The 254349-nt window shown below is 46.0% G+C and overlaps 2 protein-coding genes across 2 annotated transcripts; one reads left to right on the forward strand and one right to left on the reverse strand.

Moving 5' to 3' along the window:
* Positions 1-27098: 27098 nt before the first annotated feature.
* susd6 (sushi domain containing 6) lies at positions 27099-85401 on the forward strand. Its single transcript, XM_038784078.1, has 6 exons — positions 27099-27550; positions 35412-35557; positions 72663-72857; positions 78709-78847; positions 81488-81906; positions 85239-85401. The coding sequence occupies exons 2-6, from the start codon at positions 35455-35457 to the stop codon at positions 85262-85264; spliced, it is 882 nt and encodes a 293-aa protein (XP_038640006.1). The 5' UTR covers positions 27099-27550; positions 35412-35454; the 3' UTR covers positions 85265-85401.
* Positions 85402-101009: 15608 nt separating this feature from the next.
* On the reverse strand, positions 101010-233649 carry bub1bb (BUB1 mitotic checkpoint serine/threonine kinase Bb). Its single transcript, XM_038784090.1, has 23 exons — positions 233474-233649; positions 229916-229975; positions 223205-223349; positions 221126-221322; positions 214220-214392; positions 213570-213769; positions 202543-202643; positions 195724-195944; positions 191925-192043; positions 184401-184504; positions 168268-168320; positions 160497-160631; positions 153784-153904; positions 149227-149329; positions 148028-148299; positions 139175-139350; positions 137011-137142; positions 114903-115003; positions 110649-110810; positions 109369-109511; positions 107721-107886; positions 103090-103187; positions 101010-101347 (listed from the first exon to the last, which is right to left on the reverse strand). Exons 1-23 carry the CDS (start codon positions 233605-233607, stop codon positions 101167-101169), a joined length of 3297 nt encoding a protein of 1098 aa, XP_038640018.1. The 5' UTR covers positions 233608-233649; the 3' UTR covers positions 101010-101166.
* Positions 233650-254349: the final 20700 nt, after the last annotated feature.

Raw genomic sequence — 254349 nt, forward strand, 5'->3', positions numbered from 1 at the left:
AGCAGCTCCATTTCTTAAAGGTACATTTGTTAAACACCCATTTCTTAAAGGTACTCTCACATGACAGCGGGTGAATTACGACGGGAAAATTGGCGTGAACAACTCACCGATTCTGGTACCAGTGGGGGGGCTAGCATCAGCACCGCATGGAACACCCATGGATCATGCAGAAAACAGTTAGACATTTGCTGGGTCCCAGGACGCGCATGTGCAGGGCTTACGAGCTGCACTAGTCACACCGGAAACATGGCACCGGCCGTGCTCGAACCCTAAGTTGCCCACCCCGACCCCAAAGTCCAAACCCTGGCCACCCCCCCCATCACTCCCCCCAGCCCTAGCAGCAATCCCCACCCCCCCCCCACCCCCCCCCCCCCCCCCCCCCCGCGGCCAGCAGCATGGATCCCGGACAAGTGTCGCGACACTGTCGGCACACCAGGTTCCCGACTGTTGGGACCACATGTTGCCCATGCCATCGGGAACTCGGCCCATCAGGGGCAGAGCGTTGTGCTGGTGGGCCAGCTGATGATGTGCCAACGGCATTGCGTCTCCATGTGGCGCACGTCCTGATGATGCCAATTTGGAGGGGGGGGCGGAGCATTGTGAACCAGCGTCAAACCAGTGCCTGCCCCGAATCCAGCATCAGAAGCCATTCTCTGCCCGATCGCCGAACCCAATTTTGGCTGCAGAGAATCCTGCCCACCATCTCTGACATCGCAGCACTCTCTTGTTAACGCACCAGAGCAGCAGCTGAGATATTTGCACTCACAACCTGGAATGTACCTCAAATCTATGGCATTTTGACTCTCTGTGGTGAGAGTGCTGCCTGTAAGTAGGGCTGATACACCAGCCGACGGGCACTGGAGCCAACTGTTGTGGACTGCCACTGCACTAGGTAAGATCAGCTGATGTAGTTGAGTACAAATCTGGATCTTGCTGATCTGAATTCCAGCACCAGACTAAGCTCCTCAACAGAGTACTAGCTGGCAGGGCTACCCACTTGCATTTTGGAAGTGTGTTCCAGGAGTGATAACATAAAAAATAGAGCTTGGTTATTTTACTTTAAAAACTTTATTAAAACCAAAGAAAAGCAATATTTAAACTTTTAAACTTCAACCCTAACAATATCAGATTACATGTAGTTTCTTAACCTTACACCCGAGTTCCCATTAAACAGCATTTAAAATGATCATGCAGCACTCGTTCCACTTACACAGAGAAGCAAAGGTGATGCTAGCAGAGATGAAGCATTTTTTCTGTCTTAATGAACTTCCCTCAGACCCCTTTTCGAACACCTGGCTCTGGAACAATTTTTCCATGAACTCTCCCTGTGGTTTTCAAATCTTTCTCCTGGCCTGTTCAAGACAGGGAGTGGGATTCTCCTGTACCCGGCGGGGCGGGGGGTCCCGGCGGGACAGAGTGGCGTGAACCTTCAGGAATCCTCTGCACCTTTGGGGGCTAGGCCAGCGCCGGAGTGGTTTGCGCCCTGCCGGCCGGCATGGAAGGCCTTTGGCACCACGCCAACCAGGGCCGAAGGGACTCCGCCAGCCGATGGAGGCTTACATGGCTGGCGTGTAGGAAAAGAGTCCACCGACAGCACAGGCCGGCCCACGGATCGGTGGGCCCCGATCGCGGGCCAGGTCACCGTGGGGGCACCCCCCGGGGCCAGATCGCCTTGCGCCCCCCTCGGGACCCCGTAGACCGCCCACGCCACCTGGACCTGCCGGTAAGGGACCGAGTCTAATTTACGCTGGCGGGACTGGCAAAGAACCAGCGGGACTTCGGCCCATCGCGAGACGGAGAATCGCCGGGTGGGGGGGGGGGGGGGGGCGCTGTGAGCGGCCGCCGACTGGCATGGCGCGATTCCCGCCCCCGTCGAATCTCTGGTGCCGGAGAATTCGGCGGCCGGCGGGGGCGGGATTCACGATTCTCCGACCCGCAGCAGGGGTCTACTGTCAGTGGAACCGGAAGATCCCGCTAGCATGAACAGCCCCATAACCCACTAACCCCTCCTAAGGGGTTAAAGGCAATTTAGCATGGCTAATCCACCTAACCTGCAGCTCTTTGGACTGTGGGAGGAAACCAGAGCACCCGGAGGAAACCCATGCAGACAAGGGGAGAACGTGCAGACTCCGCACAGACAGTGACCCAGCGGAGAATCGAACCTGGGACCCTGGCGCTGTGAAGCCACAGTGCTAGCCACGTGTGCTACCGTGCTGCCCATGTCTGACCCTGCCCTGCCTTCCAGGTAGAAATCAGCAGTGGGCATCCATGGCTGTTTTATTTTTTGCTGGCACCAAGGCCAGCTTTAATATGTCAACCCACCCCTAGTGAGCGTGGGTGAGTTGGTGGGTTTGACACAGTGCACAGCAACAAGTTACAGATCCAGGGCGCAATTTAATGGGGAGAAAAGGGTCCTGGTTTGGGCACATATAGCTGGTTATTTCTTGGCGGCCACATCGCAGAGAATAACCCCGCTATCAAACAAGACCCTGTTTTTTTGTGCCTCAATGAGAAATGCCCCACTGAGGTCACCCTTACCTTGCCCTGCGAGGGCAACATCCAAATTGTGATGTCTTGTGAGATCTTGCAAGGCTTTCCAAGCGTCACAAATCCCCCGAGAGGCCTATCGCAAGATTTAACAGCCTCAGCGCCACCGAGTCAGGCACGACGAGGTTGTTCAATCGCGCCCCCAATGTCAAAAGCCAAAATGAACATGCATTTATGGAATTATTGAACCTTAGGGGAGTTACGACACAATAGGACACCATTCAGCCTGTCGGGCATGTGCCAGCTCTCTGCAGGAGCAACTCAGCTCATCCCACTCTTTTTCCTGTCACCCTGTGAAGTCTCCCTTCAGGTTCTTATCCAATTCCCTTTTGAATCTGCCTCCAGCAGTGCATTCTAGATCATAACAAAGGCTTTCCTCTTGTCGCTTTTGAACCTTTTGCCAAGCATTTTACATCTGTCTTCTTTGGTTCCTGACCTTTCCTTCCTCCAGTGGGAACAACGCCTCACTGTCTATTATGTAGACCCCTCATAATTTAAAAAACTCCATGTGGGGCGAGATTTGCTGTCCTCCCCTTGACGTGTTTCTCAGCAGCAGGAGGTGCCCACCGTTGGCCAGTGGCAGGATCATCCTGTCCCGCCACAAATCAATGGGATTTCCGGGAAACCCGCAGCAGGGGTGCACTGTCAGTGGAACCGGAAGATCCTGGCATTTACAGACTGAATGTTGTCATAATATACACACAAGTGTATGATGGTGCATAGACAGACATTGACTGACACTGAATGACCAATCAACACACAGAACACAGCAGCCAATCACCAGACAGGACACGGCCACTATAAAGCCAGAGGGCACTAGTTTTCCCGCTCTCTCGGGATCCAGCCTCTGAGACAGTCAGAGCCCGTGATCAGCAACACGAACATCTACCATGTGGTAGCAGGATAGTCTGGTCAGGTTAGCCTCAGGTCTCCAGTCAACTTAACATAGTGTCAACCCACAGTGCAAGTATGTTTAACAGCTCGTAGTTAAATAATATAGAGTTGTACTTCTACAAGTGTTGGTCGCCTGTCTCTCTCACTGCTGTGGTAAACGCAGTCCTCACAGACCCAGCATACCCAACACATCAAAGGTCTTGCTCCAATTCTCTCTCAGCCCCAGCTTCAGAACCCCAAAACAGCCCCAAACTCTCCAATCTATCCATTTGGCTCCACCCTCATCCCTGGAACCATTCTTGTGAATCTTTTCTGCACCCTTCCAATGGCTATATATCCTTCCTATAATGTGGTCCCCAGAATTCTTGATGCAACGCTCCAGTTGAGGCTGTTTTTTTAAAGTTTCATCATCACGTTCCTTGTTTTTGGGCTCCCCAAGCCCAGAATCCCATTTGCTTTGAGAGCATCTTTCTAAACTTGTCCTGGCACCTTAAAACAATTTTTGACATACACCCCAGATTTCTTTACTCCTGCACTCCCTTTAAAAACAAACTCTTTAATTTATATCATCCAGGCTTGTTCTTGCTACCAAACCTTTTCTGCAGTCATAGAATCATAGAATCTCTACAGAAGGAGGCCATTCGGCCCTTTGAGTCTGTACGAAACCTTGGAAAGAGCATTCTACCTAGGCCCACAGCCCAACCCAATCCCCGTAACCCTACGTTTTTGGACACTATGGGGGAATTTAGCACGGCCAATCCACCTAACCTGCACATCTTTGGACTGTGAGTGGAAACCGGAGCACCCAGAGGAAACCCACGCAGACACGGAGAAAATGCAAGCTCCACACAGACAGTCACCTGAATTGAACCAGGGTTGCTGGCCTGTGAGGCAGCAGTGTTAACCACTGTGCCTATTCCACCAGCCTTCCTCTGTGCTCTTGAAGCTGACCATCATCCTCTTCATAATTCACATTACTTCCAAGTTTTGGGTCACCTATAAGTTTTAAAATTCTGCTTTATACACCCAAGTTTCTAGAACCATTGTTATATCAATGTTTTCACTCATCCAAGACCTCAGCTACCTTCTCTTTCATTATGACCTCAGCAATATCTTCTTCCTTGTTGACAACAGGTACATTGTAATCATTTAATACTGATCCATGCCCCCTGCCTCCATGCATAAATCGCCTTTTTGTTCTCTGATTGTCCTCACACCCTTCCTCTTACCGCTTTATTTTACTGTTAATATGCCTGGAGAAGCCTTTTGGAGACCCTTTCACATCACAGGAGAGTCAGCCATGGCTCAGTTAGTAACACTCTCACCGTTGACTCCTCCAACTTCCAGAGTCAAGACCTACTCCAGGGCCTGAGCACAACAGTCAAGGCTGACATTTCAGTGCAGCACCAAGGGGAAGTGGCACTGTCAGAGCTGTCATCTTTTGAATGATATTAAACCGAGGCCACATCTGATATTAAACCGAGGCCACATTTGTGAATGCAAAACATAGAACATAGAACATAGAACAGTACAGCACAGAACAGGCCCTTCGGCCCTCGATGTTGTGCCGAACAATGATCACCCTACTCAAATCCACGTATCCACCCTATACCCGTAACCCAACAACCCCCCCCCCCCCTTAACCTTACTTTTTAGGACACTACGGGCAAGTTATCATGGCCAATCCACCTAACCCGCACATCTTTGGACTGTGGGAGGAAACCGGAGCACCCGGAGGAAACCCACGCACACACGGGGAGGACGTGCAGACTCCGCACAGACAGTGACCCAGCCGGGAATCGAACCTGGGACCCTGGAGCTGTGAAGCATTTATGCTAACCACCATGCTACCGTGCTGCCCATAAAAGATTCCATGTTCCTATTTTGAAGAACAGTAGGGGAGTTATCCTCTGGCCAATATTTATCCCTAAATCAACATCACGGAGAAAAAGAATTATCTGGTCATTATCACATTATTGTTTGTGGAAGCTTATGTGTAAATTGGTTGTTGATTTCCTATATTACAACAGTGGCTACACTTCAACAAGTACTTTATTGACTGTCAAGTGCTTTGAGGCATTTGTAGTTTCAAGGATTTTCTTCTCACCTCCAACCAGAAACTCATTTGAACTGAACTCAGTCACAAAGAAAATATCTTCTGGGCTTTGACTTCTCAGACTCTGGAAATCATGTGAACTAATATAATTTCTGTGGTTCTTGTACTCTTACTGTCCATAGTTGTAAACCTCTTTTTTCCTACTCTTTCTTTACTGTGTGTATGTATGTATGCATGCATGCATGCATGTGTCTGTGCACATGTGTATGTATAGTGGAGTGGAAAGTTGCGAATGCTTTTCTCCCAGGCTTTGAATGTGAAATAGACTAACCTTCTGAGTTAATTTGAACTTGAGTCTGTTGCAGACTATTGGTCAATTGGGTCAGAAAAACAGGGGTTTAAGAAAACATGCCACAGCATACTTCAAAAATAATTCAAAACATCTTTGCTTACGGATAGGTGATAAGAGGAAATAAGTACTGTTTGCCTGTCTCTCTTCTGTCTACAACAACTATTACTGCGCCAGTCTGAATCAGAAGAATTGAAGTCCCCCATTATCATTACTCTATAGTTCTTGTACCTCTCTGTAATTTCCCTGCAGATTTTCTCCTGTAGTGCCTTTCACAACTTCCTGATGTCTCAAAGTGTTTTACAGCACCTTGCTGCTTCAGGGTTCAATGTTGATCATATTATTCCCATGTATAATTGTATTATTATTTTTACAACTATTCTAAAGCCCAGCAAAGCTGTGCTATTTACAAGACTGGAATACCTGCCCAATATCTGTGAGGAGAGTCTTCCAATGCTTCTCTAATACACCTGGACCAGATACAAGACAAACCTTACTACATGATATGAGATGTCTTTCACACCTCGAGTCCCCAACACATCCTCCATCATGATATTTCCTTTCTCTTTTTTCCCAATACGATTCACCCCACTCGGAAGTCTTCTTTCTTCCTTCCCCAAGTTGAAATCAAGACTATTGTAGAGTAACAAAAGCAAAATACTGCAGATGCTGGAAATCTGAAATAAAAACTGGGCTCTGAAGAAGTCACGTGGACTCAAAATGTTGACTCGGCCCCTCTCTGCACCGATGCTGCCAGAGCTGCTGGAGTAAGTTGTTTCAGCTTTTTTTTCATAGAACCTCAAAATCGGCGGACTTCCTCACATCTTCCCTTCAGCAACAATTTACAAGTCTTTAAAGCTCTAACCTACTCGGATCACATCGTCACATTGTAACTCACCTCACATTCTCTTTAAAGTCTTTTCAATGGTGATGACGGTCTGGATTTTAACTGCCAACATATATCATGGAATCCCTACAGCACAGTAGGAAGCCATTCGACCCATCGAGCCTGCACCGACCCTCTTAAAGAACACCCTATCTAGGCCCACTGCCCTGCCCTATCCATGCACCTTTGGACACTCAGGGACAACTTAGCATGGTCAATCCACCTAACCTGCACATCTTTGGACAGTGGGAGGAATCCGAAGCACTGGGAGGAAGCCCATGCAGACACAGGGGAGAATGTACAAGCTCCACACAGAGTCACCCAAGGCCGGAATTGAACCCAGGCCCCTGGCGCTGTGAAGAAGCAGTGCTAGCCACTATGTCACGTGCCGCCCGATTTCCGTTGTCAAATCATGCTGGTGGGGTAGCTTATTGTCCACAGCAACATGAAGCCAAGCTGACTTTCGTGGCTTCACACAAATCTCATTAGCTGATTTCTCACCCCACCCAATACCATATCCAGAGCTGTTATTTTAACTTGAGGCTTGACCAGTTAAACCTGTTGGGAACAGGAGCCGGAGCTAGAAGAGATAAGTTTTTGGCATTTCAGTTTTTCTGGTTGGAATTAGGCCAAGAGGAACAGGAGTGTCCTGCCAGGCTACATAGGTTCATTTTGGTCGTCTCATATCTAGGGCATCACCGCCCCCAACTCTACATTCCCCTGGATGCCTTGCTGCGGCTACCTTCTGCCAGCTGCTTCTCGCTGACTCTGCAGCCATTTTGGTTGTTAAATTGGCAAGCATCACAGTCAGTCAAATGTATTTTATACTGCTCAGGGATAAAACTCTCACCTTCCTGCCTGCAGCCCATAATTTCAGAGACCGAGTGACCGAACCATCGAACAGGCTCCCTAGGAGATGGTGAAAACAGTAAATATTGATTCATTCAAATGCAAAGGAGGTGGATTTAGTTCTGAAAGAAACATTTTAGGATACAGCATATGGGTGATGTGAGACATGATGTATGTCAGTTGTAGCAGGCTTGGGACAAACAAGTGACTTTGGACCTATGGTTTCCAAAGCTCTTCACCACAGACTCATGTCTCAGTCTGTTGTGGCCAATTTGATAGAGATTGGTGGCTATGATTGGTCACCAACTTAATCATCTGAAACTAGGATGATCCCAGATATTTTCCATCCTGGAATTCCAATGCTGCTATCAATAATGGCCATCTCTTCATGAGTCTATGTTGTGTTTCATCTTTGGAAAAAAATCATTCATGGGATGTGGGCATCTACATGGCAAAGACTAGCGTTTTTGTGCCCATTCCTACTTTCCCCAGAGGTGGTGCTGAGCTGCCAATTTGAATTGCTGCAGCCCACATGGTGCAGGTATATCCACGCTGCTGTTAGCGAGGGTGAGTTCCGGGGTCCTCCTCCCATCACGATGAAGGAACGGTAATATTCCAAGTTGGGATGGTATGTGACTCGGAAGGAAATCTCTGGAAATGCTTTCCAATCAACATAGATTTACCCAGCATCCGACTTGCGATGCACCTGCCCTGGGACTGTTTGATGGGACAGTGCAGAGAGAACTTTACCCTAGATGTTACAAGTACCTATCCTGGGATTGTTCAATTGAATGGGATTTTACTCGCTATTAACCCCCATCATGCCCTGAGTGTGTTTGATGGAGCAACTTTAGGATTTAATAAACATTTCACTTAAATCCAATGATTATTTGAACAGCAACGAAAAGGATTTCTGTTGAAAACCAATTCAGGAACAACACAGCAGTAACCCTGAATATAATATGTGAAATATGTAGGGAAGCCGGGAGGGTGGGGGGGGAGAGAACGCTTCAAAAGGTTTTGGTTGGCCATATTTGGAACTTTAAGTTTCAACAACTTGTGCATGTATACGCCATGCTGCTGGTTCTTCATGTTTGAGAGTGTAGGGTGAACGTACCCCCTTGTGGACTGGATGCCTGGTAGAGTGAACATATTTTTGGTTTGTGGAAACAGTGCGAGCATAGGTGGAGATGTTCTCACACTGCGAACAGAAGGATTGAATATTGTGTTACATAAGAGTCTGGAACTCAGGATGAAAGTTGTTACTGTGTCCATTTTGTGCAAAATGGGGGAATGAGGCAAATTGTGACGTCTGAATGCTTCAGCCTCGATTCACTCCCCACACACCTTATACCAAAGAAAGGAAAAATGACTTAAAATTACTAATTTGGGATGGGCAACAAATACCGGCCTAGTCAGCAACACTTACATTCCATGAAATTTTTTTTTTTAATCACCCATTTTACAACCTCAGAAATTCCCAAAGCTCTTTGCAGCCAACCATGTAATATTGAATTGTTATGACTTAGAAGACCATTCGGCTCATCCTGTCTGCACCATCTCTCCAAATTAGCTTTACGACTTAGCGCCATTCCCTGCCTTTCAGTGGGCTAAACAGCTGGCTTGTAATGCCGAACAAGGCAGCAGTGCGGGTTCAATTCCCGTCCCGGCCTTCCCAAACAGGTGCCGGAATGTGGCGACTAGGGGCTTTTCATAATAACTTCATTGAAGCCTACTTGTGACAATAAGTGATTATTATTATTATTTATTATTAGTCAAAGATGTAAGGAAGGGGAAACCTGGGCCCTGGTGGGGGACATAAAGTTAAGTGGGAGGAGGAGCTGGGAGGGGTGGTAGCAGCCAGGACATGGGCAGAGGTCTTGCGGAGTGTCGATGCGTCCTCGTGGTGTGTGAGATTAAGCCTCATTCAGTTTAAAGTAGTCCATAGGGCGCATATGATGGTAGCAAGGATGAGTAGGTTCTTTGAGGGGGTAGAGGATAGGTGTGGGCAGTGCGTGGGGAGGTCCACATGTTCTGGGTGTGTCCAAGACTGAAGGGGTTCTGGCAGGGGTTCACGGACGTAATGTCCGAGGTGCTGGGGTGGAGGTGGCCCCGAGTCTAGAGGTGGCAATATTCGGGGTAACGGAAGATCCGGGAGTCCAGGGGGTGAGAGAGGCCGGTGTTTTGGCCTTTGCCTCCCTGATAACCCGGAGATGGATCTTGCTCGGGTGGTGGGTGAGTGACCTGGCAGGATTCTTGAGGCTGGAGAAGGTCAAGTTCGTCTTGAGGGGGTCAGTGGACGGGTTCGCTCGGAGGTGGAAGTCGTTTATTGATTTCTTTGAGGAGGAATGAGGGGTCAGAAAAGGGGGGGAATGGGGAGTAGGTAAGGGTGTTAAAATGGGGCGGCAGGATGGGAGGGGGAATTGTTTGGAGAGCGGGGGGGGTAGTAGGTGATGGTTCTTAATAATGATGTTTGGTTGTTCTGCTTTTGTTTGTTTATATGAAAAACACCTTGAATAAAATATTTAAAAAGAAAGGTAGGGGAACCCTGACAGTCAGTTTGTGAATAACAAGCTCCCACAAACAGGAGTGAGATAAATAACCATATAATCTGTTGGCTGAGAAATAAATATCGGTCAAAACATTGAAGAACTCCCCTATTCTCCACCAAAATAGTGACGCGAGATTCCTTTTGTCCACCTGAAGTTTAGCTTCTTATTTGAAAAAGAGCTCCTCCGACAATACAGAACCCCCTTCAGAACTGTACTGGGAACATCAGCCTCTCTGCTACCATCATATCGTTGGGAGTGAGACTTTTGATTCAAACACAAGTGGCCAGATTCTCCACTTCTGAGGCTAAGTGCGGAGGATCTGTGGTGTTTTACGGTGGTGACCCCCTCACCATCCTGTGACTGGGCAGGGGCTAGCAGCCGCGCCAGGTAAAACTCCCGGCCTCTACAAAATAAATGGCTGGAGAATGGGCAGGTCCGTGGCCGCCCAAGTGCCTGGTGACGTCCTGCAGTGGTCGCGCCGTCAAGTATGGCGCTGGCCGTGTGCGGACCCGACCTGCCAGATAGTGCTCCCCTGGCCATCCCCTCACCACTCACTGGCCACCCTCCCCCCAAGCCTTGCGGAAGCCCCCCCCCCCAGCCAGCAGCATGGCTCCCACCCGACTGTGGCGGTGCTGGACACAGTTCACAACCACCACGCCGGCTGATATCAGAAGTGAACCTCGCCATCGGGAACTCGGCCCATCGGGGGCGGAGCATCGGGGGAGGGCCTTCAGGTGACGCGCTGAGACCATCCCAACGGAGTGCTCCGCGCACCGCGATGACACAGATTCGGAGGGGACGGAGCATACAAAATCTGCGTCAAACGAGCCCCGCCCCCGATTTCAGCGTCAAAAGGGATTCTCCGCCCGATCGGCGATTACGAAACCGGCCTCAGGGAACGGAGAATCCCGCCCAAGCGCTATGAACTGAAATGTGCTGACACCTACGGCCCCATTAAATTCTGCTGTGCGGGATCTTATTGAAATGGTGCGAGTACAGAACAGACTTCGGGATACAATTATAACCCAACCCAAGAAACAGAACTACCTTAATAATGAAGGCAAAATTACTTCCTCCTCCACCCCTCCCATCCCACACACAAACACATACACACACTTAACTGGTAAATGCAAATGAAACAGAAGAGGAAGAGAACAGGGCTAAAGTAAGAGACTGAATAGCAAAGACATGACGGCTCTGGAGCTGCGGATGGACTCACTTTGGAGCATCCGCGATGCTGAGGAGGTCGTGGATAGCACATTTAGCGAGTTGGTCACACCGCGGGTGAAAGTTACTGAGGGAGATAGCAAATGGGTGACCAAAAGAAAGAGCAAGAGTAGGAAGGCAGTGCAGGTGTCCCCTGCAAAACAGATATACTGCTTTGGATACTGTTGGGGGAGATGACTCACCAGGAGAAGGCAGCAGCAGCCAGGTTCATGGCACCGTGGCTGGCTCTGCTGCACAGCAGGGCAGGAAGAAGAATGGCAGGGCTATAGTGATAGGGGACTCGATCGTAAGGGGAATAGACAGGCGGTTCTGTGGACGCAATCGAGACTCCAGGATGGTATGTTGCCTCCCTGGTGCAAGGGTCAAGGATGTCTCGGAGCGGCTGCAGGACATTCTGGGCGGGGATGGTGAACAGCCAGCTGTCGTGGTGCACATAGGCACCAACGATATAGGTAAAAAACGGGATGAGGTCCTAGAAGCGGAATTCAGGGAGTTAGGAGTTAAACTAAAAAGTAGGACCTCAAAGGTAGTAATCTCAGGATTTCTACCAGTGCCACAAGCTAGTCAGAGTAGGAATGTCAGGATAGATAGGATGAATGCGTGGCTCGGGAGATGGTGCAAGAGGGAGGGATTCAAATTCCTGGGGCATTGGGACCGGTTCTGGGGGAGGTGGGACCAGTACAAGCCGGACAGTCTGCACCTGGGCAGGACTGGAACCGATGCAGGAAGTTGGAAGGTAGTAAAACAGGGAGAGAAGCAAAAGGAAGTAAGGGGAAAAGTGCAAGGCAGAGAAGACATAGTCAAAAATCAAAAAGGGCGACAGTACAAGGTACAGTGACTGAGGGGAGCTCAGTGAATAGGCCCAGTAATACTAAAAGGAATAAAACTGGAGATGTTAAGATTCAAAACAGAGGTAAAAAAACAAACAACATAAGTGTACTTTACCTGAATGCTCGTAGTATTCAGAATAAAGTAAATGAGTTGATGACACAAATCATCGTGAATGACTATGATTTAGTGGCCATTACTGAAACATGGTTAAAGGATGGTCACGACTGGGAGTTAAATATCCGAGGGTATCAAACTATTCGGAAGGACAGAGTGGATGGTAAGGGAGGTGGTGTTGCTCTGTTATTTAAGGATGACATCCGGGCAATAGTAAGGGATGACATCGGTGCTATGGAGGATAAGGTTGAATCCATTTGGGTGGAAATTAGGAATAGTAACGCCAAAAAGTCACTGATAGGAGTAGTCTATCGCCACCAAATAGTAACGTTATGGTGGGGCAGGCAATAAACAAAGAAATAACTGATGCATGTAGAAATGGTACAGCAGTTATCATGGGGGATTTTAATCTACATGTCGATTGGTTTAACCAGGTTTATAGAATGTATCCGCGATAGTTTCCTAGAACAGTATGTAATGGAACCTACGAGGGAACAAGTGGTCCTAGATCTTGTCCTGTGTAATGAGACAGGATTGATTCATGATCTCATAGTTAGGGATCCTCTCGGAAGGAGCGATCACAATATGGTGGAATTTAAAATACAGATGGAGGGTGAGAAAGTAAAATCAAATACTAGTGTTTTGTGTTTAAACAAAGGAGATTACAATGGGATGAGAGAAGAACTAGCTAAGGTAGACTGAGAGCAAAGACTTTATGGTGGAACAGTTGAGGAACAGTGGAGAACCTTCCAAGCGATTTTTCACAGAAAGCTACTAAAAAAGCTATAAAGAAGAGTAAGATAGAGTATGAGAGTAAACTTGCTCAGAATATAAAAACAGACAGTAAAAGTTTTTACAAATATATAAAACAAAAAAGGGTGGCTAAGGTAAATATTGGTCCTTTAGAGGATGAGAAGGGAGATTTAATAATGGGAGATGAGGAAATGGCTGAGGAACTGAACAGATTTTTTGGGTCGGTCTTCACAGCAGAAGACACAAATAACATGCCAGCGACTGATAGAAATGAGGCTATGACAGGTGAGGACCTTGAGAGGATTGTTATCACTAAGGAGGTAGTGATGGGCAAGCTAATGGGGCTAAAGGTAGACAAGTCTCCTGGCCCTGATGGAATGCATCCCAGAGTGCTAAAAGAGATGGCTAGGGAACTTGCAGATGCACTAATGATGATTTACCAAAATTCACTAGACTCTGGGGTGGTCCCGGTGGATTGGAAATTAGCAAACGTGACACCACTGTTTAAAAAAGGAGGTAGGCAGGGAGTAGGAAATTATAGCCAGTGCTCTTAATTTCGGTAGTAGGGAAGATGCTGGAATCTATCATCAAGGAAGAAATAGCGAGGCATCTGGATAGAAATTGTCCCATTGGGCAGACGCATCATGGGTTCATAAAGGGCAGGTCATGCCTAACTAATTTAGTGGAATTTTTTGAGGACATTACCAGTGCAGTAGATAACGGGGAGCCAATGGATGTGGTATATCTGGATTTCCAGAAAGCCTTTGGCAAGGTGCCACACAAAAGGTTGCTGCATAAGATAACGATGCATGGCATCAAGGGTAAAGTAGTAGCATGGATAGAGGATTGGTTAATTAATAGAAAGCAAAGAGTGGGGATTAATGGGTGTTTCTCTGGTTGGCAATCAGTAGCTATTGGTGTCCCTCAGGGATCAATGTTTGGCTCACAATTGTTCACAATTTACATAGATGATTTGGAGTTGGGGACCAAGGGCAATGTGTCCAAGTTTGCAGATGACACTAAGATGAGTGGTAAAGCGAAAAGTGCAGAGGATACTGGAAGTCTGCAGAGGGATTTGGATAGGTTAAGTGAGTGGGCTAGGGTCTGGCAGATGGAATACAATGTTGACAAATGTGAGGTTATCTATTTTGGTAGGAATAACAGCAAACGGGATTATTATTTAAATGATAAAATATTAAAGCATGCCGCTGTGCAGAGAGACATGGGTGTGCTAGTGCATGAGTCACATAAAGCTGGTTTACAGGTGCAACAGGTGATTAAGAAGGCAAATGGAATGTTGTCCTTCATTGCTAGAGGGATGTAGTTTAAGACTAAGAAGGTTATGTTGCAATTGTATAAGGTGCTAGTGAGGCCACACCTGGAGTATTGTGTTCAGTTTTGGTCTCCTTACTTGAGAAAGGACGTACTGGCGCTGGAGGGTGTGCAGAGGAGATTCACTAGGTTAATCCCAGAGTTGAAGGGGTTGGATTATGAGGAGAGGTTGAGTAGACTGGGACTGTACTCGTTGGAATTTAGAAGGATGAGGGGGGATCTTATAGAAACATTTAAAATTATGAAGGGAATAGATAGGATAGATGCGGGCAGGTTGTTTCCACTGGCGGGTGAAAGCAGAACTAGGGGACATAGCCTTAAAATAAGGGGAAGTAGATTTAGGACTGAGTTTAGGAGGATCTTCTTCACCCAAAGGGTTGTGAATCTATGGAATTCCTTGCCCAGTGAAGCAGTTGAGGATCCTTCATTAAATATTTTTAATGTAAAGATAGATAGTTTTTTGAAGAATAAAAGGTTATGGTGTTCGGGCTGGAAAGTGGAGCTGAGTCACAAAAGATCAGCCATGATCTCATTGAATGACGGAGCAGGCTCGAGGGGCCAGATGGCCTACTCCTGCTCCAAGTTCTTATGTTCTTATATACTTATTATGTAATCAGGGGCAAACGCCAAATAGGCACCTTAGAGAAGCCACCAAAGAAGCAGTTTTCAATCACCAATGGTATACAATTTGGTAATTCAATATTACGTCGAGGCACTGACCATGTTGGATTGGACTGGATTTGTTTATTGCCACGTGTACCGAGGTGCAGTGCAAAGTATTTTTCTGCGTGCAGCTCAAACAGATGTGCAGTGTGGAGAAGATAAAATCATAGAATTTACAGTGCAGAAGGAGGCCATTCAGCCCTCGAGGCTGCAGCAGTCCTTGGAAAGAGCACCCTACCCAAGTCCACACCTCCCAGTAAGCCCACCTAACCTTTTGGACACTCGGGGAAATTTAGCATGGCCAATCCACCTAACGTGCACATCTTTGGACTGTAGGAGAAAACCGGAGCACCTGGAGTCATGGGGAGAAAGTGCAAACTCCACACAGACAGTCACCCGAGGCTGGAATTGTACTCAGGTCCCTGGAGCTGTGAGGCAGCAGTGATAACCACTGAGCCACCATGCCACCTCTTAAGAAAGAATTTATTCAATGTTCTCCACCTTCCTTTCCTGATTCTTCTTGAGATTCAGGAGCTGTGCCTTTGGAACAAGAATTTGAAAATGTCACTCTGTTATTTTAAAAGGGCAGGGGAGGGAAGGGAAAAATCAGGAAATTGCAAAGCAATCAGGTGTGGGGGAGCTATTTGCATCTATCACCAGGGGGGATGACTGAGCCATTGGCAAGTCTGTGCTGTTCAAAGAGAGTCAGTATGCAATTGTGAAAGGCAGCTCATGTCTGATTGGAATATGGGGAGTCGAGCAGCCGATTGCGACATTGAGTTAGATCATGGCTGATCTGTGTCTTAACTTCACCCACCCACGCATTTTGATTTTGTAATCATTAATACCTTTGCATAACAAAAAAGTATCAATCCAGTTGGAAATTTTCAGCTGAGCCCTGCAGCTACAACTGCAGGGTTTCAGATTTTTGCTACCCTTTCTACGAAAACAGTGGCTGGGATTTTCCAGCCCTTCCCCCAGGTGGGATCTTCCGGTCCTGCTGAAAGTCACCTACCTCCGCGCCTCCACGGCAGGTTTCCCATCGGCACAGCCAGTGAACAACACAAATGGCTATTGACTTTGACAGGGCAGGAACCCTTGCCAGCAACCAATGACGAGCTGCCTCCACCGCCAGAAGACACGCTGCTTGTGGGGGGGGGGGTAGCTGTTGAGGGGCTGGTTTAGCACAGTGGGCTAAATAGCTGGCTTGCAATGCAGAACAATGCCAGCAGCATGGGTTCAATTCCCGTACCGGCCTCCCCGAACAGGCGCCGGAATGTGGCGACTCGGGACTTTTCACAGTAACTTCATTGAAGCCTACGTGTGACAATAAGCGATTATTATTATTATTAGCGGTCGGGACAGAAAATCCTGGCCATTGCTTCCTACATCACCCCTGATCAGCCTGGCTCTACTTTTAAAGTTATGCCCTGTTGCTTTACCCATTGAAATTGGCCCGCCTCCAATTTAATATTTTCCTTTAGATGTCTCCTTGCCCTTTTCCACTTTTAACCTTTATGATACCGTGATCTCTCTTCTCTACAGGGGTCAGGCGGGTTGGTGGTGAGCAGGCCATTCAGGGATTTCTACAGGCTTCCAACCTGCAAGCCCACTAGCAGAGGACCTTGAGGACCTTAAAAGCCTAACCATACAGATCAAAAAAATTCCCCTGAACATACCCCACAAACCCTTCCCCACCTCTAGACTTTATATTATTTATTTCCCAGTCTGTATTAGGGTAATTACCCCCCATTACCACTTCTCCATCGTTTTTGAACCTCTCTCTGTAATTTCCCTCCAAATCTGTTCCCCTATATCTTTCCCACTAGTTGGTGGTGTGAAGGTACCTCTATTGTTTGTCAATTCTAACCAAATAGGAACTCACTGCACAAGGACAGCACATAAATCGAATAGTTCACTTTCATGGTTTAATCAACACCATCGCCCTTTCCTTCCCTATCTTTCCTGACTGCTTTGCCCACCTTGTACGAAGGAACATTTTGCACTCAGACCTGACCTTCGTAGAGCCAGGTCTCAGTTATCACCACAACATCATATTCCCACGTGATATTCCTGCACCTCCAGCTCACCAATCTTATTTACCACACTTTGTGTGTTTTCATGCATGCATTTTAAATTAAATTTAATTCAACCCTTTTGGCCTTGATATCAATCTGGTAAATCTGCGCTACATCTCCTCCAAAGCCATTATACCCTTTCTGAATTGCGGTTGCCAGGACTGAATACTGTATTCCAGGTCGGATTTAACCAGAGTTTTGTACAGCTGTATGATAGCTCTCATCCCTTTGTATTCCACAGCAACACAGAGAAGAAATCTGTGGCACAGTCCTTGTTTACCATGAGTCATTGTTTGTCACCCAGTACATAACATATTATTGTGTGCTCTAAATTTATTTATATGTGTCCACCAATACCGTTATTAAACTTCAAATTAAAAGCTTTCATTTTAAATTAAAAATAGTTCTGCCTGGTTTACTGTGACAAATTATCGGAACAAGTTCATTCCTTTTTTGCTTCAGTTAGAATAGCAGCAACTGGCATTGCTCCATGGGGCTGCATGCTGAGTGTGCACAAGAACACGACAGATGGGTGATACAGTTAGCCATATGGAGGGAAGGTTGCCTGCCGGGTTTCTCTGAAGGAAGCTGACCCTCAGCGGAATGGGTTCGCTAAGCCTGACCCTCCCCTCCTCCCCTTCCTCTGAAAGATTAAATGTGTCGGGAAGTGTTTGGTGAGGTTCCAATGTAAGAGCAGTGAAGGTCCACTAAAGACACTTGGCCAGATTTCCAAAAAATGAAAGTGTGATGAGCTGCTCTGTCTCTGATTCATTGCTCTTGTCATAATATACACACACGTATATGATGGTGCATAGACAGACACTGACTGACACACTGAATGACCAATCAACACACAGAACACAGCAGCCAATCACCAGACAGGACACGGCCACTATAAAGCCAGAAGGCACTAGTTTTCCCGCTCTCTTGGGATGCAGCCTCTGAGACAGTCAGAGCCCGTGAGCAGCTACACGAACATCCACCATGTGCCAGCAGGATAGTCTGGTCAGGTTAGCCTCATGTCTCCAGTCAACTCAACATAGTGTCAACTCACAGTGCAAGTATGTTTAACAGCTCATAGTTCAATAAAATAAAGTTGTACTTCTACAAGTGTTGGTAGCCTGTCTCTCTCACTGCTATGGTAAACGCAGTCCTCACAGACCCAGCATACCCGACACATCAGCTCTCTCTCGACCTGTTATTTTCTACCGTCACGTCTGTTGGTGTGCATTTGTCGACTTTGCAATCTCTCTGCTGACATATTCTTACCTGTACAAGTATTTCCTGTTGCATTATATCTCTCTGATTGCCCAGCCACTTGGCTCCTCCTCTCAGTCATTGTACCTGTGGGCCTGTCTTCAGGACCCAGCTGAATGTCTCTCTGAACTTCTTGGTCTGAACTCGTTTCTCCATAGGGTTGAAAACTTTGTTAACTGTGCAATTGTATGCACACTTAACGCATTGGGATCAAATTCCTCACCCTGCGATTTTAAGGGATGGTCTTTGGATGATTAAGACTTCCAAATGTAATTCACAATCTGGTCTACCTACACTTTCGCTCCCCATTTCTTTCCGTTGGAAAAATGGGAAGATGAAAGAGAAAGAATGTGTGAATCTTTTTAATTATGTGACATTAACGTCCTTGGTTACAAAATCTTGTTAGATGTTTACTGAGTAAATACAAAATGTCAAATACATTTATCTGCTCTTTGTGTGAGAGGGTTTCTATCTAAAATGAATGCATGTAGCTAAAACTAGCTACACCCATTGTCAGTGATTTCTTTTGGACAACACTGGTGACGGAGTTATCTGTATGTTCTTGGCCACTGGATTCTCATCCCTCACACAGAAACTGAAGCAGGAAGAACCCACCCTTAAAATGCACCCCAAACTGATGTCAGCACAAAGCAGAGAGTGGATCCAGCAGTTCCCCATTTGCAGGTTGCTCCATAACACACATCACAAGGACATTTGTCCACTGACTATTCAGGAAGCCCAGATGTTGAACAGAAACTGAAATGTTCTGTAATAAAGAGTAAAAATAAAATACTGGAAATAGTTAGTGGGTCCAGCAGCTGCTGCAAAGAGAGAAACAGAGCTAACATTTTGGGGTGATGACCCTTCAACAGAACCAGAAAATGTACAAAATCCAACAGGTTTTCAACAAAAGGGAACAGGGAAACTATGCAGGGAGTGAGGAACTACCACATGGGCAGATCTGTGAGGTCGGAATTGCCAAATGACAAAAGTGGTGGAAATGGGACAAGTAATTAACAAAAGAGTCTAGACGAGGTGTAAATAGCAACATCAGAATTATTACAACTGTTGACCACAAAAAAATGAAAGGAATGATTATAATCTGTAAAACCATCCCTTTCAGAGCACCTTCTAAACTCCAGCGCCTAGCAGGGAAAAGGTTTTGCATTTAGATAGCACCATGATCACAGGACATTACAAAGCACTTTACAGCCCAGGAAGTGCTTTTGAAGTGAAGTCATTCTGCAATGAAGGAAGCGCAGCCACTGAATTGCACAGAGGAAGGTCCCACAAACAGCAATGTGATTGTGACTCGTTTCTGTGATGCTGATTAAGGGATTAACATCAGCCAAGCCAACAGGAATAATTAACATGCTCTTCTTCATAGTATTGCTCTGACATCTGGCTTTCCTATCTGGCTGATAGTAAGGAATTCCAAAGTACCGACTGGCCCAACAATGATGAAGGAAAACATTGATGGTGTATAACAGGGATTTTGGAGGTAGTATATTGGCATGAATAGAGAACTGGCCAATATGCAAGAAACAGCGAGTGGGGATGGGGTTCTTTTTCAGGTTGGTGACCTGTAACCAGTGCGGTTCCACAGGGATTAACGCTGGGACCATAACTGTTTATAATTTATATCAATGACTTGGAGGAAGGAAGCAAATGTACTGTAGCCAAATTTGCAGACAACACAAAAATAGGTGGAAAGGCAAGTTGCGAGAGGGATACCAACAAATAGATGTTGATAGGTCAAGTAAGTGGGCTAAAATTTGGCAAATGGCGTATAATGTGGGAAATTGTGAAGTTGTTCATTTTGGAAGGGAGAAGAAAAGAACAGAGTATTATTTAAATGTAAAAAAACTGCAGAAAGCTGCAACACAAAAGGATTTGGGGGTACTTGTGCATGAGTCACAGAAAGTTAGCACACAGATGCAGCAGATTATCAGGAAGGCTAATGGAATGTTGGTCTTTATTTCAAGGGGCTTGGAGTATAAGAATGGGGCAGTCTTGCTGCAACTGTACAAGGAATTGGTGAGACCACAGGTGGGATTTGATGTGTTAGGCAGGTTGGTTCGACATTGACTGCAACTGGATGCAGTGAAGCTAGAAACAGACGTCTGACACAGGAGATGATCCAACACTGTTTTATTTAACTAGTGGACTGCTGTACATGTTCAGCTGTGGGTTGACAGTCTACTAATCTAACTGATGACCTCTTACTGGCTTGACCAGACTTACAAACTACCACATGACAGTAGTGCTCACTAGCTTGTGCACTCTGACTGTCTCAGTAGCTGGGTCCTGAGAGAGGGAGAGTCTTAATGCCCTGTGGGCTTTATAGTGGTGGTGTCCTGTCTGGTGATTGGTTGTTCTGTGTTGTGTGTTCATTGGTCATCCTGTGTGTCAATCACTGCCTGTCTGCATCTCATTATATACATGAGTGGATATTATGACATCTGCCCCATTTTAAAAAAAATGTTTTGGAACGTGGAGGTATATACATGCCTGACTATGTACAAGTGGTGAGTTAATGAACATATGTACATGGGAAGGTGTCTATCGTGCTGATACAGAGCAAACTGAACAAAATTTACAAGTCTATAGATTCAGTCTTTGAGGCGGGCGACAAATTCTTGTCAATCGCCACAGAGGTGGAGCAGGAGATGCCGGCACTTGGACAGGCGGGATTGCTGGCATTGCGGCGGTGTCGTGGACAGGCGGGATCGCTGGCAGATCGGTGGCCTCGTGGCAGGAGACGTCCGGAGGAGGTATGATAATCGGCGGAGCAATGTGGTCAGGTGGTGGGCGCGGAACTCTTCGCAGCGCCCTCCTGTTGCGCCGGGGAATAGAGCCGTCAGCCATTTGGACAATGAAAGACCTTGGGGCTGCCTTCCTGACAACAACAGCTGGGGCTGACCAACATCCCTCAGGCAACTGGACGCGAACAACATCTGCAGGAGCCAGCGCAGGCAGATCCGTGGCATGAGCATCATACGTGATCTTCTGCTGGTCCCTGGATCGCTGCACGTTCTGCAGCACTGTGAGGTGGTCAAGGTCTGGAACATGGATGGCTAGAACAGTCGTCCTCAGGTTGCGGTTCATGAGCATCTGCGCCGGAGACAAACCAGTCAACAGAGGGGTTGCCCTGTATGCCAATAGTGCCAGGTGGAAATCCAAGGCTGAGTCTGCAACTTTGCACAACAACCGCTTGACAATATGGACCCCTTTCTCGGCCTTCCCGTTTGATTGCGGGTAATCGGGACTGGAGGTGATGTGGCTGAAGTTGTAGGATTGTGCAAAGTCGGACCACTCTTGGCTGTAGAAGCATGGACCATTGTCACTCATTACCGTGAGTGGTATCCCGTGCCTGCAAAAGTCTCTTTGCAGGCTTTGATGACTGACCTGGACGTGAGGTCTGACAATTTTGCCACTTCTGGGTAACTGGAGAAGTAGTCGACCAAGAGCACGTAGTCACGCCCATTGGCGTAAAAGAGGTCTACCCCCACTTTAGACCACGGAGAGGTCACAATCTCGTGCTGTTGCAGTGTTTCTTTGGGCTGAGCCGGTTGAAACTTCTGGCAGGTTGTGCAGTTGAGGACCGCGTCAGCAATGTCCTGGTTGATGCCCGACCAATAAACCGCTTCCCGAGCTCTGCGTCGACATCTTTCAACCTCAAGGTGACCCTCATGGATCTGTCAGAGCACCATAGCTCGCATGCTTTGAGAAATGACGATTCTATCCAGCTTAAGAAGGATTTCCTCAATAACCGTTAACTCGACCTTAACGTTAGAGAACTGGGGACATTGCTGCTTTTGCCAGCCATGGGCGAGGTGTTGCATTACGTGCTGTAGTAGAGGATCTTTGGCAGTTTATTCACGTATTTGGACCACCCGTTCATCAGTGGCTGGTAGGTTGCTGGTACACAACTGCACCTGTGCCTCTATGTGGCAGATTAAGTCGCCCTGTTCACATGGTGTGGTGATGGATCGGGATCGGGCATCTGCGATGATCAGCTCCTTACCCGGTGTGTAGATGGGTTCAAAATCATATCAGCGGAGATGAAGAAGAATTCGCTGTAGCCGTGGTGTCATGTCATTTAAATCCTTCTGGATTATGTGGACTAAAGGCCTGTGGTCTGTTTCCACCGTGAACTTCGGCAAGCCGTATACGTAGTCATGAAACTTGACTATTCCTGTCAGGAGATCCAAGCACTCCTTTTCGATCTGGGCATATCGTTGCTCGGTTGGCGTCATGGCCCTGGAGGCATATGTCACGGAGCCCAGGACGAGGAATCGTCTCGCTGGAGGAGCACCGCCCCAATGCCGTCCTGGCTTGCGTCAGTAGATATCTTGGTGTCCCTGGTTGGGTCAAAGAACATCAGTACTGGGGCTGTGGTGAGCTTTGCCTTCAGCTCGAGCCACTCCTTTTCATGTGCGGGCAGCCACTGGAACACTGTTAACTTCTTTACGAGATGCTGGAGGGCCGTGGTGTGGGCTGCCAAATTGGGAATGAATTTCCCGAGAAAATTTACCATCCCGAGGAAGCGGAGGACCGCCTTCTTGTCCTCCGGGTCTTCATGGCGTTGATCGCCAGCACCATGTTGGCGTCAGGTTGCACACCCTGCTGTGAAATGTGGTCACCCAGAAACTTGATAGCGGATCGACCAAATGAGCATTTGGCCCTGTGAGGTACCCTACCGCATGGTGATAGTGCTCACTGGCCTGTGCACTCTGACTGTCTCAGTAGCTGGGTCCTGAGAGAGGGATAGTCTTAATGCCCTGTGGGCTTTATAGTGGTGGTGTCCTGTCTGGTGATTGGTTGTTCTATGTTGTGTGTTCATTGGTCATCCTGTGTGTCAATACTGCCTGTCTGCATCTCATTATGTACATGAGTGGATATAATGACAGGATTCTCCAAACCCCCCGCTGGGTTGGAGAATCCCGGGGGGCGGCGTGAATCCCGCCCTGCCGCTCTGATGCCGGCTGCCGTATTCTCCGGCACTAGTTTTTGGGCCGTTTTGGGGTTCACGCCGCGCTGGTCAGGGGCCGTTAGCAGCGGCCACCCTGGCAATTATCTGGGCCCCGATGGGCCGAGCGGCCGTTGGTTTCTGGCCAAGTCCGCCGGCGTGAATTGGACATGTCCCACATGGTGGAACCTGGTTGGTAGGCCAGCTGGTGCGGTCCTCGGGGGTGGCGCGGGGGATCCGGCCCGGGGCGGGGGGGGACCACGGTGGCCTGGCCCGCGATAGGGGCCCACCGATCTGCGGGTGGGCCTGTGCCGTGTGGGCACTCCTTCCTTCCGCACCAGCCCCTGTAGGGCTCTGCCATGGCCGGAGCGGAGAAGACACCCCCTTGTGCATGCGCTAGAATACGTCGGGCTTTTGGCGCCGGCTGGCGAGGCGCCATCCCTTCCGGTGCCAGCCTAGCCCCCGGAAGTGCGGAGTATTCCGCAACTTCCAGTCGGCTCAATGCCAGAGTAGTTTGCGCCGTTTTTTACACCAGCGTCAGACTATCGTGGGGATTCGAGAGAATCCCGCCTGTGATCTCGAGCACTGTGGTTTTGGTCCCCTTATTTAAAGAAAGATATTATTTAATTGGAGGTGGCTCAGAGAAGGTTCACTAGGATGATCCCTGGTATGGAGGGATTGTCTTATAAGCATAGGTTAAACAGTTTAGGATTCTACTCATTGAAATTTAAAAGAATGAGAGGTGATCTCGTTGAAACATATCTAATTCTTAAGGCACTTGACAGGGTAAATGCTGAGAGGATGTTACCTCTCATGGAAGAGTCCAGGACCAGAGGACATAGTCTCAGAATAAAGGAGTGCCCTTTTAAGACTGAGATTAGGAGGAATTTCTTCTCTCAGATAGTTGTGAGCTGTGGGGCAGAGGCCTTGTGGATATTTAAGGCTGAGGAGGATAGATTATTGATCTGGAAGGGAATCAAGGGTTACATGGAAAGGGCAGGAAAATAGACATGAGGAATGTTGGATCAGCCATGAATGGCGGAGCAGGCTCGAGTGGCTGAATGGCCTACTCCTGTCCTTATTTCTTTTCTTATGCTGGTGATCCCATGATGTTTCTATCAGTCGTCTAGTCACCAGATTATGTAACACCTCTCTTCAAGACATCAGGAAGCTATAGGCCAGGTAGTCCAGCATCTGTCATTGGGAAAATGTTGAAATCCATTATTAAGGAAGTAGTCATAGAACACACAGTGCAGAAGGAGGCCATTCGGCCCATTGAGTCTGCACCGACCCACTTCAGCCCTCACTTCCACCCTATCCCCAATAACCACTCCTCACCTTTTTGGACACTAAGGGCAATTTATCATGGCCAATCCCCCTAACCTGCACATCTTTGGACTGTGAGAGCAAACCGGAGCACCAGGAGGAAACCCATGCAGACACGGGAAGAACATGCAGACACAGGGAGAACCTGGGACCCTGGCGCTGTGAAGCCACAGTGCTAGGCCCTTGTGCTACCATGCTGCCCGATGCTTAGTAAATCATAATACAATCAAGCAGTGTCAACATAGGTTAATGAAATGGAAACCATGCTTGTCAAATTTCTTTGTGTGCTATGGGGATTTAACAAGTAGGGCAGGTAAAGGGGGACCAGTAGATGTAGGGTGGGATTCTCTGGTCTCCCAGCTGCATTTTTTCCGGCAGCAGGAGGCATTGCGCTGTTCACTAGTGGTGGGATTCTCTGGTCTTGTTGCTATCAATGGGGATTCTCATTGACGCCATTCCACACTGCTGGGAAAACCGCAGGAGGTGGGGCGCTGCCAGCGTCAGGAAAGAGCCGGACAATTCTGGCTGTAGTCTTGTATTTCTAAAAGACTTTCAGTAAGGTGCTACATAAATGGTTACTACACAAGATAAGAGTTCTTAGCAGCGCCGGCCCTAGGGTTGCTGGCGCCCCGGGCAAGCTGAACTTCGGCGCCCTTGGGGGGGGGGGGGCCGGGGGGCGGAGGGGGGGGGGCCGAGGGGCGGGGGGGCAGGGCCGAGGGGCGGGGGGGGCGAGGGGCGGGGGGGCAGGGCCGAGGGGCGGGGGGGCGGGGCCGAGGGGCGGGGGGGGGGGTGGACCCGAGGGGGGGCGGACCCGAGGGGGGGCGGGGGGGCGGACCCGAGGGGGGGCGGGGGGGCGGCGGACCCGAGGGGGGGGGCGGACCCGAGGGGGGGGCGGACCCGAGGGGGGGGCGGGGGAGGGCGGACCCGAGGGGGGGGCGGGGGGGGGAGCGGACTGAGCGGGGGGGTGGACCGAGCAGGGCGGACCGGGGGGGCGCCTTGGGGGAGGGCGGCCACCGCGCATGCGCTGGTTGGCACCGGCCCAACTGCGCATGCGCAGAACCCGAGTCTCTGGCGCCCCCCCAGCACATGGCGCCGCGGGCGACTGCCTTGAGCCGGCCCTGGTTCTTAGTGTTGGGGTAACATATTAGCACGGATAATCGGTGACGCCGCTGCAGTTGAATAGCCTACCAATATTTACGGACTGAATGACTGTTTGGTTGAGGGTACTCCTAAGGCAAAAGAATGGAGCTTGTTTAGCACAGTGGGCTAAACAGCTGGCTTGTAATGCAGAACAAGGCCAGCAGTGCAGGTTCAATTCCTGATCCAGCTCCCCAAACAGGCACAGGAATGTTGCGACTAGGGGCTTTTCACAGTAATTTAATTGAAGCCTACTTGTGACAATAAGTGATTTTCATTTCAGATGAAATTAAGAAATGAATGGAACAGCAGAGTATAAATTTACTGAAGTAAAAATAGTTCTGATTGGTGCACCAGCTTTGGGCAGCACGGTAGCATGGTGGTTAGCATAAATGCTTCACAGCTCCAGGGTCCCAGGTTCGGTTCCCGGCTGGGTCACTGTCTGTGCGGAGTCTGCATGTCCTCCCCGTGTGTGCGTGGGTTTCCTCCGGGTGCTCCAGTTTCCTCCCACAGTCCAAAGATGTGCGGGTAAGGTGGATTGGCCGGGCTAAATTGCCCGTAGTGTCCTAAAAATTAAGGTTAAGGGGGTGGGGTTGTTGGGTTACGGGTATAGGGTGGATATGTGGGTTTGAGTAGGGTGATCATGGCTCGGCACAACATCGAGGGCCGAAGGGCCTGTTCTGTGCTGTACTGTTCTATGTTCTAAATGGTGACATTTGAAACAAATAAAAATCTGGAATTAAAACGATCACCATGAAAACCATTCTTGATTGTCCTAAAAAGCCATCTGGTTTTCTAATGTCCTTTAGGGAAGGACCTGGTCCAGATCCACAGGCAGACCCTTGGGGTAATTAGAACAATAAATGCTGACCCAGCTACCTCCCACAATAGAATAAAAAAAACCAGAAATGATATGGTCCAAACACAGCTCTGAAAGTGAGGACTAACAGTCTCATAAAGATGAGGTAGGAACCAATTTGTGTAGAGCAAGATCTCAAGGACATGAGATAATGGCCGGGTAAACTGGATGTGATGCTGGTTGAGGGATAAATATTGACTATATCACCTGGGAGAAACCCTCTATTGTTCTTTAAATAGGACCGTGCAATTTGACGTTTCAACTGAAAGGTGGCATCAGAGGCAGTGCAGCACTCCCTCAGTATGGCGCTGGGAGTGCCGGTCTGAGTTATGTGCTCTGGCGCGGAACTCGAATCCCGGAAGACAGAATGCGTAGGTCTGTTAATTAGGAGTGGTATAACCACCTCAAGCTGCCGTTTGAACTGAAATATACGTTGCTCTTTACTAGACAGATGACTGAAGCCCCATTGTGATAACCTCACTGTTGCAAACTGCCTGAGTGTCGCAGGCAGAAAATGTATTCCTCATAACTAAAAGAAAAGGAGGGTCTTGCCCCTTTAAGGATTGCAAACCCAAAACATGACCGATTTGACCCGGCCTCCTTATTGGTGGAAGTTGTGACGAGTGCAGTTGCTGAGAGATGTTTGGAGGAGGAAGTGAGCAGTGGAGGTGCGATTGGATACATTAGCGATCGGATATACGGCCCCTGCTCGGCTACACTGGCGGCCGGATACATTTTGGAATCCTGATACATTTTGCAATCGGATACACGACCCCATTCCCTGGGATAGAGACTCCTGTGCGTGTCTGGCAATGGATACAATGTGAATGTCGCTCTGAGCTGCAATCGGGCGATCGCTGTACTCGGGGGTAAGTTTCAACACTAGCCTTTCTTTGTCACTTTCAGCTCGGCCTGGCTTTGCTGGGACCTGGTCAGTTTCAGGCGGTCAAGAGCAATTCGGCCTGTCTCTGCGGGGACCTGGTCAGTTTCAGATGGTCAAGAGCAGTTCGGCCTGTCTCTGCGGGGACCTGGTCAGTTTCAGATGGTCAAGAGCAATTCGGCCTGTCTCTGCGGGGACCTGGTCAGTTTCAGATGGTCAAGAACAACTCGGCCTGTTTTTTTGCGAGGGACCTGGTCAGTTTCAGGTGGTCAACAGCAGCTAGGCCTGGTTCTGCGGGGACCTGGACAGTTGCAGGCGGTCAATAGCAGCTCGGCCAGACTTTTTATTTGGGGGGGGGGGCTGATCAGTTTCAGATGGTCAGATTGTCCTGTTTTTTGCGAGGGACCTGGTCAGTTTCAGATGGTCAATAGCAGCTAGGCCTGGCTTTGCGGGGACCTGGTCAGTTATAGGCGATCAGTAGCAGCTCAGCAGACTTTGGGGGACCTGGTCAGTTTCGGATGGGTCAATCTCAGCTCGGCCTGGCTCGGTTCTAGTTGCCAGCTCTATCTGTTGACTTTTCCAGATCGCTGCGACAGCTAGAGGAACTGGGTAGCGTGAATGAGGATCAACCGAGTTTGTCCTAGCATGATTGACCCGGGAAGCCTGTCACTGATGTTACTGCAGTTGTGTTGTTTAAGATCAAATAAATTAAAACTTTGGTCGACCTATATCATAATATTTCTACTTCACAGACATTTTTAAATGGCGATTGAGTGTTCACATTTCTGAAAGGAAATATTTGCTGCCAGATCAGATGCAACTCGTTTGTGCCTTTTATGCGTGAATGTTGAAATGATTTCCTCAGAACTTCAGGCGAACCTAGAAGAGGATCCAGTTACACAAGAGTTTGATAAACTCTTTTTAAAATTGCTATTGGCCTTTCGGTCTATACCGGAACAACCCTTGCGTTGGAAAACAATCCATGGTTAACCCTGATTCCCAAGGATATTATAGTGTCTGGGTCGCGTTTCCATTCTTTGTCCAGATCAACGCACACTCATTGGACAAAATGACAGATCTGTTTGGTTTACTAAATTCTGCTGATCGGCCCCGGGGTCATCCCGGAACTGGGAAAGGAATAGCTCGGCAGCAAATCTGGGAACTGGCAGCTGGGTGCAGTGGGTGTGACTTGTCTTGATGTGCGCCACCGCCACGGCCGTTTAACATTCACTTGTAACATTGCCTTCAACGGCCTGGATAACATGGGCTCCTTTTTGTACCAAAGTTTTAAACGTGGCTGTCACCGCCGGTGGAAAGTCAACAATTTAATCTAAATACCCCCCAAGCGATATGAAGTGCACCCACTCTCTCTTGGACTGTACGGCGCTGCCTGCCTGTCATAATGTGGAGGGTGTTGACCCATTTAAGCACAATGGACCAATGGTTCTGTTAAAATAGTGCCACATGAACAGACGAGGAACCGCCCACTCATCATCACAGCCATTTTCAGGTTAGGAGCTGGGCTGATTTCTAAGATGCAGAGATGGTTTAAAATAAAAACCAGGTCAAATTTTCAAAGCATATTCGGTCAGCCAGCTTTCAGTGTTGAAAGGGGGCACTTGTCAACAGTTCTCCGGGTAGGGTCGAGGAGGAGGCAGAAGGTTGCTTTTACAGTGTGTAACAGTTTTCACAACTTCAAGACATTGGCTTTGCAACCAGTGAAGTGCTGCTGGAGTGTGGTCACTGTTGTAATGTAGGAAACACAGCAGCCAATTTGCACACCGGAAACTCCCACAGACAGCAGATCCTATGTGCTTGCGGGCTGTTGGTCAAGGGCGGGAGGACCCCTGGGGAGTCCTCCCCTGGTGTTGGATATAGTGTTGTGGGGTCTTATGCATCTATGAAAATGAAAATCGCTTATTGTCACGAGTAGGCTTCAATGAAGTTACTGTGAAAAGCCCCTAGTCGCCACATTCCGGCGCCTGTCCGGGGAGGCTGGTACGGGAATCGAACCGTGCTGCTGGCCTGCTTGGTCTGCTTTAAAAGCCAGCGATTTAGCCTGGTGAGCTAAACCAGCCCCTTATTGAGAGGACAGCAGAGAACTCAGTTAAATGTCCCACTAGAAGGATAGCACTGCAGCACTCCCTCAATGCTGCACGAGAGGATGCACGCCTGGATTATAGGCTCAATTCACTGGGGTTGCGGACTGCAACCCATCATATTCTGACTTTGAGGTTAGAGTACTACTTACTGAGCCAAGGCTGGAGCCTCTCTGTAGATCTGTGGACAGCTCGGGTCATAAATTGGGTGTAAACTGTTCACCGGAATGCCAAGCGCATGAGGCTAAACGCTGGCAAAGATAAACTGGGAATTTAGGCTGCACTAGCTGATGGAACAAAGCTGATTGGCAAAGCTGCCTTCTCGTCTGCAATGTGTCTCTCTAATGTAGAGGATATCGCACTGAACAGACAATATGATATCTTGGATTGGAGGAAATGCTCTACGGTATGAGGAAGAATACTGTTTGGAGGAAAAAAATAAATTTTCTCTGCACAGCGGAGATTGTGAGCAGGAGAGTGTTTCAAATTCTGAAGGATGGGACAAAGTAGATAGATGGTTTCCAATAGCTGAGATGTCTCGAATAAGGGGCTGTGGCTATATAAGATTAAATATAAGGTGTTTGAAAGAAAAAGTGATGTTTTAAATTCTTTCAGATGGTGTAGGCGTCGCTGGCTAGGCCAGCATTTATTGCCCATTCCTAATTGCCCCCGAGAAGGTGGTGGTGAGCTGTCTTCTTTAACCGCTGCATCCGATGTGGTGTAGGTACACCCACAGAGCTGTTAGGGAGGGAGTTCCAGGATTTTGATCCAGTGACAGTGCAAGGACAGCGATATATTTCCAAGTCAGGGTGGTGAGTGACTTGGAGGGCAACCTCCAGGTGGTGGGGCTCCCAGGTATCTGCTGCTCTTGTCCTTCTCGATGGTTGTGGTGTAGGTTTGAAAGGTGCTTTTGAAGGAACCTTGGCCTGTTGCTACAGTACATCTGTAGATGGCACATGCTGCTGCCACTGTTCGTCGGTGCTGGAGAGAATGGATGTTGAAGGCGGTGGATGGGGTGCTAATCAAGCTGCTTTGTCCTGGATGGTGTCGAGCTTCTTGAGTGTTGTTGGAGCTGCACCCATCCAGGCAAGTGGAGAGTATTCCATTACACCCCGACTTGTGCCCGTAGATGGTGGACAGTTTTTGGGGAGTCAGGAGGTGAGTTACAAAGCTTCCAGATATACGAAGGAGAGATAGAAGGATTGAACAGCAGCTTGTGTGGGGCACAGGTATCTGATGGAGTGTATTGGCGGAATGGCCTGTTTCATCCATTAATTCTTTGTTTCATTTCATGTTCATGCATGAATGCTTTCCAGATGGAGTCAGTGTTTGGTATCAGAAGTCGAAACCCTAGTTGACGTCCTCCTCCTCTTTCCCCTGTCCCCACCCCCCCCCCCCCCCCCCCCCCCCTTCCACCATCAGCCGGGGACACTGGAACCATGTGCATGCCCAATCCACCAGAGGCCTCTGACAGTGTCAATAGTAGTGCCCCACCCCCGACATGGCTGACGTCATTGAACTCAGCAGCTGGTCAAACCTTCAGATCTTCAGAACAAGTATTGTGCAGTTATCGGTTCTCCACCACAGGGTATTCACCCACTGTGAAATCTGCGATCTTTCCAGTGAAGTTCGTTGTTGCACATCCCAGTAAAGTTTCTCAGCTGGCACCATTTTTGGGGGTGCGGTGAAGGTGCAGTCACATCGCTTATTTTTATGTTGCTCTCTTCTTGGCGCTAATTGTACTTGGCGAATGTTCCAATTTTGCATCCAACACACCCAAGGCAAGTATAGTGTGGGTTCACAATGGAGTAAAGCATCCTTTCATGCAGCACAGGTTAAATACAAAGTAAACCAGTAAAATAAAGTCACCATAGTCCCAGAGACCCTGAGGAGGAGAGCTGACTGGTGCAGATGTAACGTGAGGGTCACCACACCTGGAGCAAGGTTGAGAAGGTGGGCCTTTTATGAATAACTTCAGCTGGTACGAAATTGAACCCATGCTGTTGGCGTTACTCTGCATCACGAACCAGCTGACCAGCCAACTGAGCTAACCGGCCCATTCCCTTCAAAGGGAAAGCAGCCTGTGGTCATTTGGGGCTACGGCGCTTTGCAAAGTAAAGCACTGTCCCATCGAACGTTCCCAGGTTAGGTACAGTGTGGGTTCAGTCGCGCTGAACTCCATCCTGTCCCTGGATGCTTTTGCTGACAACTTGGCATCGATTTTTGCTGAATTGGGACTGTTTTGTCCAAGGGAGTCGCAGCACTAATAACGAGGTCAGACACCTTTCATGTGCAACCGCACCAACGATGATAAAGAGAAAGCTTTCAAAGTAACAATCTGCACTGGATTACAACCAAGGGTTTGGGGGGGAGGGGGGTTATTGTGGTGGGAACAGTGTTTATGCCTTCTGGTTGTTATTTTTATTTCAATTTTGTACTGTGGGAATCTCACAGAGGAACCCTACTCAACCTGTGTATGTATCAGTCGCGTTTGGACTCTTGTATTGGGGTTTTCCTAAATTCCGTTGGCGGATATTTTTGTGAAAGTGAGTTGTATTGCTTGGAGAAAGAAGTTGGATTATTTGTTCTGTAATTTCGAATCTTCCCAGCTGAACGTGAGTCGACTGGGCCGTGGGAAGCCTCTGAAAACGAGAAAGCAGAACAGACTGTTTCACTTCCAAGCAGTTACTCATACTTTGTGTAGGCTGCACTTATGCCCACGTCATATTTAATTGTGTCTTAATCACTGTGTGCGTCTCTCTCTCTCTGTTCCCAGTCCTTGCATGTTGCAATTTTTATTTCTGTCTCTGTGAAATCCTTCTTGAATTTTTGTCGGGAAGCTGTGAGTTCCACTGCAGATGAGGCTGTTTCCTGGAAACCATCTTTTTTTAAGCTGCCCTGCCTGTTTGTTCACATCTCTGTTTGATCTAGTGGCTGTGTTAAAGTAAGAAAGGGTTTTTAAAAATACTGCCTGTCACAACCTTATGATGTCCCAAAGAGTTTTATAGCCAAAGTATGTTTTTGAAGTAAGGTATGAAATGTGGCTGCCAGTTGGTGCGCAACCAGGCCCTACTACAAATGGTAATGACACACTGGTCAGATAATCTGTTGTTAATTTTAAATCTGAGATGGATTTCTGTTAAGCAAAAATAATAAGGGATATGGACCAAAGGCAGATATATGGAGTTAGGCCACAAATCAACCATGATCCCATTGATTGGCAGGACAGCCTCGAGAGGCTGAATGGCCTACTCCTGTTCCTATGGCCCAGTGATAGTTGAGGAATGAATATTGACCAGGCTATCTTGGAAAACTCTGCCTGCTGTTTGAATAGTGCCACAGGACCTTTTTATGCCTAACCTGAGAGGGCAGACGGGGGTTTCGGTTTAACATAACTCTTCCAAACAACAACACTCCCTCAGTAACACAGCTGAAGTGCCGAGATTATGTGTTGGGGAGGGCCTTGAACCCACGGCCTTTTGTGTATGTGAGAAGGACAATTCTACTTGAAGCACCAGAGAACAAGGGAAGTGGGGGGAGGCTCTGGAAAATTCCTTCAGGATTAATTTTAGAGATAAAGTTTCTCAATTGATACTTTGATTTCTAGGAATCCAGGGGGGTTGACCAACATTGACCCCGAGTGTTGTTTCAGTTCAGAACTTTGATCTGTGACAATAAGGATATAAGCCATAGAACCCATTTCAACAGTTGTTTTCTCATCCTGCTGCAGTGCGCTTGATATCTCGGAGGCAAACTGGGCAACAGTTAATTTGTTTTGGTGCTACCAACAAGATGCAGGAGCGATCAGGAAGTGAGCCTCAGGCTAGAAGCTAATCGAGCATATATTTTGAATATAGATACCCAGGAGTCTGTCTCCTTTCCCTCTCTGCAGTATCACCCTATACGATTCCTCGGGTAGCCTTCCCACCGGGCTCCTACCCACCCTGCCCTCTCCGCAGTGTTACAGTGGGATAGGTGAGTGATAGGCCTAAAGTGGTTCATGCTTCAATCGAGGCCCTTGAGTGGCAAATTAATGACTCACCCAGCCTCCATTTTCCCATTTGTGGGAGGGCTCCAGGGATAGGGGTGCAGCCCAGATAATGACCCTGCTTGGGCCTCGGGCAGAAAGTGAGGGAGGCAAGGGCTTCCAGCAACATCCTCTTTTAAACTTTGGGAAATCCCCACCTTCCCTCAGCCCCGCCCTCTACCAAGATCTGGTCCCTGTGGGTGGTCCTTCCCCCTGAACCACTGCCATAACGCCAGACCAAGGCAGGCCAGCAGCACGGTTCAATTCCCGTACCAGCCTCCCCGAACAGGCGCCGGAACGTGGCATCTAGGGGCTTTTCACAGTAACTTCATTTGAAGCCTACTCGTTCCAATAAGCAATTTTCATTTCATTTCATTTCTTCCAGTCCGCGCACTTAACCTGATCCTGGACTCCAGGATCTTAGACTCAGGGGATTGCTTGCAGTCCCAGTTCTGTCCACTGCAGTTTCTGGTGCTGCAGGGACTAGGCAGCTCTCCGAGTTGGGACTTTCTCTCAAGTAAGGGGTGGAAGTCCCATCTCCAGTCGATTATAGCTCTTTTGAACATTAAGTGACTGCGGGGCAGCCAGTGTCAACAGCCTTCTCCACTGACCTTTCGGATTGTAGGAAGCGAAAGCCTACCCTCCTAAAAGTCCAGGCCAAAGTCTTGTTCGGCCATTAGCTGCATCCGTTTCATCGCTGCAACCTAATGCAGCGATTTAAAATCCTCTGCCTCATCTTCACATCATGCTATAACCTTCCTCCAATTATACAGGATGGAGTCTGAAATGAAAAAGCAGCTGTTAATAATGGGATTGTTATGCAAGTCAAAGGAGGACATCCTTGTTGTCACAGATCAAAGCTCTTAGACTCAATGTAACGGAACAACAACGGTCAGTGTTGGGCTCCAGTTCTGGCTCTAATCTCTAACATTTTCATTCTCTCTATCCTCTCCTCCCTTTGCCCCATCATTGGCTGCAGTTCCTTCCATGGCCTCAGCCCTGAACCCTGCAACTCCCTCCCTGAAAGAGGTTTAGGAAGGGAATTCCAGAGATTGGCCTGTCTCTTTACGTTGGAGCTGCAACGTAAGTGCAACTTGCTGCTTTGGAGGGGATGCAGCGGAATAATTATGTTCACGTACGCAGTCTGTGCCTGAGATGTTGGTCCAGGGCTCCTCTACAGAGGGACTCTCGAAATCAGACCCATCTACAAGTTGATTGAACTGTGGCCCAGTGATTGTGTTCTTATCAGTGAGTCAGGGATGTTGTGGGTTTAAATCCCATTCCAGAGACTTGAACACTTCTTGTCAGCTGATGGTGGCACTGCAATCCCGAGAGAGTGCAGCACCATTGGAGATACCATCTTTTCAGATGAGACATTAAACCAAGGCTCTTGGGTGGAGGTAAAGAATGCCGGGCACCATTTTGAAGAAAAGCAAGGGAGTTCATGCTAATATTTGTTGCAAAGAGAGATAAAAGATTAAAGCAGATTATCTAGACATTATTAATTTGCTGTATCTTGAATTGGCTGTATGCAAATTGACTGCTATGCTTCTTGGCTTTTTACGAGTGACTGCACTTCATAAGTATTTAATTCACTTTGGGACATTCTATGATCATGAAGAGGAGTTTATAAATAAATGCAAATTCACACTTCCTTCTTTTGTCTTGGACTTACTGGCACACTAACCATTTCTGTTTTCTTTTCCCTCCCTTCCTGGCACAGTTTGAAACTTTTGGAGAACCGCCTTAGTCACTTGGGCTGGAAAATGTGCAATGGGATGGTTGGGCAGAAGAGCCACAGGCCACACCGAGTAACGTTGCTTCTGCTGGTGCTCCTCGCTTGCATCTTCAAAGGATTAGCATCGACTGGTAGGTTTTCGCATCCCGTTGTATTTTGGTGTCCTGGGCCGGGAGATCCATCCAGGTGTGACATATGGATCAAAACAGGAATCTGTATTTATATTGGAAATTGATCGTTGTGTTTTTCAATGATATCGCAGAGAGGGTTGACAGGGGTAATTTAGTTGATGTGGTGCACATGGGTTTCCAGAAGACAGTTCAGAAAGTACCACATGACAGGCTTGTCAGCAGTTTTGAAGCCCAAGGAGTAAAAGGGGTGTGAGATGGGCTGAGTGGAAACTCAGTAGCGATGAACGGTTGTTTTTCAGAGGGAAGGCAGGAATACAGTAGGGAGGTTCCCAGGAGTCGGTAATGGGATTACTGTTTTTCTCAATCTATATTAATGACCTAAATCTGGGTGTGTAGGGCACAATTTCAAAATTTACAGAAAATATAAAACTTGTGAGCTGTGAGGAGTATAGTGAAAGACTTCAAGAGGGCATGGCAAGGCTGGTGGAATGGGCATACGTGTGACAGATGAAGAGGATGTTGAGAAGTGATTCATTTTGGGAGGAGGAACGAGGATAGGCAATATAAAAAAGGTTACAATTCCAAAGGGGGTGCAGGAGCAGAGGGACCTCGGTGTATACTCTTCTGAGTATACCAATTAAACAAATTAACTAACAAACAGAATAACTAATTAACGTCCTCTTAAAGGGGCATGATAAAATAAAATAAAAACATTACCAGAAACTTAACAAATTGCATTAAAATTACATTTTGAGTAGAGTTAATGCACTGCAACCTCTGCGGTGCCCATCGGTCATGGAAGGCCGCAAGCATACAGGTGGAAACCCTGGGTGTATAAATGCACAAATAGTTGAAGGTACAGAATAGGTCGAGAAAGTGGTTCAAAAAGCATTGGTGGAAATGTTGAGAACCAGAGGACATGGATTTGAGGTGAATGCCTTTTGCCAATATGAGGAAAAACGTTTTGTACCCAGCGAGTGGTTGGAATACAGAATGCCCAGCCCGAGTGTGTGGCACAGGCTGATCCAGTTGTGGCTTTCAAAAGGGAATTAGTTAAATGAAGAAAACATTTTTCTTCATGGTTAAGGGTAAAAGATGAGGGAGTGGGGTAGTTGAGTCATTCTTGTGTGGTACCAGCACGTATATGATGGGCCAAATGGCCTCCTTCTGTGCTGTAAGCGTTCTAGGCTTGCAAAAAGCCCCAGTTTTTTTTTTCTGGTCATGTAGTCGGACCAAATTTGACATGGAGCCACATAAGGAGACAATTGAGGACAGGTAACCAAAAACCTGGTCAAAGAATAGGTTTGATGAGGGTTTTAAAGGAGATGAAAGAGAGAGACAGAAAGATTTAGGGACAGAATTCTAAGACAGGGCAGCTAAAAGCTCGCTTGCAATAGTAATAAAAACTGGGCTTGCGCAAGGGGGGAAAAATTGTAGGAGTGTTGAGATCTCAAAGGGTTGTGGGGCCGGAGGAGGGAGGAGTGAGGCCACGGCTGGATTTGAAAACTAGGTTGAGAATTTTTAAAATCCAGGCATTGCTAAACCAAGAGATGACGTGGGTCAGTAAGCAGAAGGTTAAGGGGTAACAGGACTTGTTATAGATAAGATACCGGCTGCAGAGCTTTGGATGAGCTTGTGAATGACCTGAACGATTAAATATCTCAGTCCCAGGAGCATTTCAAACTGCACTGCACATGATGTCACGTTATGAAGGGCTTCGAAAGAACTTGGGAGAAGAGCTGTAAAGTTGGGAAATCTTTAGCGATTTCAAAAGAATAGAATAATGTGGCTTGTTTCATGACGATTTGAATGTCATATTGTTTCATGGGACCCTCTGGTTGGGGTGCGCAGTGCCTCTGACTGCTTCCGGTGCAGCTTGGGGCATGCCAAATATTGCAAAGGGTACTGCACGGGAACACCCTTACCAGATTGTGATGTCTAACTGCCTTATTGGCTGATCTGTATTCACATTTGACAATCTGGTCCACTGGAGCCATTCCCTTATCATTCACCAAAGGACATGCCTCCAGCTGCATGAGGCTCTCAAAATTAGTGTAATTTAAAGGGCCAGGCGCCCAGGTGTAGGTAAAACTATTTAGGCTAACCTCTACTATTGCTATCTCTGGAAGCACAGGGCGGTGTTTTTCAAGGTGTTGTGTGTTCCTCGATTTGCCAACGAGTGTTGGTCATTCTCGCTGTGTATGATTTTGATAATTCTACCCACTTTTTGAATCTGTAACGTATTTGGAATTTTTTCCTTAACCACTTTTGAATGGTTGGGTTTGTATTTCTGTTATTTGGAATGATTTACAAGAAAGCTATTGTTAGTGATGAAACAAAATTATTTTCTGACTAAGTTCCTTTGAGCCTGGAGCTGAAGTTGCTGTGTGAGCCTTAATGGCCACAATATAATTAGGTACTTTAAAAAGAAATCAGTTTGAATGAATGACTAAAAACATTGTGAAATTAATAAGACATTTTATCTTTAAACAACAATGTATTGCTTTAATTGATCTGTACCAGAGGGGAACCCTTAGTTTCTGATATTGGTGAGGCTGAAGTTAAAATGTGTTGACAAGAGAATGCAACTTTATTCATGGCTTTCCTGTATCTGGAAGGCCATTTGTTTGTAATGGCATGCACGTCTCTGGGATATCTTTTCATGGGTTTCCTCCGGGTGCTCCGGTTTCCTCCCACAGTCCAAAGACATGCAGGTTAGGTGGACTGGCCATGCTAAATTGCCCTTAATGTCCAAAAAGGTTAGGAGGGGTTATTGGGTTATGCGGATAGGGTGGAAGTGAGGGCTTAAGTGGGTCGGTGCAGATTTGATGGGCTGAATGGCCTTCTGCACTGTATGTTCTATGTATAAGGAAGTACAAAATGGAGCTGTGGCTCAGCTTATGACCCATAAAGCAGAGGTTGCAGGGGGTGGCACAAGATGACTTGCATTTTGTAGCCAATAGGAGGAGTGAATTTGGACTCCTCTCCGAAAATAGTGACTGAGGGATAAACTTAGAGAATCAGTATCTTTGTTGGCACAGTGATACCATGGCTTCTGGGGTATGATTGTTCTGGACATAGTTCAGAGAGAGAGTAACATTGGCTGCACCATGAGCACCTGGGGATTTTGAGAGGTGCTATGTTTTCTTCACTGCTTCTTGTTAAGTAAATAAAAAATCTAGTTTAATAAATTCTACCTGATTCATCAATACCAGTTATTTTCAACCATGTAGGTTAAGCACAACTGAGCACCCTGGTGCTAGAAATAATACAGTTCTGACCTTCAGAGTTTTTTCATTAGATTGGTTTTATACCTTGAAACCTTAATTCTGACAGCTGGGAGGCCAACATATTTGGTGGGGTCCACACAATAGCTACAAAAGGCACAGGGGCTGCAGTTGCAGTGCCCTTGGGTCTGCCACTCGGATGGAGGGATGGGGCAGGGGCAGGCTGAGAGGCCAAACTCCGCATGATACCTTCCGCCAAGTTAGAGCTGGACTCCTCTGTTTTCAGTGACCACGCATGAATGCTATCAGGCATGCAGCTTCTCAGTTGCAAGTCCGTCGGCGTTAACTCGTACGCTGGCCCATCGATGACTCGCAACCATTCTGCTCACATCCTGGCATTTCTGGGTGAACGTGTCCTGCAAGATAAGAGGGCGAAATGTCAATGATTGTGTTGCACTGTGCTGGGATGAGGTGTCTGCCATATCTGACCAGCTGGAGTAATGTTGGAGCTAGATGTGAGGCTGGCATTACTGGAATGTGTGTGAGGCTAAGGTGGAGTATCTAAGTGTTAGGCCCGCATCCTGAGAACCAGTGAGTATTCTGCAGGATTGATTTGGTGAAACAGTAGGTGTGAGGGCCATTTGATAATTCATTCGCTGTCCTTGATCATCTGCAGGTCGTTAGGTTTCTTCCAACTCTGCTGCCAGGTGCCTGGGTTCAGATTCCTTGCATTAGGTTCCCTGCCACTTGCTTCCTTTTTCCTTCAGACACTGTTCTTTGAGAGCCTTCTGTTTATTCCCACCATCACGATTGTGGGCAAATGACCACTTTCTTCCTGTCCACCTCTATGACTAAAGCCTCCAGCACTCTCTCAGTGAACCACTGCTCCCTGGCCCGTTGTGGTCAGCTCCTACATGCTGTCAGTGTCAGTAACTTCCACTAAATGCAGTTCCCCTTGAAGCTGGACAGTCTGCATTAAGAAGAGCAGGCCGCCTCCAGCATACGCTATCAACGCAAGTTGCTCAGCCACCTGCGGAGTGCTGAGGCAGCCATTAGCACAGGCCTCACTCTGACCAAGGCTCCAACTGGGTAAATGAGGAGACAGCATCAAGTTTACACGTTTCCTGCTTTAATGCAATGGGTGCAAGCCTGTGGTGAACCACAACCCTGAAAATGGGCCATTACAAATATTTAGTGCATGAGGTTTCAATTTGTGGGGAAGTTGAAAACTTAGGGATCATGACTATAAGATTTGGGGTTATTGTCACGTGCACTGAGGTACAGTGAAAAGTAATGTTTTGCGTTCAGTGCAGACAGATCGTTCCATACATGAAAAAACATAGGACATACGATAGATGCACAATGAAAAGACATAGATAGCGGGTGAAGCATACCGAGTGCAGTACTGTTCAGTAGAGAAGTGCGTAAAGTGATCAGTTCAGTCCATAAGAAGGTCAGTCAGGAGTCTGGTAACGGCAGGGAAGAAGCTGTTTTTGAACCTATTAGTGTGTGTTCTCAGACTTTTGTATCCTGTCTGATGGAAGAGGTTGGAAGAGAGAATAACCTGGGTGGAAGGGGTCATTGTTCATGCTGCCCGCTTTCCCAAGGCCGTTGTAAGTGTAGACAGTCAATGGATTTGCGGTAGGTTTGCGTGATCGACTGGGCAGTGTTCACAACTCTCTGTAGTTACTTACGGTCTTGGGCTGAGCAGTTGCCAAACCAGACTGTGGTGCAGCCAGATAGGATGCTTTCTATGGTGCATCTATAACGATTAATACGAGTCAATGTGGACACGCTGAATTTCCTTAGTTTCCTGAGGAGGTATAGGCACTGTTATGCTTTCCTGGCCGTATCATCGACGTGGGTGGACCAGGAAAGATTGTTGGTGATGTGCACACCTAGGAATTTGAAGCTGTCAACCATCTCCACCTCAGCACCATTGATACAGACAGGGATATGTATGATATTTTGTTCCCTGAAGTCAATGACCAGCTCTTTAGTTTTGCTGACGTTGAGGGAGAGATTGTTGTTGTTACACCATGCCACTAGGTTCTCTATCTCCCTCCTGTACTATGACTCATCGTTGTTTTAGATCTGACCCACTACGGTTATGTCATCAGAAAACTTGTACATGGAGTTTTGCCACGCAGTATAGTAGGGGGCTAAGTACGCAGCCTTTGGGGGGCTCCGGTATTGAGGACTATCATGGAGGAGGTGTTGCTGTTTATCCTTACTGATTGTGGTCTCTGGGTCAAAACGTCGAGGATCCAGTTGCAAAGGGAGGAGCCAAGTCCTAGGTTTTGGATGCTGGAATCTGAAACCAATAAGAAAATGCTGGAAAATCTCAGCAGGTCGGGCAGCATCTGTAGGGAGAGAAAGAGCTAACGTTTCGAGTCCAGATGACCTTTGACAAAGCTTTCCTCTCCTGCGACCTCTCGCGGTTCATGGGAGGAAATAATTGTGCTGATTTGTCAGCTGGCCTGATGGTCAATTTGGACCACTGGTAAGGAGGACTGGATTGGCGTGCTAGCCAAGAAATCTGGCCCAAATGCAAGCGAACGAGAGAGGAAAAAAAAGGAAGCAATTGACGTGAGGAGGGCCTCAATTAATTGGGAATCCCAGTTCATTTAAAGGTGAACATTTGTGCAGGGCTAGAGCCTTCAGAAACAACAGAGGCTGAGATGCTAGGCCAAGCTTTGGGTGTGTTACCCTCGAAAAGCAGCAAAAGCTGACTGATCAAGTCCCAACATCTCTCGGCTTCAGAGAGAACCACGTGAGAACAAATAATTAGGAGCAGGCTTTGGGGTATGTGCCAGGATTGTTTCACTTTTATCCGAGGAATTTCCCCTCCTTTTCAGTTCTACGCCCAGACCCTCAATATCCCTCTTCTTCTCTTCCCTCAGCCCTGATCTATCCGTGTCCTGTTCCGATGGAAGAAATTGCGCGCCTCACAAAGGTGATAATTCACATCCGTGTGATTTGATTCTCTCAGTCATTGAAGAACAGACGGGACAGTTTATGTGAACATGTTGGCCGCAGCTGGCATGAAACTGGCATTGTTGAGAATGCACGGGAGAGTCGGGTCTCTCTATCGGGTAGCTGTGACAGATTGTACGGCTGGGAGATGGGGCTGGTCTACAGGAGACCTGCCTCTACCTGAAGGCCGACGCGTGCAGGCCCTTGTCATGGCTTGTTTGCGCCTGCTCACGGCACCGAGGGGTTTCACTGAGCCCGGCGCTTATTTACATAAACTCTCAACACTGGGTCATTCTCTCAGTGGGAAGTTTTTTTTGCGGGCGGGGGGTGGGAGGCAGCGGGCTGTTCCTCATTCCTAGACTCTTGTGAAAGGCCTTGCAGTGATGCTGTCACACAGGGCGGGGGATGGGGAAGGAGAGCAGCATCACCTAGCCCCTACTCCAAGCTGCACTTGTCATGTCGATACCGAGGTCTCATCTGTCCTAAATACCAGATTTTTACTTCAGAGGACGGGCCGGGCTGCCGTTGCTAGGAGACAGGTTGCACAATGAACCTGTTTATCATTGCAGGCATCTTGTACTGCGGTCTGTCATCACAGGAGCAACCCATCAGGCCACCTGACTCCCTGTGCAAATGTTCCGCATTCTCCCTTGTCATAATGCTGCCTATTTATAGAGAGCAGCAACTTGGCATCAGGAACCTTTAACGCTTTCTAAGCTGAGCAGATTTGCTGCCATCCCAGCCTGTCACTATGGAGTGTTAGGTTGCAAACTCTGGCTGACTCCATTGCTGAACCTCACGCTTCAACTGGCGTTCACCCAACATATCTACCCTCCCATCACATTGTCTTCCCAGGCCAACTGCAAATCAAAAAAAGCCTCCTCATTACCCAGTTGGCAGATGAGGGTCAAACAACCTTTTATTTCCTCCTCCGCCCCGCCATCAACAAAGAAAATCTACTAATAAATACATTTATTTGACGGCAATTCTACATTGGCCGGACAGTGTCCTGAAGGTTAGTTTTGAATTCCCAGAGGTGCCAGGCCACGTTTGGAGACTTCTCAATCCTAATCTTTCCTCACCCACTTTGTAGGTTACTGTTTTTAGAAAGATTTGGTCTTGCCTAGTTGGTGGCTTTTAGTTGGAGCTGTGTCAGTTAACTCTTTCAGAATGTTGCCGGGTAAAGAGTTTGATCAAGCTGAGCAGATACTCCGTGGACCATTCAGCACCACTGGCATTAGGTTAAGAAAATCAAAGACTTGCATTAATTAAATGTTTCCTTCCAATTAAGGGGCAATTTAGCGTGGCCAATCCACCCACCCTGCACATCTTTGGATTGTGGGGGTGAGACCCACGCAGACACGAGGAAAATGTGCAAACTCCACACCAACAAGTGAGCCGTGGCCGGGATCGAACTCGGGCCCTCAGTACCATGAGGCAGCAGTGCTAACCACGGCACCACCGTGCTGCTCCTGCTATCCACATTTCTGAACTACTTTTGAAATGCATTCACTGTTGTCATGCAGGAAAATGCAGCTGTCAATTTGTGGACAGCAAGCACCCACAAACAGCAATGAGAGGATGACCAGCTTTAGTGTTGTGGGCCGACGGGTGAATTTTGGCCAAGGCTCCATTGGCCTTGAAAGTAGAATCTTGTAGATTCTTTCATATCCACTTGCCTTGGTGTAACGGCTCACCCAAATGACAGCACCGCCAACAGTGCAGCACCCCCTCCATCCTGCACTGAGTGTCGGCTGGGATTATGGGCTCATGTTTCTGGAGTGGGACATGAACCCACTATTTGCCCATTGACTATTATGACTCTGAAGCAAGAGTGCTACCAGTGGGGCGACAGCTGACACTCAACAGATTGAGGTGCGTTGCAAAATCCTTCTTGAACAAACAGAAACCCTAAAGGTAGGGGCAGATATTTCTGCGAATTGCATTGGACACTCTTCAGTGTGGTAATGGTTTTCCAGTGACCAAGTTGATAAGTAATTAGAATAAGAGGTCTCCCATTGGCCGTGCAGAGTGACCTCAAGTTCTGCAAGTTTAACACCCATGTAGTGTATCAATCAATTAAAAACAATTGCCATTCAGTTGCAGTGTCTATTTGTTGTTTCTTTAGCGAGCTCTGCTTTGAGTTGAACTCTGACCCTGAATAAGCCCCGCCTTTGTCAAATATTACTTTGTCTTATGAGGCGAAAGATTAAGGTTATTGAACCCTGTTTTTTATTTTTGTGGCGACCGTGAGGGATTGGCGTATAACCTCACTGAAACTTAGTAAGAGAAGACTGACTGGGTCAGTTATGCTAAAATTAAGGGAACAGAGAACACAGGTTTAAATAAGAAAATTATGAATGAGGAAGGAAGGTTCCAGAATGAAGGAATTGCGTACGGTGTTAGAAGCCAAATATTAATTGGTTCAAAAGGGTGAATATCTGAATGAATATATTGCAGGTTATGGTGCAATATGTCTCTGGGCTCAGTAGCCTTTTCCTGTTGATTTCTTACCTTGCATACATGTTTTACATAGATACATACATACAGTGCAGAAGGAGGCCACTCGGCCCATCGAGTCTGCACCGACCCATTAAGCCCTCACTTCTACCCTATCCCCGTAACCCAATAACGGCTCTTAACCTTTTTTTTGGTCACTAAGGGCAATTTATCATGGCCAATACATCTAACCTGCACGTCTTTGGACTGTGGGAGGAAACCGGAGCACCCGGAGGAAACCCACGCAGACATGGGGAGAACGTGCAAACTGCGCACAGACAGTGCACCAGCGGGTAATCGAACCTGGGACCCTGGCGCTGTGAAGCCACAGTGCTATTCACTTGTGCTGTCATGGAGCACAGCAGGAGGCCAGGCAGTCTACTGTACCAGTGCTGGCACTTTAACAGAGCTCATCAGTCCCTCTTTCCCAGAGCTGGTCAGGCTTTGTCCTCTTCCAGACCCTCCCATCAGGCAGAAGGTACAGAAGTCTGAAGATCCGCACATCCAGACATAGGAACAGCTTCTTCCCCACAGCTACAAGACTCCTCAGCGACTTTCCCTCAGACTGATTTGTCCCTGTAAGAACACTATCCATGTCGCCTTATGCAGCTCTTGCTCATGTATTTGCTTTGTTTGACCCTTGTTCCATACTGTAATCAATTACTTATTTGTTAGTGTACTTTGTTGATTATTATTTTTGTCTACTGTGTACATTCTCTTGGCCGCAGAAAAGCACTTTTCACTGTATTTCGGTACATGTGACAAATCATTAACCGATCAAATCAAAACTAGCACCGTCATGAACTGGTTCAAAGTAAATTATTGTGATCAAAAAATAGACTGTTGATACTTTACCTGGATGCAAATGAAGACTACAGCTCAGAGACCAGGCAGCTAGCAACATTGGTTACAGACTTATAACTAATTTACAGACAATGGTGTGATTATTGATGCTTGAATACCAATCATTGTTTGTTACACTGGAGAACAAGGTCCCTGGCATTTTAAAAAAACCAATCTGCTTGGAATACAAGTCCTCACCAATCATAATACTTCCACCTTGTAACATGGTCTCTGCCTCAGCCACTTCACAAATACCCTCATCCATGTGTCTTGTTCCCACCAAACTTGACTTTTTGCAATGCATTCCTGCATGACCTCTCAACTTCCACCCTCCCTAAACCTGAGCAGATCCAAGACTCCACTGCCCATTTCTTGACTCGTACCAAGTCCCATTCACCCATTACCCCGTGCCCCTGTCCAACAATACTCAATTTTAAAATGTGTGTCCTTGAATTTGAATGACTTCATGGCATTACCCATCTTTATCGCTGCAACTTCCTCCAGCCCTACAACCCTCCTCCGATTTCTGCGTTCCACTAGTTCTGGCCTTTTGCACGACCATGGCTCCCTGTGCCCCACCAGCCACGTCTTTAACAACCTTGGCCCCAAACTCTGGAGTTTGTCGACATGGACTGCAGTGGTTCAAGAAGGTGGCTCATCACCACCTTCTCAAGGGCAATTAGGGATGGGCAAAAAATGTTGGCCTAACTAGCACAGCTCACACCCTGTAAAATATATATTTTAAACTATTTTTTTAACTCTATTTCTCTACCTCCCTTTCCCCTCTAAGACACTGCACAAAACTACCACTTTGACCAGAGTTTTGATCAGCTCTCTGAATAGCTTTAGTAGTTTCGAGTCAAGTGTTTGTAACACTCGTGCCTCGGGATGTTTTACTTTATTAAAGTGAATATGTGAATGTGAGTTGTTGTTGACCGAGAATGGAAGCTTACTGCAAACTTTCAATAACAAAATGGGGTGGGGGAGGGGGTTGTGGTGATGGAATCCGTGCAATGTTTAGACTTTTGAGAGCTTAACAACAGATATCTGCAAGGCTTGTCTGAAGCTGTAGGTTTGGGCGTTGACAGGAAACTGTGGCTCTTGACATAGTAACACATTGCAGCTGAGCGATGCTGATATGCAGCTGGGACCGAGAGGGTTGTGTTGTTCTGGGTGAAGATGGGAGTGACAGTACAGGTATCACATGACAGTACAGGCTAGTCCACCGATACTTGATTTTTAAAAAAAAATTTAAATACTCACAGAATGTTGGAGCATCCACACATCAGCGGTTCACGAAGGGCGACACGGCACCACCGTCTCGAGGGCAGTGAGGGTTGGACAATAAATACTGGCCTTGCCTGTGATGCCAGCAGCCAAGAATGAATTAAACAAAATGGCTGCTAGGATGGAGAAAGTCAGAGTCCTCGCTCAAGGCCTCGCTTCTTGCAAGACCTCACTTGGAACAAGGGTTTTAACCCATGGCTGGCTCCTCTTGGGCGAAGGATGGAGAATCTTTTCCAATACATGCACAGCACAAAACCTGGCCAATCGGCCCGACGGATCCAGGCTGGTGGTTATGCTCCACACAAATCTCCTTCCATCTTCCTTCATCTAACCCCATCAGCATAACCTCTGTTCCTTTCTCCCTTATCCAGCTTCCTTCTACCACCTGGGGTCATTGAGTGGACCGGCGTAAATGCATTTGGGTAAACACACGAGAGAGAAAGGAGTACAAAAATATGCCGATTGGGTCTGGTGAAGGGACTACTGAAGGGGGTGGGGGGAGGGGGGGGGGGGGGGGGGGGGAAGAGTCTTGTGTGGGACATAAACACCAGCATAGACCCAATACAATGATTTGTGTGGTTTTCTGCTGTAACGCCCATCTATGCTATTCCCTCAATCACTTCATGTGGCCGTGATTTCCACATCCTAACCGGTCTGTAAAAAGAAGTTCCACCTGAATTCCTTGTTGGATATATCAGTGACTAATAATAATAATCTTTATTGTCACAAGTAGGCGTACATTGATACTGCAATGAAGCTACTATGAAAATCCCCTAGTCGCCACATTCCGGTGCATGTTCGGGTACACAGAGGGAGAATTTAGAATGTCCAAATTAAAGAAAAGCACGTCTTTCGGTACTTGTTTGGGGCTGGTTTGGCACAGGGCTAAAGAGCTGGATTTTAAAGCAGACCCAAGGCAGGCCAGCAGCACGGTTCAATTCCTGTACCAGCCTCCCCGAACTGGTGCCGGAATGTGGTGACTAGGGGCTTTTCACAGTAACTTCATATGAAGCCTACTTGTGACAATAAGCATTTTCATTTCATTTCATTTCACTTGTGGGAGGAAACCGAAGCACCCGGAGGAAACCCAAGCAGACACTGGGAGATTGTGCAGACTCTGCACAGACAGTGACCCAAGCCGGAATCGAACCTGGGACCCTGGCACTGTCAAGCAATCATGCTAACCATCATACTGGCGTGCCGCCCATACTATCTCCGATGCGTGGAAGTTCTGATTTAACCAACATCCTCTATGAATGTAAAATCTGTTCCCAGCTTTATACTTCTGTAGTTAGCAGTCTGGCCAATTTTGTTCATTTAATTTGGCAAAGAAGTAACACGTCTGGTATCAGCTCATCGCTGGAGGGAGATTGAAACCATTAGTTGGAGCCTGTTTGTAAATAAGCTGATGCCAATACCTGGGCTAAAGCTAAGAGTAGCTAAACCAGTTCTCCATCAACGTCAGCAAAACTAGCTGGTCATTGACTTCGGGAAACAAAATATCATACACACCCTTGTCTGCATTAATGATACCAAGGTGGAGATGGTTAGCAGTTTCAAATTCCTAGGTGTGCACATCACCAACAATCTGTCCTGGTCCACCCACGTCGACGCTACAATCAAGAAAGCACAACAGCGCCTATACTGCCTCAGAAAACTAACAAAATTCGACATGTCCACATTGACTCTTACCAATTTTTACAAATGCGCCATTAAAGCATCCTATCTGGCTGCATCACCGCCCGGTATGACCACTTCTCGCCCAAGACCGTGAGAAACCACAGAGAGTCGTGAGCACAGTCCAGTCCATCACACAAACCTGCCTCCCATCCATTGACTCTATTTACACCTCCCGCTGCCTGGGGAAAGCGGGCAGCATCATCAAAGACTCCTCCCACTCGGGTTATTCTCTCTTCCAACCTCTTCCATCGGGCAGGAGATACAAAAGTCTGAGAACACGCAAAAACAGCTTCTTCCCCGCTGTTGGATTTTTATCTTGGATTTGTTTATTGTCACGTGTACCAAGGTACAGTAAAAAGTATTTTTCTGCGAGCATCTCAAACAGATCATTTAGTACATGAATATAAAATGAACTGAAAAGAAAATACATAATAGGGCAACACAAGGTACACAATGTAAATACATAGGCACCGGCATTGGGTAAAGCATACAGGGGTGTAGTGCTAATGAGGTCAGTCCTTAAGAGGGTTGTTTAGGAGTCTGGTAAAAACGGGGAAGAAGCTGTTTTTGAATCTGTTTGTGCGTGTTCTCAGACTTTGTATCTCCTGCCCGATGGAAGATGTTGGAAGAGTGAGTAAGGTGGGAGGGGTCTTTGATTATGCTGCCCGCTTTCCCCAGGCAGCGGGAGGTGTAGATGGAGTCTATGGGTGGGAGGCAGGTTCGTGTGGTGGACTGGGCTGTGTTCACGGGTTTCTCCAGTTTTTTTGCAGTCTTGGGCCAAGTAGTTGCCATAGCAGGCTGTGATGCAGTCAGATAGGATGCTTTCTATGGTGCATCTGGAAAAGTTGGTAAGAGTCAGCGTGGACATGTCAAATTTCCTTACTTTCCTGAGGAAGTATAGGCGCATGCTTTCTTGGTGGTAGCATCGAAGTGGGTGGACCATCTAATGGCCCCTTCTGTAGCGCTGATTTTTTTGAGCTGCACCACGGCTTCAATGGCATTAGCCACGTTGTACACTTCTGCGCCACATTCCCTGCTAAATATTTTGGAGTATCTATTTTCAGTTAGTCACTCGCACAGCACGTTTTACAAGGATCTTCTAGTGTTATGTATTGATGCCAATGCAATCGTTCACACAGCTTTTCATTTCTTTGAAGCTCACAATGGCTATCAAATGTTTCTATGACTTTGTCATATATCTTTTTCTCAACTTCCTTGTCAAAGTGGAATGAGTTATACAATTCTATAGCCAGCAGTTCAACCATTATTAGTAACAGCGCAACCTTTTGCTTAATACTGGCTTCTTCGAGGTTTAAGCCTCAGAGGTACAGTTCAAACTTTTGTTTGAATGTTTTCCAGTTCACATCTACTTTACCTGATGTCCTGAGTGGCTTTGGAATCTACATCAGACCTTCCATGAAGCTTCGACTGAATATTTTTTTTTGACGCTGGTGGTTGTCGCGATCGGAGTCTGGTTGAGATTTAAAAAAATTTTTTTTTGCAAGTTTATTTTTTTCTTTCTTCGAACGGAGATTTTTTCTTTCTCCTTAAACCATACTATTTTACTTTAGAAACCACTCCTAGTTCCATGTGTTGTTCTCTGTTTTGCTTTACCTGGATGGTTTGTATGCGTAGTGTTGAACAACAAACAAGCTTTGTTAACTGACAAAACTAACTTATTAACACCACAAAATAAGATTTGTACATATTCCTAAAGTACAAGATTACTGAAGTAAACTGTGCTATCGCAACTGCAGAACTCTACACTATGCAACTAATCTATCTCATGCCTAAACACTTTCTCCCAGAATCCCAGAAGTCACATGATATTTATATCATTGCTCCTTATTTCCATATGGTGGTGAGATGTATTAACATAAAATTGTTAACCCTTTGTATTCCTTACAATATACGTATTGTTACTGTCTTCCCTACTGAGTAATACTACACTCTACATGCTCACCCGATGCCTGTGTCTATGAATTTACATTGTGTATTTATGCATGTCCTATGTTTTTTCATGTATGGAATAATCTGCCCGGACTATACGCGAACAATACTTTCACTGTACCTCGGCACACGTGACAATAAATCAGATTCAACTTCAGTTTGCTCAGATGTCTCGTGGTTAAGCTGGACCTTCTGCTGAGTTCATTTGACTAAGCTTTTAATTTTGTGCCATTTCCCCCTCCTCCTTTCTACCGGGTGAATTATTGGTTACATTGCCACATGACTCACCCAATCAGTTGGTTTTGGCTCATGCAAGCATCTGCGATGAGAGTCAACGGGCTGATTGACTATGAAGGATGTGGTAACATTTTCCAATCCACTCCCTGTCCAGTTGGTGAGTTAAGGCCATGATATGACCCATTGTCTGAGGGTCTTGTGGTTGGTGGTATTAGAGAGCACAAACCTTAATTGGCTGTGGTCGAGGCTCCGATTTGCTGCCTTTTTTGCATGGAGTGAGAGGAGCTGCGTGCTCTGAGTAACAGAGGATTGACTGGGATATGATGCTGAATGCCAGGATTCTTGTGTGTAGATTGAAGTTGTGTGCGACTTTTTTTGAGGGTGAAACAAATGTGCAGAGTTAAATAATTTCACACTGATACAAAAGCAGATTCTAGTCAGGACTGAACATGTTTCAATAGATGATATGATTTCTGATGTGGCACAAATCCTCCATCTGATATGTCCTGTTTCGCTCTTGCTCTCTCTCTCTGACTCAATGCCCTTCAGTCTCATTTCCTCTCTCACTCGTATCTTTCTGACTTACACTTTCTGCTTCAGCCTCACCTTCTTGATCTTTTTAGCTTGTGTGTGTCCGCAGTCATGTGTGTCTGTGTGTGCGTCTCTCTCTGTCAGTCTTTCTTTTTCATTTTTGTTTGCCCCTTAATTCTGTCTGATTTTTTTCTTCTTTGTTTCTCTCTCTCTCCTCACACGTTCTCTTTGGCATCCTGTTCCACACTTCAGATTTTCTCAATGGCTCTGTTGTGTTGTTTGAAGCAAGCCCTCCAGCCCAGTGACAGGGCAGTGCCGAAGTTAAAAGATCCTCTCCAGAACGAGCAGCCCACATCTTGGAACTTTTCACAGAAGTCAGAAATAAAAGGGGAAGTGCGCAGGGCAAATGCTTACGCAGGCAGCCACTGAATTGCACAACTGGTTACCAGAAAAGGATGCATTCCGAACGGGTTTGGAAAATGTTTCTAGAATCTCAGGACCAGGATAAGAAGCCTGGGGTGGGGGGAGGTGGTGGGAGAAGTGCCAGGAACAGAGAAAGCAGACTTGTCTGCTGTGCAACTGACACCTGGGCTGCGTTGTGGCGTCAGTGATCAGGCCAGCATTTACTGTCAATCCCTAAATGTCTTGGAACGCGGGGGGGGGCATTATGCTGGATCATTTCCGAGGGGCAGTTCAGAGTGCACTGCCCCAAAGGATATTCATGGACCAGGTGGGGCTTTTTAATGAGAATCAATAGTTTTATGCTCACCATGCTTACCAACACTAGCTTTAAATTCCAGACTTTGTTTTGAACTCCATTGCCCGAGGCGGGGTTTGAGTCCATGTCCCCAGACCTTCAGCCTGGGCCTCTGAATTCCTAGTCCAGTGACATTACCACAATGCCACCAGCTGCTGCTCGGTGCTTGGACCTAGTTGAGGCGCTCTTGGGTTGGGGACGATGGAACGCATCTGTCTCGGCTTCTCGCTACTTTCTTGCGGCCTGCAGCTGGCGATGGATCAGGGATGAATGAGGGAATTGAGCAGGGTGGTGAGGGCTCCTGTGGTCAAATAGCTCCCGAAACCCGAGACCAGTGGGAGTTTTAAGGCCTCCAGGAGGCAGGGGAGTGGAGATAGGAAACATTAAAGAGGCGATGGATTAATTAGACAGTGTCAGTCCTGTGCAGCTTTTCCGTTTGTGTCCCCTCCCCCACTACCGACCCAATAGAAATTTGAGCGGGGTGGGATTCAAACTTAATCTATCAGACAAAACACATTAGGGATTGAATATTACCAGAAGATAAGGGATTGGTGAGGAAACAGTAAATGGATTTTGCCAGGTGAACACAAAATTGCCACAGTGCCATTTTGAAGTATAGCAGGAGAGATGTCTCTGCTGTCCTGGACAACATTTACCCCTCATCCAACATCAGCATTGAAACAGATCGTATGATTATTATCACATTGCTGTCTGCGATTGCCTGTGATGTGCAGAATTGGCTGCTGCATTTAGAACAGTGACTATGCTTCAAAAGTACTTCATTGTGCAAAGTGTTATGGGATGTCCTGAGGGACGATAGAACAGTGAGGCGTGCGGTGGCTCCAATCGTGGAAAGTTGTTCCTTACCCAGGCCATATTCCTGTAAGTCCTTGTGAGAACCAGCCTTAATGTAACCTTGTTTCCATTCGGAAAGAGACAGCTGGATCCTCAGGAAATGAGCTCATCTGTCTGTGCCGAGGAGTGGGGCAACCCAGTGTCTAGGGAAACATATGTGAGTGTGTGGACACTGAGTGTGACGAGGTCAAAATCTCCTCTTGCTGTTTATAATGCAGTGGCCCCCACAGACTCTCCAGCTCAGGACAGGTTGTTTCAGAGAAAGTCAAAGGCCTGTTTGGCAGAGTACAGCCTGAAGACATTCACACCCTTCTCTCTCTCGCTCTCCTTTTGTCTCTCTTACTTTCTTTATTTCATTTTCTCACTTTCCCTACCTGTCTTTCTCCTCGGTGTGAATCTCTCTCTCTCCCCCTGATCCTACGCCTGTGGCATTAAACTGTGCCAGAAAAACCCATACCTCGTTAACTCTGTTATCGCGTGGGTCGGTATAATTGACCAGAAAGGAAGGCCCACTGTTAACACGAGGCCTCTGGTGTGAAAGTGCTTTCGTTTCAGCCTGAGTATGCAGGCCATCTTGTCCTTCCTTCACCTGGCAACTCCCCGCCACCACTCAACACCTCTAACAGCAAATCTCTCTGCAACTGGTTCAAGAGTGCGGTGGACAGCATTTCATATTTCCTCGGTGTTTGCAACAAACCCCCCACCCCCAGTCACTCATGACCAGCCCAGAGTGTGGACCTCAGATGATCTTGCCCTGACTGGCTCAGTGCCAGACCGTTCATCCAACAGCTAGAGAGTTTATGTTAATTAGTGAGGTAGATTAGCTCCAGGTCCTTCTAAGAGTGCAGCATTGATCAGTGCTTGCACTGAGGGCGTCAGCCTGGATTATGTGTCTGGAGTGAGGCTTGAACCCACAAACCACGGTGGCTCTGGACAGAGTGCTACCCACTGAACCACAGCTGACAAGTAGGCATGATCACAATGCAGGGTTCCCACCGGGGTGCCCCTGTCGCTGCCCGTGATTTCTCCTGTCTGTTGTTTTTCCTTTTTCTATTGCGGATAATGAGACGTCAACAAGCTATACTTCCTGTTCAATCCACGGTAGATAAAAGTAGAAATTACAGAACAAGGTTTATTTCGATACAATTACAACACTCCCCTCAGGGTCTCCTTCCCCGACCTACACCTAGGCTGGGGTTTATAGACAACTGAGGCTCTGCTGGTAAAGGGGAAAATCCTGCCCCCTTAAAGGGCAAGGCCTCCATGGGTAAGTGGTTTGGGCCTTTTGAACGTATGGCATGCAGGCGCCAACCTCGCGGCTTCAGGAAGTGTATATCAGACCGGAGGCGTGGCGTTTACTTGACAAGCATCTTGGCGGTGGCAGCAGGAGGCAACTTCTGGTGTGCCTGACACTGGACGCAGCGCTGGGCCACCCGCTCGATGTCCGCATCGATGCTGGGCCACCAAACATAATTCCGAGCTAACATTTTCATTTTGGATACACCAGGGTGACTATTGTGGAGGTCTGTCAGGAGCAGGCCGCTTTAACGTCTGGGACCGCCACACGGGTCCCCCAAAGGAGCATACCATCCTCTATGCTAAGCTCCTGCATCTTTGTGGTGTAGGCCTTTAGGTCCTGCGGTACAGCATGTGCTAAGCCCCATACTGCACCATGGGACGGACGCGGGATAGCTAAGGGTCAGTCTGAGTCCACCCACGGATGCGAAATGCCATGACCAGTTGTGAGTCCATAAAATGGAGGGCAGCAATGACATTGCCTGCTGTCGCTGGTGTAGGTGGCCATGTCAGCAGGGACAGACAACCTAATGTGTCAGCGTGGGGAATCTTGGTCCTAGAGTGGTGTTACAACACAGTCATACGCTGCGAGCAGCACCGGGTGCAAGCCATGGAGGTCTACGCGGTCGCCGAGGTACGTTACTTCAGCGGCATACACAGAGAATACACTTTTCTCCCGCCGGAAGCGGACGCCGGCATCCTCAAAATGCCCCAGCACCTCAGCCAGGTTTGGTCAGTGCTCCTGGTCGGACAAACTCGTGATCAGAACGTCATCGAGTTAGACTGACACGCGGGGCAGGCTTCACAGGATGTTCTCCATTACTCGCTGGAATATTGCATACGCGAGGAAACCCCAAATGGTAGGCGGGTGCATTCATATAGCCCCCTGTGCGTGCTCAAGATAACAAACCGTCTGGACTCGGGGGGGGGGGGGGGGGGGGGGGGGTGCAGAACCAACTGGAGTTAACTAATGTCGAGTTTCGTAAATGTGCGCCCTCTGCTGAGCTTCGCGTAAAAGTCCTCGATCCGAGGAACCGGGTAACAGTCCAGTCAAGACACACAGTTGACCGTCATTTCATAATCGGTAATGGTCCAGTCAAGACGCGCAGTTGACCATCATTTTATAGTCACCACACAAGTGTACTGTTCCATCTGGTTTCCTGACCGGGATGACCGGCGCCGCCCAGTCGGAGAACTGTACTGGGCAGATGATGCCCAAGTTCTCCATCCGGTCCAACTCAGCATCCACCTTGGGTCATAAGGCATAACGGACAGGCCGGGCACAGTCGAACCATGGGATCACAGTCGAACCATGGGATCACAGTCGAACCATGGGATCACAGTCGAACCATGGGATCACAGTCGAACCATGGGATCCACATTTATTCGGGCCAGAGCTCCTTTTTATGATGCCCAAGCCATTCTGGAATACCGATACTAACCCTAACCCTAACCTTGATAGAACTCCCTCAGGGCCATACAGGTGCATGCGGCACACCCGCTGCCAATCTAACTGTAAGTGGCGTAGCCAGTCACGCCCCAACAAGCTCAGACCACTCCCATAGACCACCACCAGAGGACGGTTTGCAGACTGTTGACCATACTCGACCGGAACCAGTGTTGACCATACTCGACCGGAACCAGTGAAGTACCAGCTATTGCCAGCGGTTCCCCCGTATAAGTGGCCAGCCTCGCATTGGTGTCCGACACGGCCAGACCAAATGCGGTGGAACGTTCGGCGACTGTCTACAGACGCTGCTGCCCCAGTGTCGAGTTCCATGCAGATTGGGTGTCCATTAATCCACAGGGAGATCCAGATTGGCGCTACTCATGGCGCAGTGTAACTGCTGGTAGGTGCTGTCCGCATCTGTCACCGGGGGGGGGGGGGGGGGAAGGGGACCTGTTCCTCAAGGTCTGGGGAGAACGTCCGGCGGCGTCCCCCGGCCTCTATTGCTGTGGTCCGTGTTCCTCCAGTGGGTGTCCCGTTGTCAGGGGCCAGCCTCCTCGGATCTAGCCGAGTGTGTAGGTGCTTGTGAATGTGTCCCAGACTCAGCACTGTCAGTCCCTGGAGTTATTGGACCCCTTGTTCAGCGCTTTCTCTGGAGTTAGCTATTGCCACCGCATGTTGCAAGTCCAGGTGGGCCTCTGCTAGTAATTTCCATTGCGTAGCCACAACGCGGAGTCCACACCCAAACGGTCCCCGTGTGTCTCATTCCGCGTCACTCTGAATTTGCATGTCTCAGCCAGATTTCGGAGACGGGCCAGGAAGTCACTCACTGGCGTGTCTTGGGCCTGAGCAGCCGTGTGGAGCTGGAAATGGCGTACAATGGGCGGTGGTTTCGAGTGAAAATGCTCCCCCATCAGGGTCACCAGGGTGGCGAATGACCAGGAATCTGGGGTGTCCGGGTGTGTCACACTCTTTACCACACTGTAGGTGGGTCCTCTGCAAGCCGTCAGTAATATCGGCAGTTTTTCGTGCATCTCCAGTAATCACATTCGTTCGAAAGAAATAGTCCATGCATTCAACATATTGCCCCCAATCATCTGTACCTGCACCAACAGGTTCCAGCTTTCCTATGAGTTGCATTTTGGTGGTTTGTAGTTGGGCCTGCCGAAGCCTAGACGAGATGAGCCGGGCGTGTCGCAACCGGTTTTGATGGCAGCTCTACTGAATCCTCATCGCCAGTGTTGAATCCGCGGTAGGCTGAACGCATAGATAAAAGTAGAAATTACAGAACAAAGTTTATTTCAATACAATTACAACACTCCCTCAGGATCTCCTTCCCTGACCTGCAGCTGCTTGTAAATGGGAAAACCCCATCCCCTTAAAGGGGCAGGCCTGCCTGTCTTAAAGGGAAGGTTCATATTCTGGGGTGGTCACGGGAAATCATATAGTCGTGATCCAGGTACCTCCATTGGGGTTATAACGCTACCCCTCCCCTCTCAGATGGAATCTGAAAGCTTATTGCCTCTCAAGAAAAAACAAAGCTTGCATTTCTATAGCACCTTTCATGATCTTAGGACATCCCAAAGCCCTTTCCAGCCAATTAATTGCTTTTTGAAGTGTAGCTACTGGTCTAATGCAGGAAATGTGGCAATGATTGAATTTATTCAGTTTTATTGATCTTGGTAGAAGGATAAATATTGAGCACCATGGAGAACTGACCAGCTCTTCTTTCACGTCCACCTCAGTGTGAGGTCTCGGCTGTAAGACTGCACCTCTGACAGCGCGGTATCCCCTTGGTAATGCCAGTCTGGGATCTGGTCTTGATGCTCTGGGGCACCTTATTCGCAGTAGCGGTCATGGGTTGATGTTGGCCTCCTCGGCCTGCACCACCCCCCAGCCCAGGTTGTGACTGGGCAGACGGCAGGCGTGTATAAGGCACAGCTGTTTAGTTCACCGGCTGCCGGGGCCTACGCCTTGCTGGGAGGGCCCATCTGTCACTGAGGCAAGCCACTGAGGTGGGATGTGTTACAAAGCTGAGCTGCAAGCGTGGCTTCGGCACCAGCTGCTGATTATTTTGGTCTCTCTGTGAAGGATGTGGGAGTCGAGAGTGAGCAGGAGCGAACCCGGCTGTACCTTGGGCCTGCAGCAGCTGTTGCTGGCAGGATATGTCTTTGTCTGCCCCGATGTGAAGCTGTTTTTTGTTGCTCCCACGTAGGCCTTGGCTAATTGACGCAACCGAAAGTGGGAATGAAACTTCATAATCTCATCTTTCACCCTGTCCCAAAGCCCCAGAGACGACAAGTACAAATCTACCTCTCCCTTTTTTCTCCGAAACAGCTTCCTTTTCTAAAGGCCACATAAAGCAAGGCCTTTGGTGTGTGACAGAAATTACAGTGTACAGCACATCTTTAACTCTCCGCCTGTGAGAGAAGTGTCTGTTACTGTGGCAACAGGATTGTCATATTCCGAAAACTCCTTACCTCTCGTGCTTTCAAGATCATAGAATTTACAGTGCAGAAGGAGGCCATTCGGCCCATCGAGTCTGCACCGACTCTTGGAAAGAGCACCTACCCAAGCCCACACTCCTATCCTATCCCCATTATCCAGTAACCCCACCCAACACTAAGGGCAATTTTGGACGCTAAAAGGCAATTTAGCACGGCCAATCCACCTAACCTGCATATCTTTGGACTGTGGGAGGAAACCGGAGCACCCGGAGGAAACCGACTCACACACGGGGAGAACGTGCAGACTCCGCACAGACAGTAACCCAAGCCGGGAATCGAACCTGGGACCCTGGAGCTGTGAAGCAATTGTGCTAACCGCTATGCTACCGTGCTGCCCAAGATGTGGGCTGATGTTCAGTCATTGAGTTTTCTTCCCTTTATCTCTTGATTGGCAACATTCCGGACAGTTCCGGCTTTACTGTAACCTGGCTGTAAATTAGAATGACCATGACTGTGACCCAGATTGGGAGTGACATCTGTCCAATTGTGAGTTCAGTAAGAAGTCTTACAACACCAGGTTAAATTCCAACAGGTTTGTTTCAAACACGAGCTTTCGGAGCGCAGCTCCTTCCTCAGGTGAATGGAGAGGTATCAATTGTGAGTTGTGCACTCATTCTAGAAGTTTCTAAAACTTAAATGCCCAAAGACTGGTTTTTAAAGTTGTTGGTATTTTTCCCTGTTGTGTTTTACACATTGTGCCAATGTGTATGTAAAATTTCATTTTATCGCCATACAGAAATTTCTTTTGGGGGGGGAAAGCACACGTATAAATGAATAATAACAATTTTTTTAAAAATGACCCTGTTGCATAAATGTAACTTTATTTAAATTTATATATTTTAAAAACTATTCCAATGCATTCAGTAAGGTTTATGGGACGACACCAGCTGTCAAATAAAACATCAGAATTAAAGCACTGTTCATATTTCCTGCTCCTTGCACCCGGCCTCTATCCCAAACCATAATCCTCTTACACCTGGTGTTCCCAGCTCAGTTTGCACTTTCCAGTAAATACTGCCAACAGTTGCCAGGAGAATGGAACACAGGATGTCAGAGGTTGAAGGTCAGAGGTCTTTCGGATGTCGCTTGTTAGTTCAGCTTGGCCGCTGTGAGCTATTTAAATCAGTCAGAGAATGCAGTGGTTCACTTGGCCTGAGGTGGCAATAACTGACACTCCCAGGGCTTCACTACGCAACTGGGCTCTCTGCTCCAGGGGTGGGGCTCGTTTGAAATAAGTTTGCATTTCGGTGTAAAGGAGGCTGAAGCCAAAGGAGCAGTCATGAGATCCTTTTGTACTGTGCTGGGGAGATGTTCTTGAATTTGTGCAGCTTCTTTCACAGCATCGGAATAAGGGTCAGGCCATGGGTGGCAGAGGAATATCTTCACTCTGAAGGCGGTGAACTTTTGGCATTTTCCACCCCAGAAGACTGTGGCTTGATCATTGAGCCCGTTCAAGACAGATACCAGTAGATTTCTGGAGGCTAATGACGGCTAGGGATATGGGGATCATGCGGGAGAAAATGGCATTGATGTGGATATTCGGCCATGGTCTGGTTGAATTTGGGAGCAGGTTCGACGTGCCAAATGGCCGGCTCCTGCGCCTATTTCCTATGTTTCCATCAGGACATCTTTGGCAGCACGGTAGCATTGTGGATAGCACAATCGCTTCACAGCGCCAGGGTCCCAGGTTCGATTCCGGCTTGGGTCACTGTCTGTGCGGAGTCTGCACATTCTCCCCGTGTGTGCGTGGGTTTCCTCCGGGTGCTCCAGTTTCCTCCCACAGTCCAAAGATGTGCAGGTTAGGTGGATTGGCCATGATAAATTGCCCTTAGTGTCAAAAATTGCCCTTAGTGTTGGGTGGGGTTATGGGGATAGGGTGGAGGTGTTGACCTTGGGTAGGGGGTAGGGTGCTCTTTCCAAGAGCTGGTGCAGACTCGATGGGCCGAATGGCCTCCTTCTGCACTGTAAATTATATGTAAATAATCTATGTAATTTAGTACCTTTTTGAAGCGTAGTCACTGCTGTAGGATAGGAAATGCAGCAGCCACAATTTGTGCACAGTTTGATCCCACACACAGCACCACTAGATCATTTTTGCAAAGTTGATAAGAGGGGTAAGCGCTGGCCAGGATACCAGGGAGAAATCCCCATAACTTCTTTGAATTGTACTGTGGGATCTTTTACCCCAGCCTTTTGAGAGCAGGCAATACATGGATTTAATGTCTCAGACGTCACCTCCGACAGTGCAGCACTCCACCAGTATCTACTCCCTTTAATTCTTTTTGTGTGTTTGAGTAGCCTTTTTCTTTTGCTGTGTTCTACCATTAAAAACATTTTGAACAGCAGTTCATACCTGATTACTCAAGTTTCTCCTGTTGAAGGGACCTATGTGGAACACTCCGAGTTGCAGTACAGCACTGAACTTTCAGCTGGTGTTACGCTCTCCAGTCTCTGGAGTGAGATTTGACCCATGCCCTCCATGACTTGCAGGCAAGAGGGCCACTATCTGTGCCTAAAGCTGTACAGATGGGACAGTGAACTGTGACCGCAGTTTGGTTTCAATTCATTGCAACTTAATTAATAATTGATAGACTGTGAGCAGATACAGCCCTTCCCCCAGTAATTCTTTTATTATTTAATGAGGCTGTACTGCGCCATCTGCCCCTTGATTACGTGGACCACTGTCGCAATTCTTCGTTGTGAAACCTTGGAGCTGTGCCTTTAATGTTTTTGAAATTTATTTTTACGGGATGTGGGCCTCGCTGGCTAGGTCAGCATTTATTGCCCATCCCTAATTGCCCTCGAGAAGGTGTTGGTGAGCTGCCTTTTTGAACAGCTGCAGTCAATGCTGTGTAGGTACACCCACTGTGCTGTTAGGGAGGGAGTTCAGGATTTTGACCCAGTGACAGTGAAGGAAAGGCAATAAAAGTGGGTGACTTGGGGAACTTCCAGCTGGTGGTGACCCTAGGTATCTGCTGCTCTTGCCCTTCTAGATGGTCATGGTCGTGCGTTTGGAAGGTGCTGTATAATGAACCTTGGTGAGTTGCACCCCCTGGTGACAGGCTTCCAGTCACTTATACTGCCCAGCAGTGGGCAGCGGACATGGTCCAAAAGGGGGCGCTCTGGCCCTTACCTCACCCAGGGGCTATCTTTAATAACCCTCTCCTCTCAAGTGGTTGAGCAGTAGATAGGCGGACAAGTCGCAATGTTAAAGATCCAATGACCGTCTCCGGGTAAGCAGCATAATTCTGTCACAAAGGTTCAATCTCATGGTTTATAATTTGTCTGAACCCTTTGTGTACTAAGATGACTATATTTTAAGAAAGCATTTCTGTGGCTCTGAGCCGGGTTGGCACAGTGGTTAGCACTGCTGCCTCATGGCACTGAGGACCCAGATTCGATCCCGACCCCGGGTCACTGTCGTGTGGAGTTTGCACATTCTCCCCGTGTCTGCGTGGGACTCACCCCCACAACCCAAAGATGTGCAGGGTAGGTGGATTGCCCACGCTAAATTGCCACTTAATTCGGAAAAAAATGAAGCGCTCTGAGCCTTCATGAACTCGTGGAAAGTGCTAAATATAAATGGTGTTTTTTAACATGACTCCCAGGATATGGGCTTCACTTGCTAGGCTGCTGTTTGTTGCCCATCCCTAATTGCCTTTGAGAAGGTAGTGGCAAGCCGTTTTTCTGAACCTCTGCAGCGCGTGTGATGCAGGTACACCCACAGTGCTGTTAGGGAGGGAATTCCAGGATTTTGACCCAGTGCAAACAATCTGTATTTAAATAGCGCTTTTAATTTAATGCAACATCCCCACATACTTCACAGGAGAGTTATAAACCAAAATATTGCCATATAAGGATCTATCCGATCAGATGACCAAATGCTTGGTGAGATTTGAAGGAGTGTCTGAAGGAAAGCGATGTGGAGGAGTGTCTAGAGGGAATTCCGGAGTTTGGGACCTCAGCAGCTGAAGGCACGACCACCACGGTGGAGGGATTTAAAATCGGGAAAACTCAAACTTCCAGAATTGGAGCAGGCACGGATATCTGGGAGGGTTGTGGGGCTGTAGGAGATTCCAGAGATAGAAGCCACTGAGAGATTTAAAAGCAAAGTATGTGACTCAAGGCCAGTGAAGAAACATTATATATTTCCAAGGCAGGACGGTATGTGACTTGGAGGTACTGGTGTTCTTTTGCGCTTATCCCCTTGTCCTTCTAGGTGATGGAATTTGCGGGTAGAGGACATGCTGTTGAAGGAGCCTCGGCAAGTTGTAGCACTGTATTTTCTAGGTGGTACACAGAGTAGGCCGGAGATGGAGGAAGTAGAGAGTTAAGGTGGGAGTTGGGCTGCTGAACAAGTGGAACACTTTATCCTGAATGGTGAGCTTCCTTCCTCTCTCTTTTTAAAATGCTTGTGATACACTGAGAAGGTCTTGAACTTGGTGAAAGTTTAGCAATGTAAATCCTGTGTAGGGTTGTATAATCCCACTGTAGTTCTGAAGTGTATAATAATAATCGTTATTGTCACAAGTAGGCTTACATTAACACTGCAATGAATTTACTGTTAAAAGCCCCTAGTCGCCACATTCCGGCGCCTGTTCGGGTATACAGCGGGAGAATTCAATGCCCAATTCGCCTAACAGCATATCTTTTGGCACTTGTGGGAGGAAACCGGAGCACCTGGAGGAAACCCACGCAGCACTGGGAGAATGTGCAGACACCGCACAGACAGTGACCCAAGCCGGGAAACGAACCTGGGACCTTGGAGGTGTGAAGCAACAGTGCTAACCACTGTGCTCATCTCGATCTATCCTCTCTTGCACCTATCCCATCCCATAAGGATTTGAGGAAACTGTATCTGAGTGGCACTAATCCGGGTGCCGACTCTGTCTCATGGCTGGAGCCTGGAACTGAAGACCCACAAATTGTGTGCCTCTACAAGAGTTTATCTTCTATTGCTTCCCTTCACTGAAAGAGAAAATTAAGTATAGGATCAGTATGGAGGAGGGGCCAATTAGCCCAGTTAGCTAGGTGCTGATCGTGTGGTTCAGAGTAATGCCAACAGCATGGGATCATTTTCCCTTTTGGCTGAGGTAGACTTTGGGGTGGGGGGGGGGGGGGGGGGGGGGGGGGGGGGTTTGCTGCCTTCTCGCCCTTATCCCCTGACAGTGGCAGGCAATGGCAAACCACCACTGACCTCCAAACAAAATCCCAAGGAAAGGGTCTTTGAAGCATTGGCAATGAGCCACGGACATACCTTTGGACAGAAGGCTTGTGAAATGGAATCAGTATGGAAGTGAGTCTATCCCAGAATTCCTAGCTGTGAAGAACGCCCTCGATTAAAGCTACATGATTGAAAAGATTAATGACAGAATTTCAGATTCATGCATCCATTCCTGTGTGTAGGTTTCCCCTGCTGCATGTTGGAAAATAAAGGAAGGGAAAGTAGAGAATTTGTATAGAATCACTAGTGATGAAGTTCATCTGTGACAGCTGGTGTTCTGTGTAGGAAAGAGTGAGGTCAAACACTTTGGATCCAAGATAAAGCAGAGTATTTCTCAATATAAGGAACTGTAGAGGAGCCGGGAGATTTAAGGTTCCAGGTGCATGTGTCTCCACATATATAGATCTATCTCGGACTTATCCTGACTTGATAGATGCAAGCAGTTAAGATCTGGAATGCATTGCCTGAGAGTGTGGTGAAGGCAGATTCAATCGAGGCATTCGAGAAGGAACTGGGCTGTGATCTGGAAAGGAAGAATGTGCAGGGTTATGGGGAAGAGAGAGGAGAATGGTGCTAAGCATGGGTGGCACAGTGGTTAGCACCCCTGCCTCACAGCGCCAGGGACCCGGGTTTGATTCTGACTAGGGTGACTGTGTGGAGTTTGCACGTTCTCCCCGTGTCTGCATGGGTTTCCTCCGGGTACTCCGGTTTCCTCCCAAAGATATGCGGGTTAGGTGGGGTTACAGCGATAGGGCAGGGGAGTGGGCCTAGGTAAGGTGCTCCCTTTGGAGGGTCGGTGCAGACACAGTGGGCTGAATGGCCTCCTACTGTGCTGTACCCATTCTGTGACTATAATGGCCTGAAATAAAATATAAAAGGTTAATGGAATGTTGGTGTTTATTGGAGAGCGAATGTTGTGTTCCCGATGTACAGAGTCCTGAAGGGAGCACTTTCAGAGTATGCCATTTGGGCACCACACCTTGGTTTCATAGTCACCTTGGAGATGGTGAGGCTCAGAATCACCAGAATGTTTTTTTGGGGGGCCTAAAGGTTTAAATTATTGTCACGTTGCCTGGACTAGGTGTGTATTCTTTTAATCTTTTATTACTTAAAGGCCTCCTTCTGCACTGTACAGAATCTATGATAATTGAGATGTTAAAATGATAATCAAAGGATTTGATACTGTTGCAGTACAGGAGCCCAGAACAGGGGAGCATAACCTTAAAGTTTGTTCAGGCGTGATGTCAGGAAACAGGACTTGCAGTAAATGAATGGACTTGGCTGATTCTACGATCCTCGATTTGATCTCTTCCCCCCCCCCCCCCCCCCCCCCCCCCCCCCCCCCACCCACCAAATCTGGAACCGTCTCCCTGAATGGGTTTTGAGGCTATGTCAGTTAAATTTCAGGATTGAGATTGGTAGATTTTTATTCGGGAAGGGAATTGAGGGTTATCGAGCCAAGGGAGGCAGGAAGAGTTGAGGTACAATCCGGCCTTGATCTGACTGAATGTTGGAATAGATCCAAGGGGCTGAATGGCCTCCTATCCTTATGTTTCAAACTGCTCTTGAGAATGAAGTGGAGCTGATTCAGAAATTAAACCATCTATCACAGCCAAGATTCTCAGGCAGAGATAGAGAGGTGATCCGTGCACTTATTTTGTGACTTTAATTTTGTTGGGATGTCTCGAAGTGCAAACAAATTGCTTTGAAGTGCAGTCACTGTTGTTTTTGCAGGAAAGTGCATCAGCCGATCTAGCACAGAAAGCAAACTGGGTGAAGCATTAGTTTCGGTCAGGCCTAGTCTGCCTGCTCAAGCAATATGAGTCACCGAGCAAGTTGCTGTAAAGGTCTGTGGGAGACTTCCTCTCAGCATCGAGTTTCCTAAATTTAGCCCGAAACCCAATCTCAGAGCTGCTCTCTGGCTTGTGAGAATAAGCTAACATCCCCTTTATGGCTTGGTGTTGAATTTTATTTAAATACTGTGGAGCACCTTGAGACAGTTCTATTGGGTTCAGTGTGCTATATAAATGCAATTTGTCGTTGTTCCTACTGTTTCCATGACTGGGCAAATTGGACTGAGTCTCTGAATCTGCTCCTGGGCCTGGCCAAACTTGCCATATACAGCTCCAGGCAGTGGGCAACTGAGGGGGTCGTCTGGCTTGACTACCCGGCCCTCTACCGCAGTTACATACGCGGCTGAGTGTCCCTGGAGAGGGAGCATGTGGTATCCATGGGTACCATTGAGGCCTTCTGTGCCAACTGGGCACTGCAGGGGCTAGGTGCCTTAGTGACCCTTTTAACCACATTTTAGTTTGATATTTTAAGTTTCATTTGTAATTTGTTTTTGTTTAAGGCCGTATCCCTTTAGGGGGCTGCCCCTTTTAATTTTCCCTCAGTTTATTTAGTTTTGTTTATTTGGTTTAATTAAAAATAAAAGGACTGCCTCTGCTTGTACTGCTCCATCAGTGACAGATTCATTACTTTGCAGATTCATTCATTTGCTAAGGATGTGTTGTCCCTTTAAGTCTTGGAATAGGGGATGGGAAGCTGAGAGTTTTTAATTCCCCGTTGAGCTTTTACAGGGTGGATTCTGACTCCTAGCCGCTTGTTCCAGGGTTTTCATTTAATCAGAGGGCAGTGTTTACTTTCCTCAGAGCTCCTACCTCTACTCACAGATAACCTTTCCCTTCTCGCTTGAGTCTGTGTAGAAAAGCTGTGTGTCTCATTTACCTGCAGCTAGGATCTTTGATTACTGGAGTCACTTTATTCTGTTTATTTCACTGGGGGAAAAAAGAATTTGGGTTAAACAGTGTAAGTGATCATATTCTCTTGTGCAGTCAGTACAAAGGGCTGATTATTCTTCTATGGTACAGTAATCGAGCCATCCCGGTATGTTAGGACAAAATCTTTTGTTTAATCCTCAGGTAATTCCCTCGGAAGTTGGCAAGTAACAAAATTAAACTCTTATTCCATTTGTGTGGCAGTGCCTTGTTCTTCTGGCAGAGAGAGTGTGTTTTGTGTGTGTGTTTTGTGTATGTGTGTGGTTCCTATTACATTGGAGGGCTGTGCTGTCTAAGTAAGAAGATTGTGTGCTCAAGGCCCTGCGCAGTGCTGTATGGTCCGAGGTGCCTTGTCTTTTAGGTAAGATATTAAAATGAGATTCCTCACCAAATCTGGTGGATGTACGAGATCCATTGCTTTTTTTTTTAAAAAGAGGAAGGCATTCTCGGTGGTCCTGTGCAATCAACGTCACCCAAAAACATGATCTGATATTATGGTCCATTGGATCCTACTGTGCACAATTGACTGCTTTGTTTCCTGCAACGCAGCAGTGACTAACAACACTCAAAATTGGCTGGAAAATGCTATGTCCGTTCTGAGGTCAGGCACTCCCTCTTTCATCCCCACCTCCTTCACTTTCACTCTTTTGCCATGCTCTCGCTGCACATTCCGGCCTTGCTCTCCCTTTGTCTCGTTCTCTCTCTCCTTTCTGTCTGTCTCTTTCTCCATCTCATTCATGTCTCCCGGTCTCTCATTTGAGTGTGTGTGTGTATCTGTCTTTGTCTCGTGCTGTTTCTCTGTTCTGTCTTGTCTCCATCTGTTTGTGCATATCTGTGGACGAGTGAGTGTGTGTGGCCTCTTTTTGTCGTGCTTTATACGTCTGCATCTGTCTTGTGCTCTATCTCTTTTCCACTCTCTTACATTCTGTCTCCCCGCTTAGTCTTTCTTTCACTCTCTACCTGGCTGTATACTGTGCATTGTTAATGTTTATCTGATCTGATTGTTCTCTCCAACAATGGACATTCCACTGAGGGCAGTGGCATGATCTGGATAGGAATGTGGCAGCCGTCCAAGCTGACGGTATCAGTGCCATTCTTAACTCTTTTGGCACCAAGCTTGTTTGCCATTGAAAAGAAAGGAAGTGTCTGTACTGCATTTTACTGGAGGCAGGCCCTCCAAAGCCATTAGGCAGTTGTTGTAATGTATGGGGATACGCCACACCATGACTGTTCTGCTGAATTAGTAACTCGAGAGGTCAGGGTTTATGGCTGGGAGACATGAATTCAATCCGTGCCATGGAAGCAATGAAATTTAAATTCAGTTAATTAAAGAGGAAGTACAAGTGACCATGAAGCTACAGATTTGCAGTAAAAGCCTACCAGGCCCAATATCCTTCAGGAGAGGAAATCTGTCATTCCTTATCCAGCCAGGCCCATACCAACCTGTGAAGTGGCCTAACAAAACTCTCAGTTGTGTCAACGCACGAGGAAAAATTATAAAAATAAAACCTGTCAGACATGCTGGCATCGATCTGGGTGGAATCATAACTTTCTGCTAACGTCCCAGACTCCTCCAACCAACCAACAGTGACCCACCAGAGTTGGTAGTACGGTGGTATACAGTAGAGAGGGAGTTGCCCTGGAAGTCTTCAACATTGACCATGGCATCTGGTTGGATATGGGCCAGGAAACCTCTTACTGAATCCGTTCTCCATGTTGAATGTCACTTGGGAAGAAGTGCTGAGGTAAGCAAGGATGCGCAGCTTACTCCAGGTTAGGGATGAAGGTTTCAATGTCTATTACCCAGAGTGGCTCTGTGTCACCGCTACTGGCCGAATCCTAAAGGACATATCTGCCAAGCTGGGCCTGGAGCAGGCAGTGAGAGAACCAACAAGAGGGAAATCCAACCTCAACCTCATCCTCAACAATCTACCTGTCATTGATGCATCACCTCATGATAGTACCAGTAGGAGTGACCATTGAACAGTCCCTCTGCAGCCAAAAACCATGCTCTCACTCTGAAGGCACCCCATCCCGTCATGTTGTGCAGCATGATCAAGCTATTAAATGTTTCCGAGTAAATCTCACAGTTCAGAAGTCTACATTCATGAGATGCTACGGGCCATCAGGAACAGCAGAATTGTACTCCCTCCACCCATTCTATAGCCTCATGGCATTTCCTACACTTTGCTATTGCCATCAAGCCGAGGAGAAACCCTGGTTCAAAGGACCATGCAGGAGAGCATGTCAGGAGCAGCACCAAACATTCTTAAAAATAAGATGCCAATTTGGTAAATCATAGAATTTCTACAGTGTAGAAGGAGGCCATTCAGCCCATCGAGTCTGCACCAACGCTCTGAAAGAGCACCCGACCCAGTCCCACCCAGTTGTATCCCCAACTAACTTTTTGACACCTAAGTGGCAATTTAGCCCAGCCAATCAATCTAAACTGCTCATCTTTGGTCTGTGGGAGGAAACCGGAGCTCCCGGAGGAAACCCACGCAGACACGGGGAGAAGGTGCAAACTTCACACAGTCACCCAAGGTCGGTTCCCTGGTGCCGCTGTACCACCTAACCCCAACAATTACATGCCAAACTGTGGAAGCAGCATGCGATAGTGAGAGGGAGCTGGATTAACATCAATAGAGATAGTCAGTAACACAGGGCTGGGGGTGGGGTTACTGAGTGACAGTGTGAGGGAGCTGGATTAACATCAATAGAGATACAGTCAGTAACACAGGCTGCTGGGGGAGGGGCTATGGAGTGACAGTGTGTGGGAGCTGGATTAACATCAATAGAGATACAGTCAGTAACACAGGCTGCTGGGGGAGGGATTACTGAGTGACAGTGTGAGGGAGCTGGATTAACATCAATAGAGATACAGTTAGTAACACAGGGTGCTGGGGAGGGGTTACTGAGTGACAGTGTGAGGGAGCTGGATTAACATCAATAGAGATACAGTCAGTAACACAGGGTGCTGGGGGAGGGGTTACTGAGTGACAGTGTGAGGGAGCTGGATTAACATCAATAGAGATACAGTTAGTAACACAGGGTGCTGGGGAGGGGTTACTGAGTGACAGTGTGAGGGAGCTGGATTAACATCAATAGAGATACAGTCAGGAACACAGGGTGCTGGGGGAGGGGTTTTTGAGTGACAGTGTGAGGGAGCTAGATTAACATCAATAGAGATACAGTCAGGAACACAGGGTGCTGGGGGAGGGGTTACTGAGTGACAGTGTGAGGGAGCTGGATTAACATCAATAGAGATACAGTCAGGAACACAGGGTGCTGGGGGAGGGGTTACTGAGTGACAGTGTGAGGGAACTGGATTAACATCAATAGAGATACAGTCAGTAACACAGGGTGCTGGGGGAGGGGTTACTGAGTGACAGTGTGAGGGAGCTGGATTAACATCAATAGAGATACAGTCAGTAACACAGGGTGCTGGGGGAGGGGTTACTGAGTGACAGTGTGAGGGAGCTGGATTAACATCAATAGAGATACAGTCAGTAACACAGGGTGCTGGGGGAGGGGTTACTGAGTGACAGTGTGAGGGAGCTGGATTAACATCAATAGAGATACAGTCAGTAACACAGGGTGCTGGGGGAGGGGTTACTGAGTGACAGTGTGACAGTAAACATAGAGCCAGTGAGTGCAGCATTATGTGTTGCTCTGGCCATTCGCACTAGGACAGCATTAATTGCGGTATTACTCAATTACAGACTGTTATTTAACGTCATTGGCCTGTGGCTGGAGTGTGTTTTTTTTTCTCGGCTGAAACCCAGTGCATTGGCAATCTGTTTTAATAATACATAGCAATAGAATGAGTCTCTTGCTTGTTGCTATGGAAACCGTTTTGCTGGTTACTACCTGCAGTAAGATAGAACTCACATTCATGTCGTGTTTTTCAGGACCTCAGGATTCCCAAAAGCATTTTACAGCCAGTGATGTAATTTTTGAAGTTATAATGAGGGAATCATGGGAGCCGATTTGTACATGACAAGCTCCCACAACCAGCAATGAGATGCTGACCAAATAACTTGTTTTGTGACATTGGCTGAGGGATAAATATTGGTCAGGACACAGTGGAGGAAACCTTCACTGTTCTTTAGCGATGTGCCATGGTATCTTTTACATCTGCCTTTGAGGGCAGAAAGGGTTTTGGGTTAACGTCTGATCTGACCAGTAGCACCACTGACCAGTGTAGCACACCCTCAGTGCTGTCACTGGGAGGCTTGATTACATGCTCAAGTTTCTGGTGTGGGGCCAGCTCTGAAGCCACAAACTTCTTATTCTTGAGGCGATGGGTGCAGTCCAGTGGCCACAGGCTGGAATTTCCCGGTGACGAGTATTGTTGTGGGATGGGACTAGAAAATCCCACCCTTAATATTAAAGCGAGAGGGTTTGGAACTGTGCATTTGCTCCTCTCGCAGTCTGAGGAAGGTCACGTGTGGTCTCGCAGGGGGGTGAAATGAGGGCTATTATTTTGCCATCCATGTTGGTCCTTCCGCTTGCTCACCTCAAGGCAGTGACTCATTCTGAGATACTGACCATGTTTCACCCAGTTCACATTGTTCATGTATATGCTTAGAGGGTGATTGCCAGATTGTGTGCTGGTGCCCTTGGCCACCACCGTACGGTGTGGGGGATGGGGGAGGGGCTATGGGTTTACTGGTTGGTGACCAGGAAGGTCACCCTTCATGCCCAAAATCTCCTGGGAGCATTTCATCCCCACAGCCCTCACAACTACCCGGCTAGTCAGCTGGGCCATTCTGGCTTTTGGCATCTGATTGGGGGATGGTCGACCCCAGACAATTTTGAGGTCCTGGCCTCAATTTAAAATCTTGAAGGTAATCGGCAGGGACCCAAACAAGCCTCCTGATGCCTTTAGATGACAGGCCTTCAGATTTTCCAGCACGCCACCAGCAAAGTAAGTCACTGGGGAGAGATTGCGATCTCAGGGGTTTGGCGTTATCACGTTGGCAGCTGCCCAAATTATTTATTTCAACTCTTCCTGTTTGTTGTTATTTCTCTTCTCATACCTAGGGCCGCATGGTTGCACAGTGGTTAGCACTGCTCCTTACAGCGTCAGAGACCCGGATTAGATTCTGACCTCGGGTCACTGTCTGTGTAGAGTTTGCATGTTCTTCCCGTGTCTGCGTAGGTTTACTCTGCGTGCTCCGGTTTCCTCCATTGTCCAAAGATGTGCGTTTTGGGTGGATTGGCCATGATCAATGTGTAGGGTTATGGGGGTAGGGCAGGGGAGTGGGCATATGGAGGGTGCTCTTTTGGAGGGTCAGTGCAGACTTGAATAGCTCCTTCTGCACTGTAAGGGTTCTCTGGATTCTAATGTAGACTGTCGTTTGTTCCTGTAGCGAGGTTTTCTCCAGGAACAGGTCACTAGTCTATTGCCAGGGACTTCTAGAGAGCACCACTCTACATCAAGCGTGGCTGATCAGGGGTCTCTCCCACTCTTACCGCCAGCCATTGGTGTGTTTGGAAAGATTTTCAGGTTGATACTCAACCTGTTTGACTACATTATGAACACACCTTCCTTGTCCATCAAGACCTGGGGTAGAACTTGAACCCAGAGCTTCTGGCGCAGAGGCAGGGATGCTACACACTGCACCACAAGAACTCCCTCTATTCCTCCTGAGGCCCACAAAAATAATTCAATGTAAGCATGGCATAAACTCCAATTTGTCCCAACCTCTATGGCAAATGGGATCCTAATTAAGTCACAGGACCCCCCACTCTCCTTTCTCTCCAGAAGCGGGAGGGCAGTATTGACCCACCCTGCAATAAGCCCCTTTAAAAAGTGCTTTTTAACTTCCTGCTCCCATGTATGTAACTTAATGTCCCTCCTCACTGAATTGACTGACCACATAGGCCAGGGATTCATGGAGGATCTGGAATATGAGCGGTCCAAAGGGCAATTGTCTTTGCTTTAGTCAGCCATAGAAACATAGAAATTAGGAACAAGAGTAGGCCATTCAGCCCTTCCCTTCAAGCCTGCTCCACCATTCAACATGTCATTAAGATTAGGGTATGTTAGCCCTGGGAAATGGAACACTTTCTATTTCAGGCATCCAGTGTCCATGTAAACTATTCCCAGAAAATTGGGGTGGATCCATGGATAAATTCTCTCAGTTCTGCCCCAACAATGTGGCCAACACCCTTGAGCTTCAGTGGAGCCGCTAATCTGTTGACAATTTGTAGATATTTTGGTGCGTTGGGCCAGGTCCATTTAAAAACGTGTCCATCCAAATTTATTTTCCATTGAACCATGTGAGCCAGCTGGCTGGACAGAATTTTAACTGGTCATTCTGAGCTGATCTCCTGAGGTGAAAGTTCAGCATCTAACCCGATGCGCAACTATGTTCCTACGCACACATGACCTCTCTTCAACAACAATTTACATTTATATCGAGTCATTAACGTGATTAAAATGTCGCAGAGCAAATGCATGTAAAAGGAAGGTAATAAAAATTGACTGTGCCAAAGAAGGAATTAGGATTTATGAGTTAGGTTTGGAAGGAGAATTGCTTGAACAAAGGATTGATCAAAGAGGTGGGTTTTATGTTGTGATGTATCAAAGGAGAGAGAGCTAGAGAGGAGGAGAGGTTTAGAATTTCAGAGCTTAGGCAGCTGGAGGCACGGATGGTGCCAATGATGGAGTGATTTAAATTCAGAGTTACACGAGCACAATTGGTGGAGCGCAGAGATCTGGGAGGGTTGCAGGGGTGGAGATGGAGATTGGGAGGCGTAACCATGAAGGAAATTGAAAAACAAGGAACAGGATTTTAAAATCGAGACATTGACAGGCCAGGAATGGTTGGCACGAAGAAGCTCAGGGGGTGATGGGTGAATGGGATGTGGCATAGGTTAACATATAGGTGACAGGATTGTCAGACCATCACTGACCCACCCATTTGCATTATAAAGAGTGCTTAGTAACTCCACCCATTTCCTATGTTAACTCATTGCTGCTCATTTTTATTCTCAACAGTCTGCCGGCAGCCATTGCAACCGGAAAATGGCGGCTTTGCGTGCCACCCCTCACCATGTGCCAGCTTTGTACCCAGCACAGTCATCGAGTATTTCTGCGATGAGGGCTACACACTGAAGGGAGACTACAAGTACCTGACGTGCGAGAATGGAGAATGGTATCCTGCAATGGAGGTCAGCTGCAGGCTGAACCCAGGTCAGTGCTGGGCTCACTTTGTGCCTTTCACAACCTTGAGGCATCCCAACAGCCATGGAATACTTACTGAAATTGTAGTGCAGAAAGCGAGGCAACCGGTTTGCAAACAGCAAGCTCCCGCATCAACAAATGAGACCATTTTTGCCAAGGTATGGGGAGACATCCCCTAATCATCATTTGAGTAATGTTCTGCCATGGAGACTTTCATGTCTACCATTGAGGGCATACTGTTTCTAAGGTCTCACACACCTTGAGTACCACATTTAAGGGTATTAGGTTGGACTATGCATTCAAGCCTCCAGAATTGGACTTGAAACTCGAGTGTGAGTGTGAATTACTTCCCTTATTCATTGTTGGGATACGGGTGTCGCTGAACAAGCTGACATTTGCTGCCCATCCCTGGCTGCAGACTGGCAAGACCCCTTCAGAGGATAGTCATGTTGATGTGGGACTGCAGTCACAGAAGGATAAAGATATTAGCGAGTTTCATGAAGTTGGTTCACTTGCACATTACGTTCGCCGCAGAAAGTTACGCCTGGTAATTTAAAAAAAAAATTCTTAGGTGGGATGTGGGTGTCGCTGGCAAGGCCAGCATTTGTTCCTATTCCTGGTGGCTTGATCAGCCATTTCCGAGGACAGCTAAGTCAACCACATTGCTGTGGGTCTGGAGTCACATGTAGGCCAGACCAGGTAAGGACAGCAGATTTCCTTCTCTAAAGGACATTAGTGAGTCAGATGGGTTTTTACAACAATGGACAATGGTTCTATGGTCATCGTTAGACTTTTAAATTGTTATTGAATTCAAATTCCACCACCTTGCTGTGGTGGGATTCAAACCCTGACCCCAAGACCTTTAATTGCACATGTTAAATGTGTGATAATTGTTAATGACGGCCAATCGATCGGTTCTGGACCAGAAAGGGAACAATTAGAAATGTAGAGTCCCATTCCTTCGAGTTGTGTATGCACCTTCTCTAAAGCGTCAGTTAGATGTTTCACTTGTGGTTGAGAGTAACTCCAAAAGTATGGGGTTTGATTCCACTTCTAGTGGAGGTAGACTTGGGACCTGCCTCCTTGGCCTGCCACTAGAGTGGAAGACAATGGCAAACTACCACTGACAAAAACAACAAAATAGGGGGCTGGGTGGGGGGGTGCGGAATAGACACATCAGCAACCAATGAGCCAAGGATCTGCCTTTGGCCAGGGGGCCCATGAACAAATTAACTTTTATTTGAATCAAATTCAGTTTGAGTTGATTGGTCTCACCCAACCACCCCCACCGATACAGTTTGGGTTAGATATTTTAACCCATTGCCTGTTCTACCTCTGGGACCATTTTGGATTTGACCATCACGGCCTGCTGCACTTTTTCCCCCCCTACCCCCAGTACAGTTTGGCTGGAGGTTGCAGTAATTGCTTGGGATTTGCTGACTGTCCATCTGTCTTGATCACCTAGGTTACGGTGTACAGTAGCATAACGGTAACATCATTGGGCCAGTCATTCAGGGGCCCGAACCAATGATCTGGAGACGCAAGTTCAAATCCCACCATGATAGCTCAACAATTTAAATTCAATTAATTCATTAAAACCCAATCTGGAATAAAAATCTGCATCACTGGCCAGACCATCATTTGTTGCCCAAACTTAATTGCCTTTGAACTGAGTGGTTGTCTCGGCCATTTCAGAGTTAGTGTCGGCCAGAGTTAGTGAAGGCCAGACCAGGTAAGGATGGCAGATTTATTCTCCTGAAAGACATCAGTGAACCAGGTGGCAATCGATGATAGTTATCATGGCCACCATTCCTGAGACGGGCTTTATTTTCCAGATTATATTAATTGAATTCAAATTCCACCAGCTGCTTTGGTGGGATTTGAACCAGTGTCCTCAGGCCATTAGCTTCGGTCCCCGGATTACCAGTTTAGTGACATTACCACCAGACCACTGTCTCCCCTAATATCTCTAAACGTAACCATGAAATGACTGGGGTGTTGCAAAAACCTATCTGGGTCACTAATGTCCTTTAGGAGAGAAAATCTGCCATTCTTACCTGGTCCCCCTATTTGTTACTCTAGACCCACAGCTATGTGGTTGACTCTTAATACTCTTCTAAAATATCTAGTCGGCCACTCCCATTATATTCAAGAAGGCAGCTTATCGTCAGCTCAACAAAGACGATCAGGAATGTGTAATAAATGCTGGCCTAAGTAGTGATGCTCGCATCCAGTGAATGAATTAGGAGAAGAAAAAAGTAATGCCACATTCCTCTGCTTAAGTTTTCCTCTTGCTCCAGGGTTACTCCGGAGGGAAAACACAATTCCAAAGCTTTTCGTTCTTTACCGCTCTGGTTCTAGGCTACTCTTGGTCCCTATGGGGGTGGGGTGGGGCTGACCACAATGCTCCTGCTGGGTGTTGAATTCTCTTCCTGAAACCACTGCCTTCAGAAGTCTCCTGAAAACATATCCCTTCTGCCAATGCCCCAAGCTCTGTCTCTTCTCTCCTTACACAACCCATTATACCCAGTCCTCCCAAATCGCTGTTATTTGATTTGTGCACCTTATAAATCCAAGTTGTTAGGTGACGTGTTTCTTCAGCATCACTCTACACGAACTGTGAACAAAAATGCGTTTCAGTAGAGTTGGGAGTGACCCTAGCAACTTGCAGCACAGAAGGAAGTATATTTGCCATCTCATGTCTGCCTAGCTCTTTGAAACAACAGTGGTGCCTAGCCCCACCATTCGGAAGGGGAATAGTGGCGTCGTGGTAATGTCACTGATCTGGTAAGTCAAAGACTCGGACTAGTTCTGCGGAGGACACATGTTCAAATTCCACTATGGCGACTGGTGGAACTTAAATTCATTTAATAAAATCTGAAATGAGAGCTAGCAGTCTCAGTAATGATGACCATGGCATTTGTGACCCATCTGATTCACGAAGGAATCTCTTTAGGGAAGGAAATCTGCCATCCTTACCTGGTCTGGCCTCCATGACTCCAGATCCACAGCAACGTGGTTGCCTTTTAACTGTCTTTTGCAATGGCCCAGCAAGGCAAAGGACACTTGGGGAGACACTGGCCTTGCCAGCCCACATCCCATGACAGAATACATTTTTAAAATTCTCACCTTTTTGTCTGTACCCCTCTAGAGGTTCCTCGTCTTCAATTACCTGTTTGAATCTCCTATTAAAAATGTCTAAACGGAGTCACTTTCCACTTCCAGCATTCAGATTCCTACAGGTTTAAAAAAAAAATCTCCCTATCTCCCCTGATCTTTTTCCAATGGTTCTGAATCCATGACCTCCAATTATTGACTCGGTCGTCAGAGGGAATTTGATTTTCCTTTTTAATCCACCCAGTGTCACCTTCCTGGTTTCAAATTCCCCTCCAACTCGATTTTCAAATTTGCTGATGACACCACCGTAGTGGGTCGGATTTCAAACAATGACGAGACAGAGTATAGGAATGAGATACAGAATCTGGTGAACTGGTGCGACGACAATAATCTCTCCTTCAATGTCAACAAACCAAAGGAGATTATCATCGACTTTAGGAAGCGTAGTGGAGAACATGCCCCTGTCTACATCAATGGGAACGAAGTAGAAAGGGTCGAGAGCTTCAAGTTTTTAGGTGTACAGATCACCAACAGCCTGTCTTGGTCCCCCAATGCCGACACTATAGTTAAGAAAGCCCACCAATGACTACTTTCTCAGAAGACTGAGGAAATTTGACATGTCAGCTACGACCCTCACCAACTTCTACAGATACACCATAGAAAGCATTCTTTCTGGTTGTATCACAGCTTGGTATGGAGCCTGCTCTACCCAAGACCACAGGAAACTACAAAAGGTTGTGAATGTAGCCCAGTCCATCATGCAAACCAGCCTCTCATCCATTGACTCTATCTACAATTCCCGCTGCCTCAGAAAGGCAGCCAGCATAATTAAGGACCCCATGCATCCCGAACATACTCTCTTCCACCTCCTTCCGTCAGGAAAAAGATACTAAAGTTTGAGGTCACGTACCAACCGACTCAAGAACAGCTTCTTCCCTACTGCCATCAGACTTTTGAATGGAGCTACCTCGTATTAAGTTGATCTTTTCTCTACACCTTGCTATAAATGTAACATTATATTCTGCAGTCTCTCCTTCCTTCCTTATGTACGGTATGCATTGTTTGTACAGCATGCAAGAAACAATACTTTTCACTGTATACTAATACATGTGACAATAATGAATCAAATCAAATCAAGCACAGTTCTATCTTTTCCAACCTCTCTTCCTAACTAATCCCTGGTCACTCACTGTTCTACCTTTACAATTTTTTTCTTCTGTCCTTTCGAGGCCTAACCAGTGATTGCTGATGATTGAGCATGACATCTTGATACTTTAGGATTAGCATCTACTTTTAAAATTCCTCATAAATCCCGGTCACCAGCAGCTTCAACTCACCAGCCTCTGAGTGAGCTGTCACCAAGATAGGTTTTTATTACAGGAACGCACATCAATGTAGGCGAACAAGAAGGGGTGTTCCTTCTGACCCTAAATTTAATGCCACTGAATCATTGGCCCAAACTTGGAGTTCCTGAGCCCCACTCAGACCCACCTACCCGAGGGCCACCAGCAATGGGTTCACGTCTTTGCAGGCTGCGCTAATGTTGGGGTGCCTCAGGACTCATCATTAGCTCAGGGTGCGCACATTCTTCCCTAACCCTATGTGGGGTTTAAAAGAGACACAATATGGTTTCTAGACCATTGCGGTGGATGGAATCAGTCCATCAGGAAATAGACTGGGGCAGAGGTGTTTATATCCTGAGCATCTTCTATCTGGAGGTGCCCCTTCCGCATGATTCACACCATGGGCGGTATTCCCCACCCCCCACAAGGCTGGGTGGGAGAAACGCTGGGGCGCCGCGCGGTCACGCTACGCTACCCCGACACCCGCACGTGATTCTCCTCCCCCCCCCCCCACCCCCCCGGAAGCAGCGGCGCGCAAATCGCGCCGGGCCGCTCGGAGAAACGCTGCTCCGACACAACAGGATCCCACCGGCGCCGACCACCCCTGGTCACTGCCAGCGAGAACTCTGCGGAAACGCTTGGCCTTGGGGGAGGGGGGGGGCTCCAAAGGGGTCTGGCCCGCAATTGGTGCCCACTGATCGGCTGGCCGGCCTCCCTCTTCCCCCCCCCACAGCCCGGCCTACATTCCACCGCGGCCGGCCGCTGAACACTCACGCCATGATGCGTCGGGGCCGGCACGCGTAATAAGTTCCTCGCGTGAGCGCAGGATGGCGCGGCCCAACTGCGCATGCGCGGGATTCAGCTACCCCAACTGCGCATGCGCAGGTGGCGTGAACCGCTCTAGCGCCGTGGGGGCCAGAATAGAACGTGCACGGGCCCTGTTCGCGCCGTCGTGAAATGCGACGGCGTTCACGATGGCGCGGAAACCTGGTCCGCGGAGCGGAGAATCGCCCCCCATTTGTCTCATTTTTAAGTACTATAATGTTCAATTGTTCTGTGTTCTATTTTGTGAGTCTTTTTACTATTGATGCTCGCTGTGCTTGATTGGTTAAACCTGGATGTGGACTCGGAAAATGTGAGCAAACTGTGATTGTTGCTGGAGTTGGAAGCATGGAGAGCCATTTTAAAGCTCCTGTTGTACACATAGAAACTAGTGTCATCTCTGCATATGTCTGAGGCTGACTAGAAGTATACAACAAGTACATTGTCAATTCCGGCCATGGCATGATTTACACTGAGTAACTTAGATTATTGAATGCGAACATTATTAATTCCAGGAGTGGAGGTGATTTACAGATGTTGAGAAGGTGTGTTAATTCTGTTTAATCTCCTCTGTTTAGATAAAGATACAAGGGCAAGTATTGGAGTGCCAACACTATCGATCGTTGCATCCACTGCCAGCTCTGTCGCTTTGATACTCCTCCTGGTAGTTTTATTTGTTTTGCTGCAACCAAAGTTGAAGTCATTTCACCACAGCAGGTGAGTGAAGTGCGGTCAGAGTGGGTTGGGAATCTGGGGCACTGGTCAAAGCGGGTTGGGAATCTGGGACACTGGTCAAAGCGGGTTGGGAATCTGGGACACTGGGCAAAGCGGGTTGGGAATCTGGGCACTGGTCAAAGCGGGTTGGGAATCTGAGGCACTGGGCAAAGCAGGTTGGGAATCTGGGACACTGGGTTAAGCGGGTTGGGAATCTGGGACACTGGGCAAAGCGAGTTGGGAATCTGGAACACTGGTCAAAGCGGGTTGGGAATCTGGGGCACTGGTCAAAGCGGGTTGGGAATCTGGGACACTGGGTTAAGCGAGTTGGGAATCTGGGGCACTGGACAAAGCGGGTTGGGAATCTGGGACACTGGGTTAAGCAGGTTGGGAATCTGGGGCACTGGGCAAAGCGGGTTGGGAATCTGGGACACTGGGTTAAGCGGGTTGGGGATCTGGGGCACTGGTCAAAGCAGTTGGGAATCTGGGACACTGGTCAAAGCGGGTTGGGAATCTGGGACACTGGGTTAAGCGGGTTGGGAATCTGGGGCACTGGTCAAAGCGGGTTGGGAATCTGGGGCACTGGGCAAAGCGGGTTGGGAATCTGGGACACTGGTCAAAGCGGGTTGGGAATCTGGGGCACTGGGCAAAGCGGGTTGGGAATCTGGGGCACTGGGCAAAGCGGGTTGGGAATCTGGGGCACTGGGCAAAGCGGGTTGGGAGTCTGGGACACTGGTCAAAGCGGGTTGGGAATCTGGGACACTGGGTTAAGCGGTTTGGGAATCTGGGGCACTGGTCAAAGCGGGTTGGGAGTCTGGGACACTGGTCAAGGCGGGTTGGGAATCTGGGACACTGGGTTAAGCGGTTTGGGAATCTGGGGCACTGGTCAAAGCGGGTTAGGAATCTGGGGCACTGGTCAAAGCGGGTTGGGAATCTGGGGCACTGGTCAAAGCGGGTTGGGAATCTGGGACACTGGTCAAAGCGGGTTGGGAATCTGAGGCACTGGGCAAAGCAGGTTGGGAATCTGGGACACTGGGTTAAGCGAGTTGGGAATCTGGGGCACTGGTCAAAGCGGGTTGGGAATCTGGGGCACTGGTCAAAGCGGGTTGGGAATCTGGGGCACTGGTCAAAGCGGGTTGGGAATCTGGGACACTGGACAAAGCGGGTTTGGAATCTGGGACACTGGGTTAAGCGGGTTGGGAATCTGGGGCACTGGTCAAAGCAGGTTGGGGATCTGGGGCACTGGTCAAAGCGGGTTGGGGATCTGGGGCACTGGTCAAAGCAGTTGGGAATCTGGGACACTGGTCAAAGCGGGTTGGGAATCTGGGACACTGGGTTAAGCGGGTTGGGAATCTGGGGCACTGGTCAAAGCGGGTTGGGAATCTGGGGCACTGGGCAAAGCGGGTTGGGAATCTGGGACACTGGTCAAAGCGGGCTGGGAATCTGGGGCACTGGGCAAAGCGGGTTGGGAATCTGGGGCACTGGGCAAAGCGGGTTGGGAATCTGGGACACTGGGTTAAGCGGTTTGGGAATCTGGGGCACTGGTCAAAGCGGGTTGGGAATCTGGGACACTGGGTTAAGCGGTTTGGGAATCTGGGACACCGGGTTAAGCAGGTTGGGAATCTGGGACACTGGGCAAAGCGGGTTGGGAATCTGGGACACTGGTCAAAGTGGTTGGGAATCTGGGACACTGGGTTAAGCGGGTTGGGAATCTGGGACACTGGGCAAAGCGGGTTGGGAATCTGGGACACTGGGTTAAGCGGGTTGTGAATCTGGGACACTGGGTTAAGCGGGTTGTGAATCTGGGACACTGGGCAAAGCGGTTTGGGAATCTGGGACACTGGGTTAAGCGGGCTGTGAATCTGGGACACTGGGCAAAGCGGTTTGGGAATCTGGGACACTGGGCAAAGCCGGTTGGGAATCTGGGACACTGGGCAAAGCGGGTTGGGAATCTGGGACACTGGGCAAAGCGGGTTGGGAATCTGGGACACTGGGCAGAGGGGATTGGGATTCTGGGACACTGGGCAGATGGGTTTGGGATTCTGGGACACTGGGCAAAGTGGATGGAAGGAAATTTGGGCAGCACGGTAGCACAAGTGGATAGCACTGTGGCTTCACAGGGCCAGGGTCCCAGGTTCGATTCCCGGCTTGGGGCACTGTGCAGAGTCTGCACGCTCTCCCTGTGTCTGTGTGGGTTTACCCCGGGTGCTCTGGTTTCCTCCCACAGTCCAAAGACGTGCAGGTTAGGTGGATTGGCCATGCTAAATTGCCCTACGTGTCCAAAAAGGTTAGTAGGGGTTATTGGGTTACTGGGGTAGGGTGAAAGTGAGGAGTTAAGTGGGTTGGTGCAGACTCGATGGGCCAAACGGCTTCCTTCTGCACTGTATGTTCTATGTTATAAAGTTGAGAACTCTTGGGAAGGGTAAGAGGGTCGAGTGAGGGGAGATTGTGAGTCTGTTATGAAACCAAGGGTGGATGGGATAGCATTAAGATGCAAATCAATCATGATCTAGTTGAATGTTTGAACAGGTTTGAGAGACTGAATGGCCTCTTCCTGATCCTGATGTTCTGCAAGATTTTCTGAGCTTTGAGTCAATGGTACATGCCTGATTGTTTTATCCATGTGTTTGTCTGTGTCCCCAGGCGTGATCAGGGAGTGTCAGGGGATCAGGTGTCCATTGTGGTGGACGGAGTTCCTGTCTCATTGCCCTCCTATGAAGAAGCTGTGTATGGCAGTTCGGGTGCTGCCATCCCACCTTCAGGCTCCCGGGTACAGATCGTCTTGGCGGAGGGCCCAGTGCCAAGTGGGGAGGCTCCGGAGGAAGGTGCTCGCTGCAACAGAGGCGCTGACGACTGCCCAGAAAGCTCCAGGGATGCTGAAGCCCATGGAAGTGGCAGCCGCTCAGAGACTGTTCTGATTCACCAACCCGCCTTCTCCTCGCCTGCTCACTTCTCCCGCGGATCCGTGCTGAGGCTATCTCGCTGTTCAGACAACCAGGATTCTGAGAGCAGTGATGTCCAGAGTCTTCTCTCCCTCTCCTCCCCGTTAGGATCTACTGACGGTAAGCAGGCACCCCATAAAGGTCATAACTTTTTATTGGCCTTTGACCGAAGCAGTAGAAGGTGAATTGTGCAAGGCAGGAGTATTTGGGTAGGATAAGTTTGGATAACGGCAGCAACATAGATCAATGTAGTCTCTTTATATAATCAAACATCCAAAGGCACAGACAAAATCTGGCCGCAGATGTGATGCTGGGATATGTGACCAAAACCTTGGTCAAAGCAGAGGGTGCCTCTGAAAGGAGGAAGATTTGGCAATATGGAGAGGTTTAGGGATGGATTTTCAGAGCTCAGGGCCTTGATGGCGAAAGCACGATGGCCAATGGTGCAGCACGTGAAATGGGGGATGTGCATGAGGCTAGATTTGGCCGAGTGCATGGGAGTACTCCATGATGGACAGAATGCAGTGCGTTCTGGAACTTTGTGTCTCAGGGTTGGGTTTTACAGTGCACCACAGCCCTCCCCACCCCAGCTGAAAGGTTTGGAGGGGGGTGTCAGGGGCAGCAAAGAGCCCGCCCGTGGTCCCTATGGCTGCCTCGCAGCAATTTAAAGCTGTAAGCAGCGTTAATCGCTTTAAAGCAAGACTTCTGACCATGTGCCTCCAATGCTTACAGGGGACTGCAAAGGAACTCTTTCTTCACCCCCGCCCACACCCCCAAAGCCTAACAACATCAGCCCACACAGCTAAAGCTACCGTTCTTTCAGCATGCTGTGGTTCCTTCCCCTGCGTCTGGGTAAAATATTGGTGGGATGAGGCCCAAGGGTGGCCAAGCCATCCAACCCCCCCCCCCCCCCCCCCCCAACCCAACCCTGCTGTAACATTTCAAATGGGGAGGGGAAGGCTAGTAGGCAGCAGGAAGGTCACCAACTGGACTTTGCATGCCCGCCCCCCCCCCCAACCCCACACCCTGAACCCCAAGGCAGGGGAGTGTAAAATCCAGCAGCCTCTCTCCACTCTCCCTCTCTCTTTCTCCTGCTGTCACTGTCTCTTTCTCTCTCTATCTGCTGGCTTCAGTGGACCCTATAACAATTGAACACAGACTAACATCAACACAGAGACCTTCTGTTTCATGTCTCTCCTTCATTGTTGCTCATTCGGTCAATAATTATCTGAAGAGAAATGTTTTTGAGGGTGCCAGGAAAAGGATGGTGGAAGCCGGACTAGCTGGATTGCTCTTGCAGAGAGCTGTGATGGGCTGAATGGCCTCGTTCTGTGATGTTGCCATTCTTTGATTCTATGCTCGTATTCCTCGACCTAGGCCTTTGCCAAAACAGTGCTCAATAAAAAGTGATTCCCTTTCTCCCAGTGGTTTGCAAGCTGGGTTATGACATTGCAACAGGCAGTGACAACAGAATTCCCAAACTCCTGTTCTCAAAGGAGCAACTTCCCACTGGAAGGGGCAGGATTGCGGTATTACCCCTAACAGGTGGCCACTCATTGTTTTCCAACCTCCTGAGATAGGGCTCCATCGTCCAATTGTACCGATCACCCTGTGTCACTTCTTTGTCAGCTGAATTCTTTCAACCCAATTTTGGGACACTGATGAAATCATAGAATAGTTAAAACACAGAAGGAGGCCATTTGGCCCATCATGTGCGCGTGCTGACTCTCCGAAGGAGCAATTCATCACATCCCTCATGATTCTGAACATCTCTATCAAATCTCCTCTCAGCCTTCTCTTCTCCAAGGAAACCAATCCCAACCTCTCCAATCTATGTACGCAACTGAAGTTCTTCATCCCTGGAACCATTCTGGTGAATGCTGTCTGTATTCTCTCCAATGCCATCACATCCTTCCTAAAGTGTGGTCCCCAGAACTGGATTCAATACTCGAGTTGAGGCTGAGCCAGTGTTTTCTACAGGTTTAACATCGCTTCCTTGTTTTATTACTCTGCGCACCTATTAATAAAGCTCAGGGTATTGTACTAATCATGCTCTCAACCTGTCCTGCCACCTTCAATGATCCATACACACATAATAATAATAATCTTAATAATCTTTTATTGTCACAAGTAGGCTTACATTAACACTGCAATGAAGTTACTGTGAAAAGCCCCTAGTCACCACATTCCGGCGCCTGTCCGGGTACACGGAGGGAGAATTCAGAATTCTCAGCCGGTACGCAAATTGAATCTGCGCTGCTGGCCTTGTGCTCTGTTCCTGTATCCCCTTTAGAATTGTACCTTTTATTTCTATTGTCTCTTTCAGTTCTTCCTACCAGAGTGAACCACTTCACACCCCTCTGCATTAAAACTCATCTGGTCACCCATTCCACCAACTTGTCTTTGTCCCTTTGTGGTTCTACACCATCATCCCCAGAGTTAACAATACTTCCAAGTTTTGTATTATCCACAAATTTTGAAATGGTGCCCTGTCCGTCAAGGTCTAGGTCATTAATGTATGTCGTAGAGTCATAGAATGTACAGTGCAGAAGGAGGCCATTCGGCCTATCGAGTCTGCACCGGCTCTTGGAAAGAGCACCCTACTTAAGCCCACACCTCCACCCTATCCCCATAACCCAGTCATCCCACCTAACCTAAGGGCAATTTAGCATGGCCAATCCACCTAACCTGCACATCTTTGGACTGTGGGAGGAAACCGGAGCACCCGGAGGATACTCACACAGACACTGGGAGAACGTGCAGACTCCGCACAGACAGTGACCCAAACCGGGATTTTGATCAGGAGGAGCAAGGGTCCTAAGAGTGATCCCTGGGGAACTCCACTATAATCCTTCCTCCCTTCCAAAAAAAAACCTATAATGACTGCTCTCGGCTTCCTGTCACTCAGCCAAGTTTGGATCAATGTTTGTACTTCCTTTTTTGTTTATTCCATGAGCTCTACCTTTGCTCACAGGCCTGTTGTGCGGCACTCCACACAGAAAGATTAGCTGTAAACAAAGTCTTGAGTGAGCAGTCCTGTTCCCAGGGAATTCACAGTTCCAAAAATGAGCTGGAGCGTAAGGATAAATCAAAAATTTCCCAAGAGTGGGGTGATGTTCACACAGCGGCAACTTGCAGCATCTTCAACACAGTGATATGGCCTGAGGTGTTTCACAGGGGCGAATTAGGGAGAAATTGACAGCCGGTCATGTAAAGCGACAATCATGCAAGCAAAGGGCATGGCCAGAAGGAAAGGTTTATGGGAGGCCGAGTTCTCGGATGATTGTAGGGCATGGGGTGATCACAGGGATAGGAAGGCATGAGGATGTCTTAGAACTGCTTAAGATTCCATATGGGAGGCTATTGTCCTGTTAGAGGATTGTGAATAACCAGCTCAGCCTTTGATCCAGTGTCTCTCAACTCAAACCATGTTCCCTCTTTTTATGTTTCAGATATTCCTTTGCTCAAGGATGCGTAAGCCCGTTGGCATGGGGGTGACTTGCTAAGCTTTCTCCCCCTCCCTCTTCAACACTCGACTCGCCAACTCCAATTAACTGACTCGAATCCCATAGCAGGAGCTGTGGCAAAGAAGCCCCCCTCTCTCCCCCATTCCCCCCCCCCCCCCCCACTCCTATGTCAGCTGCGGAAGGCCGGTACAGGATTGTCTCACTGGGATGCAATAGGTCTGCTCTCAGGCTCAGCCCATTCTGGCTATGGAAACACCGCCCTCATATTAGAGCACTTCTGGGAAAGGTGACCATCGAGCAAGTGACAGATAACCCTAATATCCTTCATAACACAGGACTTAGTCTAGACGCTGGGTGGTGGTGATTAGAATGGCTTATTTTAAATGCTTTGCCTATCCCTGATTCTGTCTTCAGTGCCATCCCTGTTTCCACAACCACTGCCCAGTCCACTTTGTAATGGGACAGCAGGCCCCCAGCTATTTCTTGACCCAGTCCCCACACCAGACGCAACTTGGCTGACTTTGAACCCTTAAAATCCAACTGAGGTGTAGTTCAACATCCAGAACAAATAATTTTCCCTTTTAATTCCACTCCAATTAGCCGGGTTTCTAGGTCACTTGTGGCACTCGTTCTCTTGTCAACGTCCCAATGTTTATATTGCATGTGAAATGGGTAGGTGTTCCATGGTGTGTCATGCGTGCCCGCTCTGATGCAATACGTCTGGGGTGGGATCGGGCAAGAACAGTTTGGCGAAAAGGTCCTCTCCTGCGATGGAAGGCAAACTGACACGCGTCGCTCGTCACCAACCTCTGGAGAAAGCCGATTCAGGGCCGGGTCCAGTTTTTAGCCTCTGCGTATTCGGCTCTTGGTTCTGCAAAAACTCACTCCGGCAATTCAGCAGGTGACATCTCAGTCAGAGACTGGGCTCTCCCTTAACTTCACATCCGTGACCAGGAAATTCTGCTGTACCTGACGAGGCGGCGGAAGAGGGTTGGTTTCTCTTAACCAGAAAGAAAGAACTTTTATTTATATTGCACCTTTCACAACTTCAAAGCATCCCAAAGCACTTCACAGCCAATGAAGTAGCTCTGAAATGCGGTTACTGTTGTTGGCAACATGGCGGCATATTTGCACACGGCAAGGTCCCTTTGCTAATGATCAGAGAATCTGTTTTAATGACTAAAGATGAGGGACAAATATTGACCAGGACGCTGAAGAGAACCTCCCCTGTTCTTCAAAAGATTGCCATGGGATCTTTCACGTCCACTAGAGATGGCTACCGGAGCCTCCATTTAACGTTGCAGCTGAAACACGCCATCTCTTGACAGCAAAGCCCCTCCTTGCTGCTGCACTGGGTGTGCCAGCCTAGAATCTGTACTCCAGTCTCTGAAGAGGGACTTGGACCCGCACGCTGCTGATTTGGCTGAGAGTGCTATAGCTGAGCCACGGCTGGCCCATAAAGGGTAGCATGCACTCCCTCTTGGTGTGGCCTCCCAGATTTATCTTAACTGAGCAGTAAGAATCTTTGATTCAGTAAAATCTGCCCATGTAAAAGAAGGTCGCATAAAGGCTCCTTGTGCTTGCAGTCCTTCACAGCTGGAATACCAAATACTGGTGCATATTCTCTTCCCTTTTACCTAAACTGCACACAGGCTAAGTGGAAATCTGTATTGTTTTTGTTTTCCCTTTTGGCCTTGCTGACGTGAATGGTGTGGGTGTGTGTTTCTACCCTTTTGGCCTCTTTCATTGAAGGGTCAGGAAAAATGGGATTGCAGGGCAGGGCTTCCAACAATCAGCAAACTAAGGCGATGATGTGTGGAGTTCTTTCCAAAAAAAAAGGGAAAAAACAGAATTGCCCAAATTAAACGAACAGCACTTCAATTTATAGAGCATTTTAATGCAGTAAAAATCCTGAATTCACTTCACAGAACATTACCAAACAACATTTGACACCAAGCTACATGGGATGTTAGGATAGCAGAGGTAGGTTTTAAAGGAGTGTACGAAAGGTGGAAGTGGAAATATAAAATCCCGAGCTTGGAACTCTGGAGCTAGGTGAGGAGATGGGCAGGGTGAGGACCTTAAGGCTATTTGACCACAAGGAGGAGAATTTTAAAATCTGGCTTTATAACAGTGATGAAACCCAGGGGTCTGAGGTCTGGAAATATTGGAACATGGCCACCTCAAACACTGGGATGCAGTTGCTCCATATAAGCTGGTGATCCTGTAATTGTACCCACCCTCCCTTTCTACACTGGAAATCCAATGATCTTGGCTGTCTAAAGGCTCAGGGTAGGTGGGAATCTCCTTGGTCGGAGATGGTAATTTAGTAGCAATGTGACTGGGCCAGTAATTGTGAGGCCCAGATATTGCTCTGGGGAGTTGGGTTTAAATCCCACATATGGCGGGTGTATGGTGGAACTTAAAGACTTTAATTAAACATTTGGAATTGGGGCAGCACGGTGGTGCAGTGGTTAGCACTGCTGCCTCACGACGCCGAGGTCCTAGGTTCGATCCCGGCTCTGGGACACTGTGGAGTTTGCATATTCTCCCCGTGTTTGCGTGGGTTTCGCCCCCACAACCCAAAGATGTGCAGGGTAGGTGGATTGGCCATGCTAAATTACCCCTTAATTGGAAAAAAACATTGATTTGGGTACTCTAAATTTATAAAAAAAAGACATTTGAAATTGAAAGCTAATCTTTGTAATCAGAATTAAATCAGTAATAGTGACCAGTGAACAACCACTGATTGTCATAAAACATTAGAGAAGGAGATTGGCCACACAACACCAACTCCAGAGCAATGTGGTTGACCCTTTACTGGCCTCTGACCAGACCATTCAGCTCAAGGGATATTAGAGATGGGCAACAGATGTTGACCTTGCTTGCAACACCCCCATCCCATGAAAGAATAAAGAAGGGTTTGTTCCTCAGCCTCTGCTGAGATTCCGCCCTAATTGTTGTTCGGTGACCACCAGTCAGAAATATGGGTGGGCCTCAATATTGGCTCCCCACCCCTGTATATAATTGCCACAACTCCCCTTTCATTCCACTAACCTACTGCCTGTGGCTGTGTAACTTTCAGTGAATACTGATGACTCTCCCTGTATCTAAGCCCATTCCTACTGTGTTAACGTTAGCAAAACAGAACACATGCAAAATGACATGCAGCCTGTCCCACCCAAATACAGACACACTCTAACCCACCTCGACACCACTTGTTTTCTTCAAAGAAGTGATAAACAAAAAAAAACAGGATAATAATGGGGGGAACAAACCTGGAGAATTTCTCTCCAACTCCCACAAGCAATCAAAACTAGTCCAGATCACGATGGACCTGATGGTTTCCAGGTACCAACCCCTTGTGTGGGGAACGAAAGAGAAAATGCTGGAAAATCTCAGCAAGTCTGGCAGCATCTGTAGGGAGAGAAAAGAGCTAACGTTTCGAGTCCGATGCCTCTTTGTCAGCAGCTTTGACGAAGAGTCATTGGACTCGAAACGTTAGCTCTTTTCTCTCCCTACAGATGCTGCCAGACCTGCTGAGATTGTCCAGCATTTTCTCTTTCGTTTCAGATTCCAGCATCTGCAATAATTTGCTTTTATCCTTGTGTGGGAAAATCTCTTCTCCCAGGCAGAAACAGGTCCTGCTGTCATAGGTCCATTATTCTCTGGAAGAAAACCACCTCCTAACATCAAACCTAACTCTGGTGTTATATACCTTGGGGAGCTGCTATGGATACCATGGCCAGGATTGGACTCCACATGTATCTGCGTTACCAGCCACAGAAATTACAGCCATTTGTCCAACTAGTCTATGCTGGTTTAGTACAGGGCTAAATCGCTGGCTTTGAAAGCAGACGAAGGCAGGCCAGCAGCGCGGTTCAATTCCCGTATCAGCCTCCTCGAACAGGCGCCGGAATGTGGCGACTAGGGGCTTTTCACAGTAACTTCATTTGAAGCCTACTTGTGACAATAAGCGATTTTCACTTCATTTTCATATTCCTCTCTCCCTTGTACTTAACTAGCATTTCCCTTAAATGCATCTATTTGCCTTAACTATCCCCTCGTGCTGGCGAGTGCCACAATCTAGTCAAGCTCCTCAAGGATGAAGTGAGCCTGATAATCGGATCCACAGCTACTGACCACCAAGCAGCAGCAATGAGACCACCAGGACCCTGGTGTTTCCACCTTCCTGTCCCTGCAGTCTTGAGAGGCTTTGTGTGTGCCCGTGCCAAGATGTTGTGTGAATGTGTTCCAAATTGTTCTTGAATTAACCAGTGATTTTTTTTTGTGTCTGTGTAACCAATCTGTTTCTTGGGCTCTTGGCTGTACTGGGGAGGTGTGTGTTGTTTAGATTTCACCATTTTCCATTGTAAATAAATTCCCACGTTTCCTAAGTGAGAAACGGGATGCTGTTGTACAGCGGGTCCTGCTGTTGATGCAGAGATACGTTTCTTGTGACTTGGCTGTTTAGTCAAACAGAATGGAGCTGTGGAATGTGTCAGGGTCACTCAACCTGTGCAAATTTGGCTTTTGCTTTCAAGTTTGTTTGGAATCCTGTATATTGCAATTGGTGTGAAGATAGTATTTTAATATTTGTACAAAGTTAATTTAAGTTTAATTGTACTATGTATATAACAGCATTTCTAAATAAATTTACTCTTTAAGTGACTTAATGATCAAGAGTGTTTATTTTCCCTTTCCTAATGCAGAAGCGTTTTGGTCATTTCAAGCAGCTCTATTACTCCCCACAAGTAGTCTGAGATGAATCGTGTTCTTGTGTGCCTCAATATGAAAGCCATGTAAACCGACTGATGCGTCAGGTGAAATATGTTATGATGTGGGGTGTGTTGCTGCAATGTACGTTTCTGCAAGTGGAGGGTTTCACTCCATATCAGGTAGAAAGCAAAAGTCTTCAGTTTTGGAGTGTCTCAATCATGGTGGCAATCACTGCTATCAGATATCCAGCTAACCAGAAACAGATAAAATAGGAGCAGGAGGCTATTTGGCCGTTCGAGCCTGCTCCTCCATTTATTATGACCATGGCTGATCATCCAATTCAATAACCTGATCCTGCATTCCCCTCCTCCATATCCTTGGATCCCCTTCACCCTAAGTGCTAGATCTAATGCTTCTTGAAAACATACAATGTTTTGGCCTCAACTGCTTCCTGTGGTAGCGAATTCCACAGGCCGACTACTCTGGGTGAAGAAATTTCTCCTCATCTCTGTCTTAAATGGCCTATCCTGTATCCTCAAGACTGTGACCCCTAGTTCTGGACATACCCACCATTGGGAACATCTTTCCTGCATTTACCTTGTGCTGTCAGAATTAAACATCTGTCATCGAGCTCGCTTCAATAAAAATTATGTCTTAGACTTTTGTTCAATTCTTTCATGTTTCCCCCCCCCCCCCCCCCCCCCCCCCCCCCTCCCCTCAGATTTTACCCCGCTGCAACTGTCATTGAGTCTGTCATTGAGTCTAAGGTGAACGGCAAAGTGTCAATCATGATGTGAAAAACTTTTTAAATGATGCAATGAGTGGCTAAGATGCACTATTTGAGAGTATGGTGGAGGCAGATTGAATCATGGTTTTTAAAAAGGAATTGGATAAGCACTTAGAGAGATCTGCTGGGCTAGGAGTGCAGGGGAGTAGGACCAGTTGAGTTGCTCTTGCAAAGAGCTCGCATGGACAAGGACAAGGCTGAACAGCCTCTTTCTGTGTAGTAACCATTCTACAATTCTTAGTGCTAATAATAGAATTAATTGTGTTCTTTTTTACCTTTGAACTTCAAAGAGAAAAAAGAATAATGAACTGGATTTTCTCAGAATAGGCCTCTTTGGCCAATTTTCCAAATCTTTTCACCTGAAGGTTCTAGCAGAAGCCCTCGTCTCTCCCTCAAATTGGGATTATGTTGGAAATATTCCTATTTTCTCTATTTTGAGATTTGGGGGAAAATGTACTATACATCCTATACCAATATTTCACGTTATTAAGTCAAGTCACAGATAATGAAACAACTTTTTTGAACAACATGCATTAACATAGTTTCTAATAAGCTTCACAGAAGCATTAACAAACAAAACAAAGCTGACAGGAGGAGATATTGGGCTGGATTTTGTAGTCAATGGCGATGCAACTGTACTTGCTGCTGACCTTGAAGAAAGCTGCCTACAATGATCCAGAGATTGATGTGCAACAGATTGCCCCTTTTCTGAAAGGGGCCTCAATCTGGTGCCAAGTGAAGGGAACCTGCAGGTGGCCAGCAGCAGTGATGCTAGCCTGCACGGTAAGTAGCCAATCGCGTTGAAATATTCACACACGCGAATCAGGGACTTAAAACAATAAACTTTTCCTTTTAATTTAAATTTTCAGATAAATAAATGATATTCAATTTCTATCTTAATCCAATTAAGCTGACTTTTAAAAATGTGGAATTTATAATGGAGAAATTTAACATCAGTATTCACTTTTCAGGGCCAGTGGGGTGCTCAGCATTAATCCTGACCCTAGAATACAATTTGAACACCCAGTTACACTTCACCTCTAAAAGGTGTCATCTTGTTATGCTCCAAGTTTGGCATAAGCGGCTTCCTTGTAGTGCACTTGACAAAGGAAGGTTCAGATGTGGAGATAACTTCAACACGTTTATTAAACTATATACACTTCTATTACGCGGGTTCAACACTACTGCTTATCCTACTATAGCTACCCAGACTGACTAACCAGTCTGCTACAATCCACATGGTGGGAGTGATATTGAATCAACCCTTTGTCTATACTCACTGACTGTCTCCACTGGAAAGAGGCAGATCATGTGGCAGGTCATCATTGGCTACAGGAATAGTGCCAGAGGACTGGAGGATAGCAAATGTGGTCCCTTTGTTCAAGAAGGGGAGTAGAGATAACCCCGGTAACTATAGGCCGGTGAGCCTAACATCTGTGGTGGGTAAAGTCTTGGAGAGGATTATAAAAGATACGATTTATAATCATCTAGATAGGAATAATATGATTAGGGATAGTCAGCATGGTTTTGTGAAGGGTAGGTCATGCCTCACAAACCTTATCGAGTTCTTTGAGAAGGTGACTAAACAGGTGGACGAGGGTAAAGCAGTTGATGTGGTGTATATGGATTTCAGTAAAGCGTTTGATAAGGTTCCCCACGGTCGGCTATTGCAGAAAATACGGAGGCTGGGGATTGAGGGTGATTTAGAGATGTGGATCAGAAATTGGCTAGTTGAAAGAAGACAGAGAGTGGTGGTTGATGGGAAATGTTCAGAATGGAGTTCAGTTACGAGTGGCGTACCACAAGGATCTGTTCTGGGGCCGTTGCTGTTTGTCATTTTTATAAATGACCTAGAGGAGGGAGCAGAAGGATGGGTAAGTAAATTTGCAGACGACACTAAAGTCGGTGGAGTTGTAGACAGTGCGGAAGGATGTTGCAGGTTACAGAGGGACATAGATAAGCTGCAGAGCTGGGCTGAGAGGTGGCAAATGGAGTTTAATGTGGAGAAGTGTGAGGTGATTCACTTTGGAAAGAATAACAGGAATGCGGAATATTTGGCTAATGGTAAAATTCTTGGTAGTGTGGATGAGCAGAGGGATCTCGGTGTCCATGTACATAGATCCCTGAAAGTTGCCACCCAGGTTGATAGGGTTGTGAAGAAGGCCTATGGTGTGATGGCCTTTATTGGTAGAGGGATTGAGTTCCGGAGCCATGAGGTCATGTTGCAGTTGTACAAAACTCTAGTACGGCCGCATTTGGAGTATTGCGTACAGTTCTGGTCGCCCCATTATAGGAAGGACGTAGAAGCTTTGGAACGGGTGCAGAGGAGATTTACCAGGATGTTGCCTGGTATGGAGGGAAAATCTTATGAGGAAAGGCTGATGGACTTGAGGTTGTTTTCGTTAGAGAGAAGAAGGTTAAGAGGTGACCTAATAGAGGCATACAAAATGATCAGAGGGTTAGATAGGGTGGACAGCGAGAGCCTTCTCCCGCGGATGGAGGTGGCTATCACGAGGGGACATAGCCTTAAATTGAAGGGTAATAGATATAGGACAGAGGTCAGAGGTGGGTTTTTTACGCAAAGAGTGGTGAGGCCGTGGAATGCCCTACCTGCAACAGTAGTGAACTCGCCAACATTGAGGGCATTTAAAAGTTTATTGGATAAGCATATGGATGATAAGGGCATAGTGTAGGTTAGATGGCCTTTAGTTTTTTTCCATGTCGGTGCAACATTGAGGGCCGAAGGGCCTGTACTGCGCTGTATCGTTCTATGTTCTATGTGTGTGGTGTCCTTTATATATGGGTTGGTGTAATGCCTTCCTGTGGTCGTGTCACCTCAGTGTGTATTGTGAATGCCCATTGGTCATGTCCTATCTAACTGTTCTATTGGTTGAGTGTCTGTGTGTCATGTCTCTGGTGCTCCCTCTAGTGTCTAGCGAGTCTACATGTCTACATCTACATTAACCCCTTATGTATTTACAGTGATGCACATCACCACAGGTGTTATTTTTTTCAAGGTGTTTACAGTGAAACTATGTACATCAATTCACTGATTACTTGGGGATTGCACTCTGATGGGATGTTACTAATGCACGATCTGGAAGAGCATAGAATCACTGACAGCAATATCTGGATTTTTGCTTTATTCTGTACATCTGCAGACACCTGAAGTTGCTGCCTGTTTCAGTTGAGGGATTATGGCAAATCCTGACAGTTTAACTCTCATTACTGCTGCACAATCTGGGCAAGAAGCATAAATGACCAAAAGCTTGGTCAAAAAGGTAAGCTAACAAGAAAAATTTGAAGGAAGAATGTCATGCAGAGGATAAGGCTGAGGGGGTGACATGATTGAGGTATGCAAAATATTGAGGGGTAGACATCCACATTTGACACTATCCAGGACAAAGCTACCTGCTTGATTAACGCTCCATCCGCCAATTTCACACATAGGCTTTTCACAATAACTTCATTTGAAGCCTACTTGTGACAATAAGCAATTTTCATTTCATTCATTTCAATTCAGTTTAAACATTCACTGCCTACACACCATGGCTGCACTGTGGACAATCTACCAGGTGTATCAGCTCCCAAAATCCCTCACCTCTACAATCCAGTAGTTAAGGGTAGAAAGTGCATGAGAACATCTAGTCGTGCAACATCCTAACTCGGAAATAGATCACTGTTTCTTCATCGGCATTGGATCAAAACTCCTGGAACTCCCTACCTAATAGCACTAAGGATGCATCTACATCACACACTGGTTGAGAAGGTAGTTTGCCTGATCCTCATGGACAATTAATGTTGGATAATAAATGTTAGCCTTGACATCAAAGCCCCCATCTTGTGAAAAGTTAGCAAAAACTGCTTCAAGATCTAATTGTTTCTATAGATGTTTATCAGAAGCATACACGATCCTGATGTATTATTGATGTCAGATCACAGGACTGAGCAGGGAGAGTGAGAGATCGATCTTGGAGAACAAAAACTCTTAACTCATATAGTTCTACATGGGTAAATACTTACTGCAAATAAGAAATTCTGCATCAAAGAAAGACTGGGAGTTTTAGTTGTCATGGAGGAGTCCAGAAAGGCGAGTCAAATAAATGATTTATTTACAAAAGAAAAGTACGCCGCTCAGCAGAGGAGATCGTACTCCATGATGCTCTTGGGGAAATTAATCGTGTCATTCCCATGGGTCGCGTGGGGGTCACCCTACACCGCCAAAGCTCACAGGTCCCTCATATGAAGGGAGCACAGGTGGACAGCTACTCCTCTTTGCCCAAGGCTGCCTCCAGTAGTTGCGGGGGGGGGGGGGGGGGGGGGGGGGGGTCAAGGGGCGTGTAGTGTGTCGTGGAATGTCATTTTTGCGATGACTGCCTGGAGGTACCGTAGGTGACTGATCGCTGTCAAGGGCAATGACGGAAGCCACCTCGGAGTCGCAGTCGACCACCTCTTGCATCTCGGCATAGGAGCCGCCAGGGGCTGTGCCGGGGCAGTGTTGCTAGAAGACTTCTTCTGGTGCGATGTCTCCACTGGCCCCGTGGATGCCAAAGGAGAGCTGTAGCTTCTCGAGCATTACCTTCGATGTGGCGACGATAATCCAATGGACTCCCAGCTACTTGGAATGATGGTTTACCACATGTAAAAATATTGACCCTTAGAAAGGCCTGGTAAAAATTGGTGTGTAGGTGGACCCAAGGACGTCCTGGTCATTCCCACGGATGCAGCGGGGCGGCTGGCGGGAACCTTTGCTGCTCTTGACATGTGATGCATGGTTGGGTCAGTTGTTCGTTTGCACCATCCAGGCCTAATCACCCCACAGAGCTTCAGCATCTTCATTTTTGGCACCCGTGTGTCCGTTCTGCAGATCCTGGAATATGGCCTGTCTGCGCTGGCCTGGGAACATGACCTGGTGCTTCTTCGGCAATGCGTGTAGTGGGACGAGGGTGGTCACAATGCCAGGAAGAAATTCCGAGTAGTTTACGAGACCCAACTCTGCTATGTTTTTCGAAACTTGCTTTATTACCCACACCTTCTCCTCAGCTGGGTGTAGTCAGTCCTGATCCACAAGACACCCCAAGTATGTAACTTCATTGGCGTAGAAAATGCATTTCTCCCTCGAGGCGGAAGCCTGTCTCGGAACACTGGCGGAGGACTTCCTCCAGGTTGTTCAGGAGTTCCCTGACATTGCTCCGGTGACCAGAATGTTGCCCAAGTAAACCGCCTCATGCGGTAACCCTCTCAGGATCTTTTCCAAAACGCACTGAAAAATTGCACAAGCCGATGACACGCCAAACGGCAATCTCGTGAATTAATATCGGCCACTGTCAGTATTAATGGTTACGTATTGCCTGGAATTGGCGTCCAGCTCCAACTAAGATAGACGTGACTCATGACAAGCTTGGGAAAGAAATGATCGTCAGCCAGCTTCACGTACAAGTCTTCGATCCGCGACACTGAGTACCTGTCCAGAGGAGGCCTTGTTTATGGTCGATTCATAATCTCCGCACAAGTGTTTGTCTTGTCAGGTTTTAGTGCATCCTTGATCTCTTTACTGGACCTCCCAACCCCCTCACGATCCATGTGACTATCCTAACCGGGGTGCCTCACCCCCCCCCACCCTTCTTATCCACCATCATCGTAACTCCGGGCCCTGCCCCATGAGCCTGACCCGGCCATTGTTATCATTGACCCCCCCTCCACCCTCCCAGAATTACACGTTGCACTTCCTCTCTAAAAACTCTCAACCAGCTTGATCCCCGCCCCACCTTTTCACACCTCTTAGGCCCATAAAACCATCTTGCCAGGCTCCAATGTTCACAGCCCCTCCCCTCACCACACCTCCGCTCACTAGTCGACTTCAGTTAGCTAGCATGAGTGCCCCCACCCAAGGCTTTATCCTGGACGACTTCTGGATACTTTCCCAAAACTTCGGAAAGTCCTCCGATTACCATCCGAAAGATCTGTTGCCAGTCCAGCCAGAGGCGTTGTAGCCAGTCGTGGCCCAGCAGACATGGACCGGGGCCTGCACTATAATTAACGGCAGCCTAACGGACTGCTGCACAATAACCAGAGTCATCTGCATGCCTGCTATGGAGCGGGGATCCCCGTATAAGTAGTGAGCCTTACTTTGGTGTCCTTCAAACCTAACTTTTGAACTCCGGTCCCGACTTTCTCGGACTTTGCCTCCCGATTACTAAAACTGCAGCTCCCCCCACCCACCCACCCCCCAACGATTACTGAAACTGTAGCCCCCCCCCCCCCACGATTACTGAAACTGCAGCCCCCCCCCCCAACATTTACTGAAACTGCAGCCCCCTCACTGATTACTGAAACTGCAGCGCCCCCCCATTACTGAATCTGCAGCCCCCCCCCACGATTACTGAAACTGCAGCTCCCCCCCATTACTGAAACTGCAGCGCCCCCCCCCCCAACGATTACTGAAACTGCAGCGCCCCCCCCAACATTTACTGAAACTGCAGCCCCCCTCACCGATTACTGAAACTGCAGCGCCCCCATTACTGAATCTGCAGCCCCCCCCCCCCTCACCGATTACTGAAACTGCAGCGCCCCCCCCATCCCGATTACTGAAACTGCAGCGCCCCCCCCCCCCCAAAGATTACTGAGACTGCAGCGGCCCCCCATTACTGAATCTGCAGCAACCCCCCCCAAAGATTACTGAAACTACAACCCCCCCATTACTGAAACTGCAGCGCCCCCCCCATGATTACTGAAACTGCAGCGCCCCCCCATTACTGAAACTGCAGCGCCCCCCCCCATGATTACTGAAACTGCAGCGCCCCCCCATTACTGAAACTGCAGCGCCCCCCACCCAACAATTGCTGAAACTGCAGCAGCCCCCCCATTACTGAAACTGCAGCTCCCCCCCCCCCCCCCCCAACGATTACTGAAACTGTAGCGGCCCCCCCAACGATTACTGAAACTGCAGCCCCGCCGATTACTGAAACTGCGCTCCCCCCTCCCCGATTACTGAAACTGCAGCGCCCCCGCCCCGGTTACTGAAACTGCAGCCCCCCCTCAACGATTACTGAAACTGCAGCTCCCCCCCCCCCCCAACGATTACTGAAACTGTAGCGGCCCCCCCAACGATTACTGAAACTGCAGCCCCGCCGATTACTGAAACTGCGCTCCCCCCTCCCCGATTACTGAAACTACAGCGCCCCCGCCCCGATTACTGAAACTGCAGCCCCCCCTCAACGATTACTGAAACTGCAGCGCCCCCCCACGATTACTGAAACTGCAGCGCCCCCCCCAACGATTACTAAAACTGCAGCTCCCCCCCGATTACTGAAACTGCAGCACACCCCCCCCCCCGATTACTGAAACTGCAGCACACACCCCCGATTACTGAAACTGTAGCCCCCCCCATTACTGAAACTGCGCTCCCCATCCCGATTACTGAAACTGCGCTCCCCCATCCCGATTACTGAAACTGCAGCTCCCCCCTCCCCACCAATTACTGAAACAGCGCTCCCCCCTCCCCGATTACTGAAACTGCAGCACCTCCCCCAAACGATTACTGAAATTGCTCTCCCCCTCCCCCGATTACTGAAACTGCAGCTCCCCCCTCCCCACCAATTACTGAAACAGCGCTCCCCCCTCCCCGATTACTGAAACTGCAGCTCCCCCCTCCCCACCAATTACTGAAACAGCGCTCCCCCCTCCCCGATTACTGAAACTGCAGCACCTCCCCCCAAACGATTACTGAAACTGCGCTCCCCCTCCCCCGATTACTGAAACTGCAGCTCCCCCCCTCCCCACCAATTACTGAAACAGCGCTCCCCCCTCCCCCGATTACTGAAAGTGCGGCCCCCATATCCAATTCCATCTCTTTTTAAAAATTATATCTTTTCCCCATTAAGGGGCAATTTAGCGTGGCTAATTCACCTACCCTAACCATCTTTGGGTTGTGGGGGCCAGATCCACGCAAACATGGGGAGAATGTGTAAACCCCACATGGCAGTGACCCAGGGCTGCGATCGAATCTGGGTCCTCAGCATTGTGAGGCAGCAGTGCTAACCTCTGCACCACCGTTCCACCACCCCAATGCCATCTGTAACAAGTGGTCATTCAGCTGGACAGTAATCCTGATAGGGGCAACTCGTGCCATGGCAATTGCATACACCCCTCGTCCCTGTCATCAGGTTGTCCCAAGTGGGGGTGCCTGGCTCTGGGCTGGCTTCTCACTCGGGTAAGGTGGCGTGTTTGCTGGCTGACCTGTGGTTTCCCATCCCTGCAGTTTCACCAGCCACAACTGTGGCACTGCCTTGGATCATCCTCCATCACTTCTGGGGAGGTGTCCCACCTGGCTGTAGCCACCATTAGCCAACAGGCCTGCTCCAAATGGTGTTCAGGCCAGGGTGAGGTTCTGTGGGTGGTAGTCCTAGGGTGCACTGTTCGCTAGAAAAGGTGGGGGGGGGGGGGGGGGGGGTCCTAAAATGTTTACCTCCATCCTTGACATTTCTTGGAGTTCCTGGATTCCCTTCTTTGTGCTCTCCCTTAAGAGATCTCAAGGGCCTTTTTCAGGTCCAGCAACAGCCTGGTCAGCAGTTTCAGCTGTCGCCATATTTACTTCACATACAAGATGGTCCGGTTGCAACTCAGTTAGGGATGACCCATAGTCCCAAAACGTTGCCAGTTTGAGCAATCACACCAAAACCCAGTAACAGACTCCCCTGCGATCCTCTCGGCCGCATTAAATTGGTACCTGTTTGATAACCAATGGCTTGGGTTCATAGAGTTTTGTAATGAGCGTTAAAAGCTCTTCGAACATCTTGGGGGTCTGGGCCATGGGGTATGTTAGGCTCTTTATGATGATGCTGAGAGTCAGGGTCCCACATGTAGTCAGAATAATTACCGTCTGGCAATCATCCCCAACGATAGTGTTCACCTTAAAAAAATCCAGTCATCTTAGCACAGGGCTAAATCGCTGGCTTTGAAAGCAGACCAAGGCAGGCCAGTAGCACGGTTCAATTCCCGTACCAGCCTTCCCGAACAAGCGCCGGAATGTGGCGACTAGGGGCCTTTCACAGTAACTTAATTTGAAGCCTACTTGTGACAATAAGCGATTTTCATTTCATTTCATTGAAAGCATAGGACACCAAAGAGTGGCATTTTCAAAATGGTGCAAACTTAATTCCTTTGTGATGTGAAGTGGTTATACTCCAAATGGCTAGCAGCGTTGACTGTAGTCCGCTTTATCATCATTGCCAATTTAGTCATGCAGAGTCCGGAAAGTAGAGTCAAAAAATGGTTTGTTTTCCAAAAATTAAGTTATTTACAAGTAAAAGTTCCAGTTGGGTCTACTCTGCAACTCTGTTCCTTCCTGGGTCGGCTTTTATGGTAATGAATTAGCGAGCTTACTGATGGCCCTCCGCCTCTCAACGGGGAGCTCGTACTCCAAGAGACTCATGGGGAGATTAATTAGGTTGTCCCTGCAGGTCTCACAACAGGAGATTAGCCAATCTCTACCAACACAGTTCCCAGATCACAAATAGCCTGAAGTCCTTACCCAACAGCATTGTTGGTACTTATTCAAGACAGCCCACCACCATCTTTATGGATGTCTGGGGATTAGCAACAAATATCCAGCCTTGCCAGTGATGTGCATATCCCAAGAATAAACACTTGATAACCTCAGTCTTCCCTTCCATTATGCAATTTTCCTCCTTGCAGATACAAATTCATAACTGTTAATCTCTTATTTCACCCAAGTGACTTCTACTCCTAACTTGCCCAATATACAACAGGTACAATAGTGGAAGTTACAGCCTGACACACAATTCAAGCAAGGATTGCTAGGCAGGGGAACCAGGAGTGGGAATCCTGATACTTGTTTCCTTTCTAACCCAGTGATGCAGGGAGGCTAATTGAATACCTCCACTAGTTGAGATCACCTAACTTAGGCCAGAGAAATTATGGTGTGAAAACCTTTGATTTGAATTGGTCAGCAACTCCACTACTGTACTGTACTGTGTTGTGGGGAAAATTGGTTGGTTTCCATTTATGTACATTTATTTAACATCTTTAATGAGGGTACTAAAAAAAACCTAGAAACTTGTAAAAGCATTTTTTCTGCATTACATAGTAGGTCATTATATTCTCCAAATTCATAGGATAAGATATTCCTCTATTAGTGAGCTGTTAAGCCAAGGGGCTGGAAGAATCCCCAGATTTAATCCCCAGTCTGCAACAAGCTAGTGGATCTCAAAGAAAAGAAAGGATCAGAGTTTGCTGAAAAGATGGACCATCAACATTTATTTAAGAAGTAAGCAACTTGGATCATTACAGCAATAAAAAAAATAAAAACATACACAACAATTTTATTCAGAACAATAGAAAAATATGATACTGAAAAAAACACTAGTGTTACAAATGATCTAATATTCAATAATGATAGGACATTGGTATGAAAGCATCATTATACAGCATCTCATAATCTGGTTCAATGACTTCTGTCACTGCTTGCTGTAGGTCACGCAGTATCGAGATTGAGGGTGCGTCTCCTGCATTCAGTAGCTTTTCAAAGAAACTAGTCCACAACTCCACATGTAGCAATTGTTCTATGCTGTACAAACACAAAAGACTAAATTTATAATAGCACCTTTTAGAGCCTTAGGACGTCTCAAATCCTTTACGTCCAATTTTTCTGAATTCCAGTCAAGGTTTTAATGTAGGGAAAATGTGGGAGTCAATGAGCCAATCACCAGATAAGCTGTTTCAGTGATGTTGGTCGAGACACATCAGGCCACCCAGCTCTTTTGGAATATCACTTTTACATCTACCCAAGGGGCAGGCAGGGCTTAGATTAGTATCACATGATGTGGAGATGCCGGCGTTGGACTGGGGTGAGCACAGTAAGAAGTCTTACAACACCAGGTTAAAGTCCAACATGCTAGTTTCAAACACTAGCTTTCGGAGCACTGCTCCTTCTTCAGGTGAATGAGTATCACAGAAAGAGGGCACTTCAGACAAAGGGCATTCATCACGCATTGGAACGTAGCCTGGGTTAAGAGCCTGAGCCCTCATACTTCTGACTCAAGAGGTGAGAGCGCTACTCTAGTCATGGACAACAGTTTACATTAAAACATTGCTAGGAATTTGAGGGCAGCAGGGTAGCATGGTGGTTAGCATAAATGCTTCACAGCTCCAGGGTCCCAGGTTCGATTCCCGGCTGGGTCACTGTCTGTGTGGAGTCTGCACGTCCTCCCCCTGTGTGCGTGGGTTTCCTCCGGGTGCTCCGGTTTCCTCCCACAGTCCAAAGATGTGCGGGTTAGGTGGATTGGCCATGCTAAATTGCCCGTAGTGTCCTAATAAAAGTAAGGTTAAGGGGGGGGTTGCTGGGTTACGGGTATAGGGTGGATACGTGGGTTTGAGTAGGGTGATCATGGCTCGGCACAACATTGAGGGCCGAAGGGCCTGTTCTGTGCTGTACTGTTCTATGTTCTATGAATAAAGCATTTACCCAAATGCAAATTACATCCATGTGTCAAATAAAAGAGTAATTGCAAAATAGGCACGAGTTAAATTCAGTTACAGCATCAATGAGAAACACCAGAGATTGAGGAGTTGGAAAGATAAAGGTTTAATCCCCCAGTGCGAGATGGGTGATGAGGGAGCTCTGGCGTTTTTGCTTTAGCCAAGTAGTTGCCAAACTTCTTCTACATGAAGCTCAAGAACAATTGCATTGGCAAACTGGGTTAAAATCATTCATTCCCATCGCTGTGGCCGTTTGGTCCAGCATGTCAAAAATGTAATAGGGGTAATGGTGATGAAGGGGTAGATAAAGGGGGCTTTTTGAAAAATAATTAATCTAAAGGGAGAGAATATTCAAAGGGCCAAGCTTAGCACAGGCTATTTGATGGACAAGGGGCATGCCTGGCAAATTCATGTCAAGATTAATTTTACCCTAATTTTGAGAGCTGTGGAACGGAAACTAAAAACATTCATAAAGATGGAGGGCTGGGGAAGTAGTGCAGTGGAGGAAGTGGAGGTGAACAGACCCTCATTCTAGCATCCATTTCAAAAGATGCATTATTTGACAAGAAAGCGGGTCACTCCCAGGTGGTGAATGACTAATGATACGATTCTCAGCAAAAATAAAGTCAAGGACTACAGGTGTAATAAGTGATGCACCATTCAATGCGCTAGCAGCAATATGCCCAGCCCGTTTTAAACAAGAGCTTCCAGGTCACGACATTATCGATGCTTAACTCATTTAGCAATACAAACTAGCTCATTGATTTTACATTTCATTTTGAAAATGCAGTACCTACATTGCACAATACAGAAATAATGCCATTAAAATACCTGCAGGACGCGAGACCAGGTATTCCCTTTTTGCTGACAACCATATGCTTTCCAAATAGCAGGAAATGGACAGTATTTGCAATCCCAAGAAGATCAATCTGTAAGAGCCAGTAATGAGGGTTAAAGTTAGAGCATACAACTCAGCTTGTGGCTTGGCTCATGCATAGCGGCACACTTTTCATTGCATCTTATTGGGGGGGGGGGGGGGGGGGTTGGAGGGCAAGAGTAGGGGTTGGGGAGATAGAATATAGAACAGTTCAGCTCAGAACAGGCCCTTCGGCCCTGATGTTGTGCCGAGCAATGATCACCCTACTCAAACCCATGTATCCACCCTATACCAGTAACCCAACAACCCTCCCCCCCCTTAACCTTACTTTTTAGGACACTACGGGCAATTTAGCATGGCCAATCCACCTACCCCGCACATCTTTGGACTGTGGGAGGAAACCGGAGCACGGAGGAAACCCACGCACACACGGGGAGGACGTGCAGACTCCGCACAGACAGTGACCCAGCCGGGAACTGAACCTGGGACCCTGGAGCTGTGAAGCATTTATGCTAACCACCATGCTACCGTGCTGCCCAGTTACTTTTGAACTGCAACAGTAAGGTTTTAGTAAATATACTTTCCTGGTAAATTTAAAAATGTTCTGCTATAATTCAGTTTTTTGCAGATACATTCTCATATCATAGAATTTACAGTGCAGGAGGCTATTCGGCCCATCAAGTCTGCACCGGCCCTTGGAAATCGCACCCCACACCGTAACCCAGTAACCCCACCTAACCTTTTTCGACACTAAGGATAGTTTAGCATGGCCAATGCACCTAACCTGCACATCTTTGGACTGTGGGAGGAAACTCGAGCACCCTGAGGAAACCCACGCAGACACAGGGAGAACGTGCAGACTCCGCACAGTGACCCAAGCCAGGAATCGAACCTGGGACCCAGGAGCTGTGAAACAACTGTGCTAACCACTGTGATACCGTGCTGCCCCATCTTGGGTTTTTGCAGTTCTTGGGCAGTGTTAGGAAAACAAAGATAGTTTGAAGGGATTTATATTTGTCTGATAAACATTAAATTAAACCCACTTAAAACTATAACTTATTTCTAATATTTCTGTGCCTGGAAGGGTAAAACCTATAGCAAGATTCATGCTGGACAATTATGTTTGTACATGTGGGGATTGGTTAAGTTCCAACTGTGTTTATATTGTGCTTAGAGAGGACTACGGCATGGAGAATAAGCAATTTAGTAGTGGTTGCTTAGCAACTGGAGCCTTATAAAGATAGAAAAGCTTTTAAGTTTTAAAGACAGGGGATTCAACAGCTGTCAATTCTTCCAGGAAAAGTAGGGCAAGACAAGGGAGTTGCAAAGATGCACGCTTCCTAAGGAACAAGATACAATCCAGATAATCAGGGAATTGGGACAGAAAGATGACCGAAGTTAAGAGAACAGAGACGAGAGAAAAATCAAGGAAGAGTAAACAAAATGTTCGGAGTCAAAGAGACAATTGCGGTAACTAGCTTTAAAGTGGGACAGCAGACTTCAGAGGTAAATGGAATGTTCTGATGCCATTTTAATACAGTCTGGAAATTGAGTGTTAAAGCTATTGTGAACAGTTTGTACAGCTGTCAAGACAAAGAAACCCGAAAGGGGCTAGTGCAAAGTTCTGGACAGGATTCGCTGTTTAGTGGAGCGGCAGCTTTGTTTAAAAATGTAATTTGGAAAGCAAACCGCCGAGGGAAAGTATTATTACGAGAGAAGATTTTAAAGCCATATTTTGGGAGTGGAGTTTGGAAACGCTCAGTGATATCATCTGGGAGATTCTGAGGAGAAACCATCAGGCATCATCAACTTGGCTTCAGAACAGTGTGTATTTGACTACAGACATTTTGTGTGCTTAAAAGCGTGTTAATGAGACCATTGCAATTTAAGATGTACTTTGTAATCAGTGTTAATCGTGAAACCTGTGTGTAATCGTTAAGCTAAAGGGGGAGTAAAGCAATATTGTATAATAATCTAATTTTCATGTTTAGTAAATGTTTTCTTCCTTGTTAGAACTAATTAGCAGTCCTGTGACTTTATTCCTCCATGTTTTACTTTTAAAAGTTAGTCTTTTGAGGCAGTGTAGCATTCTGGGATCTTTCCGTCCAGTTATATCAATTGGGATCGTAACAGGTAGCTTATCAAAGAAGCTAGTTCTTCACTTGTGAACTGGGACAGTTAGCACCAGCAAGCTATTCAATCATACAGGGCTTATAGTGAAGTCTTAATTGGATCAAAACCATAGACATGTACTTTCTAACAATTAGTGACATCTGGAATTTGGATTGGCCAATACTGGCTAGCACACAGGCACAGAAGCCATAATTTCACTGTTCACAATGGCCACAGAATAATGCAGTGGCTTGCTGTTCATTCAAGTTTAATAAAGATCCAACTGAAATTTAAACCAACGTTTATGGGTTAGAGAGTTACTTTACATTATGGGTCAATAAAAGCTGCACATATATATACACAACAATAAAGGATAAACAGGCTTATACCCAAGATGGTCACTTAGACAATTTATCCTCAAAATGCATTTTAATAGTTATTTCTGGATAAGAAGCAGTTTATTTCCTTGTGCTGTATACTAGTGTTGGATAATTAACTTCAGCCAGATCATCAAACAATGCAATAAGTGACTTGTAATGATCTTGATTATGCTTCAAGGGTTTGGTAAGGTGAAATTGAAATCCCACTCCCATTAAAGACATGATCAAACCACTCTTGTATCAAACCAGGCTCACATGTTGAACTGCGTAGCTCAGTGAAATGTGATGTAAACTTTTTTTTTTAAAAAAGAGTACCTAATTATTTTTTTCCAATTAAGAGGAAATTCAGCATAGCCAATGCACCTACTCTGCACATCTTTGGGTTGTGGGGGTGAGACCCACGCAGACATGGGTAGAATGTGCAAACTCCACAGCAGTGGAGAGTGACCCAGGACTGGGATTGAACCCGGGTCCTCAGCGTGTGTGGCAGCAGTGTTAACTGTCATAATATCCACTCATGTATATAATGAGATGCAGACAGGCAGTGATTAACACACAGGATGGCCAATGAACACACAACACAGAACAACCAATCACCAGACAGGACACCACCACTATAAAGCCCACAGGGCATTAAGACTCCCGCTCTCTCGGAACCCAGATACTGAGACAGTCAGAGTGCACAAGTTAGTGGGCACTACTGCCATGTGGTAGCGAGTAAGTCTGGTCGAGCCAGTAAGAGGTCATCAGTAGGATTAGTAGAGTGTCAACCCACAGCTGAACATGTACAGCAGTCCATAATTAAATAAAACAGTGTTGGATCATCTCCTGTGTCAGACATTTGTTTCTAGCTTCCCTGCATCCAGTTGCAGTCAACGTCGAACCAACCTGCCGAACACATCACTAAGCACTGCGCCGCCATGCCACCCACATTTATTTGTTCTTAAGCTTCAGTTGGTGAGATGCGTTTTATGAACCTCAAGTCTATTTGGCATTGGGACCCTTTTTCTGTCGTGGATTGTTACAACTGAGTGGCTAACTAGGCCATTCTAGAGAGCAATCAAGATTCAATGACATTATTGTGGATCTGGGATTACAAAGATAAAATTGGCAGATGTCCTCCCTGAAGGACATTGGTGCATAAAATGAGTTTTCACAATAATTCGGTCGTTTCATGATTATTAACGAGGCTAGAGTTTTATTCGAGATTTAATTACTGAAATTCCCTGTGGTGGGATTTGAACATGGGCCTCTAGAGCGTTAGTGTATGCCTCTGGGGTTACTAGTTCAGTATAATTACCTCAATGCTATTGCCCCCAAAATCAGGAATTGTTCACAGCAGAATAATTTACGGATTTAAAAAAAATCATTTATGGGATGTGGGTGTTGCCCGCACGGCCATCATTTATCAGTCATCCCTAATTACTCTAGAGAAGGTGGTGATGAGTTGTTGCCTTGAATGGTTGCAGTCCATGTGGTGTAGGCATTCCCACACAGTGCTGTCCCACAAAGAGCAATGCGGCATTCAATATTTTCTCCTTTCCAAGTGATGACCGTTCTAAATTATTGCCACTCCAATGGATTTGAGTATATGCTCCTTAAGGATGGCACTTTGCCATGCAGATCAAAAAGCCTTTAGTTTAATAATTCCCCCATTAATTGACTGCAGATGGGGGCACTTTGCGTGCTGAGTGAAAAGGAAGAGGAAATGCAGAAAAGCAGCCTTTTTGCTCCTCCGCTGGAAGATGGGAGTTCAAGCCAGGGACACTCTTGTTTACCCAAGGTTGAATAACCAGTTTCTGAAATGTAGCTATTCTTTGTCAGCCTGCCAAGAGAAAGGGAGGGACTACTAGTGAATTGTTGTTATATGCCTTCATGTCATAATGAAAAGGTGGGGTGAGGAAAAGGGAAAAATAAATTGAAAACATTTAGAGAGGAAAGTATGAGGACCAAATCCACATCAGGGTAAACCTGCAACATGTCAACCCGACTGAGCAAGGTGATTAGCATCAATGTGTATATGTCAGCACAACTCATAACAATGCAAGTTTTTTGTCATGGAGATCTAGGTTAGTCTGCGGTTTGATGTTTACCTGGTAGGCATTAGTGCATTCTAACAGGAGGTTCTTAGAGGGGAGTGATTGCATTGTAGAAAACTTTGTAAACTTGGCAATGTCAGACTGTAGCCTCAGGTCCAAGCTGTGAGTGAAATCCATGAGCTTTACTAAACTGCTGGGACACATGGAGACATTATAAAACCTGTGGAGGAAAGCAGAGGGTCAGTTTATATAGAAAAGATCTCAAAGAAAGTATAGAATGCAAAACTCAATTATCTCCAATAATCTTGCGTACTTATCAAGAGAAAGAGGTGAATGAAAATGCGGTCCATTACATTCAGACTTGCTGCACTTTAAGCAACCATCCTCGCTTACAACAAACTCTCAACACTCGAGTTACTTTGCTGCTGTGCAAATTCAAGCTTTTTTGAGTGCAGAACTCAGCAGTGTCCAATAGGTGGGACAGGAATTCCTTTCATCTGACTTGGCCCCTCTCAAAAGAAAAGCACAGAGCTAGTCTCAACCATGGTTACCTTCCTCAGAAGCTGAAGGGAACCATAGCCAAATTAGCTGAATAGGAAACAGTACCAAGGCAAGGTGAACTGACTAGTAAAGTTATAAACTCGTTATGGATGATTCAGGGTTATTTTCTTTTTATATTGGATTTTTAAAATAAATATCCTTTCATGGGATGTGAGCATCGCTGGCTAGGCCATCATTTATTGCCCATCCTCATGTGTCTTTGAGAAGGTGGTGGTGGGCTGTGTTCATGAACTGCTACAGTCCATATGATCTATGTACACCCACAGTGCTGGCAGGTTGCGAGTCCCCCGATGTTAGACTTTGCAGTGTCAACAGGGCTTGTGTACCATTGTAGTTCCTGGTGCCTAGATCAATACCAGGTGGTCCGTCCGGTTTCATTCCTTACCGACTTTTCTTTAGCAGTTTGATGCAACTCAGTGGCTTGCTAGGCCATTTCAGAGGACATTTAAGAGTCAACCACATTGGTGCGGGTCTGAAGTCACATGTAGGCCAGACCAGGAAAGGAAGGCCAATTTCCATCCTAATTTTTAATTCCAGAATTACCAGAACTTAAATTTCACCAGCTGCTATGTTGGCATTTGAATCCATGTCCCCGGAGCATTAACCTGAGTCTCTGGATTGCTATCCAGTGACATTACCACCATGTCACCATCTCTCCCAATCAAGATTTTAAGAGTCAACTCTGATTGGCACTGAAATCTAAATAGCACCGGAATTGACCTGTGCATCATTATCCTCTGGAGCTGACTTGCAGTGAGTACACTTCAAAGTACTTGAGCATATCAGGTGCCAATTAAGTGCATTTTCTTTCTCTTAATAGGGTTTTTTCCTTTTATCAGCAGCAATTACGTTCTTACTTCTGTCAGAGTCTCAAACCTTTCTTCTATTATAGCGATATGTACAGAAAATAAAGAATAAAAGCGGCTACTTTGATTGCTTGGCTGTGGATTGTTTGTAGCTTCAATCTATGGCTGATTTACTGGTCATACTTCAGGATTTGGTGGGTCGAAGGTTTGATACAGTCGGATACTGAATTCCTGAAAATTGAACTCCCGGTCCAACCCATTGTAAAAGTACCCCAAGTCCATGCAAGAAACAAAAGGCACTACTCTTTTACTTTTATAAAACAGATTAAACTGACTTGTCACCCATGAACAGCGTTTCCGGTGCTATTCCCCCATGAACAATTTCAGCTGTATGCATCAGTTCCACTAGGGCCAGTAAGTCATGTGTCAGGAACACGACCAGTGCTTCTGGCACATATTTCCGCATCTGAGTCAGATCCTACAAAAGGAAAACAAAGGTAAACAGCTATTAGGACTTCAAAGATAGTTTGGTCCCAATTATCAGAGACTAAACTTCATTTTCAAATGAAAAAATTCAAACAAACATTTTATAAAATAATCCATTTAAAGGGAATCAAGAAATACTAACAACTTCATTATTTAATAAAATAATCTACACAAAGGGAATCAAGAAATACTAACAACTTCATTATTTAATATTATGGACATTTTAGAACAAAATTCCATAATGTAAGCCGGTATAAATAAACCACAATGACACGGCAGTCACCCCTGAAACTATTAAACTAAATATCAATTGTATTTTAAAGCCAAAAAGAAAATGCTAGAAAATCTCAGGAGGTCTGGCAGCATCTTTGACAAAGGGTCATCTGGACTCGAAACATTAGCTCTTTTCTCTCCCTACAGATGCTGCCAGACCTGCTGAGATTTTCCAGCATTTTCTTTTTGGTTTCAGATTCCAGCATCCGCAGTAATTTGATTTTATCAATTGTAATCTATTGTGCCCTATGTAATATAATCAGGAATCTCGGAATTTTTCTAGTCTCACCTCTTCTTTCTCCACATACCACTCAAATGTATGCCAGGTTAAGCTGGGGTACGGCTCTGCAGCTCTGGTTTCCCTCTGGTTCCTTACCCAAGTAGCCATTTTTCAGATATGAGCTGAATAGTAGGTGTCAGCAAACTAATAAATAAACTGCAGTCAAGCCCTGGATTGTTCTGATTTAATACACAGAACTTTCAGTGAGGGAGACATCAAATACTGTCTGGTCAGTGAGAACCTTCACTGATTTTCTACCAGTACCTTGATTAGACCACAGCTGTAGTAGCCTCACTAGCACTATGGATCAGGCTGGTTATTTCTTCTACCTCACTCAGTACTGCACCAGGAGGTGCATTTATTCATTAAGCCATTGACCAGTTACCAGGTTATTGTTTTTCAACAATTGGTAATCGACCTTCACAAATCCTCCCGGTCAAAGCAAAGAACACTTGATGGCATGTGGGATGGGAAAATAAGGACCAAAACAACCAGTATGAAATGGAGCAAGTTGTTTACTACTGCAGAATCAATATAAAAGATTCTGTTCCTTCCATGAAAATTTGCAGATCTCACCTGTAGTGTTTCACAGTTCTTGGTCTGATCCACTGTCACACATCCGTTTTGAAACATGTAGCAGCTATGATTCCGGCTGAAGTAATTATCAAACAGAGAACCGATCCGCATCTGAAGTTGTTGATTGATGTAGAAGTCCCATGGTAGTGTGTGTGAATACACCTGTTTGAGGGAAATATTCAGAGGTCAGTGTTTATGCATGCTAATGTTACATTTACTTCAATTGGAACAGCTGTGGCAAATGCCAAAACACTTCCACCCATATCCTAATTTGCACATCCTCCCACCAATCTGTAACGCAGCCCCTCATTGACTCTTCGATTAGTAATGTCTCAATTTTAAAACTACCCCGAAGTTCAAAGTCCTCCATGGCTCACCTTACCATAGCTCCATCCTCCTCCAGCCTGACAACCAAGATCTCTGCACTTCTCTGAATCAGTCCCTTGAGCACATTTGACTTCCTTTGCTTCACCATTGGTGGCCTATCTTCAGTTGCCTGGATCCTAAGCTCTGGAATTTCCTCCAAAAACCTCCTGCTTTTAGATACACTTCAAAACCCACCTGATCGATACGTTTTTGGGTCACCTGTCCTAATTAAGTCCTTTTGTGATTCAGTGTCCAACACCATCTCTGAAGCCCCTTGGGATGCTTTCTACATTAAAGACACGATTTATATTCAAGTTGGCATGGGGAACGTTGTTAAGTGAATCAGGGTATGTCTACTCAAGATAGATACCTCCAACACTTACCCCCCTCCTCCCCCTTCATTTTAAACACCATAATGGTCCCCTTCACTACACGAAAATCCCATTCACTTAGCCTGGCCAAGCTCAATTAGCTCTGGCCCAGAAATTACATGATTAAAATACTAGTCCCCATAATGCTTACTTCAACAACCTCCTCCAGTTAAACAGCTCTCTTCTCCTCCAATAGACTATAATAACAAAAAGGAGATGTTTTCTTAGTCAATGTGTTGATATCTGATACTTACTTAAATGATTTTGCTTTCTCACCTTCAAAGCCCTCCTAAATGTCTCATTGGTAACTTTGCCCTTCTCCCTATTTTTGTTTTTGTTTTCTAAGTCTTGGTGACCACACAATACCTCGGTAAAATATTTAATGATTTTGCATTGTGAAAACGCTACAGAAATTCAGGTTGCTGGTGATGGCGTCATGACTAAGAAGTTGTATCCAGTGGAAAAATATTCTAGGACAAGAAAATCTATAGCCATTCTTCAAGCACCAGGAAATGTCATATGGGCATAGGAATAAAAGAGTAAAGCAGGGCTCAAAAAACAAAACTTTGAAACTCCGTACTTTGATAATCAAAGTTCATCAGAAGGCATCGAAAAAAATGAAAATAAAATAATAATGTCTGCCCAACACATCAGCTGCTCAGATTTTTTATTTTTATTTTTTTTAAATAAATTTAGAGTACCCAATTATTTTTTCCAATTAAGGGGCAATTTAGAGTGGCCAATCTACCTATCCTGCACATCTTTTGGGTTGTGGGGGTGAAACCCACGCAGACACAGGGAGAATGTGCAAACTCCACACGGACAGTGACCCAGGGCCGGGATTCGAACCCGAGTCCTCAGAGCCGTAGGCAGCAATGCTAACCACTGTGCCACCGTGCTGCCCTATCAGCTGCTCAGATATTGGAATTTTAGCTCAATTTCCTGTGCTGGGACTCTATTCCAAAGTCCGCCATTTCTGATGTATCAGAGTGCTCATTTATCAGGCATTTTCTTTTACTCATTCGAATGATGTCACTCGCAAGGTCAACATTTACTGCACACCTTTAATTGCCCCGATGTGGTGGTGGCGGGATGCCTTCTTGAACCACTTCAGGTCATTGTGGTGAAGGTACTCCCACAGCACTAATAGGAGGGAATTCAAGGGTTTTGAACTTGTGCCAACAGCAATATTTCCAAATCAGGATGATGTGAGCGTCATGAAGAAACATTTGCACGGCGCTTCCACCTGCTTGTTAACTGTGTCGCTCTAGGTGGTAGAGATTGTAAAAGCCTTATCCTGTTGGCAGACTGCATCTTGTAGATAGTACACTCTCGTAACAATGTGCTGGAGGAAATGGATATTTAAAAAAAAAAAAATTTAGAGTGCCCAATTCATTTTTTCCAATTAAGGGGCAATTTAGCATGGCCAGTCTACCTAGCCTGTACATCTTTGGGGGCGAAACCCACGCGAGCATGGGGAGAATGTGCAAACTCCACACAGACAGTGACCCAGAGCCGGGATCGAACCTGGAACCTCAGCGCCGTGAGGCAGCAGGGCTAACCCACTGCGTCACTGTGCTGCCCGAGGAAATGGATATTTAAGGTTGTCTGCAGGGTTCCAACCAAGCAGACTGCTTTACCCTTGTCTGTATTGAGCTACTTAAGTATTGTTGGAGTCACACTCATCCAGGAATCATACTCCTGAAACCAAAAAGAAAATGCTGGAAAATCTCAGCAGGTCTGGCAGCATCTGTAGGGAGAGAAAAGAGCTAACGTTTCGAGTCCAGATAACTCTTTGTAAAAGCTAACAGACAGAGAAAGTGGGAAATATTTAGACTGTGGAGTGAGAATGAAAGATGAGTCATACCCACAGAAACCCAGGGAAACCAGGTGCTAATGGTCACAGAAACCTTGGGGAAAGAGTGCTAATGGCAGTCACCAGAGAGGACAAAATATGTGAAATGCCAAACAGCAGAGAAACTGACATCAGAGAGTAAACTCTGACAAATGTAGATGTGGGGCGAGGGGAAGGGGGAAGCAAAGTGGAGAAAGGGTAAGGAAAGGCGGATAAGATGGTTGGGGGGTGGTTTAATATATATTATGAAAGAAAGAAATGGTAAAAGACAGTTAAAATGAAATGGGATGAAAACAAATGGGTCGAGGTGGGGTGGAGCTAATCATCTGAAGTTGTTGAATTCGATGTTCAGGCCGGAAGGCTGTAGCGTGCCTAACCAGAAGATGAGATATTGTTCCTCCAGTTTGCGTTGAACTTCGCTGGAACATTGCAGCAGGCCAAGAACAGACATGTGGGCATGGGAGCAGGGGTTTTTGTTAAAATGGCAAGCAATGGGAAGATCAGGATCCTGAATGCGCACAAACTGGAGATGCTCAGCAAAGCGATCACCCAGTCTGCGTTTGGTCTCTCCGATATAGAGACCATATTGGGAGCAGCAAATGCAATAGACCAAATTGGAAGAGATGCAAGTGAAATGCTGCTTAACCTGGAATGAGTGTTTTGGGTCTGGGATGTTAACCATGGAAGAGGTAAAGGGGCAGTTTTTACACCTTCTGCGATTGCATGGGAAGGTGCCATGGGTGATGGGAGAGTACTGGGTATGGTGGAGGAGTGGACTAGATTATCTCGGCAGGGACGGTCTCTGCGGAACGCCAACAGAGGGAGTGAAGGAAAGATGTGTTTGGTGGTGGCCTCAAGCTGGAGTTGGCGAAAATGGCGGAGGATTATTCTTTGCATACGGAGGCTGGTGGGATGAAATGTGAGAACGAGAGGGACTCTATCCTTGTTTTGGGAGGGAGGGGAGGGGGCGAGGGTAGTGGCGCAGGATATGGGCCGCACATTGTTGAGGGCCCTGTCAACAATGTAGGTGGGAACTACTGACGTCTGGTGCAAATCTCAATAATATTCAACTCACTGTAGGAGCCATTACAGCCTAGAAGGATCACACTTTCAGCTGTTAGCCAATTTTCTCCAGGTTTACTCATATGTACCTGAAGACTCATTTGATTTATCCAACAATTGGGGAAGAGGTACCACAGGGAAGAGGTACCACAGGACAGAGGTCAGAATTCTGCCTGTTTGATCTTCCTAGCCAATCAATTTCAGCATCTCAACATCCCAAGACAGGTTAGCTAATTCAACAAACAGCAAATAAAGATGACTGCTGTATCAGCTTGTTTCTCATTGTTCTAAATATGCCTAAAGAATTTCCTTTAGATCAATAATGGTCCATCAGTTTAGAGATTAGACGATTCGTATAGAATGAAAAATCTCCATAAATGGGGCAGAAGGTGGGGAAATGGATATTCCTAATATACATTAATCTTCCCTGCATAAGAGAGTTCTGAAAGTACCATACACTATTATTGCCGGTCAAAAGTAAAACAAACAGCAAAGAGGTTAAACCAGGTATTTGGCATTTTTCTCCAAACCGGTAAATTGCTCAACATTGTTCCAAATAAGGGTCCTGTTATGCACCTCACCGTTTGACAGGATACCTACTTTAATTATAGCCTTGGACAAGTCCAAGCTTGAATTGGTCCCGTAGTATACATGGTAATGTTCATGTACAGCTGCTAGTTTGATGTTAAAGGTTTGCGAGCCTGTAGAAAAATAGAACAAGCATTTACTGGTGTGTAGCACCTTCCACAACCTCAAGATATCCCAAAGTGTTTACAAAAGTACTTTCGTTGAAAAATATTTTTATTTAACTATTTTCATTTTATACATAATACAAAAACAAACCAATACAACCAATCAACATAAAAGGCCCCCAATCCAACCTACCTACCCACCAGAACCAAGCCCCACCTCTCCAGAAACGCCTAATCCCTCCCCCCTCTTCCCCATGCCCCCATCAGCAACTAGCAGTGACCAGCTCTTTAAAATGCACAATAAATGGCTGCCATCCTCAGTAAAACCCCTCAATCGTTCCCGTCACTGTGTACTTGACTTTCTCGTGGTATAGGAACTCAATCAGATCTCCCAGCCACATTGAGGCACTGGGTTGAGAAGCTGACCTCCACCCCATCAGAACTCACCCCCAGGCAATCAGTGAGGTGAAGGCCAGGACATCGGCCCCTGCGCCCGTCTGCCACTCCGCCGCATCTAACACCCCAAATATGGCCACCAAGGGGCAGGGCTCCAGCTCAATTTTCAGAATCGACAACACGGTGCTAAAGAAGGAGACCCAGAAACCTACAAGCTTGGGACACGACCAGAAAATATACACATGGTTGGGTGAACCCCCTGCACAGCACCCTCACTTGTCCAACACTCCTGCAAAGTACAGCCTCATTCTGGACCTAGTCAGGTGAGCCCTATACAGCACTAAGTTGTATTAAGTCAAGCCTCGCACACGAGGACGTAGTGTTTACCTTCCGCAAGGTCTCACTCCACACCTCATCATCCCACACGGGCCAACTCCTCCTCTCTCTTGGCCTTAACCCCTTTAACCGATAGAGTCCTCCAACACAATCTATCCATAGATACCAGAACTGCTCCCTTCCTCCGACTCTGCATGCATAAGAACCCTCTCCATTAGAAAGATCGGCAGTGCCACAGGGAATGTCGGGTAGATTTGTAAGAAATATAAATATCTGAACGAGTCAGACTGCAAGAGCCCAAATGTCTCACAGTTCCTCTAAACTGGCAAACCACCCCTCCAGGAATAGATTCCCCTATTCTTTCCAACCCCTCTCCTCCCCTAACCCCAGAGCATGACATTCAGCCTCGCAGGCTCAAATATATGATTCGCACAAATCAGAGTCAGCATCAATACAGCCCCCAATTTAAAATGCTGCCAAAATTATCTCCACATGTTCAAGATGGAGACAACCACTGCATTCGATGAATATTTCACTGGTGAGAACAGGAGTAAGGCCGTTGCTAATGCCCTCAACCCAGACCCTCTACACAACTTCGATTTCATCTGCACCAAAGTGGCTCACTGATCCCGACACAATCCAACACCTTTGGCTCAGCAGCACCAAGCTCCCTGACTGTCTGTCCCTCTGAAGGGCTGTTCTGCCGATCCATATAGAGGACATGATTAATTTTAATCAATAAAAGAAAAGGATTTAGGAAGAAAAACCAGTAAACTGGAAAAAGAACAAAAGCCATGGCAAAATGTTGATCTGGACTGACTGAACCCTGCCCGCCAAGGACAGAGGAAGATTGTACCACCTCTGCAAAAATCGGTCCTGACCCTGTCCACCAAGCTCGAATAGTTCAGCTTACGGAGCCAGGCCCAATCCCGGGCCACCTGAACCCCCAGATACCTGGGGCGAAATTCTCCCCTACCCGGCGGGGCTGGGGGTCCCGGCGTAGCGGAGTGGCGCCAACCACTCCGCGTCGGGCCTCCCCAAAGGTGCGGAATTCTCTGCACCTTTAGGGGCAAGGCCCGTGCCGGAGTGGCTCCCGCTATGCCGACTGGCGCCAAAACCGGCGCCAAAGGCCTTTGGCGCCCGCCGGCTGGCGTCGGGGATGGCCGGCTACCAGCTGGCATGCGTCCGCGCATGCGCCGGGGTGTCAGCGGCCGCTGACGTCACCACCGGCTCATGCACGGTAGGGGGGGTCTCTTGGTGGAGGCGGCGGAAGAAAGAGTGCCCCGACGGCTCTGGCCCGCCCGCCGATCGGTGGGCCCCGATCGCAGGTCAGGCCACCGTGGGGGCACCCCCCGGGGTCCGATCGCCCCGCGCCCCACCCAGGACCCCGGGGGCCCGCTCGCGCCGCCAATCCCACCGGATTGGCCTGTCAGCTGCAGGACATCGGCCCATCGCGGGCCGGAGAATCGCCGTGGGGGGCACGCCAATCGGCGGGTCGTGATTCATTCCCACTTCCGCCGATTCCCAGGTGGCGGAGAATTCCAGCGGGATTTACGCCGGCCCCGGGCGATTCCCCGACCCTGCGGGTGGTCGGAGAATTCCTCCCCTGAAGTTGGAACCAGCCAACCAGGTGAGCAGCACCTCCAGATTGACTCCCCTCCCCGGGGATTAACCAGGAAGCACTCACTTTTTCCAGGTTTAACTTAAACCCTGAGAAAAAGACAAAGCGCTTCAGCAGCCTCAAAATGTTGCCCATGGTGGGAAGTGAGTCCATCACATACAGCAAGAGATCATCAGCGTAGAGGGACACCCTAAGCTCCACCCTCTCCTCATTACCCCCCTCCACTCCACCTACCCGAAGCCCTCAGGGCGATGGCCAAAGGCTCTAATGCCAATGCAAAAGTGAGGGGGGGGGGGTAAGAGACGGACGACATAGGAAACCCCTGTCTTTCCCCAATCTTGTTCCCCTGTTTAATTGGAAATACCACAAGCTCATGTTATTTTTACAGACACTGGGCTTCAGGCTTTGTACAACAATCATATCCAAGACACAACAAACTTGGGCCCAATGCAAACTCTTCCAACGCGGCAAACGAATCCTCTCATTGTAACCTATCAAGTGCCTTTTTGGCATCCAGTGCCATGATTACTTCTGGTTACGGCCCCTCCAACGGGAACAGCACCACATTTAACAACCCGCCGCACATCATACAACTGTCGGCCTTTAACAAAACCAGTCTGATCCTCCCCGATAACTCGAGGAAGACACTGCTCCAGTCTCAGTGCTAACTGTGGGCTAATTGTGGGCAGCACGGTAGCATTGTGGTTAGCACAATCGCTTCACAGCTCCAGGGTCCCAGGTTCAATTCCGGCTTGGGTCACTGTCTGTGTGGAGTCTGCACATCCTCCCTGTGTGCGCGTGGGTTTCCTCCGGGTGCTCCGGTTTCCTCCCACAGTCCAAAGATGTGCAGGTTAGGTGGACTGGCCATGATAAATTGCCCTTAGTGTCCAAAATTGCCCTTAGTGTTGGGTGGGGGTGTTGACCTTGGGTAGGGTGCTCTTTCCAAGAGCCGGTGCAGACTCGATGGGCTGAATGGCCTCCTTCTGCACTGTAAATTCTATGTAACACCGTGGCCAATATCTCAGCATCTACGTTCATTAAAGAAATAGGGCGCAACGACTCGCATTTCATTGGGTCCTTCCCCTTTTTTATAAGAAGTGAAATGGACGCTTGCATCAGGATCTCGGGCAGGGAACCCCATGCTACCAAATCCTCTAAAATCTCCACTAATAACGGTACTATCCTGCAATCATCTTATAAAATTCCAACAGGAACCCATCCGCCTCCGGGACCATATCAGTCTGCATTTGCTGTATGAAAAATGAAATGAAAATCGCTTATTGCCACGAGTAGGCTTCAATGAAGTTACTGTGAAAAGCCCCTAGTCGCCACATTCCGGCGCCTGTTCGGGGAGGCTGGTATGGGAATTGAACCGTGCTGCTGGCCTGCCTTGGTCTGCTTTCAAAGCCAGCGATTTAGCCCAGTGTGCTATAGCGGTCAAGAACCCCTCTGCTCCCAATGGCTCTTCCAACGCTTCCCCCTCTTCCATCTTGGGAACTCGAAGCCCACCAAGAACTCCAACATACCTGACCACTCCCTGGGCGGTTCCGCTCTATAACGGTTCTTATAGAAAGCTTCAAACGGCCCACTGATGCCACCCAAGTTTTGAACCTGAATAATCTCTCAGGATGGCACCTGCCAGCTCAAATGGCAAGCCATGAGATGACTGGCCTTCTCCCCATGCTAGTACATAACCCCCCTCAGGATGGCACCTGCCAGCTCAAATGGCAAGCCAAGAGATGACTGGCCCCATGCTAGTACATAACCCCCCTCAAGTGCCGCAACTGGGGCACCACCTTATCTGAGGATAATAGGTCAAACTGCATCTGCTGGTTCTTCCTGCTAGCTAGGAGCTCTGAGACTGTCACTTGAGTATCGACCATCTACCTCCAGGATTTCATCTTCCAACCATTGGCATTCCTCCTTTGCCTCCCTGTCTGTATGCTTTATGCGAGATTATCTTCCCTCTCACCACTGCTTTCAGGGCCTTCACAGAACTGAGGGCGAAACCTCTTATTAAACCACACATACTCATTTATCGCCCTTGATCTCCATGTCTGCCAACAACCCCACATCCTGCCTCCATGTCAGATGCTGAACTGGATCTATCGTTAATGCCAAATCTACCAGATGTGGAGCGTGATCCGAGATAACTATTGTGGAGTATTCTGCTTTTCTCACCCTCACAAATATACTTCATGTACTGGGGAGATAAAGGAGAATTCCCTACCCCAGAGCACATAAACTGCTTGGATCGATCCCTCCCATCTTTCATAAAAACCATCAATACCCAATATTGCAGCCAACAACCTCTTCATAAATACAACATCGCCTCAATTCGGAAAGTACACATTCACCAACACCTTCCGCCATCCCAACCATAATTATGGACCTACCTCCCTAATCTGCCTGGGACCAGACTCGGATTGATTAGGATTGCCAGTTACCATCAAGCCCCCGTGGAACACCAGGCTCACCCAGCCTTTCCAAAATCTAGTCTGATCCCTCACCTGCAGGGACATCGCTTACAAAAGCACATCAGCCCTTAAATTCTTCAAATGACAGAAAACCCTTGCTCATTTCACCGGGCCTCCCCAAAACCCCTAACTTTCAAGGTACTAGTCTAATCAGGGGCCACTCCCCGTCCCTCCTCAGGTCAGCCATTTCCACCACAAGGGAATATCCTCTCCATCTTCCAAAGCCCTAATACCAGGGCCCACCCAAGATGGCCACCAGCCCCACCCATAAAATGAGACAAAGGAAAAACCCTTGGTCATCATCAATCTACCCTTCCCCATCCCAGAAATTACCCAGCTATTTCCGCTCAAACCACAATCTCTCCTCACCATCCCCTTCCCCCCCATCATTCACACTTAAGGCACACACCACCACCGCCCCGATCCCCAACTTCCTCAGCTACCCCCTCAACCACACATACCCTCCAATACAAAATCATAAATCTCAGTTAATCAAACATATGTATATAAATCTGTTAACCAAACAATTATAGAAAAACATTACACAGTCCTCAAAATAGTCCTGCCCCATCAAAAAAAGTTCCATTCCAACCCACTCCAGTCCCTGTGCTTTAACAAAAGCCTCCGCTTCCTCCACCGTCCTAAAAAAGTGATTTTTGGAATTAAACGTTACCCTCAGCCTCGCTGGGTGCACCACACAAATACACACCGCTCTTGTACAGTGTACACGTTGTCTTGATAAAGGCCGTCAATTCTTTGTCAGCTATGCCACGGCATCCTGGTAGATTAGAATGCAGCTGCCTTTCCACCGCACCTCTCGGCCCCCCACTCCCTCCGGCAATCCCACAATCCTGAAGTCCTGTCCCTAAACCTGTTCTCCAGATTCTTGACCTTAGCATTTAGGCCCTTTTTCTCTCCTCCACCACCAGCGGCTCAGCTTCTAGTGAGGCTATCTGGTCACTCTGTCACAACAAGGTCTCCTCCACCTACTTCAGGATCACTGCATGCTACTGCACTGTCGGAGGTCTTTCACAATGTGTCCCTTATCGGGCCCAGCACATCTTCCACAGACTTTTTGAGCATCTCCATCATCTCCCTCCCTTCCCTCTTAAAATGGTTGCCTAATTGTCTTTCAAACCTGGCTGCCATTACTTCCATCAGCTTATCCACTGTATTAGGTGCAGCCGCACCCGACAAGCTTGCCTCTTCCATTTTTGCTCCCAATCGGCTTCGCACCTTCCCTATCTCCCCATCTGTAACCTTCTTTCTAATGATCATTTTTGCTGCCTTTGACATCCTCTCAAAATCAGCTAGATGGGCTGCGTCTATCCACAAATTTCCCCCAAGTTAAAAGGACCAAAAACGAGGGGTGGGATTCTCCCGTACCCGGCGGGGCGGAGGATCCTCTGCACCTTCAGGGGCTAGGCCCGGCCCGGAGTGTTGGCATCCCATCTGCCGGCGGGATAGCGGCTTGGCGCCACATCAACCAGCGCCGAAGGGCCTCCGCAGGTCGGCGCGAGTTGGCGCATGCGAGTGAGTGCCAGCAGGTGCTGCCGTCACCCCCACGCATGCACGGGAGAGTTCGTCTCCGCATCGGCCATCACGGAGGACCACAGCGGCCGATGCGGAGAGAGAGTGCTCCCACGGCACAGGCCTGCCCGCGCATCGGTGGTATCCGATAGCGGGCCAGGCCACCGTGGGGGCACCTCCCAGGGCCAGATCCCCCCACGACTCCCCAGGAACCACGGAGCCCGCCCGTGCCGCCGGTAAGGGACCTACTCTGATTTACGCCGGCGGGACCGGCTACAGACGGGCGGGACTTCGGTCCATCACGGGCCAAAGAATTCGGGCAGCCCCGGTGCCTATTGAGTCACGCCGGACCCCGCCATTATCAGAGGCGGGCGGCGCGACTCACGCAGGGCCAGTTTTTTTTGGGGTGGGCGGGAGAATTGGGAGGAAGCCGGGGGGGGCGGGATTCACGCCGACCCCCGGCGATTCTCCCACCCGGCCCGGGGGGGGGGGGGGGGGGGGGGGGGGGGGGGGGGGTCAGAGAATCCCGCTCCAGGACTCTGACGGGAGCTACTTTGTGTGTGACCTCCCTCTACATGCCACCAGCATACGTTCCTACAAAAGTACTTTTAACGCAGTCCCTGTTCTAATCTGGGCAACATTGCCACCAGTTTGAATTTGAGATCCCACAACCAGCACCAAGGTACATGATTTGGTGGATAAAAATTAGCCAAGACCCCAGGGAAAACTCTGCTGCTCTTCCTCAAAATAATGCTAGCAATCTTAATGTTCCACTTGTTTAACATGTCACCTGAAAGAAGGGGTCTCAAACAATCCAGCACTCAGTACTGGAGTACTAGCCTAGATGTGTTTAAGTCCCTGGAGTGGGTTTTGAACCCATGACTTTCTGACTCAGGGAGTGCTATCAACTGAGGTCATAAACAGAAAAAGTAGTAAAAAAAAAGTAATCGAGATGCATTAATTTAGGACAATATCAGACTATTTCTATAAAACACTATAGCAGCTGGCCAAAAAGCCGATTTTAGAAGAAGGAGATGCATTTACAGCAGCATTAGAGACTGCTGGACAAGTGGGTTAGTTTATGTTGCATTCAATACAATAGAATTTAAACATCATTTTTGATAACTGAAAGGAGAAGGGAAGAAACATTTTCCAATGGAGGCAATTCCATTGAATGTAACCAAAATATTACAGTATTCTCAAATAGCCATTAGATGGATGGCTAATATGTAAAAAAAACTGTGCTCCTTATTCATACATTTGAGACAATAAATTTTAGATCTTGAAGATGGCACAGCCTGGCTTGGCTCCATTTCATAAAATCAATAACTGCACTAATTATACCAAACAGACTGGAGTCAAAGGTATTTTATGATTTCCGCCATTAATGAGCACAGAGTTTGTTTTGAAAATAAAAATCGCTTATTGTCACAAGTGGGCTTCATATGAAGTTACTGCGAAAAGCCCCTAGTCGCCACATTCCGGCGCCTGTTCGGGGAGGCTGGTACGGGAATTGAACCCGTGCTGCTGGCCTGCCTTGGTCAGCTTTCAAAGCCAGCGATTTAGCCCTGTGCTAAACCAGCCCCTTTAGTTGTATATGTTAATACTACAAAATGCCCCATTACAAAGAGTCTGGTTTGGAACCGTCAATGCACAGGTAGCAATTTCTTGCAACTTTGCAAGAGGTGAATGTTTTTACTTTTAGTAACCACAAAAAGCATACTTGTAATTTTAATAGGATAATTATTAATTGCTTTAAACACAAACCATGGCCATATCTAAAGAACTACACATAGTCGTAATATTTGCTTTTGGGGTCGAGGATGACTTGTTTCCACACTAAAATGAGTTCTCAGGTGACTGAGGAGTCCAATGCGTGACCTACAGTGTCTGTCACAGGCGGGGCAGACGGTGGTTGGGGATGGTTACCAGGCTTACATGCATTCCTTTTGCTGTCAACACTTGGCTTCAACTTGCTCTTGGTGATGAAACTCAGCTCGTTCCCAGAAGAATTTCCTCTACTTTGGGCAGTCTTGATGTTGGTGGGGATTTAAATTTTTTTATATTTTTCTCCAATTAAGGGGCAATTTAGTGTGGCCAATCCACCTATCCTGCATTGTGGGGGTGAGACCGACGCAGACACGGGGAGAACGTACAAACTCCACATGGGTGATGGTGGGGATGTTGCTCTTTTTCCAAAGGTGACTTCGAGGGTGTCCTGGAAGCATTTTGTTTGCTCTCCTGGGGCTTGCTTGCCATGTCAAAGCTCTGAGTAGAGCACTTGCTTCAAGAGTCTCTTGTCAGGCATGTGGATGATGTCGCCCGCTCAGCAAAGCTGATCGTGTGTGGTCAATGTTTCGATGCTGGCCTGAGCTAGAACACGGACATTGGTCTGCCAATTCTAGCAACGGATTTGCAGTATCCTGCAGTGGCAGCACTGGTGGTATATCTCCAGGGTTTTGAGGTGCCTGTTGAACATAGTCCACAACTCAAAGCCATATAGGACGGCAGATATCATTACTGCTCTGTAGACCAGGCATTGTCAAACTCAGGGGCGTCGCGAGCGGGTGTCGGGAGGGTTGCGGAGCCGTCTGTCGCAGCGCTCCTGATCGCGCATCTCTGCGCGCAACAGCTACAGCAGCTGGTTGTTAATAACGCCGGCTGCAAGCGGCCTTCAAAATGGCCGCCAACATGTAAAACAAAATGCGGCCGTACTGAGCATGCGTGCCAGATCATCGACACGCACGTGCAAAGCTATGATCAAACTCTCCTTTTTTAAATGTCGCAGCTTTTTGTTTTAAAAGTTTGGGGGTTTTATTCATTTAATTTTCATTTTTTTTCATTTATTTAATTCATTTATTTTTATTTTTTTTACAAGTTCGGGGGGGGGGGGTTTATTACATAAAATTTCACAGGAAAAAACAATGCAGAACTTTGGACAGATGGAGGCTCCATACTTTCCAACACCGGAAGGCTTCACCTTCATTCAACTGGTTCCATTGGAGAAGCGTGTACGAGGGCCAAAGGGACCTAAAACCATTTCCTCCATTTTTGTCAGCAGCAAACAAGGTAAGTGAAAATGGTGGGTTGCGCAGGTCGGCCGGCGTGGGTCTCTCAGGTCGGCCTGGTTGGGTCCCAAAGGTTGGCTGGTTGGTAAAAATGGGTCCCCTGAAAAAAAGTTTGAAGAACACTGCTGTAGAACATGAGTTTGATGCTGGGTCAGGGGTCGTGGTCTTCAGTCAAACACACTTCCTCAGCTGGCACACTGAAGGCAGGTGTTGAACCCTGTTGACGTCTGACCTTGTTGACAGTAGGCTCCCACAGTATGGAGACTAGTCCACGTTGTCCAAGGGCTCCACATGAATTTTGATAACTGGAGTTGTTGAGGATCTTTGCCCTAAGGATATTTAATGTAAGGTCCATGCTCTCATACATCTCAGGTGAAGGTGGCGACGATGGCTTGCATCTCTGCCTCCAAGTGAGCACAAACGCAAGTATCCTCTGCATTCAATGACAGAGGATAGGATGACTTTGGATCTGGCCTGTATGTGATTGAGGTGGAACAGATTCCTATTTGTTCTGTAGTTCAGCTCCACTCCAGCAGGGAGCTTGCTCAGGGTGAGATGGAGTATTGCAGCAAGAAAGATCGAAAAGAACCGTGGTGTGATGACACAGCCATGCTTTGGCCCAATCCAAATGTGAGTTGGGTCTGTGGTGGATTAGTTGGTCAGGCTTGCGCATATCATCATGGGAACAGTAACAAACTTTTGGGGCAGCCAAAACAGGGGAGGATGTTCCATAATCCCTCGCGGTTGACAGTACGAAGGCCGTTGAAAATGAATGAAATGAAAATCGCTTATTGTCACGAGTAGGCTTCAATGAAGTTACTGTGAAAAGCCCCTAGTCGCCACATTCCGGCGCCTGTCCGGGGAGGCTGGTACGGGAAGGTCAAAGGAGGCCATGTGTAATGGTTGGTGTCATTCTCTGCATTTCTTGTTGCTGCCGCACGATGAAACAATGACCGCTGTGTCCCTTAGCGGGCGGAATCTGCATTGGGACTCTAGGAGGAGCTTTCAGCCACAGGGAGAAGACGATGACCTTCCTTGCAGCTGATAGCAGGGAAATTACTCTATAGTTACCGCAGTCAGACTCCTCACTTTTTTTGGAAGATGGTCATGATTTTGGCATCTCTAGACATCTCCTGGTACGTTCTCCTCCCAGACAATTAAAATAAGGACAAGTATTTGTGCCAATAGTGCTTCTCCACCATGTTTAAGTGCTTCGGCAAGCATGCCATCTTCTCCAGATGACTTGTATCTTTAGCTGTCAGATGACCTTTTCTACCTCTTGCCGGGTTGGGGTTGTGCTGAGATGGCGGCAGATAGCTGTGGGATGGAGTCGAAGACACTCCCATTGAAGACAGAATCTCTGCTAAGGTCTTGACAGGTGCTGACTGTCTCCATTTTTGACAGGCACCTCTCCAAACTTGGCCAGCAGTAGGGTGGGCTTTGTGTCCTTTTCAACTCTGATGTTGAAGTCACCAAGGAGGAACTGCTTGTTGCCCTTTGGGACTCAGGCCAAGGAATGTTTAAAGCTGGAGTAACACTACCAACATTCTACTGTTCCACTCCTGCACCTCCCTCTTACAGTGTCATGAACACTTACTGAGGAGGGATTTGAGGGAAGGAAATGTAACAGGTCTATTCATTATAATAGCAACTAGCAACTCATAACTGGGCAATTGAGCCACTGTGGGCCACCTGCGGCAGATTTGTTCTCAACTATAATCTGTGGCCTCATTACCCAACAATTTCCCCACCCAATCTTTACAACCAAGCCAGAGGATCAAACCTGGTTCATGGAGTGCAGGAGGGCATGCCAGGAGCAGCACCAAATGTAACTAAACATGAGGCCTTGACATGATGATGCTACAACAGAGGACACTTGCCAAACAGAGCAAGGTATGCAATCCCACAGTCAACAGATCAGTCTCAACTTTGCAGTCTTTCCACATTCAGTCGTGAATTGTATGGACAATTAAACAATTAACTGGAAGCATCAGCTCCACAAATATCCCCATCCCCAATGATAGGGCAACCCTGCAGGAGATAAGCCAGAGTGCGGAGTGGATGACCCATCCTGGCCTCCTTCTCAGTTCCCCAGCATAATTGATGCCAGTCTTTAACCAACTCAATTCATTTCCTGTGATACCAAGAAACACCAGAAGGCACTGGCTATGGGGCCTGACAATATTCTGACAATAGCACTGAAGACTTCTGCTCCAGAATTAGTTGTGCCCCGAGCAACATTGTTTCCAGTACAACTAGAACACTGGCATCTACCCAGCAATGCAGTAAAGCATGTCCAGTACACAAAAAGCAAGCCAACTCCAACTCAGCCAATTATCACCCCATCAGTCTACTCAATTGTCAGCAGTGTGATGGAAAGTGTCATTGACAGTGCCATCAAGTGACACTAATACAGCAATAACCCGCTCACTGATGCTCAGTTTGGGTTCTGTCAGGCCCTAGTTGGAGTCATTTCTAGCACAAAATGAGAATAGCTTTGGCTGTTGGAAATCAATCACCTCTGTGTCAGAACATTGCTGCAGGAGTTATTCAGCCCATCTTCAGCTAAATGTTCAATTACCTTCCCTCTGATCAATGACCTTCCCTCCTTTATAAAGGTAAGAAGTGGGGATGTTTGCTGATGGTTGAGCAATGTTCAGCACCATTTGTGAATCCTCAGATACTGAAGCAGTCAGTGTTCATATGCAGCAAGACCTGGATAATGTTCAGGCCAGAGCTGACAAGTGAAAGTTGTTCACGTCACACAGTGCCAGGCAAAGACCGAGAAAATCTAACCATCTGTCCTTGAAATTTCAACGGCATTATTATTGTCAAATCCCACTTTCAACAATCTGGATGTTACCATTGACCAGAAACTATACTGGACCAGCTATATATACCTTCTGACTCCACAAAGTCTGTCCACTATTGACAAGGCGTAAGTGAGGAGTATGATGGGATACTCTCCACTTGCCTGGATGAACGTAGCTCCAACAACACTCAAGAAGTTCAACGTTGTCCAGGACAAAGTAGTCCATTTGACTGACACCCCACTCACCACTTTAAATATCCATTCTCCACCACCAACACAGTGGTAGGTACACCATCTACAAGATGTATAGCAGCAACTCAGGGCCCCTTCAACAACACCTTCCAAACACGTGACCTCTACCACCAAGAAGGACGAGGGCAGATGTTCAGGAACACCACCATCTGCAATTCACCTCCAAGTCTCACAGCATCCTGACTGAGAAATGTATCACTGTTCCTTCAATGTCACTGGGTCACAATCCAGGAACTCCCTTCCTAATAGCACTGTGGGTGTCCCTCTACCACATGGACAGCATCGGTTCAAGAAGGCAGCTTACCACTACCTTCTCGAGGGCAATTAGGCATGGACAATAAATGCTGGCCTAGCCAGCAATGCCCACATCCCGTGGAAGAATAAAAAATATTATAGTATGTATTCAATTTCATAAAATGAATTGTGAACACTGAATGAATTGAAAGGTGTTCAATGTGAATATGCAATTTAAATGCAGTTACAAATTAAATGGATAGCATGCTTTAGCCAATGAGGTTATTGGGGCAACAACTGCACGAGTGTGAAATCGGCTAAGGAATAGAGTGCAGTGATAAATTGCTGTTGCAGACAAGAGGGAAGTGTGTATGGTAGTCTCAGTGGTTTGTATTAGAACCACTCCTGGGGGAATGGGGCAGGATACTTGAGGAACTGAGCGGAGTGCCTGCATCTCTACAAACAAAGCCACGCAGGTTACTTTTCCTTGATAAAAATAGTCAAATTTGTTTGTACATCAGATATTGATCCTTGGACCTATAGGCCTCAGCTGACAGCTCAAAGCTAAACAGGGAATAAAATATTAGAAAAATTATAGTTGCAACTTGTGACAATATGTATATGGTAAGAATATGAAGAGTTAACAATTTACTGTAACTGCATCCAATCACTAGATGGTGATCAAGTACATACACGTGGATCACGTGATACTCGATTGGGGGAGAAGGTTGTTAAGCGAGGGAGAGATTAGTCGTGTTCTCAGGAGCTCCGTAATTAGTGAATCTGTTATCTTTTATATCTTAGCAAGCAAGTCGAATCTATTTAGTTGTAGTGTAAATAAATTGGCTTTGTTCAAAACATAGCTTGATGTTCTTTGCGAGACACTACACTTCGAAGCCATCCTCATTCAGAAAGCAACGGTCACATGATACCAGGAGTGGAAATCGTAAGGTACCAGGTGTGCATGCTAAGTATAAAAGTTCAGCAAGAAATGAGAAGTTTGTGAAAAAAAATTTCCGTGAGACAAACGTGAAAAACATTTCTAACCAGAGTCTGACGTGAACAACAACGTTGAAGCAAATCCCAGTCAAAGCGAAATGGAATTTCTGCAAACTCCATGGCAATTTTGAACTTCAGGTAGACGTTAATTGGTGCAATTTCAAGCAACAGTTTGAATTGTATGTCTCTGCCCTAGACTTAGAGGCAGCCAGCAACAAGCAAAAAAGAGTGCAAAAAGCAGGTGAAATGCTCGACAGCTTCATAACGGATCGGAGACTAAAAGTGCAGGCATGTAATTTTTCGATTCTCCTGGACTCACTTTTGCGACATCAGAGTCTGCGGAGTAAAAAGTGACAAACTGCAGGAAAAGTTATTGCGACAGACTTATTTGACATCAGAAGGGACAATCAGTGTAGAGCAAGGGAACTTGTCAGAAATTAATTCTCAGAAATGTTGGTCGGTGAAAGTGGCGTAAAAAACAAACAACATGGTTGACGCCATTCATCAGTGGCACACCTAAAAAAGAAACAAGCTCCAGACGGCAGCCATTTAAAGAATGACGGCAGCCATTTTACGCATGACATCACGAGCGCATGAAGTATAAACGGTGTGGCAACATGCATCAGATCAAAAAGTGCCCGGCATATGGGAAACCTGTGCTAAATGTCACAAGCTAAACCACTATGCATCTCAATGTAGATAGGGAATAAATTCACAGCAGTTTAAAAAGCTGAACAGTGAACAAAGGAAATGCTGTGCAAGAAACAAGCATTGAAAAACATGTTAAGCAAGCGATCAAACCTGACTCAGAGGAAGATGTTTTTGACTTAGAGGATTCCTTCTTTGTTGAAACAGTGGAAAACATTGAAAAAGCACAACCGTAAACTTCCGATTCGGAAACTTTAAAAACAGATTTCCATCGTTCAAAATTCTGATGATTGGACGATACCTTTTTTAAAATAATTTTTTAAAATAAATTCAGAGCACCCAATTCAGTTTTTCCAATTAAGGGGGAATTTAGTGTGGCCAATCCACCTACCCTTCACATCTTTGGATTGTGAGGGCCAAACCCACGCAAACACGAGGAGAATGTGCAAACTCCAAACGGACAGTGACCCAGAGCCGGGATCGAACCTGGGATCTAGGTGTCGTGAGGCAGCAATGCTAACCACTGCGCCACCGTGCTGCCAGGTTGATACCTTTAATAATAAATGGAACCAACAAAAAGATGAAATTGGAAAAATGGAGTAAGAGCTCATCTCATTAATCAGACAGACATAGCCAGATTAAAGATAAAACCGCTGACTGATGAGAATGATTGTCAACTGCAAGATTATAATGGCAACTTGATAACCACAATGGGTAACTGTTATTTAACTGTCGAGGTAAAAGGGAAAACGATTCTGATTAAATTTGAGATCGTTGAAGCAAAGAGATCATCATTACTTGGTGTTCAGGCATGTGAGATTCTGCAGCTCGTGAAACGCGTTTGCAGCTCGGACAGGATTTCATCCAATTGCAATGACCAAATTGAGGCGATTATTTAGAAATTTCCTCCCGTCTTTCATGGTATGGAAACACTACCATTCGAATATAAAATCCAGTTGAAAGCAAATGCCAAACCAGTAATTCATCCACCTAAGTGTTTAAAGGTTCCTTTGAGGGAACGTTTAAAAGTGGAACTTGAGTGTATGCAGCAGCTGGGGATAATCACCAAAGTGGAAGAGCCAACTGACTGGGTCAGTTCTATGGTTTGTGTGAAGAAAGCCAACAGTGACCTGAGAATCTGTATCAATCCCAATGATCTGAATCAGAATATTAAGCGGGAACACTACCCGATTCCTAAAAGGGGAAATTACTAGTAAAACGTCAGGTGCCAAGATCTTTACCAAACTAGACGCATATAGGGGGGTTTGGCAACTAAAGTTAGATGATGCAAGTAAGAAACTCTGCACGTTTAACACACCATACGGGAGATACTGTTTCAATAGAATGCCTTTCGGGATTATTTCAGCTTCCATGATTTTCATCGAGCTATGGAACAGATGGTTGAAGGTATCACAGGTGTACGAGTGTACGTGGATGACAATCATTTGGTCATCAAATGAAGAGGAACATAAAAATGCACAACTTCTGCAAGTCATAAAGCGCACTGAAAAGTTTGGTCTCAAGCTGAACAGAGCCAAATGCCAATTTGGCATCTCCAGACAAATTTTCTTGGGTGATCAACTATCAGCTCAAGGAGTCCAGCCAGACAGTGAAAAGATTGCAGCCATTACCAGAATGTCATGTCCAAAAGACAAAAAGACAGTCCTTGGGATGCTAAGTGTTTTCAATTTTGGGGGGAATTTTATACCGAACTTGCCATCATACACCCCGGCACTAAGACAGCTTATGAGAAAGAATGTTATGTTCAATTGGTCTGATGAACATAACAGAGTGGTCTGATCTGAAAAGAGCACTCACTACAGCACATGTTCTGTTGTTCTTCGATCCCAAAAGCAATATGAAGATCTCGCCAGCAAAGACAGCATAGATGCAGCACTGTTACAACAAACAAGTGAAGGGCTATGGTAATCAGTTGCATATGCCTCGAGAGTGATGACACCAACCGAGCAGCACTATGCGCAAATTGAAAAAGTGTGTTTGGGTCTACTCACAAATTTCATAACTACGTGTATGGGTTACCCACATTCACAGTTGAAACTGATCATCATGTGGAGATGCCGGCATTGGACTAGGGTGAGCACAGTAAGAAGTCTAACAACACCAAGTTAAAGTCCAACAGGTATGTTTCAAATCACTAGCTTTTGGAGCACTGCTCCTTCCTCAGGTGAATTGGGAGGTAGGTTCCAGAAAATATGTAATATATATATATATACACACACACACACAAAGTCAAAGATGCAAAACGATACTTTAAATGCGAGCATTTGCAGGTCATTACGTCTTTCCAGAGCCAGAGAGAGGGGTAACCGCAGGTTAAAAAGGTGTGAATTGTCTCAAGCTAGAACAGTTGGTAGGATTTTGCTAGCCCAGGCCAGATGGTGGGGGCGGGGTGAATGTGAAGCGACATAAATCCAAGGTCCCAGTTGAGGCGGTACTTATGTGTGCGGAACTTGGCTATAAGTTTCTGCTCTGCGATTCTGCATTGTCGCGCGTCCTGAAGGCCGCCTTGGAGAACGCTTACCCGAAGATCAGAGGCTGAATGCCCTCAGTTCAGCTGGCAAAATCGCATAGTAATGCAGACTTCTTTACGACAAATGATCCTCAGCAAGGTGCATGAAGGCCATCTGGGGACGGAAATATTTAGAAAAGCAGCTCAGGAGTCCGACTATTGGCCAGGAATCAATAATGAGGTTAGCAACCTAGTTGCACAATGTGAAACGAGTCAGAAGAGCCAGTCTCATCAACAGAAGGAAGCACTGACAATACACAAAATTGTCACGACTCCATGGTTGAAAGTAGGCATTGATCTGTTTTTCTTTCAAGGCAATGAATACACGTTAATCATTCCCTATTTTTTGAATTATCCTGAGAATTATTCCCGTACCAGCCTCCCCGAACAGACGCCAGAATGTGGCGACTAGGGGCTTTTCACAGTAACTTCATTTGAAGCCTACTTGTGACAATAAGCGATTTTCATTTCATTCCATTTTCAGGTAATCAAGCTACTCAACTCAAGTTGGAAGGCAGACATCAAGACTATGAAGCAAATATTTGCTAGGCATGACATCCCATTCACCATAATGAGTTATAATGGACCGTGTTTTGATAGCAGTGAATGGGCTGAGTTTTCCAAACAGCATGACTTCCAGCATGTAACCTCCCGCCCACTTCATCCACAGTCCAATGGAAAGGCTGAGAAGGGAGTGTATATCGCCAAGAAGTTACTGAAAATAGCTTGGGATTCCAACAGCGACCCAAACTTAGCTTTGTTAACCTACAGAGCAACAACACTTGCAACAGCATACTCACCAGCACAGTTGCTGATGAATCGAAAGATACATACCAGGTTACTGTGTCTTACTACAACGAATCCTGAGAATGAAGATGCAATCCAAAAAAAAATCAAACAGAACAAACGCAAACAACAACAGTACTATGATTGGACAGCAAAAAATCTATCACCGCTAGAGCAAGGTGTTACTGTCAGAGTACAACTTCCGAATGGATGGTCGGGCATATCACGTTATATGCCAGGTAGCTCCACATTCATATGTAGGAGTAATGGAAGTGGGTTTGATTTTAAGGAGAAACTGCAGAGCACTTCTTAAGGTGAAGATGACTCAACCCACATTTCCTAACAGAGATACAGAGCTACTCAAAGCAAATCCAACAGTATGTCAGGAAGACGTTGTTCCAGCAGCGAACACAACAGTAGCATTGGAACAAACACAACTGTGATCTACAAGTCCATTATGGGCCAGGGTTTAGAGAACATCAAAGTATATGATGGAGTTCACCTGACCCACAATCTTTAATAGATTTTGGTTATGGGGAGCACAAGGGCCCACTTTACAGATGTGATGCAACACAGATCTAACGTATTTTTAAACAAAAACAATGTTTATTCTATGAATCCAGTTAACATTTTATAAATACACAGTAAACATCTTATCAACTACCAACACGGATAGGCCCCCCCAAAGATATAGTACTCTATAGGTAACCCGTAGTAACTTTCCTAACAACATCCATCAGTCAAAGACCCTTTTTAACAAAGACAGTAGGTTTGCATTCCTTACAGAAACAGGTATTAATTTGAAATCATCAAGTGATCTAGAGACATTCTTTAGCATGCAGAGAGAGACCAAAATACATCTCCTTGGTTTGAATGCAGCTCAAAACAGTTTCCAGCTCAAAACTAAAGTAGAAAGCAGAGCCAGGGCCCAGCTCCACCCACAATGACATCACTGCAGCCACTTGAGAAGACAAACATTTCTTAAAGTGACATTCCCATGCCACCTCCCCCCAAGAAAAAAAATAAACCATCAACTTTAAGATGGTTTCATTTTTCACCTTTTCACTTTCTTTTAAGCAAAATTGACAAATTTACCTTTTTATAGGCAAAACATGCAAACGTTTATAATAACATAGTCCATTTTAGTTCTTCTTCTGGCAACTAGAATCCCTCTTGATTGACAGTCTCTTTGGAAAATGAAAAAATGAAAATCGCTTATTGTCACGAGTAGGCTTCAATGAAGTTACTGTGAAAAGCCCCTAGTCACCACATTCCGGCGCCTGTCCGGGGAGGCTGGTACGGGAATCGAACCGTGCTGCTGACCTGCTTGGTCTGCTTTAAAAGCCAGCTATTTAGCTGAGTGAGCTAAACCAGCCGCTAAACCAGGACAACAAGGTCTCTGCACAAGCATCCATTTCTCTACGCCTCAGCATTTCTCTTTAAGGTCAGATACTTTAGTTCACTCCGATCACAAAACCCCTTGTAATTCTCCAACACAGGAGCATTGGTTAACACAGCCTTCAGACTCAAATGCCTGTTGACACTCCGCTGTCCACTGAAATTTGCTACGCTTCTTTAGCAAGTCCGCCAGTGGAGCGACAACACTGCTAACATTCGGTACAAATTTCCGGTAAAATCCACTCATGCCAAGAAATCGCATTATTTCCCTTTGTGTCGAGGGTATTGGAAACTTCCCAATAACTTTTGTTTTCACATCCCGTGGGACCATTCGACCCTGTCCAATTGTATGGCCAAGGAAAGTGACTTGGGCTTTTCCAAGTTCACTTTTGGCTAGGTATACCACCAAACCGGCCTCAAGTTGATCGAATAACTTCATCAGATGTTTTAAATGTTCTTTCCATGTCTGGCTGAAAATTACCAGATCGTCGATGTATACCACACAATTGGGTAATCCTGAAACAACTTTGTTAGTTAACCGTTGAAATGTGGCTAGAGCGTTTTTCTTGCCAAATGGCATAACTTTGAATTGGTATATACCATCTGGAGTCACAAAAGCTGAAATCTCCTTCGCCCTTTCGGATAAAGGTACCTGCCAGTCACCTTTAAGTAAATCCAGTATGGAAATAAAGGCTGATTGTCCCACCTTCTCAACGCAATCCTCCAAACATGGGATAGGATAAGAGTCCGTTCTTGTAACTGCATTAATCTTTCTATAATCTACACACAACCATTGGATACTGTCCCTTTTCAGTACCATCACTATGGGTGAGCTGCATTGGCTGCAACCCACTTCAATTATGCCATTTGTAAGCATACTTTCAATTTCCTTGTTAACGTGTGCCAATTTTAAAGGGTTAAGTCTGTATGGATGTTGTTTGATTGGAACAGCGTTTCCCACATCTACATCATGTATAGCCATTTTAGTACTTCCACAAACTTGCCCATGTGATATCAATAACTCTTTGGGGTCAGTTTGTTTTTCCTCTGGAAGGTAACCTAACAATTTATCCCAATTTTTAAGAACATCCTTGATTTCCAATTTAATTTGAGGGATGTCAAATTCAAAGTCATCTCGATTTGGTTCTTCGCTTTGAGTTAGAATCATTAAAACCTCCTCCTTTTGCTCTCCTTCCGTTTCAAAGTACCTTTTAAGCATATTCACATGACACACTCGGTGAGTCTTCCTTTTATCTGGCGTTCTTACCACATAATTCTCCTCACTTAATTTCCTTTCAATCTGATAAGGTCTACAAAACCTTGCTTTTAAAGGTTCACCTACCACTGGTAACAATACTAAAACTTTATCTCCACTGGCAAAATCTAAAAGCCTTTTTTTAAGTCTCTGTTCGTAAGGCACTGCGTGTGACCTTGTCCACCCCCAAAAACTTTGAGTGTCTGAAAGAGCTATTGCCCACAACACACTCCCTACTTAAACTGGACTACCACACCTGAAAAGCAAACACAAATATGCTCACTCCTCACTGTCTTTAAGTTCACTCAGCCAACCCAATCACAAAAGATTTTATCCCGGACGAGCCCCCAATTTATTATGGGCCAGGGTTTAGAGAACACCAAAGTATATCATGGAGTTCACCTGACCCACAACTTTTAATAGATTTTGGTTATGGCAGCACAAGGGCCCACTTTACAGGTGTGATGCAACAGAGATCAAAAGTATTATTGAACAAAAACAATGTTTATTCTATGAATCCAGTTAACATTTTATAAACACACAGTAAACATCTCATCAACTACCAACACGGATACTCCCCCCAAAGATACAGTACGCTATAGGTAACCCGTAATAACTTTACTAACAACATCCATCAATCAAAGACCCTTTTTAACAAAGGTTGAATGTAAGGTTTGCATTCCTTGCAGAAACAGGTATTACTTTGAAATCATCAAGTGATCTGGAGACATTCTTTAGCATGCAGAGACCAAAATATACCTTCTTAGTTTGAATGCAGCTCTTCAACTGAAAACGAAACCAAAACTCCAAGCCAAAAACAGCTTCCAGCTCAAAACAATGGTAAAAATCAGAGCCAGCGCCCAGCTCCACCCACACAATGACATCACTGCAGCCACTTGAGAAGACAAACATTTCTTAAAGTGACATTCCCATGATACGTCTCAGAAAAAAAAAGGCAGACTGCATTTGAGAGAAAAAAATTGTTAACTTATGGACAATAACAATGAAACCATGTATAGCCTAAACAAGCATCATGTAATGTAAATATGTTTGAATGCATGTCCAAACAACTTCAAAGAAAGGGGATGTGACAATATGTATATTGTAAGAATAATGAAGGGTTAACAATGTACTGTAACTGCATCCAACCATTAGGTGGCGATCAAGTGCATACAGGTGGATCAGGTGATTCTCTTGATTCGGGGAGAAGATAGTTAGTGGAAGTAGAGCTTAGTCGTGTTTTCAGGAGCTCTGTAATTAGAGTCTTAGTTTAAGTGAATCGGTTATCTTATGTATTGAATCTATTTAGTTGTGGTGTAAATAAATTAGCTTTCTTCAAAATATAGCTTGATATTCTTTGTGAGACACTACACTTCGAAGCCAACCTCATTCAGAAAGCAAAGACCAACACACAACTATATTTGCAATGATGTGAATACAGCACTGAAAACTGGAGTATGGAATTCCCAATTAGCTCTGCAGAAATCAAATATAAAATTGATCTGGCCAAAGCAACATCAGCAAATAAACCATTTGGGTCAGATTGGCTCCATTATGATCTAGCACTCTAATTGATACAGCTCGTTCTCCTACTTTTCTGTAAATGCTTTCCAAGCCACTTTTCTCAAAACACTACCAGGCGATGTGAACAGAATAAATTATATTGTCTCTTACCCAGATTCAGCTCAAGTCCATCTTCAAGTATAGGTATTGGGCTCTTCTGAACGTGGAACTCTGGAAGTGAGCTCAATGGCACAGGTAGGGACAACAGCAATTGATTTCGCACTTCTACACTCCAAGGATTATCTGCAATTTATCAGATGGTATTTCAGAAACAAGAACACGAAGCATATTTGGTTCTTTACACGAGTACAAAAGTTTATAGTCAATGATGTGTTGCGCTGTCCACAGAATATGCCCATTTTATTAATTTTGAAGGCAAGGAGTGTGCATACTTTTTGGCAATATGTAATCCATGGTAGACAAGATATATTAACTTGGAGATAATATGTCTGGCTAAAAAACAGATAGCAAATTTCACGAGTATCAAAGCAATACAAGAAGCCTGGTGAGATTGGAAAGGTTGTAGAGTGGTGACTGTAATGAAGAGCTATTAGTACTAATATAACTGTGGTTTAAAACTAAAGCCTAGAAATTACTGCTGACAATATTGGATGAGCATTTCATAAATCCATACAACATTTGCCTTGGATATATTCCTAAACTGAGGATCACCAGCCACTCCTGTTACTTATCTTACATAGCAGATTCTGCTTCACCCACCCAATATTTAATCACATATGATCGAACAGAGGAATTTCACTACATTGTGGAGTACATTATGTTCTTGACAAAGTCTACAAATCTCATTAGACATATGTGTATATTAAGGAATTAGAATCACAGGTCAACAAGGGTTAGCACAGCTGCCTACGGTGCCGAGGACCCGGGTTCAATCCCGGCCCTGGGCCACTGCCTGTCAGGAGTTTTCACATTCTCCCCATGGGTTTCACCCCACAACCCAAAATTGTGCAGGGTAGGTGGATTTGCCACGCTAAATTGTCCCTTAATTGGAAAAAAATAATTGGGTACTCTTAAATTTATTTTTTAAAAGAATCATAGGTCAACCACCACATCTTCTGCACTTACCTCACTCAAAACACAAATTGCTTCTTTTTGTCATCAACTCCTCCAACAGGATTCCAGGTTGGCAACTGAATAACCCTTCATAGACCCTGACTACAGAGCCATCGGTTATAAGAGTTTAAATAGGTGGATGTGGGGGGTTCTGTTCAACACAAGGCTCGTTGTTGAGAAAGGGGCCTGTCATCACAAACCTGAAATGTTAAGCCTGTATCTCTCCACAAATGCTACCGAACCTGCGGATTATTTCCAGCATTTCGGTTTTTATTTTACATTTCCAACATCTGAGGTATGTTGTTTTAACAAGATAAAAACAGAAGTGGTTGAAACAATTTAATCTCTGGCCTCCATTTGGAATTGAGGAAACAGAGCGGGTTAGGGCCAGTGCTCAAGACTCACTTGGGAGAGCACTGATGTCCAATTAAACTGATAACATAGTGGGTTCTCCCCACCCCTTAAATATATAACGGACTTGTAGAATATATATCAAGATAAAGTATATTATACACAAGAGTGAGAAGTAACGGATAGGAAAATAGTTTTCCAAAAAGTCATAGCATTGGTCTTCAAAAACCAGACGTGCATTATCATTACAGATGTAACTGTCAAGCAAACCTATGCTCATACTGAATTGAATGATTTTACTAAAGCATCTCAAAGCATAATGTAACATTCAAGGGACTGAGCAGAGATGTGTATATAACAGCCAAGCTGAGTGCATTTTCTCTACTGAATAGAGCTAGGAATTATCAATTTTAACTTATGCGCTGTGATAGCAAGAAAGAATCTAATAAAATGATCCATTTACAGAGCACAATGCTTTGCATCATACAATCCCATATTGGAATATAAACATTTGGAAATCTTAGAAAATACTCACTCAATGCTAAAACATTACTATTTGGAAAATTTCTGAAACATTTTCAGCATGATCGTTCATTTATGTATTTTCGTATCTTTCCTTAAATAGCCATTTACAATAATCTTTATGATATTGCTGCAGTTCCTGCTTGGGTTCAGCACCATGCATTAATCACCACAAGTCATTCTCAGAGTCAGAGTCCACTTTTATTAATAACTCGAGATGTTAATCTAGTTTAGCTACACTATCAAGAATAGTAAGCTTGCTAATTAGCAAGATTATCAAATAATCTAAATAGATCTTAAAGACTAAACACAGACAGCAGGTCCATACCAAAGGTGAAATTCACATTGTTGGTCTCACACGAGTTCAACTGGCCCAGCTCCAGTCTCTCAAAGACATTCAAGTCACTGATAGTACCAAGTCCTCCCGCTGAAGTAGAGGAGACTGCAGAAGAGGAGGTGGTGGCAGCAGAGGACAGGCCATCTTCACTTGCTTCCTGAATTGGACTGTGGTACAAAACAAAAATTTAAATATTGTCCAATCATTTACACCATTGTAGACTAAACTACCTAGCACATTGAATTACCTCCTCCAGGTCCTCAGCATCACAGGTGTCAGTCTTCAGCCAATATGGATTCACTCCACGTGATATCGTGAAATGGCTGAAGGCACTGGATACTGCAAAGGCTATGGGCCTTGACAATATTCCAGCAATAGTACTGAAGACTTGTTCTCCAAAACTTGCCGTGCTCCTAGCCAAGCTATTCCAGTACAGCTACAATACTGGCATCTACCCAGCAATGTGCAAAACTGCTCAGGTGCATCCTGCACGCAAGAAACAGGACAAATCCAACCCAGCCAATTACCACCCTATCAGTCTGCTTCCCATCATCAAAATGATGGCAGGAGCCATTAAAATTGCTATCAAATGTGGGGCTGCTGGCGGATGAGGAGGTGGGCTGGTGGGTCCGAGGATGTATCGAGAGGTATCTGGAGGCCAACGACAATGGGGAGGTCCGAGTGGGGACAGTCTGGGAGGCGCTGAAGGTGGTGGTTCGGGGGGAGTTGATCGCCATTCGAGCGTACCGGGAGAGAAGGCAGCGGAGAGAGAGGGAGAGATTGGTGGGGGAGATGGTGAGGGTGGACAGGAGATATGCAGAGGCCCCGGAGGAGGGATTATTTCAGGAGCGGCACAGCCTTCAGGCTGAGTTTGACTTGTTGACCACCAGAAAGGCGGAAGCTCAGTGGAGGAAGGCACAGGGTATGGTGTATGAATATGGGAAGAAGGCGAGCAGGATGCTGGCACGCCAGCTTCGTAAGCGGGATGCGGCTAGGGAGATTGGTGGAGTTAAGGATCGGGGAGGAAATGTGGTGCGAAGGGGGGTAGACATCAATGGGGTCTTCAGGGACTTCTACGAGAAACTGTATCGGTCCGAACCCCCGGTGGAGGAGGGGGGGATGGGGCGCTTTTTGGATCGGCTGAGATTCCCGAGGGTGGAGGAGGGACCGGTGGAGGGGCTGAGCTGGAGGAGTTGGTTAACGGGATAGGGAACATGCAGTCGGGGAAGGCGGCGGGGCCGGATGGGTTCCCGGTTGAATTTTATAAGATGTATGCAGACCTGTTGGGCCCCCTGGTGGTTAGGACTTTTAACGAGGCAAGGGAGGGGGGGGCTTCGCCCCCGACGATGTCTCGGGCGCTGATCTCCCTGATTCTTAAGCGGGACAATGATCCCCAGCAGTGTGGGTCGTACAGGCCGATCTCACTCTTGAATGTGGACGCCAAGCTGTTGGCAAAGATCTTAGCTACGAGGATAGAGGACTGTGTGCCGCAGGTTATCCACGAGGATCAAACGGGGTTTGTGAGGGGGAGGCAGCTGAACACTAACATACGGAGGCTCTTGAATGTTATAATGATGCCGGCGGTAGAAGGGGAGGCGGAGATAGTGGTGGCACTGGACGCGGAGAAGGCCTTTGATAGGGTTGAGTGGGGGTACTTGTGGGAGGTGCTGGAAAGGTTCGGGTTTGGGGAGGGGTTTGTCAGTTGGGTGAGGCTGTTATAAGAGGCCCGGATGGCGAGCGTGGCCACGAATAGGAGGAGGTCGGAGTATTTTCGGTTACACCGAGGGACGAGGCAAGGGTGTGCCTTGTACCCCCTACTTTTTGCGCTGGCAATTGAACCCCTGGCTATGGCGCTGAGGGAGTCGAGGAACTGGAGGGGGCTGGTGCGGGGTGGGGAGGAGCACCGAGTGTCGCTCTATGCGGATGACCTATTGTTGTATGTGGCGGACCCGGTGGGGGGAATGCCGGAGGTGATGAGGATTCTCCGGGAATTTGGGGACTTTTCGGGGTACAAGCTCAACTGTGGGAAGAGCGAGCTGTTTGTGGTACACCCGGGGGACCAGGAGGGGGGGGGGGGGGGGGGGGGGGGGGGGGGGGTTGGTAGGCTCCCATTGAAAAGGGTGGAGAGGAGCTTTAGGTACTTGGGGGTGCAGGTGGCCAGGAGCTGGGGGGGGGGGGCCCTGCATAAGCTTAACCTTACAAGGCTGGTGGAGCAAATGGAGGAGGAGTTTAAGAGGTGGGACATATTGCCGCTGTCTCTGGCGGGTAGGGTGCAGTCAGTCAAGATGACGGTGCTTCCGAGATTTCTGTTCCTGTTTCAGTGCCTCCCCATCCTTATCCCAAAGGCCTTTTTCAGACGGGTTAACAGGAGCATTACGGGGTTTGTGTGGGCACATGGGACCCCGAGGGTGAGGAGGGTGTTCTTGGAGCAGGGCAGGGATAGGGGGGGCTGGCGCTGCCCAACCTCTGTGGGTACTATTGGGCTGCCAATGCAGCGATGGTGCGTAAGTGGGTGATGGAGGGGGAGGGGGCAGCATGGAAGAGGATGGAGATGGCGTCCTTTGTGGGCACGAGCCTGGAGGCACTGGCGATGGCGCCGCTGCCGTTCCCTCCGACGAGGTATACCACGAGCCCGGTGGTGGTGGCTACCCACAAAATTTGGGGGCAATGGAGGCGGCACAGGGGGGAGGTGGGGGCCTCGATGGGATCCCCGATACGGGGGAACCACCGGTTTGTTCCGGGGAGAATTGATGGCGGGTTCCTGAGTTGGCACAGGGCAGGTATCAGGAGGTTGGGGGACCTGTTTATAGACGGGAAATTTGCGAGCCTGGGTGAGCTGGAGAGGAAGTTCGGGCTCCCCCCGGGGAATGCCTTTCGGTACATGCAGGTGAGGGCGTTTGTCAGGCGGCAGGTGGCGGGGTTCCCTCTGCTGCCGCCGCGTGGGATCCAGGACAGGGTGCTCTCGGGGGTGTGGGTTGGGGAGGGGAGGATCTCGGCGGCGTACCAAGTGATGCAGGAGATGGACGAGGCCTCGGTTGAGGAGTTGAAGGGTAAATGGGAGGAGGAGCTGGGTGAGGAGATTGAGGAGGGGACGTGGGCGGACACCCTGGGGAGGGTGAACTCCTCTTCTTGTGCGAGGCTTGGCCTCATACAGTTTAAGGTGTTGCACAGGGCTCACATGACCGGGACAAGGATGAGCAGGTTCTTTGGGAGTGAGGACAGGTGTATTAGGTGCTCTGGGAGCCCAGCAAATCATGCCCATATGTTCTGGTCATGTCCAGCATTGGGGGAATTTTGGAAGGGCATGGCAGGGACGTTGTCGAGGGTGGTAGGATCCAGGGTCAATCCGGGCTGGGGGCTTGCAGTATTTGAGGTTGCGGAGGAGCCGGGAGTGCAGGAGACGAAAGAGGCCGGTGTTCTGGCCTTTGCGTCCCTGGTAGCCCAGCGGAGGATTCTTCTTCAGTGGAAGGACGCGAGGCCCCCCAAGCGTGGAGGCCTGGGTCAACGACATGGCAGGGTTTCCCAAGCTAGAGAAGGTGAAATTTGCCCTAAGGGGATCAGTGCAGGGGATTTTCAGGAGGTGGCAGCATTTCCTGGACTTCCTGGCAGAACGATAGAAACAGGCCAGCAACCCGGGGGGGGAGGAAGAAGAAGAGATGTTTTGTACTAAAGGGACGGGCATAGTTGTTCTGTGCCAATGTCAGGCATTAATTCATTTCCTCTTCTGTGTGTACGCGGGGGTGGGGGGGTTCTGTCCTATCTATTCAAGGGACGGGCAGATGTTTTGGGGGAATGATGGGTGTTAGTTTATCTCTTCCGCTGTGTATGCACGGGTGGGGGGGGGGACTGTTCTTTCTGTTCTTTGTCTTTTTGTTGTTGATATTATGCAACAATTTGAATAAAAATTATTTTTAAAAAAACATTGCTATCATACAGCACTTGCGCAGCAATAACCTGTTCACAGACACTCAGTTTGGGTTCTGCCAGGGTCACTCATTACAACCGTGGTTCAAACACGGACAAAAGAGCTCAATGCCAGGTGAGAGTAACTGCCCTTGACATCAAGGCAGCATTTGACTGAGTATGGCATCAAGGAGCCCGAGCAAAACTGGAATCAATGGGAATCAGAGTGAAAATTCTCTACTGGTTGGATTAATACCTGTCACAAAGGAAGATGGTTGTAGTGGTTGAAGGTCAATCATCTCAGCTCCAAGACATCACTGCAGGACTTCCTCAGGATAGTATCCTAGGCTCAACCGTCTTGAGCTGCTCCATCAATGACCTCCCTTCCATTACAAGGTCAGAGATGGGGATGTTTGCAGATGACTGCATAATGTTCAGCATCATTCATGACTCCTCAGATAATGAAGCAGTCCATGTCCAATTGCAGCAAGTCCTGGACAATACCCATGCCTGGGCTGACAAGTTACATCCACACCACACAAGTGCCAGGCAATGACCATCTCCTACCGGAGAGGATCTAACCATCTCTCCATGACATTTAATGGCATTACCATCACTGAGTGCCCCACAATCAACACCCCGGGGATGGGGGCGGGGATGGGGGGGGGGGGGGGGGGGGGCGGTTATTGTTGATCAGAAATGAACTGGACTAGCCATATTAATATTGTGGCTACCAGAGCAGTCTAGAGCTAAAAATCCTATGGCGAGTAACTCGCCTCCTGGCTCCCCAAAGCCTGTCCACCATCTACAAGGCATAAGTCAGGGGTTTAATGACATACTATCCACTTGCCTGGATGAGTGGAGCTCCAACAACACAAGAAGCTCGACACAATCTAGGACAAAGCAGACCACTTGATTGCTACTCCTTCCACAAATATTCAATCCTTCCATCACTGACGAACAGTGGCAACCATGTGTGCAGTCTACAAGACGCACTGCAGTAACTTGCCATGGCTCCTTCGCCAGCACCTTCCAAACCTACGACCACTATTATCTGGAAGGACAAAAGCAGCAGATGCGAGGGAACCCTACCACCTAGAGGTTTCTCTCCAAGTCACTCACCACCCTGACTTGGAACTATATCGTCGCTCCTTCACAGTTGATGGGTCAAAATTCTGAACTCCTTCCGTAACTGTACTGGTGGTGTATCTGCACCTCAGGGACCAGAGCAGTTCAAGAATCTGAATCCGCCATCTGAAGGCACTGAGGAATGGGCAATAAATGCTGGCCTAGCCATATCCCATTGATGAATTTTAAAAACGTATGCCACAAGAGGCATGTAAAGGACCATTGCATACTTGAATATACTGTAGAATAGTCATTGAATTAGGATGAACCTATTGATTCCATATCTCAGACCACATCCACCACCCACGTACCCTTATCTAACAAAAATCCTGCAATCCCAGTTTTGCAATTTTTCAATTGACCTCGCCTCAGCTTTTTGGGGGAGATGATTTCAGTTTTTCATTGACCTCTGTGATTAAATGCTCTTTGATGTCATCCATGAACAATCTAGCTCATTTGCAGTTATGTGACTTTGTTCGGAATTCCCCCACTAGAGATCTGATTTAAGTTTTTAAATTAGCTTAAAACTTTCAATAGGCCCCTCATTAGCTAATATTGTAACTAGCTGTCTTTTGTCAGGTACTGTCTCCCATTTTATGATTTGCTAACAATCAGTCCTCTCCTCAAATAACTGATCTTGACCTCAAATGTACTTGCAAATTTCCAATTACCCATTCCTTTCCAAAGTCATATCATGGAATCTTAGAATTTACAGTGCAGGCCCATCGAGTCTGCACCGGCCCTTGGAAAGAGCACCCTATCCAAGCCCATGCCTCTACCCTATCCCCGCATACCAGTAAAACCACCTAACCTTTTGGATACTAAAGGGCACTTTAGCATGGCCAATCCACCTAACCTGCACTTCTTTGGACAGTGGGAGGAAACCAGAGCACCCGGAGAAAACCTACGCAGACATGGGGATGAAGTGCAAACTCCATATAGACAGTCACCGGAGGTCAGAATTGAACCTGGGACCCTGGAGCTGTGAGGCAGCAGTGCTAACTACTGTGCCACCGTCCTTGAATATTTTTGCTGCTTTGAAAATCTGTGCCCGACTGTCCCTCAATTCTATGTTTGAATTCCTCCCATCAAGTTTCTGGCCTGGTTACAGAACTAAAAAGACCTTATTATAACCCACAACTTGCATTTATGTAGTGCCATTATTGCAATTGAACATTCCAATGCGCTTTACAAGTACATTATGGAACAAAAATCACAACCCATGAAATGAAAATTGCTTATTGTCACAAGTAGGCTTCAAATGAAGTTACTGTGAAAAGCCCCTAGTCGCCACATTCCGGCGCCTGTTCGGGGAGACTTGTACGGGAAATGAACTGTGCTGCTGGCCTGCCTTGGTTTGCTTTAAAAGCCAGCGGTTTAGCCCTGTACTAAACCCATGTCACGCAAGTTGATTAGGCCAGGCAAATAATAGCTTGCTCAAAGAGGTAGGATGCAAGAAGCGTCGTAAGAGAAGGGAGGTGGAGAGGCAGCGCAATATAGGGAAGCATTTCCAGAACTTGGAACCCTGGAAGCTGATGGTACAGTTGCCAATGGAGTGATTAAAAAATCAGGAATGCTCAACAGGCTGGAATTGGCAAAGCAGATAAATCCGGTGTAATGGAGCAAGTGTGCAGCATTGTGGGACTGAAGGAGATGGGGAGGCGAAAGACCACAGAGGATTTAAAAATCAAGGATGATTTTTTTTTTTTTTAAATAAAAGATGTTGCTAGACCTGAAGCCAATTTAGACCAGGGAACAGAGGGACATGGACAGCAATTGTGAATGATCTCAAGTTTGGGGAAGGTAGAATGTGGAGATGTGCTGGAAAAAACAAGTTTAGCAGGTAACAAAGGCATAAATTTGGGTTTCAGTAGCATTGAATCATAGAATTTACAGTGCAGAAGGAGGCCATTCGGCCCATTGAGTCTGCACCGGCTCTTGGAAAGACCACCCTACCCAATCCCACACTCCCATCCTATCCCCATTACCCAGTAACCCCACCCAACACTAAGGGCAATTTTGGACACTAAAGGCAGTTTAGCATGGCCAATCCACCTAACCTGCACATCTTTGTACTGTGGGAGGAAACCGGAGCACCCGGAGGAAACCCACGCACACACGGGGAGAACGTGCAGACTCCGCACAGACAGTGACCCAAGCCAGGAATCGAACCTGGGACCCTGGAGCTGTGAAGCAATTGTGCTAACCACAATGCTACCGTGCTACCCTAAAGCAGTCTTGGTACATACGAAGGGCAGGGAGCTCAAACCGTCACGGTAGTGGTACAGCCCTTAACATTAATCATGATTGATTAAATCATCCAATCATGACTTATTTCCTAAACTTGGTTCGAGTCGGTCCTGGGTCTGGAGGAGAGCAGAGGTCAGAGGCGGGGCAAGAGTGAGGATTCCCATTACAAATAACAAAATAAAAATAAGACTTGGAAGTATTTGTTGAATAACAGAACTTTATTATAATAAAACATAGAAACATTTTTAAAGTTTGTTTTTGTATATTTGTAATTATTGTACAAAACAATCATTTTTTTGTGGTTTAATTCTTCAATATAATAAGAATTTTTCTCATGGGTTCCACACTCCTTTGGTAACCTTTCCTTTGAGGAACACATGACCAACCATTCTCATACCTCCTTCCATCCCCATTTTAAAAAAAACATTCCCAAGACCAGCAGCCTTAAGTATTCCAAGGGATCCCCAGAAACCCTCACCATTTCTCTATGAGGGACAGCAACAAATAGCACAGAAACAGGTCCAACGGCCTAAGCAGTCATGTTGGTGTTTACCATCCACATGAGCAATAGCCCTAATTGCATGTGTCAGTCTTGTTTCCATATCCTTTAATCAATCATCGATTTGTAAATGTTGGCACGGTCTCAGTTTCATCCATTTACTCTGGTTGGGCATTCCACAATCTTACATCCTTTTATACAAGTCTTCCCAGTTCTTTTGCTACCCTAAGGCATTTAGTACCTATCCCCTTATGGGATATCAGGATGTTCAAAGCTAATTAGAAAATGAATCAACTTATGTCCCCTACTGAAAGAAATCGAACACTGGAAAACTACCAATTCAACTATACAATTAAGCACCTGAAAAATGGGATGGTGCATCGCCACCGGGGGTAGCAGCTTGGTTGGGTGACCTGTACGACTTCCTGTGATTCAAGAAGATAAACACGAGTTAAGGGGCTCTTCAGGGGGGCTTGAGGAAAGGTGGGGGATGTTTGTGACCATGTTTGAGAGGCTGGCCGTCGCAGGGGAGGGGAGGGGTGAAAAAGAGGAAAAATTATTTACAGACTGTATAAGTTGATTGTAGGGTAACATGTTTCCCGGGGTGTTTGTTTGCTGTAACCTGTTTTGATACATGTTTACAATAAAATACATTTTTTTTTTAAAAAGGGGGATGGTAAATCCATTAAGAAGCAGGTAATGAGAATCTCCATTACATCACATCTAGTTCATGTCAACTATGATCTATGATCAGTTCCATAGTGGTTTTCTGGATAGTCCAAAATCACAGCCCAGTGCTTCTTGCTGTTCTGGGTAATCAATGTTGTTTAATAAGCAGCGCAGAAGATTCAGAGGGATGTTTTATTGCTGCTTATAAAAGTAGTGTTTGGTTAAAAGCAGAATAGAATAGAATTAAGAAGTAACATTTCTCCTAGACTCCAGTTGTGGTTGAATGACACAAAACCTATTATTCCACAAAACACATATTTTGTTGGACTAAACCTTGCAGTGGTAGTTTAATAAAAGACTAGCAAAAAGCCAGTGACTGCAAAGCAATTTCTTACCTCAGTTTCTTCAAATGCAGAGGTTGGTCAAACAAGGGCTCCTTGATGGGTGACAGTGAGCTCAGGGCATTTTTACTACCATCTATGGGGTTTTGTTTGGTTGAGCTCTCCTGGTCATCAGTCAGTGGATTTCGGTGGAAAGGAGTAGAGACCAAATGTGCCCCCCTCATAAAATCACACGTGTTTTCGGGATAAGGGCCAAGAGTCTTGTTTGGGTAATCACTGCTTACAAAGTGGTCCTCGTTCAGAGGTTCAATCCCATCCAAATCATCCTTTAAAAAGTTAAAACAGAATATACCTCTATTTACTATATAACCACATACAAATCCAAAATCAATGCTACCAATACCCCAAAATGCAGAACATTTTTAAACCAATATCTAAAACTGATCAGCATATAGCAATGGCTGAGGTCATAAGCAGGGGAAAATATGTAGACTAATTTTAGACATCACAAAAGCAATGGTCCGTATCATGGTAGCGCCAATTCAATTAGTCTTGGACAATTAAAAAGTGGTAATTTGCAATTCAGTAAATAAAGTGAGCTCCTGAAAAAAAACGTTCAAACATACAAGTCCTAGTTACACTCACGCACTATTACATTTGCAAGAAAGTACTATGTCAGAGAGCACCAACTCATGCAGCTGCTCCCGATCTTGGGAGAAAGCATAAGTAGAAAAAGCAGAGGATTTCCTATTCTATTGTGAGGAAAAAAGTAATTTGGCCCAAAACACCACCTCTTTGAAAGTCAATTAGTCTCGCACAGTCTGTATGTGCCCTTTTCCTTTCCAAGTACACGGCCAATTCTTTTTGAAAGTTACATTGAATCTATTTTCACCACTCCTTTTGGACAGTGCATTCCTGATCGTAACTCTACCTAAAAACAAATGTCCCTGATTCTTTTGCCAATTGTCTTATTGTGACTCTGGATAGAGACCCTCTTGCCAATGGAAACAGTTTCTCCTTATGTACTTAACAAAACAACTCAATTTGAGAAAGTGCATTAAATCTTCTCTTAACCTCTTCTGCGCTGAGCAAGAAAATAATTGCAGCTTCTTTCATTTTCCTCAAATAGCTCAAAACCCTAATCCTATTACTGCAGGTAGACAAATTCAGAGATCTTGCACTGTTTCAATAAATTACTAATTTAAGGATAACTCACAAATATACAATAATATTTCTACAGTATTATCACTTACACATTCAGCAGCACATGCCCCCTCAGTCAGAACACGTTGTGATGGTACAAGAATTCCAGAAAGCTGCCATTGAGTACTGGTCTTCAAGTAATTTGCTGGTGGCCTTGAAAAAAAAAACAAAGTCTTTAACCGTTCCTAAAAGAAATCTCAACTTTTGGTACGATTTGTACATGGGAGTCTCAAAAGTTAGAATTTGAATTAATTGCCTCAATTTACAGGAGTATCAAAAGGAACTGAAAAAAATCAAAAAGCAGAATGAAATTCTCCCTTGGCCAACCTTATCTGATGAACAGAAAGTCCAGGGTTAAATTCCTGGTCTGTGTGTATCAGCTAGTCTCAACCAGTATGACAGTTAGGAGCTTCAGTGATCTGCGTTAGAGAGGGATGAAAAGGCCAATGTACCTATACCCAATGCGGACTGAAGAGAGGTTTAAAGTCTCCACTGTGATGATATGCATAATGCAAGTTTGTACATAATTGTATGCATGACCTCCGACCAGTCGGTGGCATTGTAAACCCATCATGTCACCATGTGATCGGGGAGTTGATCGTGCTGGGAGATCGATATATTTGCAGTAGTTCCAATAGAGTTGTTTAGTATTAGTTGTTTGTTAGTTAATTTATCCTAGCTATCTTATCACAAAGTTTGGACAGTGATCATAAGGTTGCAGGGCTAGAGGGGATTGCAGGAGATAGGGTCATCAAGGCAGTGGAGGGATTTGAAAACAAGGATAAGAACTTAAAATTAAAGGGGCTTCACTGGATGAGGTGAAGTAAGGTGTTGGAAATGATTGAATTAAAATAGGAAACTGCAATAAATTTGGATTTGAAAGCATTGACTATGATTTACTGGCCATTACTGAAACATGGTTAAAGGATGGTCACGACTGGGAGTTAAATATCCGAGGGTATCAAACTATTCGGAAGGACAGAGTGGATGGTAAGGGAGGTGGTGTTGCTCTGTCATTTAAGGATGACATCCGGGCAATAGTAAGGGATGACATCGGTGCTATGGAGGATAAGGTTGAATCCATTTGGGTGGAAATCAGGAATAGTAAGGCGAAAAAGTCACTGATAGGAGTAGTCTATCGGCCACCAAATGGTAATGAGATGGTGGGGCAGGCAATAAACAAAGAAATAACTGATGCATGTAGAAATGGTACAGCAGTTATCATGGGGGATTTTAATCTACATGTCGATTGGTTTAACCAGGTCGGTCAAGGCAACCGTGAGGAGGAGTTTATAGAATGTATCCGCAATAGTTTCCTAGAACAGTATGTAATGGAACCTACGAGGGAACAAGCGGTCCTAGATCTTGTCCTGTGTAATGAGACAGGATTGATTCATGATCTCATAGTTAGGGATCCTCTCGGAAGGAGCGATCACAATATGGTGGAATTTAAAATACAGATGGAGGGTGAGAAAGTAAAATCAAATACTAGTGTTTTGTGTTTAAACAAAGGAGATTACAAGGGGATGAGAGAAGAACTAGCTAAGGTAGACTGGGAGCTAAGACTTTATGGTGGAACAGTTGAGGAACAGTGGAGAACCTTCCAAGCGATTTTTCACAGTGCTCAGCAAAGGTTTATACCAACAAAAAAGAAGGACGGAAGAAAGAGGGAAAATCGACCGTGGATATCTAAGGAAATAAGGGAGAGTATCAAATTGAAGGAAAAAGCATATAAAGCGGCAAAGATTGCTGGGAGATTAGAGGACTGGGAAATCTTTAGGGGGCAACAGAAAGCTACTAAAAAAGCTATAAAGAAGAGTAAGATAGAGTATGAGAGTAAACTTGCTCAGAATATAAAAACAGACAGTAAAAGTTTTTACAAATATATAAGACAAAAAAGAGTGGCTAAGGTAAATATTGGTCCTTTAGAGGATGAGAAGGGAGTTTTAATAATGGGAAATGAGGAAATGGCTGAGGAACTGAACAGGTTTTTTGGGTCGGTCTTCACAGTGGAAGACACAAATAACATGCCAGCGACTGATACAAATGAGGCTATGACAGGTGAGGACCTTGAGAGGATTGTTATCACTAAGGAGGGAGTGATGGGCAAGCTAATGGGGCTAAAGGTAGACAAGTCTCCTGGCCCTGATGGAATGCATCCCAGAGTGCTAAAAGAGATGGCTAGGGAAATTGCAGATGCACTAGTGATAATTTACCGAAATTCACTCGACTCTGGGGTGGTCCCGGTGGATTGGAAATTAGCAAACGTGACGCCACTGTTTAAAAAAGGAGGTAGGCAGAAAGCAGGAAATTATAGGCCAGTGAGTTTAACTTCGGTAATAGGGAAGATGCTGGAATCTATCATCAAGGAAGAAATTGCGAGGCATCTGGATAGAAATTGTCCCATTGGGCAGACGCAGCATGGGTTCGTAAAAGGCAGGTCATGCCTAACTAATTTAGTGGAATTTTTTGAGGACATTACCAGTGCAGTAGATAACGGGGAGCCGATGGATGTGGTACATCTGGATTTCCAGAAAGCCTTTGACAAGGTGCCACACAAAAGGTTGCTGCATAAGATAAAGATGCATGGCATTAAGGGTAAAGTAGTAGCATGGATAGAGGATTGGTTAATTAATAGAAAGCAAAGAGTTGGGATAAATGGGTGTTTCTCTGGTTGGCAATCAGTAGCTAGTGGTGTCCCTCAGGGATCCGTGTTGGGCCCACAATTGTTCACAATTTACATTGATGATTTGGAGTTGGGGACCAAGGGCAATGTGTCCAAGTTTGCAGATGACACTAAGATGAGTGGTAAAGCGAAAAGTGCAGAGGATACTGGAAGTCCGCAGAGGTATTTGGATAGGTTAAGTGAATGGGCTCGGGTCTGGCAGATGGAATACAATGTTGACAAATGTGAGGTTATCCATTTTGGTAGGAATAACAGCAAACGGGATTATTATTTAAACGATAAAATATTAAAGCATGCCGCTGTTCAGAGAGACTTAGGTGTGCTAGTGCATGAGTCACAGAAGGTTGGTTTACAAGTGCAACAGGTGATTAAGAAGGCAAATGGAATTTTGTCCTTCATTGCTAGAGGGATGGAGTTTAAGACTAGGGAGGTTATGTTGCAATTGTATAAGGTGTTGGTGCGGCCACACCTGGAGTATTGTGTTCAGTTTTGGTCTCCTTACTTGAGAAAGGACGTACTGGCGCTGGAGGGTGTGCAGAGGAGATTCACTAGGTTAATCCCAGAGCTGAAGGGGTTGGATTATGAGGAGAGGTTGAGTAGACTGGGACTGTACTCGTTGGAATTTAGAAGGATGAGGGGGGATCTTATAGAAACATTTAAAATTATGAAGGGAATAGATAGGATAGATGCGGGCAGGTTGTTTCCACTGGCGGGTGACAGCAGAACTAGGGGGCATAGCCTCAAAATAAGGGGAAGTAGATTTAGGACTGAGTTTAGGAGGAACTTCTTCACCCAAAGGGTTGTGAATCTATGGAATTCCTTGCCCAGTGAAGCAGTTGAGGCTCCTTCATTACATGTTTTTAAGGTAAAGATAGATAGTTTTTTGAAGAATAAAGGGATTAAGGGTTATGTTGTTCGGGCCGGAAAGTGGAGCTGAGTACACAAAAGATCAGCCATGATCTAATTGAATGGTGGAGCAGGCTCGAGGGGCCAGATGGCCTACTCCTGCTCCTAGTTCTTATGTTCTTATAAGGAGAAGGAATAGAGGACACAATCTGCCAGCCATATCGCGCCTGAATGGCTGTGCAACGCGGCTGGCAGATCCCAGGAAATGCCTCCCGGCAGCCAGTCGCCTCGTGAGATCTATCTGCACCTAGTGAACAAAATCCCGCCCACAATGAGCGTGACCAAGTCTCACGCGCCTAAGTCGGTTTTAAACCCACATAGCCGTACTTCACCTGGGACTTACCTGGCTCACAGCATCTGACAGCCTCTCTAGGGAGTCCCCAGCCAGGCGCTGTTCAATATTGGTCCACACAAATGTGGACCAAGCAGAACAGCACCAGGGAGGTGGGATGGGGTCTCCCGGGCCATTGGAGGTAGCCCCCTGCACCACACCCCTCCCTGAATGCAGGCACTTTGGCAACGCCAAGGTGCCCAGGTGGCACTGCAAAGCCAGCCGGAGCACTGCCAGGGTGCCACTGGCAAAGACCAAGGCTTGGGGGAGCCATGCCCATATGAGGAGGGTGTGGGGTGGAATGCAGGACTGATCAGGGCAACCTTTCAAAATGGTCTGGTCAATGAGTTCAGCTTCCCAGTGATGAAAATTATGCTAAGTGTGGTCTTGACCAGGGAGAAACTGCTCCAGGGCCCAAAAAAAGTGACTATGTGTGGTTAGATAGTAGTGGGGAACATGCCGGCTAAACCCACCGGAAATGGAACTTAAAAACCTTTCCATTAGATCACGCCCAGAATGTAACTTTGGCAGCAATGAGATCAAGTTCAATTTAATCACTAGAAATATTTTGTGCTTTCTATCTTGAGGCTAAAAGTGGATATTTGAGTATACTTTGGAAGAGGAGGGACAGTAACAGCAAACTAAGTCATCATATCAATTTTTATATTATATGGTCAGACTCACTGATTCTCCTGGTTTTCAATATCTGCAGTCTCATCAAAAATGCTGAAAGGAGTTGGTGCAGGTGGTAATTCCAAGAATGGGGGCACCAGGGCTGGGACTGCATTTGTATGGCTTTTGTGTGCTATAAAGAAAAAATAAAATTTCATTCAATACACCTCAACACCATGCCAGTTACTACACAAATTTACCACACATTTATTACACGAGTTTGTCTTTTTTTTTTTAAAAAGATCTTTTTTCAAGATGCATTGTCTTCAGAACTTTCTAGTCTGTGAAAGATCAACTGTTGGAGAACAAAATAATCTATGTACTATTCTATAGCCAATGACCAAGCCACCAGCCACTCTTCAAGCACGGTCACTGCAAGGCCTATTATTGGTTATCCCTCGCTAGCAAGGATGATTGCCTTCCATGACGCTGATGAGGGGCTTGCAGACTTTATGACATTTGGCATCATGTGGAATGTCTGGTCATGTATCATCAGTCTGTGTCATGGTGTGTTCTTTTTGTCACTCTCGCTTTTCCTCAATTTTTCATCACTTCGTCTCAAAATACTGGATCCTTCCCACAGATTTTGCCGCCATCTGGTTTGGTGCAGTGCTCCCAAGAGTTGATGTCAATGTTGCATTTCATCGGCATATCCTTGAATTGCTTTTTCTGTCTTGCTCTGGTGAGTCTACCTTGACTGAGTGGAGAGAAGACCACCTGCTTTGAAGCCAGGCACCTGACAGAAATATATGATCACCCCCAACGAAGCTGATGGCAGATGAATACAGTGTCGATGTTTGTGGTGCATGCTTATATGAGAGGAAACTGATGTTGGTGTGTCTGTCCTCCCACTTGAAATGCAAGTTCTTCTGCCGGCAGCATCGTTAACTCCAGTGCCTTGAAGCGCCTCCTATAAATTGTCTATGCTTCAATTCCGTGCAATAACGAATGGATCATGACCACATGGTACACTGAGAGCTTGGCTTCAGACTTGACGTCATGATCTTCAAACACTCGCTTCCTCAGGTGGCCAAAAGTGCATCAGCTTATTTCAGGTGATGCTGGATTTCTTAGTCAATGTCAGCCTTCTGTGAAAGATAACTTCCAAGTTACTGGAAGTGTCCCACATTTTATAGGCACTCATTATGAATCCTAATCAATGGGAAAGAATGTGTGCATTTGGAGCTTGTTGAATGAGAACTTTGGTCTCATTAATGTTGAGTGCAAGACCCATCTTCTGGCATGCCTCAGTAAATACTTCCAACAATTCTCTGGAGATCCCTTTCTGACACAGTACTTACTGCAGCATCATAATCAGCATATTAGAGCTCAATTACATTGGACTGGTCTTACTTTATGATTGGAATAGTCTGGGATTAACTAGTTTACCATTGCGTTGTTCCTTGTGTCTTAATAAAGCTCGTAGTCTCAAATGTGGAGAAGATGCTTTATTGTGAATTTGTTCTCTCTTCAGAGCTTAACTTACAGCTACCTCAAATGCTGCCTACTTGTGTCTGTGTGTCCTGCTACGAGTTCTGCCTTCCGTGAAGTGTGTCCTCACTTCCAGTCCTGGTGTATTTATAGCTCTCCCGTGCTCCCTCTAGTGTTTGCTCAGTTGTATTGCATCTAGTCAACTCTACGATCACCACATCCCCCTTTTTCTCTTTACATATTTTCTGTACATCGTTAAAGAAAATTGTACAAAACAGTTACTTATATGTGTATCTATACAAGTGATGGTGCTATTGCATATCTTACAAAGCCAATTTATATTTATGAGTCCAGTCAATAAAAACATTTATGAGTCCAAAGTTAATGAATTTGTTCAGAGTTTTTTCTTTTGTTGTTGCTGACGTGGTGATATTGATATTGCAAATCAGTTGTGAATGTTGTTGGTGTTCCTTGTTATTTTAAGTAACCAATGCATCATCCCGAGGTGTTTGCATGGTCGAACCACTGATGTTGACTGACATGGACTTTTTTCTGTGCTTGTGGTATCGATTTATTATCTCATCCGCCTTGAATGCTGGTGTGCTTGCTTGTTCTGGAGCAGTTGCGAGTTTGTGCGATTCGTTGTCATCCCATGGCATGTTTGTAGTCTTGTCATTGTTTTGCAGTGTGCTGTGGCATTGTCCTTCATGTGCCGAGTAGTACCATTGTGTACAAGTCGTTGTTTCATTGCTGTTGTTTCTGTCGTTCCTGTTTTTGTTGTTTTCGTTGCCGTACTTGTTGCTGTTTTTGTCGTTTCTGTCTTTGGTGTTGGCACTGTCGTTGTTCCAGACTTTGTTGTTTTCGTTGCCGTTCGTGTTGCTGTTTTTGTCGTTTCTGTCTTTGGTGTTGTCGCTATCTTTGTTCCTGACTTTGTTGTTTTCGTTGCCGTTCTTGTTGTCTCTGTCTCTGTCGTTGTCGCTATCTTTGTGCCTGACTTTGTTGTTTGTCTTGTCGCGCTTCATGTTGCTTTTGTTCTTTCTGTTGTCGTTCTCGTTTCTGCTGTGCTTCTTGCTAATGTTGTTTTTCTTGTTATACTCTATTCGTGTCCCGAGTGGATAATTTGAGTCATTGAGCATTTCGTCTCGAGTGTGGTGCGAATGATCTGATGTTGCATCGGTGCAGGTGACATCAATCATTTGTGGAGAATTGGATTCCTCATCTTTGCTTTCTTGGTGCTCCTCTTCCGGAGTAAAATTCTTCTCGATTCCATTTGACGCGGTGTCTCTGGATTCTTGGCGCTCCTCTTCTGGAGTCAAAACCTCCATGATTACAATTGACGTGGTGTCTGTGGACTTCTGGCGCTCCTCTTCTGGAGTCCAAATCTGCATGATTTCAGTTGACGTGGTGTCTCCGGACTCTTGGCGCTCCTGTTCTGGAGTCCAAATCTGCATGATTTCACTTGACGTGGTCTCTCTAGACTCTTGGTGCTCCGCTTCTGGAGTTGAAATCTTCATGATTTCTGTTGATGTTGTCTCACTGGACTCCAGGTGCTCCTCTTCTGGAGTCAAAATCTGCATGGTTTCTTTTTGCTTGGTCTCTCTGGACTCCAGGTGCTCCTCTTCTGGAGTCAGAATCTGCATGGTTTCTTTCGGCGTTGTCTGTCTGGACTCCAGGTGCTCCTCTTCTGGAGTCAAAATCTGCATGTTTTCTTTCGGCATCGTCTCTCTGGACTGTTGGGTGGCCCGACTCTGTGCTTCTGTACAGACAAGCTGAGAACTGTCAGTCTCGCTGTGATCCTGTACGTCGAGTGCGATCACCTTGTTACTGTCTTCGCATGCAGTGGGTAGAGGTGCATTGTCTTCTTCTTGTTCATGTGAGCTTGTTAGACTTTCATAGTCTGCTTGTGGTTGCTCAGATATGGCAGGTTGACCTTCATGGTCTTGCGCATGTATGGTGTCAGTGGTTAGATGTACGTTGTCTTCTTCTTGTTCCTGTGAGCTTGGTAGACTTTCATAGTCTGCTTGCGGTTGCTCAGATACAGCGGGTTTACCTTCATGGTCTTGTTCATGCATGGTGTTCGCCAGGGAGTGTTTGCTTGCATCCCTTTTGGAGTCTTTCATCACTCGCACTGTGGAGCCTGTCATCGCTCGCTCTGTGGAGTCTTCCTGTGCTCTCTGTGTGGCGTCGTCTTCGTCTAGGGTATTGCTGTCATCCAATGTATCGACGAGCTGCCATGGCATCATGGTGTTGGATTCATCTACCATGAGTAGAGTCGTGTTGAGCTTTGCAACGGTGTCGCTGATGCTGTGATCAGCATGTCCAAATAACTCCTCCATGTCTGAGTAGTATTCTTTGATACCCATTTCATCTTCATTGGCTTCTTCTACCACGAGTTGATTCGTGTTGAACTTTGCGACCGTGTCGCTGATGCTGTGATAAGCATATCCGACTGACTCAGCCATGTCTGAGTAGTGTTCTTTGAAAACCAAATCATCTTGGTTTGATTCATCTACCACGAGTTGGTTCGTGTTGTGCTTTGCGACCGTGTCGCTGATGCTGTGATAAGCATGTCCGACTGACTCAGCCATGTCTGAGTAGTGTTCTTTGAAAACCAAATCATCTTGGTTGGATTCATCTACCACGAGTTGGTTCGTGTTGTGCTTTGCGGCCGTGTCGCTGATGCTGTGATAAGCATATCCGACTGACTCAGCCATGTCTGAGAGGTAATCTTTGAAAAACAAATCATCTTTTGTTGTTTCGGAATTCTTTTTGTTCTCTTCACTTTGGGTGGTGCAGACTGCTTTTTTCAGGGTGTTGTGCAAGTTGTTTTTAACTGCTGGTTTAAATTCAGGCATTTTTCTGTCTTCTGAGGCAAGAAAATTTGTGTTTACCACTTTAAGTGTCTTGTTTGCAATTTTCGGGCATTTCCCTTTTAAGTGGGCGTGGTCGGGATCTCAGACGTCATGACGTCACGCGCAGGAATGCATTGCGCATGAGCAAATCGGCCTTCCTCCTTCACTGTGCGGTTTTGTTTCCATTGCGCATGCGCGGCGTGCGCATGCGCATTACGATCCGCGACCAAAACTTTTTTTGACTGCGCATGCGCGGCTTGCGCATAACGATCGGCACCGCGATATTTTTTAAACTGCGCATGCGCGGCTTCCGGTTCCGGCGCATGCGCAGACGCAATTTGTAGTTCTTTACTTACCGGAGACTGCAAAATGTGCTCCGACGCCATTTTTTCGGGCATTTCCCTTTTAAGTAGGCGTGGTCTGGATGCTTAGACGTCATGACGCTCGTGACGTCATGCGTAGGAATGAATTGCGCATGCTCAAATCGGCCTTCCTTCACTGTGCGGTTTTGTGTCCATTGCGCTTGCGCATGCGCATAACGATCCGCGACCAAAACTTTTTGAGACTGTGCCTGCGCGGCTTGCGCATGCGCATAACAATCGGCAACGCAAACTTTTTTAAACTGCGCATGAGCGGCTTCCGTTTCCTGCGCAGACGCAGTTTGTAGTTCTTTGTGTGCCGGAGACTGCAAAATGTGGTCCGACGCCATTTTATCGTGGATTTCAGCGTTTTTTCTTTCTAAAAGTTGTAAGTTACCTTTTCCTTTCGATCTGGACTGGATTTCAGCATTGTGGCTGTGTGAAAAATTCAAGTTATTTCTTCTTTTTGATCTGTACTTTTCATTCGCGATTTCTTGTTCTTTTCGTGATTTTTAAAGTTTTGCATCACTCAGTCTCTGTGCAGTTTGGCCTCTGAGCATACCGTGCTGTTCAAATTTCTTACAGTACTTTTCAAATTTGTTTAGTATTGTTTGTAAGCTGTTTCTGTCTTCACCTTTTGAGTATTTAAATCCATTATAAACTTTCCTAGCTTCATGTTCTGCGATGAGCATTGCTATTTTAATTTTGTCTGAGGCTGCTGCTGCATCATTAGCTCTGATATATAAATCGAACCATTGTTTAAACATTTTCCAGATATTTCTTACATTGCCAGTCGTGTCCAGCTGAGGTGGGTATCCAAGCCACATCCTCCAATCAGCGATGTCTTTCCAAGTCGAATGTCCAGTAGAAGATTTCCATGCCATTTTGTTCTTTCTGTGTCTGCAGCTGAGTTGTCCTGTAGTAAGCGTCTGAAGCCACTCCTGGTACCATGTGTTGTTCCTTGTGTATTAATAAAGCTCGTAGTCTCAAATGTGGAGAAGATGCTTTATTGTGAATTTGTTCTCTCTTCAGAGCTTAACTTACGGCTACCTCAAATGCTGCCTGCTTGTGTCTGTGTGTCCTGCTACGAGTTCTGCCTTCCGTGAAGTGTGTCCTCACTTCCTGACCCGGTGTATTTATACCTCTCCCGTGCTCCCTCTAGTGTTTGCTCAGTTGTATTGCATCTAGTCAACTCTACGATCACCACAACCATTACCATCCATTTAATAAATAAACTGCGCTCCAGCAGGGAGCTAGTCTCAGGTGGAGCATAGCAGCAAGGAAGATTTTAAAAAACGGGTTGGAGCTCTAGTGGGGGAAGAAAGAGATTGACGTATGGCATTTGGGAATCCTGGGATATTTGACTTCTGAAAACTGCTAAATCTTGTATAATGCCTGAAGAGATAGAGAAGATCTAATCAAGAGGAAACAAGATCAGGGGAAGAGACATGTCAGATGAAAAGATAAGATGAGGCAACTGGTCAAGTGAACATTTTGGATCAGAATAAATTAACTGCTTAAAACTTTGTATTGCGGAACTCCTGCAGTCACTTGAGAGAGTCCGGCCTCTCTCTGCATGCTCGTAATAAAGATTACTAGTTTGAAAAAGACATCAGACTCTATGTGTTTTTAGTTACCCTTTCAGAGCAACTACGCATCCCCATGTTGGACTCCTGTCTTATCCTCAAAAGGATGTGCAATGGATCCATTGTTAAAAGATCACCACTCACATATCATCAGTGTACCAGTCAGCAATGCAAAACCTAATTTGATAAAACAGACAATAGAGAATTCCTAAAGCTAAAGTACTGTAATCTTAATGAGAAGACTATTCCCAACAATAAAGTCAATTATAACAGATAGAAGAATGAAAGAAATACCAAGAGGAGTACTTCCAAAGCTCTTGCATATATACAATTTATCTAGTGTGCTTTCAGTTGCATAAAAGCTCATCACTTTACTTCAACTCAGAAGCTTTGGTAACTCGGAGACATTTCAAGTGCAACTTCTGGATTACAACCCAGCACCGTAACATTACTAAAATTATTCATGTACTGGGCAAAGCTTGAACCATCTCCCTTACCAGTCATAAACTGTGCTTCAAACTCCAGGTCTTCCTTGTAGCAATCACTAGATATGGCACCCAGATTTTCAAACTGGCTTTTACCACTCTTTTGGGAACAAGTGGCGTGGCCATGGAACATGTCGGTTTTGATATCTGTAATAGAAAAGGAGGACATGGTCAGTTGGGTACCTCATATTTTCACATTTGGAAACAGCAATGTTGAACAAAGCAAATCTAACACCATGAAACCCCTAGTCAAATCGGAGGAACACTCTTAAGTACTGCAACTGTTGCACTACTACAATAGGTTAAAGAGACTAAGTTCGGCATTACTTCTGTATGAACCTTACTGTTCCCAACCAACATATAGAAAATACAGTTGCAATCCGAACTCTTTAACTCCTAGCCAACACCCATTCTTTTTCTTTCCATCATTACACCAGTAGCTACGCTTCAATAAACCAATTAAAATGCTTTGGATGTCTGGTGGTTGTGAAACGCGCTATATAAATGCAAGTCTCTTCATTTTCAATCAACTAGGTTTTTATTCAAGTTTTACTTATTTCCAAAATGAGCGAGTGGTGGAAACATAACTAATTGCTATGCAGAACTGGAATACTCTCAGCAATCTACTCAAGGCAAAGGCTAAGACCTCTTACTCCAGCATGCTAAGTTAGAAGGGATAGGGAAGAAATAAAGACAAGTTACTGTACTACTCAAATTATGCTCCAACTAGGTACATTGTAGAGCTCAGCTAGAAAAGCGCATGAACACTGGTAGCTTCCAGAAGTCAAAAATGCTGCAAAATCTATGGGTTTGTACATGAGAGAATTCTAAATTTGGTGAGGCCGCAAAATGAGACAGAGACCATCCACAATAAACTGAGCAAATTTTTAGTGAGCAAACTAAGTTTTCAAAAGCAAAATTAACATAGCTTATGCCCGGAAGGAAAAGAGCTCTACTTGCAGACAAAGAAAAGCCATGGTCAACATGAAACAAAGAAAAAGCAGATAGAACACAAAAAATTCTAGCAAATCAGTTAACACAAAAAGACCCAGCAAAAAGACAGGGTGATAAAATAGCAAGCACAATAAAACCGAAATTTGAAAAGGTTTTCAGCTGCATCAGAAGCGTGATGAATAGCTTCCTTCTGTGAAGTAAATTTTCTGCTTTGAGCGGCACAGTAGCAGTGGTTAGCATTGTTGCTTCACAGCTCCAGGGTCCCAGGTTCGATTCCCGGCTTGGGTCACTGTCTGTGCGGAGTCTGCATGTTCTCCCAGTGGATGCGTGGATTTCCTCCAGGTGCTCCAGTTTCTTCCCACAAGTCCAGAAAGATGTGCTGTTAGGTAATTTGGACATTCTAAATTCTTCCTCTGTGTATCTGAACAGGCGGCGTAATGTGGCGACTACGGGTTTTAGGGGAGGCACGGTAGCATAGTGATTAACATTGTTGCTTCACAGCTCCAGGGTCCCAGTTTCGATTCCCGGCTTGGGTCACTGTCTGTGCAGAGTCTGCATGTTCTTGCCATGTCTGCGTGGGTTTCCTCTAGGTGCACCGGTTTCCTCCCACAGTTCAAAGATGTGCAGGTTAGGTGGATTGGCCATGCAAAATTGTCCTTAAGTGTCCAAAAAGGTTAGGTGGGGTTACTGGGATGGGGTGAGTTGTGGGCTTAAGTGGGAGACTCTTTCCAAGGGCCGGTGCAGGTCTGATGGGCCAAATGGCCTCCTTCTGCACTGTAAATTCTATGAGAATAGTTATAATATTAGGAAAGAGCAATGTGACCCAATTGATAACTGTGGTACAGGGTTATTATAGCAAGTAAATCGCAGGTATGTCAAATAATTGATTTGTGTCCAAAGGTGTGCAAGTTAAGTAGATTGGTCATATTAAATTGCCCCCTTGTATCCAGGGATAGACAGGTTAAGTGCAGTGGATATATAGGTTAAGTGCAGTTACGGGATTACAGGAATATGGTGGGAGCCTGATTATGGTGCACTGAGTGTTGGTGCACTCTATGGTTCGAATGGCCTCCTTCTGCACTGTAGGGACTCTATGATTTACAATAGAGGATCATATGCCAAACATCCAAAGTCAAACTAATACTGAAGCGTCGCAATGCAGCAAAATTAATGCAACCAAGTTAACAGGAATGATGAAAGTAACAGCAGTGTAACAAATTCCCAGCACCAAATGGTTTCCATATATTAACATACATACATACGAAAATACAAATTAGGAGTAGGTCATTTGGTCAATTGAGACAATAGCTGATCTGATTGTGGCCTTAAACCAGACTTTCCTTTCTAACTGCATGTCCTTTGGTTCTCGTCAATCACAAATCTATCAAACTCAGCTTTAGACGTGGCACGTTGGCACAATGGTTAGCACCGATACCTCACAGCTCCAGGGTTCAATTCCGGCTTCGGTGACATGTGGAGTTTGCACTTTATCCCCGTGGCCGTGTGGGATTCCGCCAGGTGCTCTGGTTTCCTCCCGGTGCTGTGGTTTCCTCCCACAGTCCAAAGGTGTGCAGGTTAGGTGGATTGGCCCTTTAAATTACCCCTTAGTATGCAAAGGTTTAGGTGGGACTACTGCATTATGGGGATAGGATGGAGGTACGGGCTTGAGTAGGGTACTGTTTTCAGGGGCCTGTGGGTCAAATGGCCTCCTTCTGCACTGTAGGGATTCTATAATCAAAAATATTCAATAACCCACCTCCATTAAAGTAGATGAGAATATTCCAGATGTTCTATGACCGTCCAAAGTTCTCAAATTAGAAATATTTACTTTAGATCAGAAAATTGAAAGTCACTCCATTATTTAAGAAAGGTGAAAGGGAAACTATAGAATTATAAACCAGTTGACCTAACATCTGTTTGTCAGGAAACCATTACTGGGTCCTAATTAAGATCTAAAATTAAAGAGAGGATGACTGGAAATTTTCAGCTAGTCAGAGAGCAAATATGGATTTGAAAATAATAGGTCATGGCTGATGGAATTTATTTTTGAAAAGGTGACTAAAGTAGTGAACAGAGAATGACTAAAAACGTTGTCCATAAGGATATCCAGAAAGTAGTTGATAAAGTGCCTCTTAAGAGGTTGTTAGCTAAAGTTAAGGCCCATGGCACTGAAGCCAAATTATTGACATGGTTAGAAAAGTAGGAACTTTTTAAATTTAGTTTCTTCTGTTCTCCACCCCACCACATACCTCCCCTTTTGTTCTTCTTCTCACCTTCTCCTCAACCTCCCCCTCCCAACCACACTGCTCAAAACCTATTTCTAGCTTTCTCAGATCGGAGGAAAGCTCACAGACTGTTTCTATTTGCACAGATGGGGCCAGACATGCTGAATATTTCCAGCATTTTCTGTTTATATTTTTGGTTGAGGAGAAGATAGAAATAGGGATAACGGATAGGTCGTGACTGATGGCATCCCACAAGGGTATTTTTGTTGGGGCCTTTTATTAATGTCTTAGATCACTGAATAGAGCACCACATTGAGCTTGCTGTTGATAAAGATAGGTGGCATGAAAAACAGTGCAGGCGGAAGTATAAAACTGTGACAAATTAATTTCAATAAAGGCAAGTGAGCGGTCATCCACTTAATTTAAAAATGACCAATTAGTACTTTCTAAATGGCAAAAAGTCAGAAGTTGTTCTATCAGAGATGCTACGTGATGCAATCTTCCCCCTCAGTGGATGCAAAAGATCCCAAGGCACCTTTTGAAACTGAATTCTCTAGTGGGCTGGCCAATATGCAACTCAAATCAACACCAATAATCGGACAATCCTCCCCACAACCCGAACATAAACCATTCTGTAGTTCCCTATGAGATTAAGTTGTGTGCATGGCTGTTCTGTTTATCTGAAAAATATGAATCTATGCTATAAAATTAACATGACTAAAATGCTTAGGATATCAATGAAATATAAGCTCTTTCTTTTAGGTAGTTATACATTTAAGCCATTAAACTATCAAGTAAATGTGGTAACTTATCTAAAATGTTCAGAGGTCGATGAATGGACCAGAATTAGACAGCAACTTTTTTTTAAAATAAAGTCTGCGGCTGAAGTTTCACTTCCAGTTTGTTGAAAAGGTGGTGATTTTAATGCTTAAATTTATTTGGATGCTTTAAAATTGGCATGAGTCAATAAATCAACCTTGTACATCTTAAAAGAAAAGACACAGACAGTCATTAATTAAAGCACAGAAGGTGGCCTTTCAGTCCATTGAGTCTGTGCCAGCTCTCCGTGGAGCAATCCAATCAGTCCTCCCCCAACTCTGTGGTCCTGCAAGTTTATTTATTACCTTTTGAAGTCAATTATCATCTCTGCAACTATCCCCTTGTTGGTAGTGAGTGCCAGGACACGACCACTCACTGCATAAAGTTCTTCCACACATTCCCCATGCATATTGAAAGATCATTCTCCTAAAATGCATGGGATTTGATAAAGCTGATACCACACTTTGTAGCCAGCAGAACTCTTTGGTAGGTAAAAGATAATGAGAAAAGAGTTGCCCGTTTGCTTCAATATAGCCAGTTTCCCTAAGCTACTGCATTGCTGGTTCTGGCAAAGCAAGGCCTAGCACAGGACACACCAATTAGACCATATAATTTACTCCCTCTCAAAGCCTCCCTGGTGCAGGCAGTTGAAGATGGTTGGACAAATTGTAAGCTCAGATTCCGTAATAAGATCTGCATTGCCACTGGAAAAATTGATTGACGAATTTCCTTGCAGCTTGCCCCTCTTAACAGAACAATGAATGCATTAAACAGTACTTACTGAGTGCATGCAGATCAAGCAATACATAGAAAGTTTCTTTCCTACACAACCATTACATAGTGAGGACAAACACTGCGCTGCTTCCATCAAAAGATCCATTTTCAAATTAAGGAAATCAATACAAGTGCTAGAAATAATGAAACGGATAAGGTTTTTTAAAATTTCAAGGTTACATTTAGGAAATTAATGTTCCCCATTTTAAACCTCCAATGTCTGCATTTGTTACTCCTAACCTGCAAGTGCTTGGATAGTAAAACTACCACCACTCCTACACCAGTATGGTTTCATATTTATCTCCTCCCCATCAACCTTCCACACAAGCCATTCTGTAACATTGAGAGTGAATGGAGTAGTTTAGTATCATGGTACAACAAATGGCCCAATATTGACAGAACTATTAAAATTAATTTCACATAGGTCCCTTGCATCCAGCAGGTAAAGACGACGTTGCAACGGGTGATTCAAATGCTGCCCCAGAGTGAAAAGTATAATTTGATGCGCACCTGACAGTGGCCAGTTTAATGCAGATGAAGAGTACTGAATAAAGGGACATGCTGCCAAAGCTTTTCGACTTACTCCCATCAGGACAAAAGCCAGAATGCCAATTTGTTTAAAATAACAATTTGTACCACAGGAGAAACAAAAAGGTGCCAAGACAGCAGGTTTGTACACATTTTGTACACCAAGAACAGGTACCTGCATGCAAACATATGCTGTTTCTAGCAAGTATAAATGGGCCACTTTAAGAGTTCGACTAATTCGTTTAAATTTGCTTTTAGTGTAACCATCTTGTAAATGGCTATACTCACCTTGCAGGTTTGACACAGATATCAAGCACAAAGGTACCCTGGAGGACAGTGGCTATTCTGATGAGTTCGGTGTGTATCACACAAAGTTGGAAATGGGCCAATGGCCACCAATTTCAGAGCTGAAAGTGCGCAGTCTACCTTGTGTTACCCTGTAAAGGCAGTATCTTAAAGATTTGAACAACAGTAAGCAAACAGTTTCACTCTGTTACTGAGCAGTGACAATGTGAGTGGTATTTTCCACCAATATGTTGCTGTCATCAGTCCTGTTATGCCCATGCAGTTTTACCCGTGGGTGTATGGAAAATTGAGCACTATTTTTTAAAATAACATGGAGAATGGACAATCTGCATTGAAACAAGATGGAATCAAGAGGTCAGGTGATCTCTCTTGTCTGCCAATATACAAGAATTTGGCCAAGGCTGAAAGTTAGTTCATCTGGTTAGGACATTAAAATGCAAACAAAATTTTTTGAGACATTGCATTGATAAGAAATTGAAATGTTACAGATCTTTGCTGTGGATTTAATAGCTGTCGCTGTCCAAATACCTACAGAACGCAGTGCACGATAGTGTCAGAGAATTATGAGCTGCAAAATGGAATTTCACAGCATTGATATAAGGATAACCCTATCTATCACTAGGAGAAGCAAATGGCCGAAACTCAAAACTCTATTGTGTCAATGTTGAAGTCGTCAGGAACCATTTGTTGGACGATAGAAAAACAGACACCACGGTCACTTGACAGACACCAAAAACATTTTTTTTTTTTAAATTAAGGGTACCCAATTATTTTTGTTCCAATTAAGGAGCAATTTAGTGTGGCCAATCCTACCTGCACATTTTTGGGTTGTGGGGGTGAAACCCACGCAAACAGGGGGAGAATGTGCAAACTCCACACGCACAGTGACCTAGAGCCGAGATCGAACCTGGGACCTCGGTGCCGTAAGGCAGCAAAGCTAACCACTGCGCCACCGTGCTGCCCTCAAAAACAATTAGTAACACACATTTTAAAAGCGGCCTCACGTCAGTCATTCTGGGATACAAGACTGAGTAAAAAAGTCTTGTTCTGTTGAGAAAAGGAAGGAAACTGCCCAGAATCCATTGACAGGCAAAGAAATGGGGCTAGTATTTTACATATCTATTTGAAAAACCAAGTCAGATCTTCACTGTAGGGACTGAAGTAAAGCCAGAGACCTGCTGTTACAAATAGTAAGCCACTTATATCACCAGAAACTTCCAACCTCTGTTTTCTTCAGTTAACCAAAAGGCCAGAACAGTTCAAGCTTCCATCTTGAAAACTTAGGTATAAAAGCAACTTTAAAACTAAACCTAATTGAGTGCTATTGTTTTTTAAAATCACCTTTTCTTCTGTGTGTGCAAGTGTATCGAGTATACATGTTCAGAAAACAAACATTTACTCGCTTTTTAAAACTCATGAGAAACTTTCTTTTTGTTTCTTCTTTCGAATCACAACACTCTCTTTAAAAATAATGTGGTCAATCAAGAGGTGAAAAGCAAGGATCAATTTTCCATCTTTCCAACTGTCTGTAACAGTGCAGAACGGCTTTGTGTACCATGCAATTGAGCAACCTTGTGCATGAATTCCAGTGCTGGCACAATGTCAGATTCTTGGGCGGTACCTCCGAGCAACTGGCTGATCAAGTCAAGCTGCATATTCCTCAGGCTGTTTGCAATAGGCAGACAGGCTGTGCTTAACAGGCCCATGCCTGAAAATCCCAGGATGTCTATCGTTAGATATTATTCTGTGATTGGGCAGCACCTACTGAACAATCCCGAGTGCGCTAATAAATACACTAACAACCAATTACCAAGCAGTTGAGCTCATCATGTGACTCATTTATGCTGGCAGGGATCCACTCTGCATAAAAATAAATAAATAAGTCCAAGTCTCGTGTCTCTTTTGAATTACCCAAAAGCATCAAGAGTTTTACAGTTCCCTATTTCTTTCTCCATGACAATGTCTCAGCCAGAAACAATTTGTCAACCAGTCAGCAACCTTCCTCCTATAGTATAAACTGTTTTATAGTTTGAAATTTACCATTCTTGTCATTGCCTTGATAAGTGCAAGAAAAAAGTGCAAGAAAAAAAGCGTTAGCAATATGTCTCTCTTTTCAGCAATATTCAAGTTCTGCATAAGTGTGAAGCTTAAAACATTAAGTAGGACAGAATAATAACCTGTGCAATGTGCCAGATTCATATTTTCCAGTCCTGATGCATTTTCATTCAATCTGAAAAACAGTAGTGGGTCAACAATTGAATTATAATTTCATAAGACAACACAAGAGCAAAAGAATCAGCACCAGGAAAAGCATGTTCATGTTAAGGTAGCACTAAGATTTGAGAAAGAGCAAGTTAGCCAAGTTTCCATTATCAATATCCCACACTTTGCTTGTGAGTCAGTGACTATCTAGCATAAACATATTCACAAATCCTCATCTAAAATTTTTGAAGATTAGTCACTTGGCAAAGACTAGTCCAAACAGGCAGTAAACACCAACTTGGAGTGCACATACTTACCTAATCTTCCCAACATACATCATATAAAATTTACTTTCCAGAAACTTATTTGGAGAGGTTACGGTTAGTATTCAGATTTAATAATTACTTTGGATAGTTCTGAGATAATTCTTAACGCACTTATAAATTTGAGTGTTTTGGTGGAGGTAGCGGCAAAATACAAACATTTTATGGAGAGAAATGGCTCAAAACCTTCACACAAGTGTAGTGAAAAATGGATACCAAGCCAGGAGGCGATGGTAGTAGAGCTATTATCAAGAGATGGTGAAAAAGGACAGAGAAAAGAGTGCAGGAGTAGTGCGTGCGAGTGAGTGGCGGGTGTGCACAAGCGTGAGTGGGGGTTGGAAGTGGGGCATGACAGTTAAATGCGTGGCTTAAAAGATTGGTGCGAGAGAAATTAGTTTTGCTTCATGGGACACTAGCATCAGTATCAGGGAAAGAGGGAGGCATTCCATTGGGATGATCTTCACCCAAACCTCAGTGGGATAGTGTCCTGGTGAATTGGATAACTAGGAGGGAAGGCTTCACACAAGGAAAGATTTGGAAAGGCAAGGCAATAGTGCAGGAGCAATATGATTAATGACAACCAGAGAGTGACAGGAAGGGACAGGGTGCACAACCATAAAAGGGAACATCAAGTAACATCAGAGTAGGGAGTATCTAATCTCAGTTAGAGATAAGATTGGCTTGGAAGATCAAGTTATAGAATCTGTTTGGGTGGAGATAAGAAATAACAAGGGAAATGGGTCACTGGTGGGAGTGCTTTATAGGTCCTTTGACTGCAACTGCGCTCAGACACAGTACAAATAAGGGGTCTCCACTTAATATGGAGACAAAGAAGCATTTCTTCTCCTAGAATGCTGTTAGTCTTTTGGAATTCTCTTCCCCAGAGAGCACTGCTGGCTGTGTTACTGAATATATTCAAGGCTGAGTCAAACAGATCATTGGTCGACAAGGGGTGTGAGGGTAGGCAGGGAAGTGAATTTAAGGCCACAATAAAAGCAGCCATTATCTTATGAAATGGCAGAGAAGATTAGAGGGGCTGAATGACCTACTGCCATTACTATTTCTTATGATGCTAAATTAGGGAATGAGTAAAAAACAGAATAATCATCATGGGGATTATAACTAACCTGACATTAACTGGACAGACGATGTAGGTAAATGAGATAAGGGAATGGATTTCTTACAACATGTGGGATTATATTCATTGCAGTTTAGGAGGTTGAGGGAAGATCTAATAGAAACTTACAAGATAATGAATGGCTTGGATAGGATGGACGTAGGGAAGTTGTTTCCATTAGCAGGGGAGACTAGGACGCGGGGGCACAGCCTTAGAATAAAAGGGAGTCACTTTAGAACAGAGATGAGGAGAAATTTCTTCAGCCAGAGAGTGGTAGGTCTGTGGAATTCATTGCCACAGAGGGCGGTGGAGGCCGGGACGGTGAGTGTCTTTAAGACAGAAATTGATAAATTCTTGATTTCTCGAGGAATTAAGGGCTATGGGGAGAGAGCGGGTAAATGGAGTTGAAATCAACCATGATTGAATGGTGGAGTGGACTCGATGGGCCGAATGGCCTTACTTCCGCTCCTATGTCTTATGGTCTTATGTGCAAGACTCCATTTTATCCCAATTATAAAGCACAAAAAGGGAACATTCATCATTGGATCTAGAATAGGAAAATGAACCAGAAGCCAGTTTGGCTCAGGTGGCTGGACAGCTGGTTCATGATGCAGAGCAAGGCCAGCAGCATGGGTTCAATCCCCATAGGCCTGCCTTCTGAAATTTGCCCTTCACTCGAGTGTGGTGATCCTCAGGTTAAATCACCACCAGTCAGCTTTCCCCATCAAAGGGGAAAGCAACCTCTGGGCATCTTGGACTATGGCGACTTTACCTTAACAAGACATGTGAAAGGAGGGAACATCCAGGCAATAGTGGCAATAATGGCATACACTTTAAGATGATAATAGAAAAGGACATAAACATGCTGAAAACCAAACCAATAGATATTGTGGAACAATGGGAAAACATTTAATACTGTATTCGGAGTGCACAGAGGAAAGAGTAAACTAAACTTCATGAATTAATAAAAGACAGGAAGGTACAATTGTGGATTAGGAAAGATGCAGCAAAGGACCGCAGGGAACAAGAAAATATAAAGCTTATAGAACAGGAGTCAAAAAAACAATTAGGAGGACAAAGCGGAACAACAAAATTAAATTAAATTAATCGAGCAATGTGAAAGAATAGTCAAATATTTTATCGGCACATAAAAGGTTGGGATGGGGGTGGGGCCATTAAGGGAAAGACGGGATCATACCACGCGTAGAAAGATGGAAGAAATATTAAATCATTATTTTTATTAAATAATTGCTTCAGTATTTAGCAAGGAGATAGAACAAGTAAATATGACATTGAATGATATGAGCTAAGCATATTTAAAATAGGATGCACTGAATAAACTAGAAAAAGTCACCAGGTGCAAATTGGGCCGTGACAATATTCCGACAATAGTACTGAAGACTTGTGCTCCAGAACATGCTGTTTCAGCACAGCTACAACACTGGCATCTACCCAGCGCAATGTGGAAAATTGTGTCTTGTACACAAAAACAGGACAAATGGAACCCAGGCAATTACCGCCCTAACAATCTACATCCCATCATCAGCATAGTGATGGAAGGAGTCATCAACAGTGCTATCAAGCAGCACTTACTCAGCAATAATCTGCTCACGGACAGTCCATTTGAGTTCTGGCCAATGTTACTCAGCTCTTGACTTCATTACAACCTTGGTTCAAACATGGACAAAAGAGCTGAATGCCAGATGTGAGGCGAGAGTGACTGCCCTTGACATCAAGGCAGCATTTGACCGACTATGGCACCAAGGAGCCCTAGCAAAACTGGAGTTAATGGGAACCAGGGGAAAACTCTGCACTGGTTGGAGTCATATGTGGCACAAAGGAAGATGGTTGTGGTGGTTGAAGGTCAATCATCTCAACTCCAGGACATCACTGCAGGAGTTCCTCGGGGTAGTGTCCTAGGCCCAATTGTCTTCAGTTGATTCATCAATGATCTCCCTTCCAACATAAGGTCAGAAGTGGGGATATTCACAGATGACTTCACAATGATCAACACCATTCCCGACACCTCAGATAATAAAGCAGTCGAAATGCAGCAAGACCTAGACAACATCCAGGCTTGCGTCGACAAGTGTCAAGTTACATTTGTGCCACACAAATGCCAGGCAATGACAGTCCCCCAAAAGAGATAATCAAACCATCGCTCCTTGACATTCAGTGCATATAAAATATTTTACTATTGTTTCATGTTGCTCGATTAATTAAATTTTGTTGTTCTGCTTTGACATTCAGTGGCATTACCAGCGCTGAATCCTTCACAATAAACAGCCTGGGGATTACCATTGATCTGAAACTGAACTAGCCATATTAATACTGTGGCTACCAGAGCAGGTCAAAAGCTAGAAACTCACCTCCTGACCCCCCAAAGTCCGTCCATCATCTATAAGGCACAAGTCAGGAGCGTGATGGAATACTCTCCACTTGCCTGGATGAGTGCAGCTCCAACAACACTCAAGAAGCTCAACACCATCCCGGACAAAGCAGCCCACTTGATTGCTACCTCTTCCACAAACATTCAATCCCTCCATCATCGACGAACAGTGGGAGCCGTGTGTACCATCAACAGGATGCAATGCAGAAATTCGCCAAGATTTCTTAGGCAGTACCTTTCAAACCCACAACCACTACCATCTAGAAGGACCTTCATTGCCACTGGGTCAAATCCTGGAACCCCCTCCCTAACAGCATTGAGGGTGTACCTACACCTCAAGAACTGCAGCGGTTCAAGGAGGCAATTCACAACCACCTTTTGAAGGCCAAATAGGGCTAGGCAATAAATGTTGGCCTAACCAGTGACGTCCACATGCCGTAAATTAATAAATGAAATATCTTTTCTTCATGACCGTCATTTTGTTTGTCAATGAACATCGCAAAAGAGATCATCTGATAATTCATCATATGATGTTTGTGGGAGCTGCTGAATGTAAAATTAGCTGCTGTGTTTCCTACATTATAACCAAGAGTCAAATTAATGCAAGTTTCATCTTTTTTTCCACTAACTTTGGTGAGTTTGTGATTTAATATTAATTTCCTAGAGTTTTTCGCCGGTTGACCTCTTTTGTTGTAAATACTGATGAAAAGTGATGAACATGCCTGCAATTTTTTCATCAGCAATATCATGATTCATGGGGTGGCAAGGTGGCATTGTGGTTAGCACTGCTGCTTCATAGCGCCAGGGATCCGGGTTCGATTTCAACTTTTGGTAACTGTCTATGTGGAGTTTGTAAGTTCTCCCAGTGTCTGCGTGGGTTTCCTCCAGGTGCTCTAGTTTCCTCCCACATTCCAAAGATGTACAGGTTAGATGGACTGCCCATGCTAAATTGCCCCTTAAATGTCCAAAGGTTAGGTGGGGTTATGAGGATAGACTAGGGGAGTGGACTGAGGTAGGGTGCTTTTTCAGAGGGTTGGTGCAGATTTGATGGGCCAAATGGCCTCTTCTGCATTTTAGGGATTTTATGGTGATTCTGTCACATGTTTACGGGACACACATTTGTTCAAGTCAATTTTATTTTGCAAAAACAAAGTATGTATTGTATATCAAAGTATATCACTTACAAGTGTCCATTTACACTTTTAGCAGCTCTTATTATTTTGTCACCATTTAGTGCCCTTTGCATGTTTTCCATTACCAGTGCTATTATTTGCACTTTTGTATACCTTTTCTCATTTTATTTGGTCTTTGTTGGCAAGCAGAGCTCTTATTGTTTAAGGGTTCTGTATCACATTAAATTATTTTTGAACACCTCCCATTGATCTTCTGTTATTCAGTCATCAACAGATTGGCTTAGTTTACTTAGTTGTCTCATTACACTGAAATGAGCTTTACCCATATCTAGAAACTTAGTAGCTGCTTTAACTTTCTTCAAGTTCAACTCAGTGAAAGAATCATATTCTGATCACTATTAGATAAATGCTCACACAATGTTAGGCTATTACCCAGATTTGGCTAATTTCTAAATCTATGGCATGTTACCTTCTTTGTTCTAGGACATAGAGCTTCAAACAATTATCCAAAAAACCAAGACATTCACGACCTTCTTGTCAGGTGCTCGCCTGCTTAACCTAATTGATAAAAAAAGTAAAATCCTCATTGAAACTACTCTCCTGTTTCAACATGCTTGTCTGATATCTGCATTTATACTATCTACCACTTCACCATTGCCACCAGGCATCCTATACAAAACTCCTGCTACAGTCCAAAATCCTTTCTTTAAAAAAATTCTACCATAAAGTCTCCACTGTCTGCTTTCCTCTTGTTGTATCATCTCTTATCATTGAAGTGATTTCATCTTTAAACACCAAGGTTACTCCTCTCTCTCCACCATTGTCCCCCTTTCCTGTAGTTTTATAAACTAGAATATTTAGTTCCTAGTCCCAACCATCATGCAGCTAATATCAGACAGCGATGCAAGTTTTATTTAGCTGGTTAAGAAATTGTACAGATCTAGGGTATTGGGGATATAAATTGTGAAATTTAAAGTAGGATTGGAAAGTGAAAGGTTCTTAAACATTGCGAGGGATTTATTGTCCACAACGTGCACGATTGTTATTTTTGAGCAGCTAGTTACTTAAGGAGCTAAAATACTTAATTACTTAACTACATTAGCTACGCTTTCTCTTCAGGCCATGCACCGACTCCTATACAACTATATAGCTTGGATAGAAAATAAATTACACGTGAAGATTTCTGGCCATCAACTCAATTAATTGTGTACTAACTCAGAGTTTTTTTTTAAATTTAGAGTACCCAATTATTTTTTCCAATTAAGGGGCAATTTAGCGTGGCCAATTCACCTAACCTGCACATCTTTTGGGTTGTGGGGGCGAAACCCACGCAGACACGGGGAGAATGTGCAAACTCCACACAGACAGTGACCCAGGGCCGGGATTCGAACCCGGGTCCTCAGCGCCGTAGGCAGCAATGCTAACCACTGTGCCACCGTGCTGCCCTTACTAACTCAGAGTTGATGATAAGACCAGTGATACATATTTAGAACTAGCTGTAAGCGTGCTAGTCCTACAGATACAACATTTAAGGAAACTATGAAGGCTCAAGTATGCATTTTTAAGAAGTAAAGACAAGTAACCTACTTTTGCTGATTGGAGCATCCACTGATTGGCATAGATGAAACAATAAATGAATTAATGTGGTTGCATGTTTACCTGGAGCTAAAGTTAAGGAGAGCCTCAAGAACATGGGCTTTATTGAAGAGGGAAGGATGGAACTGATGTTCAAACTATTGATACACCAGATGCTTTCATACAATGATACAGCTGTACTGACACCACTGTTCCATTACTGCTTATACAGCCAGTTGTCACCTAAAGCTAAACCAGAGTTAATTAAAGCATCTTGCCAACAACTGGCCTGTGTACAGTCTGTGGAGAATTGGCATTCTGGACTCCACATAGCATAAAAGCAGCTCATGCATGGGAAATACATTACCAAAAGGATGCAATAAAGCAGACATGGTGCATAAATTCAAAACAAAATAGGCACAGGGAGTGGTTTCAGGATTGCTACCAGTGGATCCAAAAATTTGGGTTTTAATGATTGGCAACAGAGCTTAAGGGAAATTATATTTATAAGCGATGAGATAAACATTTAAATTAGGTTAAGGGCCAAGAAACTGACAAAGTTGAAATAATATGGGAGAGTTTAAAGACTAGAAAGATAGGCCAAAATGTACTTTTCATTTAGGAAAGCGGTTTTTAAATGAAGTGTATAGCTAATTAAAAATATAGAAAAATGTAGTCGAAGGAATGGAGCAATGAAGAGTCCAAATATATCAGGTGTTTCAACATAAATGCTGGAAGCAATATCCTGTTGGAATTGAGCAATATGTACAAGTGAAAATTTTGACTTGACTCAAGTCACAAACTGAACGAACCAGATGGGAAAATATTTCAAAGGTTAGGACAGAGCATGAAACAAACAAAGTCGATGAAGGAAAGACCTTTGCACAAATGCAAAAGTGGCCAAGGAGAAATCTAATTTTGTATGCCTCATTTGGAAGCTATTATAAAAGAAAATCATTCCTACAGGCTGATGAGTTAGCAACAAGAGGAAATAAATTTATAGACAGTCGGAAAAATAATGAAGGGAGAGAGTAGGAAAGTTTTGTTTATGCTGAAGATTAGGACATGGAGTGCGCTACCAGGAAAACAGTTAATTTTTTTAAAAAGAGAAATAGAAGTTTTTTAAAAAAGAGACAAGAAAGGCTTTGGCAAACAGGGTTTAGGGAATAGCTTTCAGAAAGGTATGTCTGGCAAACTGTTTCCATCACATTGCAGATTTCTACAATTCTATGAATTGAGGAGCAGATCTAATAAATGACAAGACATCTGCGGAGCTAGTTTGGTTACAGCTGGAATCCAGGACAGATCTCAAATTGATCATTTATATGCTACTTATTTCCAGGACAACCAGTTGAAATAGTCAAGAGGTTAAGAAGTAAATTATCAAAATAAAGCTGCACCAATTTTAAGGCTGAGTTCAATCATCCATCGATTTAGCAGCATGAAATGGGGCAGCCAAGTGAGGACAAGGTAAGAGAGCAAACTATTCATAAATGCTCTTGGAGACTCAAGGTCACTGTCTGTGCGGATGTCTGCACCGTCTCTCCGTGTCTGTGTGGCAGATGCTCCAGTTTCCTCCTACAAGTCCCAAAAGACATGCTGTTAGGTGAATTGAACAGGCGCCAGAGCGTGGCGATTAGAGCAGGGTTTTCAAACTCAGGGTTGTGACCAGCGAGTGGGTCACGGTTGGGTGTCAGGAGGGGCGCAGAGCGATCGGTTGTGACGTTCTCGATCATGTGAAGAAGTCCCCAACTGGGCAGCACGGTGGTGCAATGGATCACTCTGCTGCCTCACGGCGCTATGGTCCCAGGTTTGATCCCGGCTCTGGGTCACGGTCCGTGTGGATTTTGCACATTCTCCATGTTTGCGCGGGTTTTTCCCCCACAACCCAAAGATCTGCATGGTATGTGGATTGGCCACGCTAAATTTCCCCTTAATTGGAAAAAATTAATTGGATACTCCAAATTTAAAAAAAAGTCCCCAACTGCCACAATCTCCTTTTAAGAATGCCGCCGCCGGCAGTCCCCTATTGGTTGCGGCATGAGGGGGCAGGTGGCACGGGGCTGGTCTGTGTGCTGGTCACTGCGTGTGTGTGCACGCGAGGGGAGGGGGTAGAAGAGAAGAGACATGAACCGACGGACCATGGACACGCAATGCTAACAGTGGTGGCCCCAGCTTGGAGCTCCGCTCTAGTGCTCTACCGTTGCGTGCTAGTCGGCTCGTCCCCCGCCACCGATCGGCAATATTCAACCTGCGGCTCCGTGGTCAATCTGTTCAATGGCCAGCGCAACGGCCACTTGCACTCCCTCAGCTGTAAGTACTGGTCAGGAAGTGGCCTGTGACTGGAGTGGATGCAGTGAGAAGAAGCCAGGTCAGGGTTGTCGGCGAGGTCAGTCAATAGGGAAATGTAAAATTGAATGACGAAGCAAGAGATGGCGAGGACCAAGCAGGCATTAAAGGTAAGCAATAATGATGTGTCGCGAAGCTTGGCCGGCGTGGGTCGCTAAAGTGGTCCTGGGAAAAAAATTTTGAAAAACACTGGACATGGGGGATTTCACTGTAACTTCATTGCCTACTTGTGACAATAATGAACATTATTAAATGCAGAAACAGAAACTCTACTGCATTCAAAAAAAATTTATATTAAGCAGTAATGTTTTTTTTAAATAAATTTAGATTACCTAATTATTTTTTCCAATTAAGGGGCAATTTAGCGTGGCCAATCCACCTATCTGCACATTTTTGGGTTGTGGGGGCGCAACCCACGCAGACACGGGGAGAATGTGCAAACTCCATACGGACAATGACCCAGAGCCGGATCGAACCTGGGACCTCAGCGCCGTGAGGCAGCTATGCTAACCACTCGGCCACCGTGCTGTCCATTAAGCAGTAATATTGCGACGGTGTGATATTATTGAATGTTTAAGCCCATCTTGATTGGCATCTTATTCACAACCTTCAAGCAGGCACCTCCACCACGGACACCATCGTGTACTATCTACAAGATGTACTACAACAACATGCCAAAGTTTTTCAACAGTGCCTTCCAAACCTACAACCTCTATTGCCAAGAGCAGCAGATGTATGGGAACACCACCTCCAACAAATTCCCCTCCAAGTCACACACCATCCTGACTTCAAACCATATCATCGGTCCTTCATTGGCGCAGAGTCAGAATCTTGGAACTCCGTAACACTGTGGATATATCTATACCAAACCGGCTACAGAAGTTGAAAGCGGTGGTTCGCCATCACTGTCTAAAGGGCAATTAGGGATGGGCAATAAATATTGTGCTTACCAGTGACACTCACATTTTATGAATAAAATATTAATGTTCAGCAATGAGTTAAGATGGTGTGACTTCCGTGTGGGTGAACTTAAGGAATCATTACTAATTAATGAGGAGCTGAAAATAACATCAGTGCAAGAAACTTTATAAAGGAAAGATGAGAAACGGTGGACTGGGACAATAATCATAATATAGAACATATTACTGAGTTTTTAAAATGCTTCATTGAAAAGGAGTGCAGGTGAAGGGAGATCAGTGGTTAAGGGAAACAAAAAATACTTTGCGATGCAAAAATATCAGATCGCAAGTAATCAAAAAGTAATAGAAGGGATAAAATATAATGGTAAATAATAAAAAAAAAGGACAACAGAGTAATGGTAGAAGACAACAAAGGAAAAAACTGGAACAGATTACAAATGAGGAAAATATACATCTTCCATTTCTTTTCACTCAGTAGATCAATCTTGGTTTTACATTGTGGATTGTCTGGGTAAAATAGACAAAATTAAAATATGATCAAAAAGAACACCCCGATTCAATTCATCCTAGTTTGCTTAAAGACAGAAAGTATAGAGGAGATTGGTTTATATTTTCACTTGTTTAAATGTACTCTGGGATGGCTTTAAAGACATTGAATGTTGTCAATGTGATACTGCCATTTGTAACAAAGCACCCGAGATCATCGTGGCTCAAATTTTCCCTGCAGCTAAATTTAAACCCTTGACCCAGTGAAGGTGAGTCACCAAGAACAAATGACTATTGTTCTACTTTTAATAAAGGATGGCGTTTAAGGAAGCAAGAGTCTGGAAATATAGGTTCTTGAAATTTTCTGGCACATTTTCACATAAAAATAATTTATTGGGAATTCTATTATTGGGGAATTAAGTTGCATCAACTGAGCATAGCTGTTGATAGCAAAGGCTAAGATTAGAGATGGCTGTGGACTTCCTAAAATCCTCTGATATCCATGAATTTTATTTATAATCCTGAAGGCATTAATTAAACTGTTCAAATGCCAGATGATGTAATAGTAGAAGAATAATAGAAGAGCCAGTTTTCTGAAAGGGTCGAGAATTAAATGTGAGCAGTGCTTGAGTGGGCTTGCTCATCATGCGCATGTGTTCTGGTGCTGTCCTAAGCTGTTGAGTTTTTGGCTGGCTTTTAAAAAAAATAAAAAGCACCATATCGACTATCCTGAATGTGGATCTGGAGCCATGCCAGTTGATAACTGTATTTGGGATGTCGGACCAGCCGGAATGGAGGATGGGTGTGGGGGCGGATGCTCTGGCACTTGCGCTTCAACATAACTGGGTGATTTGATGGAGTTCTTGTACCATGAGAAGGTAAAGTTTATGGTGAAGGGGTCGATCAATGAGTTCTATCATAGATGGTGGCCATTCATATTGCACTTTAAGGAACTGGTCACTGTTAGTTGTTAGTAGGTCGGAGTTAGGGGGTATTGGTCTTTATTCTTAGTTTTTACGTTGCGATTGTTATTGGTTATTGTGTGTGTTATTGGGGCTGATTTATACAAAATTATAAAAGTTCAATAAAAATATATTTAAAAATCTGTTACAGCAAACAAAACCCTACATTAAAAAAAAATAATAAATGTCAGGTGAAATCAAAGCAAACATTCACACCTGGTAATAGAGGGCATTTGTCAAAAAGAGAATGAAAATGAAAAAGATGGTGCTGTCATACACGAATCAACCTACAGAGGTGAAAAGAAACCGGCTTTCCACTCCCACCCTGCTCCAAAGAAAAGCGCTTTATTTATTTTTTTAAAACGTATTATTAAGGCATTTATGATTTTATAATAACAGAAAATACAAAAACAAATATAAACAAAATTCAGTATATACCACGCCTAGCCAACAACCATACCCAGCCAACTTGGCTTATGCACACAATTCCCCAGTCGCTTCATCTCCTCTCGCTGATCCCACCTAAGCTAAACTGAACTAACTCCCCAATGCACCCCCCCCATTGTATCTGGTAACAGTTTAATTTTCCACAAAGTCGTCAATAAATGGCTGCCACCTCCAAACAAACCCTAACATTGATCCTCTCAGGGCGAACTTAATTTTCTCAAGCCTGAGAAACCCAGCCATGTCGCTAACCCATACCCCCGATTTCAGGGGCTCCGAGTCCCTCCACGCTAATAGGATCCGTCTCCGGGCTACCAAGGAGGCAAAGGCCGAGATGTCAGCATCTCTCGCCCCCTGGTCTCCTGGGTCTCCCAACACTCCAAAGATCCCCGTCTCTGGAGTCGGCGCCACCCTAATTTTTAGCACCGTGGACATGACATCCGCAAATCCCTGCCAGAATCTCCCAAGCTTCAGACATGCCCAGAACATGCGGACATGATTTGCGGGCCTTCTCACACACCTCACATACCTGTCCTCCACCCCAAAAAACCTGCTCATCCGGGCCACCGGCATGTGTGCCCGGTGGACCGCCTGAAATTGGATCAGGCTGAGCCTGACACATGTTGACTCTACTCAGGGCATCCCTCCCACAATCCCACCTCTAGCTCCTTACCCAACTCACCTTCCCACTGACACTTAACTCCCCTATCTGGATTCACTTCCACTCCATGAGCTCTTTATAAATTTCTGAGACCTTCCCCTCCCATCCCTATTTTTGAAATTACTGTATCCTGTATCCCCTGTGGAGGTAGAAGCGGAAAGGTTGAAACTTGCCTTCATACAAAGTCCCTCACCTGCAGATAACGAAACCCATTTCCACCCGGCAATTCAAAATCCTCCTCCAAATCCTCAAAACAAGGAAAGCTCCCATCGATAAGCAAGTTCCCTAGCCTCTCAAAGCTGCTCTTTGCCACTTCCGAAACCTCCCATCAACCAACCAACCCCCCCCCCCCCCCCCCCCCCCCCAAGCACAGACCAGTAATTGTCACAAATTGAAGCCCACACTGACTACCTCCACTCCCATATGCTTCCACCACCATCCCCAAACTCTCAAGAGCTGCCACCACCACTGGGCTTGTGGAGTATCGAGCCGGTGAGAACGGCAAAGGTGCAGTTACCAGCGCTCCTAAACCTGTGACCCTACAACATGCCGCCGCCACCCGCTCCCATACCGACCCCTCCCCGCACTACCCACTGATCATGGCTATATTTGCCACCCAGTAGTAATTCCTAAAGTTCGGTAGGGCCAACACTCTTTCTCTTCCCACCCCCGCTCCAACAGCACTTTCCTCACTCGCAGGGTCTTACTCGTCTACACAAACCCAGAAATCACCACATTAACCTGCTTAAAAAAGGCCTTTGGGATAAAAAAATAGGGAGACACTGGAAGACACACAAAAATCTCGGGAGAACCGTCTACGGTCTGCACCCTCCACACCTCTGAAAGTCCTTCTTTATTTGCTCAACTAACCGGGCCAGATTTAATTTATATAACTGCTCACACCTCAATTCCCAAGTATCAAAAACTCTCTCCCACCACTTTAAACCAGAACTCCCCCAGCCTCCTCTTCTGGATCACAAAAACCTCACTCTTACCCATGTTCAACTTATACCCCAAGAATGGTCCAAATTCCCCCAAGATCCGCATAATCTCTCCCATCCCCCCTAATGGGTCAGAAATATATAGGAGTAGGTCGCCTGCATACGAGACCCTGTGTTCCACCACCCACTAGATTAGCCCCTTCCAGTCCTTTGATGATCTCAGTGCCATCGTCACTGGCTCTAGTCAAGGCAAACAACAGTGGGGAAGTGGACGTCTCTGCCTCGTCACCCGGCTCAATCTGAAATATTCCGAGCTCACTCGGTTCGTCCGGACACTCGCCACCGACTGGTACAGCAGCTGGACCCAGTCTACAAAGCCCTGCCTAAACCCAAAACGCCCCAGGACCTCCCACAAATACTTCCACTCCGCCTGGTCGAAGGCCTTCTCCTCATCCATAGCGACCACCGCCTCCAGCCCCCTCCCCTCGGAGAGCATCACGATGACATTCAAGAGCCTTCTAACTTTGGTGGTTAGCTGCCAACCTTTGACAAATCCCTTCTGGTCCTCCCCTATTACCCCTGGAACACAATCCTCTATTCTCGAGGCACAAATCTTGGCCAGCAATATGGCGTCTACATTTAGAAGGGAGATTGGTCTGTATGACCCACATTGTTCTGGGTTCTTCTCCCGCTTCAGGATGAATGAGATCGAAGCCTGTGACATTGTTGGGAGAAGAACACCCTGCTCCCTAGCCTCATTAAATGCCCTCATCACCAGCAGACCCAGCATCCCAGAACCTCTTATAAAATTTCACTGGGTATCTGTCCGCTCCCGGGGCCTTGCCTGTTGACTGAATGGCCTCCAATCACTCTGCTACTTCCACAATCCCGATCGGGGCTCACAACCCCTCCACCAACCCTTCCTCCACCTTCGGAAACTCCAAACCCTCCAAGAATTGCCTCATCCCCTCCATCCCAGCTGGGGGCTCAGACTCATAGAGCGATCTGTAAAATGCCTTGAACACCCCGTCCACTCTTCCTATCTGCCTGGCCACCTCCCTGTGCTGGTGTGCTAACATCCTACTGGCCTTCTCCCCATATTCATACACCACCCCTCTCACTTTCCTCAACTGCCTCATCGCCGTCCCTGTGGATATAAGACCAAACTCCATCTGCAGCTTTTGCCGCTCCTTCAACAACCCTGCATCCGGGGCTTCAGAGTACCTTCTGTCCACCTGAGGAATCTCCCTTACCTGTCTATCCATCTCTGCCCGCTCCATCTTCTCCCTAAGAGCCTGTACCAAAATCAGTTTTCCTCTCCTAACTACTGCCTTCAGTGCCTCCCATAGTGCTGCTGCCGAAACCTCCCCCGTGTCATTTATCCCCACATAATTCTGGATGACCTCCCTCACCTGCCCACACACTACCTCACCCGCTAACAGCCCTACATCCAATCTCCAGTGCGGGCGCTGGCCCCCCCTTGCACACCCTTGGCATCTACCACCCATGCCAGGAAAGCCCTGTGCAAAACGGGAAGGAAAAAAAAATCCAGGAGTGCACTTTGTGAACATGGGAGAAAAAAAGACAGAATTCCTTTGATCTTGGCCATCCAAACCTCCACGGATCTTCCCCCCACCCCCATCTGCTCCATAAATCTTTTTAGTTCCTTCGCCGCAGGAACTTGACCGATCCAACCTCAGATCTACAACCGCATTGAAGCCTCCCCCAACCCCACTCCTCCATGATCAGCCTATGCGAGTCCAGGTCCGGGATCTTCCCCAACACCCACCTCAAACTCCGTGTCGCCCCAGTTTGGTGGATAGATATTCACTAATACCACCAGCATCCCCTCCAACTTCCCACTCACCATAACCTACCCAAATCCCACACCCCACCCACTCCCATAACCTACCCAAATCCCACCCCCCCCACCCACTCCCAAGTCCGCCATTATGCTCCCTACCTCAATGACACCCATTTATTGATCAAAATCGCCACCCCCCTAGATTCAGGGTATAGCCCCAAATGAAATACCTGCCCAACCCACCCTTTCCTCAGCCTAGTCTGATCCATCACCTTCTGATGTGACTCCTGTAGCATTGACACTTCTGACTTAAAGCTCTTCAAATGCACAAACACACGTGCCCTCTTGACCGGCCCATTCAACCCGCTCATGTTCCACGTGACCAGTCTGGTCAGGGGCCGGAACCCCCCCAGATCAACCATAACCCTTCTTAGGCCAGCCTTCAGCCCATGTCTCTTCAGGCTCGCCCTCAGGGGCCACCGTCATTGACCTTCAGTCTGTCTCCAAGCGCCAGTCCCTGCCCTGTCAAGAAAAGCGCTTTATGATGTGGGCAGAATATTAGCATGGTCAACTGGTTTGATAAAAAGCCTAATTGACCCTTAATTGTTCATTTAAATATAGCAGGCAAACTGCCCACATGCCTCCTGTATTATTGGGAGGGTGCGGGGGGGAAGAAGAAAGAAAGGTTGTGGCGAGCAGGAAGGTGGTAGGGTGAGCATCCCATTCTCCTATGCTCACCACCCTCCTCCCCTGACTGCAGGAAACATGCCTGCTGGGGCCATGTAAATTTCAGGCCACCACGAGTTTTAAGATCTTGTTTGTGCTCACATATTAATATTGAATTTCCTATATTGTTCTTGAGCAAAGGCTTTAAGTTCATTGAAGCAACAATTCTGGTCCAACAGTCTAAAATGTCACTGAACACTTGTTTCATATCATTGCTGGCCCTTAAGTATCTGCAGTGAGAAAAAGACAAAGAGCTCATAATGCAGCAACGTACTTACCCATCTCTAGAAGTATCCTCAGTTTTATTTTCAGATAGGTTAAGCTCTTTGCCAAATTCCGTGGTGATCCCGAAATGTGGCATGGTGTTATCAATTGCTTCATTCTGAAAGTTACAATCAAGATTGCAGATCAGGATACTTCAGACAAACATTTTTTTTTAAACTGTGTGGATGGACTAGGGTAATTCAGCCAACATGGATATGCTACCAGGGGTCTAGGTTTGAAGCTTTGATTTGTACCTTTGCAAAAAAGTGAATGTACTTATTAAACTAAGATATATATACACAATTATACCAGAAATATGAAAAATAGCTTCTGATTCGACAAAAATAAATGATAAAGATAGACATTACAATGCAGTGTCCAGTTGACATGACAACTGGCAAAAGTTTAAAGCTGCACCTAGAATTAATAGTAAACCATGAAATAAGTGAATTTATACCAGCCATTCACTACTTTGGCCGAATAAGTTTCCCCAAACTCGATTACAAGTTCCTCCTTGGCAGCAACGTTGATTATGGAGAGGGACAGTCCTAGGATTTGGTTTGCATAATGTCAGGAACTGTGCTCTGAATCCTTTTTACTGCATACATCAAACCACACAAAACAATTGTGGAAGAAACCAACACTACCTTCTCTTCAACTCCCCCCAAATGCCAACTCTCTCCCCACCCAATTTCATAGTCCTCTCTTCCCCTCACGCTGTTCTCGTGACCTCATCTACATTTTTCAATATGCCAATTGGCCCTCAATTCAAGAGAATACCATGACTTACATACATCAAGAATGTTTTGGGGGACTGTTCCAACTGCAAGCACAAACTTTATAGTAGGTCAGACTTTCCAATCTTGCCACATTTGCTGCTGTGTTTTGAAGGATTAGAAGCTTGGATTGGAAGACTCAAGAGGAGGAGAAATACAGATTTAAACTATTTCCAGGGAGGTGTGCAGCACCTATCTTGGAACTGGATTGGGCACAAGATGCCCCCAAACAATTGGGCTTGGGCATAATTATTTTGGCACTTCACCATGCCAATTACTTCCCCTCCCCCACAATTGGAAAATAGAATTCTATGGGTGCGATTCTCTGGAAAGATTTCTAAGTGTGCTGGTGAGTGGGAACTGCAGCAAGCTTCCTGGCGCTCAGCCTGGTGAGGCCGGCAACATAATACAACATTAATTGGTCCACTGAATGAGGCCCCACAGACTTCACGGCGCAAATAAAGGCACACCAGCCGATTTGCCGGGACCGCACTCACCAGCCCCTCTCTAACAAAGTCCTCCAGCCGACGGTGCTGGCCCATCCGGGGTGACCCCATCCTCTTCCTCCCATGAGACCACCTCGGAGGAGAGATCCAAAGATGCCATAGTCAAAGCTTCACAGCTGTCAGCCCTGCCCAGCGCAGAGACACACATCTCGGTGGGCAGTGTTAGCCGTCAGGCTTCTGGAGCACAATCTGATGAGCACCACACAGCTGCTGATGCACATCAGCTGGAGGTAATAATGCCCAGGAGAGACAGCAGTCAGAGGTCTGCTGGATGTCAGGACCCAGCTGGGTCCCAGCCAGACGCTGGACATCTGGAACAGGCTATCCTGGAGCTGATGGAGACGATAGAGAGCAGCTGGGACATTCAGAGGGAGACATCAGCGACATTCCAGCAGCCCCATAGCCCCCAGAGCCTGCCCGCCAGGGGCAAAGGTCATGATGTCGTAAACAGCTGGCTGCCTCCACCTTTGTCCAGGGACACACTTAGAGGTAGCACTCACCAGTGCCCCACTAATGGTGCCACACCGTCCCAGCGCCCCAGAGTGATGTTACAGAGCCTGGGAGAGTGAGGCCACGGGAATGGTACCATTTGGCCCCGCCATTTTGGCGCCGATCTTTTGGCGCCGTTTTTTTGGTGCTGAATTGGTTTGGCGCCGATTGTTTTGGCATTCAATGATTTGGCGCCGAATCTTAATTAACTTACTAAATAACCACTTTTAAAACCAACATTTTAAATGTAGTTGTGTACCTAGTTCCACCAAAATTCCACCTAGTTCTGTAGCGCAACATACTCTTAGAATTTTACTCTAAAAATTTAAAAGTAGTTAAGTCTAATTTTACTTTACTGATTCTCATAAAAATTTATGAGAATCAGTAAAGTTTGCAGAAATGGCTGAAAGTATTTTAAGTAAGAAAGACAAACCTAAATTTTCTCACAATGGATATCTATATGTGTTCGACAAGCATAGCAAGAAGGACACTTTGATGAAGTTTTGGAGATGTGAAAACAAGAACGAGTGCAAAGCCCGTATACACACTAAAAACAATGAAGTGATAAAGGAAATAAACGAGCATTTCATGGTGCTTCAGCAGCAAGCGTGGAAGTAGCTGCAATTAAAACAAGTGTAAAGCACTGGGCTGGAGAGTCAAGATCTACCATCGGCGATTTTAAGTTCTTGTACAGAAAATATTTCTCAAGCCGCTCAAGGAGTACTTCCAACTGCAGACGCAATGAAGCAAATTGTAAGGAGAAGAAGAAATCAAATGAACCTCGTTCCTCCAAATCCTGTTCATGTTCGTGAATTAGTGATCCCCGATGATTACAAACATTATATGAAGAACAATGGTGAACGTGAGAACTTTTTAATAGCAGACAGTGGTCATGAAGATGATAGAATTTAAATTTTTGGGAGACAGAGCTGGACTGTATTCCTATTAGATTCTGAAGTGTGGTATGTTGATGGGACCTTTAAATTATCTCCTCCGTTATTTACACAGGTTTATGTAATTATGGGAAGAAGGCATGGAGGAGTTCATCCAGTTTTATATGCCTTATTACCAAATAAAAGGCGTGCAACATATGTACGCATGTTTCAGATGGTTCATGACGCAATCCCAGGATTAAATCCGGGAAGAATTTCTTGTGACTTTGAATAGGCAGCTATTTCTGCAATGGAAGAATGTTTTCCAGGAGTAACGATACAAGGATGTTTCTCCCATTTCGCTCATAACGTGTACAAGCACCTTAAACAGATTGGGTGCCAGGTTTTATATAACAATGATTCCGAATTTCCTTTAAGAGCTAAAATGATCATAGCCTTATGCTTCGTGCCTGTTCCTTACTTGGATAACTACATCGATACCCTGTCCGAAGACTTGCCGGTAGAACTTCAATCGCTGCTTAACTGGTTTGACGATAATTACGTAGGACGACCAATGAGAAGAGGCAATGGCAGGCGGCCCCCTCTTTTTCCTTCAGAGATGTGGAACCAGTACAATCGCACAATCAACGGAGAGGACCGAACTAACAATAACGCAGAAGCAGCACATAGAAAGGTATATGCGGAATTAGGAGTTCACCACCCCATTATATGGAAATTTATTGATGGACTGAGAAAAATTCAAAACAACCGAAATGCATATTATGAACAATTGGTTGCTGGCCATGCTCCAAAACAAAAACTTCTTAAGTATGTGAGAGCTGACGAGTGCATTTTGAATATTGTGCGCCAGTTTGATGAGAGAGAACCATTAGAATATTTGCGTGGTATAGCCCACAATTACAAAATACATTAGATTACTGAGTTTTAATTATTACTTTCTTTTTCTTTTATGCCAGAATAAAGGTTTCGTATTTTTATGCCAGAATAAAGGTTTCGTATTTTTATCCAGAATAAAGGTTTCGTATTTTTATCCAGAATAAAGGTTTCGTATATTTATCCTAGTTTAATTTAATCCATTTATTTACATGCTTTGGCGCCAAACCGTGGTGGGCCAAAAAAATGAGTGCCATAACAACTGAGCGCCAAAAAAACGGCACCAAAAGATCGGGGCCAAAAAGGCGGCGCCAAAAAGCACCCGACCCTGAGGCCACGTCTTATGTAAAGCGGGTGGGTTTGAGGGCGGGTTTGAGGGCCTCCCTGGTCCTCTGGTCTTGTTGGATCCTTGCCACTACCGCCTGTCCTTCAACCTCCGGCTCATCCTCTGGTTCCTCCCAGGGATCATCTTCCAGCCCCTGCTGCTCCGGCACCTCCTCATCACCCTCGTTCTCGGAGGTGGCCACAAGTTTCTCATCCCCCATCTCCAGCATATCGTCCCATTGCTGTGCCAAGTTCGAGAGGACACAGCAGATCACTGCAAAAGGGCGACCCTCCGGGGTCTGCAGGGCACCACCAGAGCATTCGAGGCATTAGAGGCACATTTTAAGCAGTTGATGTACCGCTCAATGGTAGCTTGGGTGACCACAGGGGCCTCGTTGTATTGAATCTCCGCTTTGGCCTCCGGACTGCATCATTAGCCAGGTCCTTAACAGGTGCCCTTATCCCCCCCCCCCCCCCCCCCCCCTCCAAGAGCCAGCTGGTCATCCTGGGGCAGCACAGTAGCACAGTGGTTAGCACTGTTGTTTCAGGGACCCGGGTTCGATTCCTGGCCTGGGTCACTATCTGTACCTGTGTGGGTTTCCTCCGGGTGCTCCAGTTTCTTCCAAGTCCCAAAAGACGCGCTTGTTAGGTGATTTGGACAGTCTGAATTCTCCCTCAGTGTACCCAAACAGATGCCATAGTGTGGCGACTAGGAATTTTCATAGTAACTTCATTGCAGTGTTAATATAAGCCTACTTCTGACACTAATAAAGATTATTGGGGTGATCCTCGAAGAGGCCAAAACGTCTGACTGCCCCAGGATGTAGCGGTCTTGCACATTTCCTGGGAAGTGTGCACACACGTGCATGATCTGTTTGTTGTGGTCACACGAGCTGTATGTTCAGGGAGTGGAACCCCTTCTTGTTGATGTAGGGCACTCCCAGCTGGCCTGGTTTGCGCAAGGTGACATGCATGCAATCTATCAGCCCCTGGACCTGGTGCATCCCGGCCGTGGTGGATATCCTGCTGCCCGGGCATCATGCCGGGCTTTGTCCATTTCAAAATTGATGTAGTTTTCCACCCAGGCAAACAGGGCATCTGTGACCAGACAGATGCAGCTGTGGGCTGTGGCCTGAGAGATACCACACAGGTCTCCGCTAGAGCCTTGGAACGATCCAGAGGTGCAAAGTTTCAGAGCTGCGGTGAATTGACAGCCACAGAGAGTGGGTATCGTCTTCCCCGCATGGTGCCAAGCTCACAAGAACATGGCACAGGTGTCAGACCGTCTTCTTGTTGAAGAAGAGCCACTGCGGCACATGCTGTCGTCATCTGTTTGAAAGAACAGCAATGCCTGTTCACCCTGGGCCATCCCAGCCTCCTCCACTGGGTCTGACGCTGGCTTGATCGACGGCCAGGTCCTCCGGGTTTGGGATGAGGCTGCTGCCTCAAGTCTCGACAGATGCTGCTGCTGTCTCCAGCACCTGGCCGCCCGGCCTACCAGCAGCTCCACTAGGGCCTGCTCTGCGAGGTCCAAAATACCGTCCAGACCATTCCATATCCGTAAGGAATTGGGGAGTGTTGGACTGACAAACAGCAGTGGTTCCCACCCCAGGACCTTCCATTCCCCCATTGATGCTCCCCCCCCCTCACCACACCCTGCCTACACACTCGCGGCTGCAATGGGCCCTCCTCAACAGAGCCCAGACCCTGTACCCCCGACAACCGCACATAAAAAGCTTTACCTGGACCGAGCACCGGTAGCCTCCCCCTTGTACTCACCCACCCTCCAGTGGTGGACATGTCCCCGATGCTGGGGCCCATCCCCCAGGTGTCCTCGATGCTGGGGCCCATCCCCTAGGTGTTCGAATCTCGGCTGCTGCATGTGTGCAGTGTTGCCTCCCGCAGTGTTCAGGCACAGTCGGATTGGAATGCTAGGCAATGACTCCCACATGCTACACGGGAATCCACTTGGGATGTATGAAGTGCTCACTTAACCAAGATAGCCAATTCAGCAATAGCCTTAAGCCGGACAGTCAATGGGGGCTATGGGTTGTCGGTGGGGCAGGTGGGCTAAATAAATGAAAGTTCTACTACCGCCACCCCCCTCCCCCCACGTCAGGCCACCCCAGCTGAAGGTGGCCCCACCCCTCGCCGAGCATTGGGGCAACAAACCCAGAACCCCCGGACACTAAGCTTGTGAACAAAGATAGCTATTCCCCTCCTCGGCTCCCGCAGAAACCCTTCACCAGGTTTACGTTTTTAAAAAGGATGACTCATCGGCACCAGGATGACCACTTGCTGAGGAGGCCGTTGAATCACAGGACGCTATTTGATATGGGGTGGCTCTCGTTAATTGCATGGAGATTGGCGTTGAGTGGTGATAATTGGCTTCTCGCCCCTCTATGGCGGCTCCCGATTTCGCCAACAGGGGTAGACTGGTTGCATTATAAACTGCTTGACATCCGGGGCGGTTCTTGTTTTCGGCCTCTCTCGCTCGAGTGAAACAAGGCAAGAGAATCGTGCCCTAAAGGACTAGTCACATTTTACGTCATAATTGGTCACTTTTAAAAGCAAGAGTTTATACTCTCCAGGGGAAGCACACTTCTAAAAAATCCACCAAATTAGGATTGGGAACAGGGCAGTGAAATATTTGAAATAAATATGTACAATTCTATTATATACTTGCTACAGCAGAGTAGAAGGGTTCTATTGCAAATAAGACAAGGCAAAACAAGAGTCCATATCTGCAAGATTTTCCTCAAAACAAAAGAATTAACAGATTGCTACCGCTGGGAGAAAGAAGTTCAAGAAAAGTCCCAATAAAATTCAAATCGATCACTCCCTGGACTGATGAAAATAACATTTCAATGTTCATTGTTCATGTTGAACATACTGAGAAATTCAATATAAAAAGTGTCAGAAAAATTCTGAAGAGCATTATTCCAGAAATGATCCCTCCACCCAAGATCATGAAATCTGGTGGCTTTAACACTGTATCCCACTTTTTCATGCATTATTTGCTGCCACCACCAACCCACAACACTGCAAATACAACAAAAGGAATATGATTGACCAAAGTTAAATTACAAGCCTGTGTATCACTATATTTTTGAAGCATTTGGTTCCACATGTTACATGCTGATATTTGGGCAATGAATCAAAAGCTTTTTTAAAAAAAAAGTTCAGGATTTATTCAATTCACTGCCTATTTGAGGGTACATACTGGCCACTGTACTGCAAAAAAATCATTGTAAAAGTGTTTGATAAAGTTGCCATATAGGAGTAAAAATATTCCAACTCAATGTGCAATGGCTTCTGCCAGTCCATTTATTACAACAAGAAATGCATTTTCTTCCCAATTAAGGGGCAATTTAGCATGGCCAATCCACCTGGCCTGCACACCTTTAGATTGTGGGGATGAGACCCACGCAGACTTGGGGAGAATATGCAAACTCCACGTGGACAGTGACCCAGAGCCAGGATCGAACCCAGGTCCTCAGCATCGTGAGGTAGTAGTGCCACTGTGCCGCCCACAACAATAAGAATGAGAGCACATTAGATTAGCCAACTCTATCTTTAAATTAAGCATACTTGGTCAATCACCTTAATCTTGTCAATTGGCCACAGTAATAATCACAAAATCAGGAAGTGTCACTACATTTATGCAGTCAACAAACCTGTTGTGTTTCTAGTTGGCTATGTTCTTGCTGCAGCTTCATTCTCACTTCTGCCATGTGGATTAATTGTTCCATCTCCTCCTTTTCCTGCTTCAATTTTAACAACTTCTGTTCTTGTTCTGCATCAACATACAAGATAGTTACAACTGTTCTAATGCCAACTCAAAGACTTTGCAACAACACTTGGTCACAGGAGCATTTCAGAACACCATTAAATATTTCAAGAAGATAGAGTGTGACCAGGTCAGAATCTTTTCATCACTGAGACATAGTATAAATCCAGCTGTAAAGGAAACAACATTTAATGAGCAAGTTAAGATGTTAATTAGATTAATAGGCAAACAATTAAAGAATGCTGCTTAACATAAAAAATTAAAAACACTTGCAGCATTTGAAGTATTGCCAGGAAACCAAGTGCGGAAATGCATAACAAGTCCTCGTGTTATGCATTTCGTGTTATGCCACACAGCTGCACTTTCGAGGCACAAACATAGCTCTCAGGGTTCTTAAAATCGTATTTCTTCATAACAATACACAATGGAAATATCTTCAGCTGAGAAATCTCTTAATACAGACACCAAAGCTAGGGGGAAATATTTTATTCAGTCATTTTGAATACATGGGTTGAGTGTTAGAATTCTCCACAGGTTAGTAAAGATACTTCAAAAACCATAAGAAATTATACAGGATTGCAAGTATAATTTTGTTAAATCAATATTTGTTTGTATATCCAAACTGTTCAATACAATGGATGTTATTTGAATATACTTGGCATGTTGTAATCATCTTAAATTACCATTTATAGAATATAATCCTCATTTATAAAATGTAATCTGTAATTGAATTTAACAATAAACATTCATTAAACAAATATAACAAAGTTGTAGTCTCACAATTACATCCTTACGAGCCCACATATAACAATAATATTCTCGAATTTAAAGAAAGATTTTCAACTGTTTATTCAGTTATAAAATATCTTTACATATATTCTACCCCAAGATAATTTTGCTAGTTTGCAAACTCTGGGAAGGAAGGACATTTCATTTCAGGATCTAGACCAATCTGACTATGTTCCTTTAATGATTTGAAATTTATTTCAGTGGAGGTTCTAAGCTAACAATAAATTCAAGGGACTAGGTTTACCTTGCCGGGGGTGGAATAAAGACAGTACAACTATTAACTCCGCATGAGCTGAGCAATACAATTTATCCACTGTTTAGGGTCTAATGCAAAAGTATTGGATTGGATTGGTCACGCGTACTGAGGTACAGTGAAAAGTATTGTTCTGTGTACAGTCCAGACAGATCACCCCATACATGAAAAACATAGCACATATGATAGATACACAATGTAAATACATAGACATAGAGTGAAGCATACGACGAGTGCAGAACTACTCAGTAGAGAAGATGCGTAGCGAGATCAGTTCAGTCCATAGGAGTCATTCAGGAGTCTGGTACGGCGAGGAAGAAGCTGTTTTTGAATCTGTTAGTGCGTGTTCTCAAACATATGCATCTCCTGCCCGATGGAAGAGGTTGGAGAGAGAATAACCAGGGTGGGAGGGGTCTTTGATTATGCTGCCCGCTTTCCCAAGGCAGAGTGAAGTGTAGACAATGGATGGGAGGCAGGTTCACTTGATGGACTGGACTGTATTCACGGCTCTCTGTAGCTCCTTACAGTCTTGGGCCAAACAGTTGCTATACCAGGCTGTGATGGTAAGAGTGTGGACATGCCAAATTTCCTTAGTTTCCTGAGGAAGTATAGTTGTGCTTTCTTGGTCACAGCACCGACGTGGGTGGATCAGGTCAGATTGTTGGTAATGTGCACACCTAGGAATTTGAAGTTGTCAACCATTTCTACCTCTGCACCATTGATGCAGACAGATGTGCATATGATATTTTGCTTCCTGAAGTCAACAAACAGCTCCTTAGTTTTGCTGATGATGAGGGAGGTAGTTATTGTTACCACCACGCCACTAGGTTCTCTATCTCCCTTCTGTACTCGGACTCATCTTTGTTCAAGATCCGACCCACTGCAGTCATGTCATCAGCAAATTTATAAATGGAGTTGGAGCCAAATTTTGCCACACAGTTGTGTGAGTATAGGGAATATAGTAGAGAGCTAAGTACGCAGCCTTGCAAGGCTCTGGTATTGAGGACTAGTATGGATTAGGTGTTTTTTATCTTTACTGATAGTGGTCTACGGGTCAGGAAGTTGAAGATCCAGTTGCAGAGGGATAAGCCAAGTACTAGGTTTTGAAGTTTAATATGAGCTTGGCTGGGATTATGATGTTGATGGCAGAGTTATAATCAATGATTTGGGGTCTGACGTAGGAGTACTGATTGTCGGGATTCTCCAGGGATGAGTGTAGGGCCAGGGAGATGGCGACTACTGTTAACCAGTTGTGGTAGTATGCAAATTGCAGTCGATCAAGGAATACTGGGAGGATGGAGTTGATGTGTCATGACCAACCTCTCGAGGTACTTCACAATGACAGATGTCAAGGCCACTGGACGGTGCCATTGAGGCACATTGCCTGGTTCTTCTTTGGCACCAGTATGATGGTGGATTTCTTGAAGCATGTGGGAACCTCAGAACAGAGAGATTGAAGATGTCTGCGAACACGCACACCAGTTGCTCCACGCAGGATCGGAGTGCACACTCTGAGACCCGTTTCTTTTCGAGGGTTCACTTTAACGAAAGCCGATGTGACTTCGGAGGCTGTGAGGTAGGTATGGGTATGTCAAAGACTGCTGGGGCATTTGACAACAGTTTGTTGGCTTCCTGCTTGAAACAAGCATAGGATGCATGGCGTTCATCGGGGAGGAGTACGCTGTTGCCAGAAATTCTATTTGGCTTTGTTTTGTAGCCAGTTATGCTGTTTAAGCATTGCCACAACTGACGAGAGTCTGTGATCGTCTCTTGGCATGCCAGATGGCTTTGCGACGTCGTACCTAGATTTTTTGTATAGGTCAGGGTCGCCTGTCTTGAACGCCTCAGACCTGGCCTTCAGTAGGGAGTGCATCTCCCAGTTAAACCATGTTGGGGAACATACGTATTGCCTTCTTTGGCACGTAATCTTCAACGCACTAGCTGATGGCTTTTGTGGCATACTAGTTTACGTTGGCCACTGAGTTCTTGGATATGGACCAGTCCATCGACTCCAAGCAGTTGCGTAGGAACTCTTCTGTTGCCTCAAACCAGCATTGCATTACCGGATTCTCCCGCTTAAGTTTCGGCTTGTATGCCGGGAAAAGGAGCACCGCCTTGTGGTCTGATTTTCCGAAGTTCTGCCTGGGGATGGATCGGTAGGTGCCCTTGAGGTTTGTGAAGCAGTGGTCAAGGATGCTGGGGCTCCTGGAGGGATAGGAGATGTGTTGGTGGAATTTTGGCTGGAGGGGCTCCAGGCCAGCGGTCATTGTAGAACATTCCTCCTTTCCACTTCCTCCACCAAGCCCAGAAGTGCAGCATTTGAAAAGCTTGGCGCACGTTTTGTCCATGCTCAGCATTTCTAGCCGTCACATATCCTATTCCCCAATGAACTCAGCACCTCCTGAAACCACAATAGCCCTTCCCTTTAGGAGGTGCAGGCCAGCTTGAAGCAAAGCAGTTTTGCTTTGTTTGTGTTAGCCTTGATGTTTTGGTTCCCTGGTTGATATCCCTGGCAACTAATGAACAGTGTAGTCAGAGATTGGTGTGTGCAGTGGTCATTGTAATAAACAAGCAGTATTAACATAACTTTGTTCTTCCATGCACTCAGTAAATTGACAATCAAGTCTGTACAAAACATCTGTACCTTCACTGCGAGCTTTATATTTCTTTTTGAATTCCTCCGCCCGGAGTTCTTCAAAGGAGAACTCACGCATTCCAGCGTAGATCTGGTCTTTTGAATACATAGGCACTTCCTTTTTTTCTTTACAATTTTCTACCTGCACCCTGAGCAACGGATTCAATTCTTTGCTGGGTTTCCGTGCGCTCAAAACTGGAGTAAACAAAGGTTCAATCTTATGAGGTGTCCTGCAACAAATCAATACAAATATTATCTCTAATTATGAATTTCAAAAATGTTATAAATTTTGAAACAACTGTTCATAAGACATTCCTTTTAAAATGGAACCACAAGCATACTCTGTTCTTGCTTATACATTCACTTAGCTATAAGTCAATGCTTCTACACTCTAGAATAGGATAAACCGATATTTGATTAAATCTAAACTAGCTGTAATCTGGTCGATAGGCTGTGCATTTTGTATTCAAGAGAAAATGGCTACATAGCCAGGTGAAGCTAAATTTTAAAAAAAGGAGTCACACCAAAATGAGAAATTATGAACAAATTGCTGAAAGAGAGACATGTTGCTGAAGCTTTTTGTCTTGTAGTTACCAGGACAAAGGCCAAACAGAACAAATTATCCTACAGGAGAAAATATGCTGATTGGTTTGCCAGCTGACTGATTGGCTAAGGCATGGCCATAGAGAAGGCAACTGTGAATTACAGGTTCCCCAAACTCCCGATCAATTCAAAAAAGATACAAGGCTTGAACATATTCTATTTGCTTGCAGAGAATGGATCCCATCATATGAATGTATATCACTTCTAGCAAGTGTAAATGAATCATGTTACAAGTTCAACTGCTTATCTACGATAGGTTCATAAGTGTAGCTCTTAGCGCACTCCGGATTAGCTAGCAAGTACTGCCGAATCACGGAACTACAACCAGTAGCAGATATTGTGTTTTGGGTCATGTAAATGAAGGCTGAATATAGTCTGTATTCTTGGCTATTATGCAACCGAAGGAACGTGCTGCTTGATTTGATTAATCACTAGAGTGTAAGGCCCAAGTACTTGGCATCTCACCTGCACTGAAATTCATTTGCACGGTTGCTCAATTTGAACTGATGGCAGTGAGTGCCAGTGTGATGCCAGGTATGTAGGTTGTGCGTCCTAGAGATTGGCTGCATAAATCAAACTGTTTCCTTGGTGATGTATAATAGGCAGACTACAGACCATACCAAAATCAGCCCGAATTGAAAAACCCAAATCAAAAAAAAGTCTGTTAGATGAGATTCCGTGATTGGGCAGTGTTTGCAGAAGAATCCCAGAGTGCCCCAATAGCTTTACTGACAACCAAATTAAAGTTATCGGTAGAGTTGGTAACAAGGCTCATTTACATTTGCAAGAAGCAACATACATTCACATGCAGGGACCAGGTCTCGGTAAACAAAATGGAACATATTCATGCCGTGCACCTTTTTTGAATTACCCAGAGTTTGGGAGATCACGTTACTTTCTTTATCTCAATGGCAATGCCTCGGCCACAGTAGATTTGCATTCAGCATTTTTTTCAGCTGCAGTATAAATTGCTGTGATTGCTTGAAATTTGATATTCTAGTGTTTGTCCTGATGAGAGCAAGATGAAATGATTAAGCAACGTCTCTTTCTTTGCAGCAATATTAAAGTACTCTAACTACCAAGTGACTATTTATAACTAAATTTCTAATTTCTGGAGAAGTATTATGAGGGACTTGTGGTTTGATGCATTGAAATTATGTATTGATCTATTTTAGCACTTGACCAAAAGGCTGCAGCTTGAGAAATTCACGAAAGGTTACAACCTCACCCTCAACAGGAAAGAATAAAATCACTGCCTTGCATAAGTGCCAGGCCAATACAAATTAGAATATCTCTGGATGGAACGTCATATGTTTGCCAATTTGGGTGATTTCACTTGGAACAGTTAATGTACGTGGTAAAATTTGTCACAGAATCATTAGTTGAAGAAGAATGAGGTCAGCCAGAATTTCTAGTTTTGATTTCCAGACAGCGATCAGCTGGAAAAGAAACTAATGGGCAGCAATCATATAACTGTGCCAATACATGCTGTCAAGGATTGCAAATGGAGAAACACACTTGGACAGAGTATCAAAGCCGCAAAGAAACCACCATCCACACTCTAGCAGTCAGAGGCTTGGGACTGGATTCTCCGTTCCTGAGATTAAGTGTTGACACCGGCGGAGGTTTCGTGGAGTTCCACAACAGCAAAACTGGTGCCGCACCTCGACTGATTCAACGACTGTTGATGGGCTAGCATCAGCGCCACATGGAACTAGGAAAAGTGGTGCAGCATTCGCGATTGACACTCGGGGGACTGACAAGCTGCAGCCACATGTACACACTCCACTTCCCACACACATCATCCCAGCCAACAAGATGGCAGCAAGACATGCAGCCTCATGATTTACAGACGCTGAGTTGGCAACTCTATTGGACCCCCCCCCCCCCCATGGTCTCAACCATAGAAGAGACAATACGAGGTTGCTTAAAGTTCTAATGAGCGTCAGGAGAAATGGGTTGAAGCTCAACAAGCCAATTTTGAGTAACTGAGATCACATTCCTAGGTGACAAGCTCTCATCGCATGGCATTGAACTTCATAAGGACAAAATCCAAGCAATTCTCAACATGTCAAAACAACACGACGAGAAAGCCATTTTAAGAGTGATCAATTTTATAGGGAAATTAATTCTAAACCGGTCAGCAAAAACAACACATCTATGTGATCTCCTGTACAAGACAACGGATTTCACTTGGACTGAGCAACATGAGCAAGAGTGGAAAAAGTTTAAGACTTCACTAACCACTACGACAGTTCTCATATTTGTTGAACCATCGAAGCAGATTAAAGTGTCAACAGACATGTCAAAAGATGGTCGAGGAGCAGTTCTTCTGCAACTCAAGCATAACAATTGGAAACCAGTATTATATGCATCACTATCCATGACGACAACAGAGTAGAGGTACGCTCAAATCGATAACGCATGCCTAGGTTTAGTTGTAGGTTTGGAGAAATTCTACAACTACGTGTAAGGGCTTCCAACTTTCACAGACGAGACAAACCATTGTCCTTTGGTTAATAACATCAAGAAGAATCTTAACCAAATGTCTCTGCGCATTCAGAGGTTGATGATGAAGTTGCAACGCTGTGACTTCAAATTCATCTACACACCAGGCAAATATTTGTTCTTAGCGTTGCATTATCGAGAGCACTGATACAAAATATGAGTAGTGAAATTGCTGGTGTAGGTCTGAATGTCAATCGTATTTCCACACTACTAATATCAGATACAAAACTACGCGTGGTCCAAGAAGAGACCAGGAAGGATCAAATTCTTCAAGAGGTGATGATGAACATCAACTCACACTGGCCATGACGTCAACATATGGAGTTCTACAATACAAAATCTGAACTCACTCCCATTAATGGTGCTTTGTTTGTACATGAGTACTTCGTTTGAACACAATAGTTATACCTCAATCTCTTCGCAAGGATATACTTAAGAGGATACATAAAGGACATCTCGAGATTGGAAAGATTAAATGGAGAGCTCGTGACTCTGTTTACTGGCCAGATATAAACGAGGATATTGACAGGATAGTCAGTTTTTCTGATACATCGTTGAAAGCAAACAAGAGAACCTATGCAAATATTTGATTTACCCACGGCACCATGGCAGAAAGTCACCTACGAGGGCAGGATTTAATGATCATAGACTATTTTTCAATTATCCCGAAATGGCTCTATGGTCAAACATTTTAATACCGCACACCAAGTCAATTTTTGCTAGACATGGAATTCCTCAAGTCGGCGTGAGTGACAACTGTCTTTGTTTAGCTGTAAAGTGTGGCAACACTTCACAATCACATATGATTTCAATCACGTCACATCAAGCCCATTGTACCCACAAGCCAATGGCAAAGCCGAAAAAGGTGTACATATTGTCAAGCAATTGGGAAGAAGGCAGTGGATGGCCAATCTGATCCATATCTCGCACTATTGAGTTTCAGACCATCACCATTGTCACATGGTAGGACGCCAGAGTTACTCATGAATAGAAGGTTGCGTACCACACTCCCATACTTGGAAAAGGAGAGAATGCAGGAAATACAAAAGATAGCGTCTAGAACTTTACCACCTCGGAGTAGTTATGATATTGAGAGAGTAGAAGATTCAGGTAATTGGCCGAGACAAGCCATTTTACTGGAAGCAGCACCACGTTCCTACAATGTGCAGACAGAGGAAGGGTTGGTTTTAAAAATAATTGTCACGCGCTCTTGAAAACCAGAAGACTTTCACAACAATGTGATGGATGACAAATCCACGTCAGAATCAACGTCAGCTGCAGTGTCAGATAGTTCAGCAGTTCCTGAGCATGAGAATGTCGTGGAGAACATTGAATCTACCAGAGTCAAAAGAAAGCCAGATCAACTTGTATATGTATGTTAAACCAGTTTTAAAAATTAAAACAAAATTAATACTGCGAGACTCATATCACATGTAAATATACTGATGATAATGTCTTAATTTATTCCTTCAAAGGAATGGGGATGTCGTGATATCATGGTTGTGTTGTAATTCACCGACTGACCTCTAGGAATTTCATTACTATATAAGTGAATGTTAGAGGTGACCTCAGACTGACGCGGGAGCTGGTAGAGAGGTTACTTGTGCATGTTCATACTGTTAATCATCTGTTGTTTTGTATATATTTGACCCACAGTTAATGTTAATAAATCGTTTATAGCTTTAGCTAGAAGTGCTCCAGTAATAGAAATCAGGCCATCCGACAAGAACATTACACAGGGCATGTCGGCATCCTGGTGAGCGCGGTCCACATTGAAGTGGATGTATTGTGCCGATTGGGCATAAAGGGCCTCCATGACGGCGCGGATGCGTCTGTGAGATCCTGAACAGATCCCCAGTCAGCGCCTGGATGGACCCCGTGGCGTAAAGGTTCAGGACTACCACCGTGTCACCTTGAGGGTCACCGAGAGTGGGTGCCTCCCCCCCCCCATTCCCCCAGAGTGGCAATGTGCCATGATTTGGCAGATATGTCACACTGTCTCCCTGCTCAGCCGGAGTCTTCGACAGCATGCCAAGCCCAGCGGGTCCTCAAATGACAGGCGCTGTCGGCACACACAAGGCCTTATACACTGCCTCCTGTGCACCTCCTCCTCCTGGACTTGTTGGGCAGCCGGCTCTCCATCCTGGGTGGCTGCCTCCTGTTCCTCTGGGGCAGGCTCTACTGCTGCAGCTTCGTCCTCCTCCTCAAGTAGTGCCAGCTCGTACAGCCACAGAGTATCCCCCAGGGCTGTGGCAACTAGGAGGAAGGCCACCATTGCTGGTTGAATTCCAATATCCATTGTCTGCTAGGGATGAAAGCCCGACATGTTAGCATGGTGGATATCCCCATGCCCAACCAGGTCCAATGGGCTACACAGTGGCCCTGGTTGGCACTGAGGGCTCTGCCCCCACATGCTCGGCCCATCTCCGCACCCCTGGCACCGCGTGATGTCCCGCCATCGGATGGCGGCGGGGAGGGTTGGGGGACACCCAGACGGCCGCTGTCACACTGCAGAACCAGAGGTCAAGGTGGGTCGTCAGCGCAGTGAGCAGCAAGATGGCTGCCTTGCAGGCTGCGCAATGGTGCTCTGTGCCAGGACACCGCTCCAGCCCTCCACCCCCCCACCAGCTCGATCAGTGTCTGGCCCGGCAACACACAGTTGCGCTTCTGTGTCCTACCTCCTCTCTCCATCAGCTACGGCGCCGGTTTCACGATTTTTAAAAGCACAAGTAAACCGTGCAGTCAGGAATTCGGCCCATCGGAGGCGGAGAATCCCAGAGGCCCCAAAGAATACTGGGTCAGGCCTGCTAATGATAAGCAAACTGCGTTTACTGTATGTATGCTCCGGAATGCATTGGCGCTGCTGTTGAGGCGACGGAGATTTGTAATTTGGCGCCCGCCGTGATTTCGGGGTCGGTACCAATGTTCCGCCCAATTGTGTTTGCCGATTTTGCCATCGGCCGACAGAGAATCCCGCCCTTGTCCCTTGCAAATGAAAAGAAAGCGTTCAAAAGCCAGGCACCTGAAAAGTGGGAGATCACGACTAGTTAAGATTAGATCCATTAGCTAACAATTATGGCACTGGCACTTGAAATGAAATAAAATTAAATTAAAGAGTAAATCAACATTCTGTGCAACTGAAGGTTTAGCTCAACTGTCTGCCTCATCTGTGCTTATGAAGTAGCAATGAACGAGATTGAAAAAAATATTGTAGAGGTTTTAAAGTTCAGTATTGGTAACCAAGGTCAATAGCAAATTAGTTTTTAAAATAATAAAGCATTGGTTGAGGATTCCCCAATTTCAAATAACAAAACTTGAAGCAAGTTAAGACCAAAGAAAATCCAGCTCCAACCCCCGAATTCAAGATAGAATACTCAGAGATCAGAAACTCTGCACCCAGCCAGTGATCAATCAGCTCTATCTGCCTCAAAAGAACATCCTCTCCTTACACCACGAGTGAGACGTTTGGGAGAAATGAAATGAAATCGCTTATTGTCACAAGTAGGCTTCAAATGAAGTTACTGTGAAAAGCCCCGAGTCGCCACATTCCGGTGCCTGTTCGGGGAAGCTGGTACAGGAATTGAACCGTGCTGTTGGCCGGCCTTGATCTGCTTTCAAAGCCAGCGATTTAGCCCTGTGCTAAACCAGCCCCTGGAGATGGCTTACACACACAAGAGGAATATCAATTCAAATAACATTCACTAGTTTTATACATACATAGTCTCCCCATGAGAAGATTCTTCCTCATAAAGCTTGAAGTCGGGTTTGTTGGCTGGCAAGGCTGCAGAAAACTCATGTACATTGGAACGCTTGGGCACCTGACAGAAGAAACAAATTAACTTCATAAACTGAATCGTATTTTAGTTTAGCCGAGCATCATTGTCCAGGATGATTTGAGTGGCAGCACATCTTGGAAAAATGGTTAGGCCTAATCAATTAGGGTGGCAACAAAAAGAACTTCTGATCACAGCAATTTGTGTAGGAAATGTTTCACCAAAAAAAAGTTTCACCAAACTCCTGATGGGGAGATGAATAGGATTATTAATGAGATTATCTCCAGACGCATCAACCACTTATTACCCAAACAGTATCATAGATCATCCGGAATGGATATCTGGTGCAGACACTATGAACCAAATGGCCTCCTTCTGCGCTGTAACAATTCTGTGATTTTGTGATAACGCACCCTAGCTTCAAGGCAATTTGAGCCAGATATCTTAAGATATTGATTTTACCCTCCAAATCGGCCAATAAATCTTCCAAGACAACAACCATGGGGTAGAAAACATTGTCAAAACCATTAAGCTAGTCACACAAATTAAATTTGTTCTTTGGGTTCAGCAGGAGGATCTTCAATACTATTAATTATTGCTTAATGCTCAAATTTAAGGAAAAGTAAATTAAATGCTGCAATAGAGCACCAACAAATGTTTCACACGAACAGTTCATATTAGGCTCGACCTAAAGTAATGACAAAACATGCTTATATTTAATCATCTGTTTCCACATTCAAAACATTTTGAGACAAGACATTGCACAAAACCAAAATAAAGTTCTAATACAGTAACTGCATCAGCTAGGTGGCTCAGTTGCCAGAGTCGGAAAGAGTGTTCAAGTCCCATCAAAACCTTTTAGATTGATACCTCAGTACAATAGTGTCATCACTCAAATGAGACATTAAATGCTGTCTGCTGAGGAGGATGTAAACATTTCTATGTACTATTTTGAATCGGAGCAGGGGTCCCTCCCTGGTGTCCTATGTTTATCCTTCATAAAATATCAGTGAAAGATCTGGGGCGGGATTCTGCTGTACCCGGTGGGACGGAGTGGCGTGAACCACTCTGGCGTCAGGCCACCCCAAAGGTGCGGAATCCTCCTCACCTTAAGGGGCTAGGCCTGCCCCGGAGTAGTTTGCACCCCGCCGGCCAGCGGGATAGGAGCCTGGCGCCACGCCAACCTGCGCATGCGCAGGAGGGTTCGCCTCCACATCGGCCATCGCAGAGGACCACAACGGCCGATGCGGAGTAATAGACTGCTCCCACGGCACAGGCCCGCCCGCGGATCGGTGGGTCCCAACCGCGGGCCAGGCCACTGTGGGGACACCTCCTGGGGCCAGATGCCCCCCCCGGCCCCCCCAGGAACCCGGAGCCCGCCCGCGCTGCCACGTCCTGCCAGTAAGGGACCTACTCTGATTTACGCCGGCGGGACGGGGTACACGCGGGTGGGACTTCGGCCCATTGTGGGCCGGAGAATTCAGGCGGCCCCGGCGCCCATTGAGTCGCGCCGGACCCCACCATTCTCCGAGGCTGACGGCGCGACTCACGCTGACCCCCCCACCCGGCGGGGGGTCGGAGATTCCCGCCCCTGGTCACTGTCAAATTGCAGCTTGTAGAATGCTGTGTCTAGATTGTCTGCAGAGTTTCCTACATTACAATAGCAACTACTATTCAAAAGGCTTCGTTGGCTGTGAAATGCTTTGGGACATTCCAAGGTCATGATAGACACGATATAAAAGTGAGTTATTTCTTTATAGTATTTTGTAAAAGGATTCCAATCAGCTTTGCATTTAAGAGGGGTGTGCGGACACGAGACTACGCCCGAGTGAGACATAGATTGAATGTGTACTTGAATATTTGGTTCAATGGTGGTTCTGGTAGGCTTTCCTCAAGTTTATATTTAGCTTGAGTTAGGTTATTACTTTCAAACATTAATAGCCTTGTTAGACAGGAAGGTGCTCAAGTGAAGCTTAGATTGAGTGAGCAGTTGGGAATTCAGTATAGAGGGGCAAAGAGATGCTCCTTTTTATACTCCTCCAGTAGGTAATGAGTTTACTTCCTTGGCTCCAAGCTAGAGGAGTGCGACTTTCTATTATTTTGTGAAAATTGTTGATATATTTAATTAGCCAATTAGTTAAGTTGGACAGAAATGACAGGGCTAATATATTGCTGGTGACTGCAGCATGTGGGAATCTGTGGAATGCACTGCAATCCAAGACAACCTGATCTGCAGAAAACATCTGCAGTTTAGACAGAGTGAAGGACATTTTCTCTGGACTGGAAAGAAACTTGTATTGGGATGGGGTGGGTCCAGTGGTTCTGGTCCACAGTGTTAAAATGGCATAAGTATGAATAAAGGAGGAGGTTATACAGCTAGGGGTCAAATAAAAAAAACTCAAGACCTCAAAAAGGTAATAATTTCTGTATTATTATCAGAGACATGAGCAACTTGACAGACGGTAAATAAGATTAGGAATTGAATGCGTTGATGAAAGACTGGTGTGGGAGAAATGTGTTTCAATTCCTGGGGCACTGGCATACGTAATGGGAAAGTGGCAGTTGTACTGTTGGGACGGTCGTCAACTCAACCATGCCGAGACCAGTATTTTGGCGAGTCATAGATCTGGGGCAGTAGAGACAGCTTTAAACTAATAGTGGGGGACAGGAAAAATGCCATTAAAAAAAAGATGATAAGAAAGCAGGATAGCAAAATGGGAAGTAGTCAGTGTGTCAGGAAGGGACAGAGCGCTCCAGCAGTTAAGGCTAGGAATTACAAAAATAACAGTCAATTCCAGTCGCTCCCCTCTATTACAAATTTGTTTACCTGGGTGTATTCAACACTACACAAACGCATACAGAATTTGCAACAAGGTAAATGAATTGACAGCACAAATAGAAGTAAACAGGTTATGATCTAATAGCTATTAGAGATATGGTTGCAGGGTGACGTAAAGCTGGGAACTGGAACTTAAAGGGCATCAGGAAGAATAGGGAAAAAGGAACTGGAATCGCATTGTTAATAAATGATAGGATCAGGCAGCATGGTGACGTAGTAGTTAGCAGTGGTACCTCACAGTGCCGATCAAGGCCCCAGGTCACTGTCCGTGTGGAGTTTACACATTTTCCCCGTGTCTGCAAGGGTCTCACCCCCACAACCCACCTGAGGAAGGAGCAGTGCTCCGAAAGCTAGTGTTTGAAACAAACCTGTTGGACTTTAACCTGGTGTTGTAAGACTTCTTACTGTGCTCACCCCAGTCCAACGCCAGCATCTCCACATCATGGCAACTCAAAGATGCGCAGGGTAGGTGGATTGACCATGCTAAATTGCCCCTTAATTGGAATTTTTTTTAAAATATAAAAGATAGTCATATAATAATCTTTATTATTGTCACAAGTAGGCATATATTAACACTGCAATGAGGCTACTTTGAAAAGCCCCTAGTCGCCACATTCCAGCGCCTTTTCAGGTACATGGAGAATTCAGAATGTCCAAATTACCTAACAGCACATCTTTAGGGACTTGTGGGAGGAAACTGGAGCACCCAGAGGAAACCCACGCATACTCCACATAGACAGTGACCCAAGCCGGGAATCGAACCTGGGACTCTGGCGCTGTGAAGCAACAGTGCTAACCACTGTGCTACTGTACCAGATAGGATCAGTACATTAGTGAGAGAGGATGTTATACAACAAGATAAAGATATAAAATCTGTTTGGGTAGGAACAGCAAAGGTCAGCAAACTACGAATTTGTTATAGGCCAAATACTGGTTGTAATGTTGGTATAATTGGTAATACATAAAATCAGGAAGTAGAGATGCATGCAAGAAGGGTAATACAGTAATCATGGGGACTTCAATCTACATAAACTGGGTAAACCTAATCAGCACTAATACAGAGGACGACAAATTCCTGGAAAGTATATGTGACAGTTTTCTAGAACAGCATTGCTGTATTTCTTTTTTGTGCAAAGAGAACAGGTACTGAGGTGCCCACACTGGATTTGTGCAAAACACAATGAGAGGTTTATTAGGGTGCTGTTCATACAATCAAGGTGGTGGCCTGCCCAAAGCCCACACAAACACACTGCTGATATCACGTGCCACAGAACCAGCAAGTAATGTATTCCCAGAGGTATAACACCCTTCCCCCTTTGTTAGTGCAACAACAATTAACATTTATACAATAGATCTACTAGATCATATTTCTATAATATATACAATTCAATAAGACAATCTGTATTGAACATCTATTCCTTTTTGGTAGAATTCGGCATTTGCGACCTCAGACGGTGTCCTGCTTCCTTTCTATAGACGGTACGACTCGAGTAGTCACTTCAGTATCTGTCACAATAGTCATTAAAAAGTCCTCAAGAAACAGGATCGGAACTCACTGTCTCTGGTCTCTGTTCCCAGGTATAGCTTTCCAGATTTTAAAACGTAGAATGTTCTTGAGAACTTTCTGGAAACTCACTTCATGCAGCAGTTAACTGGTCAACATGGCATTACAAAACTCTTTCATCGTGTACACAGTGGTCCGAGAAATATATTAGAAATTTGTTTACTCTTCTTGATAATGTTTCCCAGATGCTTTGAGAGAATACTTCAATGATTGCACAAAATGTTTAGCAAATCCATTTGCAGCTGGATGTTTATGGAGCTGACTTCATATGGTCTATACCGTTCTCTTTCAAGTAGTCCTCAAACTCCTTCAAAGTAAACAGTGTACAATTATCATGGACAATCTGCCTAGGTGTTTCAAAAACTGCAAATACTTTGTCCATTTCTCAATGGTCTGCTCAGTCATCGTTGATTCATTATTGTGACTTCTAGCCATTTTGAATGCACGTTCACAATCAACAAGAACATGTGACCCTCCAATGGAACAATGCAATCAATGTGTATTCTCTGCCATGGATGTGTCAGCTATTCCCAAGGATGTACTGGTGAAGTGTTCTTCAGTTTTGCACAACATTGGCATTGCCCAACTTTCTCTTCAATTTGAGCGTCCAATGCTGGCCAAAATTAACTGTGTGCTAATTCCTTTATCCTTACCACGGCAGGATGGTTATCATGCAGTTGGTCAAGGACTAAATTGCATAAGCACCGAGGAATAATCACACAGATTCCCCCATAATACAACTCCAGTACTGTCAAGTCTGTATGTGATGCAAGGCTGGAGATCTGGATTTTTCTTATGAACATCTGACAGCATTCCTTTTTGTACCAAGTCCATCACCTTCCCCATCACTATCAGTTCTTGTATATCTTTGAAATTGAGATGAAGTCACAGGTACACCATTCACGAGCGAGAAATACAAAATATTGTATTGTATTGTATTTCAAATAGTGAGCAGGCTATCTTAAACGTAGTATTTTTGCATTGAGGAAGGACAAATTAATAATTTTGTTTTAAAGGAACCTTTAGGGAAGAGTGACCATAACATGATAGAATTTTACATCAAGTTTGAAACTGCTATAGTTTAACGCAAAACTAAGGTCTTAAAATCTAATCAAAAGAAGCTACAAGGGACAAGTTGACCGTAATGATAGAAGAAACATTTAAACAGTATGATGGTAGACAGACAATGGTTGACATTTAGACTATTAATACATAGTCTGCAACAAGGTTAAGAGGTCTTGTGACGCTTTGGGTAACATCTCTTCCCCTTAAATCAGGTTTGAGTCACACCCCAGGACTTGATGGCCAATGAAGGTGTGCTCATAATGTGGCCGAACAGATTCAGTGTCAAGTTGCAATTTCTTCCAACAGGCCAACAGTAGACAATAAGAGCGGGAGAGAAGGCATGCTCAATGCGGAGTAGCACTAGCGATCTGTTCCAGGAATAACTAGCCAAGGAAACAGACAAAAGTCTGCCTTAGTACACCACTGGTGTGGGAAAAGAATTGGAATTGCAACAAAGTTACATTCCTTTAAAGGTGCAAAATACTAGTAGGAAAAGTGATCCAACCATGGCAAATAAGAGCAGTTAAGGATTTGATTAGATGAAAGGACAAGGCATAAAAATTTGCCCAAAAAGTCGTACGGCTGAGGATTGGCGCATATTAAAATTCAGCAAAAGAGAAGCAAGAACTTAATCAAGAAAACAAAATAGAACATGAAATTCAAAAAGCGGGAACATAAAAACAGGCTGTAAAAAATTCTATAGGTATGTAAAAAGGAAAAGGTTGGTAAAGTCAAATGTGAACCCACTACAGGTGGAGAATGAAGAATTTATAATGGTAATAAGGAAATGGCAAAGAAACAGAAAATTACAGTGTCAGTCTTCAAACGAGGAAGAGACAAGAAACATCTCTGAAATATTAGGGTGCCCAGCAGTGAGATTGATTTCTTTCAGATCCTCAATAAAATGTATTGCAGGAGAAATTAATGGGGCTGAAAATTGATAAATCATCTGGACCTGATGATCTACATCCTGGAGTGTTTATTAATGAGGTGGCTACGTTGGTGATTATCTTTCAAAATTCTATGAATTCTGAAACAGTGCATGCAGATTGAAAGTAGCAAATATGACCCCAGTTTAAAAATGGAGAGAGAAAACAGAATTACAAATCTGCTAGCCTGACATCGGTAGTCGGAAAAAAGCTAGAATCTATTTTAAAGGATGTGGTAACTAGGTATTTAGTAAATAATGGTGGAGATTAGGCAGTCAATATGGATTTATGAAAGGGAAATCACATTTAACAGACCCGCTGGCGTTTTGTTTTGAGGATTTTATCAGCAGAATAGATAAGGGAGAATTTAGATTTTGAGACGGTTAGTGAGCAAAATGAGATTTTATGGGATTGGGGAAATATACTAGCACGGATTAAGAATTGGTTAATGAACAGTAAATACTGAATGGCAATGGCAGAGATCATTCTCGGGTTGGCAAGCTGCGACTAGTGGGGTACTGTAAGGATTGGTGCTTGGGCTCCAGCTATTCAAAAATCTACATTAATGATTTGGATGTGGGGACCAAAGATAACGTTTCTAAATGCGTTGATGACACAAAATATGGTTGGAATCAAAGAGATTTAGACAGAATAGACACAATTTTAGACACAAACATGGCAGATGTGGAAAAATGTGAAGTTTTCCACTTTGGTAGGAAAAACAGTAATGCAAAATATTTCTTAAATGGGGAGAAATTGGGAAATGTTCATGTCCAGAAAGATCTGGGTGTTATTGCTCATACGTTACTGAACGCCAACATGCAAGAGAAACAATTAGAAAAGCAAATGGCAAGTTAGTCAGAGTATAGAAATAAGGAAGTCTTGCTGCAGCTGCATAGAACCTTGATGAGGCCACACATGCAGTTGTGTGCAGTTTTGTCTCTGTACCCAAAGATATATACTGGCTAGAGTGTGTGCAACAAAGCTTCACCAGACTAATCCCAGGGATGGTAGGATTGTCCCAGGAGGGAAGATTGAGGAGACCGGGCCTGTATTCTCCAGTTCAGAAGAATAAGAGGTGATCTCATTAAGTGTACCAAGATTCTTACAGGGTTCGAAAAGGCAGATACAGGAAGGATGTTTCTCCTGGTTGGGGTGAGAGGGTGTCTAGAACCATGGAACATGGTCTCAGAATAAGAGGTAGGCCATTTAAGATCTAGATTAGGAGGAATTTCTTCAGTCTGGAGAGGCAGTGGCATAGTGGTATTGTCGCTGGACTAGTAATTCGAGACCCAGAGCCATGCTCTGGGGATCCAGGTTCGAATCCCACCTGGGCAGATTGTGAAGTTTGAATACAATAAAAATCTGGAATTTAAAAAGTCTAAAGGTGACCATGAAATCATTGTTGATTGACGCAAAAACCCACCTGGTTTATAATGTAGGGACTAGTTTAGCGCAGTGGGCTAAACAGCTGGTTTGTAATACAGAACAAGAACAGCAGCACGGGTTCAATTTGCGTACCGGCCTCCCCGATTAGGCGCCGGAATGTGCCGATTAGGGGATTTTCACAGTAACTTCATTGAAGCCTACTTGTGACAATAAGCGATTATTATTTTTATTATGTCCTTTAGGGTAGGAAATCTGCCGTCCTTACCAGGTCTGGGTTGACTCTTAAATGTCCTCAGGGATGGGCAATAAATGCTGGCCCATCCAGCAACGCCCACATCGCATGAACAAATAAAAAACAAAGTCGGAGGGTGGTAAATCTTTGAAATTCTCTATCCCAGAAGTCTCTGGGGGGGCAAGTCGTTGATTATGTTCAAAACAGAGGTCGATAGATTTTTAGATACCATTCACATTAAGGGAAATGGGGATAGTACGAGAAGATGGCAGTGAGGTAGAAGATCAGTCATGATCCAGTTAAATGGAGAGCAGGTTTGAAGGGTGGAATAGTCAACTCCTGCTCCAATGTTCCTGAATAGTAAATTCATTTTAACACTAAAAAACTCAACGCAATAAATACTGGATAGAGAAGAAAGAAACCACATGAAAGAGTATAATTAATACCAGAAGGCTATGGAAGGAAGCTAGGCATGATTTAGCTGGGGCTGGTTTAGCACAGTGGGCCAAATAGCTGGCTTGCAAAGCAAAACAATTCCCGTACCGGCCTCCCCGAACAGGCGGCGGAATGTGGCAACTAGGGGCTTTTCACAGTAACTTCATTGACGCCTACTTGTGACAATAAGCGATTATAAAAAAAACAATGATGCATGGTATTGAATCAAAGAAAAAAAAAAACAATGAAAGGAGGAAAAGATAACAATTATTAAAGCAAAATATAATGAACCACCAGAATGTTGACCTCTGAGGATTATACTTCAATAAGGCAAAATTGTTGAACGATAAATATAAACTAACATTTTTAAATATTACAATAAATCAGGCAAGATAGTGAAATCAAGTTAGGAGAGACTAAGGCAGGTTCGATGTGAAGCTTCCCAAATATTGGAAGGAATTTTTTGGTCTTGAATATAAACTATAATTGTTATAGATCTAATTTTCAAGAGATGCACTTCATGTTAAAATTCTGATAAAAGAAAAAAGTTTGAAAAATAACAATGGGATGGGAGATCTATTTATAGATGGAGCTTCCCGAGCTTGAAGGTTTTGGAGGAGAAATTTGAACTACCAGCAGGGAACGGGTTTAGGTATCTGCAGGTACAGGATTTTTTGAGAAGGCAGGTTCCGACTTTCCTGCTCCTGCCACGATGGGGGAGACAGGACAGAGCAGTTTCCAGAACATGGGTGGTAGAGGGGAATGCATCAGATATCTACAAAGAACTTATATGGAGTCGGAGGAAACTCAGATAGAGGAACTAAAGGGCAAGTGGGAAGGTGAGCTAGGGGGAGAGATAGAGGCAGTCTGTGGGCGGATGCCTTAAGCAGGGTTAACAAATCCTCATCATGTGCCAGGTTTAGCCTGATACAATTTAAGGTGGTCCACCGGGCACACAGGACGGTGGCCCAGATGAACAATTTTTTTGGGGTAGAGGACAGGTGTGCGAGGTGCAAGGGAGGGCCAGCAAATCATGTCCACATGTTTTGGGCATGCCTGAGGCTTGGAGGGTTTTACTAAGGCTATGTCCATGGTACTTAAAACACAGGTGGTGCCGAGTCCAGAGGTGGCGATTTTTGGAATGTCAGAAGAGCTGGGAGTCCAGGGGGCAGAAAAGGCTGACGTTTTGGCCTTTGCCTCCCTGGTAGCCCGGAGACGGATTCTGTTAATGTGGAGGGACTCAAAGCCCCCAAAATTAGAGACCTGGGTTAGTGACATGGCTGCGTATCTCAGTCTTGAGAAAATAAAATTCGCCCTCAAGACGGTCAATGTTAGGGTTCATCCGGAGGTGGCAGCCGTTCGTCGACTTTCTCGGAGAAAATTAAAATGTCAACAAAAGCTATTGTTTCGTTGTTGGGGGCTGCGAAGAACATGATAGAGATGGAAATGTTTTATGTACTATGTTTATGTTGCTGTTATCATTATTATTACAAAAACTACAAATACCGGAATAAAATGTTTTTGAAAATATTTATTCACTCAATGTGCCTCCCTCCAGTTTCACCAATTAATTCAGCTGTAGATGTAGTCTTTCCATTGCTTGCCATTTACATAACACCTTATAATTTCAGGATATTCCAATGAAATATTTTGGTAATGGTAATTGCAGCATTTTATAATGGGCAAAAAGAGTAACTAAGGTTCCATAATAAGCAATGAAATGAATGAGGAATTTGTTTTGACAGGATTGGCTGAGAGAGGAATGATGGCTGAGACTTCATGAAGTCACTGATATTCTTCAATAAAGTGCCCTGGATGTTTTTCTTCAATGCATCAATAATCTTTCAACCTAACAGGGCTTTAGTTAAACATTGCACCAAAGGCATTACAGCAAGTGTCGTGCTAATTGATATTTTGCGCTCAACGTCCAGGAGCAGGACTTCAACTTAACCTCTAACTAGATTAGAATGCTGCAGCCCAGCTCAACTGACACTTTGGCCAGAATCTTACTCAAAAGGCATTGCCCCCATCCCCAGGCTCAGCAGCCAGAGCAAGCCCACAATCGCATGGCCAAGTGGCCAGCAGGTCTCTAGACCCAGAGTATCACCACGAACAGTGGCCATATCTGGGATTGTATTCAGTTCCCAAAGGCAATGGTCACTGGAGCTAGGTAACAAGTTAAGTGGTGGGGGTGGTGGGACTAACAAGAGTCCTTCTTTGCAAACAAGGTTGCCAAGTGCCACATGGCTGTTGGTAAAATTCCAGCCACAACAGGAGGGCAGAGGATTGCCAAGGGTAGGCAGGTTCCCAAAACACCTAGTGGACGGTAGGCAATGGACACGATGCTCTGCCATGTCACAAGATATTGCATTCCCTCCTCCTCCTCCTCTCTCTCTCTCCCTCCCCTCCCCTCTCCCCCCCCCCCCCCCCCCTCCCCCCCCCCCCCCCCCCCCCCCCCGGCGCCACCTTGGAATGGTAAAATTCCATCCTACCACTTCAAAATTCCCACTCCACTGACCCGTATTCCGGAGTCATTCCAAGGTCCTGGTGCAATTTCATTCTCTTTAGCAGATGTTGAAGGAAGTGTGGTCCACTGCCTCTCTAATGATCTTGGTTGGTCTGCAGGCTGGGTCTGCAATCGATTTTCATTGAACACTTCAAAGGAGCCACACTGTTCTTGAGCAGGAGCCACATTATGGCGGAGTTCTCGATTTTGTGCTAAAACCAGGAAAAAAGGTTAAAGTTTATCCATGCACCAGAACAATCTCCCTCCATAATCACTCATCTTCTCGGAATTCATTTTATCAGTAAACTAGAGTGCAACAAGAAATAGTTTGTCCAGCACTCAAATTAAAACAGGCAGTAGGTCTGACAGGTGGGAAATTGGAGGAGTGGATGAGTGACTGAAAGGAAAGTGATGCCAAACCTCTCATAAGTTGAATTTTAGCTCAGCTTGAAGTGTTCAATTCTGGACACTACACTTTAGGAAGGATGTCAAGGCCATGGATAAGGTGTAGAGATTTGTTAGAATGGTATCAGGAATGACAAATCAATTATGTTGCCACCAGATTCATCAGCTTTGCCCCCTACCCTTCTTTTTTCACCATTAGGGAAGAATGGAAGAGGAATGAAGAGGAGGAGATGGGTCAGTGACAGAAACAGTCTTACATCTCATTGCACTGCCAACCCTGTTGACTGGTGCCATGGCGTTCTTTTGCCCACGACGTTTCAGATCTCCAAGAGTAGTTCTTTGCTGCTGAACTGGTTCAGGAACAAAGTCTTCATTTGTTCCTTCAGCTATTGAGGCCACAACCTGCTTAAATACACGGGATTGAAAGTGCCTGAAGAAAACAAAAACACCCAATTAGAACAATGAGGTTTATCAACACACCAGCAAGATGTCTTCCTTTAATTGCGGTCATGGAGATTGTTAAACATGTACTAGGTGTCACTCCTTGGTGTTACTCTATTGCTTGTGGGTAGTCCAGAGTCTGGAACATGGAAACTGGCCAAACAGAAACAGTCATCACATAGGGAAATGGTCTGAATTGGCTACCATGGTCAATTAAAGCCATTTACTGCTGTTTCCAGATTGACAACTGCTGGCTATCCAAAGGGAAAAAAAGCAGCATCAGGAAGTGATTCTATAAATCAGCGCTTCGGGACAGGTCCAGATTGCCTATCCAAAGGGTGTCCTAGAACAAATCTAATTACCTCATTTGAGTAGGCCAGAATAACACACGGTGTCTAAAAATGGATTATTGACCTTCAAACAACATGCAAAATCTCCCCATAATAATAATCTTTATTAGTGTCACAAGTAGGTTTACATTAACACTGCATGAAGTTACTGTGAAAATCCCCTATTCACCACACTCCGGCGCCTGTTTGGGTACACCGAGGGAGAATTCAGAACGTCCAATTCACCTAACAAGCACGTCTTTCGAGATTTCTGGGAAGAAATCGGAGCAGCCAGAGGAAATCCACGCAGACATGGGGAGAACCTGCAGATTCTGCAGACAGGTGACCCAAGCCGGGAATCGAACCCGGGTTCCTGGCGCTGTGAAACAACAGTGCTAATCGCTGTGCTCCCGTGCCACCCTATTTTCTCCTAAAAGCACCAACTCAAGATAGCATATAGTACCTAAACTAAGTGGCTAGGACAGCTACTCTTGGCAGTCCGTTTAAGCAAAGGTATGTCACAGCAGACAAGTCCATGACCACACTTAACATTTCAACCCGAGTAGATAGTGCATTGATTCAATTACTACCCTCCCAGTTTAGCCCACAATGGCCAATGTACCCAGGACATTACACAAAAATATTGCACAGACAATACTTCAATGTGGCGATAAAGTCTGGTCTTCACCTCTACATTTCAAAACTTTCACGTACAAAATTCCAAGATTAAAAGTCAAAACCAAGGGACATACGGAAAACAGTAGCCTCGTCTTAAACAAGAATTCACTCAACCAGCTATTGTTATACCACAACAGATCATTTCTATGTGCAACTTCATATCAGCAACAAAACGGACATCCAGGCAAGGCATTGGATAGATGTCACACCATCAAAACAAAACAATCCCAAACACAAGATTTGCTAGTCACATTCCACAACTGTTACTCTTCCTGAGAGGGTATTGACAAATATTGTTACAGAATAAGCATGGACATGGCACAGTTTTATTTAATACAGATCTTATGGCCATCACAGCAGATATGCAGAACAAAGGCATGTATACTATATAATGCAAGATGGAAGAGGGAAGAGATTTAACGTAATTCAAATAAAGCCCAAATTAAAGGCTTGCAAAACTGGGAAACACATTTGGTTTTTTTTTTAATTTAGAGTAGCCAATTATTTTTCTTTTCCAATTAAGGGGCAATTTAGCTTGGCCAATCCACCTAACCAGCACATCTTTAGGTTGTGGGGGTGAAACCCACGCAGACATGGGAGAATGTGCAAACTCCAAACGGACAGTGGCTCAGGGCGGGATTCGAACCCAGGTCCTCAGCGCAGCAGGGAAACACATTTATTGAACTCAGAATCCAATGCCAAGCCATCGACTAAACAAACCTCAGTATCATGCTCATCCTGTCCTTATAGGCACAACATCAACCATATAACTTCAGGGGAAAAAAAGACAAATTCTGCATCTGATAAGTTTGATTGGATCACGTTATTCAGAAAGCAAGGAGGTTCTTAATAGTTCAATGTGAACTTCGGAACTAACAATCAATTGTCTTACAAACCACACTGAACCCAGAATAGGCGAAACCATGCCAAGATATATTAATGTATCAATATTCTTGCAACATTTGTGTTTACAAACTAATTTATAAATATAAAAAGTCCCTAGTCAAATAAACATTCGATTCAGTGGCAACATGCATCTGACAAGAGTTGGTGCTCCCAGAATTACTTACACTCACTTACACACACACATAACATTATTGTTTAAAAAATGAATTGCATGAGCTGAGGATATGGACAACATTAAGTGTAGCCTCGTTGAGGAGTGCAATTTCTCACTACATGATTAAAAATGCCGCGCAACCCCCCCCCCCCCCCCCCTTCTAACGGTACTTCTGCCACACTCTGGTGCTCTCCACAATCATCCCCAATACCCTCTCCACAGCACCTTCCCATCTTGCAAAACCTGGGGCAGGATTCTCCGTTGGCCGACGCCGAAATCAGGAAAGGAGATTGGGTGGAGAATCGGTTCCGACACTGAAATTGCGGCAGATGCCGATTTGATGGCAAATCGCATGCTCCGTCACCTTGACAGTGGCGTCAATGTGTTCCGGAACGCACATACAGTAGACACCGTTTGCATATTAGTGGGCCCGACCTGGTATTCTCCAGGGCCTCTGCAATTCGATACCTCCGATTGGCAGAGTTTTCGATGGCGTGGTTCACTTGTGCTTTTAAAAAACGTGAAACCGGCGTCGCGGCTGCTGAGGCCGAGAGGGGATACAGAAAGTGTCCAACATCGCCATAGTTTGCTGACTAGAGGCTTCTGACAGGGCCAGAGGGAATAGTGGGGGGATGGCCAGGAGGTGTGCTGTGGGGTCGGGGTGGAGGGATACCATTGCCACAGCTGGCAAGACAGCCATGTAGCTGCGCCCTCTGATAACAGCCCACTTTGAAGCTAGTGTCATGGGTCCTATAAATGTCCCGCCAGGGCACCCCCCTGGGTGCCCTCTGGCCCCAGCCGACCCATCAGCTGTATGGGACCCTCTAGCGCAGCCAATCCCATCTTGATGACAGGGATGAGTGTGTGTGGGGATTGTAATGTGTATGTACGGCTGCAGCTTGTCAGCCTCCTGAATGTCAATCACGGATCCGGCGAATCCCGCACCGTTTTTCATTGAAATCACTGGTCTTCCAAACGGCACCGGTGCTAGCCCCTCAACAGTAGCGGAATCGGTCCAGATGCGGCGCCCGTATTTCTGTCATAGACTTCCGGTTGCAGTGATGCGGTGCTAAGCCGCACGTTCGGTAGCTCCCGCTATTTTCGGTCTTTTGGGCTCTTTTACGGACCCGTAGCGGTGCTGGCTGGACTTTCCCCAGTGTGGGAACACATCCACTGCGCTTATCTGCCGGTGGATGGACTGGACCAGGAGCGGAGCGGTTAAAAAAAATCGGCTTTGGAGCAGGGAAAGGTGCGAGACAGGAGAAACAAGATGGCGGCGGGCGGGGTACCGGCACCGCGGCAGCAGTGGGCGCAGGAGCTGCTTCAGAGAGCTGAAGGCTGAGCTTTTGGAACCGTTTAAGGCCTCACTGGACAAGCTCATGGCGACTCAGAAGGCTCAGCGTGCAGAGATCCGAGAGCTACAGCAAAAGGCCTTGGAGAGCAAGGACGAAATCCTAGGCCTGGCAGTGAAGGTGGAGTCGCACGAGGTGCTCCACAAGAAATGGCAAGCGAGGATGGAGGAGATGGAGAACCGCTCCCATCGGAAGAACTTGCGGATCCTGGGCCTCCCGGAGGGACTGGAAGGTTCGGACTTGGGGGCCTATGTGGCCGTAATGTTGAGCTCGTTAATGGGTGTGGGGTCGTTCCAGGGGTCCTTGGAGCTGGAGGGTGCCCATCGAGTGCTGTTGAGGAAGCCCAAGCCGAACGAGCCGCCTAGGGCTGTGCTGGTCAATTTTCACCACTTCGTTGACCGTGAATGTGTGCTGAGATGGGCGAAGAAGGAGAGGAGCAGCAAGTTGGAGAATGCAGAGATCCGGATTTATCAGGATTGGAGCGCAGAGGTGGCGAAGAGAAGGGCTGGTTTTAATCGGACGAAGGCAGTGCTTCACAAGAAGGGGATGAAGTTTGGCCTGTTACAGCCGGCTCGCCTCTGGGTGACTTATAAAGATCGCCGGCTTTACTTCGATTCCCCGGAGGATGCCTGGGCCTTCGTCCAGGCAGAGAAGTTGGTCTCGAACTGAGGACTGGGGGGCTGGGGACTGATGTACATAGTCCCGAGACCTTGTCCTCCTTGGTATCCCTTTTGTTTTTCTGGTTGTGTTTGTTGATGCCTTTTTGCTTTTTGGGGGCTTTTATTTATTTATTTTGGTGCTTTTTTGTTTTTCCACTGGTGGAGGGCTGGGGAGCTGTTCGCGGGCCCACTGGGTCACGCGCCCTTCTTTTTCCCACGTGTTGGGTCGGGGAGGCGGGGTCTGAGATGGAAGCGCGGGCTTTCTTCCCGCGCTGGAGGCGCAGTGGGCGGGACCGGCACTGGGTGAGGGGAGTGGTGGTTGTGTTGCACCGGGGGGGGGGGGGGGGGGGGGGGGGGGGGGGGGGGGGGGGGGGGGGGGTGAGCAGCAGAAGTCGGCTGACTTACGGATGTGCGATGGAAGAGATTATGCAGCTAGAGGGGCCCTAGCTAAGGGGGGGGGACTGCTGGTGATTGGGGGGCAGGAGGGGTTGGGAGGGGGGGGGGGGTCTGCCACCGTGGGGTACAAGCCTGGGGGGTTTTGCAGGCATGTGGTGAGCCGAGGGAGAGCTATGGCTGACCGGCGCAGAGGGAGGTTGAAGAACCCCCAGATTCGGCTGGTCACATGGAACATAAGGGGGCTGAGTGGACCGGTGAAGCAGTCCCGGGTCTTGCCGCATTTGAAGAGGCTGGGAGCGGACATGGCTATGCTCCAGGAGACGCATCTTAAGGTGGCGGATCAGGTGAGGCTGAGAAGAGGCTGGGCTGGACAGGTATTTCACTCGGGGCTGGATACGAAGAATCGAGGGGTGGCGATTTTAGTTGGTAAAAGCTTGTCGTTTGTGGCGTCGAGTGTGGTGGCGGTTAGCTGTGGCAGATACGTAATGGTGAGTGGTAGGCTTCAAGGGGAGCGGGTGGTTCTGGTTAATGTGTACACCCCCAACTGGGACGATGCGGGCTTCATGCGGCAAATGTTGAGCCGGATTCCGGACCTGGAGACGGGGGGGGGGCTTGATCTTGGGAGGGGATTTTAACACTGTGCTGGACCCAGCTCTGGATCGTTCGAGATCTAAGACAAGCAAGAGGCCGGCGGCGGCCACAGTGCTGAGGGGGCTTATGGATCAGATGGGAGGGGTAGACCCTTGGAGGTTTCTGAGGCCAGGAGGTAGGAAGTTTTCCTATTTCTCCCATGTCCACAAGGCTTATTCCTGGATTGATTTTTTGGTCCTCAGCAGGGCGCCAATCCCGAGAGTGGTGGGGGCGGAGTATTCGGCGATAGTCATATCTGACCACGCTCCGCATTCAGTGGACCTGGTGCTGGGGGAGGGGAAGGATCAGCGCCTGCTGTGGAGGTTAGATGTGGGGCTTCTGTCAGAGGAGGAAGTATGTGGGCGGGTCTGTACGTGCATAGAGGGGTATTTGGAAGCTAATGACAATGGGGAGGTGCAAGTTGGGGTGGTCTGGGAAGCGTTGAAGGCGGTGGTTAGAGGGGAGCTGATATCTATTAGGGTGCACAGGGAGAGGGAGGGTTGAGAGGGAGAGGTTGGTGGAAGAAATGGTAAGGGTGGACAGGGGTTATGCGGATGTCCCGGAAGAGGGGCTTTTGAGGAAGCGCCGTAGTCTCCAAGCGGAGTTCGATATACTGACCACCTGGAAGGCGGAGGCGCAGTGGAGGAGGGCGGAGGGGGCGGTATATGAGTACGGGGAGAAGGCAAGTCGGATGCTGGCCCACCAGCTCCGGAAGCGGGAGGCAGCGAGAGAGATAGGGGGAGGCAGCGAGAGAGATAGGGGGAGGCAGCGAGAGAGATAGGGGGAGTCAGATATGTAGGAGGGAACGTGGTGCGGAGTGCTAGGGACATTAATGGGGTGTTCAGGTCCCCCCACCCCCTCGGTCCCCCCACCCCTCCTTCCACCCCCCCCTCCCCCCCCCCCCCCCCATCACAGAACTACTTTTGCTTTTTTCCTCAACCCTTCCCTCTTACTAGTTTAAAACGGATTACAATCTTTAAATATATTCCCAGTTCTGATGAAATATTAACTGTTTCTCTCCTCACACATGCTTCCTGCCCTGTTGTGCATCCACTGTATTTATTATATGACAGAAGACTATGTATGTTGTAAAATGTGTGACTGCAGGTAAAATATACAAACTCTATTTTTGGTGTGCAATCACTGTTGTGAAATGCAGCAGCCAATCTGTACAAGCAAGGTTCCATAAACAGTAATGAAATAAATTCACAGATAATGTTTTGGTGATGGCAGTACGGTCAAATATCGGCACTGGGTAGACATCCCTACTCTTCTTTGAAATATTACCATGGGATTTTTATATTGAGGAACAAGGCTTGGTATAACTTTTACCCAAAAGAGAACACCTCCAGCGCCGCACTCCCTCAGTTTTTACTGCAATCAAAACCTAGATTGTGTGTTCAAGTCTAAGAAGTGGGTAGCAAACGAGCCACAATTAACGCTCAAGCATTGGATAGAGCGTATAAACTGGAAAAGTTCTACAGATCCCATATACTATGTTAAAATGTACAAGTTTGTAAATAGGTTAATCTGTCCATTCAATCTTGTAACCAGCAAATCTGCCCAAATGATGGTCAAAAATAATGGTCTTGAGCCTGCATAGACATAGGATAGTTACCTCAGATGGTGCTGCAGTTTTTCAAGTGGTTCAGCCTGGAGCTGAATCCCTTCTTGCAAGACGGCTTCTGCCTTTCTATTACTCCCTAGGAGCTCATACCGTTCAGCCCAGGCAATGTAGAGAGCAGCATGTGTCACACCAATTCCTTTGCTCTTTAAGAAGTCAAAGATTTCCAGTGGGTCAGCACAGTAGTCAGCCTGGAAAGGATTAGTATTGTTTGTAAGTACTAGGGAAATTAGCAGTCTTGGAATAGAAGACCAACTCTCTTGCAGTGAATTAATAGCTGAACCAACTGTCCTGGCGAGGCAACGCACTGCTTCTTGCAAAAATCACCTGCATGGCAGCAAATCAGCACTCCAACCAATTAAACCATTGTAAAGCGAGGTTATGAGGATTGCACACAATTCTCTTTTTTGCAATATCTTTATTAATTTTTTTACATTTTATACATCAATAAAACACATCCACCCCAAACAGAACTGAATTAGTAGAAAAGGAAACACCCACAACACCCCCTGTACCAACCCTCCCCCCCCCCCCTCCCTCCCCCCCCCCCCCCCCCCCCCCCCCCCCCAAAACGGGTGCCATCTTTTAATGAACCCCTCGGTCGCTCCTCTCAAGGTGAACTCAACTTTATCAAGGTGCAGGAATTCCATTAAGGGTGAAGAAGCGGACCTCCTTCCCAACAGCACCCGCCTGCGTGCGACCAGTGAGGCAAAGGCGAAAACATCCATCCCCGGACTAGTCTGCAGCTCTGACACTCCAAATATGGCCCCCAGGGGATTGGCTCTAAATCCATTCGCAAAATTGCCGACATGGTGCTGAAAAACGAGCCCCAAAACCTCCCAGCTCCGGGCAAGACCAGAACATGTGAGCATGATCGGCCGGGCCCATTGCACACCGTTCACACTTGTCCTCCACTCCCTCAAACAACTGGCTCATCCTCAACATCGTTAAATGTACCCTATATGCCTTTAATTGAATCAATCCTAATCTCTCAAGTCGTGGCATTCACCCTGCGCAACACTTCACACCACATCCTCACCTCCAGTGCCATTCCCAAATCCTCCTCCCACATAGCCCTAACCATATCTTCCTCCAGAATGCTCCCGTAAATCCCTGAGGTAACCCGCTCCTCCACACCACTGACAGCACTCTGTCTAACAGCGAAGAGGGCGGCATCACCGGGAACGCTGAAAGATCTTCCTTGCAAAATCCCACACCTGCATATACCGGAAAGTTTTGATCCATGGGATCCCATACTTCCCAATCAACTCCTCTAAACATGTGATTCACCTTTCCAGAAACAAATCCCTCCTTTCTAATCCTACCACCCCTTGTCCTTCCGGCCCGGAACCTAGCATCTAATCTAGCCAGTTCAAACAGGTGATTTGCACATTTTTGACACCGTTCCCAACTTAAAATGTTGCCAAAATTGCCTCGAAATCTTCAGAGTCGCTACCACCACAAGATTGCCCAAGTACTTCCCTGGGGAAAATGGGAATGGAGCCGTCACCAGTGCCTGCAACCTCAACATCTTACATGAAGCAAACAATTCTTAGTTATGATCATTCGCTCCATTTCAACATTTTGTCCATGATATTTGACTATATGACCAGACCATTTTTTAAAATATAATTTTTGGAGGGATTGATGTATTATGGATATTACACCAAGGGCATAATCAACTTTAGGAAAGATATCACAGTGGCTTAAGGCAAGATTCTACAATGGCTTAAAGAAGTAAGTGCCAGGATTCGCATTCCTCAAATTGATGAGTAGTGAAATTCTGATTAATCTTCAAGGAAAAATAGCGGAGGACTATTTATTGTGTATTTTCATAAGTGAAGAAAGTAATTTAACAAGCACTGGAAGACTGCTGGTATTCATTCATAATTCAGCACAAGTCACTGCCATCATGAGGTGAGGAAATGAGAGAAAATTAAAAAATTATGGAAAAAGCGAACTCAAAGTCTAATTGAATAAATTAATTTGATTATTGGATTAAAATGGGCCAGAGATTCAAAAAGCACAGGACTGTAATGAGTATCTACCATTTATTGAACAAAGCACACTTACAAATTTTAACCAATGACCAAGGTACCGCAGGTCACTGTAATATCTCTCATCCTTTAGGAAAAGTTTCAAATCCCTCTCCAATAGAGCTGAGTGATTACTATCTGTTCCACCATGTGGAAACATCTGTTCTGTCCATTTGATGTATCTGTTCAAAACAAAAAAAGCCAACAGTATTTTGTTAATGTAATAGACACATAGCTTTATGCTGTCAACACTCGAACAGCCAACTCAGCTAGTTGCATTAGATTGTGGATCACAAATTTACACAATGGTATACAAAATGTCTTTGTACTATATAATAATGAATAACCGAATCATACATGGGCAAGGAAACTTCCTGCTAATTACCATGTTCCGGCCACCATCAGCTGATGAATCAGTACTCCATATGGAGGAGGCACTAAGGGTGGCAAGGGCGCAGAATGCGCTGTGGGTGGAGGACTTCAATGTCCATCACCAAGAGTGGCTCTGTAGTACCACCACAGACCGAGCTAGCCAGGTCCTAAAGGACATAGCTGCTAGACTGGGACTGCAACAGGTGGTGAGGGAATCAACAAGAGGGAAAACATACTTGACCTCATCCTCACCAATCTGCCTACTGCAGATGCATCTGTCCATGACAGTATCGGTAGAAGTGGCGATTGCATAGTCCCTGTGGAGACAAAGTCCCATTTTCACATTGACGATATCTTCCATCATGTTGTGTGGCACTACCACTGTGCTAAATGAATAGACTTCGAACAGATCTAGCAACAAGGCTGGGTATCCATTAGGCACTGTGGGCCATCAACAACAGAAGAATTGCACACAACCACAATCTGTAACCTCTTGGCCTGGCATATCCTCCACTATACCATTACCACCAAGCCAGGGGATAACCCTGGTTCAATGAAGAGTGCAGGAGAACATGCCAGGAGCAACATCAGGCATACTGAAAAGTGAGGTGTCGACCTGGTGACGCTATAACACAGGACTACCTGTGTGCCAAACAGCATAAGCAGCAAGTAATAGACAGAGCAAAGCGATTCCACAACAAACACATCAGGTCTAAACTCTGTCATCCTGTCACATCCAGCTGTGAATGGTGGACAATTAAACTCACTGGAGGAGGAGGCTCCACAAATATCCCCATCCACAATTATGTGCATAAGACAAGGCTGAGGCATTCGCAACAATCTTCAGGCAGAAGTGTTGAGTGGATGATCCATCTCGGACACCTCCAGAGGTCCCCAGCATCAGGGATGACAGTCTTGGCCAATACGATTCACTCCACGTGATATCAAGAAACGGCTAAAGGCACTGGATACTGCAACGGCCATGGGCCCTGACAATATCCCGGCAATAGTACAGAAGGCTTGCGCTACAGAACTTGCTGCACCTCCAGCCAAGCTGTTCCAGTACAGTTACAAAACTGGCATCTACCCGGAAATGTGGAAAATTGCCTGGTTGTGTCCTGTACAAAAAATGGGACAAATCCAACCCATCCAATTACCGCCCTATCAATCTACTCTCCATTATCAGCAAAGTGATGGAAGGGGTAATCAACGGTGCTATCAAGCGATAACTCAGCAATAACCTGCTCACTGAGGCTCAGTTTGGGTTCCGCCAAGGTCACTCAGCACCTGTCCTCATTACAGCCTTGGCTCAAACATGGACAAAAGAGCTTAATAGCATTCCAAATCTAATATATCAGTAAACTTTGAAATTATGCTCGGTCTACTCAAGTCCAGGTAATTAACATACATTGACAAAAAGCAGCAGCTGTTGCAATATGAACCTTTTGGAACATCATTCTATATAACCCTCTAGTCTGGAAAAAAAACCTGCCCACCACTTCTGTGATTTCTGCTCCTTTACCAATTTTGTATCCGCACTGCCCCGATCCCTTGAATTCCATGGGGCTTGAATTGTGCCAACTATTATGTTGTACTTTGCCAAATGTTTCTTGAAAATCCACATATGCAACATTAACCCTCTGCCATATTCCAAAGAATTCAAATTAGCCACTTATCCTTCAACAAATCATGCTAATTTTCATTTTAGTTCTTACTATTCCAACTGACGAATTAGTATCTAAAGATTTTCCCCACACTCAATGTTAATTTAATTAGCCTACGTTCACTGGGTTTATCCCTCACTTTTTGAACGAGGGTCTAAGAACCAGGGGCTGGTTTAGCCCAGTAGGTTAAACAGCTGGCTTGCAATGCAGAACAATGCCAGCAGCATGCGTTCAATTCCCGTACCAGCCTCCCCGAACAGGCACCGGAATGCTTTGTTGCTTTTCACAGTAACTTCATTGAAGCCTACTTGTGACAATAAACAATTATTATACTGTGCAGAGTCTGCACATTCTCCCCGTGTGTGCGTGGGTTTCCTTCGGTTTCCTCCCACAGTCCAAAGATGTGCAGGTTAGGTGGATTGGCCACGCTAAATTGCCCTTAGTGTCCAAAATTTCCCTTAGTGTTGGGTGGGGTTACTGGGTTATGGGGATAGGGTGGAGGTGTGGACCTTGGGTAGGGTGCGCTTTCCAAGAGCCGGTGCAGACTCGAGGGGCCGAATGGCCTCCTTCTGCACTGTAACTTCTGTGAAAGATGTGAAATCCCCATTTCAAAGGAGATGGGAAGATTCTGACCAAGTCTCCTCAACTATGACCTGACATCCCACAATAATGTGAGATACATCACATCCGTGCTGCTTGACTGTTATAGAGTATTTCCAATCTTTTAAGTGCTTCCTCTTCATCAATTTTTAAATCTCATCCAATATTGGTATAACTCCTCCTTTACTGCCACTTGCTTTGGTCTTCTGGAGAACAGGATACTGTCAAAGCATTTATTACTTGTAGATGCAGAACATATGGCTGAAGAAGTGTTCTTTTTGTCCTTAATTAGTCCCACTCATGAACAATGTGTTTTTATTAACCACTCAAGACTTGTATTCACTTTAATCAGCTAAAGGGATGGAGTTTAAGACTAGGGAGGTTATGCTGCAATTGTATAAGGTGTTAGTGAGGCCACATCTGGAGTATTGTGTTCAGTTTTGGTCTCCTTACTTGAGAAAGGATGCACTGGCACTGGAGGGTGTGCAGAGGAGATTCACTAGGTTAATCCCAGAGCTGAAGGGGTTGGATTACGAGGAGAGGTTGCGTAGACTGGAACTGTACTCGTTGGAATTTAGAAGGACGAGGGGGGATCTTATAGAAACATATAAAATTATGAAGGGAATAGATAGGATAGATGCAGGCAGGTTGTTTCCACTGGCTGGTGAAAGCAGAACTAGGGGGCATAGCCTCAAAATAAGAGGAAGTAGATTTAGGACTGAGTTTAGGAGGAACTTCTTCACCCAAAGGGTTGTGAATCTATGGAATTCCTTGCCCAGTGAAGCAGTAGAGGCTCCTTCATTAAATGTTTTTAAGATAAAGATAGATAGTTTTTTGAAGAATAAAGGGATTAAGGGTTATGGTATTCAGGCCGGAAAGTGGAGCTGAGTCCACAAAAGATCAGCCATGATCTCATTGAATAGCGGAGCAGGCTCGAGGGGCCAGATGGCCTACTCCTGCTCCTAGTTCTTATGCTCTTGTGTTATGACCCTCAGGATTGGCATAAACCTTTTTTGCTTCCTTTTGATTTTGACCTTCAGTCAACTAGAGATGCAACTGTTGATGTCCTTTCTTCTCCCCCTCATGGAATTGTGTATATTTTGTGCACATACCATCACCTCCGTGAAAGTCTCACATTGTTTTCTATTCTCCAAATGTTTCCCACTGAAGTATGTTGCATTTCATTCCCCAGAATAATCTTAGGAACCAGTTTTGGAGGTCAGTTCGATTGGCTAACTGGCAACAGTGTTCTGCCCCACCCCCAAGAGAGAACCTGCCAGAAGCCTCTAGATCCTCAAAAGGAAATGTTATCCCCGAATTAGTTTTCCACTCTGCTGCTGGTTGCCAGCTGTCCCTGCGAGTCTGCAGTGAAGATCATTACAAGATGAAGGAAAAGAAAGTCCCAAACTGAAAGCCTAGCCGTAAGAAAATAACTGGAAGACATCCATCTGAATCAAAGATCCTGATCCTCTTTTAAAAATCATAATATCTTTACCTCTCAAACATCCTTTTCCCCTCGGTGTTGTTTGTCTATCTGTATAGAGTGGGGGTGGGGGGGGGGGGGGGGGTGGGGGGGGTTAAAGAGCGAGCGTTGGGAGTTGGATAGTCGATAGCCAGGTGTTTTTTACTGTTAATAATAAAATGTTACTTTAAATTTGACAAACCTGGTGACTATAGTTAATTTTAACTCCACCAAAGCCATGGGTATTAATGTAAAATCTAATTTCACCTGTGTTGCGACTCAGTCAAGTGGCATTGGTCGCACACTAGCCCAGGGTGTCGTAACAAACCAAACATGTTATTTTTGACTTCAGAACTATCTCAAACTATAGTGCCCAGAATAGAGTACCCAATTCTTTTTTTTTCCCCAATTAAGGGACAATTTAGTATGGCCAATCCACTTACTCTGCACATGTTTGTGTTATGGGGGTGAGACCCATGCAGATACAGGGAGAATAGGCAAACTCCCTATGGACAGAAACGCAGGGCCAGATCGAGCCTGGGTCCTTGGTTCCACAAGGCGGCAGTACTAACCACTGTGCCACCGTGCCGCCCGTTTCATTTCAATTATGTTGTAGTTACCTATTCTTCCCTTATCGAGCCTTACCTGTTATTGCCACTAAATCATAGTCCCATGTGGCAACTTGCACTGCATCTCACCATCCCCATCCATCACACTACAAGCATTTATTAAAAGCACTCTAAATACATCTTGAACTGCCTTGCATTTTCCCTATCTGATCCCTCTGAAGTGCTTTATTCTGCTACTATTTGTCTCTCCTCGTCCTCTGTGCTTCTCGATTTTTGCTGTTTTACACCGATGCCTTTCCCACCACCCAATGAGTTTAAGTCCTCCCCACTAGGGAAGCTAGGGAAGAGATTGCTGAGCCTTTGGTTTTGATCTTTAAGTCATCTTTGTCTACAGGAATAGTGCCAGAGGACTGGAGGATAGCAAATGTTGGCCCCTTGTTCAAGAAGGAGAGTAGAGATAACCCCGGTAACTATAGATCAGTGAGCCTTACTTCTGTTGTGGGAAAAGTCTTAGAAAGGTTTATAAGAGATAGGATGTATAATCATCTGGAAAGGAATAATTTGATTAGAGATAGTCAACATGGTTTTGTGAAGGGTAGGTCATGCCTCACAAACCTCCGAGTTCTTCGAGAAGGTGACCAAACAGGTGGATGAGGGTAAAGTAGTTGATGTGGTGTATATGGATTTCAGTAAAGCGTTTGATAAGGTTCCCCACGGTAGGCTATTGCAGAAAATACAGAGGCATGGAATTCAGGGTGATTTAGCAGTTTGGATCAGAAATTGGCTAGCTGATAGAAGACAAAGGGTGGTGGTTGATGGGAAATGTTCTGACTGGTGTCCAGTTACTAGTGGTGTACCACTAGGATCTGTTTTGGGGCCACTGCTGTTTGTCATTTTTATAAATGACCTGGAGGAGGGCGCAGAAAGATGGGTGAGTAAATTTGCAGATGACACTAAAGTCGGTGGAGTTGTGGACAGTGTAGAAGGATGTTACAAATTACAGAGGGACATAGATAAGCTGCAGAGCTGGCTGACAGGTGGCAAATGGAGTTTAATGCAGAAAAGTGTGAGATGATTCATTTTGGAAGGAATAACAGGAAGACAGAGTACTGGGCTAATGGTAAGATTCTTGGTAGTGTGGACGAGCAGAGAGATCTCGGTGTCCATGTCCATAGATCACTGAAAGTTGCTACCCAGGTTGAGAGGGTTGTTAAGAAGGCGTACGGTGTGTTAGCTTTTATTGGTAGAGGAATTGAGTTTCGGAGCCATGAGGTCATGTTGTACAGAGTTGTACAAAACTCTGGTGCGGCCGCATTTGGAGTATTGCATGCAGTTCTGGTCGCCACATTATAGGAAGGATGTGGAAGCATTGGAAAGGGTACAGAAGAGATTTACAAGGATGTTGCCTGGTATGGAGGGAAGATCATATGAGGAAAGGCTGAAGGACTTGAGGCTGTTTTCATTAGAGAGAAGGTCAAGAGGTGACTTAATTGAGGCATACAGGATGATCAGAGGATTAGATAGGGTGGACATTGAGAGCCTTTTTTCCTCGGATGGTGATGTCCAGCACGAGGGGACATAGTTTTAAATTGAGGGGAGATAGATATAGGACAGATGTCAGAGGTAGGTTCTTTACTCAGAGAGTAGTAAGGGCGTGGAATGCCCTGCCTGCAACTGTAGTGGACTCGCCAACACTAAACGCATTCAAATGGTCATTGGATAGGCATATGGACGATAAGGGAATAGTGTAGAGGGACTTTAGAGGGGTTTCACAGGACGGTGCAACATCGAGGGCCGAAGGGCCTGTACTGCACTGTAATGTTCACTTGTTAACTCCACTTCCTCAAAACACAATGGTCTCAGCCGTGTTAAGGTGCACCTATCCATGTTAAACAGCTTTGTTATGTCTCAGAACTAATCCTATTGACCCAGAAAACTGAAGCCCTCCCTCCTGCACCATTTTTCCAGCTACATATGCAGCAGCAAGTTATCCATTGGATTTTGGCACAACATCTATTTATTTATTTCTTAAACGTCCTTCGGGGAATGAAAGGCAATAGATTAAAAATGTAATCGCTTACCTGTCCCACACATCCAGAGGATCATTACCAGAATAAAATCGGATTTCTGCCTCAAAAGCCCTGAAATAAAAATTTACGGACATCAACTATAATGAACAATGACAGACATCTACATGTGATGACATTATTCATTTAAATGTTCCTACAAATCAGATAATCCACACGAAAAATTGTACAAGACTTCTAAAAATGTGTCTAATGAGCCAGGGAAAAACATTGCCTGCCTGCTCTCTCTCTTTCCATGGCGAGCTGCAGAGCAATCCAGTGCCATTTTAATACAGCCTACGAGTCATCATTACCAAAAAAGTCAACCTGCACCCATTATTTAGGACAAGGGTAGCAGCAACATAGAAACACACAAGACCCAAAGACATAGGAACAGAAGTAGGCCATTTAGCTCTTCGGGTGTGCCCCACCATTCAACGAGATCATGACTGATTTGATGTACGAATCTTCAATTCCACTTTCCTACCTTATCCCCATAAGAAATTCCTCCTCATCGCTGTCTTAAATGGGGAGCTCCTTACTTTGAAACTATGCTCTCTGGACCTAGACTCTCCTACAAGAGGCAACATCCTCTCAGCTTCTCCCCTGTAAATCCTAGATGGCTCAATAAAGTCACATCACATTCTTCTAAACTCCAACCTCTCACAAAAGTCCCTCCATACATGGGATCAACGAAGTGAACTTTCTCTGGATCGCCTCCAATGCCAGTATACCGTTTCTTAGATAAGGGGACCAAAACGATTCACAGTGTTCTAAGTGTGGTCTAACTAGTGCATTGTATAGTTTTAGTAAGACTTGAGCAATTATACTCAATAGCTTGTTATTTAGCTCCTTTATTCTTCCTACCAAAGTGCATGACTTCACATTTTCTTATATTATACACCATCTGCTAAGTTTTTTGCCCATTGAAATAACCTGCCTTATCCCTCTATGGGCTATGTCATCCTCACTACTTGCCTTCCCACCTATTTTTGTATCATCTGCAAACTTGGCAATAATACATTAACTTCCCTCGTCGAAGTCATTAGCATATATTGTAAATAATTGTGGCCCCATCTGATCCTTGTGGCACTAGTTACAGATTGCCATCCTGAAAATGCTCCTTATATCCCAAATTTGTCTTATCAATTAGCCAATCCTTTATTCTAATATACTACCCCAATACCCTGGGCACTTATCTCATTAAGTAGCCTTGTGTGCAGTACTTAATTTAACACTTTTTGGAAATCCAAATATATTACATGTTTCCCTTTATCCCTGCTTGTCATCACCTATTTCTCTAGAGATACTGTATTTATTTCATTCCCCCTTAGCCGCTTGTTTAATTAATTTTGGATTGGTATTAGTGTCTTCTACAGTGAAGACTGATGTAAAGTATTTATTTAACTCCTCTGCCATTTCCTGGTTCCCGGTTATTATTTTCCTAGTCTCATTCACTCAGGATCCTCTTATTCACTTTGGCCTCTTCTTTATGGTCAGCTTTTAGAACATAAGAACATAAGAACTAGGAGCAGGAGTAGGCCATCTGGCCCCTCGAGCCTGCTCCGCCATTCAATTAGATCATGGCTGATCTTTTGTGGACTCAGCTCCACTTTCCGGCCCGAACACCATAACCCTTAATCCCTTTATTCTTCAAAAAACTATCTATCTTTACCTTAAAAACATGTAATGAAGGAGCCTCAACTGCTTCACTGGGCAAGGAATTCCATAGATTCACAACCCTTTGGGTGAAGAAGTTCCTCCTAAACTCAGTCCTAAATCTACTTCCCCTTATTTTGAGGCTATGTCCCCTAGTTCTGCTGTCACCCGCCAGTGGAAACAACCTGCTCGCATCTATCCTATCTATTCCCTTCATAATTTTGTTGGTTTTTAAAACTTTCCCAATCCTCTGGTTTGGCAATCGTTGCCATATTATATGTACTTTAGTTCACTTTAATACTATCTTTAACTTCCCTGGTTAACTTTGCTTCCTAGAATCCTCCTTCATCACTGGGATACACCTTTGTTGTGAGTGAGGAATTATTTTGATAAAAGTCTGCCATCGCTGATCAACTGCCTTTTCTGCTAAACTCCTTTACCAGTCCACTCCAGCCAACTCTGTGCACATTATTAAGTAATTATCCTTATTTAAGTTTAGCACAGGTGCTTCTGATGCAACTTTCTCACTCTCAAACTGAATGCTAAATTCTACATTATGGTCACTGCTTCCTAATGGATATAATCCCGACAGTGCATAAGGAGATCATTCGGTCCATCAAGTCTGCCCACCGACCCGCTAAAAGAGCACCCTCTACCTACACCCACTACTCCACCCTATCCCTGTAACCCCACCTAACCTTTTGACTCCAAGGGACAATTTAGAATGACCAATCTATCTAATCTGCGCATCTTTGGACTGTGGAAGGAAAGCAGAACACCCGGAGGAAATCCATGCAGACATGGGGAGAACGTACAAACTCCACACAGACAGTGACCCAAGCCGAAATTGAACTGGGTTCCTGGCATTGTGAGGCAGCAGTGTTGACCACTGTGCCACCCAGTCCTTTCATTTAGAATTTTGTGGATTGTCACAGCTGTCAAAATCTGATCAAAGTTTTCAGAGCAGTGAGATGAAAGGTCTGGTAACTAAAATACGTTTCTGGAAGGAATAAAACGTTACTTCAATTTTAGATTAGCCATGCCTTTTATTTCTAAATAATGGGCAATTTTGTGTGGCCAATCTACTAAACCGGCACATCTTTGGGTTGTGGGGTTGAGACCCACACAAACACGGGGAAAATGCACAAACTCCACATGGACAGTGACCCGGGGCCGGAATCGAACCGTGGTCCCCGACTCCGTGAGGCAGCAGTGCTAACCACTGCGCCGCCCCAGAAATAAAACTTTAATGGATGACTAATGCTCGACACTCCAAAACTCAAATAAACTGTCAAGTGGTCACACCCGCTCCTTGGGGCCCCAACTGCAGTCCACTCCTTGTGGCCCAGCCGCTCGTCGACTCACTGCAGCGTACCTCTCGTGGCCCTGTCACTTCTGGACTCGGGACACCTTCGACTCACTGCAGGCTGCTGCTCCTCGACTCGTTGCAGCCTGCCACTCCAACCTGTGCACGAGACTTCTGACTCCATCCCCAGAAGATGCTGCTCTCTCCCTCAAAGGGGCCCACAGGGGCTGAACAACTTCTCTCCCCGGTGCTCTCCCATGCCATCATCTCTCAGTCCAGTCGGGAGACAGAGTGACTTCCTTTGCAACACACTTAATTTTTTCTTTTAAAAAGTGTTCTTTTTTCAGCATTCTAGTTACAGAGCATCACCAGGCATGGAAAAATCTCAAGGAAGAGCTCTGTAATTATAATAACTTTGAGGTACCATAACATGGCCAGCGAAAGCACACTACTGAGAGCTCTTTACTTGTTAAGGCCTTGTGCCACAAATATTCAAATATAGCTTGCACCCCGCTATCACACTTATACTGAAAAGCAAACAACAGTGATTTCCCCTCTCACATGGCTGCCAATTCACCCACAAAAATAAGTCAAACAGCATTACTTACAGTTTCTGCTCTTGAATACTGATCTGACTTGGGCCTTCATGCTGTGCAAGTACATTCCGAAGTGTACTCACGTCCCGGCCTTGTTTCAAAGGTTGCACATTCTCTTTACTCAGCTCCCAATCTGCCTCTGCCATTTTGCTAGGTTAGGCAACCTTCACAAGCAGATCCCTGCAACTGAAGAAATGCAGTTTATTCAATAATAATCTTTATTAGTGTCACAAGTAAGCTTACATTAACTGCAATGAAGTTACTGGGAAAAGCTCCTAGTTGCCACACTACGGCACCTGTACAGGTACACTGAGGGACAATTCAGAGTGTTCAATTCACCTAACAAGCACGTCTTCCGGGACTTGTGGGAGGAAACTGGAGCACTCTGAGGAAACCCACGCAGACATGGGGAGAATGTGCAGACTCCACGCAGACAGTGCCCCAAGCCGGGAGCCGAACCTGGGATCCTAGCGATGTGAAGCAACTGTGATAACCACTGTGCTACCGGGCTGCCCATCATAAGAATTGCCATAGTCCTGAACAACCATAGGCTGCTTCCCCTTTGAGGGAGAGAGATGGTGGGGTGCGGGGCTAGAGGACTCCCTAACAGGTGAGATTGGGGGTGGGGTCACGTTGGGGGCTGGAGTGGAGTAATCAGGGTGCCATTTAAAATGCCGTTTCAATCTCTTCCTGCACTGGAGAGCGGAGCGCCTAAGGAGTGGAGTCTCAGCGAGGTGTTCACCAATGGGGCCTCTCCCCCCTGTCATAATACCCACTTATGTATATAAGGAGATACAGACAGGCGGTGATTGACACACAGGATAACCAATGAACACACACGACAGAACAAACAATCACCAGACAGGACACCACCACTATAAAGCCCACAGGGCATTAAGGCTCTCCCTCTCTCACAGGACACAGCACTGAGATAGTTAGAGTGCACAGGCCAGTGAGCATCATCACCATGTGGTAGAGAGCTAGTCTGGTCAAACCAGTAGGAGGTTATCAGTTAGATTAAGAGAGTGTCAACCCACAGCAGATTATGTACAGCAATCAGCAAGTTCAATAAAACAGTGTTGGGCCATCTCCTGTGTCAGAAGCCCGTTTCTAGTTTCACTGCATCCAGTGACAGTCGATGTTAGACCAACTAAGATAACAAATCACCCCCTAAAAAGAGTGCCGTTAGATTGCAGGCAGGAACAACCGCTCTAATTCCGCCCAGAACAGACACTTTTTTCTGCTAGATCATAAGAACATAAATATAAGAACTAGGAGCAGGAGTAGGCCATCTGGCCCCATGAGCCTGCTCCGCCATTTAATAAGATCATGGCTGATCTTTGTGGACTCCGTTCCACTTACCCGCCCGCTCACCATAACTCTGAATTCCTTTACGGTACAAAAATGTATCCATCTTTGCCTTAAAAACATTCAATGAGGTAGCCTCAACTGCTTCACTGAGCAGGGAATTCCACAGATTTACAATCCTTTGGGTGAAAAATTCCTCCTCGACCTCAGTCCTAAATCTGCTCCCCCTTATTTTGAGGTTATGCCCCCTAGTTCCATCACGGTAGCATGGTGGTTAGCATCAATACTTCACAGTTCCAGGGTCCCAGATTCGATTCCCGGCTGGGTCACTGTCTGTGTGGAGTCTGCACGTCCTCCCTGTGTGTGCGCGGGTTTCCTCCGGGTGCTCCGGTTTCCTCCCACAGTCCAAAGATGTGCGGGTTAGGTGGATTGGCCATGCTAAATTGCCCGTAGTGTAAGGTTAATGGGGGGATTGTTGGGTTACGGGTATACGGGTTACGTGGGTTTAAGTAGGGTGATCATTGCTCGGCACAACATCGAGGGCCGAAGGGCCTGTTCTGTGCTGTACTGTTCTATGTTCTACGTTCTAGTTCCAGTTTTCACCCGCCAATGGAAACAACTTCTCTACTTCTATCTTAACTATTCCCTTCATAAATTTTTTTTGTTAATTTTTTTGTTAATAAATTTCAAGTACCCAATTCATTTTTACCAATTAAGGGGCAATTAAACGTGGCCAATCTACCTACCCTATGCATCTTTGGGTTGTGGGGGCGAAACCCACGCAAACAAGGGGAGAATATGCAAACTCCACACGGACAGTGAGCTGGAGCCGGGATCGAACCTGGGACCTTGGCGCCATGATGCAGCAGTGCTAACCACTGCGCCACAGTGCTGCCCACCCCCTCATAATTTTATATGTTTCTATAAGATTCCCCCATCATTCTTCTAAATTCCAATGAATATAGTCCCAGTAAGTCTCTCCTCATTAAGCCAATCCCCTCAACTCCGGAATCAACCTAGTGAATCGCCTCTGCACCACCTTCAGTGCCAGTAAATTATTTCTCAAATAAGGAGACCAAAACTAGTACTCCAGATGCGGCCTCACCAGCACTATATAGCTGCAACATAACCTCCCTGTTTTTAAACTCCATCCCTCTGGTAATAAAGGACAAAATTCAATTTGCCTTTTTTTTAAATAAATGTTTTATTGAGGTTTTTCTTTGGCATTTCAACAACAACAAAATCCACAATATACATAACAAGAAAAATATAAACATAGTGCAAATTCCACCCCTCTCCCACAGGTCTTGCCATTACTTACCCCCCTAATCTAACACCCTCCCTCCCCCACTCCCCTTAGCGGTAGGAGCGGGAAGGTTGACACCTGTTTACGTAGGAAGCCCCACACCTGCAGATACCCAAATTTGTTTCCCCTCGCCAACCCAAACTTCTCCTCCAGCGCCCTCATACTCCGAAAGCTCCCCTCTATAAACATATCCCCCATCCTCTCAATCTCTGCCCTCCGCCATATCCGGAACCCCCCATCCATACTTCCCGGGGCAAACCGGTGATTCTTACATAATGGGGACCAGACCGATGCTCCCTCTGCGCCTACATGTTTCCTCCATTGCCCCCAGACTCTCGGGGCCGCCACCACCACGGAGTACCGTGCCGGCGGGAATGGCAGAGGTACAGTTACCAACTCCCCCAGAACGGTGCCCTTGCATGAAGCCACCTCCATACGCTGCCATGCCGGCCCCCACCACCAACGTTTTGATCATGGTTATATTCGCCGCCCAGGAATAGTTACAAAAATTTGGCAGCGCCAGCCCGCCCTCTCCCTGACTCCGCTCAAGCATTACCTGCCTTACTCGCAGGGTCTTGCCCTCCCAAACGAAGCCAGTGACCACTTTGTTGACCCGTTTAAAAAAGGACCGCAGAATAAAGATGGGGAGACACTGAAATACAAACAGGAACCTCGGGAGGACCGTCATCTTCATCGTCTGCACCCTCCCAGCCAGTGACAATGGAAGCACATCCCATCTCCGAAAATCGTCCTTCATTTGGTCTACTAGTCGGGCCAGATTTAATTTATGCAGCCGGTCCCATTCCCGCGCCACTTGAATTCCTAGGTACCTAAAGCGTCCCCCTACTAATCTAAACGGCAGCTCCCCCAATCGCCTCTCCTGTCCACTCGTCTGGACGGCAAACATCTCACTTATACCCCTAAAACCAGCCAAATTTCCCTAGAATCCTCATGATTTCTTCCATCCCCTCTAATGGGTCCGATACATACAGGAGCAGGTTGTCTGCATAGAGCAAGACTCTGTGCTCCACCCCCCTCCCCGCCACCCCACCCAGACCAGCCCCTTGAGGCTCTGAGCAATTGCCAACGGCTCCATAGCTAGCGCTAGTGGGGAGAGGGGGTATCACTGTCTCGTCCCCCGGTGCAGTCTAAAATAATCCGATGTTGTCCTATTCGTCCGTACGCTTGCCACAGGAGCCTGATACAGCAACCTGACCCAGTCAATAAAGCCCCGCTCAAATCCGAACCGTCCAGTACTGCCCAGATAATCCGATTCTACCCAATCCCTTTTCTGCATCCATTGCGATCACTACCTCCACCTCCCTACCTTCCGGGGGCATCATGATCACGTTTAACAACCTTCTTACATCGGCCATCAACTGCCTACCCTTAAACCCCGTCTGGTCCTCCCCATAACGTCCGGAACAATCCACAATCCTGGAGGACAAAATTTTGGCCAGCAATTTAGCATCCACATTCAACAGGGATATCGGCCTGGAGGACCCACACAGCTCTGGGTTCTTGTTCAGAATCTCCGCTTCAGAATCAGAGAAATCGTGGCCTGTGACATCGTCGGGGCAGCACCCCTCTTTCCCTTGCCTCATTGAACATCAACACCGGCCCCAATATCCCAGAGAGCTTTACCCGATTGCATGGCCTTCAGACTCTCCACTATCTCTTCAACCCGATCGGGACCCAAGCCCTTCTACCATCTCCCTGTCCACCTTTGGGAAATTCAGCCCCTCCAAGAAGTGCCTCATCCCCTCCGGCCCCGTAGAGGGTTCCGACCTGGACAGCCTGCTGTAGAAATCCCTAAACGCCTTATACACCCCTGCTGAATCTCCAACCAGGTTCCCATCTCCGTCATTTACTTTCCCCATCTCCTTGGCTGCCTCCCTCTTTCTAAGCTGCTGTGCAAGCATTCTGCTGGCCTTCTCTCCTGCTCATAGATCCCCCCCCTCGCCTTTCTCAGCTGCTCCACCGCCTTCCCTGTGGTTAACAAGCCAAACTCCGCCTGTGGCCACCGCTATTCCCTTAAAAGCCCTGCCTCTGAGGTCTCTGCATACCTCCTATCGATTTGTAGTATCTCCTTTACTAGTCAGTCCATCTCTGCCCTGTCCACCTTCTCCCTATGGGCCCATATCGAGATCAGCTCCCCTCTGACCATCGCCTTCAGTGCTTCCCAGACCACCACTGCTGAAATTTCCCCCGTGGCGTTGACCTGCAGGTAGTTCTTAATACATTTCCTCAGCCGCTCGCTACCCCTTGGTCAGCCAAAAGTCCCACATCTAACCTCCATTGCGGACGCTGGTTACTGTCTTTACTAACCTGCAGGTCAACCCAGTGCAGAGCATGGTCTGAGATTGTGATTGCCGAGTACCCAGTGTCCACCACCCCTGCCAGTAAGGGCCTGCTCAAAATAAAGAAATCAATCCGGGAGTACACGTTATGCACGTGCGAGTAGGAGAACTCCTTCACCCTCGGCTGCCCAAAACTCCATGGATCCAACTCCCCCCCGCCCCCAATTGCTCCATGAATCCTTTTAGTTCCTTTGCCATTGCTGGCACCCTGCCCGTTTTTGAGCTTGACCAGTCCAAGCCACGGTCAATAACTGTGTTGAAGTCGCCTCCCATAACCAACCTGAGTGTGTCCAAGTCCGGTATATTCCCCAGCATCCTCTTTATAAACTCCACATCATCCCAATTTGGCGCATACACATTTACTAATACCACCTGCACCCCGTCCAGTTTCCCACTGACCATAATGTACCAACCTCCCACATCTGAGACTATTCGACCGCCTCAAACACCACCCGCTTATTGATCAGGATCGCGACCCCTCTAATCTTTAGTCCAGTCCCAAGTGAAAGACCTGACTGACCCTTCAATCTTTCCTCAATCTAATCTGGTCAGTTTCTCTAAGGTGCGTCTCCTGCAACATTACCAAGTCCGCCTTCAGTCTCCTAAGTTGCGCGAACACACGTGCCCTCTTGACCGGCCCATTTAACCCTTGAACATTCCAGGAGATCAGCCTAGTTGAGGGCTCATTGCCTGCCTGCCTGCCCCCCACCCCCCCGGCTATCAGCCATCCCCTTTTTTGGGCCTGCCTCCAGCCCATACTCTGCGCCTCCACCAGTCCACCCCCAACCTCCGCTCTGTCCCTTAGCCCCAGTCCCTCCCTCGGCAACAGAACATTTACACCCCCCCCCCCCCCCAGTAACAACACTCTGTAACCCAACCCCTTTAATAAACCAGCCCACCCAGTTAGCTTGGTGGCCCCCCATCCCTGGCGCCGGATAGTCTCTCTCCCCCCCCCCCCCGCTCATACAAACAAACAAACATTCTCCAACGTCAAACAATCCCCACATAATTGCCCGATAGAAAACACCAAGATCTAAACAAACACACTTCCATCTCCCAACAGTACAAATGAAAACCATAACGCAATCAGCTCTACCGCTGGCCCATAATCAATGCAAGAGGCATTACAAACAGCTTCCTCCACAAAATGAAAAATGAGAAACATTTTTTTTCAGAAAAAAAACAAACCAAAAAAAAACAAGAATGTTGCAGCAAAGTTCAAAAGTTCTCAGTCCACCACCAGTCCTTTCCTTTTCGCAAGGCCAGCGCGTCCTCAGGCGATTCAAAATAAAAGTGCTGTTCCTCGTGCGTGACCCAGAGGGCCGGATACAACAGTCCAAACTTCACCTTTTTCTTAAAAAGGATCATCGACCTAATCTGGTTGAAGCCTGCTCTTCTCCTGGCCACCTCCACACTCAGGTCTTGGTAAACCCGCAAAATACTGCTGTCCAGCAAAGGGGGGGGGGGGGGGGGGGGGGGAGACCCTGTCCCCACCTCCAAGGGCCGGGAGAATGCCCATCCCCCAGCAGCTTCTCCAACATGTCTGCGATGTATGCCCCAGCATCCGCTCCTTCGGCCCCCTCCAGGAGCCCAATGATTCTCAAGTTCTGCCGGCGGGACCTATTCTCTAGGTTCTCCACCTTCTCCAGGAGCTTTTTCTGCTGGTCTCTCAGCATCCCCACCTCCAACTCCACCGCAGTTTGATATTCCTCCTGCTCAGCCAGGGCCTTCTCTACCTTCTGGATCGCCCAATCTTGGGCATCCAATCTAAGCTCCAGCCGCACAATTGACCCTTTTAAAATCAGGTCCAAGCAGTCCCGTTTCTGCTTAGCAAAAAGTCTTCCTGAATAACTTGCATCAACTTCTCCGTTGACCGCTGGGTCGACAAACCAGAGGTCTGGTCCTCCGCCATGCTATCTCCTGCAGCAGCTTCAGCCCAAGCCTTCTCTGTCTTTCTGTTTCTGCCTTAACGAGCACTTCTAGTCCTTCTCTCCATGCACCGATGTGGGAATTCAGTACACAATTGCCTCTGTCATCAGTTTTACAATTCAAGTCCGGTAGAAAATTGGGGGAAAAGGTCCAAAAGTCCGACCAGAGCAGGAGCCACCAAATGTGCGACTTACTCCTTCATAGCAGCCACCGGGAGTCATCGTTTTTGTTCCTTAATACACCGGCAGCCCCCTGCCGATCAGCAACTTTCATCTGCGCGTTCAGCTTGTGCAAAGCAGACCGACTGAGGTTGCCTCTCATTTTAGTGTCAAAGTCACATCGTAATCAGTTATTCAGGAGCGCCATTGATTTCCATCTGGTTTGCATGGTTTCTGGAGAGTTCTTGCTAGTTTCGGTCTTTTTTGAAATTGGGCCTTCGTCTTTTTTGTTCGGACTCGGTCCATGGTTGCAATGAGATCGATGAAGAACCGTTAGTCGGTATTTATCTCATCACCCCCATTTACTGATCTTATGTGGTCCATTGAAGGACACGCAAAATACTGTTTTGCAAAATGCCCACTTCTGGAACAGACTTTTCCAAAGTCCGGACATTGTCATGGGCCATGTCGAGTGCCACATCTTTGGTACAAGATGGGAGCTCCTGTCGGCTGCTTAAAATGGCCATCCATTAACAAAACCTTCAAGGCCTTCTACCAAGAGCTGTACACCTCAGAGCCCCCAACGGGGAAGGCTGGGATGAACCGGTTTCTTGACGGACTGAACATACCAGTTGTGGGAGAGGGCAGAAAACGGGATCTGGAAGCACCACTAGCACTGGGAGAGATCATGGAGAGCATTAGCTCCATGCAGGCGGGGAAGGCGCCGGGACCGGACGGATTCCCGGCGGACTTCTACAAAAAATTTGCGGCAGCGCTGGCCCCGCACCTGCGGGAGATGTTCACAGACTCGCTAGCTAGGGGCACGTTGCCACCCACGTTAGCACAGGCCTCAATCTCGCTGATACCTAAGAAAGACAAAGACCCAACGGAATGTGGGTCATACAGACCCATATCTCTGCTGAATGCAGACGCCAAAATACTGGCCAAAATCCTAGCCAAAAGGCTAGAAGACTGTGTACCTGAGGTGGTCACAGAGGACCAGACGGGCTTTGTCAAAGGTAGACAGCTGACCGCGAACATCAGGCACCTGCTGAACGTGATAATGACCCCCTCCGGGGAGAGAACACAAGAGGTGATCGTCTCCCTGGACGCAGAAAAGGCCTTCGACAGAGTCGAGTGGAAATACCTCATAGAGGTACTGGAGCGGTTCGGGCTTGGAACAGGGTTCACCGCTTGGGTAAAGCTCCTGTACAACGCTCCCATGGCGAGTGTACAGACCAACAATACCAACTCCCAATACTTCCAGCTGCACAGGGGCACCAGACAAGGATGCCCACTGTCCCCGCTGCTGTTCGCACTAGCAATTGAACCGCTAGCAATCGCGCTCAGGGCAGCAAAAAATTGGAGGGGGATCCGAAGGGGAGGTAGAGAGCACAGAGTCTCACTCTATGCGGATGATCTGCTCCTCTATATCTCGGACCCACAAAGCAGCATGGACGGAATCATCGCGCTCCTGAAAGAGTTTGGAGCCTTCTCGGGCTACAAACTCAACATGAGCAAAAGTGAGATCTTCCCAGTACACCCGCAAGGGGGGGGGGGGGGGGGGCAGCACTAAAGGGGCTGCCGTTCAAACAAGCCCGACATAAATTCCGCTACCTGGGGATCCAAATAGCCCATGACTGGAAAGGGATCCACAAATGGAACCTCACCAGCCTGACGGAGGAAGTTAAAAAGGACCTGCAAAGATGGAACACACTCCCGCTCTCCCTCGCGGGGAGAGTTCAGACGATCAAAATGAACGTACTGCCCAGGTTCCTCTTCCTGTTTAGATCCATTCCGATCTACATCCCCAAGGCCTTTTTCAAAGCGCTGGACAAACTCATCATGGCGTTCGTATGGGGGGGTAAAAATGCTAGGATCCCAAAGAAGGTCTTACAAAAAACAAAAACCAGGGGAGGCCCTCCCGAATCTACAATTCTACCACTGGGCAGCAACAGCCGAGCGAGTAAGGGGATGGATCCAGGAGCCAGAAGCTGAGTGGGTGCGTGCGGAGGAGGCCTCCTGCATGGGAACCTCCCTCCGGGCCCTCGCCACGGCAGCACTCCCATCCCCACCCAAAAAACACTCCAGCAGCCCAGTGGTGACAGCCACCCTCCAATCCTGGAACCAACTGCGGCAGCAACTTGGCCTGACCAAAATGTCGAACAGGGCTCCCATCTGCAACAACCATAGGTTCAAACCAGCACTGACCGACGCCACCTTCAAAAGGTGGAGGCAGGACGGGGGGACACTGACAGTCAGGGACCTATACACGGACGACAGGATCGCAACACTGGACGAACTGACAGAGAAATTTCAGCTAGCTGGGGGGAACGAGCTACGGTACCTGCAGCTCAAAAACTTCCTACGAAAGGAGACAAGGACGTACCCACAACCGCCACGACAGACACTACTGGAAGACCTACTGGACGCAAGTATCCTAGAGAAAGGGAACTGTAGTGACATGTATGACCGACTGGTAGATAGGGACGACACCGTACTAGACGCAACAAGGAGGAAATGTGAGGACGACCTGGGGATGGAGATCGGGTGGGGACTCTGGAGCGAAGCACTGCATAGGGTCAACTCCACCTCCACGTGCGCAAGGCTCAGCCTGACGCAACTAAAAGTGGTACATAGAGCCCACTTAACAAGAACCCGTATGAGTAGGTTCTTCCCGGAGGTGGAAGACAGATGTGAACGGTGCCAAAGAGGCCCGGCCAACCACGCCCACATGTTCTGGTCTTGCCCCAGACTCGTGGAGTACTGGACAGCCTTCTTCGAGGTAATGTCCAAAGTGGTGGGAGTGAGGGTGGAGCCATGCCCGATAGTGGCAGTCTTCGGGGTTTCAGACCAGCCAGATCTATTCCTGGGGAGGAGGGCAGACGCCCTTGCCTTTGCCTCCCTGATCGCCCGCCGTAGAATCCTGTTTGGCTGGCGGTCAGCAGCACCGCCCAGAGCTGCGGACTGGCTGTCCGACCTCTCGGAATCTCTCCAAATGGAGAAAATCAAATTTGCCATCCGAGGGTCGGACGACGGCTTCCACAGAACGTGGGAGCCATTCATGCAACTGTTCCGGGACCTATTTGTGGCCAATGTACAAGAGGAAGAATAGTCGGGGGAAGGTAGCGGGAGGGGGGGGGGGGGGGGCTACAGGTTCGTTACGGGGGTTCGATGGCTAGCTAAGGCCCAAAACCAAACTAAATAAACATGTTGAGGGGGGGGGGGGGGGGGGGGGGGGGGGGGGGGGGGGGGGCGCAGTTACTACTACGAAGATGCTTACCTGTAAATATGTATGTTAATTTTTGCGTGTTTGTTTTTTTTCTTTTTTCTTTCTCCTAACAATTTGTAATTTGTTCAATATAAAATATGAAAACTGAATAAAAACATTTATAAAAAAAAAATGGCCATCCACACAGAGACCACATTTCTTCATGACATGCGACAGTACTAATGGCGCTGGCATCTTCCTCCAAGTTGAGTTGGCGCCAACGTTTTCAGCAGAGTGTGCTGATTTGCTCGCCTGGCAAATCTTTAGCTTGTTCCAGTATCAAATCTTCCTCCCACAGCAACCTCTCATGGAGTTTATCATCAGCTACACCAAAGACAATTTGGTTGCGGATGAGAGAAGAACTGGACCTTTAGCTTCAAGTCCATGACAAAACTGGCAAACGATTCGCCAGGATTCTGAGTACGCATATGGAACATGTATTTCTCAAATGTATCATTCTTTTGGGGGAGCAATGCCAATCAAAATACCCAATGACTTCATTGCATCTCTTGCTGTCCTCCACGTTGTCAAATGCAAATGTATTATAAAGTTCAATTGCTTGCAGGCCTGCTATCATTAGCAGGCCGTGCCCGCAGGCCTAGGGCTGAAACATATCCCCTGCTGGCTATCACCCCCCCCACCACCACCTTGCCCAGTCAGTTGCAGGACCGGCAGCCCATGGTTGCCTCTGTCTGTCCTACCTCCTCTCGCTCCTCATTGGCACCCGTTTCCTGATTTTTGAAAGCAGTGAAACACGCCATTGATAATTCCTCCCAGCGAAGGTGGAGCATCGTGGACGCCCTGGAGAATATCGGGTTAGGTCTGCTAAAGATATGCAAACGGCGTTTGTTGCAAGTGCCGAGTAGAACACATTGATGCCGCTGTCAAGGCACTGGAGCATGGCAATCTGGTGGGCGCTGCCACGATTTTGGCCTCATGACCGATATCCGCCTAGCCTTAACACCAGGGAAATTGTAGCACTATTGGAATAATAACGAGAGAGAACTGGATGAATTTGGCAACTGTAGTGATGTTTCAGGTTGTACTCCGGTATCCATCCACTCGATTGGTAATCAATCAATTTAAATAATAATTCAATCTATTTAGTGCACACGAATGCTTGGCCTCCCCAAACAAAAAGTGTGTTGTATCTTGCATGTTTATTCCAGCTAAGCAACTTAAAATACACAAGTAGATATTAAGCAGAATGTTTCTTCTAATTTGAAATATAGCTCGACACCTAGTTGCAAAACAAATCAGAAATTGGTAAAAACAGACGGCAGAGGGAGGATGGACACTTTAAGGGTCAGGTGCTGACCTGTCAAAATTTGCAGTAACTTAATTGTGTGATTTATCTATAAACATCTGCCAAATTGAAATTATTCAAATCAAAACTCTCCAGTTGTTAACATTCCAATGTCCCCTTTTACACTTCTCTAGTCTAGAGTGAATAATCAAAGCTTCTCTCATCTGTCAATATAATGAAATCGCTTATCCTTGGTATCATATCTGCAAACCTTTTTCACATCCTCTCCAATCTGGTACCGTTGAGAATGTTTAGAATTATACATAATATTCCACTGAGCTCGAAAATTCATAAAATGGTTTAACATATCTGCCAAATCACCAAAGCACACAAATAGGTTAATTCCACAAAGATTTCATTTTTACAATTGTTGTAGTGCTACATTTAAATTAAAGTTGCATTATAATGCAAAATAAGTGATCTTGCAATTACACTGTAGGCAAAAATTATATTCCCCTGAAACCGCTTTCTTTCATTCTCCATTAACAAAACACCTGTCTAGTCCATGATCAGTTTTCGATGCAATCTGGCAATGCTTTTTTATTCATTTACGGAATGTGGATGTGGGTGCTGCTGCCCAGGTCAGCTATCATTGCCCACCCCCAAATGCCCTTGAGAAGGCAGGGGTGAGCTGCTTCTTGAACCGCTACAGCCAAGTGGTGTAGGTACTCATAGTGCTATTAGGGAGACGGTTCCACGATTTTGGCCCAGGGCAGTGAAAGAATGATATATTTCCAACTCAGGATGGTGAGTGGCTTGGAGGGGAAATTCCAGGTGGTGGGTTCCCATGTATCTTCCAGATCTTGTCCTTCTAGATGGTAGTGGTTGTGGGTTGCAAAAATTCTCTCAGGAGGCTGGGTAAGTTCCTGCAATGCATCTTGTAGATGGTACTTACTTCTGCCACATTGTGACAGTGGTGGGCAGAGCAGGTGTTTGTGGATGGAGTGCCAATCAAGTGGTCTGCTTTGTCCTGGATGGTGTTGAGCTTCTTGAAGCATTGTTGGAGCTACAGTTATTCAGGCAAGTGAGGAGGATTCCATTACACCCCTAACGTAGATGGTGGACAGACTTTGTGGAGTCAGATCAGTTACTCGCCACAGGACTCCTAGCCCCTGAACTGATCTTGCAGCCACAGTATTTGTATCCCTAGTTCAGTTCAGTTTCTGGTAACCCCCGAATGTTGATAGTGGGGATTCAGCGATGGTAATGCCAGTGAATATCATGGGACAATGGTCAGATTCACTCTTACTGGAAGTGGTCATTGCGTACTTATCAGTCCAAGCATGGATATTATCCAGGTCCTGCTGTGTTTGGACATGGAATGCTTCAGTATCTAAGGAGTTGCAAATGGTGCTGTACAATGAACCATAGATAATAAGACATAGGAGCAGTAGACCATTTGGCCCATTAACTCTGCTGCACCATTCAATGAGGTCATGGCTGATCGGATATCCTCAACTCTACTTTCCTACCACATCCCCATAACACTCAATTCCCTTACCAATTAAATGATCCACCCTCTTCAGTAAAGAATTCCACAGATTCACTACCTCCAAGAAGAAATTCCTTCTCACCTCAGTCTTAAATGGACGACCCTTACTCTGAGATTATGCTTTCTGATCCTACACTCACACAAGGGGCAACATTTGCTCAGCATCTACCTTGTCAAGTCCCCTGAGAATCCTATGTCTCATTATGGTCACCTCTCATTCTTATTCTTCTGAACTCCAATGAATACCAAGTCTAACCTACTCAACTTCTCGTCATAAGAAAATCCTTTCATATTCAGGATCAACCTAGTGAACCCTCTCTGGACTGCCTATAATGCCAGCATATCTTCCCTTAGATAAGGTGGCCAACATTATTCCACGTGTGATCTTGTATAGTTTTAGCAGGACTTCCCTATTGTTATAGCCCATTCCCTTTGAAATAAAGGGCAACATTCCATTTCCCTTCCCAATTATCGGAACTTGCATGCTAGCTTGTAATTTTTGCACAAGGATCCTCAAATACCTCTGTGCTGCAGTTTTCTGCAGTCTTTCCCCATTTAATACTTAGCTCCAATCACCTTTCCGCCTGTTTTCCTGTCATCCGTAAACTTGGCAATAATTCATACACTTCCCTCGCCCAAGTCATCAATATATTGTGAACAATTGTGGCTCCAACACTGATCCTTGTGCCACTCCACTAGTTACAGGTTGCCATCCTGAAAATGCTCCGCTTAGCCCATCCTTTTGACTTTTTTCAGTCGATCAATCACATCCCTGCTAATGCACTACCCCCAAAATCACGAGTCCTCATCTTATAGTAACCTTTATTGCAGTACCTTATCAAAAGCTTTTTGGAAATCCAAGTACTGCTCCCCTCATCCACTCGCCTCCCAATTCCCATTGATTCCAGTTTTGCAAGGGTTCTTTGATACCACCTTGGTCAAATGCTGCCTGGATGTCAAAGGCAGTCACTCTCACCTCTGGAGCTCAGCTCTTTTGCCCATTCTTGAACCAAGGCGAGAATGGGTTTAGGAACTAAGTGGAATACAAACCAAGTGTCAGTAATCAAATTATTGTTAAGCATTTACCACTTGCTAGCACTGTTGATGATCCCTTCCATCGCTTTATTGAGGCAGCAACTGATCCGTTGGATTTGACCTGATTTTTGTGTATAGGATATACTTGAGAAGTTTCCATATATGCCAGTTAAATCTCAGTGTTCTAGCTGTACTGGAACAGCATGGCTCAGTGATGGTAAATTCTGGAGCATAAGTCAGTTCTGGAGTACAATTGCTGGAATGTTGTCAGGGCTCATAGCTCATGCAATATCCAGTACCTTCAGCCATTTCTTGATACACGCGGGGTGCTTAACAGCCAATGAAGTATAGACACTGTGGCAATGAAATCCAGCAGCCAAATTTGTAGAGTTACTGGATTAATGCTCTAGAGACATGCATGTTAAAAATCACACTATGGCAGCTGGGGGAATTTTAAATGTAATTAAAATCTGGAATTTAAAAAGCCAATCAGAGTAATCTTTAAATTACTGAACTGTCTTACAAACCCAAATGGTTTGTCCTTCAAGAAAGGAAATATGTTGCGCTTAATCTAATCTGGACTACATGTCACTCAGACCAACTAATTGTCCAGCAAGCCACTCAAATAATATTAAACTGCCCTAGTTCAATGAGGAACGTAGGAAAGCATGCAAGCAACACCAAACATACCTAAAAACGAGGTACCAGCTGATGAAGCTACAATGGGCAATGAATGCTGGCCTCAAATCCCTTCTCAATAAAGGCTTTGCTAATTGCTTTGAAAAGGAATTATATGGACTTGAAACATTAACTGTTTCTCCCTCCACAAATGCCGCCAAACATGCTGAGTTTTTCCAGCATTTTGTTTTTATTGCTACTACTTGCTGCTGCAGCATAATAACTGTGGTGCAAATTCCAGAATGAAACCTTTTCATGCTTTTAAACCTGAGGCATCAGCTATCAGCTGGGCTCAGTTAGCAGCATTCTTATTTCCAACATACAACTTTGTTGACGGTTTGAACAGAATCTACACTTACACCTCTGAAAACCAGAGGCAGTACTGCAGCCTGTCAGAAAAGATGATAAACCTGGAATCCCAACTGCCTGTTCAAGCACGGATTAAATATCATGGCTGATTGATTGATTTTTATTGTCACATGTACCCAAGTACAGTGAACAGTATATTTCTGTGGCCATGACAGTACATTGACAACGGTCCATCAATAAATAGTGATTGGTTACAATGAGAAACAAGGGCCAAAAAGAGCAGCATAGGGCGTTGTGAATAGTGTTCTTACAGGGAACAGATCAGTCCAAGGGAGAATCATTGAGGAGTCTGGTAGCTGTGGGAAAGAAGCTGTTCCTGTGTCTGGATGCGCAGGTCTTCAGACTTCTGTATCTTCTGCCTGATGGAAGGGTCCGGAAGATAGCAAAGCCTGGGTGCGAGGGATCTCTGACAATGCTGTCTGCCTTTCTGAAGCAGTGGACGGAGTATACAGAATCAATACGAGAATGGCAAGCTTGTGTGATTTGTTGGGCTGAGTTCATCACAACTCTGCAATTTCTTGCGATCTTGGGCCGAGCAGTTGCCATACCAAGATGTAATGCAGTTGGATAGGATGCTCTCTACGGCACATCTGTAGAAGTTTGAGAGAGTCGATGCAGGCATGCCGAATTTCTTTAGCTTCCGTAGGAAGTAGAGACGTTGTTGGGCTTTCTTGACTGTTGCATCTACGCGAGTAGACCAGGACAGACAGTTGGTGATGGTGACCCCCAGGAACTTAAAAGCTATCGACCATCTCTACTTCGGAGCCATTGATGTAGTGGGGGCTTGGGTCTTTCCAACATTTTGAGAGAGGTTGTTTTTGGTACACCATGCAACCAAGTGATCTATCTCCCTTTTGTAGTCTTGATTCGTCGTTGATTGAGATATGACCCACCACCATTGTATCATCTGCAAACTTAGATTGAATTGGAGTTGAATCTTGCCACACAGTCGTGTGTGTATAGGGAGTACAGTAGAGGACTGAGCACATATCCTTGCGGGGCCCCCCCGTGTTGAGGACTGTTGTGGAGGAGATGTTGTTATCCATCCTGATAGACTATGGTGAGGAAGTCAAGGATCCAGCTGCACAGGGAGGGGGCAAGTCCAAGATTGCGAAGTCTTGCCGGGATAACGGTGTTGATGGCGGAGCTGTAGTCTATGACCAGCAGTCTGACGTAGGTGCCCTTGTTGTGGAGATGTTCGAGAGTTGATTGTAGGGCCAGAGAAATAGCATCTGCTGTGGATCGGTTGCCACGGTAGGCGAATTGCAATGGATCAAGACCGTCTGGAAGGCTGGCGTTGATCCTTCTCATGACCAGCGACTCGAAGCATTTCATGATAACAGACATCAGGGCCACTGGTCGGTAGTCGTTGAGGCAGGCAACCTTATTCTTCTTCGGTACAGGTATTATGGAGGTCTTCTTGAAACAGGTAGGAACCTCGGAGCGGAGAAGTGAGGTGTTGAAGATATCTGCGAATACACTCGCCAGCTGGTCTGCACAGTCTTTGAGTGCTCGCCCAGGGACTCCGTAGGGGCCCGTCGCTTTCTGCAGGTTTACTTTAAAGAAGGCAGCTCTTGCCTCTGAGGCTGTAATAGTGGCTATGGGTGTGTCCAAGGCAGTTGGGCGGATGGCACTGATCTATTGGCTGACTGTTCAAAGCAGACATAGAACTTGTTCAGTTCATCGGGGAGGAATGCTCCAGCCCCAGAGATTCCGCCTGGCCTTGCTTTGTAGCTCTGAGCCCTGTCATAGACATCTTGTGTTTGTCGTTGGCCTGGGACTCTAGTTTGATCCAGCATTGTCTTTTGGTATTACTGATGACTTTCCGTACGTCATACCTGGATTTCTTATACAGATCAGGGTCGTCAAACGTGAACAATCCCGTCCAGTACTTTAGCAGGGAGTGGACCTTTTGGTTGAGCCAGGGTTTCCAATTGGGGAACAATTGTATTGTCTTCTTTGGTACACAGTCCTCGACACACTTACTGATGAGGTTTGTGACGGTGGTTGCGTACTCGTCCAGGCTCACCCCAAAATAGCCCAAGGTATTCCGGTGCTATTCAAGAGAGAATAGGCTACACAACATTCATTTAATTAACCAATATTTTAACTGACCATCCATTCTACTGTTGAGGGCATCTTGCGGTGAAAAAAAAGAGACTCTGTATGCCCACCCAAGTGACTTAAAAAAAGCTCAAAATGAATAATTGTTCCATAAATCACAGATCTTGTTTATCTATTTGACCTCATTGTAAAACAAAATTCTTAACGAAACAGGCATTGCGAAGGATGGAAAAGTAGAGAAGTACCATCATATAATCACCAACTTGATTATAAAAGTGCTTCACTGAACAAACAAGGCGGCATTCAGTTCCTGTTGCATACCAAGTTAGGAAGTGGAACAAAGTATGCACGAGGCACTATAGCTGGTTTCACAAACTTCATGCTAGGAACAAAACAAATATACACCAAAGAGGATTTTATTTAATGTCAACGTAGCCAGGCTATGGAAAGATCGTCAAAACAGACAAGCCCCAGCCAGCTTGCACAGCACCATCCAAACCAATAGTCTCTACCACCTAGAAGCACAAGGGCAGCAGACCCATGAGCACACCATCTGCAAGTTCCCCTCCAAACCACAGAGCATCCTGGCTTGGAACCATATAGTTGCTTTCTCATTAGCAGCGGGGCAAAGTTCTCAGTTATGTGGGTGTTTAGGGTAACTGCACCGCATGAACCATATAAACCATAGATAATTCACAGCACAGTAGGAAGCCATTCTGCCCTTCTTGTCGTTGCCAACCCAAGGGCACATACCAGTCTCCCCAAACAGGCACCGGAATGTGGCGACTACAGGCTTTTCACAGTAACTTAATTGAAGCCTACTTGTGACAAGATGTGATTATTATTATTAATCCTTCCTACCTGCATCCAGTCCACAGTCATGTAGCTTACAACACTTAAGGTGCAGATCCAGGTACTTTTTAAAAAAGAGTTTAGAGTCTCTACAATTTTATCCTGTCCACTCTCGCTTCCCCTCATAATTTTGTGCACCTTAATTCAGTCATCCCTCGCTCCAAGGAAAATAACCCCAACATATCCAAACTCTCCTCATAGCGACACTTTTCTAGCCCTGGAAACATTCTTGTAAACCTCTTCTGCACTCTCTCCAGAGCAATTAAGTCCTTCCTGTAAAATGGTGACCAGAACTGCACACAATATTTCAGTTGTGGCCTCACCAGGGTTTTATACAATTCTAACATTATATCTTTACTTTTATATTCTACACCTCTGCCAATGAAGTTGAGCATTCCATATGGATTCTTTGCAACCCTGTCAACTTGAACTGCTGCCTTTAGGGAGCTGTGTACTTGCACGCTAAGATCTCTCAGTTCATCTACTCCTATTAGCACGTTCCCATTTATTGTGTACTCCCTATAACTGTTTGGCCTCCCTCATTGCATGACTTCCACTTTTGGATTACAAGAAGCCATGATGTGGAGATGCCTCAAAATAAGAAATGGAACACGTTGAGAGATCACCCTCTGGTCGGGGAGTCAGCCACAAGGGATTACAAATATTTCCGAGAGAAAGTTAGGAGGGATATTTCCACACAGAGGATAGGGTACTTGCAAAATATTTATTTTCTCTATTTTTATAATTTAAAAATTGCTATCCAATTTTCTATGAATAGCTTTCGTAGCCTTAGGAAATGCTAAAGCAATAATTCAATGAACCCACAATAAACACATGCTTAACCCTAACCAATAAGAAACATTAACCACAACCATTAGCCCTCAATAGTCCTGGCAGCCTTCTATGCCATGAGACAATGGTTTAAACCTTGGCGGTTAATTCTGCGTTAAACATTGTTTTTCAAGAGCCCCCTACGGCATGGCACTCTCAACCGCATTTATTTGTAGGCCTGTTTTCTCTATGCTCTTTTCACATCCAGCTAGCTTTGTATTCCTGTTTTCTTCTTTGGATGTTCCTCCAAAGAGTCAACCTCCAGAAGTCACAGCCTTCAGCGACCCTCTTCCAGCACTCTTCTGCTGATGTCTGCAATCATCATATTGCACTGCAAATTAAGCCAAGAACCCCCTCACAGGGGTCCCGCCCCTCTGATCCACGTTGGGGGGGGGGGGGGGGGGGGGGGCTGCCAGGCCCAACACCCCAGGAGGTGACAAATACAACACAGACCGCAAATCAGAGAAGGTTCCTCCCCACCACTGCAATCAGTTATTCATCAACGACCACCCTCCTCACCATCTGCCAACACGCTCCCCCCCTCCCCTATCTCCCTTCATTGAAGCACTTTATAATCAGCCTGTTTCATTAAGAATTTTGTTTTACAATGAGGTCAAATAGATAAACAAGATCTGTGATTTATGGAACAATTATTCATTTGAGCTTTTTTTAAGTCAGTTGGGTGGGCATACAGAGTCTCTTTTTCACCACAAGATGCCCTCAACAATAGAATGGATGGTCAGTTAAAATATTGGTTAATTAAGTGAATGTTGTGTACCCTATTCTCTCTTGAATAGCACCGGGAATACTTGGGCCGTTTTGGGTGGGCCTGGACGAGTACGCCACCGCCGTCACAAACTTCATCAGTAAGTGTGTCGAGGACTGTGTACCAAAGAAGACAATACAGGTGTTCCCAATCGGAAACCCTGGCCCAACCAAAAGGTCCACTCCCTGCTAAAGTCCCAGACGGGGGCGTTCAAGTTTAAACACCCTGATCTACACAAGAAACCCAGGTACGATGTACGAAAAGCCATCAGGAATGCCAAAAGACAATACCGCATCAAACTAAAGTCCCAGGCCAATGACACAAACCCAAGACGTCTATGGCAGGGCTCACATGAGATCACATGCGACAAAGCATGTGTCTTAATGTCTTGATGTTGGTGGGCCGCATAAAGACCTTTGGCGGGCCGCATGCGGCCCGCGGGCTGTAGTTTGCCCACCCCTGCTCTGATGTGTTGGCTGACTATTCAAAGTGGGCATAGTACTTGTTCAGTTTATCGGGGAGGGATGCCCCAGACCCAGAGATTCCGCCTGGCCTTGCTTTAGAATATAGAACATAGAACAGTACAGCACAGAACAGGCCCTTCGGCCCTCGGTGTTGTGCCGAGCAATGATCATCCCACTTAAACCCACATACCCCTAACCCAACAATCCCCCCATTAACCTTTACACTACGGGCAATTTAGCATGGCCAATCCACCTAACCCGCACATCTTTGGACTGTGGGAGGAAACCGGAGCACCCGGAGGAAACCCACGCACACACGGGGAGGACGTGCAGACTCCACACAGACAGTGACCCAGCCGGGAATCGAACCTGGGACCCTGGAGCTGTGAAGCATTGATGCTAACCACCATGCTACTGTGAGGCCCCTAAATTATTTTTTTAAATTAAGGTTAAGGGGGGGGGGAGAGGGGGGGCTGTTGGGTTACTGGCATAGGGTGGATACGTTGACTTGAGTAGGGTGATCATTGCTCGGCACAACATGTGTTTCATGTGAAGTTTCTACTTTAAAATATTAATTAATAAAAATTAATTCCTTTTTTTTCTTTAAACTGAGTTACTTTGTTTTTCAAATAAATGTGTTTCATGTAAAGTTTCTACTTTAAAATATTAATTAATAAAAAAAAAATTTTTCTTTAAAAA

The sequence above is a fragment of the Scyliorhinus canicula genome, chromosome 2 (assembly GCF_902713615.1).
Source record: "Scyliorhinus canicula chromosome 2, sScyCan1.1, whole genome shotgun sequence".
In the NCBI taxonomy this organism is placed as follows: Eukaryota; Metazoa; Chordata; class Chondrichthyes; order Carcharhiniformes; family Scyliorhinidae; genus Scyliorhinus; species Scyliorhinus canicula.

Excerpts from the sequence above, each read along its gene's own strand:
- susd6 (XM_038784078.1), top strand. The coding sequence starts at position 35,455 with ATGTGCAATGGGATGGTTGGGCAGAAGAGCCACAGGCCACACCGAGTA. Across the intron at positions 35,558-72,662 it reads CAAAGGATTAGCATCGACTG|TCTGCCGGCAGCCATTGCAA; the intron begins GTAGGTTTTCGC and ends TATTCTCAACAG. Across the intron at positions 78,848-81,487 it reads AAGTCATTTCACCACAGCAG|GCGTGATCAGGGAGTGTCAG; the intron begins GTGAGTGAAGTG and ends CTGTGTCCCCAG.
- bub1bb (XM_038784090.1), bottom strand. The coding sequence starts at position 233,607 with ATGGCAGAGGCAGATTGGGAGCTGAGTAAAGAGAATGTGCAACCTTTG. Across the intron at positions 213,770-214,219 it reads GGTTGGCAGTGCAATGAGAT|CACAAAATCGAGAACTCCGC; the intron begins GTAAGACTGTTT and ends TCCTGGTTTTAG. Across the intron at positions 202,644-213,569 it reads GGAATGACTCCGGAATACGG|GTGCCCAAGCGTTCCAATGT; the intron begins GTCAGTGGAGTG and ends TTCTTCTGTCAG.